General features: G+C 39.6%; 9 protein-coding genes across 14 annotated transcripts; 3 read left to right on the plus strand and 6 right to left on the minus strand.

Annotated features, from left to right (window-relative positions):
- Nucleotides 1-18,925: 18,925 nt before the first annotated feature.
- Nucleotides 18,926-168,652, minus strand: LOC6638684 (connectin). Of its 3 annotated transcripts, XM_023181562.2 has the most exons (7): nt 168,587-168,652; nt 138,227-138,267; nt 78,904-78,982; nt 47,659-47,767; nt 39,377-40,511; nt 35,457-35,673; nt 18,927-20,038 (listed from the first exon to the last, which is right to left on the minus strand). In XM_023181562.2, the coding sequence occupies exons 5-7, from the start codon at nt 40,400-40,402 to the stop codon at nt 19,155-19,157; spliced, it is 2,127 nt and encodes a 708-aa protein (XP_023037330.1). In that variant the 5' UTR covers nt 40,403-40,511; nt 47,659-47,767; nt 78,904-78,982; nt 138,227-138,267; nt 168,587-168,652; the 3' UTR covers nt 18,927-19,154. The 3 variants fall into 3 exon arrangements, with proteins under 3 accessions (XP_046867975.1, XP_023037330.1, XP_046867974.1); XM_047012018.1 differs by lacking the exons at nt 78,904-78,982; nt 138,227-138,267; nt 168,587-168,652 and adding an exon at nt 63,955-64,120; XM_047012019.1 differs by lacking the exons at nt 78,904-78,982; nt 138,227-138,267; nt 168,587-168,652 and having other exon boundaries at nt 18,926-20,038; nt 47,659-47,716.
- Nucleotides 66,220-68,946, plus strand: LOC6638683. Its single transcript, XM_002062495.4, has one exon. The coding sequence runs from the start codon at nt 66,269-66,271 to the stop codon at nt 68,912-68,914; it is 2,646 nt and encodes an 881-aa protein (XP_002062531.1). The 5' UTR covers nt 66,220-66,268; the 3' UTR covers nt 68,915-68,946.
- On the minus strand, nt 71,004-72,068 carry LOC6638682 (ubiquitin-conjugating enzyme E2-18 kDa). The gene has a single exon (XM_002062494.4). The coding sequence runs from the start codon at nt 71,928-71,930 to the stop codon at nt 71,397-71,399; it is 534 nt and encodes a 177-aa protein (XP_002062530.2). The 5' UTR covers nt 71,931-72,068; the 3' UTR covers nt 71,004-71,396.
- Nucleotides 104,741-105,415, minus strand: LOC6638632 (ATP synthase-coupling factor 6, mitochondrial). The gene is made up of 2 exons (XM_023181010.2): nt 105,038-105,415; nt 104,741-104,966 (listed from the first exon to the last, which is right to left on the minus strand). The coding sequence occupies exons 1-2, from the start codon at nt 105,340-105,342 to the stop codon at nt 104,795-104,797; spliced, it is 477 nt and encodes a 158-aa protein (XP_023036778.1). The 5' UTR covers nt 105,343-105,415; the 3' UTR covers nt 104,741-104,794.
- A 7,385-nt stretch (nt 168,653-176,037) lies between the features above and the next one.
- On the plus strand, nt 176,038-180,756 carry LOC6638631. 3 transcript variants are annotated; one of them, XM_002062491.4, is made up of 3 exons: nt 176,038-176,118; nt 179,270-179,374; nt 179,956-180,756. In XM_002062491.4, the coding sequence occupies exons 2-3, from the start codon at nt 179,288-179,290 to the stop codon at nt 180,508-180,510; spliced, it is 642 nt and encodes a 213-aa protein (XP_002062527.1). In that variant the 5' UTR covers nt 176,038-176,118; nt 179,270-179,287; the 3' UTR covers nt 180,511-180,756. The 3 variants fall into 3 exon arrangements, with proteins under 3 accessions (XP_002062527.1, XP_046868091.1, XP_046868090.1); XM_047012135.1 differs by having other exon boundaries at nt 176,038-176,060; XM_047012134.1 differs by having other exon boundaries at nt 176,043-176,067.
- Nucleotides 180,757-181,972: 1,216 nt separating this feature from the next.
- Nucleotides 181,973-185,942, minus strand: LOC6638630 (titin). Its single transcript, XM_047012084.1, has 3 exons — nt 185,860-185,942; nt 184,146-184,490; nt 181,973-184,086 (listed from the first exon to the last, which is right to left on the minus strand). The coding sequence occupies exons 1-3, from the start codon at nt 185,929-185,931 to the stop codon at nt 182,017-182,019; spliced, it is 2,487 nt and encodes an 828-aa protein (XP_046868040.1). The 5' UTR covers nt 185,932-185,942; the 3' UTR covers nt 181,973-182,016.
- A 5,942-nt stretch (nt 185,943-191,884) lies between these two features.
- LOC6638629 (probable elastin-binding protein EbpS) lies at nt 191,885-205,343 on the minus strand. Its single transcript, XM_047012085.1, has 6 exons — nt 205,169-205,343; nt 197,500-197,631; nt 196,161-196,311; nt 195,120-196,027; nt 193,782-193,987; nt 191,885-192,139 (listed from the first exon to the last, which is right to left on the minus strand). Exons 1-6 carry the CDS (start codon nt 205,341-205,343, stop codon nt 191,921-191,923), a joined length of 1,791 nt encoding a protein of 596 aa, XP_046868041.1. The 3' UTR covers nt 191,885-191,920.
- Nucleotides 205,344-209,415: 4,072 nt separating this feature from the next.
- On the plus strand, nt 209,416-212,921 carry LOC6638554 (nuclear RNA export factor 2). Its single transcript, XM_002062488.4, has 9 exons — nt 209,416-209,464; nt 209,536-209,628; nt 209,695-209,840; nt 209,903-210,358; nt 210,412-210,696; nt 210,752-210,853; nt 210,921-212,048; nt 212,127-212,441; nt 212,508-212,921. The coding sequence occupies exons 1-8, from the start codon at nt 209,443-209,445 to the stop codon at nt 212,436-212,438; spliced, it is 2,544 nt and encodes an 847-aa protein (XP_002062524.1). The 5' UTR covers nt 209,416-209,442; the 3' UTR covers nt 212,439-212,441; nt 212,508-212,921.
- A 4-nt stretch (nt 212,922-212,925) lies between these two features.
- On the minus strand, nt 212,926-215,876 carry LOC6638553 (unc-112-related protein). 2 transcript variants are annotated; one of them, XM_047012237.1, is made up of 2 exons: nt 215,739-215,876; nt 212,926-215,409 (listed from the first exon to the last, which is right to left on the minus strand). In XM_047012237.1, the coding sequence occupies exon 2, from the start codon at nt 215,352-215,354 to the stop codon at nt 213,189-213,191; it is 2,166 nt and encodes a 721-aa protein (XP_046868193.1). In that variant the 5' UTR covers nt 215,355-215,409; nt 215,739-215,876; the 3' UTR covers nt 212,926-213,188. The 2 variants fall into 2 exon arrangements, with proteins under 2 accessions (XP_046868193.1, XP_002062523.1); XM_002062487.4 differs by having other exon boundaries at nt 212,926-215,420.
- Nucleotides 215,877-267,067: the final 51,191 nt, after the last annotated feature.

The raw sequence follows: 267,067 nt of genomic DNA on the forward strand, positions 1-267,067 counted from the left end.
GGCAAAACGTGTGCAGCTTTTCCTCTTGAAAAAGACCCTCAGTGGGGCGAGTTGACGGAGAATTCGGAAAGCCTCCGCTGTGAACTAGAGTCATGTCACTTTCATATAGTTATAATAAGCAAAGTTTTCCACCGAGTCAAGTTGGTATAGATAATCGAGCTGGCTTCTTGACTTGTCGTTTGGATGAGTTCTTCCCTTCCGATGTCAAGGCTAATGAAAGAAAAATCATGTGTTAATCCTGAGGGGATCAGCCCAAAAATATATAAACCCAGAGAACCCGAAAGAAGGAAATTAACTAGGTAAACTAAGCATTCCGCACGTTTAGCGAAGGTGGTAGCAAAAACTTTCTTCAATATAAATGTAAATATGCATTTGCTGCTGCAAAGGATTTTGTAACCAGGAACCCTTTGGGTAAATAGACGATAGTGTAGCTCTGATTGAATATTTTATTTATAATACATAGCATACATATACTTATATAAGTAATTATAGATAAGCAATATCAGTTAAGAATAGCCAATGTAGCCATTTTTCAGCCACCAAACATAAATATGTATCATAAAAAACGGATGTAAATTTGTGTTATAAAGAATTGCAAAAGTTTCAGAATGTTGGCATTTTTGAAAAGAATACAACTTATCATAACTTAAGAAATTTGTATTTTGTTTTTTGTATATTGTATTTTATGTTTCATGTTCAGTTACTTGATCGTATTGGTTCTACAGTAATCCTTGGTGCAGCAACTGACTTAATAACACTTAATGTTAACGCATTTCATTCGGTTAACATATTCATTTGGCGTTGGGCTTTACCAACAGGCAGCAAGGACATCACTCTATGCCGTAGTGCGAGAAGATAGCAGGGCGTGGGTGGGGATTGGTGCGGCTGTTGGGGTATGTAGAATATACACGCACTCTTATCCTCTCTGGACATCCCTTGAGCACTGTTCTGGCTGTTGTTGTTGTCGTTGTTGTTGTTGACTGCATCTGAATATTGAAATAAATATACAAATAATTTGTTGAGGAATAATTTGTTGGGGTCATAAAACTCGAACCTTCAAAGTCTATTTCCGGTGCAAAGGACATCTCAGTAGTCCTGTGGAGAGCAGAGATATTAAGGATTATTTGGGACTTGGAAAAAATTAGAAGTCGAAAAAACAGAAGAAAACTCAAACCTCTGTCATTTTAAGGACGATTGGGATATCCTTTTTCCAGCTCAAAGTCCTTGTCCATGCCCATCGATTGACATCATCAGGTCCTGGAATGTCCTTTGAGTAGCTGAGAAAAAGGATGTTTTTGTTATATTGCATCCCGCATCCTTCGATGACCCCAACTTTTTTGATGCCAATCTGTAGAGATCGTCAAGGACATCTTAGAAAACCGCGTCTTTTTGTCCTGCGGCAGGATTTGTGGACTCTAGAGCTTAAAAACGAAAAAAGGATAATTTTCTCGATGCCATATCTCCACAGGACATTAGTTGAATTCAACAGGACACACTTTTTTTGATTTTCCAGAAGCAGGACTATCGATCTGCATTCAAGGATTTGCAATATCCTTTAATAAATATTGCTCGAATTTTTGTAAGGGGGTTGCTCAGAAAAATGGACAAAAATCGCAAAAAACACATAAATGTCCTTATAACTCAGTCATTACAAGGACGATGAGGATGTCCTTTGGTCAGATGATAGTCCTTAATGACCCGCTTCGACTCACACCTACAGATCCTGGGAGGTCCTTTAGGAAACTGAGGTAAAAGGACTTTTCTGTTTGACGAAAAATAGCAAATATCTCGCGAGTCCTGTGAAGGATCAGGACGAAAGTGGTGTCATAAAACTCCAACCATCAAGGTCTATCTCCGGTGTAAAGGACATCTCAGTAGTCCTGTGGAGAGCTGAGGTATTAAGGATTTTATAGTTTTGGTCCAGTTTTTTGGCTACTTTGTCCTATTTGGGACTTGGAAAAAATTACAAGTCCAAAAAAGCAGTTGTTATTGTTGTAATTGTTGCTGTTGTAATTTTTGTTTTTGCCGAAAAAAAGCAGTTGTTATTGTTGTTGTTGTTGTTGTTGTTGTAATTTTTGTTGTTGTTGTTGTAATTGTTGTTGTTGTTGTTGTAATTGTTGTAATTGTTGTTGTTGTTGTTGTAATTGTTGTAATTGTTGTTGTTGTTGTTGTTGTTGTTGTTGTTGTTGTTGTTGTTGTTGTTGTTGTTGTTGTTGTTGTTGTTGTTGTTGTTGTTGTTGTAATTTTTGTTGTTGTTGTTGTAATTGTTGTTGTTGTTGTTGTTGTAATTTTTGTTGTTGTTGTAATTGTTGTAACAACAACAACTATTACAACAACAACAACAACAACAACAATTACAACAACAACAACAATTACAACAACAACAACAACAATTACAACAACAACAACAACAACAACAACAACAACAACAACAACAACAACAAAAATTACAACAACAACAACAACAACAACAATTACAACAACAACAACAACAACAACAACAACAACAACAATTACAACAACAACAACAACAACAACAACAATTACAACAACAACAACAACAACAATTACAACAACAACAACAACAACAATTACAACAACAACAACAACAACAATTACAGCAACAACAACAACAACAATTACAACAACAACAACAAAAATTACAACAACAACAACAACAAAAATTACAACAACAACAACAAAAATTACAACAACAACAACAACAACAACAAAAATTACAACAACAACAACAACAACAACAACAACAAAAATTACAACAACAACAACAACAACAACAACAATTACAACAACAACAGCAACAACAATTACAACAACAACAACAACAACAACAACAACAATTACAACAACAACAACAAAACAACAACAACAACAAAAATTACAACAACAACAACAAAAATTACAACAACAACAACAACAAAAATTACAACAACAACAACAACAAAAATTACAACAACAACAACAACAACAACAACAACAACAATAACAGGACAACAATTACAGCAAATTGAACCAAGTAGCCAAAAAACTGGACCAAAACTATAAAATCCTTAATATCTCAGCTCTCCACAGGACTATTGAGATGTCCTTTGCACCGGAGGTAGACCTTGATCGTTGGAGTTTTATGACAGCACTTTCGTACTGATCCTTCACAGGACTCGTGAGATATTTGACATTTTTCGTCAATTAGAAAAGTTCTTTTATCTCAGTTTCCTGAAGGACTTTCCAGGATCTGTTAGCGTCAGTCGAAGCGGATCATTAGGGCCCACAATCTGACAAAAGGACGTCCTGCTCGTCCTTCAAATGACTGAGTTATAAGGACATTTATGTGTTTTTTGCGATTTTCGTCCATTTTTCTGAGCAACCCCCTTACAAAAATTCGAGCAATATTTATTAAAGGATATTGCAAATCCTTGAATGCAGATCGATAGTCCTGCTTCTGGAAAATCAAAAAAAGTGTGTCCTGTTGAATTCAACTAATGTCCTGTGGAGATATGGCATCGAGAAAATTATCCTTTTTTCGTTTTTTAGCTCTAGAGTCCACAAATCCTGCCGCAGGACAAAAAGACATGGTTTTCTAAGATGTCCTTGACGATCTCTACGGATTGGCATCAAAAAAAATTGGAGTCATCTATAATTACAACAACAACAAGAACAACAACAACAAACAATTTTTTCTTCTTTTCCTTTGGTTTTATTTGCTCTACCAACAGGCAGCAAGGACATCACTCTATGCCGTAGTGCTCGAAGATAGCAGAGCGTAGGTGGGGATTGGTGCGGCTGTTGTGGTATGTGGAATATACACGCACTCTTATCCTCTCTGGACATCACTTGAGCATTGTTCTGGCTGTTGTTGTTGTTGTTGGCCATTATAATCGGTAGGAACAGCAACAGCAAATCGGTTTCGCATGAAACGCAATTGTCTATAATTACATTATCCAAACTATCAATTAAACCAAATTGTCTGACGGCCGCGCCGGGGCCCCCAAGACCGGAACTTCAACAGACAATACACGCATGGGGCAAGGCATACAAGAACGCCCCATTGGACATGCGGCCACCCAACAGCCACCCACCATCATTCCACAAACAGATGCAGCATAATGGTGGCTGTTTTCTGATTGTTTAACAAGGCCTTGGTGAGTGTCTGTCCGCCTGTCTCTCTCTCTCTCTCCCTTCCTCTCTATATTGCTGTCTCTCACATATACTCTGAATGTAAGCTTTGTGTGTGTGTGTGTGTGTGTGTGTGTGTGTCTGAGTGTATCTGTGTATGCTCTGGTAATCCCCGTACACTCAGCCCAAAAAGCATTTAAATAATTTTACGGGCTCTGCTGCTGATATTCGAGTATTTTTCAAGTAATTGTTATTATAACAAACACAAAAACAATAACAGCCAACAAATGGCAATTACAGGAACAACACACATACACACACACACGCACATGTAAGCACACACAGACGCATTGAAATATGGAATTCACAATTACATTTAGGCTTACGAAATTCGCGGAAAATTTTCAGCGTTTACACCGCAATCAGCAAATGGTGATAAAGTGTTTGGTTTTCTCACTGATACATTATACAAATTTTTTCGATATTACTAACAACGTACAATGGAAATCGATAAAGTTTCACAGAATGAATACTGTCAGCCACTCCCCATTCAAATAGCAGTCTAGTTTTTCAATTACGTAACCGATTAACTCAACAAATTTTAGAGCTATTTTCATAGTCGGCAATTCTTAATCACTGTTAAACTATAATACTTACGTATGAGAAGAAATGTCAGAAAAAAAAAACAAAACGAAGTGATAATAAATTGTAAAGCGCTGACTTGAGGTAAAACTCGACATATTTTTTTGTTTTTATTTTTTAAGTTAATGTACATTTTTGGGATATGTTTGTGGTATAAACGTAGTCCTGGTGAATGACAGTGTTGGGCGATTGTTAGTGCGGAAATGGGCCGGGTGACAACTGGGTTAGTGAATAAAAAAGGAGAGGAGAGGAGAGGAGATATGCTTTGCTCTGCTTTTTTCGGAATAAAGTTAAAATTTGTTTTGCTTTCACATTTAATTGAAATTTACGCCGCTTTGTTGGCGTCTCGTTGTCGCGACAAGCGGAGACTTTTATCATTTTAAAAGCCAAAGTAGAGCTCCCGCTACGACGACGGCCGCTGCTCTCTGTGCACTCTCGCACTCGCACTCACTATGAGGTGCCAACGCGGCTGGAGCCAAGCCCAGGACGAGCCAGGCCAGAACGGGCCAGGAGAGTTGTCCTGCCGTCAGCCACTTTGCAGCAAATTAAATGCATTTTGCACGCATACACACACACACAAACACACACAAACACGTACACTCATACATGCATTTCAGTTATTTATGTGTGTTTGTCATTTAATTTTAAAAAAGTTTCCCTGCACGAGATTTACAGCCTTCGCAATAGCAATGCCCAAAGAGTTCGACTCCTCCCTTCCTTCCCTGGGACGCGCCCTCTGATGCCCTGTCGCGCTGTCATTTAGTTTAATTGAGAAAGACGTCGGCCAAACGACTCTTTCCAACTTCAGAAATCCTGCACCTCCCATCCTGCATCCTCCGATGTCCATCTTCCTTTGTCCCTTTCGCATCCATCAGCGGTATACTGCTGAAGATGAATTTCCACTGGTTCAACCAATCAATACCAAATTTGTTTTTTATTTACAAAAATAACAATAAAATCGAAGCTGTTGAATTAATAGAAACAAAAAAGCTTTTCCGCTTGTTTATAATCAATTAGCGAGTGACAATAAAAAAGAGAGCAACATTAAAGGTCCAGTAAATGAAAGATAAAACAAATTTCCAGAATTGAAATCAAATCTCGACAGGATTAGAAACCTTAATGTGAGTTGTGAATACAGATGTAAATTTTTCGCTTGATTACTGATATAGTGATCCATTTTTTTGTAAATCGAAATCTGGTTGAACGTCCCTTTGAATTGATACATTTGTCAGTTGATTTTCAGAGATTGTTCTGATTTTTTTTCGCCACTCGCCACCCGCCACTCTCCCCTCTGCAACATGCTATGGTTGGTGTCCATATCCATACCCCATTTGCCTTCCGCCCAAGAATGCTGGCAAAAAAGTGTAATGTCAGCTGCAAACCCGCACAGAGTCGGCCAGATACATATACATATGCACATATGTATGTACATATGTACATATGTGCATAGGTACATATTGGATACATTGGACAACATGAAGACAAACAAATATGCCGACAGCTAGCCAACATTCAAATAGCCATGGAGACTGCTGGCTGCCTGGCTGGCTGGCTGACGGACAAACAAAAATGCAATACAAAAGAAAAGTGCAATGCTGTTTGCGGTCGGAGATACAAAGAGAAAAAGGACCAAAGAGTTAGATACACACATGTGGAAGAAACATGGGTAAATGACGTTCATATATGGGTGGTCAAACCAGGATGGCTCACTAGGGTCAGATGGTGTGCGATGGGTTGACTCCCCCGATGCCCAATGGCACCACATTTTACGCATTTTGCACGGAAATTTATGAAATTGCAAAAAGGAAAAGCAAAAGCAAATCAATGGCCAGGTTCTCTACGACAATAAACGAAGCTCCAGACAAACACACAGTTACATAGGACAAAGGGACTAGCTCTTGTCTCTCTTGTCTCTGAAAAAGGACAAAAATTCTATTTATTTGTTAATTTACGCACGCAGCAGCAAATATGTGAAGTCAACATTGGCTTCCTTCTCTTTTCGGTTGGTTTTATATCCAGGCCTAGATGATGTTCCTGCTGCAGGTGTGTCCATGTCCATGACAACTCTACGCTTGGGTTTTTTAAGCTGCTTGTTTGTTGGTTTTGTATAATCCGCTGCGGCTGACTGGTTGGACTTATTTGTGTCTGGACCTCTGACAACGGCTCTAACTCTAACTAAGCTTTGCATTGGTTTGGTTTAGTTTATTAGTCCATAACCAGGCGAGCCGAGCTAGCTAATGATGCCTGGCCGAAACGAAGAGATTCATTTGATTCTATCTGTGCAACCCTTGTCTGGTTTAACGGCAGAGTGGATTCTCTCGCCCATTCCCACGTTTCCATTGAAGCACTTGGCATTTTTAATTGTTACGATTCAAAGGGGGAGAGCATAACAAATTCAATGAGAATTTCATTTACTCTTCAAACAGGTGAACATTTGACTAATTAAGAAAACTTTGTGTAAGGTATCCATAGTATGGGTTATTGCCCCTTGGAGAGAACAGAGATTTAGAGATATGAGATATCAATCGAAGTTATAAACTCTTTGGAAACTTGATTAAATCTATTGCATTGGCAAAAAGCAATTTACAAGTGACTTTGCTCGCTTAATTTAGAGTATTCAATTTGCGACCAAAAAGGGAGTAAGCCATTTGCCCGCTCCCTGCAATCATATTGTGATTCTTACTTGGGTGCTTACATTGTTTTCAACTTGTTGCCCGCTGTCTGTTTTTTAATTTACATTGGCATTGTATAAATATTTACACAAGCAAAAGCAGCTGCTGTTGCCACCAGACTCTAACCGCCAATTCCCCCATGAAACACCACCCAAAAAACCAAGACAACCAACATGGAAAGCTGCGTCCTGGTCCCCTTCCTTCCTCCTTTTCTAAGCTAAGTTCGCTCATTCGTGGCCAGTGATTTATGCAGAGGGTAAGCCTGCTCCTTTTTCTCTTCCTTCTTCTCAGCCTCCTCCTCCTTATTCTGCACAACTCAGCCGTTTGGTCTAATGTTGATTTTGCGTCTTTTTGCTGGCAAGTTGCTATCTGTTTCTGTTTCGCTTTCCCTTTCCTCATTGTTTGGGCAAATGCTTTTTAAACAATTGCATGCCAGAACTTGCTCATCCCTGGGGATTAACGTGACTATCACACACACACACACACACAGACACACATACACACGCATATGTGAATAACTTGTTAGATAATCCAATTAATATGCACACACACCAAAAAGAGTAAGAAAAAACGCAGCTAGACAACAATAATAAAAGCGCCCACCTGACGCCATGTTGAATTTTAACCAGGCACCACAAAAACTCGCGTCGCCTGCCCTCCCCTTCTTCCTTTCGTCCTCGCTATTGCCCTCTCCATCTCCGGACACCAACCCCTCCAGCTCGAAAACCGAAACTGTTCAAACATTCATGAGCTTGGCGGCAACTAACAGGAAGTTGCCCGGGTTATTGGCTGCACAAACAAATGCCAAAGTGGCCAGGCTTAGCCAGCAACAGCAGCAGCTAGAGTATCCTAGTTAATATCCTTGGGGGCTCATACAAACAGACAGCAGCAGAAGCAGCAATGCACGCAGCAGCAGCAGCAGCAATAACAACATGACTTCGCCTACATACATACATACATCGCCGCGGCATTCCATAAAACTAATTTGCGGCTAGGCAATTATGCCGCTGCCGCTGCCGCTGCACCAGTAGCAGCAGGTGAAGATTGTCCAAGGTGGGAGCGAGTGGGGGACCAGGCTAGGGCCAGGGCCTGGACAAACAAGCTCCTTAGGCCACCTGCTAATATCTTCATTTACCCATGTGAGTTTCTTGTTGTTGGCAAAATGCAAATAGCTGAAATCACCTGCATATTCATTAAATTTTCTCAAACTTCAACTTCCAACTACACAGTTATGACCTGACTGTCGATTTAGTCGTCAAATCACACTAAACCGTTCATCAGAAGGATGCAACATTTTCTTCTATTCATGAAGAAGAAATATTTGTACATAAATATTCTTTTTTGTTTTTAGAATCTAAGGGATTAACTTGATTTAGCTGTAGCATACATTGTTCACACACATTTTACTGCAATTGCTTCGAATGTATTTGGAAAATATGAATACAAACTACTAAATTTAAGTATCCGCAAATCACTGAGAAAATCGGTTCTTTGTTGAATGGAGAGAAAAACGAAGAGAAAATATGTGCTCTAAGTGAGAGAGAATTACGCAACAAATTTTGATTGATACGATTGGATCGACTATTTCCACCTAAATGCAATGAAAATCGACATCATCAAACACATATTTTACGGCTCTCAAACGAGAAACTTCAATCAAATGAGGCAAACCATTTGAATGCCATTTGAAACGTTGCCTTCCCGTTACAGCCTCCTCCTAACTGCAACTGCTCCAACTCCAGCGCCATCAATCAATATGGTCATTTGGAGTATAAACTATAAAAAGAGAACGCAACGTTCCACTACGAGTTGGCTCTAATTGACAGCACAAAGGGTGAATGAAGGTGAGTGCAGCAGGGATTTGGATTTGGATGGAGTTGGGGTCGAGGCTCCATGGCCGCAGGTACATGCAATTAATTATGGTCATTTTCAGGTGCGCTCCCACAAATCCAATGGCAAAAAGCCGACGACCGGCGTCAGTCGTCCTCAAAATGGACAGTGGCTAAATAACAAAGCGGCGCCGATTGCCAATTGCCGAATGACTGTTGCATGCAACACAATAAGCGAAATGGTTATGGACATTCGAAAGGGGTGGACTGGGTGCAAGGAACTCTAAGGGATAACACAAAATGCGCGCAAACAAGCGCATAAACGGATTCTCCCCCGCCATCCCCTTGATCCGTAACCCTATCCCGAAATCTGCGAATTAAAACAAATGATGAGGTTTTTGGCCACTGCCGCTGAATCTGCCGCTGTTAGTGTTGTTGTTGGCGCTCTGTAAAAATGGCGCCCAATTGGCAATTGACGCTTCCGGCGGCCCATTGGCTGCAAAAACGGAGACCTGTAACCGGACTGACGGACGGACAAGTCCGAGAACCAGTACCCGGCATAATGCGCATCCGTATCAATATCGATGACAATCGCCCAATTGGACTGCCAAATGCATAACCACCGCAACAGCAGCAACCAACAACAATGTGGCCAGACACTGCGGCGGCTTTTCTTGATGCCTTTTTATGATGCGGCCACCCACACTGACCCCCAATTTCCCCTCCCCCAATTCCCTTCAACTTCTCTTGTCTGATTTGCGGCCGTTAAGTGAAAATCGCTTGCAATTCGATTCTGGTATTTTAACAATTTTTTCCAACTCCTACCAAAAGGATCCGATCAAATTGACTGAAAGGCATTTTTATGGTCACTTTTGATTCCAGGCAACTCCTGCAATGAGAAAATAATTAAATAATTTTATAAAATGTGCGAACGAGCACAAAGGCCCACCGTATTTTCATCATTGAATTTAAAGTTAACTCTCTTCAATAGAGAATGGTCCTCTAAATTGGGATTCGAGCTGTAGTTGTTGTCTTTGAGAAATAAACTTTGTGATTTTCAATCATTCCATTCTCATGGGCGACTTTATAAATTTTGCACAACCCCGTTCGCTTCTTGTGCTCATATTTCTGACTTTTTAAGCACTTTACCAAAAATCTATGGTATATGCAGACGTTTTGCGAGCACTTTTCCTGCCTGGCAAGGCAGCAGCAGTAATAAAATTAATCAACTTTAATGCACATTAAGAGCCTCTGGCTCTGCCTACTAACCCACCCATCACCCAGTCTGCTCCTCCTCCTTCTGCACCATTTTGGAATTGCAATGCCAATGTTGAATGACTGAGATAACAATAAAAGGAATCCGGCCGTGCAATGAGAAGATGAAGCTGGAGGCAGCTTCTTTAGTCGCTGCTGCTTCTTTTTCTTTTTCTGTTGCTGCACTAAATAATTTCTAATAAAATAAAATAAATAATGAACGCAGCAAACGGAGTCCAAGTCGTTGCTAGAGAAGCCAAGGATGCTGCCAGTCAGACATGGTGCAGATTCACATCCCTAACATCCCCCCCCCCCACTCCTTCCCCAGTTGAATAGGGGTAGACAAGAGTTGGCCGCCATATTGCGCAAATATTGCAGTAAGTTGCTTTGGCAATGTGTTTTACTTTTATTGCACTCGAGCCGCTGGGCTGATGCCCCACTGTCCCTAACCCCTCGGCCCCGCACCATGGCCCACTGCTACTGCTACTGCCGCTGCACATTTTTAACGCCCCAGTCATAAAAAGCCATGAAGCGGCAGCAAAAGCAGCACATTTCCAATTTTAAGGCTGAGTAGAGAGAAAGCGCAGCTCCTGAGCTCGCCAAATGACCGTAGAAATGATTGCCCCTTGGCCAGGTTTTTTCTTCCTTTTTCTTTTCCATTTTTGTATTTTTTTTGTAATTTTGGGGTGGCATTTGGGTTGCTCGGCAACAGACAAGGGTCATTGGGTTGGCTGGCTCAATGCGTGGGCTAAGGCTAAGCCTTCCTTTTGCCCTTGCTACAGTGAATGTTGTTGTTCTTGTTGCTCTTGCTATTTGCCTGGCTTATTTGCTAAAAAGAGAAAAATAAAATCAAACTGCATGGCGTCGACATAATAAAAGAAATTGCGTGAAAGGCGGCTTAAAGATTCAGCCAGATTGAATGGGGTAAGGGCAGCTTCTTCTCTCTGACATTTTCTCTTTTTTGTCTAAATATTTGAACTGATAAAAGACAAACTTATTTTTGTTTGTCGCTGACAGTGCCATTTCAATTTATATTTTATGACCCTTTTTAAATTCATTTTATGAGCTGGCAATCACCACGTTTCCTTTGCCCCACATTCAGCTCCATTTTCAGGCTCATTGTCAGTCATGTTGCGCGATTTTAAAGTAATAAACTTGGCCCAGACGAACATGCCATTTAATTTCTTTAGGTCTTCTCCTATCAGAGACAGAATTGGACAAAATCATTTGGTTCGGTTCAGGCATTAGATACATAGTACATATGTATATGGTTGGAATCTTGAGGCAGCCCATCATTAATCTCCGTCAATCTGTAATAGAGACATCAGTTTCGATCTATAAGCAAAAGGTTATTAGTCGATTGTCATTGAAACCCACAGAAAATCAAACCAAAAACTAAATAATGAAATATATCCCAAGTCTGTGTGGACTACAATGTGTGGGACAGCTGGCAGGTGAACCCCAAGTGTGGCTAAGCACTTTGTTTACATTGTTAGCAATTTATACCGACTACCATTTAAAAGGTTTGTCTAAAGGCAACCAAACTCTAAGAGTGTCCTGAATGTCGTCCCATAGTCGTCTGGCCATATTTCAAATTGTGGTCAAATTGTATTTTGTTATTTCATTTTCATCCCCCTACTATTGGCAAAACAAGAATCACAACAACAGCAACAGCAATAAGAACTCTTGCCAAACACTTTGCGGTTTTCATTTAAACAAAAAAATAAAAAAAAAACCCGAGAATCGAGTTGACAAAGACGAAAGCGAGTCGTCGAAAGTGAGTGAAGAAAAGGGGAGCGAGGAAAAGACAAAATCATTGTGCATCAGCATGGAAAAACGCATAGACAAATCGGTTTATAGTTTTGAGCTAAAACATAATCCCTATGAGTAAAAGTTTCTGTTTCAGCACCAGCACCAGCAACAACAACAACAACAACAAGAAAAACTGTTAGTGTGGTTGTAAAATTCACTCAGCAGGTGAATACGTGAGCAAAATTGACAGGTGAAGTTTGACAGCAAAACATAACCACAGAAAGAATAGCAACAAAAAACAAAAAACCAAATAGCAAACAAAAGCAAGAGAGAGCTTAACTAAATTGTTGAGGGGCGTGGCATATCGAGAAGTTTGTGAAACATTTCGTTTCAATATGGAAAAAAACGCGCACAAAGAAGGAGAAAAGGAAATATCTAAGATTCACAATTGTAATTCCATTTTAATATTTGCTTGACTATCTCATGGAACGCTTTGGACTTGGCTAATGACATCAAACATAAATCTTGTTTAAAGCAAATAACTACATAAAGAGCTGGAAATCCCCGATTCCGCACATAATTTGAATCTAGCATTCCGATGTTGGATTCAAGTTTTTCTCCGCTTTAGAGTGTTCCCATTTTAAGAATCAGATGTGTGAGGGACTGGGGGAGTTTTTAGTGAACGCTTCACTTGGTTGGAAACCTTTCACCAACTACCAATACCTATCCATCCAACCATCTATGCACCTCTATTCGTGTATATATGTACATACTTGGTCGTTTTGTTCTCAGTTTTTGCACTAAATTTTTGCCTTTTTTCATTTTTTCGAGTTTTTTTTTGTATTTTTTGCCAAAAGCTTTTAGCTGGACGCGTGCGACGAAGCGTGTTGCCCCGTGACGCTGCTGCAGCTGCTGCATCAAACGACATTTAGCTTGCACATGAAGTTCACATCGTTTCGCCATAGACGGAGTTGTTTGCCATGTTAACTTTATTAGTAACAACATGGCAAAGGTGAACGCAGCCGAACCGGCGGCATCGTGACATCCCCCTTGGGGCAAGTGCCACGAAAAGTGCTTCATTTGCGTTATTGATACGACATGAGTGATGTATTTCATTAGCCATGAACAGCCCTTCATACTCTTCCCATCCGGAATGCCACACCCACCCGCAGTCCCTGGCAAGTTTCCTTTGAAATGCAACTTGCCATGCCATGAGATTCCCGCATATGTAGCATTATAATAACAATGGAGTTAAAAGGAAAACTGAAAAGACCGAGCCGCATGGCGTTGGCATACGCCGTAGATTGTACAATCGCATGTCATGTTACCGGCGAATAGACAGAAGTCGATTACTTGAAGTTGTTGTTGTTGAGAGTGGCCAACGACTCGGCGTCATCACAAGAAATAGGATTCTCCAAAGGTTGACTGGAAACGGAAAAATAATAATTTTATCGAGGCCGTATCCTGGAAAGTCCTTCCGGAAGCTGAGGTAAAACGTTGTTTGAGGAAAAATTACAAATATCTCGCGAGTCCTTTTTAAGGATCAGGACGAAAGAATTTTGTTTATTTTCCTCAGTTTTTAGCCACAAAACAGAGGGTTTTCCTGATCCCTGCGGCTTCTGTCGATTTCAAATTATATTTGATAGTACATACTCTAAAAGCACAGTGCATTGAGCGAGTTGATTGATTTTTTGTTGTTGTGAGCTGTCGTGGCCTGGCTTAACGCGTAATAATAGCCTGGTCTACTCCCACACTTCCCCCCCACTGTACCATCATCCATCTAGGTCTTCCCTTCGTTTGCTGTCAACTGCTTTGGGCCCCTGTTACTTGGCGTTGTGTTTGATAACATCGTCTAGGCTGGCAACGCGTCTGGTTCCACGTCTGGTAACCCGCGTGACGTAAGCAATGGCGCCTTTTACGGAATAATCACTATAAAAAATTTGACACGTTTCTCCCCACCATCACGCCCACTAATATTTTGCCATTTTCTGCCATGTGTGCTGGATGTCTGGCAGAAGGAGGTGGAGGTGGAGGTGGAGGTCGGTGGGAGGAATATTTGCATATCTGTTTTTGATTTTTGTCGCTCTTGGCGTCTATTCAATTTGACGAGCCGCTTGGGTACTCTTGGTGGAGGTGGAGGTGCCTGCGCCTGCTGCCAGCCTGCCTACCGCCTGAATGAAATCAATAAATCTGCTCCACAGTTTGAATCCAATTTATCACTTTGGAGGTTTTTTCCTGTTTTTATTTTGTGTGTGGCGCCACCCAACAACGAACCATTTATGAAGAGTGAAAGCAGAGCCCAACGATTGGCGGCTTATCCTGGAGCCTCAATGTGCATGCAACTTCATTAAGTTCGTCGTCGCGGCCATCGCGTCGCATGAGTGATGTGGCAATGGCAATTTCTTATGCAAAATTTAACGTATGTTTCGTCTACCTCTCATTCCACAGCCACTGCTACTGCTACTGCTACTGCTACTGCCACTTCCACTCCCATTTCCGCGATGTATGAAAAGGCTTTTCATGCTACTTTGTGAGAGTCGTCAATAATGAAATTTAGTAAAATATGACGAAAGCTCACAAAAGATTCGTCCTGCGGCGTGTAGCATTTTTCAGCGAATTGTATTTCATAAAGATTTTTCGCATATTTTATAAGGAGCCGGAGCCATGTGCTGAAATGGTACCTGAGCGCTTAAATTGCGGAAGTGATAAACAGCGGTTTCGGTCCAGGAAACACTTTATTACACGCTCCCTCTCTGTCTCTGTCTCTGTCTCTGTCTCTGTTTCTCGCCATCTGCATTTAGATGGGAGGAGTGGCCATGCCTTAAAGTTACACCTGCAACTACCTTGGTATTGCCTCACATTTCAGGTCCGATCAATAGTATGGAGTAGGTCTTTAGAAACGAACTTGCCTTAGAGAAAATAAGTCTGTATACCTATTATTCTGCCTGAAAAAGAAAGTGAAAGAATGAAAAAGTCAATTTGTTTTTTTTTTTTTTGTTTTTTTTTCTTTTTCTTTACATTAAATATATTTAGATGGTTTTTCTTTCAAAATTGTTGTTGGTTTTTTGGTTTTACATGTTTTATGTGTGAGTTTGTTGTTGTTTTATGGAGAGCGTGGGATGTTGTTTTTTTGTTGTTTGCTTTTTGGTAAATGTTAAACAAAATATGGCAATTGGAATGTTTGTTTGTTCGTTCGTTATGTTTGTTTAGTTTGTTGTTTCGTTTCATTTCGTTTTGGTTTTTGTTTGTTATGATTTTTCATTTGTTTCATTTGTGGCTGTTGTTGTTGTTGTTCGGTTCGTTCTGCCACCACGCTGTTCCATGCTGCATTTTTGTGGGTTGGGATTGGATTTTGTGTGTTTGGTTTAGCAAACTTCTTACATCAAATACATTTATATCGATTATATTTATGTATCGTTTCGGTATTTCCGTTTCATTCTGTTTTTTTTTTTTTTTTGGTTTTTTTGGTTTTTTTTTTTGTTTTCTTGTTAAAATATAAGTTAAGTAAGCTACATTTAATTGTTATTTTTGAAAAAAATTACCCATTTATTATTTACTTATATCAGTGTGTGTGCCTATAAGAGAGAAACGAGAGAAAATTATGGCTATAAAATTCTCAACTAAGGACTTTTAGGAACATAAAAGATACAAGATTCTTTGGTTAAGGGCTCAAAATTCTTAGACTAAAAACCACTAAAATCAAAATGGAACTTATATAATATTTGGTTGGTTTTTTTTTTTTACGTGTTTTTGTTGTTTTTCTTTATTTAGTTGTAAGCATTTAATGCACTAAATAAGAAAGAGAGTTCTAGCAAGCTAAATTAATTTCATATTCGTTTTTTCGAGGCATTCATTGTGGACAAATGGTTGTTAAAGTAAATTCAACTTACTTTCGGAAAATATGTGTAAAATATAAAAAGAATGCATTGAAAATTTTGCAAACGAAAAGAGTGCCCTGCCTTAATATTAGAAATTCACTTAGACATTTACATACATTAATTTTTCTCTCCTTTCTTTTATTTTCTCTGCGTTTTTTTTTTTGGGCTGGGTTTCTCTTTTCCGCTGTGTTAATTCTGCACAATTATTTTTTTTTATATATTTAGTTGCACTTAATTCTAATCAAAACACTAATACATTTAGCTTACTTATACTAAATTTTTCTCTTCTTCTTTTACCTGTTCTTCTCTTTCCCCGAGCTCGAGATAATCTTCGAACTTTCTCTCTGTGTTTTGCTATTGCTGCTGCGTTCGCTTTCCTCTATTGGCCACACATTTTGACCAAATTGGGGGGCTTTCTTTCGGCTGTATTGGCTGCTTTTGCTGCTTTCGGTTCTGCTTTTGCAGTTTCTATTTTTCTATTTTTTCCTCTGCTCTCATCTCTATCTGCTGATTGTCCACTAAAAACTATGCTTTGCGTTCCTATCTGCTTGTACCTATCGCTCATCATCGACTCATTTGTTGGCTTCTATTTGCATGTTACATATGTAAAATGTTTGCCTCTTGTGAATTCATACAATTGCATTTCTTTACGGATTTGGTTTCGGTTGTTGCTGCTGCTGCTGCTGATGATGATGATGATGACGACGATAATGATGATGATTACTGCACATTAATCAAACATTAAATCGGGTTTGCTTTTCACTGTGTGTAGTTTTTGGTTTTTTCTTTCTTTTACATGTTTATTTTCTCCTTTTTGTTTTTTTTTTTTTTCGTTCTTTAAATTATAGTTATATTTGGTGCATAATTAAATTTATAATGAAAAGCTCAAATGAATTGTAATTGTGTGTCTGTATGTGTGTTTCATCTATATATGAACTTACTTTGGATACCCTTGCAGAAAGCGAGAGAGAAACAGAGAGAGAGAGAGAGAGAGAGGGAGAGAGAGAGAGGGTCCCTTTGAAAATTGATAATATTACTAAGACTCTTAGACTTGAATATCTAGTCTCGCAAATCAGACAATTTTATCATGAAAAAAGTCGAATAATATCCGCTTAAAATGAATCAAACTATGAATCAAACAATGAATGCAGTTGATCAATATTAGAATCCTCTCAAGAATAATAGTTTTTTCGAACTAATGTTTCAACTGCAAGGGTATTGAATGATCGGCTCGCCGAAGTTGTCTATAATTATTTGGTTGTGTTTCTTTTTTTTTTGTATTTTTCATTATACATATATAAATTGCATTACCCTTTCCCCCAGCTTGCATTTTAATACAATACAAATACAATTAAACATACAATACAGTACAATAAAACACATATACATACATACATGCATATGTATATACCTATAGGTATATATATGTATGCATGCGTGTGTTTGTGAGTGTGTGTATGTGTGTGTATATTAGCATAATTTACCATTTATATATTCAGTCTTAAGCTACAAAAATTGTTATGCATATTTCTGTTTTATATTTGATTTTATTTTATGTTTTATTTTTGGAATTATATTAAATTCGCCTTCATTTTTTTCTTTTTAGTTTTCTATTCGGTTTACTCTTCCATTCATTAATTTTATCGGCAAAATGAGTATGAAAATGGGAAATGGTAGGTATGGAAATTCAGAGAAAATCAGAAAGCAAATAGCAGCAGGTTGAAAGGCAAAAGCATCTTTATTTCCTATTTCTCCCTCTCTGTCTTCACTCGAAATCTTACTTAAATTACTAAAAAAAAAAAATGTTAAAAAATTATTAACCACATGTATGTAAGACGCAGCTTTTTCTAATGACTAATGAGAACTTTATCAGATTTCACTATCTTATATAGATCATACCTAAAATCTTCATCGATTTACGGTGTATCTATGTATGTGGGTTCGTGGGTCGCTGTGTGTGTGGGTGTGTGTGTGTGTGTGCCCTCCTATCGTTACATTACTTTTATTTCTGGTTTCAGTTGAAACGTCTTCAGCGTGTTTATTATATGTTTGTCCCCCTTGTTTGTTTGTTGTAAACTGCTTTTATAATACAGGCAAGCCTCTTCTTTTTCTAACTATTTGTTGTGGGTTTTTTGTGGTTTAAGTCAAGTGCTTAGTTCATGAACTAAACCAAGTAAAACTCATTTTTTAGTTAGTTGGTTGGATTTTGCTGTTTAGCTCTGAATGTGCCCTAAGACGTTTTGCGCTTTCCAAAAATTCATATTCATATACATACATATATATTTATACATATATGTATATAAATATTTTTGGTTGTGACAAACGAGAAACGAAAGCAAAACTCTATGGCTATATAATCTTTAAACTATCTTTTTTTTCTTTTTTTTTTGGTTGTTTTTATATATTAACTTTGTTTTGTATTAGTTTTGCATATTGCATTTTGAGTGCTTGAGATTTGAAATTGAGTTGAATTATTTTTTCTTTCATGTTATTTTTGTTTTTTTTTTTTTGTTTTAAATGAAACGCCAGTTTGATCGGAGGTTCTCTTTTTGTAGTGGTTGTTGTTGTTGTTGTTGCTCTTGTTTAAAGTGTGAAGTTGAAATATTCGGAGATAGGACTAATATTACAGCTATTAGCTAGGTTTCTTTTTTTCACGTTATAATTTTTTTTGGTTTTTTTTTTCGGTTTTTTAAATGTTTTTTTTTCGGTTTAAATATAGTCAATTAATCAAATTTGTATGCAATTTAGTTTTTCTTCCTTTTTTGGTTTTGCGTTTTTTTTTTTTTTTACATATTTACAAGGACTTTAGTTAAATTTATCATAAATTTTCCCTTTTGAAGCTCGTTTCAAAAAAAAAAAAAAAATCCAAATACAAGTATAATGAAATAGAGAGAACGAGAGACTATAATCTCAATTTACTTGAAGAGAATCAGAATTTCTCCTTGGGGTGGGGGTTGGGGAAAGGAGAACGAGCCTTTCCCCCATATCGTGGCCATTCAACCCTGGAGTCGGAGGAGTCGAAGGAGGGCCAGAGCACTTGCCAGTAGAAGAGTCCTTTCCAGAGAGTGCACCAGATTGCTACTGGATTGACCATTCAATGGCGAATCCTGACCCACATTTGAGCGCACATCCATTAGATCTCGCGACAGGGGCAATTCGGTAGGATCGCTCAGCTCATCGTGGCAGGGCAGCATTTCCGGTTTCAGCATGAAGAGACGCACATTGATGCTATTTTTAGAGGCCATCAGATCGATGGCATCGCCGTGTAACGCAGGCTGCTGCTGATGGGGCAAGTCCACATCGTTATGTCCATTCGCCACCGACGTGCTGGGGGCATAGAAGGAGCTTTGCTTGTGCAGATTCAGATTGTCGTCCAGATCTAGGCCCAGTCCCGGCATATGTACGCCGCCCGAGCTGGCCTCATCGTAGTAGTCATAACGTTTATTGGTGGGAGCGATCGCAGCAACTCCTCCAACGCCCTCAGCAGCAACAAGGGGCATTTGTCGCTTCCTTCTCAGTTTCGTCTCGACCACATTCTCGGCAAACTGTCGCTGACCCCGCAGCCCCTGTCGGGACTTGGTCGAAGAGTGCTTCCTTGAGGTGATGCCTGGACCGCCTATGCCACTCAGATCGTCGAGGGTGGCATAACTGTTGTGACCGATGCCGCCCATGCTGGCGCTGTTGCTGCCAATGGCGGTGAAGCCACCAATATTCAACACATCCAGTATATGAGAGGGCACTGGATCAACGAAATGTGCCAATTTGGGCTCCTGCAGTGTACAAAGCAGTTCCTCCAGAGAGTCACGCAGCTGCAAATGACGTGTGCGATTTTTCAATTCAAAGATCCATTGTAGACGACAGTCGCAAATGAATTTGTTGTCTGCCGACGATAAAAGGAGAGACAGAGAAAAAAAAATGGGGATAAATACATATATATATATAAATATGTGTATGTGTATGTGTATGTGGAGAGAAAACGAAACGAAAGGATATTGACAGCTTGAAAATGTGTGTGGGCTAAAATTGCTTTTGTCAAATCGTCGCAGTCGAAATCGGAATCGAAGTTTGAGATGGCTACAACCCCGCTCTGTCTCCCTCTGCACCCACCTCTCAGTCTCACTGTGTCCAATACTCAATTGATTGTGTTTGCTTGGTCACACAGGTGAGCTGGAGATTTCCGTCTGCTGCTGCTGCCTTTTTTCCTAAGTGGCCGAGACTGCAACAATTGGCTGTCATTTTGGCTGGCCAAAATACCCAAACGACTGTCCCCGCCCACCCGGTTCACCTTCGATTCCTAGACGAATTTTAAATGATTTTGCCGTTAAATCGTGACTGTGCCATGTCTGTTTACCCCCCCCTTTGGTCTAACTGTCCGACTGCTGTCCAGCTGGAGAGCTCCAGTCAGTTCCATGTCGTTTCACGTTAAACGCCTCAATGACATTTCCAATTTAGACAACGCCACAAACTTCAGGCCGAAGAGATGGCCCGCCCGCCCGCCATTCCCCGGACATTTGGACTGCATCCTCCTCCTGGTGTTGCCTGCATTTTCTGGGTCCCTTTTGAGTGTCTGCCATCTCCGATTGGTCGTCCGTCAGTTGGACACCCTGTGCTTCAGTGCTTTGCTGTCAATTATTTCTATCTCTCTCTCTCTCTTTCTCTGTCGATCCTTCGAATCGGATTGATTCGTTTCGAGTGGAAATAATTTTCCTATTTATTTGCTTAATTTTCTTCTCGTTTAACTTACCGTTAATGCTAAGTCAAAACTATCTTTAAATGTGGTCGAATCTCTAGAGTATTATTAGAAAACCCCCCTCCTCCCCCCGCTACACAGCATAAAAAACAAAACAGTAAGCATAACTAGCATATATGTTTGTATAATACAAGGAAATATTGAGTCTTTGACTCACAAACATACACCCAGAAGAGGGGGATGTAGGTATGGTGGGACTTGGGAGGGGACATTATTATTATAGGGACTGCTTAGCCAATTGAGATCCTAGACAATAAGCATACATCGAGCAGACACTTTTTTATTAGACCCAAAGCAAAAGTTCCCACATAAACGACAAAAGGAAACTTTGGCAAATTAGTGAGGATGCAAGAGGAAGCGGGAACCGAGGAGTAAAGGGGCAAAGGGGCAGGAGCAAGAGAGCAAAGCAGCGGAACCAAGAGGAAGGAAGATAAAGTCGAAAAATTTTAATTTTCCATATGAAAACATACAAAAACCATAAATAAAGTTAAATATGCACACACAGAGAGTGAGTGAGCAAGAGGGGGAGAGAGAGTGAGGGAGAGAGAGGGGCAATAGGAACGATAGAGAGCACCACTACGGAAAATGTTTAAAATGGGCAACGACTTGGCAACATTTAGCAAGCAAATTACAACAAAATTAACATGATAATGAAGTGCGCCCTAGCTAGGATCCAACAGAGAGAGCCAGAGACTACAACAGGGTGGGGGCCGGCGGGTTAGAGGGCGAGGGGTTGAAGTTGGGGTGGGCTGAAAACTGGCAGCTGTTTTGAGTTGACCAAAATGACAATGACTTGCCAGACAACCAAAAGAAAGAGAGAAAAAAACCGAAAATGATTCGAAAAGAGGAAAATAAAACGACAAAAAAAATGCTTAAAAAAATATGAAAGGGCAAAAAAAAAAAAGAAAATGAGACTTGCAGTTCATAGTGGAAAAGGATACTAGTCGTCGCACTTCCTGTCACATCCCCGAATCCCCACATTCCTTTCTGCAGTTCCTGTCCCCCCTCCTATCCACCACCACTCTTGCCTTATTCTTGTTCTCTGTATATCTGTCTGTGTGTGTGTGTGTGTGTGCATAAAATACTTTTTATATTTTTAATGATACTTGGCCAAAGCGGTAGGAAGTGTTTTGGTCTACTGCACACACTCCACACACACACACACACACTTACGCCCACCTCGTCATCTCCTGCATGCAATGAACTTTGACAAACCCCCACGCCTCCCTACCCCTTCCCGTGCCACACAACCGCCGCCGCCGCCTTCTTTCTGCTGTTAGTCAACTAGATGACTTTCAACTTTGTCCCTCTTCGTCAACTTTGTCTCTCCTTATTTTTTCTTTTTTTTTTTTCGTTGGACAGGAGGATACGTTTTTACGGTTTGCAAAGGACATTTACACACACACGCACACACTGACACAGATATCTAGATATACTAATAAAGGACTACATGCATGCATATGCGTCTATGTGTACATTAAATTTTATTATTGTCATTTTCATAGCGTTGAAACCCAAATTCCAACAGGCCCCTTCACGACCTCCACCTCCACACACCCGCCTGCTGACCTCCATTTGCTCATAAGTTTTTGGTCAGGACTATTTGCATAAGTGCATATACATACATATGTACTTGAATATGTGTATGTGTGTGTGTGTGCGCTGTGCCAACAGGCAGGCTGCCAAATTAGGACTCAGCTGAACTTTGTTTGGTCAGTTTTAATGCAAATGTCTCTTTGAATACACACACTTATACAATAAATGTAGCTGTGTGTGAGTGCGGGTGTGTGTGTGTGTGTGAGTCATTTCATGTGTCGAAACATATTCATAATTAGTTAGTAGTTGCTTCTGTTTGAGTTCTTTAATGAAATCTATTTTCAGCCATGGCGAACTAGATTAAAAATCCCAAAAACTTTGAACTCGACAAATTTACACAAAAGACAAAAACCTGAAACCACCGAAAATATCTCGTTAGCTCACAGCAGATTTGGATTCACTGATCGTGTTTATATATAGTCCTTATGATGTCTGTTCTGCATTTCAAACATTTTCTCATATTCCTGGCAAGGAAGGCGGGAAATGGAAGGGACGAAAGTCTATAATTGTGTGCCAACTTTCCATCTATTCGATTCGTAAATCAAATCGCTTTTAATATAATTTGGCTAACATGTTACATGTTTGAATAGTTTGAGTTTTGGCCAACAATTTGCAAGTGTTTCGAAAATGAGTTGGCTAAATTGCTCTGGGGAATTGCTAACCGGAGGGAGGGCTCAGATTGTTGCAAATTATTGCCTTGGCAGCAGTGTAAAAGATCCTTCTCCAAGTTGTGTTAGGGGCGGATGGTCCCTCTGATATATCAAACTTAAAACGCATTTCATTAGCTACTGCCTGGGCCAACATTTACTTTAAGTGAAACAAACCAACACACACACACACATACAGGGGAGGGCGAATGGAAACTTTTCTAGTTCTGCAAAAAAAGGGCAATTGGGGGGGGCATTTCCCGCCCTCTTATTTAATTGGCCGGGTTTCCTTGGGTTCTGTTTTTCTTTTTTGTTTTTTCTGTTTCTGTTTTTGATTTTTCTTTCTTTTTTGGAGGTTCAAACATTAAACAAACTTGGCTGTGTATATTGAAAAGCGGCAAAGAAATCACCGCCTTGGTCCGAGATGTTTGCGAAATATAAACACACACACACACACACACACGCACACACCGCATACAGAAAAGGAAGAGATGAAGAGGTAATGGGGGCCTGGCGAAAGTTTCCCACGCAGCTGCTGGGCTGGCCTAGTTCCTCTCTTTTGGTCTTTTGTTTCACTGTGTTTCAGCCGGACCCCAATTCCCGGTGCCACAACGCGAACTGGAAGCTTTTTGTTTGAAATCAGCTCAGTTTTTCCTTTTTTTTTTCCATCCTCCTTTACTTTCATGCTTTTTTTTTTTTGGGTTAGGAACTGGCCAACTCTGTTGGGGTAGGCAACTAGGGAGCTGGTTCGTTTGTGGCTGGGTCCCTTTGCCCGGCTGGGGACAACACACGCACAACTAGAGAGGGGCGGCTGGTTGGTGTAGAAAGGGGTGGGGGGGAGGTGATGGAAGAAATGTCGGTGCGATGCGATGCGGTGACTGGGGCCAGCTCTCTGGAGAGTTTTATCATTTTTTATTACATTTCTCGAGAGCTCTATGTATGCAAATGAAGTTGAAAGTTTACGCTTTGTATAAGTGTAGGTTGTGGGTGCGGGGTGCATGGAGCGGGGGTCGGGGACCTGGCTATTTCTCTATGATCATGTTAGCTAACCTTCAACAAGTTTCTCAACATTGAAAGGGTATTCCGTCTGTCAGTGTGCAATCTTTTGGTAAATTTCTTCTTTAATGAGCTGCTGTGTGTGTGATTTCCCCACGTCCCCGCCCATCTCTCACTCTCTCACTCATTTTCTCTCTGTCGCCCTCTCGTGCCATTCGTTGGTCATGTTCATTGGGTATATTTAATTTTGTTGCCTCAGCTGCTGTGGGTCTCTACTATTTTTTTCCTTTCTCTTGCTGTTGCTGTTGCTGGTGGTCCAGCAATTCTCACTAAGTTTATTCAAAATCAAATGGTTTTTCTTCCATCACCCCCTGCGATCCCCTGCGTCGAATCACCTCCTCTTAACAGCTCATGACTGTTGTTGGGTGAAGAAGCCATTGAAACTCATTTCAATGGCCTTTGCTTTTCTCGCCAATTTCCTTTATTTCTGTATTATTTTTTCTTTTCGCTCATTGAATGTTCTTTATGACAACCAAATGAATGCGAATTGCGAGAGAGTCCTGCCATTGGGTCGTCCTTTCGTCCTGTAAGCTGGACCCTAGTTACAAGTTTTCCTTGCTCCTTTATTTGCCTTGTGCCAAAAGCCATAAAAATATATCACTTGTGTGTTGATTTTCCAGCCAGGAAGGTTTTCTTTTCTTCTTCGTCGATATTTTCGTTTTGTTTTTGTTTTGAACTTGTTTTTGTTTTTTTAATAATATTACCAGCGAATTTTCGCTGGATTTTTGTTTTTTGTTTTGTGCGCAAATTTCCTGTCTATCAACAAGGAAAATCGAATGAAAATGCAATAAATAAAACGAAGAAGATTTTCAATCAGCAAACAATTACAGTTTATTTCTTTCATATCAAATTATTTTTGGCAATCGAGCGTAAAGGCAAATAAGTCAGCCAAGGACCAAAAAAAAAAAAAAAAACCAAACGAAACGAATCGAATCGAGAGAAGAAATAAGATCAAACATTCCCGGCCAAGATGGGTGGATGGTTAGATGTGAATAGGGGGCGTGGGGGTGAAGTCATTGCAGGCGATTTAACAACTACGCTCGAGGATAAATATTTTATGAAATCGCATAAACAAATCAAAGACGAATCACAGACGGCAAAAAAAATAAGAAATCACTTTTCACCGAAAAAAAGCAAACAGGAAAAAGCAAGGGCAGGCCAGGCAGAAAGATACACGAAAAGGACGGGGTGTAGGTTGGGGTGGGGACATTACAAATCAAGGGCGGCGATCAAATATGACCACTCAACCGCGTTAAAATACACACACACACACACACACACACACGCACACACACACGGGCTGAACTACATAAAAACATTAGCCCTTGAGGCAAATATTAAGCCGCTGTCTCCCTTCGCTGAATTTCTTTTTTTTCGTTTCGTTTTGCCAAAATATTTGCACAGCTGAGAAAGGGGGTTGGGGAAGCGAATGGAGAGGGGGGTTAGTAATGTGTTTGTTATATGGTAAATCGCATAAAAAATGTAGATAGATATAGATATATGTGTATTTGCTTGCCCAATAACAATAACAACTTGTTTCAACTACCCCCGAGGAGCAACTTGTTGGCTCTTTCCCCTCACCACGACCTTCGCCAACTCTTGAACGCCCCGCCCCGTGCTGCTGGCCAATTCCCAGCCTAAATGTTTGCTAAAATAGCTATCGCATCATCACCAAATACTTCCTTATACAGCTCCCTCCTCCCTCCTCCCTCCTCCAACATCCACCTATCCACCCTTCCACCATTCCCAATTCCACTTCTGGGCAGCCCCTTGATATTTGCTCTCTTATTGAATTGTATTTAATAAAATATGCGAGTTTTTGTTGTTGCTCTGCGAGGGTTGTCCCTGGTCCTGGATAAGGCGAGGGTTGTTTCGAAATTACCAACAAAAAAAAAATTAAGAAAAGGACTCAGAAAAAAAAAACAACACAAAACAAAAACTGTATCAATAAATAATGAGTCTTTTGTTATTGTGCTGTGATTTAGCAAGTCAAGTGGCAACCAACCCCGCTCAGTCTCCACTCCTCATCCCAAAAGTACATTTCGAGTTTCCACTCTTCATTAGATTCTTAAGCCTAAGAGTGAAATGGAATGAAATGGTTTTGGCAGGTGAATAGAATTCTCTATATAGCGAAGGCAATATATCAACTATCCAGTCAACATAAATTGTTTGCCCAAAACGGTGAAGACGGGGCGGGGTGGGGGGCGGAGGATTGTAGGAGATAGAAGTAACAGTGGGTACTAGCTACCCACCCCTCCCCCTCCGCATACACATAGCCGAGTTTATTCCATAACCATCCATCAATGCCAACACTTTCATGTCCGCATCGGCTCGTCTGTCATAGAAGATATCCGAGTCAGTTGCTGCCATACTCTATATATGGTATCTGTATATAATATATACATATTGAATGTTGCACACACAAATTGAAATTATTACATATTGTAAACTTTGAAGAGCATCGGAGCTTTTAAGACAGAGAGGGAGAGAGACGGAGAGAGAGAGAGAGAGACGGAGTAGACATCTATTTATTTATGGCCAGCTGCATTTGCTAATCGATGGCTCCCTTTTACACACACATTGAGTTATGCGACATTCAATATATTTTATCGAATGTGGCAATAAGTTGGTCAAAATATTCAATTAAACGTTAGTTTCACCTCACTTCCATACGACAATTTATGTCCAATTCTATTGACTTTGCAGAGAGACAGAGAGAAAGAGAGGGAAAATGAGAGAGACGTGGCTCGAAATAATACTCAATTAAATTAACTTAACAGGAAACAGGACCAAAGATTCGAAAACTTGAATTTGGTTTCCAGAATTTATGACGAAAACTAATTGCAAATGGTCAGCATCGTTTTTGTGCATTAATTTCATTTAGAAATCTTCTGGTCTTGATTTTCTAAGCTTGAAAATGTCAGGTGGATCTTCAAATGATTGTCAAGTATAGATTGAACTCTTTACAAGCTGTAGGCCCACGAATATTGCATTTTCATTCAAAGACATTCTCCATTTTCAAAGTAATAATAATTAGTAAGTTAATGAAGAAGGAGCAATTGGAATTTGGCAAATAATGTTTGATCGCATTGATGGAATGCTATTTAACAACATTTGATGTGAAGTATAGAAAACAAGTTAATGGCCTGCGGTATACACTGGCATGGCACCTTGTTTTCATGATGGTTGTTATGCAAATTTCATTTTGTGGTCTAATATTCAAATGCCAATGTGAATCTGAATGCGAATGTGAGATTTGAATATGACCGAATAATGACTCGTTATTAAGTATTTGATCATTTTCATGGCATAACTCAATGGAGAGGAGTTAGGAGATGTCAAATATGGGAAAGGGGAACCATGACATGTTTTAGTCAATTTTCTATATTCCAAATAAATATTGATGAAGTTGTTTTCAGCCGCAAATGATTCCTCCAACAACGGCAACAAGACCAGAGTAAAAGCATTTTGGTGCAAAACGAACTATTACCATAGTGGGCGCAGGTGGGAGATTCGAGGTAAACAACAACCAGCTAAAGGCGGTTTATGTATATTCAGAGAGAGAGAGAGAGAGAGGAGAGGCGTGGCACATATGTATGTACTTTGGTTGTATGTAGGTATATCTGTATCTGGCTCTCTTTACCTGTGTGTGTGTGTGTGCATATATTAAGATAGATTACCACAAATGCTCATACCCAGACCCAGGCACAGAAACTGGTACAGGCACACATCAAGTGCTCCAATGACAGCCATGAATTTGTATTAAAATCAAAGCCAACGCCAAAGCTAAAGCCGCCATTCAACGCCTTCGCCTTCACTTCACTTGGTTTCACTTTCCTTCACCGCACTTTGCCGCCATGGAAATCCGTTTGGGGGCTTACATGGAAAATTAACACGCTTAATGTGTTGTGTGTGTGTTTCTTTCTCTCTTAGTCTTTCAGTTTCTTAGTCTTAGCCGCAGTTTCCGTCTCTATTTCTTTATTTCATTCTCATTCTCATTCTCATTCTCAGTGTTAGTCTCAGCCCCCTGGCACCTTAAAGTATGCATAAATTATAAAACAAGCCGCCATTATATAACCGCTGAAATGTCTGCAAAACTTTCCATCCTCCACCTAAAACTATGCAGCGGTTTTCCACTAAGCCCAACCCAACTGCCTGGCAATGGCAATGGCGACGATGATGATGCTCTTGATGCTGCTTATGCTTACTTCTGATTATAATAAATTTAACTAATAAAGCGCGTTAATGATCAGCCATCAGTTAAAGTGACAAAGCCAAAAGGCTTACAGACGAGTGGTGACGAGTGGGGGCAAGGATACTCTTCTGGTTTTCTCTCTCTCTCTCTCTCTCTCGCTGGTCTTGTCATTACTTCCAACTAATTTGGTGCGTTTTCTGTAGCTATATCTATATATTTCTGTGTGCTGCTATCTCTTCGTAGGCGGCATATGCAAAATAAAGTTACTTTAATTGCTGCCTAAGCCAAAATGACTCCCTCGGTGAACCAAACCGTATAGATGGATGAGTAACAACAACTAAACAAAGACAAATAGGAGAAGAGGCATCTGCTTCTGGTGGTTTGAGGCATTTCGAGGCAGCAGCTATTGTTGTATTTTATTGACAAATTTGTGCCAAATAGTTTTGTTTAATGTGCAAAAGTTAGAGCACAGGCTGCCCCCCGCTTTAGGCTATGAAATTTCCCCTTTCTACGCAACCTAAGCCAAATCGATAATAAGTATGTACCTAATTTCTTGAGTATAATTTGTGTGCTAACATTTCATGGATTTCATGTATAACCTGAAGATTATTCTTTATATATAAAATCGGGAAATTAGTTTTAATGAAAGAAAATCATTAACTCGTTTCATTTATTTCTAGTTTGAATCTAAGCAGAGATTAAATGGAAATTCAGTTAACCTAAGGAAATGACTAAGTCTAAGTCTAAGATGTTTTATTTATTGTTGCAGTTTATGTTTCTCGCACGATTTTCGTCAGATCTAAAGGATTGCTTCAATTTAAAATGAAATTCAAAGGAAAACCGGTTCATTTCATTTCATAATACGCTGGCAATTAATATTCCCCAGCTTTAAAATTTTCCTCATTTTCAAAATTTAATATGCGTGTGTGTGAGTATGTGTTGTGAAATCCAGTTATAAAATATGCATTGGCTTGTCGCTTTCACACATACAGAGAAGGAGAAGAGAGAGAGAGAGACAAAGTGAGAGCAAGAACGAGAAAGAGAGAAAGATATGCAGATTTGTGGTAAGTGGAATGGGAAGTGCCCTTTTTAGTCATATAAAAATTGCACGCATTAAACAATAAAAACTCATTAATAAGATGCATTTAAGTTTTAATTGAACTACTTAATGACAAGAGTGGAAAGGAAATTCTGGTCAACAACTTCAGCATCAGCATCAGCATCAACATCAGATCGAGTTGGGTCAATTGATGGGCAGACCAACTCAACCCCAGATATTTGTTGAATACAATTGAATGCCTACCCACATCGGTGATGATCGTTGAGGGTGAGTAAGTAAGGATGAGTGCTATGTGGTGGGGGGAAAAGGTGCGTAATTAAAATGATGCCTGGCCACAGACAATAATTAATTGAAAAACATCACAATAGAAAAGACAATGGGCCCAGAAACGAAGAAATGAGCGATGGCTTTTGCGTGAATTATGGTGACAGTTAGCTAGGAGGAGAGGGGGAGAGTGGCAGGCGGGTGGTTCTTTAATTTATAGGAGGTGTGGACAGGGAGGGGAGGGGGGAAAGCAAAATGCCACCACTAAACGGAAATTGAATTCTAAAATATTTATAGCATACTTTTTTGGGTCTGGGCACTGCTAGGGAGAGGTGATTTAGTGGAATTTGTTAGAAACGCAATCAAATGAAACCAAATGGAATGGAAATACTTGCCAACTACTTAGGCATGCATGTGTGTCAAAATATACTCGATATGATTCTCTATTCTATATGTGTGTACATATTTGTACATACATGTATTTATGTATATTGTATGTATACAAACACACACACATAGTTATGTATATGGAAATTTGTTTTTGTGTGGCCCAGACCAAAAGCTGACAATCAAATTGTAGCCCAAAACACTTATTAGTCTGTGTCTATATCTGCCTTCGCCATTCTACTATATAGGCGTACGTTTGTGTGTGTGTGTCTATCTGTGTTTGTGGGGAAGAGGTGTGGGGGGGTGTGCAACACATGTTACACCATGTTGAGCCATAGATTTATTACAAACAATCAGCAGGATTTGCTGGCATGTTGCCTTTTCATCCTGTGCTGCTGCTGCTGCTCGTTCTCTTCAGCCTGACATTGACTATCGAAAGTCAATTTCGAGTGCGTGCCACACGCTCATTTGTCCAGTTTATGGCCCAAAAACATCAAATGTTGTTGTAGTTGTTGCTCCTACTGCTACTGTTGGTCATTTTTCGGCAATGAGGCGCAAACGTCCTTTTATGCGTTTCAATAAATTCTTGCTTCCGGCCATACTAATACCTGTTTATTGCTGTTATCGTTAGTGCTCTTACTATCGTTGCTATGGCTGATGCAGTTGAAATTATTGGCAGTTGGCAGTTGCATTATAAATAAACTAAACTAACTTTTTTCTGAAACTTGCAAGTTTAATTCAGTTGCCTGAGTTTTCACTTAATTAAATGTCATCGAATTCGGGTCAATTTAACCGAAAATATCTGCAATTAACTTAAATTGCAATATTAAGAGAGAAAAACCACAACAAATTTCAATTGTTCAAACAAGCGATAAAAAGCTTTACTAAGTTGCCTATTGAATGTAGTTACTGAATATCAAGAAGTTTTGACTTTTATTTGAAAATGTTGTGGCGGAACTGTCGGCCCAGAAATGCCATTTAGAAAGACAATAGAAGGCATAATCTGATCAATCTATACCAAGACTAAGTATGGAATCCGTATTATCTATATCTTCATACACTTATATGTATATGTATAAGAGTTGAAACAACTGGACCATCTCTATTAGAAGAACATGGGAGTTAAGTAAGTCACTGGAAATTCCCAATAAAATCTTTTGAAGCGAAAGCCATTAAATTGTCGCTAGTTAAATAGCCAGAACTAACAGTTTTTAATTAAATCGACAAAGTTGATGGCATAAAAAAAAAAACATAGACTACTTGATTATGTCGACACTTTCTGGGTAATTCATGGACGGATTCTTTTTTCCATTCGTTTAACTACCATTTTGATATTGAAATTTATGAACCTTGCAAAAGTTTATTAAGTGTTTGCTCGCAAAAAGAAAACTGGACGCAAAAATTTCAGAATAACCGAGACAGAAAAACAGAAAAGAAATAATCAAATTGTAGTTTTCCAGCTGTCATAGTCATGTTTATGGCTTTGGGTGGACGGTTTTTTCGTTTTCGTATTCGTTTCGTTTGTTTTTCGCTTTCTCGTTGTTGTGTGTTGCATTTTTTTGTCCTTTTTTTTTTAAAGAAAAAAATCTGTTAGAAATCCTATTTATATTTCGAAACAATAACCATTCAATTCTATCTAACGACTGGGTCGGGTCTGGTGCCCAACATCAGCGCATAACGAACCAATTGAGCTGGACTCTCTGGACTTTGACACGGACATGGCCCTTCAGTTGGTGTTGGTGTTGGTGTTGGTGTTGGAATCGGAATTGGAGAGGGTGTTGTCGCATTTATTACCAGTTGCTACCCACACTAGGACTAGCAACACCCAGCAGCAGCAGCAGTAGAAGCAGCAGCACGAGTGGCAAATATGTGAAAAATTCGCATTGCCTTTTTAAAGCGAACCGAACGCATTTGAAATGGTGAAATGGTCATGGTGGGTCTTTTTGGTCCTACATCCTACATCCTGGCCACAGGCGCGACGACACAAACAAAACGTGAGTGGCATACAAATAAACGAAAAAAAAAAAAAACCAACAGAGAGTGAGAGAGAAGAAGTAGTGGAAGGGAAAGCGAAACGAGGGGAAGAACAGATGACCCTTTCTCTTTTTCATGTGGTTGCTGCTGCTGCTGCTGCTGCTGCTGCTTGCTACTGGTCAGCCTTTTGGAATTGAAACAAATGCCACAGCCGAGCAGAGCAAAGGGAAAGTCCAAGAGTGCAAGAGTGGGGAGGAAGATGGGCAGGGCAGGCCTATAAATTTTTCACAAAATACATGCTGCACAGGAGCCTTTGGATCGAGGACCGAGCGACCCAACGCAGAGCGTTGGACAAACACCGCACACAAAACACCAAACACAAAACACAAAACAGTGCCGTCAAAAGGACAACTGGGGACCATTGTGTTCGGCAGTCACCTGGGCAGCTCTAGGTAACAACAGTTCAGCGCAGCTCAATTCAGTTCATTTTTTTCCTTCTTGTTTCCTGCACTAGGCAACAAAACTTTGTGTGTTCAGCAAGAAACACACACAAAACTCAAGGACATCTTTTTACACATTTATAAAACTGAGCGATTAAGCTTATTTAAGGAAATAAAATAGACTCACATCTTTCGACTGCACCTGAAAAGTTCATGTTTATCATTTATCCTGGCGCTAATGGAAATCCTGAACACTTTTCTACCATTTCCACTCAGCCTGCTTCTGTGGCACTTTCCTTCTACTATGTGTCTGCTGAATAACATTTTGTCAAATACTTTTCTCATCGTCCACCTACAAATCCCCCAGGCATCCTTTCTGGTGTTCGATTAGTTTATGCGGCAGTTGGCAAATACTTTCAACTTTTCGACTCCATCGTATCATGCCCCTTTCTGCCTTTCAATGGCGCAAATGGTTGTCACTGTGGCCAAAAAGTCTTAACTGGCGGTGCTCCCTCTGTAGCTGTTGCTGCACGTTTTATGGCCTTCGAGTCAACTTTATCTTTTAGTCCCGTCAACGTCTGTTTCGCAGTCTCTTCAAGGCGACATTTCTCTCTCTCTCTCTCTCTCTCTCTCTCTGAATGTCTGTCCCTGTCTTTGAGTGCAATTTTGTTGCAATTTTTATAAGCTTTTATGCACTTGAGGCAATGGCAGCCTTACCCCGCCCCTGTCCCTTGAGGTTATCTGCTCACGCCTCAACACTTGGTGCCAATAAGCGTGGAAAGTGCAAAAGCAGATAGATGGGAAAAAAGTGTTGCATCTTTTAGGCGTCTCCTTATAAATTTGTCAAACGATAAATTGAGCTGAAATTCTTTAGTAAATTTTTTTTTTTTTTCGTAGTTGAATCGAGTAAATAACGAAGCTATAAATGTTGCAAATACAGAAAGCCAGATTGGTCTGATATACTATGAACAGCCATGCATACAAACATATATCTAACTGAAACATAAAAGCAAAAAATAACTTTTTCTAGGTTCATTAGGCAAAAAGTCGAAAATGAAATTATTAAACATTTTTTGGAATAATTCGGTGTTTTTTTTTTTTGGTGCACACTGTGAAAAGGTTTCTAATGAAGCACACATATGTAAAAATTCAATGTACGTGCATGCGTGTGTGTGTGTGTGTGTGTGCATAATCACTGCATATGAATTAAAAAGTTTTTCGGCATGCGAAAATATTTTGCTGTAGTTTAAAGCAATTTGAAGTCATTTGTAGCCAATTTACAAATGTCTGGAATGAGTGACTGAGTGAATGAGTGACTATGTCTATGTATATGTGCAAATGCAATTACTTTTCACACACACTCAGCCACACAAACACACACACGGTGCTCGGTGTTTGTTTGCCAATGCGCTCAGCCATTTGGTCGTTGGTTTTCATTTTTATTTTTTTGTTTTTGGTTTTTTGTTTTTTAAATGAGTCATGCTAATGGCAAACCATTAGCAAAAATGTTGCTCCACACACATTTGCAACTTTCTCTCTCTGTGTACGTGTCTGTGTGTGATAATTAAGTTGCATTTGTGAGTGTGTATGTGTGTGTGTGAGCGACGCGAAATGAAAGAGAAATGTGATTTTGTTTTTGGTTTTTGTTTGAAGGCTGTTGTTAAATATTTAAGTGTATTCGTAATTTCTTGCCGCTTGCGTCAAAGTCTAATTGCAATGTCTGAACCATAAATAAAACTACCTATTCTTACTTGAAGGTAGCCAAAATCTATATTGGGTCAGACCTCTAAACCTGTAGGCACCATCTAAGCGAGTCGCATACCAAACCAAACCAAAATAGTCATTGGCATATTTAGACTAACTAATTTGTTGGCAAATATATATTTCACTTCAACGCACCATTTTGAAAATTGACAAAGTTTTTGAATAATTGAATGTGATCCTAGGCCGGGCCAGTATAGTTTATACCATCGACTAGAAATAATATGGCCAACTAGCGAGCGAACGAACAACTTGAGCACTTAATATTTCATTTTCATTTACCTTTAATTGAGCTAATCAACGCGCTAATAGCCGCAGCTATTACAGACACACACACACACATACATAGATATGTGGTACGACAGCAGAGGAGGAGGAGAATGGGGAGACAAAGGCCAGGCAGGACATTGCCTGTGACATATTTTATTGTTATGAGTTTTGCACTCTACTGGTAACAGAGCGGTGAGTGCGAGGTCGGTTAGAGGGTCGTATGTATGTAGTACTTCAGTTGGCCGCTTTCAAAATTGCACTTTAATGACTAATTTAGTTTTTGTGTGTATGGCAGCAGGACAGCAGGATACCACTACAATGGCAATGGCAATGACAGTGGATCGGTCTGGGGTAGGAGAAGGAGAAGAACGAAGGCCTTGGGGCAATTGTTGGCCAGCTGTAGCTAAATTCAAGTGAGTGTCAACGGAAGCGCACACTTGAGCAATGACGATACGACATTTCCTTAATGAAGGCAACTAACACGCACACACACAGACCCCACACATTCACACGTATGTATCCCCCTCCTTTTTGGCTCTATCTATCCAACGGCTGGCATAAAACTTTATTACCCTTAGCTCAGCTCATTTGCTGCATAAAACCAAAACGGTCTTGGGGGGGTTTCGGGGTTGACCATCATGGCGTATGTGTAATTATAACAATTTGAAGTTAAAAGTTGAAGTTGAAACTCATTCGGAAAGTCAGCTCTGGCTATCTAGTCAGTTTGTCAGTTTGTCAGTCGCCTCATTTATGCATTTGTCAACTACTGTCATGTTTCTCTGATGTCTCTCGATGTGCTGGCTGTCAAAAGTTTGCAGTTTGCAGTTTGCATTGTGACTCAACTCGACACGACGCGGAGTCGTGCGATCTCACGGACGACGGAGAAGTAGTAACTCACCTGACACCAACAGTTCACTGGTGCTGTTGACCAAATTGTCCATAATTGGCTGGAACGTGTAGAATGTCAGCGTTTCCAATTTATTTGCCTGCACATTGATGGACAGCAGCGCCGGAGTGCCACGTAACAGTCCATTGTCGATTTTCTTTAGCAAATTATTGCGCAAATTCAGAGTTTTCAAATTGTTTAAGCCATCCAAAGCACGTTCCGAAATTCGCTGCAGAAAATGGGTTACAAAAAGAAAAAAACAAAGACAAATCAATTGATATGATTGATATAATTGCACAAATTGAAAACAATATATACATAGATCTTATGCAATTTGCTGTCGATTGCAATTTTCTCCGACTTTTCTATAAATAAATAATACAGCAATCAATGAAGGCATTTCAAGAAATCGTTTTGTCATCACGACTCACAAAACTCTTAATATATAATGACTTTAATGTAGGAAGTTTAAATTATATAAGACGACAAACCTATAATGTATCAGGTCAGATTAGTTTCTTGATTAATCAGTTAGTTTCGCGACTATATGAAACCTTTTCAATTTGTAACGCTTAATGGATACAAGAAATTTACCAAACTGATTCAATTGTTTTGCAATAGATACAAACAAAAATTTCATCTGAATTTCCTTATTGCTGGAGGAGGTTTCATTTGTGAGTCCTTTACCCATCCCACTTTTCCTTCACCCTCATCTACATATCTTTCCCGTTTCATCTAGTATCTCTCTCTCTCACTTTAGTTATACTTATGGGGCAAAGCTTTTGCTGTGGCCAACCGAGCAAACAAAAAAATATTTGCTGCCATTTTTCCACATTTTTGCGTATTATTTTCATTGTTTTTCAACAGTTTCGCTTTTCTCTCAGCCATTTCTGTTATTGTTGTTTGTTTGCGTATTTATTTATGTATATATATATGTATATACACATATACATAAACATATACATATCCATATATGATTTTTTTTTTTTTTATTTTGTTGTTTTAACTTGTATGTACCAATTCGTTTGTCTTGAATTTTATTATACGGAAAAAAGTGTTTATTTTTGTCGAGCTCAAAACGAAAGTGAACCGAGCGAAAAAGAAAGAGGAGAAAGAAGGCAAAATGGAGGGGCAGGCTGGCAGTCTCTGTGTTCTTCCATTATTTAATATTCAATATGCTTTGTCTAGGGAAATGGAAAAATTATGCATATTAAATGCCAAGACCAAAAGAACAAAAAAAAAACAAGAAAAAATGGCAAAAGGAAAAGAGAGGCATGTGCCATCATACATATATTCTTCGCGCTTTTTGGGTTCAGGCATTGAAAAATTTGCGTTACGTGCGATATGTGTGCCCAGAGGTATGGGCCACCCACCGAAGTCCTTACCAACTTTCACTCGTTCCTCGTCTGTCCATAATATATAGTTTATTTGTTTGTCAAGATGATTGACATAAAAAAAAATTTGTATATATCCTCCATGTATTTTATTGGCATATTTTGTTAGTTTTATGAGGCGCAAGCAATTTATTAACCAACAACAACAACACAAAAAACGAACAAAATAAAATCCAGGCCAAATGAAAGAAATGAAAAGTTATTTATTGCGAGGCGACTGCGTAAACAAGATTAAAACGCGAATCAAAGTGCCATTAAAGAAAGGACGAAGTACTTAAATCAAATAATCAATAAATTTGTTTAATTTGCTGTCAAAAAAAAAAACGCCTGCAGATTTTTCTCCCAAAAGATATTTTAAGTCCGATTAAAAACTACATAGTTAGCAAATGAGACTTTTGCCAGATAATTAACGTAAAGTACCCAAGAAATACATTTTAGCTACGCCATTAATGTAATTACCCAACCTTTTAGTATCAGAAACGATCTAAGGCTTCCTCTCATCTTCTCCGACTCCTTTACGATCTTTCAACATAACTCTTTCTATAGTTATGTTTACCTAAAATCCTCCTCTCAATCTGCTTCACTTACTGATAATTTACTTAGTTGTATAGCTGGTTTCAAAGACCCAACACTAGCCAACATTTTAACCAACAAAATTCAACTGTTTTAGCTGGGTTAATGCAAAATTTTTGAAAGTTATTTTTGGACTCTTAAAGTTTTTCAGGTTGAAGGGAAAATGTTCTCACTTTTCCATCAACACTTTCACTTAATGCACTCGTTTAGCTGCTTATCAGCTTATCTATTTATCTTTTTACCAGACAAAAAAGTAAGACGATAAAGAGGCAGAGAGATAGAGAAAGAGAGAAAGAGAGAAAAAGAAAGTCGAGGGATACCCTGCATTACTTCCCGCAACCTTTTAAGGGTAAATGATTTATGAAGTAAAAGGAGAAAAAATGAGAGAAATGGGGGAATAGGGATAGGGAGAAAAAAAGGAACCAAGCTAAGCAAATTTGCTTTTATTGAAAGTGACGAGAAGTACAAGGCAGTTTTTGGCGCAACATATGTCCTAAAATGAGAGGTCGGGGAGGGAGGGGGCGGGAGAAAAGGAGGAGGTTATGGCTAAGGATATGACTAGAACAGAAGGCAAAAGCAAAATCCAGTTGAGAAACAATGCGAAAGGCAAAGGCGATAACAAGCCCAATCATTATGAGCGGAAGTATGGGTGGAGGCGAAAGGCATTGTCAGCGTCAGCGACCAAAAACACTTGAGCCAACAACTTGAGTGTGTGTGTGTATGCATATGTGTGTGTGTGTGTGCGTGTGTGCCAATGTGTTTGTATGTCCGTGTGCGTGTGTCCTAGTGGCCTGGCCTGACACATATGCGAAATGTCTGAGTGTGACATGATATGCGAGCACTTTGTAAAATGGAAAAGTAGGAAAAATGAAAAGCAAAGACCAGAGTAAGTAACTGAAGCTGAAGTCGGGGTATATAGCGCTTATCGCTAGTAACCTCACAGACATAACTTTGTTTACCCCCCCACACCTCCTGCTCACCACACGATCTGTCCTGCTGCCCTGCTACCCTTCTGCACCTCGCCAGCAATTCTTTTTTTTTCTTGCTTCTGCCTTACCCTATTTACTGACTTGGCCATTTTTATAGCTTCACATGGTCCTTGCATATCAGATGGCTAGAACGAGGAGTGCCATAAATCCATTATTCAATGATTTGTTATTCAATATTTTGTAAGTAGATTAACTTGGCTGGAAGTAAAGCAAAAATGTCAGCATGTGGGCCCAAAGCAAATGTGCGAATTAAGCTGTAAGAAGCGCCAAAAGGAAAAAAAGGGCCCCTGGCTTCATCTTGTGGTTGTTCTTGTTGTTTGTCTTGCGGCCATCAGTCGAAAACATAATTTACCAATCTATTTATCATATTTGCACCCTATTCTCGACTAGAATAGGCCACGAGTATCGTGCGCCTCCCATCTTCTGACCAGCCACTTAAATCACCACAAAAGAATAGGACATGGGACAATTCGAATTGAATTTATGACACCAACAAAATGTTGTGGCATTTATGACCCTATCTCACTCATCCCTTTTTCTCATTCCCCCTTAACTCCTCCCCCCCCCCCTGCCTCTCCTCCTTAGTCCTTAGGCACTGTGCCGGCAATTTATGGCCACTTAAGCGTAGAGGAGAAAGATAGCAAATCAAAATGAAAATCTCACAACAAATATGCTTAAGCCATGTGCTTTATGTCTGATTGAAATATTTAGGCCCATTTTCACAATGTCCTCGGTTAAAATTTAACTGGGCGTTAACTTTGTCTCAACTAACAAGAGTTCGAATCGATCTGGGGGGCAGAAAATGGTTTCATGACTTCAAGTGCGTTTTGCTAAAACTTTTAAGCATAGATCAAAACCGATTGGATTATTCCCGAAAAAAGATTGGAAATAACTACTTAAAGAGGCTACTCACGATTAAGTCTACGTCACAAAAGGAAAAATAAAATAAATTCATCCATTTATGAATTGAACTTACCTCAATGCGATTATCATCCAATTCCAATTCGCTGAGACTCCACAATTCAGCAAAGACTGTGTCGCCAATAAAGTTAAGATTATTCCGAGTCAGTTTCAACACATTGAGATTGCCCAATCCGCGGAATATTTCGCTGGTCAGGACATTGATCTGATTGTGGGCCAAATTCAAATAGGTCAGACGTCCCATATCGGCGAAGAGTCCTTCGTGCAGGGTGCTAATGTTGTTGTTATTGAGAAAGAGTCGCTCACACAGTGGCAGATTTCGGAAGGCATAACGATCCATTTCAAATATTTGATTGTGCTCCAAATTCAACTCACGCAAACGTATATGATTGGCAAATGCATCCTGATCGAGGGCCATTATATGATTATTATTGAGTATTATACGCTCCAAGAAGGGCAAATTGGCGAAGGCATAGCTCTTGACAATTTCCACCTGCGAGTACTCGATGACAATGCTACTGAGATTCTTCAATGAGTCAATTATGGTGGTGGGTATATAATCCAATCGGGCATTATTCTGAATGACGAATTTAAGTTCACGCAAACGCTTCTGCTGATAGAAACGTGTCCAGGTGGTATCGTTCTCATGTAGGCCCTCTGAGAATACCCAGCACTCGGCCTTTTGCACGGGAACATGATTCTCATCGGGTGTGCAGTAGCACATTAATTTCATATCACGACGACGTGTACAGAAGCCAGTCGTGTCCATTGGACCGCTATAGCCAGTGCTGCCTGTGGTATATGACGACAACGAGGATGATATCGACGATGAGGAGCTGCCATAGGTATATATCCCATTATTGTTGTTGGTCATTGCCGATGGGGAAGCGCCACCCCCACCACCGATGCCACCTCCATTCATGTTGTTGTTGTTGTTGTTGTTGCCACGATTGCCGCGATTACGATTACGTTCCTCCTTGGAGCGGGCCTCCACCGCTGGCGCCGATGCCATCAGGCAGCAGCTCAGCAATAAGATGGCAACAGAAGCCGCCATTTTATGGCGCTGATGATGCGGCAACATTTTTGATGGCTGATGTCGACGTCGATGTCGATGTCGATGTGGATGTGGATGTCGATGTGGATGTGAATGTGGACGTGAACGTGGATGTGTTCGAAAAATGAAGCTTGTCCTGGAAATGGAAGAGAACAGAACAGAAAACCCATGAATGACTCAGTCAATAAAATTTGTTTATCTCGCACAGTTGCGGCCAAAAAAAAAGGATGTTGCGAGGCATAAAAACCAAGGTGGAAATTACTCAAAAATTCAGTTTCATGTTTCAGTTTCAGGCTACCACCGCTTTTTCCCTCCTCCCTCCACTGACGGGTCTCTGTTTCTCTTTCTCTGATATCTTTGATGTGGTTGCCAAGTAAAGGGTGGGCCCTACTAGAGAGTAAGCCTACTCATTCCACCCCTCCCCCACTCCCCCAATGCTTTACATTAAAGTTACAGCAAAATAAGGTTAAACATTTTGAAGCGCCATACAGATTTAGTCCGGTTCGAATAACTGAAAATTGAAGTTTTATCGTAGTAGTATTAATATTCCTACCCGTATTTTATATTTTTCAAAAACTTTATCAGTTTTCTAAGCCATTTGTTATTGAGTGGAATATGATATATGTATATTTTAAAAATATTTCTATATATTATATTACAACATAATTGTCTCCTTTTCATTCTCTTTTATAACCTATTTTATCTGCTTATCCCCCCTCTGGGTTCTACATTCTCGATCAAATGTTAAAGTGCTTCATAAAAATGCTAATTAATGTTGTTAACTTTTTACTTTTGCGCTCATATTTCACTTTAGCACAATTCACATTTTCGCGGTCTCCGACGTCTTGGGTTTTCCTCAACACCCTCCGTCTACCAGCTTGCCAGCCCCTCATTCCTTTCTGCACATTTCTCATCCGGCTGGCGACCCGTCGCGCCTCTCTTCCCCACCACCACAACTCTCTGCTCTACTTTGCTGATGAAAAGTTCATGGCATTTCGGTTTTTCTGTTGTTATTTTTGCCTCCTGCTGGCTTTTTACTGTTTTCATTTGACGCCTGGCCGCTAACCCCCCGCCCCATCCAGTCCTGATTTTTCCCTGGGCCAGACTCACCCTCAGATTCTACCCCCCTATAAACAAATTTATTGAGCTCATAAATAACTGCAACACTGTCGCTGATTGTTCGCTCAACGGCAATGGCTTCATGATTCGGCCAAAAAAAGAGGAGAAGCAAGGGCATAGAAACAGGAACCGGATAAGATGGAGAGGAAGATGGGATAGGCAGGCAGGCAGGCAGGGAGGAGGCGTTGGGATAAAGAGATGAGATGAGAGAGGAGATGATTCGAGTCCTTCAGTTTTTGCATTTCAAGTGTCATTTGGGCAAAAAGTGCTCTCTAATTATGCTGAAATTTTTAATAAATTAATAACTGGCTTATGACACCAAGCATATTTTGGATTGAATGAGAATTGAATTGGCCCAGACTTGGCTTGGCTTGGATTGGCTTGAATTGGATGGAATGATGGGCATAATGAAGTGTAAATAAGTTATTGGCAGTTGTCAAGTGAGTTATTGTCGTTATCAAACAGGCATTCATTCACTCACTCATTCGTTCGTTCGTTCGTTCGGTGATTTGCATAAAATATTGTCTCAATTCAGTAAAGGGAAGGATGGTCGGAGGGGAGCATGATGGGCGGGATTAGATGGAAAGTCATTTGAGTTATTGACTCTGGCATGCTTCATTACATTGATTTTCGTTATAAATTTTAAATAAAACGATGATAAGTGTTTTCTGTGTAGCTGAGAGAGAGAGCTTAGCTTAGCGTTCCTTCCTTCCTCCTGTTTTGATCCAGCTCTTGCTACTGCTGCATGTCCTTAACAAAGTTCAAGGGCTCAACTGGCATTTCATGTGGCTCACACCGCAGGATTAAGTGCTTAGGAATCTACATGAAAAGTTTTCGACCAGACAGTAGCACGATGAAGATGAGACTTGATGACTTCAATTTGAATATCAAAGCAAAGTCAAAAACTAAAATGCCCCATACAAACGCACAGACAGAGATTCCTCTACCTTAAATATATTAGATTGTAGAATATATATGTATACACTATATGTAGGTATAACCACAAGAGCAGCCACAGTAGATGTAGATAAAGATGAAGATGAAGATGAAGAGAGAAACAGCCAAGATATTTCCAGATATGGTACTTGGAATTTTTAAGTGTGTTGTCAAGCAGCAAATCAAAAAATATAGACCAAGGGAAACTCACTCTTGCTCTGTCTCGAAGATGTATGCATGTATATGGGTGTATGTGTGTAATTAGATTTTCATGCGAGTGAATTTCCACATACACACACACACACACACACACCCACACGTATCTATGTATGTATATTCATTGCCATCGCCGTTGACAGCCAATTACTCAGAGTCCAAAGAAAGAGATTTAGACAGAAAACGTCAAGAGATTGGGTAGGGTAGGGCCGGAGGGCCGGAGGGCGGTAACAAAAACGAGGCGTGGCAAGCATTACAAGCAAATGAAAAATCAATTTCTTGATTATGCATAAATCATATGATTTATGCGTTTTCTCACAGTATTCAAAAGTCATTTATCAAAACAGAGAGCACAACTTTTCTGTGTCACACAACAAAACCAGAAGCACAGAACGACAGAAGGACAGAACGACAGAAGACATTGAGAAAGACACAGCGCAATAAAAAGTCATAAAAATGCCGACAATTGGAATGTGATTGTGTATGTATTGTATACGTATACACACACACTACATACATATAACTCACCTCCATATTGTAGGAGAAGAAAACATTTTGTTTGCTCGTAAAAAGTAAAGTCTACAATTTGAACTCAGTGAAACACTTAAAAATAAGACAAAAACAAAAGGAATAACACACACAAAATGTAGAAGAAATTTGATAAATTGGCTAAAAGTCTTCCCAAGTCTATAAATAAAATCATTTCCGCCTGCATTTCATTACATCTAGGCAAGCTGAGATTAAATTAAATTTCATATTAAAGATTGAAAATCTTTTAAATAATTGTACCTCAATTGAAAAACAATCAAAAACTCAAAATGTTTGAATTTTCACAAAAAAAAAATAGGTAAAATTAATGCATTACGAATATCCAGATATCATTTGACGATGGAGTGGTTGGCTTTATTTTAAAAGTCCATTGAATGATTTAATTTTGTGATTACTTTTTATTTTCATTACAGTTCCCTTAGATTATTTCATCAGTCTTAAAGGTTTCTGTTTCAACTGGAACCAATCATCTTCATCAATATAAACAACAACGAGAAAAACAACCTTGACGACAAACAGCAACATGGAAAATTATCCTCGAAGGCACCAGGAACATAAACTGGCGGCTTGCTCTAACAAAGCCTTCCTTATTCCACATTATACCCTACATTCTGTGCTCTTCTCTTCTCCCCCCACCTTGTTACATTGTTATGTTGTAGGGGAAAATTGCAACAAGAAGCAATTTGTCTTGCTGTTTATAATTTCGATTAAACTTTCGCACAGACACACAGACACACAGCCAAACACAAGTCAAGGCACGACAGGAGAAAGAAGGAGCAGGAGCAGGAGGATTGGTGTAGCATATGTTTTAGGTGTGTGCGTGCAAATAATGTGCTGAAGAAGCAGGAGCAGAAGGAGCAGGTCCTTCTTCGTGTGAAAGTGTGACAGAACTGTCGACGACCCACTAGGAAATTGGAGCAAAGCCGCTGCTAAGTTGTCAGCCCAGAGCTGAATGTGGCGAAGGCAAGCAATTTTCCATTCAACGCACACACACAGAAACACACACGCACACTGGTACATAAATTGTAGTATCTGTTTGAATGGAAATTTCTTAACTTTAAAAAGCTCAAGAACCAGCAGTAACAGCAGCACGGCAGAGGCAGAGGCAAAAGCAAAGGCACAGGCACAGGAACAGGACTCTCTCGTTATGGCAAGGCAAGAGGAAAACTTTGCTTATCGGCCCGCATTGAATATAAACATAAAGAAGAGATATCCAGCAGACAGCGGGGAAGGTAAAGAAAGTGGAAGGGTGACACGTTTGAAAAGAAATTGTGCAAGATGAAGACAATGGCAACTGCTGCCAAAAGAGCCAAGGAAAAATCAGCTCTTCGGCCTTGCCTCAGCCGAAGCTGAAGCTGAGGCTGGTGCTGCGTGTGGAAATTGTTTTCAATTTTCGTTATTTGACAAATGGTGACACTTCCGCTGTGGCAGCACTCAGCAGCCAGCACAGGACACCCAAAAGGACCTAGGACTTTAACAATATGTCTGCTGCCTCTTCCCGCCCGTCCGCCCGTCGGTCCATCTGTCTGTCTGTCTGTCTGTCTTTCGGCCCGTCTGTGTGTCATGAGGTTTTGTCAACAATAAGTTTGTACGCCGGAAGCGACGTAGTTGTTTATGACATTCCCAGGGCCATGCCCGGTTCCATCATCATCATCATCATCATTATCATCATCATCATCGTCGTCATCCCGCTGCCGCTGCTCCTCATGTTCATCCTCGCCGGCATCGTCATCGTCGTCGCCGCTATCATCATTCCTTGTTGCCTCTCATGTGAATAACTTTAAGCTCGGACGTGCTTGACTTTGACTGACTGACTGACTGACTGACTGAGAGACTGAGGGACTGTATGTGAGGTAGGACTTTTGCTGACAAGCAACTTCGCTGGCTCCTACCTTAGTCTCTTTCTCCCTGTATGCCCTTTTCCACCCTTCCCACCGTTATTTTCCCCATAGTTTATTACGCTGCAAATAAAAAGAGACATGTGGCGAAAAAGTTGGACAGTTCAGTCAAACGGCTGCACTCCCTTCCCGGCTTCCCCTCACTTTCTCTCTATAGAGCACTACAATGACGACAACGACTCTCAGTCTTTCAGTCTTTCAGTCTCTGCGACTCTGTGTCCCTGAGTCTGGATATCCAGCCTGACAAATGAGACAAGCCCAAAATGGCTAACAAAACTTGGCCATCAATCAGGCCAAGTTATGACATTCACCGCACGCACGCCATTACCCGTCTCACTCACTCCTTCTGCAAAGTTTTATTGAAATAAGCCAAACCGATTCGATTTGTTTCACTTTGCAATGATTCTCCATGTGAGAGAAAACATAAATCCATGTTTCTTTAAGTTTCTTCAAAAATGACAAGGTATACTTCTTTGGATAACACTTTTTGTCAAGTGAATTGATTAATCACTGAAATGGCGTTAAATTTTCTCGAAAATCTATTCTTCCTCTAGATCTATGTTAGATAATACCATTTAGCACAGGGCTTCTTCCAGGGAACATTCGTCTGAAGACTTTTTCCTGCTTGTGTAGCCCTTTTTAAAAAAATGATGTTTCAACAAAAGGCCAAATGTCATATGGTTGCTGCGTAAGTGAAAACGGAGCGAGTGGGAGATATGGGGAAAACTCCTCCACTTCATGTGGATACATTTCCACTAAATATATTGTTTTCGTATTTTGCATATTGTCAGGCCAATGTCACACTCCATAAATATTTCATAAATTGCTTGCCATTTATTTTGACATGCGCCAAGTTTTGTTACTGGCAGCCATTTGTTTAACCCTTTTTTTCGCTTCTGCTGTCTCTTTTGCTACTCTTTTGCCATTGTTATTATCATGCGAAAAAGTCATTGCCAGCTGTCACTTGGTGTCCCCCTAGATAGTTTCTTCGTCCGCCTTCTTCCCACCTCCATCACTTATTGCCAAAATCTGCACACATCTTGGAGCTGCCTTTCCCTTATTGTCGTTGCCCTTGCCCTTGCCTTGCTCCTTCATCGTTTTTTGGCTTTTAGCATACCTGTCAGCAAAAATAAGTAAGTAAAATGAAAAGTAGTGCAAAAGAAAACTTTCGCTCATTTTTGCCTTCTGCTCCTTTTGCCTTCGACTTGGACTCCACTCCATTCCAAGTGCTCGTGCTCGTCTTTTGCCATTGCCATATTGTTGACACATATTTTCGTTTAGCAAAAAAAAAAAAAAACAAAAAAGAAGGGCGAGAAGAGTTATAGAATGCAAAATCCCCTCAACTCACTCCATCCCACGACTGTTGCACTTAAAATTACTTTGGCTCATGGACAAAGTGGAATTGCCATCTAAGTATTTGGAATGCTAGTGGAGGGCGAGTTGCTAGTTCAACAAATTTTAATACAAATACTCATGACAATAAGAGAAAATCTTCTTGAAATGGGAATGAAGAGGGAGAATGATGGCGAGAAATAGTTGCACTTTCTTAGATAAACATTTATGTTCCATGTATTGTAGGTACATAGATCAATAAATTTCGGAACAATTGCCCCTATCCTATATATGCTACGCTCATGTCTTCACAGCTTGCCTGGCCACTTCTTTTTTGGGCTTTAACTTTTGCTGCACAATTTGCCTATGGGATGGAAAAGGGATGCAGCAGTCGGTCTTAAGCCTTAATGCCCAAATTGGCAGCAGCACCTGGCCAAAAAGTGTTGGCTGTCCTGGTAGATAAGTACTACTTGGCTTTCCTTCTTTCGCCCCTTTTGTCGTGTCGTTTGTGTCGTCTTTACGTTTTTTCCTTTTTGGGGTTTGTCTCTCTCTCTCCTTTTCGTGTTGACTTTCAACGAGTACAAGGAGCGGCTGAAGAGAGCAGAGGTAGAAGAGCGTGGGAGCGAAATAATTTTCATCGTTGCAAGTTTCTTGCAAAGTGAAAATTTGTCAGGCTCGTTGAGATGCTTGAGTTGAGTTCTTTTTGTTGTTGCTGTCTGATATAATAAATTCTTTCAGTTTTCACAAAAGACAAACAGAAACACAAACAACAACAATAACAACAACAACAACAATCAGTGGCAAACATAAATACTGACTTAGCAGACGACAGCACAAGATTTGCCGTCTACTCTCTGGAACTCTCAACTTGACTGCCAAATATTTAAACAATTTTACTTAAAACATTATGGCATATGAAACCCTCCCCTTCCCCTGATTCTACACATATGTACATTTGTCTGTCTGGGGGCTTAAGGGAAGGGAAACTGGGAAGCTAGCTTGAAGGAGGGCTTGACGATTTGAAAGTGAATTCGAAATGCGCTTTTACCTGCTCGACTTTTCTCCTTTTGACTCACCCTCAAACACTTAATTACATAGACTTACTTAACTCTCTAACTCGAAGACCAAAGCCACCTCCCTCCCCTGATCCGGTGATCCGACTCTTCCCCATTCGTCATCCATACGACCCTCTGTCTGTCTGTCTGACTGCCAGTCTGTCCGTTTGTCACTTACCTTTGATTAAGTGCAAAAAAAGGCCTCGTCACGTACGGGCCTGGGTCGGCAATGAAGAATTAGTTGGTTTTTTTTTATTTATTTTCTGCTGACTAACAGGATGATGGGTCTGCAAGAAGAAAAAGAAGAGAAAGAAAAACAAATTAATATGAAATTATCTGTTTGCGAGAATGATAGAAAAGTGATATAGCAATACACACAAGTGACTGCGAATACTGTAATATATTCCAACAACATTTACTTCTTGTTGAGTAACGACTTCTCGATTAACATAGACTCTGACTCTCTGTAGTATTTTATTAAATTTAATTGAATTAGGAATCCTTGCCCTTTCATGCATTTTCTCGCCCTGGCAGCTTTAACTCAATATGATAATCGAAGTGCAAGTCCCTTAAGTTCCCGTAGATCGGAACTTATTGGATTCTCATTTCTGGAGAGTTCAATGTTCGATTTTTTGTTTTTAAATGGTTCCTTCGCCTCATTTTCATTGTCGAGGAATTGTCATGGAAAAAGGCATTCCATTGCAGTTACTTTATGGAAGGCATCGCCTATTTTCCGTTTTTGGCAACTTAACAGCAACAAAAAGAGGCGGGGGGGGAGGGCAGAAAAAGAGCAGACATCGAGGACAAATGCCACTCAATTTATGGCCAAGTAGTGGGCGTAACTGAACTCTCAAAAGTTAAGTCGCCCGACATATGCACTGATCATCATCCTCTCTGTCTCTCCCTCTCTCTCTCTCTCACTCACTGTGTTCTTATTTTGTGGCCGACGTTTGCACCTCCTTCTTCCATTCCCCATCTCCTATCCTCTCCAGCATCATTTGCAGCACTCAATATTAAGAAATAACAACTTGCTGCTGCTGCGGGCTAGGCGATTCTTGAGGGGACTCTGTGTGTGTGTGTGTGTGTGTGTGTGTGTGTGTGTGAGGTGGTAGGGGGGAACTTGATGCCAACTTTCCTTTTGGGGTCTTCAATGTAAACAAGCGAAACAAATATTTAACTCGCAGCGAGTGAGCGGTGTGTCCTCTGTGTGTATTCTGCGAGTATCCTGCGGTGTGTGTGTGTGTGTGTGTGTGTGTGTGTGTGTGTAGGCAACCCTCGGTAACTTGTAAAGTTTTCTGCATCGCTTTATTGTCGACTTTGAGCTTCGGCTTTGGTTTCGAAGCTGCTTCAGGGCTGCTGTCGCTTATTTGTCGCCGCTCAAAGCTTTGGCTTGTTACACTTTATGAAATCACCTACCACCCGCCCAATCTCGCCTCGCCTCTCTTCTCTGCCCTCACCCCTGCCACACTCACATTGCTATAAGTGTTTATGTTTGTCTTGGCGGCGGCTCATAAACTCGCTGTAAAAGTGAGATGCCAGGACCCAAGATCCAGTTACCAGTTACCAGTTACCAGGAACCCTTACCCCTCACCGCTGCTGTCAAAAGTCACGTATGTGAGCCCCTACTTCCGACTTCCCATACGACTTCCTCCCTATCTTTGTTAGTGTGAGTGTGTGTCATAAACTTCAACTGAAAATTGTGCGTAATTATATTAAATTTTTATACATTTCCCTTGCGTTTCGGTTCTAGATCCGATTCGCATGCAAAACAAACGAATGTAAAATATTCTCTCTTTTTTTTGTATTCCTAAATGGAATGCAAAATTCAAACAATTTCATTTGCTTATTCGCCTATTAAACATAAATGATAAATCAAAAGAAAGGAATCCGATCTGTGGTTTTGTTCGTATCATTTTTTTTTCTACGTTTTCAGTTTTTTGTTTCTTATTCGATTTTTTTTTTTTGACGGTTGCCCCTAGCAGCCGCCACAGCAAAAGGTTGTTGACATGCCACTACAATCAGTTAGATGCCCTGACAACTGTCTGACATAAGTTGAGGAGGTTTCCTCCTTCCACCTCTCACTTAGTCCCCCCGCCCTCCTTCCATCAACAATTATTCAATGTCCCCACCATATGCATATGTAGAGGTGGGGAAAAGAAAAAGCCAACAACAACATTTGCCTAATCAAGCAAAAGCATCAGCAAAGCGTATTAAATATTCAAATAAAAATGTTTATCCGCAACCACCCCCCCTCTCTCATCACACGCACACAAACACACACACACTCGTAGACTCATATGTGTGTAGAGCAAATAATGCGGGCATAATTAACCAGAATGAATAAAAAATAGAATAATAAAAAAAAAACGAAACAAAATAGGGCAGAAAAACTATAATAATTGCAGCTTATGCAAGGCACAGAACAACTCGTACAACATTATTTCGATGAAGGCGCCAAAGCACTAACTTTTCCACTTAGAGAGGGTCGGAGGAGTGGATCCAACATCCACGAGGTTCACTTGAAATGTTACTCTTTGAAATGCTTAATTGTTAAAAGGACCTTTATTGATCAGCCAACTTTTGTTGGTTGCTCCAATCTAATTAGTTAAATCACATCTGTCTATCTATGAGAACAAAATAGAGAGGATGACTCAACTATCGTTATACATCAAAGTCGACTGGGAGCAATAGAAACTATTGTTTGAGCCCTCGCTCGTATGGTTTTGTTGTTGCTTTTATTTTTTGTAGGCGCAGCCGAAATGCAATTATTTAATTTCATACTAAGCCAAACGAACAATAGAACTACACTCTGAACCTCCCCCCCCCACACACATGTGAGTAGTTGCCTGTAGAGGTGTGTGTGTGTGTCGAACATGGCCCTGTGGCATTTAAAGAGCAGGCAGGCAGCTGGGGAATTGCTTCAGGTCGGCATCGTCATCATCAGGCATTGCCATCAACATCGCCCACATGGACATGTAACTATTCAGCGTCGCTGAATGTTATGAGTAGCGCGTGGAAAATAAAACTATTTGAATAACGCGCCAGCACCCACCACTAACGCCGACACCCACACCCACACACACGCCCACGACCCTCGCACTCATATGTGTGTGCCTCCAGGGCGTGACCTAACCCTGTCCAGTTCTTCGTGTTAATAGTTTTCTTTCCCACTCTTTCCCATTTTGTTGTTGTAGTTCACGTTGTCGCATGTCCTGAGCCCGATCCTGGGAGCTGGTGTTGCTGGGTTTGGTTCTGTGCCTGGTACTAGCCTGAGCTACAATTACCTAGAAATTAACGCAATTAGATTTTTTGTCGTAGCGCACATTTCCTAAGCCCCTTTAATTCCCTGGCCATTCAAGCAGCCCACTCCCAGCCCAGCCAACGCATGTCTTCAATTTACTCGATATACTAGTCGCACATGTCAACTGAAAGCAAAGTGCAAACTGAATTCGCTTAAACCCAGTTTAAAAGTTCATTTTAGGAAAAAGTAGAAAGTGTAAAACTCATGAAATAACAAATATCAATCATTCAGAATGCAATAAGCATATAAGCCCAACAATGGATGGAATATTTTTAGAGGGCACTGTGAGGTCTCATGAGATGGATAATGCTTACTCATACGGCTTCGACACTTCTTAGCCAACAGAAACGTGTGCCAATCAAATTTGTTTAAGCTTTAAGAAAGTTTGTGTCTTCAATTTTTATTTTCCTCTTCAGATGTATATTATCTTTTCGAAAGAGAAAGAGAATTGCTGCTTCCTTGCAACTGGTATTGATTAATATTAAATTTCAATTACAATTAATTGGCATTAATAGAATCATATGTATATGTATGTATACTTGTATATGTGTGCCTACATATACTTTAGTTAATATTTTTTTGACCCTTCGCCATCTCCAGCAACTCTCCATTTCCCTCCCGTTTGACTTGTCAATTGCCAACGTTAATGTAATTACATAATGAACTTGCTTATTTTTCTTTTTCTACCTGGATGGGTCATCGGCACCTGTCATACCATTACGAGCTAAACAAACATTAGTGACTAAAATTAATTAGGCCAGGCCAACACACACACACACACACACACACACACACACAAAAAGACACACAATGAAAGCAGCAACGAAATTTCATTTTTCTTCCTCCAACATTTTTCTGTTCCTTTTTTTTTCTTCCCTCTAAATATACAGGGTATCTGACATTTATCTATATCGAAACTAGCTTTCTTTGAGATTTAAAATAGAAAAGCATCGAGTTAAAATAAGTTTGTAATTTTTTAAATCATTTTCATTTTTTACAGGGTACGCAGAAGTCGTTTCTGCTCTTGTGAGAGGGCATTGATTTTTTTATGTGTTTTTTTTTGCTGCTTCTGCTGCTGCTTATGTTTCCTCATGTCGTCAGTTGCCTATTAAAAACGACTATGCTAAATGGTCATAACAACTTCCGTATGGCCCACACACACCCAGTTCCCCCCGTCCACCCTTCTTTATACTCCTCTTTCCCTCCTCTCTCTCTCCATTGCTCTCGTTCTCAGCTTATTCTCATTTACAACAATAAACAGGAGTATAAAAACCATGAAACTGATTTTTCACGCCATTTTCATTTACATTTTGCGGTTGTTTTTGGCTGTCCCCCTCCCTATCGGCTACCATTCTCTACCCCCCCTCCCTTTGCCCGGCAACAGTTTGTTTGCTTTTGCCCTGGCCGAACGAGCGAAACGCATATGTAATTAAAATATAATAATTTTCCTCCCGCTGAACAAAAGAAAGCAAAAGCGAAAACAAAAAAATCCAGGAAAAACAACAAAAACAGAACGAACTCTGGCCCAGTATTTATGACAAAAGTTTCGAGTGGCTGAGAGCGTGTCCTGAAGGCATTTTGATAGGATCCTTGGGTGGAGCAGCTGTTGCTGTTGCTCCTATAGTCGCTGCTGCCAATGATTATGATGATGGCAATTCTACACGCACAACCAAATACACAATACAGGTGAGTCTCTTCACCTCTACGCAGTCAGTTAGTCAGTCAGCCAGGCAGTCTGCCCCGTCTGTCTAGCTCCGCTTTTGGACGTGTGTCCTTCACGTTTTTATTTTCGGTTTCGGTTGTTTTTTTTGTTTTTTCGGGCCATGTTTCACTTTCTGGTTTCTGCACATTTGTTACGCACAATAAATGAAAATGTTCATATAAATATTTCATATAAATATTTCCCCTTCGCACACAAATAACATCAGAGAGCCAGCAGCGGCAACAGCAACAAAAACAAGTCTCTTACTTTCACTCTGTCTCAGGCACACCCAGGGGCGTAGCCAGTATATATATGCATCCTATATAGGAGGTGCTGAATAAACCATTCCAAAACAATCAACAAATGTAACCAAAACGAAAATACCTACTAACGACTTGTTTGTGTGTGTGTGTGTGTGTGTGTGTGTGTGGGGGGGACAGGAGAGAAAGAATTGAATTCAGTTGTAAATATTTGTATACATGTAGGTTCCCTCGTTTTGTCATAGGCGACATATCGTTAATAATCGGTAATTACTTAAGAACGGAATGAATCATCAAAAATGTAGCCAAAAAGGATCTCCAAATGACTCAAATAAAACAATTTTGTCACCAATGAATTGTGTCGTTTGAGAAGATAGATGTTAAGTAGAATTCAATTCAATCGTTGGCTAGAGACTAAGTTTGTCCAAGATTTAAATATCAAATAAAGTTGCTTCAGTTTGCCCTGGGCTACGCCCTTGATGGGAAGGGGAAGGGGACGGGAAGGTCCCCACCTCTGCATTTTGCAGATGAGTTTCCGCCCATTAAATTGACATACGCGCTTTCGTATTCATTTCCTTTGCCGTTACTTTTGTTGAGGTTGTTGTTGTTGTTGATGTTGTTCCCTGGCAGTTTCCCGTGTTTCTTTTTTATTGCCCGCTGCTGCTGCTACTGCGAACGCTACTGCTGTTTGCATAAGTTTTGTAATATTTTTTGGGTTTATGTTTACAGTTGGCAAACGCATTAAAATCACAGATTTACATTTTTTGGTGTCCCCCTCCCCCTCCCCCGTGCCCCAGCCCCTCCATCAGGACTACTATACCACCGATCCAGCCATCAGCCACCAGCCAACAGCTAACATCGAGCCACCTTTTTTACCGAGTAGCAGCAACCACCCACCAACCAATCCCAAGCAGCTGAATAATTTAGTGTCGTTGCTGTTGCTGTTGTTGTTGGTATTGCTGGCAAAAAGGAAAAGAAAAGGAAAAGAATTCGCATTATTGAATTTGTATGGCTCGGAGAGCTTATTGTTTCAAATGTTTTCTTGTTGTCGCCGGCAAAAACAAGCTGGGACACAACAGAGGCACTTGAGTATGCAAAACTGTTGATAGCAGAGCGAGCCTTAGATGGGAATGAGAATACCGAGATCCGGGGATGGCGGGTAGTTGGGTTGTTGGAGGTGGAGATGGCCCTTCCCCCCCCCCTGGTTGGCCGGTTTAGGCTTAGGATATTCTTTGTATGCCAAGTTGAGCATGAAAATTATTTTTTAATAAACACAAGAGAACATAACACGCATTACCAGGTCTCTGCTTGGCTTCTTCCCTTTCGACGGGTTCCTTTTTCTTCCGTTTTGCCGTGTCCTGGCAAAGCGGAGCTGTGGATCTGTGAAGGGGTGGGGTGGTGGTGGCGGTTGGTTGGGCTCACTTTTCAGCAAGTGGCAACAATGTTGAGCACAAAATAAATAAACCCACTTTAATATGCGCTCGTTATATTATTTTCTTTTCATTTTCTTGATTTTTTTCCCTTCGTTTTTTTCCACTCTTCTTACTCTGGTGTGTTGTTGTTGTTGTTTTTGTTGTTGTTGTTGTTGTTGTTGTTGTTGCTGCTGCTATCTTTCCCTTTCTCTCATGTTTTTCTTTCATTTTTTTTTTTTTTTTGCGTTTCGTTTCTTTTCTTTTCTTCTTTTTTTACGTGTTTTGTTTTGTTTGCCCAACCATCCAACATTCATCTCATGCCCCTCCACACAATTCACCACCCCCTTCACTTGTTTGAAGTGCCACGCTCTATTTAAAGGCAAATTGTCTGTAGTCCTTTTTACAAATATTGCGAATTTTCATTCCTTTCTTTCTTTCCTTTGCCCTCTCGCCTCTTTCATGGGTTTTTGCATATTTCTTCTCCATTTTTCCCGCTGCTTTCTGTTGCAGTCGTCCGAAAGTTGTTTGGGGTTTGGACATGCGGCCAGGGTAATGGCCAGTGGGAGGGTCGAAGGCGGACCGAGGTGGATGTCGGGGGAAGCGGTCCATTTCCCATTTCCCATTTCCAAAAGGCAGCGCAGCGAAAAGACAAACTTGATGAAAAAGTTGGCGCTCGAGTCTAGACATTGTGGAATTAGGTAAAGCAAACAGGCAAATAGCTGACTAAAAATGCATAAACCAAAGCTGAGTGGTTAAGCGTGGGTGGACACAGGGCCGGGCAGGTGAGGCGAGGGGAATAGGCCACGATTTAGTTGAGTTAAGAGCCTGCTTGTCAGCTCGCGCTGCGGGGATGAATGGGTTAAATTACCATTTGAACTTAGTGCCTTGACCTGTGGCATCATGCTTGCCCATTTTATCAACTTCGTTTCAAAGATACTTAACATTTTTATATTACAGATAAAGGTTTTGTATACCCTGTAACCGAAATGGGTATATTATGACTGTATAACCAGCAAGAAATTCTAAAGAAGGTAAAGATAAAGATTGCTCCAAAGTCCTCCTAAGAACTTGCGGTTAGTTTTTATATTTATTCACAAAAACCTGAAATTTTGTGTACAAAAAGATTTTGTTGACTGGCAAAATGCGATTATCGTTGGGCTTTGGGCTCCTTTCAGGACTAGAACTGTGTCGCTCCAAGGACTAATGATTCCATTTGACATGCAAGCACTGGGCATAATCTCTTTGATTCCTGAGTTACTTCCACTCTGTACTCTGACAGGATTTGTTCGTTTCGTTATGCAGTTCACTGGCCCTTCAAGGGAAATCCTCAACATGTATAAGCAAAAGGCACACACACATATCCATAAAAACATGGAGGCCAAAGTGGGCGTAGGGAAGTGGAAGTGGAGTAAAAAATTGGGAGGAGGGGGAGAGGATGAAAAGGACGCCTAGTTTCAATTACACACGCACTTGGCAAATGGGCAAAGGAAAAAATGAACGCTCGAGAGGGGTTGGGGGGACGGATGGTGGAGGAGGAGAATGGAAGTTGGGCGATTGTAGCAGAATACGCACTAAAAAGGAGCCCAGATTCTGGCGGAACCTCTCCACCTCTCCATCTCTCCATCTTCGTGTCCTCCATTTCTTGTTGTACGCTTTTGCCTCTTGCAATTGTTGCGCCTTTATTTGTTTGCTCTTTGCTGCTGTCTTTATTGTTGCTGTTATTGTTGTTGTTGTTAGGACCGTTTCGTGTCATTGCCTTTGTTTGCTCTTTCTGTATCTTCCTCTACCTTCTCTTCTCCTCATATCCTCATCTTTTTCTCTTTATGTGTGTGTGTGTCTCTGTTTCAGCTCTTGTTGGTTCTCTCGTGTTTATTTTCTTTTTTATATATTGTGCGTGGTGCTGGCTGTCCTTACAGCTGAAAGCGGAGCAGAGCGGCACGCATGTCCTTGCTACCCCTAAGCCTCGTCATCCAGCTTTCCCTTCGTCTCCACCCGTTCTCAGGTTCAGCTTCACCCTTATGCGGCACTCGCCTTTTCTCGTTAAAGGTAAAAATTTATTGTGTCTTATTATTATTTTTTTATTGACAATACGTGACGCGTACACCGAAAGGGACACAAAGGGACACAGGCACTCTGAAAGGGGTATTCGGTGGATAGACGGGACGGGGGCAGAGGTAGAGATCCTTGCATGCATAAAAAAAAGATTTTGTTCTGCCATCGATTTGCTTTCGCCTTTTGTTATTTTATAATTTTCGATTGTTTTGCTTTTGTTTTTTTTTCCCTTCCCCTGCCACCATTATACTTTGCATTCTATGCTCCTTTTTTATACGTTCATGTCCTCATTTCTCTGTTCATGTCCTTTCATTATGCTGTCTCGTCGCTACGCCTTTGGCTTCTCCTCAGCTTTCCCTTCACTAGAGCTGACATTGCGCTTTTAGCTGGTTAGTCTTTTCACTCTCTCTTTCACTGTAGTTTGCCCGCATAATGTGTATGTGTATGTGTATGTGTGTATGTGTGTGCTCGTGTGTTTGTCTTTCGTCCTTTTTTTTTTTGCTTTTTGTGTGTGCCATTAAAAGGCGCTTAGACCTGAGCGTTAATCATTATTTACCCTGCCAAGGAGGACGATGACGATGACGACGGCGACGCGTGTCATAAGCCGGCGAAAGGACTTCGAGCAGGACTTCCTGGTAAAGGGATAGTTGTTGCCTGTTTCCAAGCAAATCGAAGATTACGGCTAACAATTAAGTTAATCAAATCTGTTTTTGCTTTACGCTTTTTGGCCTCCCTCCCTCCAGTCATCTTTCGCCGCCATACGACAACAACAAAAGCTAAAAGGAAGACATTACACATATGCCCCGAGCGTGCCCCCTCAGAATACCCCATCAATATCCGTTTTCCCAAACAGTCCTCTCTCTCTCTCTCTCTTTCTGTCTCCCGTTTGAGTCGTTGGCGAACCAAACTTTTGGCTAACAATTTGCTGCTACCTTTTATTCCCCATCCCCTTTCAACTCCCTTCCTCACAAAGGTCCTCGACGACAACAAGAAGCGTTTATCTATGGCAGCAAAAAAGTTTGCAAGCTCGCTCTCTCTCTCTCTCTCTCTCTCGCTCATTTTCTATTTCTCTCGGTGGTACTCTTTCTCTGGCTGTTTCTCCCTTTTTCGCTTTGGCTGTTGCCTGAGGTTAAGTTTTTCGTTTGCTTCAATTAATTTTCATTTGTTTACTAATCTAACAAATTAAACTAACGGTTAGCTTTCCTCGTTCGTTCTCTCTCTGTCTCTCTATCTATCTATCTATCTATATATCTCTCTTTCTCTTTTGTTGGCTCTATCTCTTTTCCTTGCTGGCAGTTTTCGTGTTTTCGTCGTCTGCGGAAATTGAAAGGATTTGATATCCTTCAGGGCACAACCCAACCCGTAGATGTCTCGGTTTAATTTTGGACCCGAACCCAGTCTCCTTCCCCCCAATAGCTCTGTCCTTCTTCCCTGTCTAAGCCAGGAATCATAATGGAAGTTTTTCGGTCTCAAAAATTAATTGCCAATTGAAATAATCCTCTAAAATTTCACTAGAAATTCTCAATTCGCCATTCAATTCAGTTTCCCTCATTTCGTTTGGCTTTTCTATTTAAAGACTAACAAAAAAGGAGCAGAAAAACAAAAAGCATCAGATTTCTTATCAGTTTTTCTGTTTTCTTGTTTTTGACCCCTATTCTGGTCTGGTTTTTTCCTACAGTCTGTTTTGCCAATTTGCTTGCCTTTCTTCTTCTTTTTTTTGCAAAAATATTTTATATATTTCCACATTCTCCTCCCTTTCTCCCTCTCTTCCTCTCCTTCTCTTACACTTTGTGTGTATTTTATGCTAATTAATTTTTCATAAGAAAAACCAAAGGGTCAGCAAAGTCATTTTCCAATTACTAAACTAAAGTTTTGTTCTCTCCTATTCGCATTGAATATGCGACGATGACGACGATTCAATTTCAATCAAAGGCGGAAACTTAAAAAAATGCATAAAAATTAAAGTTTTTATTTTAAGAATACATTTTATGTATAAAACCCCTTCTAAATATGTTAGACCAATCATCGATAGAAGATTCTTGTATCGTCTCTTGCAACCAAACCTCATTATGGATAGTGCAAAGTGTTACCAATCGATCACTTAAAGGGCCACAAGTGTCGAAACAAATAACTCAATGGCATTTAAAAAACACTTAATCCAAACTTAAACTTCCAGTTAATGAAAGGTCAGACTCCTTTGATGTGGCCCTTAGGTGAGGCAAGCGACCGCTCCCATCTCTTGAATTCTTGTTCTGATTCCAAATCTAGATTCCACCCCCAGAAGTATGCAAAAATAATTACACATATTTAAGAAAGGAAAAAAATACCGGACAAACAGCACAGGACAGGGGCAGGGACAGAGGGCGTCTTTCACCTTCAAGATTTACTAAATGTCGCGTCAAATGTCGCGCCGAAAATTATATCCCTCCATATAGAAAATACAAAAAAAAAAAAAACCAAAAAGTGGCAGAACAACAAAAACAACGATACAAAAAATTGCCAGTCTCTACATCCTGTCCGTGTGGTATGGTCTTATGTGTGTGTGTGTGTGTGTGTGTGTGTGTGTGTGTGTGTATGTGTGTGTGAGTATTGTTGGGTTTGAGGGCCAGCCAAACAACTTGGGCATTTTTCCGGCTTTTCTTTAGGTTGACGTTGATGTCGTTGCTGTTGCTGCTGTTGTTCTTGTTGTTGTTGTTATGCATGCAGCCACGCCTTTTGTCCGCCCACCCGCCACCCTCTCTCAGAGCTCCTAGATGACTGCCATTTCATTGCTCGTACTCTGCTCCTAGCACTCCTCCTGCTCCTGCTCTTGCTCTTGCGTCCTCAGCTGCTGCCTCGTTTTATGAATTCAGTCTCAGTGCGCTCACTTGACTTTAATTCTTTTTTCACACGCCCACTTCGCGGCTAGAAGCCGGTATGATGTGTGGGAGGGGGAATGGGTGGGGGAATGGGATGGGTGTGGGCGTAGGGCCAGGGTAAGTGCAATTTCCTAACGGCTCTTAAGCCAAGCCAACGCCAACCGCAACAACAACAACAATAACGACAACGACAACGACAACTGCAACAAGAGGAGCAAAACTATATGGCAACCACTACAACATGACCGGCTTTGCATTCAGATGAGCATGTCAGTTGAAAAGGTGCGTCCCCTACAGCAACTGGGCACATCCACCGCCACCCTTCACCCTTTTTATCCATTCGCCTCTTATCCTTCTGGCATTGAGTTGTAATTGCTCAACATGCCAACTTTTCTACAATTTTATGTAGATTTAATAGCTTCCTGGCGCAGTCACAGGATTCATTTCTACCGCCCCCCTTCTCTTTTTCGTTATTCGGGTTTTCTTCTTGTCTCACATTTCATTTGCTTGCGTGACATTTCATTTCAGATTTTGTAGATATTTCTATACTAGATTTCAAATAGAGCATATGGAGCAATTCCCTTACAATTTGCTTTCCAAGCGGATTTCCGTGGAAAAACTGGTCAAGGAGATGCCAGCATTTTAATTGATTTAAGTTGAACTGGGCAGAAAGAAGGCGTGAATCGGCGGATCGTGAATCGGGAAATCGGGAAATGGCAAACATATGTTGCCAGCAAATCGCGTGGCAACAAAAGTTTTCCGAACAATTTTCAAGAAAAGTGCATGGGCAAGAGGCGCAAAAGGCGCAAAAGGGGGAAAGCTATTCGCGCACATAACCAAAAAACTTCCGGCCACAAACGACTAACGATTGACATGTTAATTGGCAGGCAGCTTAGGGCCCATCATCATCATCATCATCAGCTCGGAACCCGGACTGGGCCCTCTAGTCGCAGCCCAAGTCGCTTTCCACCTGCTCGCTCTCGACTCCCGCTCGCTCCCACCTTTGAATTGATTGGCCTTGCCTTTGTCTTCATTGTTCAAGTTACGCATAAGCTGAAGCTAAAGACGTCAAAAACTTTGTGCAACAATTCAATTGACTTGAGGTTAGTCAGGTTAAAAGTGGAATTGTTATGGTATTGGGAGTTTCACTTGGTCTTGGACTTGGACTTTGGCAATGGCTAGAGAATAGAAAGTTAGTCGAGTGTGAAGGTAACTAAATACCATGTAAAGGTCAGGGGAAATAGCAATCTCTTTGGCAAATTTATTGCAACGAAAGCTTCGATCTTTTGAATTAATAAATATCAAGTCTCTTCCCACCAAATTTCCAGGACTTGGGCATTAAAGAGTGATTTTTATTCTCTAGTTAACTCTTAGCTAAGTCGATGTTTAATTGATTAGCTAAAGCCAAGTATGCTGAACAGTAGATTATACAAACAACAAAGAAATAAAATAATTTGTATATTATATATACGAGCGCCGAGTCGTAAAAAGACTTGGAGAATTTAGTTCAGACTCCAATGAGGAAATCAAGTCACACACAAATTTCTATTAGATAAAATAGAAGAAGAATAATTTTGACCACTTGGTTTTTTTACTTTTCAAGAAATTTCTTCAAAATCTAGCGAGAACTTTTACAACATTATCGCATTGTTTTTAGATTTTTCTTTTTAGGCTATCAATGAGACGTTTCTGAGTACGAAAATGTTTTTCATCATCATATCTACCACTTTTCACGATTCTCTTTGCCTCCAGACATGTGGAATTTACAATTTCTTCTTTCTTGTTTGGGCGAATTTTTCGTTTTATCGCATTATGAATGGGAGGGAGTTCTATTTAAAAAGCGGCAGCGTCAAGTGTGGCAACGTCTTGGAATGTAGTTGATGTTGCAGCTGCTGCTGCTGCTGCTGATGGTGCTGCTCCTGGCGCTTGCTGCTATTAAGTATCTGTCAGATACTTTGGTGCACATTTTGCATTTTTGCTTGTAATTGTATGCAATTCAGTGCAGCAGAAGCAGCAGCCGAGCTGCAACTTGCGCATATGAGATGTAAAATGAGGCTGACTACTGCTCGGTCCCTTCCCTTCCTTCAGTACCCCTCTCTTTTTCACTATTTTTCACTCCCACTCTCTCTCTGCTATTCGCTCTTTCTTTACTCTTCTAAGCAGGCAAGTAAATACGACAAACAACAACAGCAAAAGTGCATTTGATGGAGGACCTGACGGATGAAGCTGTGGAATGAGATGAGGATATCTGAGAATCTGAGGCCGCAAGTGGAGCGGAGTCTAGTAAAAGTAGTTTGCCAAGAATTGTCGCGGATTGCTGATGAGGCAGTTGCCTGCTGAAGTGGGCGTCCTCTCTGTGTGTGGGGGAGTGGCTGGGTGAGTGCTCGGTGGGTGGACAGCAATTGATGTTTGCGGTTGCATTTTGAATTTTTGCATTTCTCTTGCAATTTGCTGCTACGTTTTATATAAAGTTGAAGAGATTTGCTTAAGCTTTCGCTTTCTGCATTTTGCTTTTTGCTTTTCGCTGGCTGGCTGGCTGGCTTTTTTCATTTTGTGTTTTGCGTTTTTGCTGCTCATCCGTTCCATCCGGTGAACGGTAGTTGTAACTGTAAATGCCATAGAAGGAGGTTGAAGAGGAGCCGTCAGAAGATGCTGCATCTAGAGCTAAAGCTAGCGAGGAGCAATTCCACAATCCGCAACTGTAGCCACAGCTGCATCGCATCGCTCTATATGCATTTTGTATCTGTATCTCCATTTCTATCTGTATGTGTATCTATGTTTCCAGTGGCTCTGGCTCATGCGTTTGTTTATGGTTTCTATTTGTAGGAGCAGTAGCGAGCCTGTTCACCCTGCCCTGTCTCCCCTCTCTCTTTCTCTCTCTCTCTATCGTTCTAAACTGTGTTTGTCTTTGCGGTTGTAAATGCATTTTTCAAACAAATTGCAAATCATTGCCTAACAATAGTTTTTAGCTCCATTCGCTCTACCAGTTTGTACCCAAAAACAAGCAACAACAAAAAACAAGGGGAAACGGGCAAAAATAGCTCCGACTGTGATTTAGTTTCCCTTTTTTCTATATCTCTCTCTCTCTCTCTCACTCTGCCTTCTCATGTCTCTTATTTCTTTCTCTTTCTGTCTATGTGTTTGGTTGCGAATCCTCTAACCGCAATGACAGTGATTTAGTTTTCGGGTTCCACATAGTCAGTCCATTATATGGTAGTAGAGAGAACTAGAGACACAGTGGGAAAGAGAAAGAAAGATACTTTCGGTCGAGTTTCGAGCCAAGGTTAATGTTGAAAATTTTCATTTCTGATTTAAAGCAATTTGTTAGCTAGAGCAGAAGAACTTAAATTACATTTGCCATATAAATTGCTGAGCCACTTTCAGTTCTATTTGCGTTTTTGATTTGCTTTTTGACTCACTACAGCTGAAAACTAAAATACATACATAAATAAATAAAAAAAAAAATGACAAACAAAACTTGTAAGAAAAGTGAAAGAAGAAATAGGAAAATGGAAGGAAATTGGAGCTTCAAAGGTCAATGACAAACAGCATTTCTTTTAATTTCTAACAAATTTCGAGTTTTTCGTACATAAAGTAAACTATTTTGTAAACATTTTGAGGTCCTGAATTTAATTGCTTTAACTAAGCAGCTAGTCGATCAATCGATCGATAATGATGGATCATCGAAATTTGCTGCCTGAAATTAGTTTGCACAATTCAAGATTCTCAGCCATATTAATGAGATTCACGTAAAGGTCGTCCATCAACTGCCCACAGCCTTTGTTCCATCACATTACACAACGATTCCAAAAAGTAAAAAAAAAAAAACAAGAGAATACAAAAAAAATGACGCGTGTAATGCCGCAAACCTTAGGGCCATTCTGCATAAGCATTTATTATTCGACTGACTCCTTTCTTGGATTCGTTTATCTTTCTGACCACGGCTCAAAGAAAATCAGCGAAAATCAATTATAACATCGGCGTCGAGTGAAATTAATCCACTGTTACACATTCACATCACATCACATCACATCGCATCACAAAGTGAAGCAGAAACTCATTTCATTCACCAAGCCCTTTCGAATTAAATAATGTCGAAGAGCTATTGACCCACTGGCCGCATTCAATGCAACAACATTATCCATCCTCTCGCTTACCGGAAGAGGTTGTTGCATGATGCTGACCGAATTACTTTCAACAATGCAATTCAAATTGCATCAATGGTGAGTTCAAGTGTGAGTCGAGGGTCAACAAAATACTTTGATTTTATTTTATTTCAAGAAGCAATTTGTCAGGCATGAGGAAACCGAAATTAAATTTGCTAAACAAATTTTTGTAAGCCATTTACCATTTATTCTATTTGGGGTTTTGCGATTTGTAAAACTAAATTTGCCACATACATACATACATATATTTAACCAAATACAACAGGAAAGTGGCAAAAAAGTGAAAGCGAAAGTTGAAAAGGACTCTTCATTCATTCAGAAGGAAAACAGTTTGTCCTTTCTTTGGTTTCTCTCATCTTATTATTGAATTTAAGGCTCGCAAAAAAAAAAAAAAAGAAATGTTTCGAAGATTTGTTTGAGTTTGTTTTGTTTGTTAATGTTTATGTGTTTGCTTCACTTTGCTTTGTTTGTTTCGCATTATATAGAGCTATATATATATATATATATAGAGAAGAAAAGTTTCATTTAGGATTTCTTTGACTGTTGTTGAGCCTTATTTATTTAACAGGCATTTTCCAAACTTTTGATTTCATTTCTTTTATTATATTTGACCTACGCAGAGAATTATGCTAAGCTAAAAAGTATGCTATAAAAATATTGAAATTCTCTTTTTACGGTTGCATTTCAAGATAATAATGAATACAAAAAAAATAATGGACTTACACGTTTTATTACACATACACAGATGATTCATTAATTATTTGTTTATTTTATTTTATTTTTTAGTTGTTGCAGTTAATGTTTCACTTGAATGTTGGGACTTGTTGCACTAACTTGTTTTCTCACTGCTGCGTTGTTTTGTTTTATTTTTATTTTTTTCAAACTTTCAGGCAAAAAAAAAAGAAAATACAAATAAAATTTTCGCACTACAAGAGACACTGTTGTTAGTTTATCCACGTTGTGATTAACGCGAAACGAACATGACACGGAGCGGGCAAAGGCAACGTTTAGCTTCTCGCTTGGTTGGATGAGGAGCAAAGGAGTGACAGAGCAACACGTTGTTGACACAAAGACCGCCTAACGAAGACTAATGATAGCCACGCACAGGCGACGACTGAACCTGACAACGCGCCAGAATCACAATCGTATGAACCGTACGCTGTCCGTACGCTGCCTGGAAACGAATGGAAATGAAATGCTAACGAGCTGCCGCTGCCGCTGGTCGCCCACAACCACCCCCACTGCTGCTGCTGCCGCAGATTAGACGGCAAAGCAATTGAGCCATCAACTGTGAGCTCCGCTTCAATCTCATTTCGTTTCATTTCCCGTTCTCTGCAATTTCATTTTCGTACTGCTCTCTCTCTCTCTTAAGGTTGCCATCGCCGTTGCCTGCGACTGCTACCATATTTTCTTGTTTCAATTAACGCAGGCGCTGCTACTTTCACACATTTCTCTTGCTTTCAATTTGCTTTCAATCGGCTCTCTTGCGCCCCATTTCTCGTGTTGTTTCGATTCTCTTTCGGGTTGCTCTGTTGTTGTCCTGGGCTCCTGCTGTTTCATTGCCATTTTGAGAGATTCAACTTGAATTTATATGTAGTTGTTGTTGCTGCTGCTGCTGCTGCTGTTGTTGTTCGTATGTTTATTTGTTGTCCTTCTGTTGTTGTTGTGGTTGTTGTTATTGGTGGTGGTGCGCAACAGGTTCATGCTCCTATTTTCCTATTATCCCTGCATTTCCCCTCATCCACACATTTTCCTATTGGCCTTTTGTGCTGTGTGTGCGACTGTGTGACTGTGTGTGTTGTCGGCCTTTGCCTCTCTATTTATTTGTGATTTTTCCTTTTCTATTTTCCTGCTTTATGCAAATACAAAATCGTTTTCTGCTTGCTTTGACTTCATTTCACCTCCCCTGCGTTCTTCCATCACAATCTCTATGGCTATAGGAGCCACTTCCCGCTTCAGTCAACACTCCTTCTTAATCATTCTTTCTCTTTCTATCTGTAGTTGTGTGCGTGTGAGCTCGTGTATAAATGAATTTGCATATAATTGTTTGCATGTTGAGTGCCTTTTAATTGATTTTATTGGTTTTACAAGCATTGCACACAGCAACGACCAACAACAACAACAACAACAACTCGCTTAAGCTGCTGCTGCTTCTTCTTCTCTTCAGTTATCTCTTTGGTTATCACTCCTGTCTGTCCTCTTTGTCTCTCTCTCTCCTCTCACTCTCCTTCTCTTCTACTCGTTGAGTTCATATTTACTTCTGTAAGCACTTTTCGGCCTGATTCCACAGCCAATAAATGAAGTTCCATATGAATTAACAATGCTTGATTTTGGGCCTTTATTTATTGTATGTACATACATATGTAAGAACACACAGGTGGGTGTGTGTGTGTATGCGTAGAGTCAACCCACTGCAGGCAGAGATCCTTTATATATGTACATATTCATATGTATTATATAAATTATGCAATTTATATAAGCTGCATATTTAATGCAGGTCATAAATTGTACATCCACCTCTCATTCACTTCCCCGAACAAGTGAATCGCACATTACTGAGTGCACTGCAGAAACATAAGTTCTACACCGATTGGACACAAGGACTTTTCTATTCCAGATCTTTAATTTCTTAATATAATATATAATTTTTTCAACAACTGTCAGTTCAGATTTTTACTTTGGAACCAAAAACCGTATGGGTTACCTTGTTAAAACGATCTACAAATTCACAGCCTTCTATTAATATCAAGGGGTTGGAAATTTATTTCTGAATAAATCTTTCCTTCCTTGTGAATCTCAATTTCCGATCAAAGTAACCCATGAAATTTGTTTAGCTCCAGTTTTTATATCCGAGTAGGCCTTTCTTTCGGATTTGTTTTCCTGTGAAATTTGGATTCTATTTATTTCAGTATAGCATCGGTTTTTACCAAGTTAACACCTTTGTAGTCTCTCATATATATATATATATATATATACGAAATACAGTATAATATTATATATATTTTTAAATTAAATAATTTTTTTGTTTTTTCTTGGCATGGATCAAGTCAAGGAAGAAGAAGGACAACAAGACCGACAGGAAGTAATAGACGAAAATCTCCCAAAATTGGTAGGGGATCTGCTTAACATGGAACCTGTAAAGGAGGAACGCGATGCTGCCTTTCAAGAGTGCCTGGAAAGTGCCAAACAAGACCTGAAGAAGGACCCTCAATTTCTAGAGAGCGAGGAGGAATGCGTTACCAGGAATTTTTATCACTTTCTTGCGCGTTACAAGGCCGAACGTCTGCATGAGTTTGGCGTGACCTTTGACAAACTGGCCCACATGATGTTAAAGAATCCGATGTTTATAGATCACGGGCAGATGAACTTCAAGTGGCGTATCCTCGACTTTATGCTATCGGTGAACTTCGAGGCTTTTCGCAACGTCAAACAAAACAGCAGTGAAATGGAGAAGCAACGAAAATTTATGTTGGGCAAAATTGATGAAATCATCAGTTCATCGTTATCGGAGGACTCAGAATCATCATATTCATTTTATGATGAAAGCATTCTGGAGAAATTCAAAATTTCCCCTATATGCCTTATGTCAGATAGCAACGACTCCGCCCGGGAGTCTTCCTCTTCGACTAGTTCATTAACTCTAAAAGTGAACAAGCTTCCCGAGGATATGAGCGGATCTGTCGTGCCAATGAATTTTAACTTTTGGAAGGAATACGCTGAATATTTGGAGAGCCGTCCATGCCCTACTGACTGCCGCTTATTGTACGAGTACATTTGCATGTTCTTTGCTCCGCAGAATTGGATACATTTTCAAGTCATCGATCATGAGGTACTCTTTCGCAAGCCCTTTGAATGTCATATGCCACACATTAATCTATTGGAACCTCTGAAGGATATGCAAATGGTACAAAAGCTAATAGATAAATATGCCTGTCCATGGAGGGTTATTACAAATTATTTTAGCACTTTGACTTGTCTGTTTGAGGCAATGCATCGATTGCTAAAACCAGTTATGGAATTTCTAATTTTTTGGGGTGAACGCGTTACCAAAGAAGCCAACGAGGAGTCTCCATCAATTTCTTGCTTCATCGAGATGACTGTGCAACCTTTTCGAAGATTGCGTCTGATGGGACAATTATGCCAGGACACCTGTATTTTGAATACCGACTGCACCACAAAACATGAGAGAAGTTTTCATATCATAGCCACATTAATATCGGCTACAAAACATTCTCGTTTATATTGGGATAAAAGTGGTTCTGCTGCCCTCCTACTATCCAGCCTAAAAAGCTATTGCCAATTTATGGCCAACATGTATCGTTTGGGTGAATTTGAGGACTACCTTAAAGAGTTTATAGCTGAATGTGTCGTAATCGATGGCATTTCGGACTACAGAATGAGGATTATGAAAGACATGACGGCGGACATTGCGAAAAATTGTGAATTCTATCAAATACTTAAAAAGCATATTCAAAATTCGTCCAAAGCAGTGTCATTTCTCTATGACAACCGACAAATGGATCTTTTTAGTCTTTTTCATAAAAATGTAATATGTTCGAGTCTGTATAATGAGGTAATTGAATCCTTCCTGCACGCACTGAAGACCTATCAAGTGATGACAGTGGACAGGGAAGTGATGTTTCCTGCTCCCGATATACTCACTCAAGCTCAGCAACTTGACGATAAGTCTCTGCGTCACCTATTCTATACATATTATAAGCAACTGGAGGGCAATTCGCACATCAATCTCCGTAATTTCAAATGCGATGAACTTCTGTCAGCCTGTAACTCTTGTTATAGGTATGTGCCATTTACTGAAATCCTCTTGACTGCCCTCGATCATACTCTCGCTCAAAGAACTCTGCTGGTCAACACCTATGCAGTTTATGTAGTGAGGATCGAGTTCTGCTTAAATGAACGTCTGGAGCATTTGCATTCAGTGTATTTACTCTTCGAGTTTGATCGGTTTTCAAGTGAATTTGGCACGTTTTTTGAATCTGTTGCGTTGGAAGATCTCAGCCGGATAATAACCTTGCACAATCACAACTTGGCCCATCTCTTTGTCCCTGTATTACCATACAAATATCTCACTTTCTTAGACCTAAAGTATAAATGCGATGAAGGACTGAATCGCATCATTACCAAGCATCATATAAAGCAACTTAATACGTTCTTTTGCTTGACTCTTCAAATTTATCACTGCAAGTGGATATTGGAGGAACTGTCCCCACTCGTTGAACAGAGCGAAGTTCGCTTGCATAAGACATTCACAGAGTTGTATGGTCTCACAATTGAAATTGTCAACCAATATGAAGAATATGTGTCGGCTCTTAAAGAAAAACATCTGAAGCTGGCGAGCAATTGTGATCAGCAAATGGACAAATGTCAAACAATTGAAGAAATGGCAAAGTGTCATGACGATTTTGTCTCGGGTGTAACGGATAACTTTATAATGAAATATCCCGACCGTTGCGATTTGCAAGTGATTTTCAGGATGGTGGATCTTCTCAAAGGACTTTGGGGCAATGTGCGCTGGTTGTACCCAGATAACTCCCAGAATGCAGACAACAAAATTAATTGTGATAAACACGAGTACGAATCAACCACATACATACAGTCCCTTCTTCCATTGGCCGTAGTCATACACGATAGTTTGGTCAAACTTAAATCAGCAAACGAGTAATAGTTAATAAACGTTCAATAGTTCTGCATAAACTTGTGACTTTAATATGAGGTAACTTTTGGGGCAAATTTAAAACCTTAATTAGCGCGTTAAATTGGTTGGCCAGTTAAGAACAAATTTTTAGGCTTTTCAAGAGTTGTCTAATCAGAAAATTGTAAAATCGGAAAATCTGAACTGTCTGAATATCTCTTTTTTTTAGCCTGCAAACATTGTGAAAACTAATTTAAAACACAGCCACGAACTGTAATTAGGCACTAATGAATTATGCCAAGCCAGCAACAAGAACAAGAAGAGGAAAGAAAAGTATCTAGGGGTAACCAGCACCAGCAGCAGCAGCAGCACCCTCCTCCCACACACTCAACCCCCTATCCCATCTCCAACAACGAGCCTGGGCCATGACTAAGTCCCGCCTAACCTCCTGCTGCTGGTGCTAATCAAAAACTGCGATTCATTGCTGCCTTTTGAATGGAATGGTAGAGACACAACGCACACACACACACACACGCACTTACACACACACACAAACACACATAAAGAGCAAAAAAGCAAATGACGTCTGTCAGTGGCAGCTTCATTCGTTCAGCCAGTGCCCCACAGGGGGGCTGCTTCCAACCATTGGTGTCAATGACTGCCGCACGCCCCACTCCCCCCACTCTTACAACTGTCCCCAACTCCAACTCCGCCCAGTATCCTCATCTCTCTGGCCAGTCCGTCCAATTCAGCCCAAAAGGTGATAATAATCAGCTGGCAGTTTTAACAAGACACACCCAAAAATAAGGAAAAACTGTCGACATCCGCCTCCATGGTAATCCATCTTCACAATGGTTGCTCTGGTCAACAGGCAGCCAGTTCGAATCCAGCTCTGGGCACTAGGCACTGCTAGGGCCTGCTTAGCAGTAAAAAAAAATAAAAGCGGAAACTGGATACAAATATCTTTCAGTAGCCTGGACATGCCTTTGGCCTCTGCTGTAATTATAGTGTGTAGCTAATACGGAAGCAAATTCATGGGCGTAGCGATTTCTGTGTATTCCAGGAACTCGACGAGAGGAAAGGCAAAGATAGTGTCCTGCATTTAAGAGCTTATCCTTCTTAGGACAGAACTAAAAGCAAAAGTATTTGGGCATATTCAAACATTTAAGGACGACGCTAGGAATCTGACGAATTTTAATAATTTGAAATATAAATACATATATGTATACCTAGATATTTGCATATATTTTACATATGTAGATATATAAATGTGTATACAAAAATTACACCAACGGCGGATAGAAAAAAAATAAGCAATGTCGAATGGAATTGATTGAACTGATCATTTATGTTTTTGACGACGGAGACAAATAAAACAAAGATTAAGAATGGTATTTCAGGATTTTGCAACGTCTTTGAATGCATTCGGATTACTCTCTCTCTCTTGGCATAAAGAGAATTGAGATAAAGTTATCCTTGATATCCTTTAACCGTAACATGCAATCGAAACCGAAAGTTTACTCGCTTAGGGGAACTAGCCAAAATCGGTTCAGGGTTTAAGACTTTGATAGATCATCTTGGTCCACCGATGTGCCTATGCTTTTCCACATTTCTCCCTTTGTACTCCCTTCACCTAGCTTTATCCTTAACACATGCCGTTGACAAGGTCCTAGTTTTGGGGGCGGGCAAAGAATAAGGTGGAGAGGGGTGGGGTAGAGGCATCAAGTGAACTGCCCAAGCCACACGCAGATACTCGTAAAACACACACACACACACACACTGATACAGAAAATTCCAACTCAAACCGAAGCGGGAACTGAAACTGAAACTCAAGTGTTTTGGCATGAGTAGAGAGCAGAGAAAGACCGTAAAGCAAGTCGCATATGTGACCATGTGGCCATGTCTAAAGTACGTAAAGTTGATTCATTCATTGCAGAAATTTATATGGCCCTGATGAACACAAACAGAGACACACACACACACACATGCACTGACTTAGCCTGTACTTCTAGCAGTTTCATTCTAAAGATCCAAGAAACGCTTAACTCGCGTTATGACGTAGTTGCTATACCCTAGCAACATATTTTATATATTCTTTAAAGTTGTTTAGACTGATGGATTCTAAAAGAAAAACGTACTTTTATTAAGCTGAAAAGCGAATAGCATTCAAATTTAGTAATGAATTTAGTCGACAGAACGTTACTAAGATTGAATTTTGATTTTCTTGACATGAAAATCGATACACACATTTACTGTTAGAGCATTGCAAATGTCGCGAATGGGAAGGATGCTGATGATGAGGCGGACGGATGACAATGCTAGCCAGAGCCAGCCCCTTGAAAACCCTAGTTGCGCACTGCTTGAGGCCTTCAGTCAAATGATTTATCCTCACAGTTGGGTTTCCCAGCCAATTAGAAAATAATGTTTGCTCTCTATATCTTTCTTGCCGCTGCCGCCTTCGGGTCCTTCACTTGGCCTTGCATTGCTTTTTTATTTGAAAATATTTCACATATTATTGAGCTGCCTTTTTCTTTTTTTTTGCCATTTTGGCCAACTCGGCATCGGTAGGTCGATGCTCACTGAATCGCAGGACATAAGCTTCGGCCATTTTATAGAATCTCTTGGGATCATTGCGAAATTCATTGGCCACATCAACGCGATAGGCATTCTCCGTCTGTGGATCATTAATGGTGGCTAAAAGCACCTGCAACACATGCTCAATTCTCGTCGTAGGCTTCCAGTGCTCAATCTCCAGTATGGGCAGACAAACTTGACCACGATCATTGACATTGGGATGATAGATTTTTGTGTTGAGATGCAAACGAGGTGGCTTAAATGGGTATTGCATTGGAAAATCGATCTCCAGCTTAAAGGCACCCTTATCGTAGGGTGGACTAACTGGCAGCAAGAGGGCATACCATTTATATATGTTATCCGGTTCCACTTCGAGGCATCGGAATTGAGTTAACACCGTGTGACCCATCATCTCTTTGAGTTCGTTCTGCAGGCGCTTGGGACCATCCATAATAGGTTCTTCTTTTGCCATGGTTGGACAAGTGTGTGGGTGAAATTTTAACTAAAAGCAAAAGCAACAACACAAACAGAAAAACAAAAACCAAAAAACAAAAAAAGAAACATTCGAAAATTCTTCACTATTGTATATATCGGTATATCAGATTTGTTTTTCCAAGTGTACTGAGAGAGCGTTCAGATACATAGAGAAAGTTGGCAAAAAATCCTTTCACATTGACATTAATCCCCGAAATAGCCGCCCTGACGACGTCGACGTCGACAGGCTCTGACAGCCAGCACATTAGGATCAAACCCAAAGAGCAGGCACAAGTAGCAGGCAACGATGGCAAAAGGATGAAAGGTTTCGCGACTAAATTCCTTCCCCCTTGGTCCATGCATCCATGTACTCCCCCTCGCCCTCGCCCTTGCCCTTGCCCTCGCATCTTTGTACTTCTTGCTCCCCCTCTATAGTCCATGGCTACTGGTTGAACTGCTGGTTAGTTGCCTGGAGCTGTGGCGATACAATTTTCCTGTTTATGTGTTTAGGCTGTGAGCCAAAAATCAGAGACATAGTCATAGACTGAAGCACAGTTCTGAATCCTCAAAAGTTGCACGAAATAACTATGTATATGCAGTAAATACACTTGAAATTATGTTGTATATTTGTGTTATAGACCAAAAAAAAAATAGTTTCAATCTATTTTCTATTTACTTGATGAATGAATAATCTTCTCTTTTGACTATCTTATCCATCCATTTAGTTACATTACATTTGATGAAAACCTGAATGGACGGAATATATGTGACGCACCTTTATTTTGCTATTTGGTTTCCCTTACGTTTGGATTTTGCGACCTCCCATGAATTATGCACGTGAGTTTTCTTGTTGTTATTGTTGTTTTTAGCAAATAAACTGAGATTTCATAACCCAAAGCGACATGTGAATGACATGTCCATGTCTATATGAAGAAGGAGCATAGGGATAGGGATAAATCCCCTTATCCACTGACGTCCACTGATTTGATTCCCATTGACATTTTAGTTTTCAATTAAAGTTGGATAAATAGGTTCGCAATGGAGGAGATGAATTGGTCTTTCCACGTTCTCTTTCTTTTCAACCGTCAAATTTCTTTTGCTTCATAAATATGTAAAAATTATAAGATGGCATAATAAAAAGGCAGGGCGGAATACATCCTTGTTCCACTACTTATGCCACTCCATCTTATTCCCATTCCTATTCACTGCTCACTGGCTTTCATTTGAAGTTCACCTTGAATTTTAGGGCTTTGCTTTTGGTGAATTTTTGTGGGCGGCGGAAAAGAACAAACAACAACAAAATTAAAAAAAAGAAAACAGGAAAAATTCCAGACTGTTGGCGCTCAGTCCTCAGTCTCAAAGCTCAGCTCTTGTGCGTGTATGTAATTATTTATACATACCTACTTATATTATATGTCATCATCATCTTGATCTTCATCGTCATGTAAATGAAACCAAGTTAAAAAACAAAATGTAAGCCATATTGACCGAAAAACTAAGCACTCTTGACCTTTTTCGCTTATTGGCTGGAATGAAAATAAAACCTATCGATCATATTACAGAGAACTAAGCCATGATTTTTTCTTTAATTAGCCATCACGAACTCTTGAAACATCCTTCGCCATCTAAGTGTGCCACACATAGAGACTAAAGGTAATCCCAGGTATGTTTCTGCTCGATTTCTTTCACATTAGTTACTCCCACTTGCATGTGATTTACGTTGGCACAAGTCGCATATGCCCATCTTTTCCCTAAAGCATAAGCAACATGATAGATGCTTTCGCCAAAGAAAAGAATGATTCAAACAACAACAACGAGAATATATGTATGTATAGTATCCAGTTTGGGAAGGAAAGGCGCCTGACAACGCTGCGGGATGCAAGAATAGTGAGGGATCAGTTGGGCTACTCGACTCCAGCTCCAGCTCCAGCTCCGGCTCTGGCTCCGGTTCATTCTCAACCTCATCGTTCTCATACTGCTGCTGCTGCTGTCAGTAGCTTTGCTTCCACTTTGCTTATGTCGCCGCCATACTTTTAGCATAAACAGCCGGAAGCGGAAATGTTGATGATGCTGATGCTGATGCTGCTACAACCCAACCTAAACCCCCCTCTATCATATATATGTACACACACTCCTCCTCCATTTATATGTATATCAGTCGCTTTTGCGCTTTGTGTATGAGTGAGTGAGTGGCAACCCTCTTGTCTCCCCCGTTCCCGTCCTTACCGCTTTTTTGGACGAATCAGGCTGTGTGTCATTTGTTTAGCTGTCATTGCCGGCGTATTGCCGCTGACAGGCTTCTGGATTTCGGTTCCGGGGGGGGCGCAGGCATGATGGCTGGATGGGGAGGGGCAGAGAGCTTGAAGATGGCGCCAAAAAAAAACTTCCTAGCACTTTTGCTATTTCGATGAAAAATCACCCAAAAATTAGCCGTCGCCGCATTAAATCTAATCTGATCCGATTTTCTATTACCAATTGGCAGCCAGGCGGTGGCGGCGGCTGCGGCGGCGGCAGCAACGGCGTGTTAAGTAGACGAGGGAAGGTGGGTGGGTGGTTGGCCGAATGCTAGAATGGATGTGTATTCCCTGCTGTGCGTGGAGCGAGTCATGTGTGTGTGTTATCTCAATTTTCGCTCTGTTTCTCACTTTTCTCTAGTTCGACTTTAATCTTTTTATCGCGTTTAAACACTTTGCTCATGGCTTTTCAATGCCTTTTTCCCCATTGCCTTTTGTTTTGCCTCCTTTCATTAGCTTCCCCCAATCACAGCACCCAATCCCTATCTCATATCCCCATTTCCTTTTTCCCCACCCCCACCCCTGTCGTGGGTATCACGCAGCTAAAAAGGATGGCGCTAAAAATGCCGCGTGATGATTTGCCCTTTTTTTTCTCGGTTTTCGTTTTGTTGTCATCCAACCTTTTTCGCGACTTTAGGCTATCGCTTACACAGGCCTTGAGAGTTTTTGATATATGAAGCGATTAACATTAAAGGTGCCTAATTGATTTTTGGGACCGCCCAAAAACCAAGTCAACGAAAGGGAAGCGAAACGAAGCGAAGCAACGCGTAGAGATTGACCAATTCGACAAGTGTCAAGCCTATGTTAAGCTCGAATCTCAATTGGCTGCAATCGTCGCTGTCAATTTGGTTCATTAAGATTCATTTTCGCTTGTGTTTTGTTCGAAAATTGAAATTAATTATTTATGGTTTAACATGCCAAGTAACCGAAAATGGCCATAGACCCAACGAATACGCATGCAACAGATTATTTATGCCAAACGCGAGGAGTGACTGAAGACTAAGACTAATTCAACTGAGAGAACTTAGAGTCAACTATTCGTACAACCCTCGCAGCCCTCGAACCAATTTCAGTTGTGATGGAACCCCAAAGAACATATCAAGGAAACCAAGTCATAAATAATGTCAAGCCCATCATCTCTGCCCCAGTCCTTTCACGTATTTCCTTCGTCCTCTTACTTGCTCGCGGGCATTACTCAATATGCAGTTAGCTAGAGTCAAACGTGCTACAATTACACACAGAGCGAAAGAGAGGCGAAAGCTCAGAGGGAAGTGTAGAGAGAAGTAGACAGAGACAGAGACAGAGAAGAAGAGGAAACTGCACTCAGAGTCAAGGTGTAGAGACGGGGCCCCTTTTAACTGACTTTTTGCCATCTGTGTGGGTTAACGTCATTTGTACTTAATGACTTTTCAGCATAGTGTGGTTGGTTGGTTGGTTGTGCGTGTGTCTACCATCATTTTCTTGAGGCTTTTTCAGTTGTTCACTCATTTGCTTCTTGTATGTATGTATATATGTAAGTAGACCCTCACGCATTCGCCCTCAAAAGTAGGCTACGTGATGCGCACTACACATACTCTAACGTGCTAGCCTGCACCTGTTGCTGTCACGTTTAATTACCAAAAACAAGCTAAATAAATTCCCCTTTTTACATTTCGTTGGCAGCAGCTAAAATAGCCACTTTGTCCGCTAAGTAACCAAATGGCCACATAGTTATAGCTCAAATTTTTTCGACTTTACTCTGAACTTGCCATCAGCTCAAGAAGGCGAAGGCGAATCCGAACTTTTCTTGTATCCAAATAAATATGCCCACTTGGCGAAAGAATAATTGGAAAAGAATAATAAATCGCCGTATTTAGCCTGAAAAGGGCATCGGTCTGGCTGCCCGCCCATCTTTGCTGAACAAGAACATTTTTATATCTCATTCTTTTGGGGTGGAAGCGGATGCAGAGAACGGGAGGGACGTGTGTGTTGGCGATTTCCAAAATCCGAAATTATTTCAAATATTTTCTTTTGACAGCTTAAAACGTGTGTGTGTGTGTGTGTGTGTGTGTGTGTGTTTGTGTGTGTATATGTGCTATAGCGATGTTTGTCAGCTTTAAACGTGTTTTCTTCTCGTTTTCCCTCGTTCTTTTTTTTTGTGCTTTTTCTTTCTTTGTGGGCTATTAATAATAAAAGAAAAATAAATCTATATAAAATGAAATTCAATAAGCGTGATTTGGATAGCCAAACAACAGGAACAACAACAAAAACAACAATGGTCAAGCAACCAAACAACACTCAACCCTCGAACTGTCGAATCCTTAAATCTCCCAGCTCCAAGACCCCATTCCCTTCTATTAGGTCCACTGCCCTTCCCCTTCCCCTTCTCCTACCCGCTGCCCCACCATGGTTTAGGGTTAGCAAAATATTTAAGGCGTTGGCCCAAGGATGCCAATAAATCAAAGGGGCAAAAAAGGTTGTGTGTGTGTGTGTGTGTGTTGGCGGAAGGGGGGTTCACGAATGCGCGGCATGTGTAGAATTCGCTTTTTGGATCTCCCACACACACACAAAGGCAAGAGTCATAGAGTTATGCACACAATAAACGTTTGGCGTTTTTTCCCCCCCAAACGTCTTCTGTATACTCTTTGAAAGGGTAAATACACTTACATCTAACAAACGTAGGTGGAATTTACTTTATAAGCTTTTTTTTACATCAAACACTTTTCTTTTCACATAGACATTGATGAGTTTTATTAAATAGATCATTGGAGAGAGTATTGTAGTTTCGGTGTGTGTTTAGTTAGTTTTTGCTTTCGTTGAAGAGTTTCAATGACAATTTATGGGTGCTCTCCCGTTGGGAAACTTTTGTTAGGTAATTAAGCTGCATTTTGCCAACGCTTTAAACGGAAATTAAGTCGTTTATGGAATCGATTGTGGGACGAAAAGCTAAAAAAAAAAAACCAACCAAAACTTTTTTTCCCATAATTGAAAATCTTCATACATTCGTTTTACTCACAGCGACAAGTCACGTGCTGTGAATAACTGTTGGGGGGGTGTGCGGGTTGAGGGTGGGGAAAAAGCCGCAAAAAACAATTCAATTCAATAAAATTAATGAAAACTAGTCGGAAATTTTGACCAATGCAATGGAATGCACGCGCGAAGTCTCTGGCTCTGGCTCTGACTCTGACTCTGTGACCGTGTAGAGATAGACAGAACGTAGGGGTCACCATAGCCTGTGGGGCGTGCTAAGAGCGCAAAGCTTGTAAGCGGCTTAAAGTTGTACAAAGTTTTTCAAGCGCATTCGCCGTCACCAAAGGCGGCGCCAAACGATGGCCAAAGTTATGAGTGGCTCTTTAGCCCCCTCTCACGCTCTCTTTCTCAATCTCTTCCTCATTTCTCGCTCAACCACTCGTCTCTTCTCTCGTTTCTCACAAAGGCATATGTAAGCTCTTTCAAAGCACCAAAGGAGACGAAACTAAAGGAACTACGGACAGAAGGGAAAGAAGGCGAAGAGGCAAAGAGGAGAGCAAAGTGCAGGCGAACGTCGTCATGGCAGTGAATGAAGTGAAGCGCATTGAGCGTGAGTATGTAAAAGGATTAAGTTCGCTTAATATCATTGATGAGCAGGGCCATGCCACGCCTCCTCCAAGCCATTTTATACATATATATATGTATATGTATATACATATAAAGACTTATTTCTATGAGATTTTCTGTCTCAAAAGAAGCTCAGAGGCTCAGGCTCAGAGATTTGCTTTGCCATTGAGTCAATAGTGTGTTGGACAGACAATGGCAATAGCAGCTGCTGCAGTTCCCAGGCCCTTAAGAAAAAAAAACTTTTCATCGGACCCCATCATCACCATCGCTTCCATTGCCTTTTCATCCATCCCTCAAGGTCATTTTTGAGGCCTAATTAAAAATGCAGCAGCAGGCCGCAGGTTTTCCAAAAGCAAACAATGCATACAAAAACAATTTTACATTCGAATTCTTTTCTCTAGCGGCGACGGCAGCGGCAGCGGCAGCGGCGCTTGGAAAAAGTTGGCCAACTTTATGCAAATATACACAAGGATCTTCAACTTTTGATTCCGACAACTCCAATTCCTTTGGAAAACAATACGCAAATGTAATGAATATTTACGAGAAACTCTTCGCAGCGCGTAACATGTGCAAAATCTCACCAAATTTCCCACACGACAAACAAGCGAAAACAACAACAAGCAAAAACACACACAGAAAAACAGAAAACAGAAAACACAAAGACCAAAACGATTTCTTAACAAAAAATTTACGCTTGGTAAATTACAAACAAAATTTTTCCTCATTTAATTATGAAATGAAATGACGAGAAGCTTAGGTGGGTGGCGGATGGGATGCAGGGTGGGGTGTGGTATGGTGCGGGGTGGGCTACTCTCATAGCGTGCATTTTTTTGTTGTTAGGCTTATGCCAACTTAGCGCCTCGTCTTACCGCCCCATTCCGCCTCTTGATAATTAAAAGTAAGAGTTGTATTCCCTCAAACATGTTGACATTCTGTGAATTCTTCGGTAGGCTAAAAAGGTGGTGGCAAGTGGCAAGTGGCAAGTGGCAAGAAGAGGCTGCCTGCCTGCCTCGCCTCACTTCGATAAGCAATTGCATTTGCTCTGGGGTAATCACAAATGTATCTTTCACTCGTCAACAAACAAACAAAACTTGAACTTACCCTTGGCCCACTCCTCACAGGAATTCACTCCTTCTTAGCTGCCGCAAATCACACGGGACTCGTTAAAACGAAACTGAAACTGAAACGAGAACGAGCAGTGAGAGAGAGAAAAACATTTACTTAAATTAGATTGTTGGATTATGTAGTACTGTTAGGACATAAACATAAATTGAGAAGGGCAAACGATTTGGAGGATGACTAGCAACCAATGTAAAAGAAACCCAAACGAACAGGACCTTTTGATAAGTCTAAAGATTGTTTAAGTTACAGTTTATCAGTTTATTGCTTGATTTCATGATTATTTAATTGAACAAACAATTTGAATTACTAGTAGGACTCTAAAAAAGCTAAATCATTACAATAATTGCAATAATAGAACAATTTCCGTTTCATTCTTGTAGTCTGACAACTTCTGTCAATTGTCAATGTTGGCTTCAATATGGTGAATCATTTTCATTTCCAGTCTTATTTCTTTCCTTTCCCTCCCTTCTATCACTCTCTCACTCCCTCTCTCTCTCTCTCTCTTTCGCTTTGTCTGTTCTATTACCAATCCTTGGCAGCATTTTTATTTTTCTTTGAAATCCGTAGAGAGCAAGCTGCTCATATTTACAAAACGTCTAATGAAAATATTCTTCTCCTTGACTCCAAATGCAACTTGACTGGATGAGAAATGTACAAAAAAAATGGGAATATGAAGATGAGCATGAAGAGGAATATAACCGGGGTAGTTACAACAACAAAAAAATCAAATTAGTTGCATGAATAGTCCAATGGAAAATGTGACGATGATGCTGCCACTGCTACTACACTAAGGATTAAGGCGTTTTGCGAGGGCATGGCAACGACTAACTACAAGAAGCAGTAGCTGCTGATGCTGAGAGGACAACGGCTAAAAAGCGCTTCCAAATGATGCAACTTATACTGTGATGCTCTTTCTGATTTATGCAGCTTCATGATTGTCTGCTAATTGGTGCCTTAACAGTACGAATTGAGGCGAGCCAGAAGAATGGAGTGGCGTCTATCTAAAAGTCTTATCGCATTACAATTCACTTATACCGTTTACTTGCTTATTCGCCATCATTATTTTGCCCCTATTAATATCGAGTGCACTTCTTCGCCTCTCTCTAGGAGACATTGAAATGTATTATCTTTCGCATATGTATATAGGTTTTCCTCCATCCACATGGATCACCGCCTTCAACACCCCCGCAGTTGTTCTCACCAAACTTGCCTCGAGGTCATACAAAATTCTTAAATCTCGACTTTCAACTCTTCTCATGCTGAATGAATGCTGCATGAGTTGAACACAGAGACTCAAAAATACAAAAAAAAACCAAAAAAACAAAACAAACGAAAAAGGGCTCCATACATTATGTTGAGTCACTGACTTGATGGATACCCTGTGCCAGTTGAAAGGATATTTTTTTTAATGCACTCTGCAGTTCTGATGGATACCTACATATATGATTATTCTACGGCCTTGGGATCAAGAATTTTGCGTACACGAATATACCTTTTGTCTGTCTTTTTCGGATGATGGGTAGAAAAATCTAGCTAGCGCATTTAAGATAGAAAGCACAAAGCGCACGACTGAGTAGAAGAGCATGAAAACAACTGCAACGACAACAACAACAACAACAAGCCAAACGAAAATGGTGAAAACACTGAACAGGGCGACACACACACACACACATATACAAGAAGAAATCAAAAGAGTTGGAGAAAGGGGAGAAAAACTGTATCAAGTAACTGAGCCGCGCCGAGTTGCATAGTGAAAATGCAACTGTGCGGAAAACTGTGCGAACATTTTCATTTTCAATGCAGCTCTTGGCATACAAACAGAAAAACACTAGCAACAACAACAACAACTAGCAAATAGACAACTTTAAGTACAAACCCCACACGAAACACACACACACACACACTCAAGTTGAATTTAGTGGGCGGGAGATGGTGGCAAAAACTTGCTACAAAATCGTACAAAAATCGCTTAGAAGGCAAAAGCCCAAAAAGAAAGAAATGAGCGAGAACTGAGAAGAAACAACACACACACACACACACACACACACATACACAAAACAAAAAAGTAAATAATCAAATTTAAAGCGACTTTGCGATACCCTGTTAATAGGATCAATAGGAGAAGTCAAAACCCTTGAACGATTTTTTTGAACAATAATATACATTTTTTTCGCATTACATTTTGCAAAGTAATTGGAAGAGTTGGACAATCAGAAAAGTCGTTTTAATTTCTTTTTACGCTTTATTTAGTCGCAATTCGCAACTAGTTTTAGCGCTTAGCAAACTTAATTAGTATCTTAATGGTCTGTAGCTGGAGTTGTGCTTCAAGTTCATCCATACAAACTACCTTCAATGGGATATACTTGACATACCCTTGGCGCGTTTGCACCCTGCACATTAGTGCTGCTGGGTCTCTTTCTCTTCCTTTGACGAGGCTACGAGGGGAACCTGGAAACCGAGAAGAGGCACAAGGCACAAAGCATATGGGTATGTCAGAGGCGCCTCTAACTGTCGTGCTGCATGGACTCAGACGTTTCTTTCAATTTGAAAAATTTTTGTGTGTGGCCGCCGCGTTGCACGTACCAAAAATAACTTCCGACGACCTCGTCCTAGTCATCGTCGTCGCCGTAGTTCTTGTTGCTACTGCTGCCTGATTTTTCTGCTTGACTTGAAAATTGCAGGAAACGTTTCCATTTAAAGTGGAGAGAAGTCTGGCCCAAATATTGAAGTGGCTTTGTCGTCGCTAATGGCACTAACCACCTACAACCTAGGCACAACACACACCACACACCACAACCTAAATACGAAATGGTGACAGCTTTTGCAATCGAAACGTGCAATTAAACCCATATAAGTATGAGCGAAATCCGTTTCTCTCTATTGCCCTGCCATTGCAACTATCTTTTTATCCGCAATTTGTTCTATTCTACTTAGTTTTGTATCAACTTTTTATATAATTTACAAAAAAGTCAATTAGCCGTGCTGTCCAAAACAGAAGCCGTTTGCGGAACTGATTGAATGAAAGCGTCGAAGAGTATAGAGAGACAGAGTTGCAGATACGGAAGGACGTGATATAGACATAGACATAGAGTGCCCATCCGTGACAGTGAGTGCTGAGGCGAGGTGAGGAAGAATTTCTTGTTATTCTCGGTCTACATTAATAATATAAACTTTCTCAGCTGCCAATCAACTGGACAGCAGTTAGCCAGTTACCAAACTAGGCGGAGAAACCTTTAATAGACCCACATAATCAAGGAGAAGCAAACTTCGCTCAAACATTACAACAATGACCCCCGACAATAGCAACAACAACAACAACAACAACAACAAACACAAAACACAATGTGAAGAAGGGTCCAACTCGGCAAAATAGTATGTTGTAAATACCTTGGTAAAGAAAACAATGAAAAACAAAACAAAATGTTTAAAAATAAAGCTGGAATCGTCTTAATCTTATTTTATTTCAAGCTTAGTTTATGAGTAGTGATTTCTTCATTTTTATTTGATCTCACCCTTGCCATATTCACTCTCCTTTGTTTTACTTTTGGAGGGCCTCTTAATAATGTCTACTTTCAGACAAATGTTTCACTTATTAGATAAAGTTTCTTTCTTAACATTTCAAAGTGTATTCGCCCCACTGTGCCATCGGAGCATGGTGGGGTGCCATTAGCAAAAACTTTGTTTTAACAGAGGGGAGCAACAAAAAAAAAATCAAAGACTGTGCTTCAATGTTAAATGAATTGTTGTCTTAACTACTAGCCAAGCTCACCCCGCTGGCAGCAGCTCTTCTCTTTCCCCTCCCTTACACCATCGATGGTGTGTCTATAAAAGGGGGAAAAAAAAACACAAAATGTGTGTTGGGGGCGGCCAAAAAAGTTTTGCAAAATTCATTTTTGGAAAAGTGCAAAATAAGGTAGAGAGTAAAAATAGAATAAAAATGAATATAAAAAAAACAACATAGAGATGGCGGTTAAAAAAAAGTTTAAATAACTTTGGCAACTAAATTTAAGTTGCAATGGGGTAATAGATAGAAAAAGCGAGTAAACTGAAGAGAGTAGTGGGGGGAAAAGAGGGGCTGTCGGAGCGGGGGCAGTAGTGACAAAGTTGGAGATAGTTGTATTTGTTGTTGCCGCTGCTGTTCACTGATAAAAAGTGCAGCAGACGCAAAACTAATTTGCGTGGTTATGTAAATTAGAGTCAGAGAGTGGAGGAAGCGATAAACTTGTTGAGAATGTGTAGAGAAGAAGTACGAGAAGGGAGCAAAAAATAAAAATAAAACAAAGGTAGAGCGGGGCGTTAACAAGATGTGCAAGGGGAGAAAGAGAAATACACACACACACACACACACAAACACACACTTTGGCTAAGGTCTTAACCCTCGGTGCGTAGTGCTAGCCCGTAATCCGAGACCACAAAGAAGACCTCCCCTCATCCCCACCCAAACACACGCACACACAGACACTCTCTAAGAACTAACATCTAAATAATGTTTAGGAAAATTTACTTTCTGTTGGCAACATACCCAATACGAACATGGCCAAAACAGTCGAGATAATACCTTGCCCTGGCTATGGAGCGGGGAAATGAAGCTGGGACTAGGCATAATTTGGCAAATGCTTTGCTACTACACACTACAAGTAGGCCAGGCCAGACCAGTCCCAGACCAGACTATGGCAATGCATGTGAAATGCATTTTCAGCAGATGTGAGTTCACTTCAAGTGTCTTGTTAACCGCAGCCATCCTTAGACTTTGCCCATTTCCATTTCCAAGTATTTGCTACTTTGTATTTGCTCTCCTGCAGCTAAAGTCATATTAATAATTTTGTTGGGATTTGAACTTGGGCTGGAGATAGCCTGACCTCCATTCTCAGTGCCATTCCCATCCACATCCACATCCACATCCACATCGCCATCGCCATCGCCATCTCCATTCTCAGTTGGCATGGCCATTAAAGCTTAGTTACCTCTTTTCCCTCTAGCTCTTTGAGTTGTTTGCCATTTTTAGCTATTCGCAGTTCTGTTTACATTTACTATGCAAACTCTCTCATCCCCGCATTTCCCCTTAAAACCAAAAAAAAAGAGAAGAAAAACGAAGAGCAAAATAAACAAAAATAGAAACAGCAAAATGCTCAACATTTTGTTTTCAACTACTCTGCTTGCACCTGTTGTTTTATGGTCAGAAATGGAATGTTTCTCATAACGAGAGAAATACAACATCAAAGGATTATAGTCAGTAGAATTGGAACAATAGAAGGATATACTTTCTCTCTCTCTCTCTCTCTCTCTCTTTGGTCCATCTACTTACACCATTAGCTTGGGTGGTCTCTCCCCTTTCTGAAGATCGTTTCAATAGTTTTTGATCAAACACATTTATAATAACCTTAAAAACAGATCCAGAATCCATGTATGTATATACATTTATGTATGTATGTATGTATGTATACATTTCCATAATAAGATAGCCCATTATTTTTGTTGACAAAACTTGTGACTATCGAAAAGAGGCATAAATCTTGATTATATGCCATGATTGCCATGGGAACAAAAAAAAAATCACAAGAGCATCCAATTGAAATGCAGAGGAAAGTCGAGAAGATATTTTTCGTTGATTTTTGTTTTCATTTTTATGAGGCATAGCCAATGGGGAAGCAAGCAAATATTGACTGCATGAATTTCCCATAGATAGGACCCATAAACCAGACTAAGGCACGGCACACAACTCATGCCACACACACTCACACACTCACACACACAGATATACACACAGACTCTAATTAGTTTGTCACCCTGTTGCAGCAGGGGCTACGGCAGCTCATGACATGTGATATTTTTAGTGGCGGTTTGTTTACAGAGGTTGCAACCACCCTCGCATCAGTAACAACCACACAACGTGCAACCTTTCCCCCCCCACCACACCCTTCGCACCACCACCTACGCCGTCCATGTGCTGCACTTATTTTTAGCCGCCTGCAGTTAAATTCGATTGGGTTTCATCCGCAGACTCTGATGTCTGCTAATGACATGCAAATCAAGTTTCGGTTGGTCCTAGGACAAATCTCAACCGGACCAGGGAGAAGCTCTCTTTTTTTTTTTTTCTTTTTTTGGGTTCAAGCCCTGAGCATAAGAGGGGATGGGGGAGAGAGGTCATGGGATTGATTGTTTTATTGAAAGCGACAGAGCACATAAGTAAATATTTAATATTTGCTTTTCGGGGTCGCAGTCAGCGGCGGCGGCGGCGGAGGCCGAAAACGCGAGAAAAACTCTGGGAAAATGGTAAAGAAGAAATCTCAACCGCAATTTGCCATTTGTGTATGTGTGTGTGCGTGTGCGTGTCCGTGTGTGTTTGGTGTTTTTCTGTGCATTTGGCAGGAAGTGAAAACCAAAACAACAAAACACTATGCATAAAATTGCAACAACAAAAGGTATCATCATCAAAGCGTAAATAATAAAAAATTTAATTAGAATTTTTATGATTAAATAAAATGCCGCCAAACAGCAGTGGCAACAAATGAAATAAACTAAATTGAAATTTTCGGCTGCGAAATTGGAAAAAGTTGGATGCAAAAAATGAAATGAAATGAAATAAATCTGTACAAACAAACGCAACACCAACACAAATCAAAAACACAAAAAAAAAAGGAGAAACCCAAAAAGCAAAAAAATAGACACAAAAAAAGTTTGAAATTTTTGTTGCTAAGTTTTCACAAAAATTTCCATTTTTTCAGCAGCAGAGGCAACAACAACAACAACCACAAAACAAATAAAAACTAATGGTAAATATGTAAAAAGGTATTTAAAATGTTTGCCAAATGTGGTTGTAGTGGTTGCAAATGCGGCTACAAAGTAAATGAAAATATTTAACTGCATCCTGGGCAACTGGATACGGGTATAACCTGTGTATACATATATCCTGGCATCCTGTTTTCTCCTCATCCCTCTCCACTGACAGTTTGCCATGTGAAATTGTTTAGCGCATTAGAGCAAAAAAGTAAGTTTATGCACTAAACAAAAAAAAATACCCACACAAAATGTAACTAAATAAATTATTAAAACTTGTTTCATAAATCAACAATTAAAAGTCAAAATTGTAACTAATTTCACTTTGCATATGTCACAGAAATTAATATTTAAATCTAATATGAATACGAGGGTCACTCCAGAAGATTGTCACATAATTAAATTATCTGCGAGTTGAGGATACCTCGGCATCTCTTTGATAAATATAACAACTGCAAAACACAGAACAGGGCTCCATCCACTTGGCCACTTTGAGTGACCCCATGTTAGAGTAGGAAAGTTGCATAAATTTTGAGTTATGTTAAATCTAATTATATTTTCAAATGCCATAAAAAAAAGGCTAAGAAGTTGTGGGCCCACAAGTAGCCAAATATCTACTCCAACTTTAGATCAAAGATCTTTATTTTCAAATAAAATAAAATTTCATTGCATAGAATGTTTAACCAGCGATCGTCCAAATGAAGAAAAAAATAAAAAGCGTTAAAGTTCTTTGACCAAAAGCACTTAACCCCAAAGCCCCACAAAACACAATTGTATTACAAGTGTAACGACTGTAGACACGAGCAAAGTCGTTAAATGGACTTTTCCAGAGTGTTATCGTTTTAAAGTCTTTTCATTTTACCCAATAGTTTCCATTTAACTCACTACTAGCTGCTTTCTATTTACCGTTTGTATGGGGTCAGAGGGTGTCAGAGGGTGGTAACATTCTTTAAACGGCTTTTTCGTGTTATCGTCGAAAAATTAATATATTAAAATTTACGTTCAACTCAAAATGGCTAAAGCAATTGAGTAGAGCAAAAAACAAAATAATGAAAGAATGAGAAAATCAAGTTTAAAGGCAAGCATTTTGTTTGCACTTGACTTGTTAGCCAAGTTTATGGCTTTCGATGTTGGAGCACAGTGGGATGCTTATCTATTTGTCTGCTGGTCGCGAGATAATGAGAAAAATGCACACAAACACACACACACACACACACACACACTTAGAGCGTCTAGTTCCGAGACATAAACCTTGCTGATGGTTCGTTCGTGGTACTCCATTTGCCGGGGCACGCACAGATTTTACGAGCCCTTCGTCTGGCAGACGCATAAACCAGGCGCGATCTCTCGAGCGTTCCCAACGTTCACCCGCTTTCTCCCTCGCAATAAAATTTGTACAAAATATAAAATAAAAAAGGAAGAAATTCAACCAGACCCCGAGATGGAGATGGAGATGGACGAGAATCACAGCCAGTTAGTGATAAATACGAGTCAAACATTTTACGAATGTAAAATTTGCTTAATTTTTTGTCATTTTTATTATTGTTTTATTTTTGTGTAATTTAATTAAATTTAATTCGTTTTGCGGTCGGCACTTTAATTATAACTAGGCGCCCGTCGAAGCTGCCAATTTATGGCACACAAGTCTTGTGTATTTATTGGCCAACAAGGCGCTAGGAAATTTATGGCCAAAAGTGTGAACATGCCACACCACCGCTCTACCGCTCCACCACTCCCCCCACCCACTTTCAACCGCCGAGGCCGCAAAATCCGCAGAATAATTTCGGTTCGACACTGACTCTGGCTCGGGCTCTGGCTCGCTGGTTTTGGTTGGTTCTGACTGTGATTTGGCTTTGGCTCTAATTTTCAACGGCGTGCATTTATTTCGCTTTCTGCTCGCTTGTATTTTTTGCTCTCGCAATTTTTATGAGCAGGACACGCAGGATATGTGGAACATGTGTGTGATGTCCACCGTGTGGATAGGATAGGGGAGTAGTGTCGGGGGCAAAAGCGAGGACCTTGTGGCTTTGGCCACGCGCTAGAAATAAATTTCACCAGACATCTATCCCCCCGCCAGCACCACAAAAAAAAAAAAGAAAACCGATTTAATTTGCGGTTTTTGTCACAACGCGACGCGTTCTGAAAAATTGATAAAAAATTACAGCAATAACAACAGCAAATTGTAACAACAAATTGCAACAAATCACAAATAAATGCAACATAACAAAATAAACACGAAAAGACTAAACAATCGCAACATTGAATATCCAATATCCTTTTCAGATTCATTATTATATCTCTAAATTTACCTCCAGCAGCACCCTCAGAGGGTGGCCAGGCCTTTTCCTTTTACAAGCAGACAAATAGATTCCATTTGGTCGATAATTGCAAATGAAAGACATCCGATATGTACAGATTCCAGAGCTTGGGAATATTTTCGATTCTGGGTTGTTCCCTCTCTTGGTCAAGCTATTTGGTGGTGCACCAATCAAATGGAATCCATAGGAGGCAGCTGCTTCCAACTTACCAACTGATGGACAATTGCAGTCTATGATTTGCTGACATAGTGCGCTCTTCCTTATCGATTCGCATGCAGCACAATTTTCACGTAGAAAATGAAATATATTTCTATACATACATATATCGAGATAGTTGTGAATTAGAAATAACAGACAGAAATGGAAAAGCGGAGACTTTTGTGCAACTTTAAGTAAAGACAGAAATAAAATTGAAAATGCAACACAGTCCGGGTCACAAGACTCTGGATACCCTATCACAACGCCAGTTGCTGGCCATCAGCAGATTTATTCCACAACTTACATATCTTCATATAGCCTTCTCGCCTTACATAGGATGAAGGAAGGGTATGGAAAATCCGAAGCGGCTTACAGGCGACTTAAAAGAAAATTCAAACATGTAAATTCCTGTGGCATGTATGCGGGTCCTCAGACTCAGACAGAAGCGGAGACGGCAAGGTGACGGAGACCGAGATGGAGACGGAGACGGCGACGGAGACACTGAGACTGGCCTACATATTTCTAGCACCACATGTACCCTGTATGTATGTTCAAATATCTCCACCCGCCTTCCGTTCCCTAGCCCAGCGCTGCTCTTACACTCTTTCTGTAACGGCGGCAATGTGTGTATTTTGTTTTATTTTATTGTCGTACAAGATAAATACCAAAATATTGAATATGCAGCAAAGGGAAATGCAAAGAAATGCAGGACTTGGGACCAGGATCGGGGCTCCCGGTCTATACGGACTGTCTGTGATGCGGTTCGGTGCAGTGCTGTGCGGCGCGGAGCCTGTCAACTGTTCGAGGAACAATAACTCAAATGCAATCGAGCATATTTGCTGCAGAGAACAAATAAACCCAGTTACCAACCAGTTCCATTGGCATGTGCAAAACTAAAAAAAATAAAAGTAAGTAAGGACGTCATACGCACAGTGGATCGGTTGATAAACAAACAAATTTTTAAATGGATTATTATAGGTTCTGACACAAAAGCGCTTTAAGGAAGAAAAAAAGGATGAAGGCTCAAAACAAATTTCTCCCCACAACAACTATTTTTCGCTTCATTTTTAACAAAATTCATATATTTTAATAATTTTGTGAAATTTTGTAAACCAATGTGCAGTGTGAAAGCATATCTGAAAGAGAGAGAGATAGAGAGAGACAAATGGAGAGGAGAGGAGTGAAATAGGAAAAAAGGAAGTTCTAAGGAAAACGAAAAGCTATAGACAACAAATTTTGTAGAGAGCGGACACTTGCCAGACAGAAGAAAGTTGCCATTGGATGATGGCATGTGAAGAGAGCGGAGGGCGAGTGTGTGTGTGTGTTTGTATGTGGGCGGGGCGGGGTAGGTAGGTAAAGTGAAATCTTTACCAGAAAACAAAAGCCGAAATGTAGAAAAACAAGGGAAAATTGTTTGAAGGCAAACTTAAGCAAGGCAAAAACTTTTCTGTCGCACTTGGCGAAAAGTAAGCGAAAACTTAATAAAGATCGCAGCTGACGCTGCAGTCGAGAGGCATCAACAGGGAGCAGGAGGCACGAGGCACGAGGCAGGAAGTAGGAAACAGGAGGAAAACGGAGACGGGGGGGAGGGGGTATGCAGGACACTTGGCAATGTTGACAGAGTTTGGTCAATGGCGTTGACGTTGATGCTGCAGCGACCACAGCCTGTCGAAATTAAAACAAACTGAATTTGCACTTACTCTCTGCTTCCACCCCACCCCACCCCACTTCAACCCATTGCGCAGCAATCCTCATCCAACTTCCTCCACTTTCTCTGTTCCACACTCACTGAAGCCCCTCTGGCTCTGGGACCACAATGTGTGTCCTTTGGTTGGCTGTCGAAATTGTCACTTTTACAATTTGCTTCGACTGGCGGCAGACAATGGAGCAAGAAGCGCGTAAGTGACATTTATGCGCCTGGGCGACGGCAGATCAAACTCCACAAACTGTTACAAACTTTCAGCCATTCAGCCAGCCCCCCCCACAACCCACCAAACCCTCCAAACTACCATCTCATTCAAGCTCCCTTCTGCTATGAGTTCTGTGGCAAATACCAATGTAGATGAAGATTCAGATGCAGTCGAGGTCGAGCCAAGTTTGTTTTAATAAATACTTTCTTTGTGTGAGTGTGTCAGTATGTTTGTCTATGTGTGTGTGTGTGTGTGTGGCACCTGCCACCACCAACACCACCGCTGAATGAATGGTGCAAACTTTTCAACAATTTACTCATCGACAGTTGAATGAATGAATGAAATGCAGTCGCCAGGAAACAATCAACGGCAGCCCGCAAAACTCAAATGCAAATGCAACCACAACTGCAGAAAAAAAAGAAAAGAAAAAATAAAAAACAAAACGAAAACAGAAACAGAATTGTGTTGGTTGGTTGAGTGACGAAATTGCTATACCCTTCTAGTCCTACATACATACTAAGGCAAAAGGATCGTGAAGTTAAATTCAAGAAAGAGACCCATAATAAGGGACAATCCTTGATTGGCATGGGAAACAGAAGATCATCTAGACAGGGACTTAAAACTCGTAAACTCGTACACAGCTCTATTGTGTAGAGTGTGAAAGACCAGCCCGGAATGAAATCGGATATGGCCAACCTGCTTTGCAGAGTACAAAAATTCAGAAATTACTCATTTTTATCATCATCAACTTTGGCTTGGTGGTATTCAAGTCGTGGCAATTAAACAAAAGTTTTCTTCTATAGTGAATAGAGTAGAAGATGGAAAAATAAGAAAAACAGTTTTTGCTAGACAATGGCGAAATATAAAGATGGGAATCCGCTTTGCTTTGACTTGTCAAACATTAGCTGCAGGCTAAAGAAATTAACTCTTCCTCTCCCTCGCCTCTAGCCATGAAACATGAAAAGAAAATCAGAAAAAAAACAAAAAACTATAAAATAAGGTGAACAAGAACAACGAAAGGAGAAAAACATGTTTTCCATAAGACATTCACAATTGGTAAAGTAAAAACAAAGGAGCTTGTGAAAGCAAAGACACATTTTTGGGGCTAACTATTGCCCGCATCGACAATATTGATTATGATCAAAACAATTCCCGCTTCCCCGTCTGACAGAAAACATATCGTCAATCTCTTTGAATTATCCGAAGGCACATCACCACACAAAGGTGATGCTGCTGATGGGCCTCATTTAGCGCTATTTCAGTGGTCCATGTACACATTAGAGAGATAGAACAGGAAGTTTCCAGCTCGCATTAATCTATTTTCGATTCTCATTCGGTACATCTGCTTGGCAGTTCTCAATAATGTGGGACTGACTCTCCACCTTCTGATTCCCGGTCTATGTGGCCTCCTCTCACACCCGTCATAATTTCAAGTTGAGGCTATGGGCAATGTTAATTAGTTGTGATTTTTCAAAGAAACGCAGTTGAAATTGAAAGTCGTATATACAAACAGAAAGGAAGATTTCACAGTGAAGTGAAGTTGGTTTATCGACTCTGGGATATCCTGTAATAATTTAAGTTCCTTTCTAGCAGCCGTTCAAGTAAATTTGTGTAAAGTGGAGTCTTGAGATGCCATACCTTGCGACTTGTTATAGTCATGGGTATCAAACAATATTGTCAGTTCCAGAGTGATGTGGAATAGGAGTAGGTGGGGGTTAGAAAAACGGAAAAACTGCAGCAACAGCCTAGACCTCGGCACATGTTGAGTGTATAAAATTTTGATGAATGTTTTGTTTACGGCAGTCGTACGACGACGACGACGATGACGACGACGTCGGCATCTCGCCTCGACATCGGGGTTGATTATGCATTGCGTTGACTGCATTTGACGGCGGCAGTGCGGCACTACGGCTGCCTGTTGCCTGCGTGAATGCTGAATGCTGGCTACTGCCGGTTGCTGCCTGGGATGCGGCACACATGTGGCGCCCTGAGGGGTCACACAGCCGCAAGTTTGGGAAATGGAAATTGAATGTGAATTGTATATTGAACACGACCGACTCTCTCTCTCTCTCTCGCTTTCTCTCCAGATCGGACGTTGGCCGTGGCACAACAACACATGCCTCTGTGAACTTTACGGTATAGTGAAGCAGATGCCCATAAATTACACAGCATAAACAGAGACTGCAACTAATTAACAAGAAATTTACCCACACGCACACGCACCCACACACACACACACACCCACACATACGCACACACAACACAACAAAGAAAAGATCTTAATATACATCTATTGTATGTGATGGGAGGCAAATGGTAACCAGGTGTTACAGGATCAGGTGCAGTTAAACAATATCTGTATACGACTACAGAGATACTCTAAGCTACTTCACTTTCATTCAAAGTGCTTTAAATAAATCAAATTTTGCTATGGTTTTAAATTTTCCTTATTTGCCCAGAAGAGAAAAATGCGACGGGGAGAACGAGGTTGAGGACGACGACACGACACAATGGCAAATGGTAACAGGAAATGCCATTTGAGCAGCGGCATGCTAACAAGCCAGCAACAACAATAATAACAACGACAACAACAACTACAACAACAGGAGCAACAGTAGGAAAATGCGTGCTAGAGAAAAACCCGTAAAACAACAACAAAAGCACAAAACCGAACTTGGCCGCGGGCAACACACGAAACAAAAGCACAAAAAACAAAAAAAAAAAACGGAAAAGAAAAAAACGAAGGGGGAAAACCCGGGAAGAAATTAGTTTCTACGCTCCTGGCCCTAAACTAGTTGCTGCTGGTGCCGTTGCTGTTGCTGTTGCTTGTTGTGGGCTGCAAATTGGCAATGGGAAGACGGATGGCGGTTTGAGGGTCCTCCACACAAATGCAAAACCAAAAAAATGGGACGAAAAACGGGGAGAAAAATGGAAGCGAACAAACAAAAAAAAAGGCAAAAAATAGAGAAGACCAAAAGCAAGTTTAGGCTATAACGAAATTCCTTAAACAAAACAGAAAAATAACATACCGGATGGTAGTACCAGCTGAAGCAAAGTTTTGAATACCCTTACGATAACGGTTATAATAGGCAGTAAAACAGTAAAATGCAAGTAAGCGCCATAATTGGATTCATTTATAATTGGATTGAAATCTTCATGTCGATCATTTCGGTTGTTTGCCCAAAATTTATTTCTAAAATGACAATACCCGCTGTAAGTGTATGAGAAAGAATTTTGTGTATGGCAATGCAAAAAGTTGGCAATATACAAAAAAAAAAAAAAACAGACACACAGAAATTGTGTGGTGGGCTAGAAGGGAGCAAAGGGCCGAAAAAGTATGCAGGCCGCAGACAGTCGCAGACAAAAACAATAACAACAACAGCGTAAAACAGCTCCAAGACATAACACAAATAACATAGAGCCAAAAGAAAAATAGGAATGAGTTACGAAGAGAAAGCATCTATTAGGCCAAAGGCTTCAAAGATAATTGGAATGAGGGGAGAGGTAGGAGGTAGGAGTGGGCGGAGTGTCGTCGTTTTGTCAGTTTGTTCTTTTTGCTTATATCCCCCCCCCCAGCCACACACACACACCCACACAGATTTCTTTTTTATTGAAGTCTGTGGGCAAAGTAAAGAATGACTAGTTTAAAGATAGCCTTTTGTCTCTCATATGCTGTAGATTTATTTTTGGGTCTAGCCAATTGCCAATTTCTGATTAAGCGTAGAAAATAGATATTGTTAAAAAGCGACTCCCTAAACTTCTAGCCTCTTAACTGGACACTTTTTGCACATCAATCAATATCTGACAGTTGAAAATTTCATCCATTCATAGCAGATGACCTAATAAATTAGAAACATAAATGAAAATTTGAAGATACATCCAACCTAACTGACCTGAAAATGCACAAACTTATCTTACTCTATAGCTAATACGTTTCCTTCCAACTACTCGTGTGGTGGTTTTTTCTTAAATTTCAATTCTTTCTGCTTATCAGATGTTGCCTTAAACTCAGGCTCATGTGTACATAGATCCATTTCATAAAATGGCATAAATAATCCTCTTTTTGCCTGTCTAGGCCAATGAAATTTATATAGATACAATATTCATGTTATTGTTTAGTCTCTTCACTCCTGTGAGCTAGCCCAAGCACCCTGGGGCCAGCAATACTTATACATAAGTATTCAACATGATGAAAATTCTTGAAATGCCTCAGGGTGCCACCATCATTTCGGTTCGGTTCGGTTCTTGTCGCTTAACTTTTTCGTCTTCAGTGTTTTTGGCTGCGGTAGTGGTGGTGCCTAGGGCACGGCAGGGACGGCAGGGACGGGAGGCCAGAAAGAAGGTGAGTGAAAAGTTTTGTCCTTCTTGAGCATCATAAGATGATTTTTCCACAGCGTGCACGTGCAACAATGGAGCGAGCGAAAGCACACACACACACACACCAGCTGTTCCCCGGGACCACCGAAAAATTTCAATAGAGCTGCGAAAGTTTCATTGACTTGACAGGCAATGCCCCGCCACCGTCGCTACCCACCGCCTGTCATCCCAATAGATTCCTACCAATAACTCGGGCTGAAGTGTAATTGTTACCGTTTAAATTTCCATTAAACGAGGCGCTCCGTTCTGAGCTCTCAGCGCATAGGCAAAATGGCTCTCACCTGGCCGCAGGCTAGGTTTGGGTCCCAGGAACAAAAAAAAAAAAAAAAAAAAAACAAAATATGTCACAACATTTAAGCTGCGTTTTGCCCCAGCAACAGCAACAACAACAGCAACAACAACGACAAAAGCGAAAGCGAATGCTTTTACAAAGGGCCGCCCGCCCGCTATTAACAAACCATAAAGTAATTTCTTGCTTTCCTGCACGGAAATTAGACATTTTGTCAAGGGAACAGTCATTTCGGACGCCCAGTAAAGGACAACAATAACAAGCTAGACGGAGGAGGTGGAGTTCCAAGGGGGCCAAGGACAAGGAGATACATGGCTAAAGAGGGAAACGCCGGCGGAGGCGACTTCAGCCAAGCTAAAAGTGAAAATATTATAATGAAGTATGTTGTTAGCTGTTTTGAGATTTTCCAAATGTATCCATCAGATACGGGCGAGGGCAAGCGGCTTCGACAAGAACGAGAACGGGGATGGTGACAGGGACGGGTACGCAGAGGGGGCTTGGCTTGTTAGCGGCGGGGTGGCGGGATGTGAAACATTTTATAAGTAAACAAGCAGCGGCAACAAAAGTTTGTCTATTTAAAAAGTTTTTGCTGCGCAAAAGTTATAAAACATGAAAATATTTCTTAATTATTTTTATAAACAAGCGTCTCGGCCTTTCTGGTGTGCCTCCCTCCTCCTCCTCCTCCTATACCATTACGCCTCCCTCCCTTAATCGTCTGGCATTCGGAACCCCGAGGGTATCAGCTTATCCTTGCCTCTCTGACCCACCCCAACAACAACAACAACCCTAGCTATATAGAACGAGGGCTAACAAAAAGGTTCTTACTTTCTATCCTAAAAGCCTTCACCGAATCTTTCTAATGAGCCACACATTGCCATGATCAACATTACCTTCCTCTGAATCATACACTAAACTAATTAATTCATTGTTGGTGGTTTTGGTTTCATCCAATTAAATCGATTAGAATTCCCACAAATCGCAGATAACGAAGTAAAAACGGATTCTCCAATAAAACTATAAACAAAAACTAGTTACAATTAAGTCTCTTAGACGTGGAGATTTTCTTACAAACTGCCTTTCAAGGGTCTTCTTTAGAGTTAACCCTCGTTGCTAGTAGTAGTCTGAGATTTCTTCCCTCTCTCTCTCTCTCTCTGTTGGTTTCTTTTATTTTTTTGTGTTCCCCGTGCGGGTCGGTTGCTTGGTAGGTCTGTTGGTTCGTTGGTCGATTTGTGTCTTGAAGTTCGTTCAGTTTGGTTCGTTTGCTTTGTTTTGTGTTTGTCTTGCTGATTTTCGCCAAGCATTTTGTGCCTGAGGTCAGGATTCTGTTTGATTAGCATAAATACAAGAGCGCAAAAAAAGAAGGAAAATTTAAAAAAGAAAAAAAAAAAAACAGAAAACCAAATGTATTTCAACCTCTTGTAAATGTCTGTAAAATTAATTAATAACCAGAAATTGTTAAGAAACAAAAAAGCTCTTCTCTTACATGTAGCCAATCAAAATGAGTTTCGGTTTCCGGTTGCGAAAAATTCCTACCTGAAAAGAAAGAGAGGGAAAAAGATGGATTATTTGATTAATTAATTGCCCCAATGTTTGTTTGCAAAATATTGAAAACATTTTTATTTGATTATAAACTCGACGAAGATGTATATATATATATTTGGCAAAACCATTTTTCCATCGCCCCATAACTTCGCCACACCGGTCGCATCTCTCTGTTTCTATCTCCCAGGCCCAGTAAATTTGATTGCCGTTATCTGCATTTTATTATGCTTTTGCCACCGCAAAAACAGAAAAAAGAGATATTGGGGAGCAAGTGGAGGGAATAGGGGGGAACCCGCCTCTCTACGTCTCTCTCTCTCTCTCTGGTCATTTTGTCGAAATTTGTTTTTGATATACGACGAGAGGATGAATATGAAATGCTTTGCCATAAAATCCAATGCCAATGCCAAACTGAATGGATGAATTTGGCTCGGTTAGTGGTTGAGTTTGTATGAATTTTGTGTTCTGCTTTCGAAATAAACTAAGCCAATGATTTATGCCATTGCTCTGGTACTGCTGCTGCCATTGCCGTGAACAAACAAATTTGTCTTGCAAATGAAATGGTCAATAATGTTTAAGGTGTTTATTTGTATCGAATTTCGCATTTGCTTTCAATTAGTTTTCAAATTTATAAGCCTTGTCGCAGCTTAAAGCCACATGCAAGTAAATTCTACAAACCAGCCATTGCAATGGCTAAATGAAAAACGCTGAATTGTAGGCAACACTTTTTATTGTTAGCCCGATAAAAGAAGGTTTATACATATATGTATGTATGTGTAGAGGTAACCATAAGGCCACTAAACTCATTAAAAGAAAAGAAGAAAACACTAAATTTTAGAGACTTAAAGACTCAAGTAAATTAAGAAACAATTACAAATATCAAATGGGACCAAAGCATTCAAAAGTAAGTTTAAGGAACATCATTTAAAACCAGTATGAACTTTATCGAACGACCAACGATCCATCTGTTCGTATTAATGATTGATATTAGTAAAAAGTACATAAATCGAACAGTTTGAATTTCGAATGATATGATGCGGAATCCCATTTGAAAGAAAGCCCACATTATTGGTCAATTGTCTGTTTAATAGAAATTGAAACGACAAGCAGCAGCATTCTGCCGTATTTATTTTCATAGTTATTTCCTTTTCTGTGTGTTCTTTTTTTCGTTGCCCTTTTCCTAGTTTTGGTTTATTTTTTTTTGTTGTGGAAAAGGGACTTGCCCAAACGATTTGGCAGCGACTCTCAATTCAGTCGTAAAATTGTTGACAGCACACAAAATCCAGGACTCGAGTGAATCGAAGAAGATGCTGCTGTGCTGTCTCGAGTCCTGCCGCCAGTTGCGGCATGGTTAAACTGATTTTCATGTATGACCGTCGTAGGGGGGGAGGGTACAAAAGAAGAGAATATAGTGCGTAAAATAAAAGGGTAAATTGTCTATTTAGTTGAGCAAAGAGGAATACGCTTATCGGATGTGAGCAAGGTCACTGTCACTACTGTTGGCCCAGCTTTATGGACTTCAAGATATATAGAACACAAACTCTGAATAATTTAGGAGCCATAAAAAACAAAAGAAGAAAAAGACGTGTAACGTGAAACCAAAACCGTAACAAAATCGAAATTCTGTCGAGTTGGGCGAAAAAGAGTCATCAAGGGGCAATTTATGGCCAACTTGACCGAAACATATGTGCTAGCGGGTAGCGGGTAGCGGGGAAGTGGTGGAGTGGTGGAGTGAAAGCAATTTACCATCAGGTAACCGAAAAACCACTTGACTGGATGCTCATTTTATGCAAATTAGTTTTAAATGACAACGCAACGAGCAACGAGGCACAAAAAGTTGTTACATAAATTTTGTTTTGCTGCTGAAAAATAAATTAAATTAAATGAAGTTGAAAACTGCGACAAAAGGCAATGCTCTTCCCCCCACCCCTCCCACAGCCCGATCTGACACTGTGGGGGCGTCCAGTGTCATGATAAATTTTAGTGAACCAAAAATATTTTGTTTATTGCTTGGCAAAATTTATGTAAAATAGCTTAAAATGATACACGCACAACGCAATGAAAATATTTGCGATGCAATTTTCTAAATAAATTAAGGTCACAATGTTAGGTGGAAGCGCAAAGATTTAGTTATTAGTTGGCCCCAAATGTGTGTGTTTGGCTAGTCCAAGGAGGAGCTGTATGTGCGAAAAATGTGAAACGAGATTTTGATTGAAATTGAAGCGCAAAGAATTTAATTGAAAGATAGTTTTTCCGATAGCCACCACAAGCCACCGCATGAAATTGCAAAGAAAATCTCTCTCTTTTGGAGAGCAAGGACTACGTGATCTCGTTTCCCAATGCGAAGATGCCTGTCTGCTCCTGTCTGCTCTGTTAGCGCTCCAGCTCCTGCTGCCATTGTCTTGATAGTCGTAGATGCAACGTCCCAGGCCAAAGGTGACGTGACTCGACTTGAACGTGCCACACATTAGCGGCAACAGCACCAATAGCAACGTAAACACACATTCAACCATTCCTCTGCTTCTGCCGTCGCATCCTCGAACATCATCATCATCCTCATGCATGCATTCCGCATCCTCATCCTTATCCTTGTTGCTCCACGAAAAGTGGAAAATCGGGTTAACAGTGCCAAAAATGCAGACAATGGCAGCAGCAGCAGCAGCAGCTTCGATGAGACCGACAATAGCAAACAAAAAAAAAAAAACTAACCAAAAATACTAAATCAAAGTCATCGATCTCGAGTTACCCATTGCCGAATGAACTTCGCCATTCGTTGATCGTCGTGATCACTTCTTTTCCATCGTCTTCATCGGTTTGCAACGGTTTGACCACTCCACTTGCTTTGGCCCACCTACATCTCATGGCATCATCAACCTCAACATTTATATACTCGATGCTTACAACTTGGACTACAGGGTATGAAAAACTGACTGTGACTGCAATAAATCAGCAACAAAACATTCGACAAAACCTTCTCCTACCCGGTAAGCCCTTACCAACCCACAAAGTGGGGCCACCCCGCTCTCCCCTTTATAACCATTTGTTCCATTCTGGTGAGTGCGTGTGTGTGCGCTCAGGTCGTTTGGTTAACACAGATTTAAAATTTATAAATTATGAGCATTTGTTGTAGCAAATTGAAATGTTACGCTGCCAGCTTATAGATATTTCTATAAAATATGATTCGACTGTAGTGCTGTATTGAAGGGCGTCTTTAGAAAGATTTCGTTGGAAAAGCGATTCAACAAATTGTTAAAGAGAAACGGTTTCATTCAATTTCTGTTTCACCTGACATACACAGTAGGCAAGAGAGTGACTGACTGATATGAATGTAATCTTAACTGAGTATTGATCAGGTAAAGTAATATGCTTCAAGTCCAAGTTTATTGATTTCCACTTTGGAATGTAAAATTTCTAATTTAAAAACAAGCTAGCTTTTATTTAACTCAGTTTTAGATTGCTAATCAAAGTGAAACATTTGGTTTTTATTGCCGATTTCATTGCTCGTTGCATTTAGTCAGTTTTAATCCATTTAACTGCCAACTCTTCGTCTTTGCGTCCTCACTGTCCTTGTCTAAACATACTTATCTACTTATTGATAGTGCAACTTCATTGATTGCTCTCTCTCTCGCTCACTCTCACTCTGTAAGCTACTTGTTTACTTTTCTTTTTCTCTTTTTGAAAGTTAGCAGACAAATGGCAATGATATGGCACTTTTTATACCATACACCCATAGGGTGAAATGGTATATTAAAGTCGCCAAAATGTATGTAACAGGCAGAAGGAAGCATCTCCGACCCCACAAAGTATATATATTCTTGATCAGGATCAAAAACCGAGTCGATCTAGCCATGTCCGTCTGTCCGTCCGTCCGTCCGTCCGTCCGTCCGTCCGTCCGTCCGTCCGTCCGTCCGTCCGTATGAACACCTAGATCTCGGAGACTATAAGAGCTAGAGCCACCAAATTTGGTATGCAGTCTCGTGTAGTATGTACGCTTATCGAGTTTGTTTCAAATTTTTGCCACGCCCCCTTCCGCCCCCAGAATTTACATAAAACTGTTTTTCTTAAAAAGTATAGCAGATAGAAACATCAAATTTGGTTTATATACTCGTTTAGTTAGCGCGCAGAAAATAATTGTTCCAACTTTTTGCCACGCCCCCTTCCGCCCCCGGAATTCACATAACTCTGATTTTCTTAAAAACTATGAAAGCTACCGACATTAAATTTGGTATGTAAGCTAGCTTAATAGACGCGCAGATATTGACTATTTAAAAATTTTGCCACGCCCATTTCCGCCCCCGAAAATTAAACAAAACTGATTTTCTCGAAAGCTAACAAAGCTAAACTCACCAAATTTAGTATGTATATTGGCTTAGTATGCGCGCAGAATACATATATTTTAATATGTTGCCACGCCCACTTCCGCCTCCATAATTTAGAAAAAACCGATTAGCTCTTGCAATTTTTTGACCATCGCGATCAAATTTGGCAGACTCATAAATCTTATCTATTTCTATCAAACTACCAAATTTTATTGAAATCGGACTAGAAACATACAAAATATACGTATGAACGTATTTTGCTACGCGATCCATAAGGGCAGAATTGGCCGTTGGCTAGTGGCGGCGCTAGAGTGCTTGTGCGTTTGTAGAGTGAGCGAGATAGCAAATGGTATGAGCATGTTAAAACAATTTAGTAGACGTACATTTGGTTTTCGAAATTTTAAATATTTGTTTCACCTGGTGTATGGTATACCCAAGTCGGCGAGACGACTTACTTACTTCATTACTCTTGGCCAAGTGGCATTTGGCATTTGGTATTTACTCTATGGCCAAAAAAAAGTGATTTGTCTTCGTTCAACTTCTACCACTATTGGCTGATTGACCCAATTAAAATTTACAATGTGTTTTTTAAAATAAAATTTAATTTATGTGAAACGAAACAGATCAAAAAATAATAATGTATGAATAAATAAAATTTAATTTTTCTTAAAAACCTGAGAAATTGTCACCCAGCTAAACGGAGGGCGTGTCCCTACCCTTATCACTTACTTAGCCGAAAACATGAACAGAGACAGGCACAGGTACAGTGGCCTGAAAACATCTTTGAATATTGTGAACTATGTGCATATTTATCTCTACTATGAAAATATAGTCATACTCATTCATTGTCTTTGTTATGATCCATGAAAAAGTTCTTAGAAGGGAGTGTACGATAAAAATTACACAGGTAAAGCGAAAATGATAAAGTCCATCATCATTGATGTCCTTGTCTCAGAGGTCCACTAGCGGCCAATTTCAGACCACTGTGGGGACATTGGCAACTACCAAGCAATAATGCTAACTTGGCAGGCGAAGAAAATGCGCAAGAAAAACGGACAAGAAAAAAAGGACGAAAAAAAAACAAATAATACAGTTTTGTTTGTTTGTTTGTTTGCCGGAGTCGCTCATCCTGCGCGAGGGTCCTGGCCAGCCACTCCTGCTCATGTTGTTGTTGTTGTTATTGTGTGGCATATTTGAGTGTATTTGCACAAAATACGTGAAATTACGCGAAAAGTTCAGTCTGTTTATGTCTGTCTGTCTAATGTCCTTCCACTCCTCGTGCTGTGTAGAATCAGCTTCTGCCGTTTGCCCTTCTCTTTCTCTCTCTGTCTCTCTTTCACTGCTACTCCGGGCAGATCGAAGCGACAAGGCGACGCCACAAAGGTCCCAAGGATATAGGCCATGAGGAGGCGATGGCAGGCGAAGGAAGTTACTAAGTGAATATATGAAATGAGTAGCAAAAGTTGCCATTTAATTTTTGTCTGACCTTTGGGAAAATGACTGCAAAATACTGAAAATTATTATATGCAAAGTCTCACATGGAAAACAAATGAAAGTTTATGCATTTTCCTTAAATAAAAAAAGGTAGATCGATAAAAAAAATACTATACACAAAGTTACTGAACGACACTCTTTTAAATACTTTGAGTTCTTTTCATTTTGAAAACAAAACCAATTTTCCATTGCAAAATTTATGTAAATTGTGCAAAATTAATTGAATTATCATAGCAATTATAAACAATTTTACTTTATTATCTTTTTCGCATGCAGAGGGCGAAAGGCGAAAGGACGAAGAAACATTATAAATGAGGGCTTCTATGTGGTGGTGGTAGTATACGCCGAAAACAAGTTAATAATCCGCTAGCGAAATTCCAACAAAAGCAAAAACGGAAACGGCATTTGTCATGCAGCTGGGTCCATTTATCAGTTGGCATTTAAAAAGCCATTAAAACTGAATCCGGCAACGCTACGCAAAAATATATACCTATATATTTATATATACATACATAAAGGTATATATATACATACATACATAGGTGAGGGGTTGTAGGGGGTTTGGAAAAATATGAGAATTTTCCACGCTTTTGCAACTTCACAGGAAGCAGCAGCAGCCGCAAAGGCATCGACATCGGCAAACCTGCGGGACTCCAGTTTCTGTTTCAGTTCCTCGACTGTCCAATTGCCAATTCAATTCATAATTTAAGAGCCAACCGATTGCCGTGCCCGCCTCTTCCCACCTTCCACCAGACCCCTCTTCACAATCTCTTCCTTTGGGGTCGCCTCTCTCACTCATAGACGGAGTCTTTCAGCAATAAATTAATATAAAAATTCCTCACGCTCAGCCAATAAAAAAAGCAAGAAATGGACATTTTATCGCTGAGGCCCACGCAGCCAAAGCCCCCCCCCCTTGCTCACCTTCTGGGGCGACGCTCTTGTCTTGAACAGATCGAGATGTCTGAGATGCCAGCACATGGTACAGAGTTTGCTTTAGACTTTTGTTCAGGTCAGAGACATTTGTGGTATGCCAGCAGCAAATACTTTGAACCAATGAGGGACAATGGGAAAATGGGCAGTAGGAATGCAACCGAAATGAATAACGGTTACACTATGGACGACTTTCGTTACAGCGGTAATGGCATTTCCTTGATTTCATTTGAAATCGATTGATGGATTCATTATGAGAAAATGTAAGGTTCCTTCCTTGGGCAACAACTTATTATCTAAATAATTGGAAAAAAATCTGCAGTCAATTTCCACAAATCGTTGCATGCAATTTCATTTCCGTTTCCTTTTAATTTCAATTTCAATTTCAATTTCATGTAGAAACACATTTTCTGCAGGCTAATTGCAATCGACATTTAAATTGTTGCGGCCATCGATTAATTTTAAGGCTTTTATATGAATAAGAAAAAATGGGAACTGGGAGAGACGAAAAGAGAGAAATAAAAAACTTTGTCCCGCACTCGAGACAAAGTTCAAATTTGGAAAAGATCTGGTAGAAAAAAGTTTTGCATGTGACCTCGTTAGCTTCGGCAAGTCTATCAGACTAAGAGACTCAGCAGCAGAGAATCAGAGAGGGACGCTAGAGGAATACTTAGGGACTTGACTGGCTGCCAATGTGGTCGTTCGTCGTAGTTCTGGCAACTTTGTTAATGGTTTTGTCATAAATTTTAATTCGATTGCATCAGTTGTGAGTGCGACTGCGAGTCCTGGAGACGACCCGGGCATGAAAAATGCATTAGTTAGAACTTGAAGAAGTTTTTGATAGTGTGGTTGCACGCAGACTCTGACTTCATGGCTTCCTCCCATACACCATCCCACACACATACACACACATGAGCTTGTGTCCCTTCGTCTGTAGAGTCAATTAATTTATGCAGTGTGATGTAAAGTTTTGCTCCTTCTTTAAAATGAGCATGAAAGCCTGAACGCTCAGCTGCAATTCCAACGGCCACACAATTACACATGTGGAAAAAAAGAAGATAAAATCTGCTCGGTAAATTGAGGTAGCGACTTTAAATTACCCCTTGCGTATGCAAGAGTATTCTTAACTTGTGAGAATGCCACATTAGATTCAACAGGTAGTTAACAATTCCTCTATTTAAATAAATCTAGGCAGCATTAACCGATTTGTTTGTCGCTTTGTTTGATTTATGAGGTCACCCAACACTCCTAGTATGTATTATTACAGGGTATCTGGATGAGAAGCTGATGTGCAAGCAGGCTTAATACAGCACAAACAGACAATGGCCATGGATGGAAGATGGAAGAAAGGATCGTCGAGAGCCGCAAGCGAGGAAATGCGTTCAATTAATGAATTTTAAATGCCACGGCCATTGTTACACATACGGCACACGGTGCGTATGCGTAACGGCGGGCGATATTTGCAAGTCAACCACCAAGCCAAGCCAAGCAAAGCCAAGACCAGACAAGACCCAAACAAACCAAAACGGAACAGAACATAACAGACAAGGCAAGCCTGCAGCAGCAAGGCAAATGAAGGATAAAGGACATTGTGGTGCCATTATCTTTTTGTGTGCAGCTGCCTGTTAACCAGAATGTCAACCAACCAAAACCAACAGCAACTTGCACAGTGGTTGAAACGATTTCATTTATGCAAAATTTAAATCTTTCACATTATTATTATTTCTTATCATCGTCTTTTGTTTTCTTTCCCTCAGGTTCTTTCTTCTTGTCGTCGACTTTTGTTTTCTTCTCGTCCTCGGCCTCGGCCTCGGCCTCTGTCTGTTCGGCCGCCTTATCTTCAGTCAGATTTTCATCGCATTTCGTTTTCTTCTCCTTTTTTTGCAAGTCCCTAATTTTAATAGTTGAATTAATCAGTGATCAGAGACGGTAGTCTCTTAGATTTGCTGTTTTTATGCTTACTTGTGATCATACAATGAAATGGGATCGATGGTTACATTGGGTATAACAAATTTTGGAAATTTAATCATCTCATTTTGCCAATCATCACCGCCGCCAAAGTGTCTAGCCAAACGTTCGAATTCTTTATTTAGTTCCTCCTCATATTCGGGAGTCGGTTCACTTGGTTTCCCATCGGGATTTCGCATACGATATTCACGAGTTTTATCGAGAAACAATTGATGTATCTCATCTTTGGACATCACAGGGGCGCTCATGGATATCGAGCGTCTTAATTTAAGACGTAAAAGTTGCAGTGATTTAAGCATGTTTGTCTGTTAGTATATAATATATAATATAGAGTTTTGTTTACACTCAGTATTCATGTATTTCTGAAGTGAAGTCTCAGTCAAGGTGTACTACTACTTCTACATGTAGGCTCGATATTTTTGATGTCACTGTGCCGACTCTTGGGTTGCGTGCGTGAGTTGCCTGCGTGAAAAGGACGCTGGTACATTAACTACAAGGATAATGCCGTCTGTACGTCGTGCGTCCGTCATGAAAAAATAACAAGAAAATACCAGGCATGCCGTTCATTACAGCCCTTTTGCAGGTGCTGCTGGTTGCTGGTTGCTTCTGCCGGATCCACGAAAGACAAGACATCCGTAATGTTTTATTGTTGTAACTGTCGCCCGACGCCATAATATATAGTCAGTGTGGGTAGGGGCAGGTGCAGTGGGGCAGGTAGGTCGGTGCAGATGATAGCAGCATATCCTTTTTGAAGCTCCAACCTTTTCTTCGCCGTCGCCGTCGTCTCGTTTTCAGCCTTTTGAGAAAAAAATGAAGTGGGCAAAAGACTTTCTGGGCATTTTCTTTTCTCATTTTTCGGAGCCGTCTCTCTATTCTTTGTGTGTGTGAGTGTGTGTGTGTCCTCGTACGTGAGCAGCGCTCTGTAGATGATATTTAAGGTAGCTGGGAAATTATGTAAGCTTAAAAGCAGAGTTAGTCCTTCTTCGCATGTGTCCTTGCTCTATCTTTTTGCCCTTTTGTCTGCGTTTGTCGTCTTCCGTTTTAACAAATGTTTTGTTAGCTCACAAGTTTTCCGTTTGCAAAAATTATGCGGAAACGGAAGCGACAAAAGGAAAACCACAATTGAGTGAGGTGAAACGGTGTGCAAGTGTGCGAGAGTGTGGCACGTGGCACACTCACAAACACACGCTCACGCATACATACATACATATGTGAAGCTGTGTCTGTGTCTGTGTGTCATCAGTTTGAATTAGGACTATTCAATTTTCATTATTAAATAATGCCAGCCAGCGAACTGCTGAGGCGGGAACAAGACGAGTCAAGGGGGTGGGAACAAACTATTTGCCATATGTTTGTACGTGCCGCTTGATAAAATTAAATGCACAGAGGAATTTATGACCCTTGCCGCACACACACACACACATACTACGCCCCTTTCGACTCCTGCCCTGTGATCTCTCCCTGAGTGGTTGCGCAAATAGTGCGTGTCCTCAAGACTGAAACAGGATGTAGACTAAGGCTAAGGTAAAATTGTAATTAAATTTGTTCAAAATCATCTGAAGAACTTCCTGGCCATAAATCTCTTGGCCTTACCCTGAACGAGGGCTATTACAAAAATTTCACGATGGTCACTAAATTACATACAACTCATTGGTCCATTGGGACCAATACATACATACATACATACTTGTACATACATACTCTTCGATTTATGTGTGTGGCCCTCAGCTTTATGCATGGCAACAGGTTTTTCGCTTTGCCTTATAATTGCTAAACTTTCCCAATGACCCTCGTCATTAAATTTATTGAGAATCATTTCAAGAGCTTTTTCCTGGTCATAAATCTTGACTAAAATCGATCGATAAATCAAAACAAAAATTCACATAATTTTTATCGCTTTGCACAATTTTTGCATATGTCACAAATCACGGCCTTTCGATGGCCCCTTGCCACTCTCCTCCACACCCACACTCCATCTCTTTCATTTTCTTGCTGTATCTCTCTGTCTGTCTGTCTGTGTGTGTGTGGGTGTATCTCTACGTTTCGCGTTTCGATTTTCAAGTTAAACGTTTCAATAAAGTCGAGCACCTGTCAATAAATCGAAATTGCCTCTCATATTATTTTTATCGGCTCCGTTTCGTTTACATTGCACACGAACAAGCTGCTTCACATAAGCATTGCCTGAAGCCACGCCCATCTGCCATCCACATCACATCATATCCCCTCATCGCTCTTCTATGTCCCACTCTATGGACATGTCCCTCCATGCTCCATGCTCCATGCTCCATGCTTACTCCTACCAAAGCCACGACCTTCGCTATCTTTTGCCCATCATCTTCTTCCAGTTGAGCGCTTCTGCGGGTTTCACTCTGTCTTTCTTTCTTTCTTTCTGTTCGTTCTCTCCCTTCTTGTGGTTTTCAGTGATGTTTTTTTTTTTCTCCTTATTTCTAGATTTTGTTTTATGCTTTTGTCTCAAGTTTTAATTCAGTTTTTCGGTTATTTCTTTTCTTTTGTGTGTGTGTGTCTTTTTTTTCATTTCATTTCGAGCAATCGAATTGTGGGCAGTTTTCATGCACATTTCGGTTGGCTTTAATTAAAGCATCTTTTGAAGTTCTTTCGCTGTTGCCGCTGACTTAATCCACTTGCGCTTAAAAGCGACAAAGTGAAATTTTTAAGAGCTTGAGCCTTATGAAAATTTAATAAGCATTGCGTCCTGGCACTCTCTCGATGCCTCCAACAACAACAACAACTTCGGGGATGGCTGCAGGATGACGATGAGGTGGCAGGAAGATTTCGTATAATGAGAGTAGAGAACGCCCACGCTCCTTGCCCGTTGCCCTAGCCCTCGCCCTCGCCCTCGCCATTGCCGTCCGCCCCTTCCCACATGTGTCATGTAAAAAGATTGTTAAACAAGGCAGCACAAGAAGAAGACGACGGCGGCACAAACAGATATGGAGACGGAGCAGGCGGAGACGAAGCAGCAGAAGCTTAAAAATGAAATGCGTTTCTCGTTTTCACAAGACATGCGTGAAGGTGGCGGAGAAGGAAGGAAATCGGAGTTGTGTGTTAGCTGAGACCAGAGAGGCACAGTGGTATAATATACCTACATATACAATAAACAATAGGAACATACATGAATACATAAATAAATTATTGTTCTCAAAAAATAAAATTAGAGAGTCTTACCGATAACATCATTTAAAAATAAAAAAGTAACGTTGCTTGTTTCAATAACTTGGATGCTAGATATCCTCACCAAATTCTGTGTATCCCACAACTGTGGATTTGATAAATAACTTTTTCTAATGCTGATAATCGTTTCAAGGTCTCAAATTTCTGTAAATTAAATATTTAAAATGCTTTAGAAATTGAAATTCCATTCAACAATGATACAAAAATGCCCATGGTCCGCGCTTTTGGCCTTGCTGGAAGACATTGCTCCGCTTCCAAAGAAACAAGCGAAATATTATTTACGAGCTGTCAAATTCCAGTTAACATGCTTTATAACGAGACCAAGGACAACGACAACGACAAAGAGAACGAAGTGTTGTGTGTGCGGTGGTCGCATAGTTGGCAGATTCTCAGATACAGTTACAGTTTGCAAAAAAAAAAAAACAAAAAAAAGAAAAAAGGAAAAGCAAACAAAATTGTGCCGCATCGCCGTCTCGCCATGTCTAAGGATGCGGGCAACAGGCATTGGGCATAATAAAATAAAAAGCATAAATGAAAACGCAGGCCAGGATGACTGGATGGCTGGCTGGATGGATGGATGGATGATATGGTAGGCGCGGGGGATGGATGGAAACCACGAAAAATAATTTAAATTTATGTACTTCTGTGTATTTATTTTGTGCGTTGCTTTTATTTCCTTTCCTCGTTGAAGACTTTCTCTCTCTCTTTTTTTATCTCTTTCTCTCGCTCTTTCGTCTTCCGACTCCTTCTACGTTTTTGTCTCGTTGCCTTGTTCCATTTTCTTATTCTTATTCTTCTTCTTCTTCTTGATTTGTTTGCTTCTGCAGAAAGCATTAAATTCAATTTACGTATGTGCGGATAAGAGTGGGCGTGGATACCCTGACTCTACTGACTCTACCTTCCATGCCGACTGACTGCCTGCCACTCAGCGTCAGTTACATATAGCACAGACATACACTCTGTCACACATGCATACATACATACATACATATTTGTATGTTTGTACGCATATCCTCAAGAGCAAGCATCTTCAATGACGACCTGTTGTTGTTTAAAGAATTACTTAACATCGTGTGTGCAAAAGTGATTAATCAACATTTCCAAGCTGGTTAAAAAGAAAAACCCCAGTGACCTTTGAGCATCATTTCCATGGCAAATAAACGTCAGATTCCTATCTAAAAATATTTCATATAGCTCACTGTCTCATTCTTTTCTGTCTAGTTTATTTTATTTTTGCTGTTTGCTAAATTTAGCCAAAAAGTAGCAGTCATGTTACCGTTATCAACCAAAATATAATACAATTGTATTTCAATGGAATGTAGTAAGTCGTAGAATTTCAACGAAGGCCACTTGAAGCCCATGCAGAACAATGTAAGTATTTGCAACCGCGAACTAAATGTCCTTTACCAAAAAGACGCGCTTCAAAATGTGGAAAAATCTTCATGTCTCTACTAAAAGTTCGCTTCATCATTAGATTTTTATACAATTAGATACAATTAGAAAAGAACCGTAAGGATCACAGCTAATGGATTAGTAAAGTAAATCACACTTTGGATGTTCAAAATACGCTTAAGGCAAGTATTCGTATTCTTTGGTAGGGAATTTTAACCTCGAAGTTTGCTTATTACATGCATCCTTTCATTTCATTCCAGAGCGTTTGTTGTTGGCATTTTTCACGCTCTGCTGGAGCTGCTTTTGCTGCTGCTGCTCCTTCTCTTACTGTTCAGTTCATACTTCCCTCTGTATATACATGTGTGTGTGTGTGTGTGTGTGTCTGACAATGCGTGTGCCATCTCTCGACAAGTTTTCTCAAAAAGTGAGACAAGTGGAAATCCGTTAAAGAAAATACGTGAAAAACAGATAAAGGAGATGGAAATGGCAGCAACAGCAACAGCAACGGCAACGGCAGCAGCGACACAGGCAGAAACGACATCGTTGGCAGCAAATAAAAATTAATTGAAAAATGTTTATCAAGGACTTTCCATTAAAAAAAAAAAAAAAAACGATGGAAAACAACTACAAAAGCGAGAATCTGTATAATACATATGTACATATATGCTTTATATACGCGAAATGAGAGATGAGAGCTGATAATTGATGAGAAAACACAAAATACAATTAAAATTAATATATTTAAAAAAAAAAAACGGCAAACACTGAAAATACACAAACAAATGACGAAAATGCAGCTCCTTCAGTTCATTTCAAATGCAGCGTGCCGCACTTTGTTGCATATGCCACAACACTCCACAACAGATCATCATGAATTTGAATTAAAATATTTCGCCCGGGCAAAATATGCACACGAAAACTAAAAATTATGCAATGCATTAAAAATTTAACAAGCGCTTATCCGCTTAGTGCAACGCCTGAACGCCACTATGACCAGTGCGGCATCGGCGGCGCCGCGCGGCGGCACGCAAAAAACGTGGCTGGCATTTGCGCAGGGGAGGGGCTAGTGCCGATGATGAGGTGACTCGCTGCTTCTCATTGTTGTTGCTGTTGCTGCTCTGTCACTTTTAATATTAAAATTTTTGACATTTTCAACAGTTGACGGCGACAAAAGCCGCTCCGCGCCATTTCGCGCCACCTCTCGCTCTGCCACCCTCTATCTCGGACTACCACTCCGCACCACTCAATGCAAATTGGGCAGAAATAATATGCAAACACAAAACACAACACAGTAGAGGAAAATATAGCCTAATTGGCTGCCAGATCGAAAACCGAAACCGGTCAAAATTGGATTGGACAATTTAAATTTTACACAGAGATCTAAATTATATAGAAATTAATCAGACATGCTAGACAATAAAATAAATCGGATAACAGGTTAACATGCAATGATTCATTATTGTCAGATACACTGTCAGGAATTTTGCTCCCTAAAGAATGCAATAACCACAATTCGCTTTTTGAAACATATATTGAAAATTTGAAATATTCTTTGGATAAAAAAAACTCCCCGAGAGAAACGTTGTTTATATATTATATCTCATATATTATTATAAGATATTTAAATGTGAATCGATAAATTAAGTTTTAGTAGAGCTAAACAAAAAAAACAAACGGAATCATCGACCCCGAATTATAAAGAAAAGTTAGATCTACCTAATGTTGCTGACTTCGGGTGTAAAGTTGATGAAGGATTAAAAATCGAAATAATCGTTACATGGTCCACATTAACTCTGGCCTGATAACTGGGCTTTGTCGATTTTACTCTATTAAAGACCAGAGAAACCCTTATGGGTTAGGAATTTAGTCTAGGGTTTTGGTTGATAAAGATATCTTTAACATTTAAGTACTTGTATGGTAAAGGAACACTAAGCTTAGTATTTTCATTCAGTTCAGCTCCCCTACTTCCAACAGTTTTCTTATTCCCCTCTTCTCTTATTCGCACCCCACTTGCTCAATCCTAGCCATAGCTAACTATTAAACCGTAGCGAGGACTTTTGCCAGGACAAACGATTTGTACTTGTTGTTGCTGTTTGTGCTGCTGCCACGCCCCTGCCATTAGTTTCGAGTCTTTGTTGCCTGCTGCTTGTATTAATATTTAGTTGCATTCAACTTTATTTGCAGTTGGCAAATGTTTTAACCCCGCAAGGAAGGAAGAAAATGCGGTTGCTTTACCAATTCCCCCACATCTCCTCACACCGCTCCTTTCCCGCTCCTGCTCCTGCCTACCACCTATCTTCCATGTGTTTTTCAAATGCAACAGATGCGCCAAATTAATGCGACCATTAAATTGTATTAGCGTTGGTGCAAAATGTAAAGCGCATTTGCCAGCGTTAAGCAGCAGATTGCTTTGGCTTACCAAAGGGTCGCAGGGGGAGGATGGGATGAGGATGAGGAGTGTGTATCTAACTGTAAATGCATTCGCGTTGTATTTGCTGCAAATTTGTGTGTGAATAAACATGAGAGTCGGTTGCATTAATGCGCAGACAAAAGCCAACGTCGAACATAGAATCCGCCCACGCACTCAACATCCCGTCGCGTCGCGTCGCGTCGCATCGCATCGTTTCGGCGTGGCGTGGTGCGGCATGGCATGGCGCTTGCACGAACGTACTTAGCATCGACAACGGATTTAAATATTCCCAACAGTAGAAGATATAGATAGAACAGCATGCTAAAATATACAATATCTGAGGCAAAAGCATCGGCAAGTTTATGTGGCAAGCCACAAACTAAAAAGCCACAAATGGTCATGGGTGTAGAAGGCCCTGCAACAATGTACGAGATACGAGATAGCGATGATATTACCAACAGTTTTCCAAACGAATTCTCTTCCAAAATTTTTTAATATTTCGCCTAATACAAATTGAAAATTTTCTAAATTATAGCGCTTTTCAATCCTTTATAACCAACCTGACTACGTCTATGGTAAGCCAAACATTTTGCTCATTTTTGCCATAAAATGTAGCATGTTGCTTGCCGTGCTGCTTTCTCCCTGATTAGTGCAACTTCAACGCGTAACAAAGCAACCGAAATACTCAAATTTCCGTTCGCTTTTCCTTTCTCGCTTTTAAAGAGTCATTCGCTTAAAGAGTCGATAAATATAGCGACAATTATCATCGATAATGAAAGGTGCTTAAATTGCATGGAATTATTTCATATTTGACTATCTCAAGTAGTTTGGAAATGGGGCTTAAGTATGTCCGTTTGGAGAAAGCTTCTTAGATTATCAACACACACATTTGTTCATTAGTTTGTGTTTTTGGGGTACGGGTGAATTAGTACAATGAGCCGGTCATTTGAATTAGGCGAATACAAAAGACTACGCTAATTGGCCTCTAATTGGACCAAAGAACAGGCTGGTGTGTATTCCTAATTAAAATGCATCCTTTTGGCCATACACATGAATGCGCCTCATACATTGCGGGAGGAAGGGAGGAGGGGCAACTTGTTGCCCTTAAGCAGCTTTTGTGTACGGCCCAGACACAGATAATGCATCTGCATTTGATCCCATATCTATTTTTGTTTCTCGAGTCAAACATTTTAATTTCTACCTCCTTCCAAATTGCATATCGCTCCTAATCAGAATGAAATCCAATAACCAATTAGAAACAAATAAGCCCTTCCAAAACAAAAGAAACCCACTACTCTCCACACCCTTCACCCCTGCTCCCACATGACGACAACGATGATGATGATGCTAATGATAATGATGATGATGATAGCAGCAACTCATCCTGTTCTGTCTCTTTCTAATGGTTGCTCCAAATTGTTTGCTGGTCTTTCAGGTTGTAAATGCTTGCCCCTGTATTCATCTATCCATCCAGTACAGCCTGGGGATCTCTACCATATTCAACCTTTCCCTACCCTTTTCTCAATGCGGTCATAATTATATTAATGAACACACTGCATTTGCCTCTCCACTTTTCGCCGCCCTCCCTCTACCTCTATCCCCTCGTATATTAAATGTATGCTACCTGCTACCCACAGCCAGAAACAAAGCAATGTTCATATATTTGCATAGGAAAATTAATGCCATAATTATTTGCCACACGAACAAACAATGCACAAGATGTATGCAATATTGAGAATGTCTGTGTTAGTAGATGTTGATATGTCCCATTCAAAGGTGGGGTCCCATGGCCCCCAGATGAACTCATGTAATACAAGACATCGTTGCATTTAATTTGATTCACAGATTTTTGAAGCGATTTGTCAATTAAAACTACCTATAAATGACTTATTAGTTGTCTTGGTTTTTGGCTAACGGATCAGATCAGTAATGTTAATTGGTCCAAACCAAATGGCATTAATATTTGAGATTAGATACGAAACTTTTCTGTAGGATCTCGTATAGTAAGAGAAATTGCCAGATCAATTGTACAATAATGTATCTGCAATGGGAAACCCCCATTCTTATAGTTTAAATTTAACTATCAGCCGCTGTCTGTTGCAGTCTCGTTCCCTCTATCTCGCCATCTCCCTTTCGCTTTCTCTCTGTGCGTTTGTGTGGTTTGAGGCTGTTTCTGGGCTGTGAAATATTTTGGATTCACTTACCGCCTGTTTTGTTGTAGTTGAAGTAGTTGTCATTACTGTTGGCCAGCTATTTGGGGTTTCTGCCTTATGTATGCAACTTAATTAATTTGCTATGCCTATTATTTTGAGGGAATACACACTCTCGCACACACATACACACACGCACTTGCAATCAGATGAACTAACCAACTGACTTTAGCTTTATTTCACTTTACTTCACTTTACATGACTTTCCGTTACTTGGCAATACAATTGACTTTACGATATGTACACACACACACTCACTCATGGGTGTGTGCAGAGAAGTATAATATTTGCACACACAAACTATTACTGAGTAATCACTTAGAATGTTATTAATAAATCATTTTTTAAACAAGTTGCCAAATGAGGCAAATGAATGAATAATGCCACCCACTTAATCCGCATCAGAGCTAAAACAAGTCTTTATCTAAAAGCTGAGAAAATATTTTGCCAAACGAGTATACACAGAAAATCTGTGCTCACTGACTCAGACTCTGAAGAATATATAATTATATTAAAGTGCATTGAGTGTTATAGTTTCTCGTTTTTAATGTATAGCACAACGGATCTGATTTTCATTCCCCTCAATACCATTAAATCTTCATAGCGAAATGACTTTTATTTTCGCTATATTTATCAGATCAAGTACTAAAGATGATACATGATATATATGGACCTTTTTGTGCAAAAGGACGCACTAAATTTGAATTTCTAATTCCAAAACGATTCGAAACTAGATATAACCAGTTAACTTTTGAAAATGATTGAGAATAGTCTAAACGTGTGCAGATTCACATTAGTCACTATTTCTTAGTGAAATATTAAAACACTTTAAGTATTACAAGTTTAGTATTCAAAGCAAAAGAAAAAAAAACAACAACAAATGGGAAACACACAGCGTGATGCATTAGGAATGTATTGCATTTGAGTTTTGTTTTTGGTTTAGGTTGTTGCTGCTGCTGCTCTTTTAGTTGCCTGCCATCTGTACGATATCAATGGGTGGGCTAAGAGCGGATTAAAGGTGAAATAACGTAGTGCTGGTAGCTAACAGGAAACCCAGCAACCACCACCACCAAATGCAAACACTCCACAACACAAACTAGATGACAGGGGGAAGTCACGATCCGATCCCCGGCATTATGCCTTGCATTAGCGTGCAATTTGCTCATTTCCAGTCGTCTATGGCCACCTCTCCCACTTTCAACATTCAACCAAAATGCTCTCCTCTCTCATTCACTCGAAGTACTCGGAGTACTTAACATTAAGCCAATGCGCGGCAGCTGAATCATTTCCTTCTCCTTTTCCATCTCCATCTCCATCTCCATGTCCTTTTATTCCTGAGACTGTATACTGTATACTGTCCCAGTGTCTGGTTTTCTGCATTGCTGTGTGTCTGTTTGGCATTTGTTTATCAAACAATTTCAATATGCTTATAGACCTTAATCTCCTATGCTTAGTGAGCATCTCCTTCTCAGTCTCGCATTCGTTTTTGCTGGCCCCTTGCATTGTTTTATTGCATAATAGCTGAAGTGTCTGTTCAACTTTGTCGATGTCTGTTTGTTTAGGATTAGAGGGACCCGGCTAGGTTTAACTACTTCTACATGGGCGTAGAAGGCGGAATGAGTGACAAAGTGAGTAAGGTCAATGCACCACTTAAATTTGCCATTTTCCAGTGGTCACTCAATCATCTAAAGTACCTACAACAACCCCCTTTCTCTGTTGGTATGCACGTCCATGCAATGGCATTGTGTTTGACTTGAGTTTTCTTTTCTGTGCTGTCCCTTTCCTTCAACCCTGTCCCGTCCCTCAGATTGGTTCGGGTTGGTGTGTTTGGGTCTTGGTGGTTGTTCGACCCTTGACCCTGAGCTCTAATTTGAGTTTGACATTTATGTCAATATTTGGTCAGTCATTGTTCGCACTCTCCTCACACGACACGACACCACGCCACTCTACACTTGGCCATCGGCCATCGGCCCATGGGGTTGGCACTTTCTTTATTGTTACGCTCGATGTCCTCATTTCGTGTCCTCTCCCTCTTTGACTCTCTCTCTACTGTCTGTTCTGGGGTCTGGTGTTCTTCTGTTGGTTCTATTGACAACGCGGTTAGCCACATGCGGGCTGGCGCGACACTAATAGAAATTTATTGCATATACTAAAATACAATTAAATAAATTATGAGATTTACTTTAACAAAAAAAAAAGAAAAAAGAATAACCAGAAGAGATAGAAGAAGAAAACCATAATTTTTTCCGTTTTCGTTTTACCATAATTACCATAAAACCTTGCCGTTATGGAAAAGGAGCAGGATGGATGAATAGGGAGCAGGAGCAAAAAGATAATCCAAAATGCGTGTCCGCATTTTCAGGTGAACGCCAAAGGATTTTCCAGGCAACAAAGTAGTAGCCCGAAAGTAAGACAAAGTGGAGAGAAAAGCTCCCAATCTACCGGTAGCTAACACCCAAACTTCCCCCATCTCACGCTTTCTTCACCTCCGTCACCTCCACTCTTAGAACACTAAAAGCGCAACATGTTGCCTCAAGTAGTCCCAGACAAGACACTTGCCTACTTTGTCTGGTGGTCTTCTGATGGTCTGGCGGCGGTGGTGGTGTTGGCTCATCTACATGCCAAGCCAAGCAAAGCCAAGCCATGCCACCCGCCCTCCTCGCTGTAAATTATGGAGCTGTGCACGTCTGGTCATTAAGCCAAATAAAACCGGCACAAGATTTATACACGCGCCCGGGCAGAGTCACCAGACTTGGGGTGAAAGCCTTTTCAAATGGACTGCTCGATTTTGGCCTCCTTTCTGCCTTTCTGCCTTTTGTCGCTCTGCCTCACACCAACGACCAACGCCAACTCCAACGTAACTGTTTTTCATATAAATTCCATGCTAAGGGTAGCCTAGGCACTTAATTTTCCAACTTCTCTAACCATTTTCCACTGACTTTAGCATAAACACACGTGCTGCATGGTACAAAAAGAGAGCAGAGCACGAAAAAAGAAAAAATAGATAGTAAAAGAAAAGGTGCAACAGTTAATCTTAGTTACGTTTAGTCAGGGAAATAAACTTATATTTGGCCGACCAACAAAAGACTCTCTGTCTAGCCTCTAGACTACACTCAAAAAAATTAGCGAAAATATTAACATTAAATTGCACACTACAAACTTAATATAAAATTTAGTAGCTCGTATTCCGGCGTTTCTTATCGTTGTGGTAGTTTGCTGGTTGGAGCAGATTCAGCAAAGGAATCGACATTGACACGTGATTTTTTCAAGTGTTTGCCCAAAGTTTGGTTAATAAGATCACGTAATTTATTTAATTTGAGACGTTCCTCTAGAGAACGTGAAACTTTTCTCTCTTTTGTTGGACATATTTGTATATTAAACTATGATTAATTTATCCACTTGCAATTAATTAATTAATTAAGTAGAAATAGTAAAGCTCTGCAAAAAGTTTAGATTCTCCAAATCAAGTTCTATTCTCACTTCAGATGCTCCACATTCTGTCCGCTTTCTTTCGACTTGCCTTTTATAGTTCCTCAAGGATACTCTACACATCCACACACACACACACACACACACACACACACGCATTTTCGGTCTGGTCCAAGTCAACAAAGTGGTGGCAGCGGTGTTGAAACTTTATCTAACACTTTGCAGTCCAAAGCAACTTTGAAGTGCATTTTCCACGACTCACATGCGTCACGCAGCCCAAACAAAACACTTGGCCTTGCCCTATTGTTTTACGTACGAGTGAAATCCGCTTTCTTCCCCACTTCCCTTCGAAAAAAAAAGGCAAAACTTTAGTCCGCAGTCATAAAAACTATATCAAAGGCATAACATAAAATAAGAAGCAACAAAACTATTCGGAAATACAACCGAAAAACCCAAACCAAACTAACTGTAAAATGTTTGAACCATAAAAATTGTTAAATGTTCACTTTAAGAGTAGAAAACTGTGCAGCAAAACTTAAAATTGCCCGACACTCGATTCGTACTTAGCACCAAAAAGGCCAACTATTGATTGCCGGACCCTTTTGCCACATTTTTTGGGGGGCAGCAAGGGGAGAGACCTAAAGGGTCGCACTACGTATGTGTTTTTATGCGAAGCTTCTTTGTTTTGGCCAGCATCTGTTGTTACCAATGCGTTGCATACCCTGTAATTAAGGCTGCAAGTTAATATAGAACTGAGACAAAGAAAACATCGACATAATTAAACGTTTTACAAGTTCTAGTATAAGTGAATAAAAATAAAATATTTTCTTTCAACATATTTAAGATTAGTGCTAAGTATTTTGCAGAACTTGCAAGAAGCGTTTCAAGCCCATGAAGTAAAGTGCCACATTAGTTTATACTCTAAGGGAGTATCATTACGTCTTACCCGAATTCCCGACCAAAATTCTATGGCACTTTTGTTGCCGTCATTGTTGTTGTTGTTGCTATTATTTTCGCTATTGTTTCATTTGCTTTTAATTTTGAGTGAACAACTTCTTAAGTGCAGTAAACCGTCTGCTTAGCGTCTTTCTTGCAATTTCTGTTTCTCCACTGCGTTTCTTTCAGAGTTTTTACTTCTACTTCTTTTTTTTGGGTTTTTGCTTGGTTTTTTGTTTTTTGGCTCTCAAGCCATTTTGCCAACGGGCGCGCCATAATTATTTTGTTTGCAATTAAAAGTCTTGACACTGCTGCGAAAGCATTTGAATTTTCGTCCAAAAATGTTCGTTGAAACTGGCAATTTATGGAGCAGCAGCAGCAGGAGTTTAAATACAGTTTGTTTGCCAAAAAAAAAAAAAAAAAAAGAAACAAAACGAAGAAGAAAAGGAAAATCGCATAGAAAAGAAACTGGCTAGCAAGGAAATTTCATTGGCAAAGTGCTGAGCAAACTTTAGTCAAAACTTTATAATTATTTCCCCTTTTAGTGCTAGCCCGAAAATTGCATCTTACAGTTTTACCTGTGATGGCTAAGACCCTTTGTCTGATGAGTAACCTCTCAACCGATAAAGAATCAAACGGATAGTGAATTAGTTCTAATAAATAATTTGGTTTCTTGGAAAAAAATCAAATCGCCCTTAAATGTATGCTATATAAATGTTTGATTTTAGATGCCCATAAAAATTCAATTTGTGCTATTAATATCAACATTCTCGCGCTCTCACAGTGAGAGAAGTGAAGAGTGTGGTAGAGAGGACTAGTAGGGAAATGGCAAAATATAATATTTCACTTTGGGGGCTATGGCTTTGTTGTTATCTACACCCCCTTAACATGCACACACACACACCCATTTTGATGATGATGACGATGATGATCAAGAGCATTGCAGAAAATTTTACATAGAACGAAATTAATTTTAAATTATGCATGACCCGGAATGGGTATAGCTATATAACTCTATAGCAATAGCTAGACACCGAGAAAGAGACATAAAGCGGAGGGAGAGAGAGCAAAGCAAGCGCAACGCAAAATCGCCAGGGATTTGGAAAATTTTCACCTGCCAACATTAACCCAGAATATAAAGCCACCCCTCGCCAGCCGGCAAGCCAGCCGGGGGTATTGCCTTACAACAAGGGTTAGTCGAAAACTTCATGAACAATGGCCAACGGCAGCTATGATCGCTTTTTGGGGCAATTTTCGGTAAACCCTCGCTCATTTGGACATTTTACACTTCGCAGTAAATTTAATTTTGCACAAAGCTCACCAAAAACTTAAAGGCAAGCAAGTAAACAGCTAAGCTGGCAGGCTGGCAGTCAGTCAGTTGGAGGTCCAGGAAGTGCAACGGTTGCCTTTTTCCTTCTCCGTGTTCTTTTTGTGTTTTTTTTTTTTTTTACTACTAGTGGTGAAGCATTTTTTGCATTTATTGAGTAATAAAATCGTAAATTTCCTCGTGCCATGTTACAAGTGAATGCGCTTGGGTACTGGGCGACGCCCCGTTTTGTTCTGTGTGTGCCACGCCTTCCATTTTGCGCCGCAGGCATGGCACAATTGTTGGACATATTCAACAAGCGTAGTAGTTGTGCTGCAGGTGCCCAACCTCTTTCTAACGAGCCATGGCCACACAGCTGCCCCAGCTCCAGTTCCAGTTCCAACTCGCGTTTCGTCTCCTGCTGTTGCTGTTGCTGTCTCTTCTGCTGCCATCTTGTTCCGACTCGCTGCGCGATTCCTTTGTGTGCCATTGTCGAAAATTGAATTTCAAATTATTTTCACAGCTCTCTCTCCTCTCTCTGTCTCTGTCTCTGTCTCGCATTCCCATACCATTCTCACCGAACACCCAACACTTGACTGACATTGAGCCATGCTCTGCTGTGCTCTACTCTACTTTACTCTACTCTACTATACTATGCTATACTCTGCAGTGTAGTGTCCTGTCCTATCCCATCCTGTCCTGTCCTCTGCCTGTCTCATCTCTCTGTGGCCCTTTAGTCAGTCAGTCAGTCCATCGCTTGTCTCTCACTTTGGTTGTTCTTGGTTTTTCGGTATAATCGCAGCTTTATTAATTTTTTATCGCCTACTTTTTGGAATTTTTATTGGAAATTAAAAATGCTAATGTCCTGGCTGGCTTGGGCTTTCACTTTCCACGTTCTGCCCCTAACCCCCTTTGCACATTTTTACGCTATTTTAATTTGTACTGAACTCGAAACGAAAAAAAACGAACCGACGTGAAGTCGGACTCGTCTTGGCGGAAGTTTATTATTGAGTCACTGCCGCCTTTGATCTCGGGGGTCCTTTGGGGAGTCATTGCCATTGCTTTTTATGCACTGAACTGTTAATGATGTGGCAAATTATTATGGCAACTGCCGATTGTCGAAGCCCGATTGCCGATGCTCGATGGTCGATTTGCTTTTCGCCCGTTAACCGCTTTACCGAATTCCCGAATCGCCCCACAATTGGCCCACTTTAACTTTGTTGCTCTTGCTTATCAAAATGCAATGGTCATTGATTTGGTTAGTTGGAAAGTAAAATAATGTGAAGAGGAGTGAAGAGGAGGGATTACCTTGATTGGTCGTTTTCTTCTGCATTTTGTGGTTTGAAAACTTTTCCACCTCACATAAATTTGTTCAGCTCAACCACATGTCTTGTTTGTAGTACTTCCACTTTCTTTTGGCTCTTTCCTGTTCTTTCTGTCTCTCTCTCTCTCTTGCCTTCTCTTTGTTTTGTGGTATTTTTGGTATTTTATTTTGTTGTTGTTTTTTCTTTTTTTGTCGAAAAGGGGGTTTTTGTTTAGGCTATACAATTTAGCAAATTGCCCATGACATTATTTTTTGTTTGTTGGCTAAAGGCTTTTAAATTAATGAAAAGGCCAAAGAAAGCTGAAAGAAAGTCCCAAAGGGTGGGCAAGTCGCAGCTTAAATACACTATCGTATAAGAGTGACAAGAAGACTCAATTGACAATATAAAAGAACGTGTCTGCAACTTATAAGTGTTGAAACATTTCTTGTCAAACCTTTAATTTTTGTTTCCCAACCTAAAGAAATGGCTAACCGGGAGAAGATAAGGCGCTAGCTCTTTAAGAAGAAACTTGGACGTCACCTTGAAATGTTTTTGTATATTCACTTATCCACTTTCAAATAAGAAATGTTAGATTTATGATCTTGATTAGACAACTTTGTTAACTTATTCCAAGTACCCGGGACAGCTTTTTTTTTTTCTTCTTTCCCATTTTAGCCAATTTTTCGCACAATCATTTCGTGCATTTTTGATTTGCGTGCCAAGCGGGCATTGTCGGAGCTTATAATTTCTTGACAAAGGTGCATATAATTTGCACCACTGTGAGGTATGAGAAATTGTTAAGACAGAGAGAGAGAGAGAGAGAGAGAGAGAGAGAGAGAGAGAGAGGGGGGGAGGGCTAGCTAACAGGAGCTGCTAAGCGCGGCAAGTCACGTGCTAGTCACCAACCAAGCACCGCCTTACCACCACCACACCCCTCTAAATCCAAAGAGGCAGAGCCAGAGGCAAAGTCAAATGTCATGTTTATGTCATGTTACGTTTCGGTTATTTCTCTTTTCCCTTTTGCGCTTTATTTCACTTTACTTTTGTGGTGCTCTGTTTCTCTGTTTGCCTTTTTCCTTTTGGCGCCTTTTTCCTCATCTTGGGAAAGGGGGAGTGCAGATTGGTGAGCGCGAGTGAGAGAGGGGAGTGAGTGGGGGACATTTCATTTTATTTGTTTGGAAATATTTCACTTACTTCTGACATTTTGATACCCTCTAATACGACCAAACGAATGGGCATAACAGGCAGCAGAAGGCATCCCACGCTTTCCATCTCGATCAACATGCTACAAATAAAATTTTTGTAAATTAAATTTAAGTACCACCGAGGCAGTGTCCTTCTTAAATGGGTCCAGGGTATTGCAATGTCGCGACTGTGACTTTTCGTTGCGATATTTGATATTTTCTTTTGCTATTCTGTTTTTTTTTGCCTTGACTCTCGGCGGGTTGCTGATAAACTTGAGCAATGAGACGAACAGACGCCATGTCGGAGGGTACAGGCGCCACCCTTTTCTCTGTCCACCCAAACGCCTGAGCCCCGCCCCCGTCTTGGTGCGTGAGTCCCATGCGTCGTTTTATGACATTTACCTTTATGACGGGTATTCAGAGATGTACGTATGTATATATGTATGTGTGTGTGTTGGTGTATGCCTGTGTGCCCCTTTTCTTGATTCAACTGAAATATTAATTTCTCTTTTTTATTGCATATGCCGCTGCTTGATTTATGACTTTTTAAAAAATAAACACAAGCAAAACGTAAAATTTTTGTGCAAAAACAAAATTTCAAATGTGAAATGTCAAAGTTAAGGGATTGAATCAATTTTTTTTTTATATATATTTAAAATTTTAATCCATGATTATGAATTGCTTAATGCTTTGCTCACTTTTTGCAGTACTCCCTGATAATTGTTTGGCATATTGATATCCTCATGGTATTTTAATTGGCATAATAATTGCTTTACATACATATAGTGTAAGCCATTGCATTCGGTATTTTTGTTAAGAATTCGTAAGTTTCATGATTGGAGGAATTGAAGAACGTCAGGGCAAAACGAAAAATTAAAAGATTAAACTAAACGCCTCGCTGCTGTTCATTTTGTACTTAAAGATAAACAGGAGCAACAGCGCAGTAAAAGAAATTAATTCAGTTAAAAGTTTTACATTAAGCAAGAATACAAAAAAAAAAAAAAATACACAAATAAAATAAAAAATACACAAACAGAAAGGAAGAAAAAACGCTCACAACAATCGGGTGTGTGATGGAAAGGATAGGAGATTTTTGGGTAAGAGGATAGAGTAACAAAAGTTGAAAACAAAAGTTTTTAAATATGCTCGTCTGCTCGTTGCTTTGGCTTTTTGCCTTTAACTCCTTTTTTCACGTCTTTGCTCGCTCTCCCCAAACTCTAGGGATTTCTTTTTTTCGGCAACTGCAGCAAAACAAATTGCAAATTAAGAACTAATTGGCTTACACAACCCAAAAGCACAGACGGCAGCAGAGGTCACAGGTTAAAAGGTAAGGCAAAGGTAAAAAGGAAAGACTTGATTGGCCACGCTTTCACTTTAAACTTTCGAGGCCAAGAAGATCACAAGTTAAAATGAAATAATGTTCGACAGAGATAGATAAAGACACAACGAAAGCGATTGGCGAATGGAAGTGGAAGGACGGCGGTGAGGGGCGTCGAGAAGGTAGAAGAGAACAAAGAAAAACAACAAGAGAAAGAGAGCAAATCGAGAAGGTGTGAGACATAAAAACACAAGAAGGAGCAGCCATTCAGCTAAGAGCCAAGTAGCCATTCGTGTCCAGCTGCCTCTAGTTTGTTTGTTTTTTTTATTGTTGTTGTTGTTCTTGTTGCTGTTGTGTATAATTAAAAGTAAAAATCGCAAAGGATTTCACAAAATTAAAAAAAAAATGCAAAACGCACAACAGCATTAAGAAACGAATTCAAAATATCCTACAGCTTTTTTGTGTATCAAACAAAATTAGAAGCCACTTTCTAGTTTATCCAATAATGTCTTCACTTAATACCTCCAGCAAAGCATTCATTTAATTCATAGATTCAACATAGTTAGTTATTTTTAAAGTTTGTATAGGACAAGTACTTTCGTTAATGGTTGTTGGCCAATTCCGGCATACCCATTTCATTTGTGCGCTCTTAATGTGTACAGCGTATAAAGAGGATTCCAAGTTCAGGACTTTTCACTTGCCTTTCACTTTAGCTGTTGACACCCCTACTTCTACTTTTACTTCTTCTGCTTGTCTGCCTGTCCGTCTATCTGCCCTTCTTGTCTCCGTTGTTCTTGTTGTTGTTGCTGCTGTTTACTGGTATCCCTTTTCAATTATTTTGATAATTATTTGCACATTTACAAGTTGGCAGTTAAAAAGTTATTCTATCTCGTTTTCGCCCGCTCGGCCTTTATTTCTCTTTCTCGCTGTCGCACTTCCTGAAATCAATTATCACCTGGCTGCCACTTGAAGGACCTGTTTGTTTTTTACAATTTTTTTTTGTGCGCGTGTGTGTGTGTTTTTGCCTGCATTTTCACTTAATTTATGCAATTAATATACACTCCAATATATCTTCTCCCCTTTCGCTTTTTCTCTCTCTCTCTCTCTCTCTCTCGCTCTTATTGTCAGCTGTCACCTCACATTATAAACACAAAATACACACACACACACACAGACAAACAAAAGAACAACGACAACTCGTGAGCTGTCATTGAAATTTGCCCTGCAATCCATGCAAACAGGCAGATGAAGGCCCAGACAAGAAACGATAATGCAATGGAATAAATAAATTTAATTAATTCCTGTATGGACTGAAGAAATTACTATACACACATGCGATATATGTATGTATGTATATAGAGAGTCGACATAAACAAAAAAACTCGCACGTCGGCACCAGATAAGAGAGAAAATTCATTGATCTTGGTGTTATCACAATATATTAACATAATACCGTTTGAATACGTGAGAAGTGTCTATCCATTTGTTCTACCTAAACAAGGATATTACTCGGTCTTTAGAAGACTAGTATATCTGTTTCTCATTTTGAATTGGTTAGATTAGAGCATTGGAAAAGAACTTCTATGGAATTTGAACGTTCTTAAATGAGAAATTTAGTCAAAATTCCATAAAAGCCTTTTACAATTCACGTATGTTCTGAGTCCGAGATCTGGAGTTCGTTGCCCTTCTTTTTGGTTGGCTCCCTGGGAGAAGCATAAAAACCTAAGCAGCCAAAAACTGCATTAAAATTGCAATAGCTTCTCATATAGAGTAGAGAGATGAGTTTTTTTTTTCTAACCGCTAGCTATACGGAAAACTCGCTGCTGTTGTTGTTGCTGGCTGCTGCTGTTGCTTTTTGCGAGTTTTCCGAGTTTTCCGAGTGAGGCCAAGGCAAAGTAATCACAGCAATGGCTTTTGTGTTATTTCATTTGCCGAGTCGGAACTAAACTCAACAGAGTCAAGGAGAGGTGAGCTGAGCAGAGTACAAAATCGAGTGCGGGGAGTTTTTGAGTTTTTGGCTTTTGGGCAGTTTTTAAAAATTAACACACATATTCAGACACACACACACACACACACATGGCAGACACACATACAACCAGAGACATACTAAACAACATGTTGGCAATCACTGAATATGCTGGAAGCACTTCCGGACTGGAGTTTTGAAAACTTTTCACATTTACATCAAGCGTTGGCTGTTAGAGCATTTTATTAAATTATAACAGGGAGAGCGAGATGGCAATACAGGGAGTGAAAGAGAGAGAGAGATAGAGAGAGAACGAGAGAAAAAGAATATATGTAAGCTGGTTCTAGTTTTGGCCTGTTGGGCCGCATAAATTTCTGTTTCCGCTCTGCAAATGAGCCACAAGGGAGTCTCCGTCTCTGACCATTTATACATTTTATAACAAAAATGGACTACTCCCCTCTTCACTTCACTTTTCTCTTTGTCTCTCCCCCTTTATCACAGCTCACAGCCCATCCCAGCCCCTAAACCATTACACTAAATATTCGCGGCCCTTTTATTTTGTTTTTTTTCTGTTGCGGCACGCATAACAATGCAACCCGCAGCTCGCAGCCAGGACATCAGTCACAACGACTTGCTTAATTAATTATGTCGTCTTTCAGTTTAAAGGCGTTTAAGTTGGGTTCACAAAAGGGTGGGCTGGAGCAGGAGCAGGAGCCTGAGACGGAGCTGGAGCTGGAGCTGGAGCAAGAGGAGATGCCTGAAAAATGCCGACAATGAAAAATGCGACCGCAACACCAACCCAACAAGGCCAAGCAGCAACTGGCAACAATGCAACCGGCTGGGCTGACTGGGCTGACTGGGCTGAACGGGCTGACTGACTAACTGACTCGCTGACTAACTGCCTGGGAGTGACCCAAATTATTCACAATGAGAGCGACTGTAGATGAGAACTGAAGACCAGCTTCAACTTCATCATCATTATCATTATCAGCATTATCATTATCATCATTGTCATCATCATGATAAAGAGTGAAATAATTTGTCGCCTTTCTCTGACAGGGCGTGACAAAAAGTGTTAAATGTCTTTTCTTTTCTTTTAATTTCTTTCTCCTTTTTTCATCTCATTTTGTTTTGCCCCTTTTAAATAATGCTCAACAATTATGAAAGAGAATAAGCTATATAGGTATATACATATATGTATGAGAGGGACGGTTGAGATTTTCAAGTCCGTTCTAAACGTAGTGAATATTTTGAATTTATTTGCATATCACTGGCACTCCAAGAGGTACTTGTCATCTAACCCTCGTAGTTTCACCGCTTTCATTATGGCCAACACCTGAGCCATGCAAAATCGTTTAGCAATAAGTCAAAGCGTGAGAATTTGTTTGAATGGAAGTCACTTCGCTTTCTCTGTCCCGCTCTTCCACTTTTTCTCTTTCTGGTTGCCCTCTGCTTCGAGAAAAAAAAAATAAATAAAACTTCAAACGGCATCAGGCAAAGCATTTTTGATTAGGCCCAGAACCGTGTTTCGGAGGAGGTGAAGCTGGAGCATGGCACACGGCGTATACGCAATATGGAACCCTCGACTCAGAGCTCAGTTTGGCTTATTTAAGCTTTTGCCATCAATCCTTTGACTTCCTCTCTCTTTCTCTCTCTCGCGCTCGCTTGCTCGTTCTCTTTCTTTTTACGCGCTTTGACATTTTAAAAGCGTTTTTATGTTGTATGAGTGACTTTTGTGGTTTGTGCGAGCGCATGAATGGTCCTCCCGAAACCCCCCCTTCACCTTTATCCTTCCAACCCACTTTTTAGTTGGTTTCGCATTTGTTTTTCTCTTCCTTTCTTTTTTCTCTTTCTCTCTCATTTTTTACTTTGCCTAAACGTTTATTTTTATGTGTGTGTGTTTCCATTTTTTTTGTGATTTTAATTATTTTGCAGTTATTTAAACCATTTTTAATAGCTATTTATTTTCCCGTGTTAATTATGAGCAAAGGCATAGAAAGTCAACGACTCGACGATGCGACGTTTATTAACAACTAATTGCCATGGTCTGTGGGGGTCGGCTGAAGCGGGGAGGTTGGTGGTGAGAGGTGACTGCAGGTTATTTAACGACTTTTTTGTAAATATTTAATTTAATGAAAATTGATGATAATTGTTTTGCAAAATTAATTGAATATTGTTCAATTTGTGTGTGTGGTCAAATATAGAAAATGCCTAGAGACATCATAAAAATTTAAAAACCAAAAAAAAAAAAAAACGGCAAAACCAAAGTGCAGCAAACATAAAAAAAATAAAATATTGGCTATAATAGCAATTACAATTACTGTAAATAAGGATGATAATGATGAGATAAAGAACTGAACGAGCATTCTATATAATATATTGTAACATTATGAAAAATCTATTAGATAGAGAAAAATAGACTCCCACGTGGGAAATTATGTCAGCAGTCTCTTGCAAGGATAGAATTGTTTGATTGTGTGACAATTGTTCTTTGGAATTTGCGATTTTTTATGACATCCAAGAAATACAAATTTTGTAGCCTACTTATGAGGGTGCAATTCTGTTTCCAATTTTTGAAGGCTAACTTCGTAAGGCCCAAGCTCAGCGCACTTTGTGGATATACTTTAAAAAGCAATGTTTATTTTCTTTTAAATGTAAAAGGTTTCTTTTAAAAATAAACAAACATTTTTTGAAGTTAAATCAAATCGCAAATAACTTCAAGCTGTTAATAGTCGATAGACTTAATTTCCCCAACACATATAATTTGATTTATGTTAATCTTATTCTCATCAATATCATAAACAAGTGTTTAAGTATGTATATTCAATTGCAATGACATAACGTACATATATATGCGAATTATTCTGCAGTAGATGCACTTACTGCTCGAATCGCAAACATATCGTTTCCCGTCGCTTCCCTTCTTGTGCATTTCAATATGTAACTGTAGCTGTAGCTGTAACTGTAACTGTATAACTGTTATTCAGTGCAGCCCACATAATATGAGTACATATTCCCATTATGATAAGTCGCTCTGTCTGTCCCTTTGTCGGACTATCCGACTGCGTCTAGACTTCATTGAAGATGACGATAATGATAATAATGATGGGAATGATGAGGATATGGCCTAAGCTGCATTATGTGGTGGACAATATAGCCGCAGTCTGCAATATTTATGACGCGACGCAAATCTGCCCAAATGTAATTCGCTTCTATTTTTGGTTTTTGTTGATGCGTTCGTTCGTTTGTTCGTTTGTTCGTTTGTCTGCCTAACAAAAGTGGATAATATGTGGATATTTTTGGTCACGTTTGAATTTATTTGATTGCTAGCACTTTTAGCATTGTTGTAGCTGACGTTTTATTTAAGGTCCTGCCAACAGCAGCAGCACCACCACCAACAACGATAACCACAACGACAACTGTGGCCAATAGAACGAGAGAAAGAGAGACACAAACAGAGAGGGGGGTGCATGGAAATTGCTCAGGAAACGTACAATTTATTTCAGTTCATTGCTTTTTGTGCCACCATTTGGCCAGGACGCCGCCTACTATTGATGTCGTTGCCGTTTGCCCGTTGCCTACTTTCGATTTTGGCATGTCGCGACGCTCACGTTCGGCAATTGTTCACCACCACCTCCTCCTCCTCCTCCTCGTCCTCCTTACCTCCACCTCCTTTCATTTTTCCATTTTATTTTCTCCTTTTGCTTTTTTTTTACACTATTTGGCGGTCGTTGTCCCCTTGTCCGGCGTCTGGCGGCATAATTTGAACAACTTCAACAACAAAAACAGCAAAGTAACACACAAAAACAAAAAAGTAGCCAAGAGTTGTCAAGTTATCAGCCAGACAACCGCAAAGACAACAACTACTAGCGGCCAGGACACACTAGTCCTAGAGCCGACCCCACCTGGCAAAGGCATAAAAAACAAGTCATTTCGATGTTTTCATTTGGCTCACAATGACGCCGACTACTTACCCGAAAAAAACCCCAGGCTTTTGTTTTTCAGCGCACATAAATTGAACAGGGAGCAGAAAAGAAAATGGCTAAGGTTGTGTTAGACCCAAGTCACACACTCTGCCATTATTATTTCTAGCAAGAACCTATGCTACTTCATTTCATTTATTTATCCAAACAAATCACAAAATTTCAACTCCTAAGACTGCTAAATTGATCATAAGAAAAGAGCTATATTTTAGATAGTTAACTATTTTCTAAAAAGTTGAGTTTATAATCTAAAAATCACTTATTAAACTCAGCAAAAATCCAAATTTTGCAAACACTATCTGAAATTCATGACGTGCCGTTTATGAAAAGGGTATAGATATTATTACATTTGCCTAATATTTCCGCTTGGCCTGGAGAGTTGATGGCCTTTCGTTTTTTGGCCAACTCCTTCCGCACTGAGTGTCCTCCTTCTTTCTTTTCCTCTCATTCTCCTGTTCGCCACATATCCTTAAGCTCTGTGGTGTGTGTGTGTGCGTTTTGTCGTGACAAAGGCAAATAAATTGCAGCAATATTTGCATAAAAATGCGGGCGCCTCAGTGCGAGTGACAATGAAATTTAAATATTTATGCTATACGGTTAATAATATTAGAGAAGTTTTGGCTCAAAAGTTTGGCCCCAACCCCCATATCCGACCATTTTTGTTGCTGCTGTCATCGGGCAACTTATATTAAAACATATTTTTTGGAGAATTTCTCGTTGTGTGTGTTGCGTGGAGGATTTTTGTGGCAGCAGGCATAAAAATACCAAAAAATTGACTCATAATTTGGCAACTTTAAGTCATTTAATGAGCTGTCCATCATATAAATAAGTAAACGATAGAAGGCATACCCAAACATTCATTGAAAATGAAAGCAAAGAAAAGAACAAAAACCAAGCACGCAACTAGGACACAGGGCAGCAACAGCAACTAAGTGCATAGAAGTCAAAGCGTCAAAGCAATGAATCACCAGGACGGAGAGAGAGAAACAGAGACAGAGACAGAGACAGTCCCCTCTTTCTCACTCACATTACTCCCCCACTGGCAGCAAACAAATTCAACTTGAAGTGAACTCGACTTCGAGTTGACTTTTGACCGTCAAACGGCAGCGAAAAGTGGAAAGTGTGCAAAAGTTGCATGCAAGCGAAAGTTGAGTGCATAAGACGCCAACTGACCCCCGCGACTGAAGCGCCATCCCGACTGTCTTCCCTTCCCACAGCACTCCACCCTTTGACCTAACCGTTCACCTCTGTTCGACCAGACATTTTGTTAGTTTTAAGAATTAAAAAAAAAAGAATAAAAACCGAAATAGCTATACCCTTAAAAATGAGCATATTGCATGAAATCTTGAAAATTTAGAAATACGGGGCAAGTTTGGCTCATTTATCACCTGCAAAAGCCAAGAGACTCTGCTGTGTGTAAGGGTATGAAGAAAAGTTTACTGAAAACTATTTTACACCGTAGCAGTTAGACGAAACTGATAGTTGCCAGTTGCCAGTTAATAAATGGTTGTGGCCAAGAACCGAACAGAACCGAAACCAAACTGAACCAAACGGAACCAAACTTCAGGGAGAGTGAGAAGGAGGAGTATAGAAGCAAATGAAATGGAATCTGTTAGGATATGGACTTGGCTTTTGATTGTTGAAGGTTTCTGTATTTTTTTTTTCTTTTTCTTTCTCACTTTGCACTGCAGCAAACAGCTGCCTGGGCAAAACTGCATGCTTGGAACATATTTACACTCTGATGAATGCCCCCAAGAGGTAGATGGCATGGCTGTCCCAAGAATTTGAAGTAGAACAAGGAAAATTGATAGGACTCACACAACCAGAGAAGATCTCCTGCCTCTTGTGCCTTGCCATTTTTTCATCAATTAATTTTTTCTTACAGTTTTTTACTTAATTGGGTTGAGCATGCCATGCAAAAGAAGGGAAACACCATCGCCCTTAAAAGTGGGAAAAGGATTCTTGTTAGCTTAAAGTTAAAATTGAATTGATTTTGGCAGAACCAGAAACTATATTTAGTTTTCTTCACACATACAGGATGGAGGAGGAGAGGATGAATGGTGCAAAGAGTCACAAAAAAAAAAAAGAAAAGGAACAGCAGCAGCTGCTGTCGTCAGCTTTTTATGATTTCACTACCAACAAAACGGCACGTGACTTGCCTATGCAATATTTCTTCACTCAAGCCAAGATGAAATAGTCAGCAAAACTTTATTTTATCTTTATTAATCTCAATGTATGCGTACATATTCGAGATGTTTCTATATATGTATCAATTAAGACATTAACCAATTGATGCAATTGTCGTAATCAACTCCAACAAGAACGATCAAAAACTTGAAAACATTCAAAACTGTCGTCGAATTAACATTAACTTTGAAAATCTTTTACTATTAGCTTAAGACGATTTCGGAATTTTTAAAAGTATTGGATTTCGGAATTTTTAAAAGTATTGGATGGCATTCGAAATTATGGAAAATCGACATAGGGAAGGGATTACAACGTTCGAGTTCTGGCAACTCTTGTTAACTCTTTTTCAGGCATTGACCTATGAATGTTGACCTTTTCTGATTCCGATCCAGTATAGATTTGTCACGGGTTATTTGTATGAGTCTCAACCAAAGACTATTGCAATAAGTTGGCTCTCTTAATTTTGCATAATTTATAGCTTCAAGTGTATTAACCAATCAACATGGCCATTGATTTTCTCCACCTCCTCTTTGGGAAATTTACTGTAATTCTTTTTTGTTCGTTCGCCAACATTTTTGGTTGGCATGGTTCCGGTATATGTATATATATATATACAAGCCTATACTTATATACATTTTTATATACATACATATGTATATGTTTTTCGTCGTTTATTTCTTTTTTAGTGTTGGTGTTTTTGGCAGAAATGTGTACTGAAAAAAAAAATGTCTATCGAAACTTTGTTTCCCCTCCAACCCGCCCTTTTAACATTTTTGGCATAACCAATACCGATTGCATTAAATTAAGCGAACAAAAAAACAACAACAAAAATCGAGTCAGCCTGACACATTTAATATATGCATAAACAAATGGCTATATTAAGGCAGCGGATAGGGGTAAACGGGGGATCAGCAATAAAAATGTGCAACAGATTTTGCCACTGGGTCGAAAACTAGGGGGAAAGAGAGAGAGAGAGAGAGAGTGGGTCTACGTGACATGCTGCAAAATTTTGCATTTTAATTTGATAAAAATAATATTTACCCTGCTAATGGCTTCATTTTCATACCGAAAGTAAGCCAAGAGTGTAAGACTATGTCTCGTTTTCGTCGGAGGCAGCCAGCCAGCGAGCCAGCGAGCCATTCAGCCAGCTTTATCCCTTACATAGGAGTGAGGATGCCAAAAGCGACGTCCTCCGACCCAATCCCTGTTGTCCGTTGACAGTGATAAAAGGATTAAGTGCTAAAAGCATGAATTTAATTCCCTACAAATGTCATTTCGCTTTACATTTAGTTGCTATACTTAACAATGCGAGGGTTAGTTTCATAGTTTAACGAAATGAGGCATACAAAGTTCATTAAGTTGGTCTTAAAAGCTATTCAAATCCAATGAAAAGCTCGTTATAGAAATTGCGAATATAGAAGTGATAAATATGATAGATGACGATAACATAATTTTGAAATTTAAAGGTAAATTGGGCTCTGCTCAATATTTTTTTGTTATAAATTGGACGATTTGCCCTCGCACTAGCAACAGTTGGCGTAGAATGGCCACAGCTGCCATTTCTTGTCCACGTTTTTGGTGGGTTCATTGTCATTGTCTGTACACTTTTCGTTTAGTTTCTGTACTGTAAGCTAATTTGTGTGGCAGGTGCTTTGATTTCTATCTCCGCCCTTCCCAAACAGTCGCCCTTCCTGTAACCGTCAACAAACTACCAACAACAAAGACAGCAAATTATATTTTGTGGCCTCGCTGATAAAAATCATTTAATGACAAGATGCCGCCCCAGTCCTGCCCCATCTCCCCCCATCTCTCATCCTCTCCGACTCAGCCATACAATTAAGCCATTTAATTTAAATGAGATTAATCATAATTACTAGGCCATAAACATAGTGAAAGAGAAGGCGGTGTAGGTGTAGGTGTACGGGTAGGGTAGATAAAGAAAGGCGGCGTATGTATACCTACCTACCTATACATAGGTAAAAACAGTAAGTGGCCTTATGCTTTTAACCGGCGAACTGATTGTGGGTGCTTCTTCTCTTCTCATTGCCTTTGTCTTTGCTTTGAGCCAGAACTGATTGACAGTTTCTAGTGGGTGCGGTTGGTCGTACACCCCCAGTCCCCCTTCTATGTTCTCTCTAGCTATTAGTATGGGAGTGAGTCTGGCATGGGTTTTAAGTGCAACGCGAGAGTTAATTTAAAACACAAGCCACAGCAAATTAACCTAATGCCAGGCAGCAGGCAGCCGGCAACTGGCATCCAGGCAGGACTTTGAATTTGAATCAAGCAAACAACAAGGACGTCAACACTCGTGCTTGCAGTTGCAAAAAGTAAAGTGAGTAAAAGCCAAGTGAGTGGCAGGCGCTTTTAAAAAACGCACTTCTGGAGAGTAAAGTCCTTGGGCTAACCACATGTTATTAACTATGAAACTATGAATATTAATCGAAAAGGGTTAGAAAGGAGAATGCGCATTATTTTAGCTCGATCCATATATAAAACGAAATTTGCCCCAAGAACTCAAACTAAGCTTAATGTAGAGATCACTTGTAGGGTATTGTTTATTCTGCATATTATAAATGGGTTTGCAAATGCTTGTTGCTATTGCCGTTGGTGCCTGCTGCTGATGTTCCTGATGTTGCAATGCAATTTATGAAAAATAATTTAAATATCAAAAGGCTTTCGTTTTAATTACGCGCAAGACAAAAGCAAAAGCAACACCAACAGCAAAATCAACAGCAGTAGCAGCAGCAGCAGCAGCAGCAAACGGAGCAAAGCAAAAGGCAAATGGGGAAAAGTCAGAAGAACGTTTTAACACACACACACACACACACTCTGATATACAACATAATACGTATACTTTAAGGCTGCTGTTGTTGTTGTTGTTGTTGTTGTTGATGATGTTGCTGCTGCTGCTGTTGCCGCTGTGTTTAAATAATTAATTAAGATTGATGCAGACTCATTTGTCTTGCTGCTTTCCCAAGGACGAAACGAAACGAAACGAAACGGAGGCGATGGCAGCAATCGCGCACTTTGCATTTTCCTTTTCAATTTATTTTCAGCGATATTGTTGTTGATGCTGCTGTACTTGCTGATTTTCCCTCCACATTTTCTATTTATGTCGTGTGCGTTTTACTATGAACATACATACATATATATCGATGCAAAATTTTGCATTAGTTTGCATTAAAATTTCACTTTGTTGCTGCTGCCAACAAATTTTCGCCTACGCAGCGCCCTCAAAGCTTAGCACTTTTTTGTTGCACACGCACAAACACACACACACACACACAGACGAGCACATAGTTAAAACTCCACATACCCATTCTCACAGAACAGGGCAGGGAAGAGCTAGGGCCTTGCCAATTTGGCGGATTACAAAGGCAAAATGAGTTTATAAACAGCGAACCAAAACGAAAACCGTATAAACTGAAAGCCAGTTACAGCCAATTGCCAAAAGAGATAAAAAATAATTGCAATTGACTGGGAAAACTTTTGATAGGCGTCGTATTTCCAACTTCCTCACCTCCTCTCCAGACCCATCTCTAGTAAAAATGCGAACAAAATAACCGAAAAACCAAAAACAACAGCAAAAAAAAATCCATCAAATAATGCCCATTTGTGGGGCGTTAATTGGTCTCCTCTCTTTAATACACTCAAAGAAATTCTTCCACTAGAAATAAAAAAACAAAATAAGAAAAATTCAAACAAAATTTCAAATTTAGGAAAATAAATGAAGTCTTACGGACATTTTTTAGAATTTTTTAGAATGTACTTGGGCCAAGTAACCTTTGATAATAAGTATTTGCTCTCAGTGTATGTATATATATAATTTAATGGCTTTTACTCGGAATTTTATTTATTTAAATAATCCCATTTATTTTGCAGCAAAATTTCAATAATAATTAGTCGCTTTAAATGGGCAAATAAAAACATAAAATTAACAACAAAAGGCAGCAACTTTCCCTCCCCCCATCACGACCTGCAGCATTGCCCTCTACTATCGCCATTACTAGAGGAGGGGCTGCTGCTAATGAAACTGAAATTAATTAATTTAAAACAACAATTGCCATTGCCAAACGCCAACGCCGCCACCGTCGCTGCTGCCATGCCATTGTCGCTGCCCTTGCTACGTGATCTCGTCTGCGTATCTCATGGCGTATGCGCAATTTCAATAGCTTGCAGCGACAAATATAACCCTAAAGTTTATTGCTCGAATATTGGTAACGCCCACACGCTCTTTTTGCCAGCTCTGTCGTGCATATGTAATTATTCCAGGAGGAGCAGCAGCAGCAGCAGCAGCAGCAAATGTTTGTGCCATGTAAACAAGCTTTGAGAGCGACGACTACCATCCCAATACACTCTATCCCCTACCCACACACACACACACACACACACACACACACTCGCCTTTTCAACATCTACCTGAACCTTCATCTCCTGTAGCTAAAAGAAAAACTGGTTTACAAAAAAATGGCTATATGTAATTTAAATTTTACTATCATGAAGTCTTCATACTCTTGACAATAAGCGAAAGACTGCAGGGTAACCAACTTGTGAATGAGATGCTGATATCATTACCATTCTAACAATATCTTATAAATATTTGTAATGACTAAGCGATCCTAGAAATTTTCGAGATCTCAATTGAGGACTAACTGAGTCCTGACTGAGGAGACGATTGAAAGTAAGGTACAAAACGAAAACTATCTACTCTGCAAAGCGTTTGTTAGATAAATTTCGGTGAATTCAATATACCCCAAAAAAAAAAAAACAACTTTCGTTGAGCTTGCAAAAATTGTTGCATATTTTTCGGGGAGCAGCTTACAAAGCACTGGCAGAATCAACGCAGAGGCAGCGGTGGAAGCAGAAAAAGCAGTGGCAGAGGCAGCTAAAAGACCAAAAGACCACGTACTTAGCCTGATTTACACGTTGGCATGGCAAGGACTTTCAATATGTCCTCCTGGATGGAGGAAGGGTGGGATGGCAAAAAAAATTTGCATCACAAATGTGTCTTTTTCAGGTTGCTTGACTTTGCATAACCCCTTTTCGCACACACACACACACAGGAAGAGAGAGAGCTGCGTTTGGGGACCTCTTCAAAGTAATAGAGAGAGAGAGATATCCAAGTGGTGCGTGGGGGGCGTAAGTCGGGGAATGCAGAATGGTGCTTCATTTCATATTTTTCTCGGGCAACATTTGCGTATTTCTGATTTACATTACAAAGTCTTGTTGCCACTTTTTACGTTGCTCTCTTTCGTTTCGGTTTACTTTGTTTCGTTTTTTTTATTTTTTTTTTTTTTTTTTGCTTTTTGTCTGTGGAATTGCTTAATTAACAAATAAAAAAAAAAAACAGAAAATGAAGCAACAAACTTTTCATTTGCTATAATTTTTTGCAAAAATGTGTCTAAAGTCTATGTAGGTAGCTTCAAAAAAGAAGAAATTTGTAGATTCAGTTTGTCATTGCGTTTTATTTATTTCACATTTGTTCAATGCAAATACCAAAAATATTTCTATGAATTTATATGCTTGTCTTCAATTTACCACGCACACGAATCCCCACTCTTTGGACACACACACACACACACACTCCTCTCAATCCACTTCATCTGCTCTACTGCATTTATTCGGTCTCCCTCCAATTTGTAAAAACCATTCGAAATTGCCAGCAGTTGCTGTTGCATCTGGCCAAATATGCTAAAACAAAAAGGCTCAACTTGACTGCAAAATGATTTATTCGATTGCAAGTTAATATTTGTGTGCAAATTTGCAATCGAGAGTCGAGAAGATGCTCTTCCTCTTTCTCTATCTCTCTCTTTCTATGTTTTTACGTGTGTTTTTGTGTGCGTCTGTCTGTGTGTGTGTGTCGAAGAAAAATATAAACATTTCACATAAATTTCCATACATTTCATCGAACATCTAATTAAAAAAATATGAACTGTGATTTTCAAATGGAAACGCCACTTTGTTTGCCAATTTGCCGTCCCGTGCATGTCTTCATCCTCATAGACCTTAACTTTCAATATCGAAATGAAATATTGTGTATTCAACATGTTAACATTTCATTTCAATTCATTAGAAGAATGATAATTTTCTTTCACAATTTTCTTTGAGAAGAAGAAAAACAATTTCTTTCAATACTCGGCCTTTGTCATCAATATCTTTATCATCAGCAAAGATTGTTCATTGATAAGATAATAGCAAGATACATTTCAGACTTGTACAAGAACAGTTCACTTAAGGCGTGAATTGTATAGTGCTTTATGCCTATACAAACAAACTCAAAAGTGTTTTTAAAATAATAATTCCAATAACATTTATTCATTGTTTCTTAATTTTGACTAAATGAAATATCATGGAAAAACAATTTACCTTTTACTTGGGCTTTAGCCTTTGTCTTGTGGCATTAATATCTGCAAGAGGAGAACGAAATATATGATAATTAGTTAAATTAGTCAAAACTCATAGGTGTATATCTACATATGCATTCGATTGTGTGTGCTTGAGTGTGTGTGTGTGTGTGTGTGTGTGCAGTAAAGCAAATATGTAAGTACTTCTAAGTACTTACGAATGCTTAGACATATTTGCTCTGTAAAGTAGGCAACACTAATTAACAAAACTTACGGAGCTTCATTAATGTTGGTTTAAATATGTGTCTGTGAGCCAGTGTGTGTGTGTGTGTGTGTATACATTGTATACTTAACACCTTAAACATGCTATACCCGCGCTCTCTCTCTCTCTCTCTCTGTCTCTCCTTCTTCTGGTTATACCTCGCTTCTCCGGTCTTTATGTTGTTAGTCAAATTATGTAAAGTATTAGACACATATAACTAGCCCCGTTCTGTAGCACCCGACCCCGCCCACATCTTCCTTGCATATATGCAATTGTATTTATTTAGCACACCCACACACACACAGACACCCACTTAGGGGTCCGCTTTTCATTTGTTTAGACGCTGTCCAATGGTCTATGAAAATTTTCAAACATGGCGTCGTCGCGGGATGCGCTAAAAGTTTGGCAAAAAAACAACTCACACACACAGCTATAGATGGAATGCATGGAATATTAAACAGTTTGCTCACACTCTCCGCTTAGCACCTCTCTCTGGTCCATCTACATACATATTTTCATACATATGTATGTGTCTGTATATTTGCCAGTGGATCAATAAGTGAGCTTATCGTTTGTAGTACACAAATACTTTTGCACATGGAAAATTTACAGCACTTAAATGAAGCCCAATCCCATGCCCGTTGCATTAGCTTCGTAAATCGCGCCCTTTTATATGGATATATTACGAATATAGTATATGTATGTATGTGTGTGTGTGCGTGTGTTTGTGCTTTTGTTTGACATTTAATTCCAATTGCCATTACCTACACATATTGACATTTTCTGTAAGAGCCAAAAGGAAAATTTTCCTATGTTTTTAATTCTGTCTCTTTCTGTTTCTAACTCACTGCAAACAAAATAATTTGATAGATGAATTTAATGTTTTTTTTTATTTCTATTTTATATATTTTTATTCTTTTTTTTTGTCGTTATTTGTATTTTCTCTCATTCGTTTTTTGCATTTTGTGGGCATGCCAGCAGCAATTACTCCTCTCACATGTCGTCTTTTGGCATTCAAACAATTTGTAGATATTAGAAGAAACACGCATTCAGGCAATTATCGTATTTCCATATTTGTCTACATACATACATATATATATTTTATATATTTATATACATGTTTTTGAGCTTTTTATATATATGTAGGTATATATTTTTCATTTTGTATATTGCCTTTTTAATTGCCATAAAGCATTTTCATGTTGTTTCCAAAAGCAAATGATGTTCTGTCCATTTTCATAGGCTTCAAACTCAAACTTTTGCCTGGGCTTCTCGGTCTTGGGCTCTTTGAGTCCTTTAAGTGTGAAAGTTGGTTTGATGAAAGTTGGCATTTATTTTATTTATGCATTTTGAGTTACTTTTTAATCGGTTTATACAAACGTTTTCCATTTGGAAGTATTTTTGAAGTACTTTGTCCACTTAACATGGGAAATGTTTCCCCAATTTAACGCCAAATATGAAGCTCTTTTTTTTTGTTGCTTAATAAATGTCTATATTTTTCTTTCTATTAACCATAATCAAAGTTAACTCATATTGATTAACAATTACATTGTAATTTGACTGTAACTAACAATAAGTAGGCAATGTTTACAAGCCATAAGACCCGCACAAGCGCACATACATACATACATACAAATGAAATACGTTGCGAGGGTAACGCAAAAAGTTCCCAGAACACGTTTTCTCATTCAATGCAAAGGCCTTTGGCAAACTATCAGGAAAACCCTTCCATAATTTATATGTATGTATAGGATAGACCGCAAATGCTCTACACATTTACACACAATACACAATTCGCTTTAATTGTTATTTTAATGATAAAAATGGAGACAAATTACATATGCCATAATACAGAAAGCACAAAACAGAACGCAGAACAGAACAGAAAGCAGAACATAGACCCATAAAAACTAATAACAAAGACAACAATAGCAACAAAAGCATACAGCAAAAGCAACAGTTCATTATGGTTATAGTTGTCTGTGTGGGCACCAACAAAAGAGAAGGAGGAGATGGGAGGCTAGAGGCAAAAGCAGAGATAGGAACAGCCACAGGCACCTCCCGCACATACAAATCGACTCATTGAGCAGATTTATTGGTTTGCATTAGCGAAAAATCGATAAGTGAACCGATGTGGGTTAGGGAAGGGAGGGCAAAGACTTAAAGCCAAAGCTAAAGGCTAAAAATATATATGTCTTTTGATGGAAATTTAAATCAAACAAAATAGAAAAAAGGTAATTGCATGTCTAGCAAATATTCAACAACGATCACATTCACAAATTGAAATGTCTCATAGTGAAATTGAATTAGAGCAGAGCATAACTTGCATTTCATCTCATCTAAAGATGGCTTTAAATATCATGGGTTTTGTGTTTGAAAGTAAAAAATTCCGTCTGCTTCCTTACGAATTCATTTCACTGGCACACAGCACTTTATCACCAAAGCAAAATGGCGGGTGGATGTGGAGATGGGTTGCTGCCAGTGTCCTGGGGTGGCTTAGAAATTGAATAAAAATGCACTCAACCTGCAGGACCTATGTAGGTGGAATGAGAAGAATAACAAAGAAGAGGTTGGGAGAAATGTAGCCCAGCTCTTGCTCTACGTGTATTTCAAGTGCATATTTTGTTTGATAAATTGTTTGCCACGTTCCAAAAGTCGAAACAAAAAGCAAAGGGAACCCACCAAACCCACCATTTCAACCCACCGAGCTAGCTTCACCAAAATGGGCACCCGGGGAGACACAAATATGGCAGCTCCTGAGGCAAAAATATAGTAGCGAATATTCACGTTCACAAATACATACCTACAAACACATATACATATAGGTACCTACCTACCTATATGATTATGTATATGTAAAGTAAAAGTCTCTGGCACCCCCAGCTAGGGCGGTAAACAACCTGCCGACGACGGCAAGGAAAGTGTTAAATGGCCCAGGGATCCGGGAACTCAGGGAGCGGGCCAGAAGGTAGGATATGAGGCAGCCAGCAGTGGTGCCGTGTGGTGCTGGCATGTGACTAGCCTTTTAGCCCTTAGCCTTGTGACTAGTTGCCAAGAGGCAAAAAGGATCCCACACGAGCCTCGGCATATCCCCTGATTATGTCTACACATACCTACATATATACCTATATATGTATATATACATACACGTACATATGTGGGTATATGTATGTGTCTATGCATAGATATGTTTTTGCCTGGCGCCTCGCTTCTACTTTTTTTCTTGCTCGTTTTCTTGATATTTGGTTGACAGAATTAGGTCATTGCCTGCAGGCGCTTAAGTCATAGCCGGCAGATTAACATGCAAAACAGTCGGAAGAAGAAAATGTTTTTATTTTTAGTCTTGGATTGTAGACAGCATAACGGGGAAGCCAAGACAAGGTAATCTTATCATAACATTGGGCAGTCTTTACTCAGATATCTTTCGTGAAACCTCAAATAAACATATCAGCCATGACGAAATCGTCATTTTAATTAATATTACCCAATTATTTACAAAAACTAATTTCTGTGTCACTGTCACAAAGAAACTTTAATTTAGTTTTCACTAATTTTTACCAATTTCGTGGATAATTTGTTTTTCAATATTATAATTTAACAAAGTATGCTGCTTTTAAAATAAATCCAAAACTATCTACGTACTATGCATATAAATATATGGCAAAGTTTATATATTGCTGCGTCATTTTGTAGCACACACACATACATATAGAGCGAGAGAGATAGACAAATTAGCTGAAACCGCATGGACCACAAAATTATATGGGCCAGCCAAATATTTAGAAATCCTTTCCTCTGCCTCACAGTTGCAACACAGTTGTAAAAATATTGTGGCAAAAATGTGTAGCCAATTTGTTCGCTTCTTTTCGTTTTTTTATTTTTCGCCCCAACAGTTGCAACAACTGCCGCATGCATATCAAAATATTAGTACGAGTTGTGGATGACGCACGGGCGGTGTGACGAGGGGTGATGCGACGCGACTGAGACTGACACTTTGCCAAAATTAGGTCAACGGAGGAGGCAGTAATGCGCCACAGTGAGTAGGCGCAGGGGTTAGACTCTAGCAACGGTTTCTTTTTAATGAGACGCGCCTGCCATTGACAGCACAGAAAGTTACACCCCCCTGCTCACTATTTGCCACACTTGGAGGCAACCGGAGGAGCCGTAGAGCCGTAGAGAGATGGTGGTGCCAACTCATGTGGATCGTGTGTCATAGCCAGCACATCTCGCCTACGCCTCATATTTAATAATGTGGCAAAAACTGTGGGGAAAACGTTGCACGCGTTGCATTTCAGCCAGTCAAACGAAACGATAAGCTGAAAGGAAGATAGAATGCAAGAAAGAGAGAGAGAGAGAGAGAGAGAGGCACTGCATCAAATGTCCAACTCAGAAACGTAAGAGGAGAAGCAGACAATATTCTATCCAACCCCCTAACCCACCAGACGACTATGCTCCTTTTCACAGTGTTCTTGTTGTTGTTGTTAACTTCATTTGTTACGATTGCTTTGACAATGTTGCTGCGTCATTTGATGCCCATTTGCAATGCTCGCTTGCACACTTTCTACACACCCACACACACACAGAAGAACCAGGAGGCAAGAACCAAGCAAAAGGCCACTAGCAACTATGTGGAAAGGACCTTAAGGGTGCCAGCCATGTTGTCTGACTTCAAGTGATTGGCGGTTAGTTTTTCTTCTGCGGTTTTGATAAAGCCAACATCCAGAGGTTGGCAACGTTTCATACTCATTGGCACAGAGAGCAAGCAAGCAATAAAGACCGCCCACGATTAAATTGTTGACCCTTTTTATGGTCAAGTTCTTCCTCTTGTTTGTGTGTTCTCAGCATTCCAACTCCAATGTACTTTGATTGCTCGATTCAGATCAAATCTATATACATACACCGGTCAAATGTCGCACAGGAATACACTTTACTATGCATTGAAAGATGAGTGCAGTGCAGAAACTTCGGCATCAATCAAACACTGGTAAGCCACCTTAATTCAAAGGTTACTTGGCATTGCGTTCTCTCTAATCGAACAATGTCCATGTGCAATTTCAAACCCCTTATTTAGATTTAGGCGCACATTGTGCGAACGTTCCAAAGGACCTCAGAGATTGTCCGTAACAACGAAATTCATAATTTAATATGGACGAAATTCAAATGTATAATCTTAAAGAACACAATTCAGTACCCTTATATGTACATATGTATGTGAGCTGGTTAAAATATCGTTGACCAAGATATGAATATATATATGACATATATGACATCGCGATATTACTACAACGATTTTATGAATTTTTTTTGTAACATTAAACATTTATCATTTTCGTATATAAAACTAAACGATTGTGTTTATGTATCAATTATGGCAATCAGGCAACGAAGTTTTCAAACAGTTGGCAATTTATTGAACATTTTTAATGAAAACATTTACATACATATAAATTATTACATTCGTTTATTTTGTTGCCTTATAATTAACTTAATAAGTCTTCTGTTTGTATGCGTGTGTGTGTGGGAAGAAATGGAAAAATACAACATAAATTATGTGATTGAAATTGTGTAACAGTTTCCGCCCTAAAGAGTTGACCCCATTTCATTCTGCATATTGATGATATTTTTTTCCTTTCGATTACTTTTAGTTTTAAGGAGCTGTTGCCACGCCCATTAATCGATAGCAATCACAAATGTATTAATCACAGTCAATTATTGAACGATTGAAAGTAAAGAGATACAGTTGTCTGTAATTTGCCTAAATTGAATATTACGCATACGCCTCGTTAGACGGTTAAAACCTTACTAACTTGGTCCCAAAAACCAACAACAACAACAACGACAACAAAAGCTGTAAGCGTCTAATCAGACACTTACCAACACACAAAACACACACACACACACACACATGCCGTTAGACAAAAGCGTACCAGACCAAAGGCAGTCGGCTGAGTCTCTCACATACCTGAGGCGCATTATCCACTCTATTAACGCGATTAGTTACACAAATACAAAAACACAAAAGCCACCACACACAAATACACACACACACACACATAGACACACACGCACCTATAGAGTCTGAGACAGAGACAACGACATAAAGAGAGAGAGAAAGAGAGCGGGACTGATACGCATTGCCGGAAGTAGGAAATGGCAAAAGGAAACAAAACATTAGCCCAATACGCGTGGATAGGATAAATGCCTAGTCCTGCCTTAAGGGCGAACTTACTTAGCAAATAAACATTGATTAATTTGTTGACAATACACACAAACATACACACTCACACACACGCACATTCATTGCCTCTCTCTTTCTCACTCACTGTTTCTCTTTGACTATTGAGTAATGACCATTTGTTGTGTCCATCGCATACCAAATGAGTTAGAGAAAGAGAGCGAGTGCCAGTAGAGAGACGACCCATCGTTTTCGCTGCCCATTCGCCTCAATAAACTTCAATAAAATGTTAAAAGGTTAGAAACGCGTTTACCAGCAGCAGCAGCAGCAGCAGCAACAGCAGCAGCAGCAGCTTTGACTTAATGGATTTCCCATTTGACGCACATAAATCTTGAACCCGGCAGCAGCACTTTTCCTTTCCTCTGTGTATGAGTGTGTGTGTGTGTGTGTGTGTGTGTGGCATGTTGACAGGTGTCGCCTGTCGTCCGTTGGTCAGTGTGGGGATTATGCTGATCAACCGTTTTGCTTTTCCTTGGTAATTATGACCTTAACCGTTTCAAGAGTGTGAAACGAACATGTTGCTGTTGCTCCTGTTGTTGCTGCTGTTGTTGCTGTGGCTGTTGGTTGATTTGTGACAAGGATTAAAATCCCACCTTAATGCCATTTATCATGCAAGATACATATTCGTGTTTTATGACCAACTTCTCAGCAGCTCAATTTGTTAGCTGCCTGTTGAACGCAAATCACATTTTTGATGACAACTTGATGAAATAAAATGTCAAGCTAACCGATTTCAGTTAGATTTTATACATACTTATACATATTTATGAAGTTGAGGGCAACCAAAATGACCAAATGCTTTCATTCACAATTAAATGTAAGCCTAATTTCTGGTTTCTGGTTTTCATTTTATTTAATCTCTCTATATCTAAATTAATGTTTATTGATTTGACGTGGCCAAATACCAACTAAAACTTTTATTTTGCTTTAAATTCTTTCTACTTTTTGATAGTGAGTTCATTTTCGATTTTTGTTTAAATTCATATTTGGGTTTCCGGTTATTTGTTTATTTTTTTATCGCCTTGACAAAGTGCTGATTTCAATAGAAGATGTTTTTGATATTCTCATTGATTGATAGAGTGAGTGTATTTACATACTCGATTCATTCGCGCTTCAAGTTCATTTATTTATCAATGCAATTTCACTTAATGGTTTAACTAAAGACTTGTGCCTTTTGTTCGTATTGTTCAATACCGCAAAAACCTCACTCAAAACCAATTTAAATGCTCATTACGGCTTTAAACAGCCAACCGGGGGAAAATTAATTGAATTGCCGTTTTTCGACCACACACACACACAACACACACACACATATGTACAAAAAGGAACAGAAACCCACACATATAGACTCACACATGAATACTCATACTCATACACTCATTTAGAGGTATCCAACCAAGCCACAGCCACAACCAACCAATACGACACTTGAACAAATACACAACAGACGAAGCCGCTGGGCCAAAGGTAGTTGAATACATAGAAGAAACGATGATGAGGGGGGAGACGGTGATAAAGGGTTAAAGAGTGGTGGTGGGAGGTGATGGGGAGGGGATGGGGATAGGAGTTGCGGCACATCAAACAAAAGGCGCTTAGTTCAAGTTACACAAAACAGCAACAACAACAACAGCAATTCTATACTCTATGGCATCTCCACATAATCGCATCGATTGCTTTTTGCCTTGTTTTCGTTAAGCAAAACTTTACTCGGGCCATCATGCAAATTAAAGAAAAGTCAGGCACAAACACAACAAACAGCAACAGCAACAGCAACTAAGAGAGCGGTGAAAAAACACTTAATACTCACTCTCGGACTATTCACGAATTGATCCGCTTAGCCATTGATTGCTTGAATTTCATTTAACAAGTACAATTCGATTGAGCTTACCCTAAAGTCCATTTGATGTGTGTGTGTGTGTGTGTGTATGTGTGTGCGTGGGTGAGAGAGTGTGTGCTTTAACTCGTTCATCAATCTACAAAAACTTGGCCTTAATTCCTTCTTAAACTTATGCAGAAATATTAGTGGATAATAGTAGGCAAACAAAAGCCCTTAAATCAACATTGAATTTCCCAATTAGTCTTAGTTTTCATAAACATTTATTTTAAAATCTGTCAGCCACTAGTAAAGCGGATCAAAAATTTGTAATAATCCACATCTGGAAATTACAAACAAACGCTTTTCATCACTTCAACTAAAAATATGTAATTCTGTTGCTCACATTTTTGAGTTTTCTAAATAAATGAAACATTGTTTAACTTTAAGGTCAAGTATAAGGGTATACGAACTTCGTGGGGATAACATTTCGTACATTCCGTTAATCAATTTTAAGTTGACATTCAAACTAAATTTTAGTAGTTCGATTTTCGGGTATATTTGTGGTTTAAATCAATAGAAATTCGCTAGCTATTTGCATGAAACGTAAAACCACAATGGTAGCCAATTATTCGATGGCCTTTGACACTTTGCTCTTGGCTTCATTTGCAGTTAGAGTAGAGTTGGACAGAGAGTGTGCGAGAGAGAGAGAGAGAGAGAGAGAGAGACAGAGGTGACCAAAGCTTAATTTATGTTTACAAAGTTGGCACAAACATGATAAATTTGGTGTAAGTAATACTAGAAGGAGCGACACTCAGAAACCACTGTAAAACGATGCATTGCATTTGTTTGGACTTGGTCGGGGGGAGCTTGGTCAAAGAGTCGCCGGATTGCGCTAGCGACTGGTTCCCGATAGCCAAATATTTAAGCGAGAGGCGGCTGCTGCGAATGATTTCTAACTGGTTTTATTTGCTTGCTCGCTAGTCATTTTCCTGCCCATCTTCTTCTTTTCACTGGCGCACTGGGTAAAGATTTATGTTAGACACTAAACAGCTTCCGCCATTAAACATGAACTTGTACACACACACACACACACACAAACATATTTATATATATATATGTATTTGGGTTCTGCCCAAGTTCTCTCTTAAATATAAATTATGAGCATCTTAAAAAGCCACAGCGTAAGGATAATTTTCATAAATATTAGAGCTTGTGGCAACGCAAAAAGCTTTGCCAGTTGCTGGATTTTTCGTATGTGTTTGTACTTACATTTCCGTGGTAACACAACCCGACGACATGAATGTGTATTACCTCCGTCTTGCCCCCCCTCCCCGTCCTTTTGGGTTGTAGGTACATAAACACACAATTAAAAATAATATTTTCAACGTGGTGCCAATTAATTAGAGTCACCCACAAAACACTCGCTCGCACACACAGCGAGCGGTATGGGAATCTGTTAGAGAAGACTTTGGCAAAAGCGAATGCTTTTATACATTAGCTGCGGTTTAAGTAGCAGGTTGCCTTCTGCATGCTGCCTGAACTTTCTATCACAGATTGAAAACCAAAAAAATAGAGACAAGAGCTCGTAATGCTAGTTGAAATTTCCCTAACGTCGGCGCCCATAAATCTAATGCGTGAAATTGTAACTAAAAGAAGAACTGTAAAACTTAATGTGTCTGGTTTGACTATCTATTCACTGTTCGCTATTCACAGGCGTAGCAAGGATACTTGAAACTGGTACACTTTCGCAATTTCAGTCGTTTGTCTTTGAATCGAAATTCTTCCAACATTGAAACTAGAGCTAGTCCGTTTAGCCGTTTCGTAGTTTTGGTATTTATCATTAAGGAGTTTCATATTTTCCGGTTTTGTATGATATTTCTAATCATTATCTCAACACCTTGCAAAAAAGTGGACTGATATGCAGTTGAAGCCCCTTTTTATCTGTTATCCTTTTTACTACACCCATGTGTATGTGTGTGTGTGTGTATGTGTGTGTGTGTAGGTGGGTGTGTGTAGGTGGGTGTATGGTATGTGGTGTAGGCGTGTCTCGTATGGTGGGTGCTTAGCTGTGAAATATCACTTATTCTTCTTTTTGTTGGTGATGTTGTTCTTGTTGCTGTTGCTATCCCTGTTGATGTTGTTGTTGTTGTTGTTGTTGCTGTTTGGCATTAAAAGTTCATTGCTTGCACATAAAGTACATCAAAAGCTTTGCATTCGCCGTGTCTGCCGCTGCTCTGCTTACTAAATAACCGCAGTTTGAGTTGAGTTTTGTGTCGTTTGTCGTTGCAGCTATTAAAATCACATACACACAGAGGCCAAAACTGCACACACACATACAGAGAGTTTATAGTTAGTGTGTGTGTGTGTGTGTGTATGTGAGTATTGTATTATGCAAATCCAAGTTTTGCTTGACTTGTTTTTTCTTCTTGTTGTTTTTGGGTCGTAAAAACTTTGCGGTGTCCGCACGTTTTTCGCTGCTTTTAATGGTCGGTTTTCTCCCCCAATTCCAACCCATACCATCCAGATAGCCCAGCTATCTTTAGTGGGTCAAATCGAAATCGAATTTGGCATTCGGTGTCAACGCATTTAACGTATAAATAATGTCTACAGTCATAGCCATCGCGAAATAGTCAAATGCACGTTTCTAGTGACTTCGTGAAGAACCGAAACATTTGATTTTTTCCCTGCACGCCATTTAAAGAATGAGAGGTTTGGTTTTAAACGTTTTGGGTCATTAAATATATATATATAGTATATATATTTTTTCCATTTAAGAAGCTGGCTAGTTATTGCGATATCATTTCGTTAAGCATTCTTCCGGTGAAATAAATGCTAAATTACTTTATTATTGGGTCTTGTGAATTGTTTTACTGAGCAATTAGTCAACTTCATTAGGAAACAAGGTAAAATGTTTAAGCCATAAATGATAACAAGCAACCACATAAACCGCTTCCCTTTTTTGGTTTTTTTGTTGTTCTTTTTCGTGTTGTGTTGTTTTTGTTATTTTGGGTAAAACGAGAGCAAGGCGTTGACAGGTGCCCATCCCATCCCATTGGAAACTCTCACAACCCACAGCCATGTGGCCAGGGCACGCACACATCGTTGTCGCTGTTTGCCCCCCGCACTTCGTTCCGAAACTCATGCCACAAATTGGGCAAAGCCGCTTATAAAGGTAAAACGCAGGGCAACACACACTTCTCACCTCACTTTTTTTGAATTTTTTATTATAACCATATACATTTATATATATATATTCTGGTTCAGAAGTAGCACAGGACCAACAACAAAAGCAACAACGCCAAAAGTTGTGAAAAAGTAGCACACAAAATTTATAAACAAAAAAAAAAGAAGCAAAAATTGTGTCACGCCTTGGCTTAAGGCAGGAAAAAGAGTTGAAGGATTCTCTTTCCACTTTATTTCAATTATTATGACGACGATGACGATGATGATGAGGACAATTTATATAGGCATACACCTATGTGTATGTATGTCTGAGTGTGTGTGTGTGTGTGTATACTTATATTTAGGCACACAATCTGGGCTGCTAATTAAAAGACCTAACATAGTCTGGGTCGTCTATACCCCTCTCTCTCTCCCTCGGCCTTTCTCTTCTGTAGGCCAAAAGTTGAAAGTCATGGACCAAAAACTCAAGCCCAAGCATCGAGCCGTAGCCGTAGCCGTAGCCGTAGCTAGAGCCTGGCATTTTGTTGATAACCCAAACAGGTCCTCGAGCACACAAATCACATAAATTCCAATTGAGTGCATATTCTACTAAGCAAAATATATACAAAAATTTACTGTGCAATCGAGTGGGTGAGAGGCAGATCCATAGAGTGTGGAGTGTTGTTGGAGAGTTTAGGGCATCGTTTGTCGACAGTGCGTATGATTAATATACTTAATTTTATATGCCTTCTTCTAATTTTAATGAGAGTGCGAAAAACTTATCCAGCAGAAAGAAATTGTGGCCATGTAAAAGTTTAATAAGGATAACCAAAAAATAATGTAAGCATTTAAAAAGTTTTCTTTTTAGCTATTTTCTCGTCATAATTCCAATCCCGATAGCCACCTTGGGGTAGCCAGCTCTTAAAAAGCATTCCGATATTCTTTAATCAAGAAATATTGATACTAAAAACTTATGATTACCGAAAATAGCAAAGATTTCTGCAATTCCCAATGAACCTTAAGCGCATTCAAATTAAGCAAGTAATGTAAATATGCTTGGCATTATTATTTATTTATTATTTCACAGCAGTTTAAATTGAAAGTGCTATTATCTTTGGCCCCTAAACCGAGGTTGCCACACCACACAACAAGCAAAGTTTCGCCAAGTTTAATTAATTGAGCTGCAACATGAGTTAATGAAACTTGAAAAAAATGTCGGGTTAAACTTTCTCACTAGACAATAATTAGCGAAGCTAAATCATAATCATAATCAGAAACACAATACAACTCAAGCAAGGAAGAGAAAAGAAGAAAAAACCAGACATTGTCGTTCGGCTTCCGTTTTCTGGCATTTTCTTCACTTTGCTAAGCCACTTGAAACTTCTGTGAGAACACACACTCACAGAGCCTGTAACCCCAACATATTTTATTCTATACACTTGCAGAAAGCTGTTACATGGACTTATGTGTATATATATTCTCGATCATCTTTATGGCTCTTGTGAGATCAGTGGAACGAAGCAGTGTAAGGGTAATGAATTTGCGGCATAACGCAATCGAAGCTAGTCGTCTCAGCCGACTTTTTCAACTTTTTGTTTTGCTCTGTTTTCAAGAGCTCAAACTGTATCCTCCTTTGTCTTTAAGTGGTGTTTAACTTCAAGTGCCGCAGTGAGTGAGTGAGTGTGAGCAAAGTGAGACGAACGGGAGGGGCAGGGAAACTTTTGCCAGTCAAATTTGTGAAATTAATGCGATTTGTCCTCGTCTCTCTCTCTATATATATATGTAGGAGATGCTCGCTCAAGCTGAAGCTGTTGCTCCTTGCCATTTTCCCTATTGACTGCGGTTGCTTAAAGTTTTCTAGCCAACATTTCACTGGCCTGGGCTGACACTATATCGGAGCAGCTCATCCTCCTCATCGCTTCTCTTTCTTTCTTTCATCTGTAGGACAAACTTATGTCATGCATGCATAAATATATTTATAGTTAGAGAGCAGAAAAATTGTTCTAACACACAACTGCGTCCTAAAGATTTATTGTGGTGATTTATTTACCCAGCCACCTAACCTTCCTTCCCGGCATACCGCCTCACCACACCCATTGCCCACCACCCACAATTTTCTCTCTCTCTCTCTCTCTCTCTCTCTCTCTTTCTCACACTCTCAGCCATGCTTAGAGCTTATTTATTTATTCATTTTCTAATTTATTGATGTTTGTCTGACCTAAACACGGACGCAGCTCACTCTCAGCTGTTGTGCTGATTAGCCTCCGCCTTTCCACCCCCCCATACCTTCTCCCACTCTTTGACTCTCTTTCTCTGTTGTTGGAAAGTGGTTTCTTAAATGATTTCCACTTTCATTTTTCTTTTGCTTTTTCGCTTCAAAATACTTAATATTATTTTCGTTCATTTTATATTATTTTTTTCTTTCGTTTTTGAGAAAAGGGAAACATGATAGCCAAGGAAACTTTCGGCAATTTGCCTTTAATGTTTGGTTAAGCGTTTGGCCCATTTCGCCTTCGACTTTTTTGCTAGCCAACTCAAGCATTAAAATTGCCATAAACGACTCAACAATACCCTGTACCTGGGAATACTCCAAAATCATTTAAAGCCAGCGAAGATAATGTCCTTTCGACGAAAACTATCATACATTTTAATGTAGCTATATTGATGGAACAACCTATTTTATTTAGAATTTCCTAGAGATCTGTTTACCCGTATACCCATTCTATGTATAGTTGGAAGGGTATCAAAAGTGAATTTGCCTCCGGGTCGTTTTTGCGGAGCTTTAGAAATTGATGGAAAAAAAGCAAAGGCTAAAGCTAATTATTTGCCTGCAATTTTCCTTAAGCTGTTGTCTAAGTCTGGCCGGCGGCTTTTCCAATAATTAGCCAAAAATCTGTGGTGTGTGTTTGTGTGTGTATGCCGAGAATTATATGATTTTTAGTGAACAAAATTTTAAAGATGAGTTCTCTTTAAGTTTATATTTTTATGGCATTCTCTCTATATATGTACATATCTCTCTGTCTCACATTCTCGTTTTCAGTTTTGATATGATTTTTGCTTGCTCCTTTTTGTTATGGTTTCTTGTTTGAAGAGTTTTGTGTGTGTGTGTGTGTGTGTGTTATAAATTTGCATAAAGCGAGAAATATATTTTCTATATTCCCCCCGCTGAGTCCAGGTATTCTTCCAACTGCTTATTTCTCTCTTTTTTACCCTGTTCGTTTGCCGCACACAATTCCTTTTGGCCACACACAGTTGCATTTTAATGATGCAACAACCATGATGAGACGGATGATGATGATGGTGCCCCAGTTGGCCTGGCACCTGGCACGTGTGCAGACTTCTTTCAATCACTGTGTGCACTGTCTGGCACTAGCCTGGCTTGAGTTGAGTTGAGCTGAGCTGAGCTGTCTCTTCGTCTGTTTGTTTTTTACCAGCGATTTGTTTGTTGAATCAACTCCCGATTCTCATCATTATAATGCAACTGCCCGACCATCATCTTCAGCTACCTTTCTCGTTTCCCCCTCTCTCTCTCTCTCTCGCTCTCTCTCTCTCTCTCTCTTCGTCTTAGCATTACCGCTTCCCTGTCACTTAATTAAAACGTTGAAAAATCAACACTCTTAGGTATAAAAGTCATGTCTGGGGCATTTTAAGTTGAATGCAATGAGTGGAGAAGGATAGGAGATGGGTGGGACAGAAGAAAGGGACTCTTTATGGCATCGTCTGGTAAAGGACTGAAGAGGCTTGTTGGTGGCGCAGGGCGGCAAATGCGGCGGGACGGGGCATTGGTCGTTGGGTCGCCCTCGACTTTTCGTCTGATTGTGCCAATTATGCAACGAAATGCGCTATGAATCGGGGTAAGAAGCAGCAGTAAGCTGCAGCAGCTGAAAGAGAGAATCACCCTCGAGTGGTTTATGCACTTTCAAATCATAATAATAAATCCAAAAAGCGCCAACAGCAACTACAACAACAACAACACCAACAGCAGCAGCAACTACAACAACAATGGGAGCGCGTCAAGTGCCATTTGGTTTTGCTTGAGCGAAAATCATTTAAAAATTTTATTATGCTCTGCATTTCACGCCTTGCACTTTTAATCAGCGGCGCACACAAGTTCCCCTTTCTATACATATATAAGTACATATACTTATACCTATTTTTTGTACATTATTTTTTAGATTTTTTGTTGGCAAACTTTTCGTTAATAAAGTCCGTTTCAGTTAGATGGAAATAGGTGTAAGAGTATTACGAATTTACTTTTTAACTACTCGAATGGGTAAACTATTAAAATAATGTTCTATATAAAGCAAAGTCCAATGTATTTTTCATTGAAGTCAAGAGCAAAAGGTTAATAAGACACGGAATTCGCCTTCCTGTGACAAATCTTTGCGAGGCAGCAGATGATTGATTCATTAACAGTTTTAGTATATAAAAACAATTCGCATCAACGGACAAAAAAAAGTCAATGACAATAAGTTATTGAGGTTTACAATTGCCGTTTACATTGAACATTGAACGGAATGAGATTATTTAGCCTTTTAATTAATTTGGCAAATTGAATGAAAATATTGACACATCATAATCTTTTGGGGTCATTATGATGGTCGAAGTGATCGGAATCAAAGTTTATTTGAATGTAATTTTAATATAAATATAATTTGCATTTGCATTTGCAATAATCTCACTTTTGCTCCGATTTCATGGGAACTATATATGTATATGAAAAGGTGTATTGTATTTTGTTTTTGCTGTCAGTGAATGGCGTGATTGATTGATTGATTGATTGATTGATTGATGGATTGATGATGTCACTCAAAAGCACATGAAATAATAATAACAACATTAAGCTCCTCGAATGTGCAAATGTGTAAATAAATAAATAAATCAAATAAAAAATTATTGAATCAACAACGTAAAATAATTAAATCAACATGAATGATTTAACGCTCCAAATGCAGGGCGACATAAAATTCTGTTCCTCTACCCCCGACCCCTGCCCTACCCCTGCTCATCCCATATCCAATCCCAACTCCATTCCACACTCTTACACACACACACACCTCTTTTTCTCCAGCACCTGCAGCAGTAGTAGGCGACACCTGGGTACATCTGCTTTTTGCGTTGACAACTGCTGACAGGCGAAACAACAACAACAACAATAAATAATAACAATAAAAAGCATATGTATATAAAAATGGGATACAACAAAAAGAAAACACACGCTCACTCACAAAACAAAAAAAATAATTTCACTCGCACTAAAAACTAAACAAAAACAACTACAACAAGACCATAACAAACTAAATGACACTCAAAAAACGAGAGATAAAACCAGTCTACAGCAAATCGAAAATGACATATACATATCTACTTACTATATATGCGTCTGTGTATAAAGATTTATTCCTTAATGAAACTGTGCAACAACTACGGAGGTAAAAATTAAACAGAACAACCGAAATGGTAATCCAACAGTTGAATACACGAAATTCTTAATTTCAAAATAATTGTTAGTATTTTAAGTAATTATTATTAATGACTCAATGAGTATTTCCCCATTACTTAATCCATTTTACAATCCAAAATCAAGCACAACCGAAACCGTTGATCTTCTTCGGTGTAACCGAAATCCATATATGTATATATTTCAGTTTTCGTAATGGAAACTAACACCGAAAACGTTATTCATTTCTTTACGATTCGTTCCTTTTTTTCGTTGCAATACACATTTCGAGTAGTTTTGAGCCTTATTTTTTGGTTTTTCATATTTTGTAATAAATAATACACGAAAGTGTCGTAACTTCAATACAGAATGCGAGCCATTTAAATAGACCGACAGGCAATGTGGTTACTCATACGCCCTGTGTGCCCCAAAATGTAACTTTAATCAATATTGAAGCTATTTTTTGAGACCAATAAATCATTTCATAATCAATTTTGCCGCTGACATGGAAAGGGAAAGGGAAAAAGAGATAGGGAAAGAGAAGAAAAGAAGGGGAAGACAGAGGGAGGGAGAAGAAGCCGAACGGCACATGGACAAACACATTCAAGTTTTTTTCTACTATCCTTTTTTTATTCCGTCTCTGCGAGTGTGTGTCAGTGTGTGGGTGTTTGAGTATATGTGTGTGTGGTTTGTTTATTGCACTCACACACACACACACACACAAATAGAGAAAGGGCTGTTAAAGTGCAAGGAAAAAAAGGCAACAGCGCCAAAAATAATCAACAGATGTTACACAGTAACAACAACAAAAAGAAGCAGGACCAAAAACCTCTTCAATGTGTGCGGAAGTTGAAAGTTCAGTGAGACTGACAGAGGTTGCCGCTGTCATTGTTGATGCAGTAGTAGCAGCAGCAGCAGCAGCAGCAGCAACAACAGCAACAACAGCCATGCCAAAAAGTATGCTACGCTGCATTGTGCGAACTTCAAGCGGAAATTAAGTGTGACCCTCAGCAAACACGACCAACAAAAACCAAGCAGAACGAAACGAGATAGAAGAAACGAAAAAAGCAGCAGCAACGGAAAAGGAGGAGGAGGAGGAGGAGGTGGAGGAAAGAAACTGCAATACAAGAGCCTGCTATGGACACTCTATTGTACCCCTCACTCACCCTTACTCCTGCGCCGCATCGTTGTTTGGTGATTGTGTTTGCGTGTTGTGATGCGTTGAAAATTGTATTTGCCTGCGCATTGTTCATACGCGAGAATTCCAATTGGCATGAGCAGAGCTAGAAGAGATGGACCAACATAGAGGGGACAAAAAAGTTGCAGCATGGGCAATGTCCAACGGACATGGAGATTTAGAGTGAATTCTTTTTGTGTTTTTCATTGGATTTGATGAGTGAAGTGCAGCAGCCAGGAAAAAAGAGTTTTTACACTTCAATTGCAGTTATCAATGAAAATATGGCCCATAACTTGACCAACTGTGCCATGCCAAAGAAAGGGCAAATCGAATCACATCAAATCAAATGATTTGAAGCCAATTGGAAAATATTCTAAATACTGTCAAGACCTGAATGAATTAACTCGCCCTCCTCAAACATAATTTATGTCGCACGAGTTTTTTGCCGAGTGTATAATCTTGTGACATCACTTCATATGTCCTCGCAAAAAGGTTCATGGCATTTTGCGTTAGGTAAGAAATAAAATACGAGTAATGCGACAACAAAATGGCTATTACGCAGCACAAAGTGCAATGATTAATCAGATTTATTTGTCAGTTTTATTTCGTGCTAAAAGTGTCAAAGAGAATATTTATAAAAGTTTATTAACACTAAGTACTTTGGCACACACACACACACACACAACAGCACACCCGCGCGCACATACACCTACTTTGCGCAAGAATGATTGGGTGGAGGGAGGAGTGTGTGAGGAGGGAAGCCGAAGAACATTAGAACTGACCATAAAACACAAACAAAAACTGTTGCCAAGACAAACAACAAAGACTAAGAGCAAGACCAAGTTGAACGCCCTAAAGGAAGAGCAAAAAACAACTTCAAGTGCGGCACAAAACGGTTTTCGTCGCTATTTTCTTTTTTTTTTTTTTTGCGTTTGTCTCTCTGCTTTGCTTAGCAGCATCTTTAAGTTGCTACTAACTTGGCCAAAACATAAATCCTACAAAAGAAACGTAGAGCAACAACAACATGGCAACAACTCAGCTTCTACCATATTAAGACTGATTTTTCTTGGCCTAAGGCTTGGTCTGGGATGTCGCTGTTGCTGCCTTTTTGAGTCGCATATTTATTGCCAAGAGCAACAACAACACAAACAACTAAAGTATGCGTGTGTGTGTGTGTGTGTGTGTGTGTGTGTGTGTGTGTGTGGGTTCAAACTTCCAATTGCCAAATGTCTGCTATTTATTGACGGGACAACGGCACCAGCATCTATCTAAACAACCGGCAACAATGTCTCTTAGAGATTGTCGACCCAAAACGCCAGCCAAGCTTGTGACGGGAAATGAGATCTACTTATAGAGAGATAGACTACTTCAGAGGAAAGAGAAGGGGGGGGAGTGCTGTGGAGTGGAGAATGGTCGTGTGTCTCATTCCAGATTTCCGGCGAGCTAGGCTAGCTAACCTCTTGTAAGTACGACAAGTGGCAAATGCTTGCATAAGCATACATGTTATCCAAGTGTAAATGGACCAGCCAGCACAGTGGAACCAAATCGTTCTAAAACATCACCAAGTCACGATTTTTTATGACCATTTCATTAACTTTTTCGACTTACAAGAAAGTAAAATATTATATTGTTAAATTTCATAACCATAACATTATTTATTCCCGTTTTTTTTTTTCGTTAGTTTAATTTTTCGTTATGGTGGAAAAAATAAAATAATAAATACTTTCGGAAAAATATCTGTAACGAGTTTTGTACATTTCCAATGGTTTTTTGCCTCTTAAGTGGCAGTTGAATCAGTGTATTTGGTGGCATTTGGATCTATGCAATGTTTTGTTCAGCCAGAAGGAATTTTTCGTTTCGTTTGCCATTGTGTGAGAATATGTGGGTAAACAAGCCTGTGTGTGTGTGGGTGAATGTGTGTGTGTCATTTTGACACACCGAAAACAACATTGATATGCCAAACATGTTGGTTGTCTGCTGTCCCTATGCCCAAAGGGATATGCAATACCGCTTCGAGTGTGACCTGAGGTCTTTACACAAAAACATAAAGAGAGAAACCGAGAGAGAGAGAGGGAATGAGAAAGATATATCTAGATATATATATTGAAAGGGAGGAGAGAGAGAGATATAGAGATAGAGAGGGGAGGGGGAGATAAAGCTGCTGCTGCTGCTCAGTTGTCAGTTGTTTGCGGTTGCTGTTGTTGTTCTTCCTATTTTGTTGCACTGGGCGTATGAGTAACTTAATAAATTTGACAACAATGCGAACGCACAAAAGGCAAACAAATGGACGGACGAACCGTCCGCGTTCACAGGGTGACTACTATTATTATCCTTTCTGTTATGCTTGTAGCTGGGGTATTTTCAATTTGTTGTCATGCTGCGCCGAGCATTGAGCGAGCGCGCGGCCTGTAAACAAAATCCGTTGACAAATTTCCACTCGAACGCGAAGAAGAGTCAGAAAGGAAATGCCATTTTGTTGCAATTCTCCCTTCTCTCGGTCTCTCTCTCGACGGGGTCGTTCGACCAGAAGTTGACAAGCCCCCACTCTCCTCCGCCTCTCTCTGTCCTTCTCCTACAAAGTTCCCGCCCCATCTCTCCCTCTCTCTTCCTTTCTCTCTGTCATGTCCATCATCAATGTGTACAAATTGCCCAATGTTTGTTCATTTGTTTTGTTGTGTTATAGTTTTTGTGTGTGGGTTGTATTTTTTTTTTTTTGTGATTGTTTCCTCAGCTCTCGCTTCATATGAAATGAATTTCATTTGAATAGAAGCGGCAAGAGGATCGGTTGCCCATCCTTTTGCCCCGCCTTGCAGTTAGCGTAGTTAGTATTTGGCTACAACAAGTTTTCTGTTATTGTTTTTTTTGTTGGGTTTTGTTTATGGGGAGGTGGGGGAATTTTTTGTTGTTTTTTTTTGCAGCCACAAAACGCACTTTAGCTTATTGAAATTGAAATTGCTGCCTGCTGATTGCTTGCATTGGCCAAACAATTCCGGAAAATGTAATGAAAAATTTTGTAGTCGGCCAAAAACCCATTTGAATGGGTATGTGTGTGTGTGTGCGAATTCATATGACCAGCATGCATTAATGCATATACTACAACAACATTTGGAAAATAAAGCAGAAGGATGTTAAGGCCAGAAGATGTTGAGACCCAATAAAACGAGCCAATTAGCCAATTGCCCAATCGACAGCGAGTGGTGCCGCCATTAAGAGGACCCTACATACCTACGTACTTACATACATACATACATACACACATACATACACAGGTCATCGGCCGTCGTTTTCATGAGTCAAATTCAAATATGAATGAAATTTTCTCTTCGATATTCATCACGCATTAAAAAGCCAAATGGAAAGCTAATTGAAAAATGAAACATATGACACGAGAACTTCGACAGAGGCCCCCAAAGCGGATTGCGGATTAATTTAATGGTCATTTTAAGTATAGGAAAACATTGATTCAAGCCACTTTTGGCCCATTAATGTAAAACAGAAAGTTGATCTCTGATGCAATGGATAATTTTTGCATTTTAAGGCAATATTAACACGATAATGGTTATATCGAAATTTGCAGAAGCTTAAAAATAAAGAAGTCAAGTCGTCGCACCGACTTCGGTCTACCCTGCACAGGAAACACAGGAACACATTGAGCCATATAGACAAAGTAATCAGTCGAAAAGATCTAACTTATCTTTCTTATCCGTTTAAGATAACTAAGAATAAATAATGTCACTGTAAAATCTGATATTAAAGAATCGGTAAACTTATATACTTATATAGAGTAAGTAAAATTTCTGCAGTGCTTTACTGCAGCGTTTTGTGTGTGTGAGTGCAAATGGCTCATTCATATTTTGTTCACATATATCATATATAATATATAGCCGCAGCTTCGCAACTTTTATTTGGCCAGGTAAAGCAAGATGACTACAAAAGAAGCACCTTAACCTCGCCACCTCTCTCTCTCTCTGTCTCTCTCTCTCTCTGTCTCTCTCTCTCTCCCTCTGCTTGTACCTTTAACGCTGTCTCTATTTCGCTTTACTCTTTCGGTGTGTGTATAACTAAACATTTACATTTCATTAAAACTAAAAAACAACAGCACAAAGCAGTGTGGCAGCAGAAACATGAAAGCAAAACGAATACGCAAACTAACCAAATACTTGCTACAACATGTGGCACACACACACACACACACACACACACACACACACACAAAGACATAGCTAGAGATAGAGATAGAGGCAGAGGAGGAGACGGAGACGGAGCGAGAATGAGGGTAAATGTATGTTGCATGTTAGCAGCATACTTTTGGGCACAAGTTCTTCTTCTTCTTTTCACCTGGCCAAGATGAGTGCCACTCGAGATGTGAGCTCTCTTTACGTGTGTGTGTGTATCTATGTGTGTGGGTGTGTGTATGTCTCATACTTAACTCGACGTTTTTCACTCAACGCAGAGGCACAGGCACAAGCCGAGGCAACAAAGTGTAGAAGTGCAGCACCAACAACAATTCCACCTTATCTCCTCCCTCTCCCTCTCTTTCACTCTCTCTCTCTCTTCTTGCCTCTTATCTGCGTTTTATTTTCATATACGCTAAAAGTTGCCCAGCTAGAAATGTGGTTCATTTGGGGCAACCTCTGACCCACCTAGTCCCCCCCTCCCCGCCCGTTTGCCTACACCTCCTCCACTTTACTCTCTCAGAAATAAATAGTATATTTTCCTCGAGTGCCACTCATGAAAATTGCTACAAAAACAACAACAACAAACCGGCCTGGTCCTGGTCGTCGAGTCCTGCACCTGTCCTGCGCCTATGACGAGTGCCAGTCAAATATGAATTTGGCCTGGTCCTCTCCTCACGCCCCGCCCCCCCTTGTTACACTCTTTACTACCGCATTGTGCACATGCAACTGTGTGGCAACACAATGGAGAAAGAGAAAGAGAGAATGCCTCTACCTGACCATTTTCCATTTCCCATTGTTTTACTTTACATTGCAAGAACGAAAAATGGTGAAAAAGGGAATATGAAGCCTAATTACAACTCATGTTTAGCTGCCATAACTGAAAACATAGCTCCACCTTACAAAAAACAAAATAAAAGAACAAAAATTATACTCTATGCCACATTTCATTAATTGCCACTGGATAGAGGGGCAAGAGATTGACTACAACGGTTGGCAAGGGGGTGGCGGACAGCGGGATGTTTAATTAAAAATTAAAGTAACTGCAACTGCAGCTGCTGCTGCTGCTGCCATGGCTTCTGTTTGATTTGCTTTAGCAAACACTAAACCCAATTTGTTGCACTTTTCTTACCTCATTTCGCTTTTCTTTTCGTTTCCCTTTTTTTTGCCAAGTGTCAGCTAAAATTTCGACCATGCAACATGATTTCTTTCCTAGGATATGTGGCGTGGCAATTTAGCCAAACTGAACTCGAATCAAGCAACAAAATTCCATCGAGCTCTTTAGCGTTTTTCCTTCTGCATTTTGTTTAATTTTCTTAGTTGATGTTAAAAGAACAAAGTTTCAAAGTTCTAGCCAAAGAAATTTGAGATCAGAATATTATTGATCAACTCTGGTTATGGTTGATTTGATTAACGCTTGATGCAAAAATTCTGGGCAAATTTTCTTAGATCTTTTTCTTTGTTTGACATGGCCAAAATCAAATTTCAAATTTCTAAATGCCCAAACGCTTCACATTTCACTTGGTAATCTTAGGGTATTATAAAAAGTGTAAAGGCATTCGACTGGCTGACTGTTTGACTGTTTGGCTGTCTGGCAGCCCCTTAGCAGCCAATAAATTGTAATTCGACACGAAGTTCTTGTAGCTGAACGACACATGGAAGAGGCAGCCTCCACGCACACACACACACACACATACACATACAGACATACAAGCATAGCATTTTTCCTGTGAAATGGAAAATTAATTTTCAAACGATTTCGCTTGCTGCTGCTGCTGCGACTTGTCGTCGCCTTGAATCCTTTCACCAAGCATTTCTTAGCGATGCCTGCAAAGTGTCGCCGTTTGCCTTTCATTTTGCCCCGATTTTTATATTTCTGTTTTGTTCTGTTCTGTTCTTTTCTTTTGCTTTTGCTTTTGCACCCACGTTTCCAGCATACAAGTGGCAAATAAATTCATTAGTGGCACAAATTAGTTGCATGCAACTAGGGACAGGCATAGGGGCAGGCAAGCGGGCAGGAGTCGAACTCAAACTCGTTTCAAGGCGGCAGGGCAAAAAGGACACTAAAGTGCTTTCAATTTCAATTAAATTTGCTGCCGTTGCTGCTGCAGTTGCTTTGCCTGCAGTGTCTCTGTTCTCTACTCTAACGCTGCTCTCCTCAACCTCTACCTCTCACTTGGCCTCTCCTATAGTCTGTCTCTCTGTGTCTCTCTCTGTGGCTCTGTGTGTGTGTGTGCGTGCTGACTCAGGGGCACATTTAAAGCTCATTTAAACGCTCGTTTCGTTTCATCTGATGGCAACAAAGCAGCTGAACAACCCTCACCCCACACACACACACACTCACACACACACACACTCACACACACACACAGGAACACCCACTCGTTTAGCCTTGCTTGCTGATTAAGTAATCAAAGTATTTGGCAGCTAATTTATCGCCACTTTACCCCTTTCTCTCTCTCTCTCTCTCTCTCTCTCTCTCTCTCTCTCTCTCTCTCTCTGTATCTCTCTCTTTCATTTAGACTTTCTATGCGGCCATATTGCGTATACGTTGTACGATTAGTTAATGCTTAAATAAAGGTTAAAGTTGAAAGCAAGCAGAAACTAACATCTCAAAGGATAATAAAAGGATTAGAACTGAAAACTAGCATGGAAATACTTTATTTTACAATTTGTTAAATATTTTCATAGCTCTACCTTACCCGCTCTTATTCTAAATTTAATTTTTTCCTAACCTTACCCAACATAAATTTATCGTTTATATTGATCTTTTGATTCAATACAGAATCGTCTTGCTTTCTGGGAAGAACTGTAGAATAGGATCTATAACCCACTTGGGCGGGAACAAATTAATCTACAGTATAAATATAACTTTTGGATCACAAACCGATCAAAAAACAAAGGGGATAATAAATAGAACCTAGAGATAAAGCACTTTGAAGAACAGGTGATAGAAATGGGAACAAGAGAGAAATGTGGAGATGTGGAAATAAGATACGAATCTCTCAGTCGACCAATTCGTTTGGCAAATTGTAGCACATTTGTCCTAAGCAACCAGCAACCGTTAAGCGACAACCAGCACGAGGGGAGACCGAGAGAAAGAAATACATGGATGAAGGCGGAAAAAGAAACAGGGAGAGGAAGAGAGAGAGAGAACGGGAACGGAAAAACAGGCAACAATCAGCAAGGAAATTACCAAACATGTGTAGAGACACACTCGGCACCCAGACCCGTTTCCCCTTCTCCCTACAAAACATACTCCCACTTACCACACTGCCTTTTGCTTCACTTTTTTCTCTTCTTTCCCACTCATTTGTCAATACACACGCACACACACATATGCACACGCAAAATTGTTATTTATGCTTCCGTTTTCCATTTTTTGGCCCCCCAAAAAATTCGCGAAGAAAATATTTTATATGTCGCTTGTTAAATGTACTTTAAAAATCACTTAACGCATTTAATGTTGAAAACGTTTTATCTGCTTACGCCATATTTGCTTTTGCATATTCCACTGGGGAATCATGCGAGAAAGCGAAAGAGAGGGGGGAGGGGAGTGCGGGGCATTTAGGATTATCATCCACATGTGATGATGCTTTGAAGAAAAACTGATATTAAATTCAATTCAATTTTCCGTACGTTCAACATGTAAAGGAATTTCACATTTTTAATGAGCTATCAAAAAAAAAAAAAAAAAAGAAAGAAAATAAGAAAAAAAAAAGAAATAAAGAATGAAAGAAAGCCAAAACGGAAAAACCGGAAAAATAATAAACCTAAATGGAACCTCTCCTGCGACCCCCACACGCACAGAAAGAAGAACAGATTGGTACGGGAGACAGAGAGAGAAGACAGAGAGAAAGAGAAAGATAGAGGAGCAAAGCAAACAAAGCCCCAAAATGCTTAAAGTTAATTTAAATTTAATTAGGATTTTTCTGGCATTGTTTTTGGTTTTTTTTTTTTTTTATTTGGGCGCACCCAGTGGACCAACTGTAAATGAAAATTGACGCAACTCAGCAGCGTTGGGAAAGTTTATTAAAATGCGATTTGCATAAGGATCTAAGGGCATTCCCCTGCCTCATGCTCCCTGTCACCGTATCTCACCCTCACCCTCTCTTAAGTGAGAGCAATGAATTCTCAAATGAACATTTTTCCCGCAATTGTTTCAATTAGATATATGTATGGCATACAAACAAGAGCGATATCGTTGGCAACTTCATATCGATATGGTACGATATGGTAAATAAATTTTAGAAACTTATTCCAACAGAAGAGAATGTAGTAAAAACCAAAATAATATATGTATACACCCATAAAATTTCACTTTTCTTCCCCATTATGATAGAGATAACACAATCGATAGCCAAAACGTTTGGCCTATTACACGAAAGGGAATTAGCGAGATCAAGGTCAATCAGTTTTGTGATTTTTCAATAGGAATACTCGAAAGTTCACTTGGGATGAAGGTGCGCAGGAGGAGAGACTAGCTATTTTGCAGCAAATAAAGCCATATAACTGCTTAGTCCTGGATATGGATCCATTCATAAAGTTTTTGCTTTCGCAGACAATGAACTTTGTGAAAACAATGGGGGGAAACTAGTTATTGCTGGCCCTCAGTTATCTCAATCTCCTCTTTCGCAACTGCATCATGGCGCGCATTTTAATTGAAATTCAATGAAATTTCCACAAAATGTGGAAAATGAAAAGCAAAGGCAAAAAACAAAAAAATAAAATAAAGAGAGAGAAACAAAAGCAAATAATCCAACAATGATAAGAATAGACCAAACGAGAAAGATAGTCACGAAAATTGAATACTCTAAATGAATCTAAACCAAACGGTTACTAAATCCCCAAACTAAGGTTAGAGCCAGTAATGACTGTCACATCTGAACTATAGAATAAAGAATGAATATATTTAGTTAGTTAGTTAAAAAAAACTAGAAAAAATGATAATGACAATATCTATGGTATTTGGATCCAATTGGTAATCGTATATATTAAATATCCATACACTTTATATCTGATATTGTTTATTTCAAGTATTCTACATGAAGAGTACAATTGATTCGAACTTAATTTCGAGAGAGAATAGTAGGGTCTAAGGTTTCATGCATTTGTCGAGGGTTAGGCACCGCCACTTGAAAACATTGTTCAAACATTATAACCTTTATGCTGGCTTATTGCTAGATGATTCAAAAGAATCGATTGCAGCGGCGGTGGCCAAATACAAAATACATAGTGCAAAAGGTAAAAATGGTGGCGCCATAGAAAATGATGATAAAAACGCGGGCCAACAGCAAAGCTCGACGATGTAGCTCGCCACTAGCCGCTGCGGTGTGACTGCAGCTCACAATCAATGCAACGCTGTGGCTATTTTAATTGCTTTGCATACGTATAGACAACAAAAGGATATGGAGAAGGGTTCTTCCTTCTCTTTCGCGTTCACTTCACTTTTGTTGTTTTTTGTTTTTATACTGCAACAATTGAATGGCATTTCCCTAGCAGCTTCCTGCATCGACATTTGCCAGTGATAGAACAGCTTAAATTGAAGTTGACCCGACCTGACATTAGGACACATGCAACACAGATACATACATACAACACGCAGAGAGCGAGCGAGTGAGACAGAGAGAGCAAAAAATGCCAGCATTGAGCACTTTTAATAAATAAAATAAAACTTAAATTGAAAATTGTTGTTCGTCGTAAATTGATAATAATTATTTTTAATTGTATGCGGAATATGCTTGTCCATCGCACACACACACACACACACACACACACACACATACTGAGAGAATGAGAACATGGCTGCATATCACGCATATGCCTCATTTGTTGCTATTGTTGTTGCTGCCGTTGCTGTTGCCGCACATAAAAAACGCATTAAGCAAACAACATTAAAATTAACTTAAATACTTATTATTGTATAGCTTAAAAACCAAAAGCAAAAAAAAAAAACAACTCGAAATGCATTTGACATATTTGCTTAATCGCATTTTCGGTGGGCAGCGCGCATCGAAAATAGCAAACAACAAACTAACTTTTCACCTGCCCAATCTGCCTGCCAGTGCATTTACGTAAAAAAAATAATATAAAATGGAACGACAACTGTATACTCTAGGAGGATCTAAAGTCTAGAGCTGTGCAATGGGGGAACTTTGTCCCAAAAAGTATGTAAAAATTGGAAAAGTATTCAAAATTCTCACTTTTCGCCTTGTAACTTATGCACAGGACATTCCATAATTTTCTATAAATGCTTAAAAGGCGAATTCTTCAACTGCCTTTACTATAATAACTCTTCAAGTTCACTGGGTACAAGATATATACAGATATTTTTTAAACGAATATGCTCACTTTTATTTTAAGCGAATTTTGAAAAATTTTCGTCAACTGTAAAATGAAACTATTTCGATTTTGCACGTAAAAACAAATTAATTACACATAATATATATTTATCTATCTATGTATCTATGGATATATGTATATAAAGGAATATGCCAACAAACGATTTTAATTAATATTTGTTCTACAATTTCAACAGTATTTACATTTTATTTTTGCTTAGCTAAATATTTATGTTGATGACATCACAATAAATAAGTAAGTAAATATCCGCTTGAATATATATCAATAGGCAAATTAATTGGCATGAATGGATTTTTTTTGTGGTTTTTTTTTTTCATTAATATCCCAGACTGAAGGGTAATCAATGGATAATACATAAACTTGATTTATTTCGGTTCAGCAAAGGTCTTATGCAGCCAAAAAGTATGCAACGGCCCTTTTTGTGGTTTTCGGGCAAAAGTAAATCGAATGTCAACTGCAGACAAACCCAGAGAAGACTTGGAGCAAGCACTTAAAGAGAGAAAATGAAAGAGAGTTTTATTTTTCCCCCCCGACTTTCAATTTGGTCATCTGATATGAATGAACAAAAGGTCAGATAGATGGGGTAAATGGTAGGTACTAATTTGATTTCTCGTCTTTACTAATTGTCATTCAATATGTTTCGTTTGGATAAGTTCAAAGTTTTAATTAATAATTCTTAATAAGATTTCCATGGAAAATTGGCTCACACTTTCACTCACTCAAATGATTGTGTTTGTTGTTGCATTATTATTATTATTATTATTATTGCCTTTTCGGTTTATATACGTATGTCTTTACATATGTATGTATATGCATAAATAAACTAATCAGTTTGCATTAATAATTCAGAATTGAGAATTGGCCAAAGCGAAAATGCTTTTTGTCGTTTGGCTGTCAGTACTAATTAACGATAAGTCGATATGCACTCGAATGGCAGCAGAAAATGAAAATGACTCTCGACTATAGCATATACATATATATATATATAATTCTTCTTCTACATAGAGTATATAAAATGTGAATTTTTCTGACAGTTTCCATGCAAAATATTTTGACAATGCAATAAACAAATTGCCTTGGGTATATATCCAGGACAGGACAGGACAGGACAGGAGAAATTTGCTCAATACATTTTGCATTAGACATTCGAATAGCACATTTATTTGCATTCAAATGTTTTTTTTTTTGTTTTTTGTTTTGTTTTGTTTTTTTTTTTTTTCTTGGTAGACAAAGCAAAAGTCATATCTTGCAATTGAGTCAATTGCTCAAAAGCCAAAAGATTTTAGTTCAAATATCAATTCAACTAATTCGTTTATTCACATTCAATGGGAATTAGTGAAGAGGAATATTTCAAGAAATTGTTAAATAAATCAAGCAAAAAGCAGACTAATTAAAATTTTACAAATTTCATGGAGAATTTGCTATCTGCTCTGTCAGATGACAAAGCACAAACAATGTCACTAAACTCTAAAAGAAAGTTCAAGCAACTTATGTTGGATGCTAAACCAGGATTCCGGACATCAGGATCATTAGTTCCCTAAAAGTTATCTGGTACTTTAAGTTTATCAATTTACCATCAAGAACTCAAAGAATCGCGCGTTCGGTCAAAGAATTGCCCCCTCCCCCCCAATAAAAGAAAGAGAGATATCATTTATCGTAAATCTGTTATTTTACTTTGATTTGATGAGCTGAAAAAAAGTTTGCAACACCTTTTTTTTCTCTCTCTCCTGAAAACTTTAAACTGTGACTTACCCTGGCAAAAAAGTTTTCCGCTTTTCACACGCAGACTTTCCTTTGGCGCTTTCTCGAGTGCAAATTAGTGGTTTATTTTGTCTTCTTTTCTTTTAGTTTTATTTTCAGTTTAGTTGGATTTCTTTTTGGTTTTTATTTTCCTTTTCCTTTTTTTTTTTTTTGGTGGCCAAAATTCTTTTGGGGCCAGCTCAATAAATTAGCGGAAGGAGTCAAGCACAAATCCTGTGGCAATGGTTTCTAGGTTTCAGACACATGCACACACACACACACACAAACACACACACACATAGGAGAGACAAAAAACGCGGCATCGTATTAAAAACTCATTAAGCCAGTGAGTCTCTGAGCGGCGTTGTATGTGTGTTTTTTTTCTTTTGGTTTTTTGCTTTCTGTGTTCTTTTCTTCTACTTAATTTATGCAAATATCGAGCGAAAATCACACACGTCGCTGTTTTCTATGTTGTTGTTGCTGCAAAAAGATGCTGCGGCGGTTTTCTATGCCAAAAAGTATGCTATGCTTCTTTTGGTGTTTTTCGGGCGAAAGTAAATCGAATGTCAACCACACACAAACACACATATGTATGTATATAGACTTGGAGGAAACACTTAATCAAAAAAAACAACAAAAAAAAAACCAAGCAACAACAACAACAACAACAGTCAAATGGTTAGTAAAAAGAACATAGACACACACACACAAACAGACTCATACATACAGTGCTGCGACTCGTGGTCGTGTCACGTGCAGAAACGTGACCTAGGCCAAGCGTTAAATTCACGCGCCAAATAAGATCCTGTCTCCGCTATGACTTTGGTTTTTTGGTTTTTCTTTTCGAAAAGAATTTCGAAATTCCTAATCTAGTGCTTCAAGTAATAGTAGATGAAGACGACGACGACGACCCAATCCCCTACACAATCTCACACACACAAACACACAACAAACACACACATATACAGATGTATATAGAGCACCACGTGTCGACCAAATCCGCTTAGGACAAACTGACGACTGATTCTGTTCTAGGCCAAGTTGGCGTTGGCGTTCACATTGCCGCTGCTTGTGCCGTATTCTTTGTCGCTCGTCCAAATCAGACGACTTGGAGTCGTCGTCGTGTGCTTGAATGGTTGGAGTCGGCGATATACGATGTCGGTTAGCCCGTTGGGTCGGCGGTCGGTCGGTTGGTTGGTTGGTCGTTTTGTCGTTTTGGTTACGACCTGCCTCATTGCTTAAGAGAATTGTTTCATTGCCATAATGTTCCCCGATTCTCTGTTTGGTAGGCGCAACTAGTTTGCTAAAGAGAGAGACAGGCACCAAACAGTTTTCCAACCAAAATGTGTGACATTGGAAAGAAACGTTGCTTCACATACCCTTGCACTTTCTCCCTCTCTCTCTCTCTCTTTGTCAGTCACTCTGTGTGAAGTAAATACCGGCAGAATGGAGCATTTTGTTTGCCCAATTAAATCCTACATATGTCATAAGCATCTCCCTTCGTCGCAACCTCCCGTCAAACTCCAAACGGCATGCAGTTTTTTTAATTAATCATTAATAAGAGCCACGCTTGGCTGCCATATAAAGCAGAGATATAAAAAGGGGCCTAAGCCCCCAGATCACAGAATCCAAAATTGCAATTGCTTTGCAGTTCTCTGGACCCTTTGATATGTCCGCTCTCTCTGCTGCTGCTGCTGCTGCTGGCACCAGCCGCCGCAATTAGCAAGCCCAAAAACCCAGAAGAACTCTTCCCCCTCCCCAACCCAACCCACCCATCTCTCTGAACTCATCTCAACAGAGCAGAACTGAACTGTTGCGCCTAGTTTCCCAGTCGGTCTTCCATTTGCCATGGACAAAGTGGTTGACTAAAAATACGATACAAACTCTTCCCCTTTCTCCTCTTCTCAGTCATGTGTTGGTCTATATAGAATTCTACATACGCTTCTTTTTACGGTGATCTCAATGATACTCAATATAGGCAAAGTTTCGATAGTTTTATAGTTATTATAGGTTAATTAATTGATTAATTTGTAGTCTTTTGTTGGCAAAACTGGCCAAGCACCGCGGGTAATTCCAATATTATGTAAAGAGAAATTATTATTTCAGTCTCATTTCTACTAATTTATCCAGTTGATGGATTGATGGTTGATGCTTTTCAAAATAGTCGACATACCTTTTTGAGGCTGAATACTGTGCAACTAAAAATTGCAAACACATGCCTAACCATAGTGAAAGAGGAAGAGCAAATGCAACAGCATTGCAACATTTGGTGATGGCCCCTAGGGTGATGACTTGTAGGCGCCTAGGAGCAACAGCATCCAGCCAGAGTCAGTGGTAGTGGTAGAGCCAGAGTCGGAAGCAGAGCAGCGTAGGCAATTGAACCACGGGTCGTGTCGTCGCCGTTGTCGTTATCGTTGTCTACTGCGTTGCGTTCCGTTGCATTGCATTGCGTTACGTTACAGCCCGCCTTTGACTTGTTGGTCCCTTTTGGCCTCTGATGCTCTGTTGCGCTGTTCGGTGCCATGTTGGTTGCTTGTAAATACAATTTACTCCACTCGGTCGCACACACACACACACAAACTCTGACACACACACGCGCGCACACACATTCCGATTTCGCATAATTTTATTGGCTTCCCATTGACTTCAACAACGAACGACAACTACAACTACAACTACAACGATGTCTATGACGTTAGCGATAGCGATGGCGATGGCAGCCAGAGAATCAACAGAGGTTCCCCTGATGCATTTTTCTAGGCACAGTGAACCGTATGGCGCGTATATTTTTGCATATGAAATCGTGCTTATAATCAGCTGGGGACCTCAGCAAAGTGAACTCATGTTCGCTCGCTCCCTGTGATCTCTCCAGTTGGTTGGTGGGGAGAATGCTAATTAGGCGTAATTCGCATAAAATTCGCAAACATTTGCCTGCTATCATGGACTGTTTGTTGTTGTTTGTTGGTTGGGTTTTTCAGGGGGGGAGGGAAACTTCAGTATGTCGCCTGATTTGGCTTTTGATTTACGAGAGCGAGAGGCTTCCGTCGTTCCATCGCTCCATCGCTCTGTCGACAGACACATGGCATGTGTTGTCATTCTCCATCAACAGTAGCAATCGTCAGCTCATCCATCATCGAATTTTCATCGTGGTTCTGTCTCCTGCGGCTCATGCTTCTCCCAAAGCATGTTTAATAATTAAGTTGGACTTGGATTTCTGATTCGTTTCGGATGGATTTGGTTTTTGATTCACAATTAGATTTATTCACCTGTTTTCAGTTACATTTAGTGCCCTTAACTAAGTGTGCCGCCAATTCGAGATCTCTAACCAACTGACTTTCCCATCAGTTGCGTAACGTTATCGAAAAGACAATTATTTTGCAAGCGTCAAGAGGGGGATAAAAGGCAACATTATTTCGTTGTGGTGTCATCTTGCCGTTTAATGGGAAATCAGTTGGAATATCAGTTGTTCGTTTGTTCAGTTAATTAAATAGTTAAATTGTTAAGTTTAAGCATAGTTTGTCAAACAGCTGTGGCTAACGAGGCGTAACCGCGAGGGAGAGGAAGGTAGGTAGAAAACGTAATGGGGGGCCGAGAGGGGCGGACAGAGGCCCACGGCCCATGGTATTCACTTATCGTAAGTACTTAGCATTGCCCACCCCCGCAGGGATAAATGAACAAAGAGGAGTCGCAGGAGGTGGACAGCATTTTGCGGACAACAACGGAAACTATTGTGAACTACTTTTTTGGGGATTGAGGAAGAGGGTTTGGAGGAGAGAAACGCGTTTCCATTGTCGTAGTTGTTGTTGTTGTTGTTGTTGGACGGCTGTTCCTCCTGTGCGGCAACGCTGAAAGGATTTCAATGTCATACAGCTTGGACCTACATAGTTCCTTCCCCCTCCCTCCCCCCACGAGGATAGGTGGGTGGCTGGGCGTTGTCCGGACGGTCGGACAATCGGTCCATTACATTAACCCAGTGGCGTAAGGCATCAAGTTTTGGGCAACCACAAAAGCATCGCGAGCAATGAAAATTCATGAAAGTTTTCCACATCGCTAAGCCGAGAGAGACGAGACCAGACTAGAGAGAGAGAGGGAGAGAGAGAGAGAGAGAAGACGCAAGGGACGCGAGAGACGAGACGCAACGCAACGCGACGAGACGAGCCCCAGTTTTGTGGTCAATTAACGGGCCAAACGGTTTTTCCTCAAGCCTCCTTCAAGTTTTCTCTTCTCTCTGTGTGTGTGTGTGTGTTTTTGTTTTTTGTGTAATGAATTTAAATGACCCACTGAAAGCAAAGTGTTTTTCTACCCAAGCACAGCACTCACACACACACACACTCACACATAGGCCAAAAGAGAGAGAGAAACATACACACCTGTCGCCGTGGAACCAAATTTTTGAACAATCTAGCTAATGACTTTTTATCAACGGACCAGGAGATGAAGACAAAGCCCTCTTTCTCTCCCTCTCTCTCTCGTTTTCTAGGCAAGACCCTATGTAAATACCAAATTAATTATATTCCATGCAGTGAAATTAATCAAGCGAAACAACTCTCTCTCTCGCCCTCTCTCATTTGCCCATCCACACTCGACGACTCTATGGTCCTGAACTCTATTTAACCCCAAAAACAAGTTGTCCCTCCCCACACACACACACACACACACACATACAACATTCCCCTAGTACCCCTCAGGTGTGTGTGTGTGGCTGTGTTGCAAAGTTCTCAGCTAGCCTTACCCTTGCCCACAGCTTGCGGCCATTTCATTAATCACACTCAACACTTAACAGGAGCTTGGAATTGGTAACTGCAGAGAGGAGAGCGCACAATCTTCTTGTCCTTCGCCTTGTCCTGCCTGTGGCCAATGTCAAATGATGGTCTATGCCTGTGCTCTGGCCCCCAAAAACGCTTCCAGTGGTGATTATTTATTATTTTGCATAATGTTCTCTGAAAGGGCACAGCACAGGATGAATCCCAAAACTGAGGAATAGAAGTGAAACAGCTGCATCATGGCACTCAATGGATGTCTGCAAGAAGACTCACTCACTCACTCGCTCACTCACTCACTCAATCATTTATTTACCAATTCATAACCTAAACATACTATACTATAGACCTCAAGTTCAAGATTTCCCATTTCCTAAGATTTTCAATAATGCCAAAGTCCTGACATATTCTAAAGACATCTTCGTTTTGCAATCAAACTGATTTAAAACTGAATCCAAGGACGGATCCAAGGCAAATACATAAGAAAGCAACAGAGATGTAAGCATTCGATGATTTACTTACCTTTCCATTCCAATTAAAGTCAGTTGTAGTTGTTGTTGTGGTTTTTTCTCCTTTAAAGCTGCAATGGTGGCTGCGGCTGCGCTGTCGGCGTAGACGCCAGTACATTCTGATTTGTTTTCACATCCTATTTTCGATTTGCTTTTACTTTCGTTTTCATTTGTATGTGCTTCTTCTTCTGCCGGCGACCACCAGAAACGGGAGCAGGCACAGTTTGTCTATCAGTGCCAACAATTTTTCATACAGAAGCTTTTGCAGGCAAATGCAGCTTCATTTATTTTGATATTCTTTTGCTTTTTACTTCCATTTCCACTATTTTTATAAATATTTTAAGCCATAAAACATGCAATGATCAAGTTTATGGCTTAGCCATGACATTTTCCACTGCCACATTTTTTTTGCTGTCTCCCAGTATTTCTGAAGTTAACAGTGGTTTGCAGATAAATTGCGCACAGCAGCGCCGTTAACATGACTTGAAACTTGAATTCGCCGATGTTAGTACGGTGTTAACAGTGTTCCCATCTGTTAAGTAACAGATCCGTTAGCTTATCGCCTACAGCCGATGACGCATCGCCTAACATCGATAACGTATCGCATACAATCGATAACACATAGCCTAACACTGATAGCTTATCGCTGACAATCGGAATGCTAAGGTCTTAGCAAAAAGTCCTAAGGTTGAGGTATTCGCGGGAGGTTTGACTTTTTAAAGCATTTCAGCACTTATTTATATTATTATTTATTATTGTTATTAATTATTATTATTATTTGGTACAAATGTAAAACTATCAAGATAACTATTTTTCACAACGTGCCGACAACTACATCCCATACCCGGGCCCAATTGGACCAATAGAAAAAATAAAAGTTTGCTTTTATATATATTATATCTAAAATATATTTATATTATTATATTTATGTATACATTTCCTATGTTTCGATACGCTGCCAATTGCATTGCAAGGTCGCACTAATATATTATAATACTCCAAGTAAATTTTAACTAGAACATGTCCGACATTTTGATTGTCAATCTTAAAGTTTTTGTGGCTTACGAACCATATCATTACCATAATCCCACCACACTGGGATGTCCTCATTGGGTGTTACAGTTTACTAAACTATTTTCCATAAAAATGTGCTAATAAATGTGCCATTTCAAATCTTCGTCATGTACCTGACAAGCCTTTACGATGGCGAGTAGGGACTTGTGTATGCAAAGAGCTCCTGGCCAAAAATAGAAGACTCTCAAGATTGTGTAAGTGGTCATTGCAGTTGACCAATACGGAAGCGACAGCAGCGAGAATAATTGCGGTGCTGAAACAAGTGCCACCAGATTTAACAAAGAATTTGGAGGCAATTGTGTCGGATAGGTGTAAAATGAACATTTGGGCCATGTCGATTGTTTCTTTTCTTGGTCCGTTTAAGCCTCCCCAACTCGTATTCGATGTGACCCATCTGCTGTCCGAATTCCGTACGGAGAATGATATGTTCTGCAGCCATAAAGTGGAGCTTATCATAAAAACTAAATTCAAAAAAGATACTTATGTGCAGCAGTTCTCAAAAGTTCGAGCAGAGTGTGGCTCCATTAATATTGAAGGAGGAATTTTCAGCTTCGTCGTGTAAGACGCAGCCTCAAAATTGTAGTTTCTCAGTCCGTTCTCTTGAAGATCCGTGTCCGTCCACGCTTCTTTCAGGGTAACGTTTAATTTCATTTCCGATTTTTTAAAATTTGTATAACTATAATAATAATTTGTATAATTTTATTTAAGAAAAATAGATTTTTGGACTATTAATTTTAAATAATTTCAAACAATTTCAGTATGGTTTTTATTTCACAAATCAACCAAATAAGTATAGCCATATATAGCTTATGTAAATTTTTAAAGATAAGTTGAAGAGTATGGAAATTGTATCTCAAAGTTAGTATTGAAATGCATAAATGTTAAATATTTAAAATGTTTAAGTACTTTTCCCAAAACATGTTGGAAATAAATCTAACATTTTCAACATTCAACTATTTTCTCAATCAGATCAAATGTTAAACAGTCATAAATATTTAAAAACTAAAGCAATAAGTAAGTCGTTATTCCTTTTGTATACTCTATCTTTGTGCAGACAAAACAGCTGACTGGGGCTCGAAATTCAAAAGCATCACGGAAATATAAACGTTAGTCGCGCAATCAACCTCGAATCGGTATCAACAGGTATCAGGTGTGCGAGCGGGCATAAATTACTCGACACACACACACGACGATAAGATCGGTAATTACATATATATATATATATATATATATGTATATGGCGGGTGCCAACTAGCTATCTTTTAAAAAAAATTAAAAAATCCGTTTAGAAATATAATATAAATTTCACTATTTATAACCAAAAATGTTCATATCAAATAGACAAATAACATGAAAAAGCAAAAAAACAAAATCAACAACAACAAAAAAAAATAACCCAAATAGAGTAAAAATTTATCTTGAGTTACTATTAGCCAAAAGATAAGATTAAAATCCCCGTGTGACGCTGAGAGAGACGGGCTTCTTAGTTAGTATTGTTGTTGTTGTTATTAAATGATGATAATGCCAACCAGTTCAGGTTGACGATGAGGATGTGCGCCGGCGGTGTAAAGTGATTCCATAGAATGCAAGTGCAAATGATATGACTCACTGGACTAACACACACACACACACTCGATGTGGAGTAAAGTGCGCGCTTCGAATGACAATAATGATGATTTAAAAAATAAATAAATATGTTTACCCCTGCCCCGCCCCGCCCCCTGTGCGGCACGAGCTACCCGGCAGCCACCGTTCACCATCAGCACCAATATGTGATATGCGATATGATAAAAGTCCACAGGAGATATGCCTATATGAGCAGCTTCCGCTTGGACTGTTTGTCAGTGGAAAATTATATAAAATTGGGTTATGGCTTGGTTGGCTTTGGTCAGCGATCAATCAGTCAGTTAGGCCCCAACACCGTGTTTTGTGGCGTGAAGAGAAAGAGAGAGGGAGAGAGGAGAGGGGAGGAGACTCGGTGTGGGGGGAGAGAAATTACAATAAAACATAAAAATAAACATTTCATTTGTCTTGTGGCAATAGGCACATAACACAATCTACAGTAAATATTGCACATAAGCGAAATTGCGAAAAAGAAAAACAAATGTTGAACCATGTCGATGGAAGAGAAATTTAGGTCCTCGAATGCGGGCAACAACTTGACTGATAACCGAGAGACTAAAGCTGAGAGAATCATAACCATTCCAGACTAAGGATAGGAAAATCTGTCAGTTCTTAGGGAATTAAAGAAGAATGTTTTAATCTTTTCGTGAATTTATTAACTTCGATCCCATTCAAGTCGAATGTTCTTAAAGTGTAATCGGTAAAAGGCTTTAAGAGCTGTAATCTCCCACCCATAAATGACTTCTTCTGGAGGGCAAAATGGATGAGTGCCTGATACTAACTAATAAGTAAATACCTCAGACTTTCCAAGTGCCGAAAAGGCAGTCCACAGTCAGTTAATCCATCCAAAAGCTAATTATGGACATTCAGCAAAATGCAGATAGGTGAAGGTAGATATGAACAGTTCTCTCCTTTCTTCGGAGTCGAACGGTGACTCAAAGGGAAGCTCCTTTCAATAACGATTCAAATTCAGTATATAATGTCTTCTACTCGTATATTGTCCATTTGTGGCAATTTGCCTTATCTAATATTGACTGTATCATAGAAAATACCTTAAACCCCATCAAAATGCAACTGAAAGAAAAATAAATAAATATCGAAAACGATTACAATTTCAAATTATTTTTGTGTAAAATAGCTTAAAATTGAAATGGCGTTGCACACTTCATTACGGTTGAGTTGAGAGCAGATGGTCTGGAAATTGGTATTACTAGATGTATTTTTAGTGTCCAGAGGCCCCTGATCCCGATCCCGTGAGCCCGTGAGAGAAGATCTCAGTTATGCTCTACATTGAGAAGCCCGCGGTTTATGACCGCGAAATGACCAACGAGGGGCAGGGGTGGGAAAGAGGGAGAGAGAGAGACAAAGAGTGCTGACCTGCAATTAGTTGGCATTGTCACTTGGATGGCAGGTCGTTGTGCCCACCATATTTGCCCCCCCACTCTCCTCCCTCGACCTTAAATGTACATACATTTATGTGTTTTCTCCTCACCCCTCCTCACACACCTTCACTCGAACCCTATTAACGCTAGTGACGTCATAACTGCATTGAAATTATTTCGTTACACTTTTGACTTTAATCTCTAATTTCATTCTCTCCCTCTCTCTCTCTCTCTCACTCTCTATCTCTGGTTATGTGTGTGCGTTTGACGATGGTCATTAACTTGCAGACATGCAACTCTTTTTGTTAATACTATTATGTCCGGTTTAATGTTATATCCCAACCCCTCCCCTCCCCCATTTCACCGCCCCCAACTGCGTGAGGAAATATGTTCATACATACATATGTATTAATAATGCATTTCTAATAAAAAAGAGTAACAACAACAATGAAAGCTTTTCAAGCCAAATACCATAATTAAGGCAAAAGAAAAATTACACCAAATTCCCACAACGAAATTGGAATACTCTGTTACATACCTACACTTGAATATCTCAAGCACTGAAACTGAAATACTCTACAATATATGACACAGTTTTTTGAATATCAGAAATGGGCATTTCGAGAATTTCGATGGGTATTATGAGATAGAAAACAAAATCTATCTCACAGCTAAACCTAATCCAATCTCAAAGATCTTCGATTGGTTCAACATCTTTGAAAGTCTCCAAAACAGAGTCTCATTTAATATATAGAAAACAGGTTTGAATTGAAAATGTTTCAAACTATAATGCAAATGATCATTGGCAACATAAATATATATATGTACATATGTGTCATAATATTATTAACCGACTAATGTTGAAGCAGCATAAGCAACTAACTGTTGCTTCAGTTATTGTATTTGTTTGCTGGTTGCTATGACAGCGCGTGAAAGGAAACTAATTCTCTTTTGTGTGATGTATATACATACATATGGGGAGAGATAAAGCTAGAGAATGACAGAGACACAGAGAGAAAGAGTGAGACAGAGACAGAGAGAAAGAGAGGGAGAGGGAATGGCGTACAGAGAGGTCTTACAACACCTTTTGTTGTTCATGACTGTTTAGTCGGGTTTGTGTGCCGGCAAAGGTAACAGCTACAACAACAACAACAACAACAAACAGAACGATTAGTTCCCTGATAAAGCAAAAAGTTAAAAATAAACCATGTAAAAAGTTTATAAAAAAAAAGGCAAAGCAAACACACACACACACACACACAGTGGGTTCTTTTTTCATTGCTCATTCCCGTTTGTCAAACTAAAAAAGGAAAATAATTTTAACCTTTTGCTGTTGTACAATTTCAGATACCGTTAAGTTCAGACATGGCCTCTGGTAGCACCGATAATGCCAGCGGTTCAACCGATCTGGATAGCCAAGTAGATGTGGGCGATTTGCCTATAACCTTCAAGGTGAGTAAGCCCCAACGTGAATCAACTTATGTGTGTCTGAAATGTGTGTTTAAGTCGCCCGCGAACACAAAAAGCCCCCAAGATAAACCCAAAAAAAAAAAAGAAGAAGAATTCAGCTAGTCGAATTTTTCGTACCCCTCAGTTGGAAAATATTCGTAGCCCTCATATCGATTGCCATTATGTATACATGATGATTTGGGGAAACTTTGCCCTTTGCCCCTTAAAGTATGCAATAGGCTGAACAGAATGCTCAACTTGTGGCTTTTTGCTTACTTGAGGGGGTAAAGTTACCACCTATTTCATGATCACACACTGCCCAGATTCGACTGACACTCTGACCCAGGCAGATCTGATTTGCATAGTCTAATATACCATCTGATCGAATGATAATTGCAGGGCATAAATACAGACCAGACGCACGCACACGTTGCGCTTGGCTGGCTCTCTGCATGGTGGGAGGCAAAGAAAGGCATCCGGTCTAGGTCTGGGTCTGGGTCTGGGTTTGGGCAACGCATGCACAGCGGAAGCAAAAGAATAATCACACCTTTTCCCTCCTCTCCATTTTTTTGTTGTCGTTGCAGGTCAAATACATTGGTTCAGAGGTAGCCAGAGGCTTGTGGGGCATTAGATACACACGTCGCCCTGTGGACAAAATGGTGGGCGTGGCCAAGAATCTGCCAGCCAATAAAGTACTGCCCAATTGTGAACTGAAAGTGTCCACCGATGGCGTGCAATTGGAAATCGTTTCACCAAAGGCCAGCATAAATAACTGGAGCTATCCGATTGATACCATTTCGTATGGCGTACAGGATCTAGTGTATACCCGCGTCTTTGCCATGATCGTGGTGAAGGATGACTCCAATCCACATCCGTTCGAGGTGCATGCCTTCGTCTGCGACAGTCGGGCGATGGCCCGCAGATTGACATTTGCCTTGTCAGCCGCTTTTCAGGACTATTCACGACGCGTCAAGGAGTTCTCCGGCGATGGCGATGGCGATGGAGATGGCGGAACGAGAGCTGGCAATGCCTCGTCCCCCAGTGACACAATCACACCGACCAGGCAAAAGTTTGCCATCGATCTGCGCACACCCGAGGAGATTCAGGCCGGGGAACTGGAACAGGAGACGGAGGCGTAGCCAAAAATCAACTTGACCAGTATTTTTTCTCCTTTTTTTTTGAGTCGTTGTAAATTGGGTTTAATGGGGGTATTTTTTTTTGGGTATGTTGTAATGTTGTCGTCCAGTATATTGTTTTTTTTTTTTTTTTTTTTTTGGATGCGTAACGTAGTATTTGTAGAGTTCTCACACCTGGTAGTAGCCTCATACAGCTAATTGCCCAAAGTTTAAGTGTTAATAAATAAAAGCCAAAAAAAATACTAGTAATTTCTACAACAACATGATATCTTTCAGAAGCTGATGTAACTTACCTGACTGATTCCACAGTTGGAAGTGTTCAATGTAGAGATGGGCGTCGGGATCGGGATTTTCGGGAATCCCGCGGGACCCGAAAACTTTATGGGAATTGGGCGGGATGGGAAAGATTTTCAAAAAACCGGGACGGGATAAGAGGTCGATCCCGAAATTTCCGCAGGTCCCGGAAAAACTATCGGGACCCAAAAATAAAATGTTCGATCAAACTTTCAGTATTTATCGATATTACTCACTGACTGCAATTTATTAGTAACACGAAATATTACTCCTGCAATATTTCGTGTTTTCCATGTGAAGATGATATTGACGAAGAAATTAGTAATTATATTAAGAATGTTAAACTTAAGAAAAATGTGGATATATTATCTTTTTGGAAGCAGTGCAATGAATTGCCAATATTGCAAATGCTGGCTAGGCAAACTTTAAATGTTCCGACATCCTCTGGAACTAGCGAAAGAGTTTTTTCTACTTCAAGTAGAATTTTGGAAGACAGAAGAACTCGGCTCATTGGAGACAATTTTGAAAAAATATTGTTTTTAAATAAAAATATGGATATATAAAGTAAGAGTTTATTGGAAAAACAAATATTTAAATAAAGTAATATCCATATATGAAAAAAAATGTTCGGGAAAATGTCGGGACTGAAAATTTTTCGGGATAACCGGGATGGGAAAAGCAAATTTGATTTCGGGACGGGAAGCATTTTCTTTCCCGATCCCATCTCTAGTTCAATGTACATTATAATTCTCAACTTGTTCTAGTTAGGTGACCCTTTAGGCTGTTTCTCGATTGGCCGTCTCTATCGCTCCAAGGTTGAATGCCATTAGAGAAAACAAACGAAGACACTCAAACCTAAGCACGATGGAGCCAGCCAACCTTAACGCAAAAGTATTTGAATAATATTATGTTTTTTGAAAATTTATTTAAATTTTTTTTGTTTTTCAATTTTTTATATCTTTTGTGTGTTTTGTGTGTGTAATTTAACTCGTGGGGAAAACAAATAAAAAAAAAAAGAACTAAACTTACATTTTAGGGAATCAAAACGTATTATAAAATTATGAGTGTGGGTATCAGCGCATTTGATAAATTTGTATATAGGAGTTTTTGTTTGTAGGGCAGGCGCTATAAATATTTATATATACATACATATATGTATTTATGTATATAAATGGGCGGGATGAGAACGAGGAGAGTCACAGGCGTTGAGTTAATTTAGCTGGCATCGGCACGGAAAAGGAAACGACGCTTGCGAGCATCCATTTTTAGTTTCGACTTTGGTTCACGCACCTCTGGCTGGGGCTCTAATGGCTTTTCCGGTTCCGTTTCCGTGTCCCCTTTGCTGGAGGTAACCGGCAAAGTTTGCAAATTTGCCATGGCTAAATCGGCATTGGTAATCCGTTTATAGATGGGTAAAATGATGTCCTCCTTCTCAATCGGAGAGGAAGAGGCTTCCTGCTGTTTGTCTTCGTCTTGGTTCTGGTTTTGATTTTGGCCTGAGCTTGGAATGAGGGCCATGGGCTCCTCAGCTCCAGGCGTAAGGACTAGCTCCATTGGAACCATTTGTTCTGTTTTTGGTGTTTGATCGAGGCGTTCCTTGACTAGTTCTACGATGTCGTCAATGCTGATCGGTGGCATATATGCAGCTGTTGCTAAGCTCTCTTGATTCTCATCGTTGTGGATGGGAACCTCTTGGGGCTCCACCTCGGCTGCGGCAGCTGGCACTTCTTCTTTGTCGTCAAGTGGCTTGATATCGATCTCGGTTATGGGCTCTTTTTCCATCGAGACGATCTGAACGGGAATTTGATAGTCCTCGGGATGACTCAACTGCATAATGTTGATAATCGGTGAATCGTGTTTCAGTTTCTGTTCCTCCTCCAGAAGCTGCTCCTCTACGGAGGCATTCTTATCGACAATTTCGGGTTCTGGCAATTTAAGCTCTTCAACCGATACTCCCTCCGCCTCGTGTGCGTGTGGTTTCTCTTTGTCCTCTTTATCCAGGGTCTCTGCCATCTCCATGGCTAACTCAGTCTCGGTTTTCTCTTCCGTTTTCTTAAGGGTATTCAAAAAGTCGGTGATCAATTGCTCGGCCTCGGCTGCCATGACAGGATCGACTGGTTTGAAACCACCCAGAGATTGCTGGGCTTCATTGTTGGGGCTGTCGGTATTCAGAATTTCATCTACCAAGGGATTTGGCTGTTCCATGGCCTCAGTTGCTGGCATACTTTGGGGCGCATTTTGAGGTTTCTGTGCCTCAAGCTCTTCAATTTGATTGCTCGACTCTTCTTGGGAGTTGGTGGATTCCTCAATGGCTGGTTCCAAGGGCGTTTGCTCCGGTTCCTTGGTAATTTCCAGAACTTTAGCTGGTTCTTCCTTCTCTTCCTCAATCTCTTTCTCCTCCTCGGGCTGTTCGGGCTCCTCTTTCTCATTCTCAATTATTTTCAACTCTTCTTTAGTGTCTTCTTGCTCTTTATCGGCCTGTGGTTTCTTAACAGCTTCCAAGCTCTCCACTATGACGGCGGGTATTTCTTCGATTGCTTCTATGAGTTGCACATCCTGCTTCTCCTGATCTTCATCTTGAACAGGTTTCGTTTGCTCTTCCTCTGTTTGAATCTCTTCTGGCTGTGCCACCAGAACAACTGCTGGCTCAGAGGCCTCGGCCAAAGGTTCTTCACTCTTGACCACCACAGGTTGCGGTTCTTGGAATAGGGTCTCTACTTCTAGAGTGGGTTTAGCTTCAAAGGTCACGGTAATGGGTTCCTCTCTCAGTGGTTTCATGGTGGTGGTGGTGGTGGTTGTCGTTGTGCTTGATGGCTTGTTACGTTTACGCTGTGTCAAGAAAAAGTCTCCTCGCACTGGTTTACTAGGATGAGATTGAGATTGGGACTGGGCCGGACTCTGGGTAAGAGGTTTCTCCTTGATAGGCACAGAAACTCGTTGAGGTTTGATGGGAGTCAACGGCTCACTGGCTTGGGCAACTTCCTGTTCAGGAGTCTTCCGCACGGGCTGCTTATAGAACACTGCTGGCTTGGGGCGTCCTTGACTTGGCTTACGCTTGGGTTTCTCCACTTTCACCGGCTTGACAATCTCGGGTTGCGGCTTAACCGATTCAGCTGGAGCCACTTCCTCCATGGGCTCAGTTTCCATGGGCTTGGACTCACCCTCATTCTCCTGGTTCTTCTCCTCTTCCACTGGGGCACCAAAGTTACCATTCAACTCATAGTAACGATAGCTGTCCTCACACTCAATGGTCATATCCTCACGACGCATGCAGGTGAAGGATTCCTAAAAGAATTTGGTATCCCATTACAACTCCACCCAACTGAAAATCTTTACTTATTTACCTGATTGAATATGGTTTCCTCGGGGCAAATGAAACTCCAACGGAAGATATTCTCTTTGCCATCGGCATAGGTCACCGGCAGGCAGACATGGAAAATTTGGCAATCGTTCTCCACATCGGCATAGTAGCCATAGGTCTTATTCGTGCAGGAGAAGTTATCGGTTATATCGGCGCGAATCGATGTCGCATTACTGGGCAAAGTCAGAGTGCTGGACGGGACGAGGGGTTTGGCTTCCTGGACGTGACTTGGCTCTGACTCCTCCATTTCGGTCACTTCTACTTCCTCGGCGGGTGTCACGGCTATCGCTGGATCCTCTCTTGCCATCGCAGGAGTTGTCTTTCTTTTCTGCAATCGAATCGAACAACATTATGATTAGCACCATGTCGATAGAGTTTTTGATTCAGCTAAAAGTATCTACGTGATGGGCGTACAAAGCAAAGCGCGTGACATCTACAAACAAAAATTTCACTTGTGTTCTAGTTTTCGTCTACGTTTCAGTGAAAATTGATTGGTCCCTCCCCCGCAGCTACCACAAAACGACACCCCGACCCCAGGGGACTGGACTTTGTGCACTTGGCTTGGCAGGTGCCGGCCCTTTTTTGGGGTCTGGCCCATTGCAATTGAAGTAACTTTCGAATGGTTCAAAGCGCTCACAAAAATATTATCACATAATAATTTTAACCATTTTCGATTATTTCGATATGTTTATTTATGCATTTTAATCAAACAACTTTCAATCACGCATATGCAATTTGGTTCGAATGTTTTTTCTCTCTCTCTCTCTCTCTCCCTCTGTTTTTATTTGCTTTCAATGCAAATCATTTTGGATTAGTTAATAACACTATAATTACGATCGTCAATCAATATTCACAAGATAGTCTATATATAGATTTCATTTTACTTTACTGAAAGTTACTCAAATTTCTGTCAATATATTTCCACCCCCTAAGCAACGGAGATCTTTTCCAGTCTTCATAGCCCTTACCTACTTTTCATTATTTTTCAATATTTCATATATTAACTTATAATACAAAATCTGTTTTTGGGAGTTTTTCAAACAGTCTTATTTGAGATGGCCCAAAGTGTTTTCAATCTAGAAATTTGAATGAATCACTATTTGAGAATTGTTTCACTTGCTAAAAATATATTCTTTCAATATGAATCGTAAATGCCTCGTAAATACTTTCCAATGACTACATTTTTATATTGGTAATCATTTTTTTTTTTTTCTCTTTCCTATTAATTTGCCATTATCATTTCCTAGAAAATTCCTCATTGCAAATTTATGCTGGCTGGAAAACTGTTACCGGCTTCAGAGTTATTCCCTCCCTCGCGACTTTTATAGCCTGCAGTTAGTTGTCGTTGACTAAAAATACCTAAGTAGCTCCCACTCCATCGAGTTGCACCTGCAGTCCGTTTGGTATTTAGCCGTTAAAAGGCTAAACGTTTGGCATACCAAATAAGCAAACACATCGTCAAGAACGGTCAGGGACCGGGCAGGGACAGGGACAGGGACAGTGCGACGCACATACAGATGTATGTAGTATGCAAATCATAAACCAGAGAGACCGGACTTCGACTTCCCCAAAAGATGCCTTAATTCATTAACAGTTTTTTTCCCCTGTCCGTTTCCAACGTTTCCGTTAACGGAAGTTGAGGCCAACTCGCCAAATTCATTGAATCGGTATTGGTCTTGGTCTGACTGGAAACTCACCTGGTAGGCGGCTAATGGTCCTGCATTGCATACGGCGCATAGATAGAGTAAAACGCACACAGATTTCCACATTTTCAATTTAGTTTCAGTTCTTTAGCTTCTTTTTGTTCACAAGTTTCTTAAATTCTCTCACTTTAATGCACTTTGCTCGCTCGCTCTTTTCTTTCGTTGTTCGAAAACCAAAAAAAATAAATGTATGTATAATTAATCCTGTTGACGGTTTGGGTTTGGGTTAATCCAAGTGTGTTATCCAGCAGCGAATAATCCGTCGAATGATATAAAATAAAGCCAAAGCTTGCACTCGCACTGAGCTTCTTCCTCCTGTGAGGCACCGTTGGCTGATAAATACTAACTACCACCGACAATCCACAACGACGCCCAATTTATATATTCTTCGCTTTTGATTTATTAAGAATGCAAAAGGCAGAGAAACCCCAAAAACCCATACACACACACAGACACAGACACATGGACAGGTGCGTGAGCTCTTCACAATGAAAGCCAGGTAGAAGAAATGTAGGCGACAACAACAATTACATACAATTACAATGGCAAAATACTCATTGTTGTAGCTTCTTCTGCGCAGACGTGACTGCGAGAGCCAATCGTAAAGGTGTGAGAGTCCATGTGCTCCATGTCTCTCTCTCTCTATCTCTCTTTCTCTGTGTGTGCGTGTGTGAGTGTCACATAGGGTTTTGTTTTTTTTTGGCGCGCATGCGCTTAAAGTGTGCCGCTGCCTTCTTCTTCTGTGTTCGTGGATCCCATCTTGTGGAACTTGAGACAGTTACAAACTGTAAGTGGAAGGAGATGGAAGGATAAAGTTCATGTTTCTATCACTTATCCCATTTCTAGTAATCGAAAATTTCCTTCTCCCAAGTCCAAATTTTTCCTTTGCAATTGGTTAAGTGGTTTTGCCCCATAATTCACTCCGAAAGAAACAGAATCAAAGTCAACTGAGACACTGAGAAAGGCAAACCATCTTAAATATCCCACTCTTTCTTTTTCTCTAAATTTAAAGGACAATTGTTTTACACAACTTTAGTTTTCTTCCATTAAGGGGGGAGCCTGCTTTAGGAGGCCTAAAAAAGGCAGTTTTTCGTGTTTTTTTTTAGGATAGAAAAAAACAAGCAAATGTAATGAAATTTTTACATCATTTTATTACATATTTAAACTTACAAAAAACATTTTTTAAAATTTAAAATATCGATATACAGCCCACTTTCATTTTTGTCGGAAACAAAAAAATCAAATGGATAATTAATTTTCATTAGTCCTTCTTCTATGTGAACCTGTGAAAACCCGAAAAAAATGCGAAAATCAAAGTTTTTTTTAGATTTGAAAAAAAACGTTGAATTTTTCACCAAAAAACCTAACTTCAATTTACAAAAAAAAATAGTTTAGAATTTTTTTTCAAGAACTTTTTAGGTTCACAGAGGAGGTAATAAGATACTGAATCTAATAAGCTTTGGTTTTTTACGATTCGTTGAATACTTTTTTTGTAATTTTGCCCGCCAATTTTGGAAAATCCCAAAAATGAAAACTCGAGAGAACGCGCTTTAAAGTTTACTGTTTACTCGTATACCTGTTCGGCGCCCGACTGCTTTTAGTGCTGTATCTTCGAAAATAATTCGAATTGTCTTTCCAAAATTGACAGACATATTCTTAGATATATTAGGAACAGATTTAAGCAATAAAAAAAAATTCGATTTTTTGAGCCTCCTAAAGCAGGCTCCCCCCTTAAATAGGACCTCTTTAATATCTCTTTTGTGTGGGAATGTTTCAAATTCATGCAAACCATTTGCCATTTCACCGATAGCAACTGATTGGCCAAGTTGGGCTAACGGATTCTACTAGATGGCAGCAAGTAAGTTAGTTATCTTCTTGTCTAGAGCAGATCTTAAACTTGCCTGTTAGCTAGCTCATTATTATGCCAAGAGACTACAATGTTCGCTTACAAGATGAACATTGCCAGATAGTCCAGAAATAGTGTTCGTATACACCTCAAGACTCCGACTCCGCTTTGATGCCACCGCCAGTGGCAGAGGGGAGTGGGAGAGCCAACTACATAATTAATAAGAAATATATACAATAAGTAAGTGCACCTCTATTTGTTTTATGGCTGTGGAGCAATTCGGGCTAATATTATTTGCGAAGCCATTGGCCTTAGTAGCTTTCGCTTTTTGTTGGCTACGTGAGTTTTGATAGAACCCCCCAGCTTAAGGGCCGCAGAGGAAGGGCCGCCTCATTGCTCATTCGAAATTACTAATAAGTCTCTTTAATTTGATGATGATATTTCATTTCGGTTGCATAATCCTTTCCTTAGAGCCAATGAACCCCAACGAATTTTTGGTTAAGAACTTGTCACTGAAGTGATGATGATGATGATGCTCTTTGTGTGAATCTTGGTACACATAAAATCGCAATCTCACGTCGTCGTTGTGACAATCTTTCGAGCGAAAATCTCTTTTGGCCGAGAAGAGACACCCATTCATTGTTGGTAAGGCATGCTAATGGGTAAACAATTTCCTACTAAAAGCGCCTCTGTCATCATCCTTTTCTGTGGCTCTTGACTCGCATATGTACCTACATATGTACATATATATTAGATAGTTCGGATGTGATATCTATCACCTTTAATTCGATCAATATTCTCTGCATATGGTTAACAATTTAGAGGTCTTGGCCCTACGGAGTGGCAAACATTTATTGCACTTCAGGTACTTATCACTTATCATTAAAATACCTTCATGCATTTTGTTTCCCTTGCACTTGGCAACAAAGTAAAGTTTAATGCAAAATGTTTGCCCAGACCAAAAGGCTGAGGGGGAGAGAGAAAGAAAGAAGAATCGTGCCAAGAAGATAAGCTCAATGGCAAGCAAAAATTCTACAATTTCAGCGAGAACCTGACTGGAATTATGAAATTATTTAATTTAATAATAGACTGAAAAGAGTGGGAGAAAAAACCAGAAAGTGAGAGAGAGAGAGAGGGGAGTCATTCGCTCATTTAGTCATTTATTGATATCGAGCATTAAGAAATTGCACTAAAAATCAAACTCATCCTCCATCCTCTCTCTCTCTCTCTCTCTCTAACCCCTTTCCAACTATCTCTTGCCCTTCCGCTGATATTTTAAAATGCAACGAAAAGCCATTTCAACTTTCTAAAATGCAAATCATTTTCGAAATGCAATGGAAAAATCATGATCATCCACATAATGCATGAGCACTTTTCAATTTCCAAATTGAAATGAAAAAAATCAAAAAAATTAAGAAACCAAAGTAAGTAGATTGCGCCCACCACCTGGCGGAGTCGAAGGGTGGGCGTCGTGTTGTGGGCGCTGTTGGAAATGCCCCTTTTTAGCATACGATGCGTATACGTGATATTGTGTGAAATTAGCTTTCTAAGTGAGACACTTAAATTTCAAATTACATTTCTTTCAGTGCGTTCAAACAACAACAAAAGCAAACAAACACAGGCAAACACATTTCAAATGCAATCGTTAAATTGCTAAAGTTCTGTCCAAGTGTCTGTCAAGGTTTATACACTCCGCAGCAGTTGACTATGTCATCCTTCTTCATAGAGAGACTCGTTTAGTTCTAGTCAAAGGCTTAAATGACTAAAGATAAAAGAGCTAGCACAATTAACTGATTTTTAATTTGCTAATGGGGCAATAGGGAGAGAAGGAGTTGGGTCTGTTATCTTGCATCCCTGAGTGACCTATGCAAGTGACACGTGGTGTACATCTGTGAGAAAAGGCCTCTCGACTAACTGGAGCATCTCGGCAGATGCCAAGTTGCAATTTGACACTTCCTTTGTCAAACTGTTTGCTATTGTGGTTTTTATTTGAATTTTGGATTTTTATTTTGTGCGTTTATTTTTGGCAACCTCTGCACGTTGTCTTTGGCGCATTAACCGTTATTTCACCGATATATCCCCCTCCTCCACCCGAACAGATTTGCCAAACATTTTCGCATTGGGAATTTCAATTGATTTGTTGTCAGCTGCCATCGAGAACAGATTGTATCTGCATGATATATGACCAATCGCCACACCCACAACACCAGCACCGCCCACTGTCGTTTAGAAAGTGCTGTGTGTTAGTGTGAGTGTGTGTGTTAGTGTGTGAGTGAGTGGAAGAAACTAAACTATTTTCTGTTCTTCTATCAGCAAATGATCATCATGATCAATTATGTGAAACACGTTGACAGACACCTCCATATGACATGACAACGTGGGTCTCCCACGCATGGAGAGCAATTGAATTTTTATGGCCAATTTCATTGATTTTAATTTTGCTAATGATAAGAATTTCTTTGCACGATCGTACAGTCAGAGAGACGGAGAAGGGGGTCAGCAGGGGATCTTGATAATGTGCCTCGAGTGGCATGTCAATTCGCTTTTCTTTATGCTAATTGGCAAGAGGTTTTCATTTCTTTTCCACCTTTTTTTGTTTCTCAATGTGTTTGCCTCTTTTTTCCTCAATTAAAGTCCAAAGTCTCTTTAATGTTAGTCGAAACAAGGTCAATATCAGACCAGATTCAGTCTCCCAAACGTGTCAGAATGTCTGTCTGACTGACTAAAATCATTTTTCGATCAAATGAACTTCTCGGGTGACTTTCTTTTCGATCACCATGGTTCCCTTCGGTGGCTGGGTGGTTGCCATGTCAATCAATAACCAATTTATTAGCAATAAATTGTATGGCCAGCGTGTTTGGTCGTTTGTCAAACACAGTTTTAATTGCTTATTACAATCATTGACAAATATTTATGTGGATACAATTTCATTTGCCATCATGCCAAAAATATAAAAAAGTTTTATCATTCAAAACGCGCTCTGAGCATGCGCAAATGTCAAACCAGACAAAACGACACCCCAAAAAAAATCTTCAAAACACCAAATTATTTGCTTCTTCGTCTATTTTGGCATTTTAATACCTCGTTTAAACATCTAATGACATCTTTCAAATTTCCCAAACTTGAAATACGCTTTCATTTCAAATATCACTTCGTCGGGGTCACCAAAATCTAAGGTATAGTACTTTTTAAAGCTACAATCAGCCAGCTGTGAATGCTTATGCTTTCAATATTTCTGTATTATAAGAGAAATAAACCAAATCGATTTGGAAAATAATTTTTTCACGTCGGGGTCACCACAGCTTTCTCTCATTCTGCGATTTATTCGTACAATTAGTTTAAAATGAAAACCTAAAGTCATTGTTTAGGTTATAAATTCTTTAGAGGGTATTTTGAAGTCGCTGCTCGTCGGCTTAATGTCTGAAAATGTGTGCCTTCTTTTTTGGGCACATGTTGTCGTCTGTCTTGGCCTAGAATTGTGCACGAAAATTAGAATAAAATACACGGGCGTCAGGTGAAATTTTATGGAATTTCAGCGGAGAATTGACCGCATTCTGCGTCAAGTGTCTGGTCGTCGGATTGGGATGGGTTGGGATGGGTTGGGTTGGGTCCCCTTTGGATCACAGGAAATGACAAGGCATTACTTTAAATTGTGGTTTCTGCTGTTGTTGTTTTTTTTTTTTTCCTTTTTTCGTTTATTTTCATTTTAATAATATGCATAAATATAACATATAAGTTTGTAAGCACAATAAATAATTTGCAATAAATAACTTAAAAGATAATTCAACTAATTTCAATTGTCAACAAAAAAAATTTTACAATTGCATTAGATTAATTAATTAAATACACATACATATAAATAATTAAAATTTAGGGTTTTGAATTTTTATGCTTTTCTCTTGTTTTCATTTTCTTTCTTCTTTTGTTTTTTTTTTTGTTTTTTTGTTTCATTGTACTAAAAACGAATTTCTACTAATTACTAAAATTGATTTATTGGCATTTTGCTAAAATTAATTTTGAGCTAGGACCTTGCACGGGGGCTGGTGGTGGGGGGGATTATTTAATAATCATAAATTATACGATATATGTATATATATTCATTCATTAAATTATATATAGAAAAAAAAAACCCATTATAAGCAAAACATATAAAATGTCGATCTCGTTCTCGATTCTCGATCTATTGATTGCGGTTGCTCATTCTGCATTTTATTGCCATTGATATTGATTGCGATAGGCCAGATAATGGGCATCTTGGGCCTGCTGCTGCTGTGGACGGACCTGATAGCTATCGGTGGACGAGTCAATCTCCTCCACTGAGGGATCCGTCTGCAGGGATCGCTTCCAATAGCTGCCACCCGGCTCGCTCCAGTCGTCGCCATGATCCTCATAATGGTGCTGATGATGGGCATGTTCAACGTATACAACCTAGTTAGAAATGCAAATGCAAAAAGTGTGTGTCGTGAAGAGTGTGAAACACCAGAGGAGAAGTACCAAAGATACCCAAGAGTTGTGAGTTTTCGGTTTTCTTTCGTATTTTTTTTTCATTTTGTTTGGAGAGAAGAGTTGGTAGAGAGGGTGGAGGGACTGCATCTGAATGGTCTGAGTACATTTGGTTTTGGCAGCAACAGCAGCAGGAAGTGCAACCGAACTGTCTGTATATCGGTTCAATTTCCTGCCATGTTAGTTGACATATTAGTTTATAGTTTAGTTTACCGATTGGATTGAATTTGATTGTTCAGCGACAACTGTTTTCGATATAGAACTCTCTAATCTATCTAAAAAGTTTCCACTTACTATTTCAAGCCGAAAATTCTGTTCTAACGAGACTTTTCACTTAGAAAAATAGTTTTAAATTTAGCTTATTCTACTTCGATTCGCTAAATTAATATTGCTCCTAAAAGTATGCAATAAACAGTCCAAGAAAACTAAAACATATCAAGGAATTGTGAAATACTTTGTTGAATACTTTTTCAATCTAATGCATACTTTAAGGGACAACGTTTCCCATTTTACATTCCTAGATTCGATTCCTTTGCAATTTCATCTGATAATGTTCCTTTAGTCACGGTTTATCGGTAAAACTAGCTAACGGTTAATAAGTTAATAAGCAATAAGATACTTTGTGCATTTGTTTTCTTGGACATCGAGAGGGTTGCGGTGTCTCTGAGTCGATTGCCCTATACTTACACAGTTTGTGTTGTGATTGGCGGTGGGGAGAGGTGGGGAAACTTGCTAAAACCTATGTAAATTTGTCTTGCTGATCTGATCTTGGGGGATAGTTTTTGTGATTCAGATTTGTTTTTGTGTTTTGTTTTCATGTTTGTCTGTTGCTTGTGTTCCGTAACAGGGGAACTTTTTGTGTTTGTTTTGGTTGGTAATTTATTTTGTATTTTTTTTGGTCCAAAGGGCTTTTACCATATCTGAAAACCAAAGAGGTCTGTATATGTTAGCATACGGTTGAAATGTTTCGGTATATTTTGTATTTTTTTGGTGTGTGATTGTGGATGAAACTCTCGTTAAGGAACATAGAGGTGGAAGGAAACCGCAGCTGGAGGAGGCAAAGTGGCCAAAAAAAATCAAAGAACAGGGCATTAAACTGTAAACTGGGGTAAAAACGCATTTTACATTAGATTTTATATACAAAATTGTTGGTTTTTGGTTTTTTGTCTTTTGTGTTTGTTTGTGAATAGAGTGAAGAGAGTTAAAGTTTAGAGTATCACAGACAGATAGAGAAAGACAGAATAGATTTGTTGTTGCACTTTTGAGGGGGCGTGAGGCGCCAACAAACCGTTGCCAGAATATTTTTTCTTGCATTTGTATTTTTGTACTTGAGCTTAAGACTAAAAAAAAATATGTAAATGTAAAACAAAATGTTGTCAATGTGCAAAACACGAACAAAAAAAAATAAATTGGTCTCATATACCGCAGCGTGTAAAAAAAAATTAAACAGAAATTAAACAATTAAACAAAAACAAAACTCTCCCAATTTAAACAGGGGAGAGTGTTCTTTGTGTTGGGTGGTGGGAAGGGACTTTACATACATACATGGAAGATTGTCAGGACTTACCTTAGATGGTGAACCGCCCCGCTTGACATCAATCCAGAAACGCGCTATATTGATCAACAGACCGATTAACGCTATGGCAAAGAATTTTATTTGCAAATGGGCGCCCAATATCTTAAGCAATAATTCGATTTTCGCCTTCAAAAACGAGCCAAGCAACACCAATTTCATCAAAGCCTTCTTCTTCTTCTTCTTCTTGCCGCGGGTAACTAAAGTGAAGCGAAAAGAAGCCGACATTAGTTAAATACAAATACAAAAGAATTATAAATTGGATCCAACACTTACACACAGATAAAAAAAAAAAAAACAGAAAACACACAATCAAAACACAAATAATTAAAACATAAAATTTTATTCGCTTGGGAGGGTGGTGTTTCGTTAGTATGAACTGCAGTGCGCCAAAAAGTGCGTTAACAACAACACAATTTAAAAAAAAAATAAAAAAATGAAATAAAACAAGCAAGCAAAAACAAAAACACAGTAAAAGCATTCAAAAGGCATTCAAGCAACACTTAAACTAATCTATTCAGTCATCAGAATATATGTATATACAAGATTTACATTAATATAATGCCTAAATTCTAGATTTTCCAGTGTTCTTCTTTGGTCAGTTGGCAGAGTAAATATTTAAAATTCAAATTGAATGTTGAGTGTGACACAAGCTGACTGCTAGGGAGGCTGCTATTCAAATTGAATGTTGAGCGTGACAAAAGCTGACTGCTAGGGAGGCTGCTATAAGCGGAAAATTGCTGCCTGCTTTTAGGCTTAACAGTGGCTTAACAGTGGCGACAATGTTAACCGTTAAGCTGAGCAGAAATACAATTCAAAAATTTAAATAGATTATTATTATATATTTATTCCTTTAAAAGAAATAAATTATGTGTTAAAACAATCACTTTTTGTAGTATATAGGACGACATTCAAGATTTAGAGAGACTTTATACTGCCTAACAGATGAAAATTTGAATTCAAACTGAATATTGGTTCGCCAAAGTGAAATCAATTGTAATTTCTGCCTCTCCGATTGACAAACAATTTCTATAAATATTGAGAGATGCCACCACCAATTTATGACCAATCTAGCCATACACCAAGATACTTAATATATGTATATATATATGTAGAGTAAACAGAGATTGCAATCAAAATGAATTTTAATTCGCCAATTAAAGCTCATCTCTGCCAATGGGCAATAATTTTCAAGCATTTTAATTGCATTCACTGATAGAGGTAAGATATGAAAAAATAGGGCAAGATTTGGGATTCTTTGGGCACTAAGTTGTGCTTGGAAATGGGTGCGATAAAGTCATTGTAAAACCACACGCAGCAAACAACACACACCTCCGTTACTTCTACCATATTTTGTTGGATTCTTATGTTTGCGTTTTCCACCGACGCCGCCGGCTAGCAGGACATCATCGACATCGGCCAATTCGTCGAGCAGCCCCAAGCCGCCCAGAAGATCGCTGGACTCTTCCTCGACCACCACAGTCGATTGTTGGCCCTTGCGCTTGCGTTTGCCCTTGCCGCCCTTTTGGCGACGCTTGAAAGGTTTGAGACCGCCGCCGCCTCCATGGCCACCTCCGCCATGACCTCCTCCGCCATGTCCTCCTCCGCCACCGCTGCTTCCGCCATGACTGACAAAGGTGGGCTCACTCTCATGGCCAGAGTCAACTTCATGATGTTCGGGTGCCGCCTGGACCACAACCAATGTGGCTGGTTGCTGCTGTTGCTGTTGACCCTTCTTCTTGCGTTTCTGTTTCTTGTTTTTGTTCTTGTTTTTGCGTTTTCCCCCACCGCCTGGTTTCTTGCCAGCCTCGTCCTCCAGCTCGATGAACTCTACACCAATCGATGAGCCATTGTCCTCACTGAAAACTGTGTTCTTGCCATCGTCTTGAGATTGGGCCACTTTCAGACTGGTTTCACTTTCATGTTCCTCATCCTCCGCGACATGATGGTTGCCACCTGTGCTGCTGCTGCTGCTGCCGTTGGAGTTATCCTCATCTGCCTCGCCTTCATCGTTGTCGTTGTCATTGTCATCATCCTCCTCCTCCTCCTCCTCCTCGGCGGCATCGTCTTCATCGTCGTCGTCGTCTTCGCCAGTGTCACTGCCATCTTCCTCTGGCTCCGCTCCATCCGTTTCGTCGTCATAGTCCACATTGTTGTTGACGCTCTGATCGTTTTCACTATCATCTTCGGCAGCAGCCGCTTTCGATGTCTGCAAATACTCGTATTCGCGGCCAAGGAAACTATCGTTTTTTGGAGGAGGTGAGTAAATAAATATTTGTGAGGGGGATGGAAAAATGAAAAACTGGCTGGCATTTGGCCACAGCTTTGCGTGTTTTGGCCTTAAGTGTTTGTTTATTTGTTTGCTCAACTTACCCATCCATCGTTTCAGCCAGGTATTCTTTCATATAATTCGTGCCGATCTCAATTTTCTTCAATATCGACGATGGCTTCTCCTTTACTGGCAGCTCGGAGGCGCTATAGCCACGCCTCTCAATCGTTGCGTTCAGCTGACGATCGGCTTCGACTAACAAAAAAAAAAAACAGGAATGCATTTTATTAATTGCTTTTTCATGTAAATTCGCTTCGATTGCATGCCGTGCAAAATTCTTTCCACCACGCCAGAAGGCTTTGCCTCCTCCTCCTCCTTCTACTCCTTCGCTTTGAACTCTTTGAACTCTGTGAATTTTCACTCGTTTCTACACTAAAATTTTCACCTACATAAATCATATGTGGGAAATCTTTTGTTTATCCATTGAATGCCTGAAACTTGAATCTCTTCATATTCCAAGTTGCTTTTCTTTTCTTTCCCCCTCCCCACTTGAACCTAATTAACACCTGCTTAATGCCTCTGCAAATCACATTTGGAATTTCGAAACATCAAGAAAATTAGCGGGCGTGGCTGACATACATGATTTTCATTCTAAAAGGCATCTTTACCCAAATGTTTTTAAGTTTTAGATATTTGACAGCGTCGCGAGGTTGCCTTAGTTTTATGGCTTACGCATCGCTGTCGCAGGTCTCCGCATATTGGGACTATAAACATCTGATAGGTAAATATTTCACCTACCTAGTGTATGTAGTTCGGTATTGATACTCGTTGAGTCTTGCTAGTTTTATTCCATCAAAGTTCAAAAAATGCCAATATTTAGTACATTTTTTAAACGCTTCTAGTTCAATAACTATTTAAGTAATTATTAAAATTTATGAAACATGCTATTAATAAAGAACATACTTTTCAGATAAAACCAAAAAATCCAAGATCGATTGTTAAAATCGCCCAATATTCAGTTTTAAAGTTGCGATTTTTTTTAAAAATTATCATTTTTTAATTTTCACTAAAAATGTCTCAACTTTGGGCGCCTCTAGCACCCATGAATCTCAACCGATTTCAAAAATTTTTCATAATTCATAATCTCTGAAGTATTTCCTATCGATTGCATATCGATCATGAAAAAACGTATTTTTGCAACGCTATCCGAGCAGAAGCCCAAGTGTGCGTCGTATCGGACAAATATAAAGATTATCCTCATCTTAGACTACATTTTAATTGGCTTTACACTAGAAGTAAGATAGAACTTAGCTCCGACTGCATAGACGGATCCATTTCCCAACCCAAGATCATATTTCCACTGACTTGAACGTATCTCGCTAAGTTTGGAAAGGAAAAAAGGACAAATAGTTGTCTACAATTTGTTAATATTTTGATTCTTACCTTTCAATTTCTGCCACTGAACATTCAGTTCACCATCCCAAACATCCAAAATCCTGGCCGATTGCTGTCGGGCACATGACCATGGTTCGGCGCGTATGGGGCACAAGGCCAGATCTAAATATGGCGAGACTTCTGTGAAAAAAAATGCCAAAATGAGAAGAAGATGTCGGTAAATAAATATTGATTGACTTGGACTTTCGTTGAAAACCACAAGGCCATAAGTGAGATTTCAGTAACTGGGGGATTTGGTCTAATTTGGTTGGCTAACACACACACACACACACACACTCCGCATACCACATGCGTGTGGTGGTGGTTAACATGGTCATGGTCTGCATGGTTATATGGCTATGACTTTTCCATCATCAAATATTTGAGTGAAAGTATAAGCTCACTGGAACTGACCACTGACCACATTCACATCCAGCACCAGGCCATCAGCTCCAGCACCTTGTGCGGTGGTTCACTGTGTGGCTTTCTGCGGTGCTCTAGTCTGCGGTCTGCTTGAGAAATGCCAATGGGCAATGCATTGCCCATTCCAATTGGCTCGAGCCATGTTTCCGTTTACTTAACCATTTGTCCACGCGTTGCCGCCAATCATCGATCCATCAAGCCATCAACTCATCATTAACTTGTTGTTGTCCGCAAGGTGAAAATGCATTCAACGGCAATTAAACTTCATGCAACTCGAATTGCCACATTTCAATTTCAATCGTTTAATTGCCTTTAATCAATGCCTGATTGATCTCATTGTCAACTGGAGTCAGTCAGTCAGTCACTTGTTTCACTTTTTCTTCAACAATTTCAAATCAATTTTTGGAATATGATTTTAAAAATGTGAATAACTTTAGTACACCTAGACCTCGCTTTGCGTCGTTTCGTTTTGTGGCAACGCCAATATCAACTTTTACCAACACTGCCTTTGAATTTTTGTCAGTTTTACGTTTTTCAACATTGACTACTACTACTACTACTACTTCTGTTTATAATTGCGTCTTGCTATCAAAATTCGGGGAAGGTTTAGTAGAAATGTTCGTAGAACAGTGTTTATCATCCAAACAAATTTCAAAAGCGATGGGTCTGATTGACGAAGCAATGGAGAATTTTTATAAAAAACGATCCTGACAATGACAGAAGTTTTTAGATATCCCAGGCGGTAGCTGCAAACATCAACTGCTACCAAGAAATTTATTTCAATTTACAAAAAAAAAGCTATTCACCAAACTCTGGACAAATTTTTGGTGAACGAAGCCACTAAAAACTCATAAAGATAAAATAATTGAATAGGTTATTTTGATTTAATGGAAGCAGTTTTTTTTTTATGAATGAATCCAATAACATTTTTCTTTTTAAATGTTTACTTGTTTCAATTTTTCTTTCTAAAAATTAGTATTTTCATGGCCCGGGAACCTATCTTTGATCTTTCCATGGTTGCCTATAGAAAATCTTAATTCACTTTGCGTCGTTTCAGTTTGCGTCGTGTTTTTTTTTGGAACGTATCCCCAACGCAAAGCGAGGTCTAGGTGTATATACCTATTGTTTGATGCCTTTATCTCCTAAGGTAGGCACTAAGTCATCAAGGCAAGAGTATAAATAGAATAATTTTAGACTTACTTATACAGGAGATTCCCATTTTCCATCTACCCTATCCTCCGACTCGATGGTTTGATCTAATTTTGACAAACTTTGCTTGAATTCATCTGAAAAATTTGGCATAATTTTCATCGACGAGAACGAAGAACTTTAAATGTTGTTGAAGACCAAAAAGATGATCAGTCATTAGTTAAGCATGCTAACTATGAGACCAAAAACCGACTCTCAGCATGACTTTTAAATCGGATTCCTCTTGAAAAACTGCTCCCAGGCATAATTTAAGAGAAAATTGAGCAATTTTCTTTTATATTTTCACTTGTTATGATTGTGTCGCCTTTTAATTGCTCCCCTCCCCACTCCCCACTCCCCTTTCGACTACCGAAAATGAAAACGAAAAAACGACCTGGGGCCATATAAGGGAACAAGATGCCAAGATGACAATTCGTGTGGTGGATTGTCTTTAAATGTGATTTTCCTTTCAATTAAATGAACACGATGGCAAATTCGTACTTTGACCCAGCAGGCCAAGTGAAAGCCTTTTGGCTAGGTTAGAGGATGCCTGTGAGAAATTCGTTTTTAGTTTCATGGTGACATCTTTTTGGCCAACAGCAAACAGCAAACAGCCAACAGATAGCATCCTGCCCACACGAGAAAACTCGAGAAAACCTGTGACAAGAATGCCAAAAGGCGAAAGAAAGCTGCAACTGGCAACTGCTGTGCCAATGCCAATGCCAATGCCAATGTCGATGTCGTGCTACCTGGCCAACTGGGTTCGATGGCGAGCATCTTTTTGTCTTGCGTTTTGGGTGTCTAATAAATGTGGCACATTAAGACGACCCAAAGTTGGGACTATTTCGACTACTTACTACTTATAGTCTTGTGTATTTGTTGTGTGTATTGTTTCGGACCTTTTCACTTTTCATTGGGGGGTTTGGCTAATTTTCTTCCCTTTTTCTGATATGAACTTTCACTGCAATTGCATCTGATAGTCTGGGCCCACAGAGTGGCTGGTTAGTGGTTTCGATTTGATGATGTGAAACGATGGCAAACGCATTTGATGCTTTTTATGTTTATTGAGCGTTGAATTTGCATGTTCGCCCCAGCCAACCAACTGTACATTATCGTATTGGCCTGCTAGTTAACTGGGCTAACTGGGCCTGCGGCTTGCGGCTAGCTTGTGCCGTGGTTGCGGCTTGTGGGCCATAAATTAGCCATAGGCAAGGCATAACAGTAGCTCATAAAATATTAGCATAATCACTAAAAATTCTAGTAATTCTCTTTCCCCTTCAGCCTCTCCTCTGCCCTTTTCTATGCATCACTTTGATTAAGTTGTTAGCCAGTTATTTGCCTAGTAGGTGGCATTTATTTTGAAAGTGAAATATGAAGTAATGCCCCAAATATTTGACATGCAAGTAAGTTTATGCCTTTAATACTTGTATTTGAATATTTCTCATACTTTATTTTGTTTGCCTTTCAAAATTACTTTTTCAAAATTAGGACAAAGAGTGGTAAACCAAAAATTGATAGGTTTCCCATGAATTGTGTGCAGTCAAATCTACTTAATCTACTTAAGAATGAAAAAGGAAACACGGAATGCCAGTGTTGGTAAGTCCTTTGTTAGTTACTGAAACCCAAGTACAGAAATTAATAATTTTTCCTAATTTGATTATTTTTTTAGGCAAGTGAATGTAGCTTTAAAATTATTTAGAGTCGAATAAAGTGAAGTTAATTGCAGAATTCTTCATATCATGCAAATTATTTTGTTCTCTAAGTGCTTGTCTAGACTGAATGAAATGCCTCAAAGGTTTTCCAATATATATTGATTTGTTGTTTGGTTTTTTTTTCAGAATTATGGTTATTTAAAATTCATGGCCAAGCATTTTATATGGCTTTAAAAAGATTTCTTTGAAGAATTTTATAGGCTTAGATGTTACCGTTACGCCACTGACAACATACACAGAGAGAGAGAGAGAGAGAGAGAGAGAGACAGAGATAGGAGAGGGAGAAAGAGGCAAAGAGCGACCAGCAGCAACATGTGAGCTGGAAACCAAATATACACCAACAACAACAACAACAAATGTTCAATCAAACTTTCACTGGCTATGGATCGGATCTGGCACAGAATTTGAATTGAAGACGATGACGCCGATGCCGATGCCGTTGCCGACTACGACGACAACAACTACAACTACAACAGCAACAAGATGGCAAGGAAATATTGATTAACCATAAGCAAATCAGTGAAGAGGATCTCGTATTTGGCCAAGTAAAAAGGCAACTTTGCCATTTCATCTGCAAATGCTGCCAATAGCCATGGCTAAGCTAAGCAAATCGAGCACCACCAGTTTCGTCTCTTGGCCATGTTGCTGAAGTCCAAACTGGGTTTGGACTAGGCCAGATTCCAGTGGGCAGGCGGCAATTAAAAAATGAAATTAGATTTCCATTCCATTGAAAAGCAAAGGCACTCGACTCGACAGACACTTTTCATTTTTGTAGAAAAACCAAAACCAAAACGCAGAAAGAAGAAGTGTCGCCAATGTGGTTTTCCAGTGGCATTGTTTTTGGCCAACACAAAACACAAACCACCAAAAAACCAGAAAGACATATATAAATTGTTGGTCTTGGACAGTTGGACAAATATGACGGTTATAACCCAATTATGAGCATTTTTCAACTTGGTGTCGGCGCAATTTGTACGCTCCATTCTCCTCTGTCCCCCCTCGTTGTTGCTTTTTTTTTGGGTGTGTGTGTGTGTGTGTGTGTAACAACAACAACAACAATTGAATCTGACACTATCACGACTAAGACATCAACTTGTTTCTATTTACTTAGTAATTTCTTTGTTGCTGTTGCTGTTGCTGTTGCTGTTGCTGCTGTTGATCTCTATGCCCTTTCTTCTAAAAAGGGTTCAATGAATTATTCATTAAGGGATTTCGTAGGCGGGGAGAGAATGAAGATGGTGGGGGGATTTCTATTAAGATAACTTAACATTTAAAAACTCTTTTGTTTTGTTTTTTTAGTTCATTTTAGAAACAAAAACCGTTTCTAAATCTTTTCTTTATCTCTTAAGAATAACAGAATTCTCTCTAACTTTGCTCACTTTCATTAGAAACTTTAATTGATTCTTTTTTTTTCGATTTCTATAATCGCCGTTAATCTGAATAACCATAAATTCTTAGAAGCTACAATTAACAAATTCTTGAAACGAAATCGAAAAACTATAAATGACATCGAAGGGGGTTAAATTTTAATTAGTTAAGCATTTCCTATGGATAACTTCAGTGATAATCAAAACAATGAAATATCGATAACTTGTGATAATCGGAAAACGATCACTTGAAGGAGGGTATCCAGTTGTCGGTCTTAATGGTCAATCACTGTGCCCCTTAATGGGGGCCCCTTCTTGCTGCTGTCACTCTAAATGCGTAAGTACTTGAAGTAAACCTTCATTTCGTTGCGCCTCTCGCTTCTGGGTTCTGGTTTAGTTAGTTATGACCCATTTGAGTGAAGCTAAACGATATGTGAATATATCTTCTTGACTTGGTTTTTGTTTTTGCTTTTTCACAAGTGCAGGCAGAGAGGCGGTCGCTTTGCTAATTGCTCGACATGCATTTCCAGAAACCAGAAAGAACAAAGTTTTCAAGTGGCAGGCAAAGACAGAGAATGAGACAGTCGGCGGAGGGGGGGGGCCAGAAGTGTCGCTCCATAACGTAACAGAGTCAAAATGAATTGCCAGTATGTCACCTGTTAAAATATATATGTATGTACCTACTTCTATACACACACATATTGCAGAAGAAGTACATATAAAACAACAACAAAAAAAACGAGCCTACCCATAACTGAGGCGTATTTTATTTTCGCCTTCTTCTCTTTTTCCGTTTTTAGCCGCTTTTTGTTCTGCTGCATTGCCCATGAAAGTCAGCCAAAATGGGATTTGTGTCGAGCTAACAACTGATGGCCACATTCAAGAGTAACTACACACAAGCCGACACCTGCAGCCATCACCCATCATCATCTTCATCATGTGAGTCCCCCTCTTTCTCTGTGTGATCTTAATTGAGGCTTCAACTTGAAAATTGTTTACGAATTTCAAAATATTCTTCAGCTCTCCGACAATAACGATTGACTATCACAATGATTTCTTCATTAAATGAAACGATTGTTGATCCTTCGAGAGAGATGAAAGAGTACAATCTTTTTTTTCTTCTACAAATTCCTTAAAAACAAACCATACAAAAGCCTTTCCAGCTTGACTTATAGTATGTCAAAGTTTGTGCAATTTTGAATTCACTTCTTATAGAAAACAACCAGTCTAAAGTGATAAACCACTGATATACTCTTTGTGTCATTCATGACAAAAAGAAAGAGGAGATTAAAACAAATCCAAGGCACGAAAGGACTTTACCATGAATTAGTGTCAAAATTACCCAGAGAAATGTGGAAAATCAATTGATTTCAAGACTAAATTAATAATTAATAAAGGTTTGCTAACTACTTCAAAGAATTGTATCTGTAAAATTGACGATTTTGGAAAGAGGGTTTTAAATATTTGTCGAGCAAAAATTTTAGGATTTTCTTGTTTTTGCTCTAAAATGAAGTACAGTCCTACATATAAAAACAATTGGCAACAAATTATTGAAAAATCAGAAGTAAAACCTAAAAACCTAAACTATGTATAAAAAATTCATGGAATCCGTCTCTCCTTCTATAGTCTCATATACACTTCAGATGTTGCCTATGTGAAATAGTCGATAGGAAATCATTGCTACATGATCAAATCTTTGGTCCGCATCAAAGGAAACCTTCTTGTGATACGAACTGATAGATTAGCCATTTGTAGTCATATCCTAATTGGAAAAACATTAATACCATTGTCCATTTTGGATCCAATGGCTCTCAAGGATTCTAAAGGGTCCGAATTTTCGAGGTTAGGAGTGGTTTTCGGTAGGCCCAGTCAGTCTCCTGATCTGAATCTCATCGATAACTTGTGGGGTGAGCTATAGAATCAGTGGGGAAAAGAAAAAAGTGCCAATAATCGACCATTGAGGAAGTGCGTCAAAGAAGATTTCGATAAAGTCCTGCCAAGCTTTGATTAAGAGTATCCCCAACCGGATGGAAAAAGTAATGGTAAAATAAGGGTGGATACATTGGATATTAATCAAATAAAGAAACAAAAATTAATTTTTAAAGATTTGAAAAAAAAAAATTAAATATAACTTAGTCAGTTGAAGTGTACCTATTATTTTCATCAAGCACGAAATTCAGCAATTTCATGTTTTTTGTTGTAACTTTTATATAAATTTATTTTTCCTTACCAAATTAATGTATTTTTATAAACAAATGTTCAATAAAGAAAGGTGCATTTATATTTTGTTGATCAATGCAATAGAAAAAAAGTTGTGTTAATCTAAAGCCCAAAAAGTTAAATTTTCAGGGGTGTACCTATTATTTTCGTCATGAGTGTATATGTTCTATGGACTTGCAATTCATAATGGTTTTATATGAAACAAATACCATTTAACCCATTCTAATGTGATTAGCTTGGGCTTTTTTACTAATTGCTGTTGTTTTGATGAACAAATGTATTTTGTGTGTATATATTTTAAGAAAAAAGACTTTCGTTTTTTGTTTTGTTGTTTTGTTGTTTTATGTTTGTGGCTGTGTCATTTAAACTGCCAACTGAAAATTTAAACCAAACTAAAGTGAGGTGTACTGACCGCCTGATTATATAATTGCTAATAAATTTCCTACCATCCAGAGACAGAGGCCCAACTCAGAGACTCTGCGTCAGCCTGTCTGTCTCTCTGACTCTCACATTCAACTTAATGAGCAAAAATTTCACTGCAATAAAAGTATTTTATTTACAGTATTTTTTGTGTCTTGTTGTTTTTTCGACTTTTTTTGACTTTTTTTCAACCACTTCACCAGCAACCAACGAACCAACCGACCAACCAACTGACCATATTTTGCTCAGTGAAAAGAAATCTGTTTTGTTTTTTACGGGGCGTGGCAGTGAGGGGGGGGTAAATCATCATCAATTAAAAGTAAAGAGAAAAATATCAAAAGAACTTACCATTTAGCTGTCGAGGCAGAGCAGAAGCAGCGGCGGCGGCAACAGGTGCCACTTGGATCGGATTGGAGGATTGAAGGATGGGTAAGCTCCAGGCAGATGTTGGCCTTAGAGGTATGATTAAATAGAGCAGACAGCCCAAGACTAATGCCATAACACTTGGCTGCCAATCAGCCATTTCGAGCTGTCCTCCTTTCTGTCTATGTGTGTGTGAGTGTGAGTTGGTGTGCGTATGTGTATGTGTGTAGACCGTTAGTTCTTTATTCACTGCGAAATCTCTTTTGTTTTATGTTATTTGATTTAACATAAAAAAACACTTTATTTTCAATCACATAAAAGAGCAACGGCGATTTGTTCCATTTTCGTCCTACACAACAACAACAACACAATAATAACAACAACAACAACTAATACAATAATAGTTTAACAGTAAACAAAAAAAAAATGATGTAGAATAAATTTGATTTTCTCAAAAAAAAAAAAAAACCAACGATATAAATTCTCGTTTTGTGTGTTTTGTATTTGTGTTCTTCTGTGTGTGTGTGTGTGTGTGTGTTCCCCGATCTGAACACGACCAAGTTCAAGGTAAGATTAAGCCATGACGAGCATACGTAAGAAGTTTTATACCAAAAAACCTCAGAGCCATGGCTAAGAGTAAGTTTTGTTTAGTAATGTGAAAGCGTTAGTAACGCTCTTGGAAAGTTTTCAATCGAGAGAGCCAGAGACAAGTGTTTGAGTGTGGGAGAGACAGAGAAACGAGAAAAATGGAGAGAGAGAGAGAGAGAGAAAAACCTGGCCAAGAGCGTTCAGAGAGACACAGAGCCAGGCCAAATGTCTGCCTGTCTGACTGTCGGCCTGTCTGTGTCGTCGTTTTGTTTATTTTGGGTTTTTTTTAGCAAAAATTGTTTTGTTGTTAGTTTTGGTTGGCTTTTTTTTTCGCCTGCATTGGAACAAATGCCATCAATTAAGTTGTCCGCTAGGCGCATTGCCAGCGTCACTCCATAACACAGACAAGAAATGGCAAGAATTCCCCTAATGTGTCATCAAAAGGCAGCCATGGCCAAGACATGACCCAAGACGTTCAACTTTGACCCGATGCGCTTAACAAGGCCACACATATTTACCGTAAGCCCAAGCTCATTCAACTAAGGAGACAAACAGAAAGAAATGAGAAATGAGCGAGAGAGAGGAGAGGGGGGAGAGTGGAGAGTTTAATGTTTGCTAAACGTTTAATTTATCATTTAGTTGGTTAGGTAGGCAAATAATGTGGTGCATTCTCCTCTACTTATCATTAGGTGAAAGGCCACAAAAATTTCGCTGCAATTGAGGGAGGAAGAAATATCATCTATCCGACATCCTGCAGGCTGTTCCTCCTGGCAAGAAGGAACCGCATTCGTTGATCTTAAATCTAATTAACCAAGTCCATCTATTGACGTCGAAAAGTCTTTTAATCGTGATCCGTAATCCTCTTTGCCGAAGCTTTCACTTATCCCTACCACAAATTTTTGAATTTTCGGTCAACTGATTTCTGCCTACTTCTATTGAAAATTTAACAATAATTTGCATACATTCAAGTTAGAGGTTTTCCATTTTCATTATTCCACGAGGCGACCTTGAGGTTGTTTGTCGTCAAACACGAATTTCCCCCTCTCACTGCATAAACAGCCCCAAATGAATGCAAATCAACTTATTCAAATCATTCAATGAAATATTCAATCATTTTTATGTGGTTCAGTTTTCATTCGAATGTGAAGAACATATTTGCTGGAGTCCGAGCAACATTTTGACTTTGTTTCTTTTTTAATGGGCGATTTATAGACACAAATCCAGCTTGTTGCTTATCTTTGAGTGCCTTTTCCACTGAAAATGACAAAACAAATTAGTTGGCAGCTGATTTAAGCCCTAGTCAATTGGCTTATTGGAGTAGAAGATGATTAAAGATAATGCAATGCAAAGGCTATCGAAAAGGCTCTTAGTATGACTCGAATGACTCTTAGTTTCAGAATATAAAAGGATGAATCAAGTGATATATGGAAAATTATAGAGGATTTATTAAAACAGTTTGAGGTGTTTCCATCAAGCAGAGGCCATCAAATTGTTAATAAGTTTTCATAAGTACATTTTTTTATAGGTTTTTCTCATAATCAAATTATCATTAATTTACACCTTTTTCTTATGCAACTGCCAAAAAATGTTTACATCATAAACACTGAAATTCTTGTAGCACCTTAAAAGTTTCCCATCCATCAAAAAAAAAAACTACCTAAAATTTTCACTCATTGAGAAATAATAAAAATGAAAGTTTTCTAAATATTTATTTAAGGTTTTTGAATTGTAGTGCGGCAAAAAAAAAACTGACCAAATGACCAAAAATGCTTGTAATTGTCGTTATCTTAACTATTGATTTTAACAATTTGCAAGCTAATGCTATTTATATGTTGTAGGTTGTAAGCCCAACCCATTACCAAAACGGGTGGCGGGTTTAGGGGGGGATGGGGAAGAAGTAACAAACATTTTGATGAACTCTTTTAATTTTGTTCAATCTTTTTGTTGTTTAAACAGTTTCTACATTTGATGAGGTGACAAAATGAAAGTTGCAAAAAAAAAACACAAAAAGGAAACAAGTGCATATAAGCACTTATATTTACTTGTAAAAATGGATATATAATTATTATTTCAGATTCGTATTAAAGAGCTTGAATTTTTGGATTTTGTGTGTTATGAAATTTATCGAAAGAAAAGGAAGGGCGCGGGTGGTGAGGCGAATCATTTATTAGTTATTCAGTGTGCGCACTGTACACAATTTCACTTTCAACTCCAGGCGATTGGCGGGTAACAAGAAATGGCAACTGCTTGTAGATGGTAGATGGTAGATGGCATCTAGGGCTACCTCCTGTAGACATGGGACATCCTCTTATGTCCATGCGCATGTCCAATTATCATGTTAGATGGAGTTAGAGTGAGTGAGAGCAGCTTCAATCCGTTGACAGCATGTCTCCAATGGTTTTACGGGCAATTATCTGCGAGACAAAAGTCAAAAGCTTCTGCGGCTTCTGCGGCGGCTGCTGTCGATGCCAAATGATTTGTTGTCTCGTCTCTCGGACTGAAACAGAGAAAAACGAACGAAAAAGAAAAACCTTTGGAGTATTTCAATAATCGTCGTCGTTTTGTTAGAAAGCAGTGAAATTCAATGTGATGCGGTTGGTCAGCGCTTCTTCTCCTTTTCCTTTTTTCGTTGCTGTTGTCTTTTGTCTTTCCATTAAATATGTGTGTGTATGGGATTCATTTTTTTGGCCTTATCAAGTTGTAATATATAGTCGCAACCACGCACAAAACGTTGGCCATTTTGTTTTTGGCACGGCAACTAATTAATTGATCGAGCCATAAGTCGATGGGCAAAAATCAAGTTTTAATTAAATGCCGACAAAAGCCACAGACAAAGACACAGACACATAAACAGATACAGAAAAACGTCACCTGGCCGCTCTTATGATTGTTGAAGATCATCGATAAATCAAGTGACGGATCAGGACTGGCATTCGCAGACTAGATAAATAAATATTTAACGTACTGCTCTAGTTGTTTGCTTTTGTGGTTGCTCGTCATTAATTTGTTACACTTGTCAGTTAAGTTTTTATTTTCGTCTTCTTCTAATTGATTTTTCTCAATTTCGCTTTCTTTAGCGGGAGTGAAAGATCGACAGACTGGCTGACTGACGCATGCCAATGTCAATGTTGAAAATGCCAAGTATTTTCCTCTAATTGGGCCCCCCTGAAGAGAAAAATTTCCCATTCAAAAAGTTACAAAAAAAAACAAAGGGGCCAAAACAAATGACTTAGGACACGAACCTGCCCATTGCGTATTGGGCAAGACTCACTATATTTATTATATTCTTCATCAGCACGACTATATGAGATCATATAGCCATGTTTGTCTGTCTCTTTATCTCGGACTCAGCCGGATCAGATCTCCATAGCCTCGATGGTTTCATAAATATTTGTAAGTTTTGTAAATGGTATAGCTACCATAGTAGCGATAGGTCGGAAACAGTGGCTTAAAAAAATACTACAAAAAATAAATAATGCATATATCTACCTTTCCCAAAAGTATGCTATACAAATGTGCAAAGGATATCCGACTCCCCACTATTTTTATTCGCTCCCTCTATTTGATCCACTATTTTGCCGGCTCCCCCTTTTCTATCACTATTTTTTGCCGGCTCCCCCTATATTCATATTGATCAAGTGTCATCTCTAGCTTTAGTGTCATCTTTAATCATGGCTTGGAATAAGATTCAGCGTAAGAATTTAATGCAATTTTTTGGCAAAAGTATAAATTGCAACTAATATATATGTAATTATAAATTGCAGCAAAGGGACGCATCGTAGATATTGGTGATGGCTTTGCGCCCATTGAAGTGAATTATGTGGGATGCAAAACATTTTCCAAATGCAGTAGTTATGGTAAGTCAGGGGGGGGGGGGGGATGCGGAGGAATGAAGCTAAAAATTGCTGTGTCATTGTTATTAGGTAAAGAAGTGCCCGGCATGAATTGGCATGAGTTTCGGGTTCTTCATCGTAGCCAGTTAAAGTTTCTAGCAGATCCTAAGAAATTAATACTCGATGGATTCTTTAATGCCATCGATTCAGAGGAATTCTATCCAGTGGCCTATGAAGTGAGTAGGCATAAAATCATAATTGGAAAATGAAATCATTAATTTCATTTTATTCAAAACAGAGTGGTCCCCAAGTGGACACATTTCTGGCCAGGAACTGTAAAACGGCATTGGATAAGCTCTTCGCCAAGGGCCTTATTATCACCCTATCAACGAATGCCCAACTGGAGATATTTGTCATGCTGAATGTGTCCAAACCCATCACCGCGCACATTAATCCGCCCGTTGAGATTGGCAAAGCCGTGGCCTCGCTCATGGAGAATCTGGAGCAACAGGATGGTGTTACTGGATTACTGAATCTCTCGAATTTCAGTTCACATAGTCGCTTCGAAAAGATAGTGGTCAGTTTGGCCAATGTGAGCACCTTGCGTCAGGTGTGTCAGAATGTCCAGCACGATAGTGATCGGTTCCATATGGTCAATGGATTTATTTTTGCCAATAATGGCATCTCGAATCTGCTGCCATTGAATCTATTCGCTGATACAGATTATGCTTTGTTAGATTTGTCGGGCAATCAGGTAAGAGTGCAAGGGAGCTAGATAGAGAGGTTTTTCATATTTTCTCTTCCCAGATTAAATCACATCGACGTCTTTGCTCGGACTTGGAGCGCTTTCGTGCCAAAGAGCTAAGACTCGCCAATAATCCCATTATCAAGAGCTCAAGCTATCCAGATTGCATGAAGCCGTTGGCCAAGAATTTCAAACTGGTCGACGGTGTGGCAATTGATAAGCTCGGTGCAACTTACACGCCCCTTAACTATGAGATTGACTTGGAATGCGATGGTGTTCGCATTGATTGGTCCAATAAAAAGGATTTGGCCACCTTTGAAGACAGCAAGCATTGGCATGCGTGCAAGGTAATAATAAGAATTCCTCACCTTTTTACCTTTTTAATTTGAATCTTCTTGCTAGATACCCGATTCTGGCCACACGTTGACTAAGGATATGCTCTATGATTGCTTTTTCATTACAATTAATCATTCTCTTAGTGAATTCTTTCCTTGCTACTATAAGGTAAGCGTAGTAACTTTACTTCTCCTACATCCCATTTGACTGAATGAATGATCCATTTTCTTTGCAGTTTGAAAACGGCGAACATAGTTTCATAGTTCGAAATTGTTATGATCAGATCTGTCACTTGGTGCAGGTATGCAACTTGGAATTGAAAATACCCCAGCTGGTTGTTGGGGAGGATGGAGTGAATCTAGACCGCTCATTACCCTATTATTTGAGAATGAATGTCAGTCAGTTTAAGCCATCGAGTCATTTGGACCCTTATGAGCGCATTGGCAAATGCTTGGATGCCTGCTTCAATGTCCAGGATCGTGTTCTGAAACTAGATATGTTCCGTTGCACTCCTGGCTTGGAGAATGTTATGGTCTGTTTGAGTTCACCGCCAATTTTAGCCAAAGTCCTAGACATGGCGTCGCGTAAATTCATGAACCAGTGCACCGAACTGAAACTGTCGAAAAACAAGATAACGCGTCTAGATGGCCTCAAAAGTTTGCGCCTGATGGTTCATCTAAAGTCATTGGATTTGAGCCACAACTGGATACACGATCTGGAGGCTATACGTCCGTTGGAGGTTCTACACTTGAAGTCATTGACGATCCATGGCAATCCTGTGTGCCAGAACTATCGCATGCCCAGCGAGTATGTGGCAGCTGTGCGTGAAATTTTCGTTGGTCTCACCATTTTGGATCATGTGGAATTGCGTGACGATGTGATGCCTACCCCTCAAAAGAATTTCCTTTGCGATGTTCGCGGCTACGAGTTGTGTGAGTTTTTTCTCAAAACGTTTCTAACCGGATATGAGTCGCGCGCAACGCGTGAGTGTCTTCGCAAATTTTATACGGATAAATCCATGTTCACTTTAACCTGTGAGATCCAACGTAAAGATTATCTCAAACGTACTCGCGCGTATGCCACACATTCGAGCAACATCAAGAGATTGGCGGACTTTTCACGTGCCATCTGTGCCTATCATGTAGGCACCGATGAGATAATCAGTCTATTTATGAAATTGCCGGGTGTGCGACACGATTTTGTCTCCCTGCAAACGGATGTTATGCATTGGGATGCCAAATCGGCCATTATCTATGTCAATGGCTTGTTCGAAGATAAGTCACTAACCACACAGAAGGCACGAGCACCCTTCTATTTGGCCTTTTCCAGGCAATTTGTACTTAAAGTTGATGCCACTGGCTTGGTAAGATACCTATCAATCGCTCATTCTCTTTGGCGATGTTTTTGTGCTTATTAATTGTGATCCGATTTGTTTCCTCAGGGTATTGGTAAGAATGCTTCTCGCTGGAAAATTACAAACGAGCATCTAGATATCCTGGTACCCTCGCCGACTCAACTGAAGAACGCTTTCAAAATGCCTTCAGCCATGGCTGATCCTCCTGGGGCGGTTGCCACCCAAGAGAAAATCAAAATCGAATTGCATAAATCGCTACTATTCGGCGAGACTACTGGACTGCGTCAACCGTGGTGCACCAAAATTCTGGAAATGGAATCATATGACATGAAGAACGCCCTTAAGAGATATCTCAGCATGGAGGAGAAAAATGAAGTACCCCTAGATGCCTATACCTAGACCGTAAGTATCTCACACTTGGCCAAATGGATTAACTAATTAACTATTAATCTATCTCCAACTATATAGATGAAAGTTAGGTCGTACTCCTCCATATATAACACTTTGACCTCAAACTATGAAACATTAGCTTTAATAGCTTTTATGAACAGATATATCATATATCTTGCGATACTTTTCGTTTTGACTATTGGCTGGCACTATTTGTTAAATGAAAGCCTAGTGCCTATTTTTAGTTCCTATATTTAAGACTTGACCAATCTTGGTCTTTGTTCGTGGAAACCGAATTTGTCTCGCTTTAATTACCAGCGAGTATTATAAACTTAAGAAAGATGGGAGTCTTCCCATGAAATTGTTCCTTTTAAGTTTTCCGGAAGTGACTTATCATCTATCCGAAACGAATCATTAACTATTGAATAAATATGTGAAACTTGTTTTCTCCCACCTATTAAATATAAAATCATCATTATGTAACCATTGTAAGCAATTGGGTTTAATTATTTTTATTGATACTTAAAAGTTAGTAAGGCATTTTCACCTTTGGCTAGTCAAGATTAACAAGATTAGTTTACACAAAAAAAAAATAATAATAATAATAGTAATAATAAGTAGAGGGGGGGCTAATTGCATTAATGTGGTGAGTCGATTTTTAGGTTAGGGCAGTAGGGTTGCCACTGGTCAACAAATAAGTTAAGTAAATATAGAGAAAGGATCAACAAGTTACAGGATTGGCAGAAGTTGTCGTCCGTCCTAAGACCATCCACCGGTCAATTTGTGGAAAAGTTCATCATTCAATGTCTGATTGTTATCCTTTGAACGCATTGACATGAATATGTAGCCGCCAATAAACTCATGTACCACCTTGCAATCGGCCGAATGGCAAGAAAACACTAAATTCTCGTTCTGAAATTGAATCATCATGCATTTGATATTCCAATTGACATTCCATGCTTTCATGGAATCGTAACGCCAAGTCTTCAAATGATCCCCGCTATGGAGATCCATGCGCATGATGCGATTGTGAGCCACACCGAGGAGTTCCTCCCGCCGATGACCATCAAATTTAATGATAAACAGGGTGACCCCGAAATCGGGCAACGATTGCCAGGCTTGAATGTATTTCATTTTTGATTCAATCGCTGTCAACTCGCGAACATTGGCTTGGGCCTCGAGAATGCGCTGAACCGACTTGTTGGACAATTTGCGAAGCATTTTGGGCGACAGATAGTCCAGTGGATCGACAGAAATCGGATCGATATCGACTGGTATACCGGGCAAAGGTTTTTGAATTTGCAATAGCGAAAGAATCTGATCGATTTCACTCTCATAGGAGCTATCGGCTAGGGAGCGACCCTTCGACGCCAGACGACAGGCGGCCAACCATTTGGCATATTGCAAATCGTTGTCGCATTTTATCCACAACTCACTATTGGACTTGTTGTTGCCCTGTTCGGGATCGACCTCCAACCGTATGGCATACTTGTGCTGGGCCTGATTCACTTCCGTCTTGATCTCACAGCCCAGCAGATTGATCTTTAACGAGGGATTGCCACGATTCAGGCGCGATTCCTCCGCGTTCTTGTAGAGGAGCAAGTGCAGATCCTTATAGGTGAAATAATAGCGTTTGAAGCCCCTCCACGTGAATCTCTGCGGCTTTAGATAGAGCAGATAATCAGCCAATTCCGGAATATGGGTTATATTGGCTGTTTTCCTCAAGTGATCAGAGCCTTCCAAAGTGATCTCTAGCTCCTTGAGGGCTGAATCGATCTCGTCATCGTCGTTCTCTTGACTCGATGTCTCCTCAATGCCCGAATCGATGGTGTCAATGTGATGATAGTGATTCACCTGATATTGCAAGGCAGCAAACATCAGAGACTCCTCCTCGGTGCAGTCGAGTTGTTCATTCAATATGGACCACTTGGCCTGCTCGTACAATTGATTGATTCGCACCTGGTCGTATTTGGGATTCAGATCGAAAAAGGTAAAGTATTTGAAACGTAACAGAAGCGTATCATACTCCCTAATGCCCTGCTCCATGAGGGACAAAGATGAATCCAACCAGCCCACATTCAGGCGGGCTTTCTCCTCCAGCGATTTGGGTCTCAGAAGTCGCTCTCTAACCTCTCTGCTAGGAGTTGCAGGTGAGCACGCCAGATTCTCTTGAAAATCTCCCAGACTCGAAGACGACGAATCGTAGGTGGCATAACCCAAATTGCTAGGCTGCCAGGTGCCGGGCGACGGCGAGGAGGAAGTCAGCGGCGAACGTTGACGTTGACGTTGACTGCGCTGCTCGTGCGGCGACAAAGGAGCACAAAAGAACATGCCTGGTGACGAGGGCTTATCCAAACTTCCAGAACTGCCACCATCCGCTACTCCACCATGATGCTGATGCTGATGATCAGAAGCTGCAATGATGGGCACAAACGAGTTGGTATCCGCTGCCGGTTCCACATTGACGCCACGTTTTTGCTGCTGATGCTCCTGGGCAAAGTTCCTCTTAAGATGGTCCGCTTCCAAGGGTTTGCTCAAAGACAACTCCTCGGGATAACGTATATCCAATTGCTTGCAAAGATTGACCACTGCGCCGAAAGTCTTCAACGAATAGTCCACACGGCAGTCCAAATAGCGCAAATCTGGCAACTGGACGCGCAAAATCTTATGCATCGGAGTGAAATGAAGCAAACTATCCGCCTGGACGCCATACTGATCTAGGGTGAGACGCGTGCGGGTTAACCAAATGTTCCTTGCTGGCCACCACAGAGCATGATCTGACCAATCTTTCGGATTCTCCGGATCGACCAGCTGCAGCATTATGGCACCCAAATGCTGGTCGCCACGCACACGCATTTGCCGCTCCAAGGACAAATCGGTGATGAAAATCCTTAGATTCCATGAATTGTCGCCTACGTGAATCATCTTGATTGGGGGCCCTAAAATGATGTCAGCGAATGGATGGCCTCAATTCCCAAATCTGGCAACGTCCTTGAGACAGAGACAAATCGCACACACACAAACCGAAGGCGGCCGTTAGAGAGACAGAGAGAGAGAGAGAAGGAATGATAAAATTAGTAACGGTCAACGAAATTTAAATTTTTAACAATTTCTTTTTAGTTTTTGGTTTTTTCAATTATGTTTTCTTTTAAATATTTAAAAGCAAGTGGAACCTTCTGTTCGCCTTCTTGGCGTTTCTTTTTTTGTTTGTTTAGTTTTTTTCGTTTTCTTGTTCTCCTCTCAGTTGCAGCAGCATCTGTTCAATTGAATTGTGTTTTTGATTGAAATGGTAATTATTTTGTAACTCACTTCAATGCGGGCGCTTTGTCTATGCTATAATATTCTCTTTTCGGTTGCTAAATTCATTGATTTTGATTGATTTTCACTTGAATTCAATGGAAATTACGGATCGGGAAAACTCATTGAAAAAGAAAGCGGCGCTGCCGACTGCAACTTTGCCGTCGATCAGCTCAGGCAGGCACCCAAGCACAGCAGATAGCGCCAGAGAGCAAGAGAGAGAGACTAAAAATTAGTGCTCTCGACTAGCTGCGTCATCAATGTCGCTAAGAGAAATTTTCCCACTTAATACTGTTACATTGCTGACGTCAAAGCCTAACTCTCAGTCGGAATCATTAAATCTGGCTACCATGGTACCTGTTATCGATGCACCAAGGGGACCAGTGCTGCCACTTTAGCCAAAAAGGCTAAAATTAATCGATCAAGTGAAGCTGGCGCGAAGATTGAAATTCAAATTAAAAATTGTCAAAGAAATATTGTTTACAAAAAATGAAACATTTTACATAGTAAATTTTTTCGATGGTGCTTGTATATATCTGTGTCATCTATAAGTCAAATTTTAATTACATATACCTACATATATATGTTTATGTATATCAAAAAATTTTTGGTTGTTGTTGTAGTGGTTAGCTGAGGTGACCCAAATTCTTTTCAAGTAATCTTTAGTGATAAGCGGAAGTGCATGGTATGTACAAACATACATACATATGTATGTACTAAATTCTACAACAACAAAAATTGAAATATTTCTATGTATGCGAGAGACAGCAAGTAGTGGGAAAAAGGAAAACCTACGACGTAATTAGAACTTTTTCATACCCTTACTGAGGGTATGATAAAATTGATTGTGTTTCCTACTTTTGTTTTTATTGATTAGCATGAGAAGATGCTTAAAGTTAACAAGAACAAATTTGGCCAACAAGACTGTATGTGCCCATTTGTGTGAGTGAGATAGCGATTGTTGCCAATCACTTAATTTTTGTTTTTTAACCCTGTCTGGACTAAACTAATATAAAGAAACTAATAAACATTTGATAGCATCTTGACTTAGATTTCGGTTGCTAATTATCCCTGATTACCCCAAAAAGGTGTTGTCTATGGCCAACATTGGTCCTTAAAGGGTTTAAAATGTTGGCAAGGGTATATCAACTTCGGCACCGTCGAAATTAGCTTCTTTGATATTTTTATGTTTCATTTACAACTTAATTAAGAATGTATTTGCGCAGCAGCGACAAACGACGACGACTACGACGACGACGACGACGACCAACCAACCGACCAATCCACAAAATGAATGGGAAACACAGCGAAAAGTGTTTTAGAACATTACCGGGATATATACTATGTCTGTATATAGTATTCGAATTATGAATTATGAAAATATATGAATGAAATGAATGCTGATTCTGCCCTTCGAAATGACGACGACGTCGTGAACGATGGCAAAGATAGTTGGCGGGGGAAGGGGTGGGCGGTTTACGGAACGAGAGGCAGGCCAAATATACATATACAATATGTATTTGTATATATGTATACATAACCGGAAATGAGTTGAACTTCCGTCTTCAAAGCGACTTTCTGACTCTCTGGATGGCACTGGCCTGCAATATTTTTTATGTGCGACAATAATTTGCACAGTCAGAGAGACAGACGACGACCACGACGACGTCGCCGACGACTGGAAGTGGACGTGGACGTGGTGTCATGCTTACAGTTATTTATTTATATACTTGGTCTATATACAGGTACATATGTACATATGTATGTATGTATATTGTTACATATATACAAATAATTATCAGCGAATCGAGCTGGGACGCGGATTTATGAATTGAACTGAATATGTTTATACACACAAAACGCCAATCGTACGTAATTCTGAGCGAAGATAGAATAACAGGCTAGGCTGTGAGGGCGGGGGCGGGGGCGAGGAGCGAAATCACAGCCATAATTTGGGAATTGTGGAGGGGTGTGGTGGAGTGAATTGACATTATCAAAGGGTTGGCGACTTTTTGTTGCTTCTTTTGATTATTATTATTCAATGATCTTTGCAAGCAATGAAAATATTTGCCGGAATATTCGTGGGAATCATCAATCCTGCTGGCAAAAGAATGTTCAAATTGCAGTTTTACTTAATAAAACAATTCTTTCACACGACGCCACCACAAGCATTCATTTCCGTTTGACAATCTTCCAAAATATTAGGAAATCCATAAAGTAGGCATTTCACAAATGATTAGGGAGCTTTTCTTTACCATCAGAGGGTTACATCTAGTTAGAATTTTCAAAAAATTTATAAATCGATGATACGAAAATGTGTCACGTTCCATTTGATCGATAAAGTGCAAGCGAGAGGGAACTGCAACAACTTGAAGACTTTTCAGCTGATTGTAATCGTTTGGGATTAGTTCTTATATATTATTATTTAAAATAGTTCTACTCGAAAATTGACATTTTTCACTTCATTATACCCTTGCAAAAAGGGTATATTAATTTTGGTCAGAAGTGTGCAACGCATAGAAGGAAGCATCTCCGACCATATGAAGTATATATATTCTTGATCAGCACGACGAGATAAGTTCAAATAGCCATGTCCGTCCGTCCGTCTGGATCAACGCAAACTCCTCCTAGACCGTAAGAGCTGAAATTTTGCATGTAGGCTTGTATATACTGCAGGGGTTGTATATTTTAGATTCAGCCGGATCGGACCACTATATCATATAGCTCCCATACAAACTGCAAAGTCACGAACAGTGAATTTTCTCAATAACTTCATTATTTTCTGAGCTATTGTCGTGAAATTTAATATTAGTGAGTTAATTACACATATAAACGACTGTGCCAAATTTGATCAAGATCGGGTGACTATATCATATAGCTCCCATAGGAACGATCTTTCGAAAACAGTGACTTTTGGGAATAACTTCGTTACTTTTGACGCGATTGCTTTCAAATTAAACATTTGTTAGTTTAATATATCTGTTAATGATTGTGCCAAATTTGATAAGGATCGGGTGACTATATCATATAGCTCCCATAGGAACGATCGGTGGAAAACCGTGACTTTGATCAATATCTTTCCTATGCTAAGATTGTAGGCCGTTCTTTCGGACACATTAGCCTTTTTAGAAAAAAGTTTTTCCATTTTGATGGCTATAGGTAAGGAAAGAGTTACCAAAAATGTTGCAAGGGTATACAAACTTTGACTCGGTCGAAGTTAGCCCCACCCCTCTGGTTTTTCCAATTTTTAAGAATTAAAAACTTTAAAATACTCCTCAAAAGTTTCGTTAATATTTGTCCAAATTCTTGAAATAATCAGTTTTAACCCTTAAACTTCCTAACACCATAACACATCTTTCTTTACTAGATATATAGATATATGTATGCATAGTTAATCCACATCTTTCTTTAGTAGAAATATTAGAGACCCTTGAAGTGCTGACCCATTGATGACTTTTGGAAACATTGTGGAGATATCTCAACTGTTGAAATTAAGGCTTATTGCATAATTCAAATGTATCTTGTGTTGGAGAGACGAGAATTGCAGTTCTCAAAGCTTTATTCTTAGGTTAAACTTGTTGAATACAATCTTCCCATCTTCAACCACCTCCACCTCGACCCGCGGGCCAGTCCAGTCAAAAATTAATAAATATATGTACTTCAATTGGTGTGTGAGTTCAAATGGAAAAACGCGAGAGAAAAACCAAAAAGAGGGAACGAAGAAAACAAAAACAAAACTAACCCCGGTGAAAGTGAGTGACTGCACTTTTCTTCTTTATTTTTTTTCACATGGGCCGCCACATCGCCGCTATATGTGCACACACACACACACACACATACATATACATATACATATATATAAAAATGTTTATCAAAGTTATGTGAATATGTGTAAGCCCGCATCTGGGACTGGGACTGGGACTGGCTATGGTTATGGGCCTGGGTCCGGGGGCGAGCTCTCTGTCAGTCTTCAATTTTCGTTTACAAAAGTTTTCAATTTCTGAAATAAAAGATATGGTAAAATGAAAATGAAATTCATAACGCACCAAACCGTTGTACATACATATAATTAGCCAATTATCTAAACTGTGACGAATGGCAGAGACATACGATATATCCATATACATATACATATATATATATACATATATGCATGTAGATACATAAGTAAATATAGTCATAAATTATGGGAATGATAAAATTGGCTAGGGGAAAGACAGCGACAGGCTTTTACTTACCCCCAGCATGAGCTGAGTGACTTCAGCTCTAGCTTCCACATTGATTGATTCAATATGGGCCTTTATAGGAATTCTATTTCGTAACTCGCAAACCAGATTTTGCCGTTTGCCATGTCCCGTGCCTTTAATGAAAGACTCTACAAGCAATCTCAAAATCTGATCCTCATTATAGTACAGAGCACTTGAATCTTTTATTCGTTTCTCAGCCATACATACATATATAGTGCTTCGATTCGGCTAATTGTCGAACTTGACCTGGTAATGTGAAACCTAGTATTAAGTTTCACTCCAATAGGCTTCAAATTAAGGAAGCCTTTTTACATATAGACATAATCGGATCGGAAAGAATCTTTGTTGGTAAAACTAAGCAAAAAGTGTATAGTGGAAACTGTCATTATATCCTTCCAAAGGCAAAACTTATCTTTTTGAAGGCTTGTATTACACTATGCAACAAAATGAAGGGTATTAAAATCAAACCGCACCGGACCTTTTTTTTCTGAAAGTACAAGTATTGAATAGCAAAACCCTATTTGGGTTTTTCAAAGTTAGCTCGTTTTTTTTTTTATAGCGAGCTGAAATTTTTCATTTTGGGGGTATTTTTTAGTTTGTCGTATGAGGTAAATATGACTTATATATCGATTTCTTCTTCATGCATTCGACCTAAATCATCCTAATTTATTGTAGAAATGTTGTTAATGGTTAAATAAATTATTTTATAAATGTTATATAACCCAAAATGACTTTTTCAGCTACAGTTCTAGAAAAAAATACAATTAAGCCCTTTTTTAGAGTAGTTATGGAAGTATTTTTAATTTATAACTAGTTTTTTGTGAGAATAATAACACTGTGATAGTCGAAAAAAAAGACATGGCAAGTTTTTCAAGTTATCACGATGGTTTCATACAAAATTTTTTCCGGAAGTTTTTCATAATTGCCAGTTGCCATTTTTTCGAAAAGGATGTTTTTTTCATTTGCTTCTAACTTCTAAAATATTAATTTTTTTACAAACTTTCTTCAGCAACGTTTCTTAGAATTAAAAGAGCTACAAATGTTGGGAAGATATCTAGCCTCTAAGTCCGTCCGTTCCCGAGCTTTGGGACAAAATGTAAAAAAACGAATCTTGACCCAATTTTTTTTATGTTTTCTTTCTCGCATTTTGCTAATATTGAAAATTTTCCATTTGAATCTGGATCCTAATGTGAGAATTTACTATGCTCAATGGCAGCAGAAGAAACACCAGACCTATCTAATTTACGATTTATAATATAACTATTTAATCAAATTGAATTTTTATGCGGTTTGATTTTTGGTGTTGCACAGTGTTATGGATTGAAATATGAAATCCCACAAGGTTTCAACAATTTTTACAATTAAGGCTTGAATTTGGATATTTTCCGTAAACTTTCATCTGACCATCTATAATTCAAAATTATTTTGCTTTAAAATCAAACGCAAAGTGATTCAAAGCCTTGTGAAATTTACCTAAGCTTTCTTTTGCGTCAAATGATCAAACATACATATGTATGTAAATGAGGCAAAGTTTTTTGTTATATCCTTTTTTGTTTTGCTCCTTTTCGTGTGCTTGTTCAAGCATGTTCTCGTTTCTTTTGGGCATTATTCCTGCAGATGTGGCAATTGCTTTCTACTTTTTTTCCTCCTTGTTGTTGTCGTCATAAACGGGGTGTATTCCCGGCACCTTTTTATTCACAAACAATAAGCAGCCCTTCGATAGGGAACCTTCAGGGACAACAACAAAAGTAACAACAACAGCAACAACAACAATAGCAACAAGACAACTAATTAAATTTTCTATGGTAAGGGAATGCGCTTTTGTCGTCCCTCCGGCAGACTTATTAAGTTGCCATTAAAAGAAAAAAAGAGATTCCGATTGGGGGAATGGCAATGGGCACCGCATAAAAGTAAACGGAACCGAGTTAAGGCGAACTGAAGAAGAATTGTGGCTGCTACTGCTGCTGCTGAGGGTGAGACCAGGTAGTGGTAGTAGTCGCAGTAGTTCAGTAGTACGTAGACCAAGACGAAGGCCAGGTAGTCAGTCGACAATCTATTCATATTCATAAGCACATTTTCACCGCCATCAATAGCTCGTAAAAAGGTGAAATGTGTGTGAAAATTGGGCTGATGAGGGGCGAACTCAAACTCGATCCCAGATCCCAGATCCCCAGATCCCGTTGCCCATTGCCATTGCCGTTCGTTCAGGGTGGCTGCCTGCCTGCCTACTCCCCTCCCTCCCTTCTGCCTAAACAAACAACACACACGTGTTCTTCTTGCTGGCGGCTCTTTTTTTGCCTGTTGCCAGGCTAAACAAATTTTCAAAGCTTCTACAAGAAACAAAAACGAAAACGAACAGCAAATGAAATGAGATCACTGGAAAGCTGAGACTTTGTCTCTAAGATTCAGTACCATTATCCATCCATAGGCAGGGGTAGGCAGCACACATCTACATATACATACATACACATATATATAAGTACACACATAAAGATATATACATACTAGATACATCAAAGCCAATCGTTTCTGAACTTTATCAAAAAGTTCCTGTAATAGTGATCGAGTCTAGAGTCAAGAAGGCATTCTATATTGATGAACAATTTACAGGATATCAAAGAAGATTTCTAGAAATATAGGACGAAACTATTTTGACCATCAATCTTTACCTTTTAGCGGGTTCGATGGCGAAAGAACCGTCCAGGTCTATCATCATTAGCCCAATCTTTAGAGTTTGCAATGCTAAAACTAGTTTCGAAGTACAACTGAATTACAACCATTCTGTATTCCTCATATATTTCTAGATTTCTTTCTTTCCATCTTTTTCAAATATTGGCAAGTGATTTTTATTAGACGAACTTTTTGCGATATATAATTTTTGTTTTTGACGAAAATTCAGTTGCTTCGACTTTCGAGTTTTAATCAACGTGGGAAATCTCTCTTGGTTGGAGTTGCCGGCCAAAATTGTGAGGCCAAGTGAAGGCCAAACTGCAATACTACAAATACCTATTCGTAAGCCAAACGGAAATGGTTCAAAAGACTTTAAAGAAAGTGCAACGCCAGCTATGGTTTTTTTTTTCTGTCTGTCTGTTGCTGTTTGTTGGTTTTGTGTGTTTGTTGCTTGTATCTTTTCTCTCTGCATATCTGTATCTCCATCTCTATCTGTATCTGTATCTGTATCTGAATGAGTATCTCGTATCTCGTTCAGTGCGTGAGCTGCCTGCCTGCCTGCATGTGCGAAGCTTTATGGGCCGCCGCTGCTGCCGACAGTCAGTCCAACGCATTCCGATGCGTATCCGGGATTGTGAAATGTTTTCTTTTACCAGAGAGGGAGACAGAGACAGACAGAGAGAGAGAGGGGGAAAGAGAGACGGTGAAAGAACGATGAAGATGGTGCGTGTATTGGGGGGGGGACAGAGAGGTCCACACATTTCTCTGCGTCTGCAGGCTGTCTGCCTCTTCTTTCTTTCTTTAACCACTTTGGCCCCACTTGTGCTGCATTTTAAAACTTATCAGATATAAATACTTATACATTGCACATACTTTGCCCATATTTTCTAGGTATGCATGTTGATATATGTATACAGTTAGCAGCTATTTCATTTTTAGCAAAACAATTGCATACTTTTCTGCTCGATGTAGACCTAAAATCAAGAAAACCATAATTTTTGGACAATTTTCTCAAAGAGAACTGCTTAAAACTGATAATTGCGGTTTACATTTTGTTTAACATGATATAAAACAAATAATAAAGAATTTTGCAAAGTCCTAGAAATGCAAACTAACAAAAAATTGACGCTAAAAAAAGTGGTTTTGGGCTTAAAATTTGTAACAACTTTACATGGAAAACCAAATTCCATGACAAAAACTAAACAAAATATTATAGATTAACTGCAAATTCCAACAATTTATTAACAATAAATTCGTTACATTAATTTTACATTTTTTTAGGCATTTGTAAATCGAAAAATAAATGATAATTTTGATTGTAAAACAAAAATGGATTTCTGGTAAAGGTACAAATTAAAATTGTCTTAAAATAAATTGGAAATATTTGAGTTTTTTCCTCTCATTTGTTGAATGAATTTTTCTATTTTAGAAATAACAATTTTCACTCCCTCTTAAGCCTCTCTCTCTGTCTTTCTCCCTCTCTCTCCTTCTCTCTCTCTCTCTCTCTCTCTGTATTGCTTAATTTGCTAAGTTGCCTATCTATCAAGTGGTTCCTTCCTTTGCCCGGAAATTCTTTTAAGACACATGGAAAACAGCTGCAGCGACTTTTTTTGCTTGTATTCGATTCGTTCGTTGGTTAGCTGTCTGGTTTTGGGGTGCCTTTTAGAAAGTCGTCACCCAAAAATCTAAATCCAAAACCAAATTGGCAGTATCGGCCCCACATCACTGGTGCTCGATGTGCCTGAATCCCAGCGTAGGCGCCGATATCAACCCCCCTGAGGCTCTCCCCAAAGACCACCCAGAAATTTAACCAACCCAGCAAGGACCTCTTTACGCTCCATATTTACATGCCTTGCACCATTACAATACTACTTTATTGATAAAGTGAAGCGTACATGTCTAATTGGGTTGTATGTTGCCGTATATGTGTGTGCTGTTGTGTGTGGGTAATACTTCTGTGTGGTTTCATTTTTGTGGGTTAAAAATTACAGTCCAAGTTGTGTGGGTGACTCGTATAGTAGTTCTATCACGACTTTTCTCGTCTTAGTATGTCATGTGCGAGTAGACATCTGCGTGGCGCTGGGACAGTTGATGTGTAGATTGCAGTCCAGTCTTGTTTCTGTGAGCTCCCGTTTTCTCTACCTCCCATGTGCTTTCCAATAACTCCCGAATCTGACCACATCCTCTTTGTCTTGTGAATGTTTTGAAATATCGTGTTTGTTGCGTGATTATATAGCCTCGTGAGAGAACCAGTAAAAGTAGATTTTCATCGTGCAGGTCATCATAGCGTAGACCGGAGGAAATCATGGCTACGGTGATCTCGAGTATAAATTACACACTTATACACAAGTATTAAGACCCATAGACTCTCCAAAGCCCGAACCGATAATAATCCGAGCATTCTCTCCTATCTGACTCTCCATTTCTATCCTCTCTCATACATTGGCGTCTCAATAGGTTCTTATAGACATAGGGTCATCATCTCTCCAGAAATCTTAAAATATATAAGTAAATGTAGAAACAAAGAGTACACAGATTTCTGGACACAACTGCCTCACATCGATTAGCCCGAAGTTTTTGTATAGGTGTCTCCCACAAAAATTGAAGTAATTTATGCTCACGAGACACGACACCAGTGAGGACATCTCACACAAACACACATACTACACATCACAATCAGACTCTGATACACACAATAAAAAAAACAAAAGTGAAGCCTCATGAGCTTTACAACTACTCTTGCCGATCGCCTGAAAGTTAGCGTATCGCATATGCTCATAATGAATATCGTATGACTACATATCTGCTGTACATATATTTTACAAGACAAGATATATAAGAATTGACGATAAAACTGCTTGTCTCTCGTCTGAGTCCTGTGTTCTCCATACTCATCTCCCTCTGTCTCAGCCATACACCTGTTCAAAATCTTATTATCTTCAGTCTCGTCATAGCGCAATTAGTCTAAAGCATTCTAGTATCTACATCGAAGATCATCTCGTTAGGCAAGACTAGAAGTGGCCCAATTCTGGAATATAGTGAGGCCATCAAGCGTGAATTCGTTATTTTTTATATTATTCCTATCTCATTTCTTGGTGTTAATTCTCTATAGACACAAAAAATCATATCCACTGCCCAAAAAAGATTCTTTCCAACCACGTAATGGAAACACCTTCACCGAATCAAAACAACACTCATCGGAAACACGGTTACTTAGTCGATAAGATCAGATCATTCTATAGTAGAGTCAAAATGCTAAGGAAACAGATCACTAATTTGAGGAAAAAACAAAAGAACCAACAAAGTATCTATTGCAAAGGGGGCAAAATTAGACGTAAAGTTCAAATCTAAGAAGGAGAACTTTCTCTTAAGCACACGGACAAATACGAAAAGAATGAGCAAAAGCATTTGACGAGGCTACATAGCTCATATTTCCTTCAAGCTATACATATAGAGTATTGAGAGATAACTCTGCATATCAGTGCACTCCCAGGATGCTCTGGTTCATTCTATTATACCTTCACTATATTTACCCGACCTACTCCACATAATATGCCACTGCTCCTATACCTTACAAACCACTACATTCAATATAATAGGAACAATAAAAGAATTAGGCGAGCTCGACATTAGGAGGAGTATCGCAATGAGAAAGTAAGTCCAAATATTTTCCACACTGACTCTCAAAACTCAAAATCATTCCCTATCCTGGTTCAGATTATGATCTATATGTAGACAGTGTAGACTGACAAGAACTGTACTCCTAATCACTTACTGCACAAAATTGGTAGTATCTATTATTAAGGTATGCTAGTGATCAGGACTCTGGTTAAAGTCCTAGGTCGCCTCATAATCGTCTCTCACTAGAGTTAAGACAGTGCTGAATAACTATGGGGAGCGGGACGTAGTGATAGGACAGCGAGGAGAGGGTAGAGGCAGACATGAGGGAGTATAGGCAGCAGCGGAGGCAGCTTACTGTCAAGTTGAACAAGACAACGACAGAAGACTACTCGTCAGTCACATAACTGTGTGAACCACACATCATAAATAACATATTTAAACATTATATACTATCAGTGTCTCTCGCTCTGTTCTTTCTTCTCTCTAGCTGCTCGCTGTTCGGATTTCTGATTGTCGTGACGGTCGAGTGGGGTCGTCTGCTCCGTCGTGTGTCTCTGCCCGTAAATTGATAGTCGCTCTCTGCTTCTCATGGTTTCTGGTTTAATTGTCGTCGTCGCGCACTCCTATAGCTCCACCTGGTCTCCTCTCGCTCCTCTCTCTCTGTCTATGCCACAAACAACTTTCATCGCATTTTCTCTTACGATATATTATAACAATCATTGAAGATTTAGCATCATGTGTGTGTAAGATGGAACGTTCCTGCTCGGTCGTGATGCTCGCTGCTTCCCGCGGCTTCTGTTCGTTGAGTAAAGCGTGTTCGTTAGACGGTCATCGTCATTTTGCATATCGTCCGGATGTGGCGCTCCAAGTGGCACTGCTCTCTGACTGCTTGGATGTGCAGCGAGGTGTGCATACGGTGCGAGTGGGTTGGGCACAAAAAGCATTTGTCACGCACCTGTGTCTCAGCTGGTTCTTACCTCTCTAGCCCGTATTACGCAGGAGCTCCAGGACTCACCTAGCTTACATAGTACCAGCCCTATATCGATATCATAATATCAACGTCTAGCTAACATCATGTTTGCTGTCATACCAACTCACCAGCCTACTTCAATCGTGCTAGTGTTGCGCATGCTGAGCGTGAGCTTGGTGCTTTTCTTGTTTCTTAAGGTGCTGATCTTCCTCGTAACCAGCTCGAACAAATTATCTTTACCAACTACACAACCTATATACACACACCGCCAATAACACATATTTTAATAGTAACCCAACAGATACTTGGTACAAATGATGTGCTGTAGAAGTGACGAGCGATTAGACATCAGCGCGACACACACGACACATAACTCATCTCTAAATCTGACAACACAGACTCAGACAGTAACCACCCAATCAGCAGCAAGCAATCCTCGAGCGTGCTATCAGCATTTCTCCATTGATATGCGCATCTAACATATTAAATCTGTGCAAATGATACAATCAGTAAAATAGAGACGTCAGTATCGCCTCTGCAGATCCGCTCGCTCAACAATTTGACACAAACATATAATTTATGTAAATGTACTCAATTGACCATTCTGCTTAAATACACCAAACTATCAGAAGGTGCCGCGAGTCGAGTCATATAACGAGTCTCCATCTTCGGAAGTCACTTTCTCTCTATTGTCTATGTAGTTGATTGCCATTACCCTCGACATAACTCTACATACGTCGCGGGCCTACACGATAATCCGCCACTCACTACAGCATCATCGAGCGCGACCTACACACATGTTATGTTTCTCATTACTCCGCACTGCTTCTTCTCTCGTGGAGATGCCGGAGCAATGGGCCCACTTTCGGTGCTCATAGCTGAGCGGATTTTGTGACCTTCTTTTACTGTATTATTTCGCTTTTCCTGGTTTGAACTATCCAGCCCTCTCTCCGCTCTCCTCTTTCGATTCTGGCCTTACCATATATAAGATTCCGCATTCCATTGAGAGTTTTATTGCCAGCATGCTGCGCAAATAGACAAAAGGATAAGAGAGTCCTGAACCCCATACGCTCCTCACTTATATAAATTTATCAACTGTCTTTTTTTTATATGACTCTATTAGTGCTTTCGTGAGATAAAAAGTTGAATAAATATTCGGAATTTTTCTAATATAAGACGCATCAATCACACACAGATCTAGATAGACAAACAGCATCCAATTTTCAGTTAATAAATTATTAAGGCAAAGTTAATTGGCAACTCATCAACATGAGAATTTTCTTATACTCCGTTGGTCTACTATCTGGTGTCGGTAGATGTGTGTTGCCTACTTTTATCTACCTCCTAAATTGCATTCATCTCTTAGCGGACGCCCTATTTGCTGTGGGTGGTGGTGTGTGGTCTCCTAAATTTGGAATTTAAAGTAGATTGACTTGCAATTGTTCATTCTATAGTTCGTGCAAATTCAATACTTAGCTATACGCCATTTTTCAGCGTTACACCACTATAGGCTTGTTTGACATATCACACGCAAAATGGTGATGGTGTCTGTCAAGATCGGTTTTCCATATATCTATAGAATTATTATTTATGGTTTAGATATATATAGCTGCGGTAACTCCACACGCTGTGCGTACACTGATTACCAAGTTTGACACATACACCTTGTTTTGTAAGTTATCCATGCGTACATTATATTGAAATGCTTTGCTTTTGAGACAAAACTAGTGAACAAATATGTCGAGTTTGTACAACACTACAAACATACAACAGACTATCCCAAGTGTATTTCGACTTCCGTGAGTGTTTTCTTTATATATTCACCAATTAACATGGAAGAAAAAAGTATAGACACTTTAAGTCGTGACGAAATTTTTCTATACACTCACACTTTCATCCTAATTTGTGATTAATCTCTGTCAGGTGTAACCCTCACTTCTCTTCTTGCTCTATTCCATATATTTTGCCTGAAATTTGTGCAGATTTAAACAAAACTAGTTACAAGCATTTCAAAAGCAAGTTAGTGTAATACATTTTTAAACAATGTTTTATCGTCTCACACTGAGACACATGTAAAAAATTCATGAAAAAAAATAATAATATAAGAATATATCATTTACAACAGCACAATAGAAGTATGGCCAGTAGCCTCGCTCGGGAGCCGTCATCCGGTCTTTCTTAGTAATACATTTTTTTCATTTCTAATCAGTATTCCACATATATACTCGAAACGCACTCTGTGCGGTCACTCTAGTGTACAACTATTAATCTCAACTCAACTATAGTTTTTTTTGAAATGAGTTTTCATAGATATGATGACTAGGTTTAACATTTGGTCTTTGTTTAGACAGACCGCAAGCACACACACCACCTGTATTATCAACACTCTCAATAAGTATACACATAAACCCAATATACTCTATAGAATATACCACCTCTCGGCTACAGAGCACGCTGATCCAGTAGAGTTTTATGTGATCCTGCATATAACTAATATAGTTGCGGGCGTGACTTGAACCATAAGTAATTACAAGAAAACTACACAGATCGGCTGCGGAAAAACAGGGGCTACAATTGAACACTATCGTAAGTTAATCCCGACGAACACTACATCCAGAAACATTTCGCGTGCGCCTTGTAGCACACCATCTACCTGCCTCTCATTACCAACAACTAAAGGAGCGAGACAAGCAACACATGAGAGCACGGTCTCCCACTTCGTCGACTGCACTCGTAATGCAAACATAATGTAATATTTCGCCCTCTCTTACAAAAGCAGCTGATACTTCTAACTATTCCACGCTGAAGACACAGACATACATATATAGAACTCGGCCCAGAATCGGATTCGGGAGAGCAGCCCAAAAACATACACGAATCAAACGTAAACTCGAAACCTCGTTTGACATCTATTTCGATATCAAATATAACAAATATATTCGCAGCAAGAAAAACCACAATTCACATAAAGGACGCGACCATTTCGAAACAACACACAAACACTCCCCAAACACAACTAAATCGAACTGACCGACTCATTGCGGGTTGCGCTTGCTATAAGCCCGACCCACACTATTAAAATCGCCACAAGTCTCAACAGCTCAGTGGGAGATTTATTGGCTCTGTCCTCGCATCTCATTACTCTCACGTTCGAGTGTACACTCAAATGTCGTCCCTCATTTGCCGCGCTGGCGCGACTTCTTTTGGTGCACCCCTGTTGGAGACTCTGGGCATGTGTGGGGCATGTCTCATGGTCTTGGCGAGTTCGACGCTCGTATTGGGTATGGTAGGTGGAGAGAACGCGTTTGAAGTTTGCATTAAATGCAGTCACGAAGACGCGTTTTTCCAATACAATGCATAGTTGATAATAGATAGTGTGCTTGTGCGTAGTACTGACTTGATTGTTGTCTAGCTCAGCGCATTGTTATGTAACACGTTATATTGTAGAGTACGAATTCTTTATCTCGACACAAGAACCCAGACGGGCAACTGGCCCAGCAACGTGCCACTCTTTTTTGACACACGAAGTTTTGAGAGCTCTCGTATCTCTATCACATTCATTAATCTCTCGTTTCCTCTTCCAATCATTTCGCACCAAACCAAGGTCTTTCTCTCTATATCACACACACCTAAAACTTTTACCAGGCGCACTGCAAGCGAATTTATATCGAAAGTAGATATCATGATTATTTAGTATCTGAGCGTGAGGTTTTATTCTGAATATGTACTCATATGTGGTAGGTCATCATCAGGTGGCTGAACTTGGGCTGAGGCATTTAGTAGGTTCAGAATAGGATCTCTTGTGCCTTGTACAATAGAATTTTGCGTATGGTATTGCTGAGCTGTCATCTGTTCTTCGAAAATAGCACCCTCACTCCACTGAAAACTGTAGTCACACTATACATCTCAGAGAGACTACAACTGTTACCAAGAGATATATTCGCCAAAACGTACATGTAATCGCAGAGACCCCAGTGAAGCGTAGGCTTCAGATCCACATCATTCGTCCCCGGATGTGGTCTAGAGGACACCGTAACACCTTACATCCAGGTGGCCAGAATCACTAGTAACCGTATAGTATATATAGCTGGTGCTCATGTGTTCTCATTAATCATAACAATTGACTCAATATGACTTGAAACCTAATTTTTTCAGTTAAAAAGGTCTTATCTTTCTTAGGACACTGATGGAAGACCGCGAAGCCAACACAAATAGATCCTGATATCTAGTAGTGAGAAGGTAGTAATATTGCCTGTTTCTCTTCTTCTCATCCTATACCTTCGATACTCTCAGACAGAGAGTCTGACAATTTTAATAACATAAGACTAATAAGATGAATTAATGTTGTGTATTTTACGCCGCTGGTTTTTAATAAGGTGTGTTCGTCGTATGGAAGACGGTGGGTTGAATCGAATACTAGGTAGTTGAGGGCCTGCGTGTGCTTCTGATCTATTGAGATATATCTTTCGTACTTTGAATTGTCCGACACTATAGGATCTCGATAACACAATATCGCGAAGACTATGCTGCAGGAATCGCTGGTCGATCTGGTTTCGTTTGACTCTCCTCGGTTGACTCGGGAGTATAATATACACTCCAACAGTGGCTTCGTCTACACAACGACACCACCCGCCAGCCACCCAGCGAGAAGTCTCGATAGTGTGCTGCGACGAGTATCTACAGAATCATACAATGCATAGTCTCAGAAATATGCGTGATCTACACAGCGGATTTACTTTGTGTTGATCCTCTGCGGCTCTCTCATATCGATATCTTCAGACCAACTCATTGATATATAGTGGTGCGCTCAATTTTCATCAAAGTCTATACTCACTTATGAGCTCCTACGTTAACGTGTTCACTATGGTGGGCACAAACATTGTTGGCCATGGCAATTTACCTGACCAGATGTCCTGGACTTTATCCATCAACAACACGCAGGTTATATCAGTGCAACGATTCGTGATTCCTTTTCTGTCGAGCTGGCTCTTCGTGATACAGCAGTGGCATACACACGAATGAGTGAGCAATAGTGTCAGAAGCAATAGAAAGGTGGATAAGAATACTGCTACTACAAGTCCAGCAAAAAAGAGCCAAATATGAATAGAGCCGGCATATCTTATTTTTCTCTCACTTTGAACACTGGTATATTGTCTACGAGTCACAAATATCCTATGCGGCCATTAGAGCTTACTCCTTTACTCTATTGAGCGTTTGTCTGTTTAGGTTTATATATAAGATGGAGTCGTATTTATAGTTTATTGCCTTAGCGTTGCAAATCCCCGCTATTATACTCCATCACATCTACATACCAATATAACTATCAAGTCCTGAGCCCAAAATATGGTCCGTTACTCGGTGTGGTGTGAGCATTGCCGCCTAGGGCATGCACTTATTGTGGCTAAGGAGAAGTGGCGGGAAGTCTATCACCAACTGAAATAGAGCGTACATCTCATGTGTTTGAATCTATTACTAGGTGAGAACGCCTAGTTTAGGCTCCGCCTTTGGATGGAATGAATTACATGCAATAATCCGGCAAAATGCCTATTATGCATTTCTAGTTGCTCGTCCGATTCCTCCCAGACTAGAGTATTATCTCTGTGGGCGAAGTGTCAAAGAGTGCACATTAGAAAATCCTGGCAGCTCTCAAAAGACAACATAGACAACTCTAACACACATTAATATCTCATATTCTGATGAGGTATAGATCAAAGCTACTTAGTGATAGTGCTCTACAAGGTTTTATCCAATTCTTAGGGTTATACTTCCGTCAATAAATTATACAGCTAGTATACTATTACTCGAAAGATAGTCTACAGCAATTACTAAGAGGATTACATAATGTACACTTATGAACATTCCTAGATCTCTCAATCAACATTATGGATACTTACTGTTAACTACAAACGAGCTCAACGTACTCCTGACTATGATATTGTAATAGTATATATAATACACGATAAACTATTCTCACAGAGATACGTGTGGTAATTTCGGTGCAGTGCTGGTGTGTTATATTATTTTATACACCTACTCGTTAAACTTTGTATCATACTTACGTGGTTTGTAGATTTGTACACACATAATATTCTGACTAAATTTTAAATAATCTAGAATTAAATGTTTATGTTCATTGATGGCCGATGAAAGTTTTCCACGAGGAATGACTGTGACACCGCCATTCACTATATTTCCGGATCTGTATCGAACTTAATTCTAATAGATAGAATTACTGTTAGTGAAACATTTAATTACGTTGGCACCTATATACATTGTCGCTTGGAAGCATTTATCAGTTATTATTTTCGATCTCTGTTCATAGCTACTCACATCTGTGTTTATTAATTCTAGAACGCGCTTATTCGCTTGTGAGATAGAATAAGTAAAAAAATGCAAGAGAAGCTCCACCTTGTTTTCCTCTTCTCTCTGTATTAAATCTCTCATGATAACAAGGTAGTTAATGCTGTATTCTTAAAATATCTCTATATTATTTTCTATACTTTTGTTGTCCTGTGCCTATTCACATGCGTACATTATTCGTGTTTGTTTATGAGTTATGTTATCATGTGATTTCAGCAGTGTTGGAAAGTATATCCAATGTGCGATATTCATTCTATTAGATCTAATCAGGTTGTAATGTATCACCGCTAACTCATGTCGCCGGCATATCCCTTTTGCCACTTTGTCTCAGAAGGCATATGATCATGAGGCAAACTCAGGATTCGTATAGCTATGTTTATTGAAAATATTCATATAGTTCATAATAGGCTTCTACTTGCAATGAGCGTCACACGTCAACTGACCTTTAAAATATATGTGACTTCTCTACAGTATAGATGTGTAACGACAAAAGTCTACACTTATAGCCATGCCGCATACAATTGAAATAGACCATAAATATATAATCATAAAATAAACTAATTGTACAAACTAGATATCAGAGCACTCAGGTGCGTCACTAAGTGCGTAATCTGGCAACAACCTGCATACATAAGCTCTGAGCAAGTGAGAGCTGATGATAAATGGATTGTGACTGTGGATTCGCAGTGATGGATTGTCTTTACCTCAAACTAAATCCTCAAACATATCAAGTCACACTATTGAGTGCTCTTACTCTATAACTCTCTCTCTAATCCGTTCCCACAACTTTCGATTTGAAGCAAATCCTCTAATACATCAGAATAGTCAGCGGCATCAGATACGGAGCTTGGAAAGTAAGGGGCCTCCACTTCGACCCTTAAAGTAATGGCCCCAAACAGTCAAGAGCAATACAACGTTCGTATTAACCCATGTGACGCGCAGCCGTCTAGCTGTGCTCTGCCACTACTCTGATTATAGAGCGAGTTATGGTCGCGCCAAAACAGCTACTTGTTCTTAGGTATCCACGAGCCAGAAGAATTCTCTCCATAACTGCAGCATAATCTATTATGGCACGCCTGCTTTATGCGCTACTTAACAAGCGGCTCAAAAGTGCTTCCGTCTCTACCTCTTCTGGTCTGCTTCCTACCCCTATGATTACCATGCAATCTTATAGATACGCCTAGGGTTCTCTTGTAGGCAGGCCACATCCAAGGGGTGTATTCCGAGCGAGAAAATGTACTGGGTATCTAGAAGTACACAGTTACACAGGCGCGTCAGCGGCGCGAAAGCCGGACCAAATTGTAATATATTCCGTTGAATTTAGTTGTCTTTTTTCTATTATTTGAAAATCCCAATAAACATGCGACTTTGAACTGGCTGGAAACTCTATTACAACATCAACCGGACGGATTTAGTTTAACGTCAAGACCATTAAAAATAATTAATAATAATCCTTCATCAGTTTTTTTTCTTTACGGTTAAACCAAACCAAGAGTGCCACAACACAGTTGTTAGTAACATACATATGTATCAGGTGATCGGAAGGGTAAGTGCCCACGCAGGGGGTTTTAGCCATGAAGCGTAGACTTTGGATGTATGCTGGCACCTGGGTCGTCTATTGGGATCATTCCGCCTTGTCATACTATTCCGTACAGAGACTCGAGAACAAAGAATCGGCTATGGATCTGCATGGTCAAGCATTACAGATGATGGAGCCCCTCACAATTCCATCGCTTTATTAATTTTGTGCTTTCAAACTCTCGACAAAGAGTTAGGTTGATCTGATATTCTAGGACCCTTGTAGACTTCACTATATCACACCCCTTCTTACGGATTACTTTATGAATTCCTGCCTCCATTCACAATTTTAGGAAAACAAGAATCTCTTGAAAATTCCTTTTAGAGTGGATCTGAGCACACTTTATGCGGCCTATAATTCAATATATGTGCATGAAACGTTTAGCACTCATTACATATAGTTACATCCATTGTTGAGTATCATCAGTGGCCTAAGATTGCTTTTATTAATCACATCACGAGTGACGCACACGCGGAGTCTACACAGCCCGATAGACGCGCATATAGAGGTCTAGTGTGTTCTTATCCACTTGTCAAACTCCGAACTGTGAAATATCCCTACAGCATATTATACCTATCATAATATAAGAGCAGATTGTCCATGATTGCAGAGAGTGATTCGGAAAAGCTCTCCTAAATCATTATTATATTATGCATTATTCATGTATATTGATAATTGTCCCCACCGATGGAGGTACCTCAGATTTTTCCGTCTCAGTAGCTGTAATCCACCTCTCACCCCACTTGCATTCTGCGCCTCACCTGCAGTCTTTGAGGAAGGAATGATTATCTGCTTCTGACTCTAGAACGCGCCCGTGAGCTAGACAACAACTGCATATAATTTCTAACTTGGGCGCTATGCAGACGCTGACCCGGACTAAAATACAGATCGCCAGCGAAAGCCTCGAGCCAGATTGCGGCCTGCTACTGATCTATCTTGTGTGAAGACGAGCGAGAGGATAGCAGAGCAGAGACGTGGCGCGAAGTAGTTAGTTATACTAGTTATGCGTTCCTTTCGACATTAGGGCTGTCCCCCTTCTTCTAGTCCGAGCGTTTCATGTGTAAAAAATTGTTGTACTGTTCCGACGGTAGCGTCAAATGTTGAGTGCAATGTATGAGTGAACATTCACATGTAATTGGCAAAAAATATCACAACCAGTAAAAATAATCACACACAAGCCACAATAGCTCCATATCAAAGTATCCCATAACTCCACTACCGCACCCTCGTAGCAAGCTATGCTGTGCAGGCACCACTGATGATAAACTGCGCATACACACATACCACTATAGTCTGTCAGAGCGAATTGTAGTCGAGAGGATTAGCATACACACCCAGATTGACAATACCTCCTGGGCGAGGGTCAATATATACTCCAATTGTGTGTATCATGGTTAGTGTCTTTGAGACTCTGAGACAGTAGCAAAAAGTCCTAATTATCGTGCTAAGTTAAAATTATGATTAATATATCTTGCATATTTTTTGGGGACAAAGCGATAAAACTAAGATTATCGTATATATAGGACCCACTAGGACCCATTAAAGAAGAAAGTGCATCTCCTGCATAAAATTTTCTATAAATTTTCATTGTGTTTCCTCCTCACTATTGAAGGAGACGCTGACTAGTTCAAAAGCAGCGCCAAAATGGATTTTTTGGAGACGGTCTCTGCGCTTCCTGAGCCCACATAAGGTGCCATATAATTATAGCATATCCAAAAAGCAGCCCCAGCCGGGTGCGCAATCGGATGTGTGTGTGTGCGTGTGGGATGTCGGTGGAAGTTGAAGTTGAGCGTCGATCTCTGATGTATTAATGACATTTGACCTACTTTTCACAATTTTCCCTAACAAAATGCAATGTGTGAGCGACTCCTACATCCACATCCCACCTCTACATGCTTATCCTCCTCCTCAATATCTTATATGGATTTCCATCTGCTGCTCTCCTCTCTTAGCAGCTCCATTCATTCATTCATATTCATAAATTTCAGAGTTGTTGATGATTTTTTGTTTTTTTTTTTTTTTTGCGTAAGCAGCGGAAGTTGTCGTCTCCCTCTCTCTTTTTTCCCCTCTTTTTCAGACAATGTGTCGCTCTATTTTGATGCATTCCCAGGCGGGAGAGATAGAGAGAGAGAGAGAGACAGAGAGAGAAAGAAGCGCCAGAGAGCTAAAGTTCAAAGCACTATTGAACTCAACACACTACTCACACTACTCACACTCAGACACACAGCAAACACTTTCGCCATAAATAGCAGACTAAAAAAAAATCAAACCGAGCGAATGGCGGGAATGTGCATTTTATCATAAATATAACGGAAACCCATAGTGAGAATGATGGGAAGTGGGGAATTCATATATGTATGTATGTACGTATATGCATATGTGTGTGTGCGTTCGTATAGGAAGTGTCAAACTGAAAACAAGGGTGACTAATTCGAGAGAGAGCATTTCCGTTTACTTCCTGTGCGTATAAGACTAATGAGGAAATGCCATTCCCCCCCAACCCCCAACCGCCATGCCTATCGTCCACCCACCCCTCTCTGCCCTTTGCCTTGACTAAAGAAGTGACTTCTTGAAGGGGCAACGACGACGCTAAAAATAAAAGTCGACAAAAAGACCGGAAATATTGTGACCATACATATACACACATACATACATACATATATACATTTGATGTACGTATTAACCAAACCGAAAACCAACTTCTCCTCGAGTTTCATTCATACATCGTGTAGCGCACATACAAATGTCTTTCCATGTGTGTGTGTGTACACCCTATTCTCCATTCATAACTGAATAAACTGTATATAGTGTGTGTGTGTGTGTGGAAGGTGGGAAGAGGTGGAGGAGATTATGTTGTGTGTGCAAGCGGCGATTGCGACAGATCCACACGAAAACACAAAAATGTAAACACATAACACATAATATTGAGTGGCTGGCTCCGACCCCGTATTTTTTTTTTTAATCAGAGCGCCGACTTTAAGATTTCCTGTAGGTTGCACAAGAGAAATGACAACAACAATAATAACCAGGCCATGGAAAATTCTTTCACAAGTGATACAAACTAGTCAAATTAAGTTCAACCGAATGAAAGTCTCTGGATATACATATAGGACTCTTCTCAAAAGGATCCATTTTCAATTTTCTCCCTACATATGTATCTATATCCCCGTTTTATTCAAGGGTACTATAACGATGTCCATGACGACGACGACGACGACGACGACAAAATCATCGAAGAGATATGGTAAAACGTTCGTTCTGAACTTATCAGTTATTGTTACTTGTATGTGTGTGTGTGTGATTGTGTATGAAATGCGTGTGTTCTCAATGAAATTTTATTGAAATTTAGAGCAAATCTATAAAATGCAACGAAGCAAACAAACATATATAGAGAGTGGGTGAGAGAGAGAGAGAGAAAAACGAGCCATGGTGCATCGCTCAGTGGTGAAGTGGAGGTGGTGCTGCTGGTGGTGCTGGTCTCAATGGTTTGTTGATGGCGTTGGCGATGGCGTCGTGAAACTAACAGCAGCCACAATGCGTTTTAGTTGTTGTTGTTGTTGTTGTTATTGTTGGAGCGATGACACGAGACTGCTACGACCACGTACACGAATGTACACATAAACACACACACAAAGGAAGTGGAGGCGTACGGAACGTAGAGATGGAGGCGATCGCTAAGGCAATGCATGAATTTATGAATGAATGAAAGTCTGTCTGTCTGTATTATCGGTATATGTACATATGTATGCACATATATGGATATAGACACACTCACACACACACACACTTGCGGTATATATGGGTGTGTGTGTGTGTGTCGTTTTCGTCGCAACAGTTCTTCTGCCTCTGCCTCTCAGTCACTCTTGGTCTGTGTGTGTGTGTGTGTACTCATTTAATGAATGAAAATCCCCAACGACAACATAATACCCACATGCACCCACACACACACACACACATACAGGGAACTTCCATTTATGGTCTCATATAGTAAAAACGGAAGTAAGCGGAACAACAACCACATCCATTCATTCATGTTTGCTTTTTGCTTTTTTTTTTCAACTTATACTGAGTGAGTGAGTATGTCTAAATAAGTCGCATGAATGCCTTCTTGATTTTTCAACTACTACGGATTAGTCTGCATGCATCATTCGAACATATGTATGTATACTATGTACATATGTATGTATTTCTACATATGTATGTATATATGTAGATTAGATGTGTGATACAGGGGCAGGCAACCTTAATACCAACAGCTTTCAACAAGAAGCACAGAAATTCTTTCAAATTTACTTGGAAATCTTATGCATCGATCAAACGAAAATTAGAATCAGGTTTTTCGTTAAATATGTTCCATTTTCCATAGACAATATTAATAAGTGACTTAGGGTCAAATCTGAAATCCTTCTAACAGCACTTAATAATGATTTTACATTTTTCAAATGGTCTAGTGGAAACATTCTAAGTACGAGTAAGGCGAATTTCTTAAAACTTGTAAAATCCTCGATTAAAACTTTACTTTGTTATTTCTTCATCTTCTGATGAATATTTGTGGATAAAGTTTTTGAAATGGTTCCGAGTAATGGTATATTATGCATACAGTGAATCATTTTTAAAAGCCTATGACAAATCTACTCTACAATGTTGAAAAAAATCTGTTGAAATGTTAGTCATTCAAATGATTTCGAAGAATTAGGCTATGACTGGAAGAACTAAAAACTTTCGATTGCCTATTATTGGCAATTACAACAGTAAATGGATGGACGTGTGTATCATTGTGAAGCCCATAAATGTCATTTTGAACTATATGGGATTCCCTTTTAGCTTTTTTCATTTCATTCTTACAGCAAATTTTACAAAGAAAGAATATAAATTATATGTTCGGTCAAGAACACAATGTTCTCAATGTACTATAACACTGTGACGCACGTGCTGGATCGTATCTAGCAAAAATGTAAATATAAATAAATGGTTCGATACTATATATACATATACACAATATATATTCTATAGGGCTTGACTTTTACGATTTGATGATATTGGTGTTATTATGGGAAAGATGCGGCGGCGGCGGTGGCGGCGGCATTAGCGATAAAATTACAACAGAAAGTGGCGCGAAAACGACAACAACAAGAAGGAAAAAGGCAACGAAAAACAACGGACAAGGCAACAAACAACATATTGTCTGTAGCTCCGTTCCGTCCGTTAAGCCAAATGACGCACAAAAACTTTACAAGGTTGTCTGATGATGATGCTCCTCCATGTAAAGAGGAATATACGCACAGCCAGTTCTGCGTGTTTGTGTGTGTGTGTTTAGGATTGGGGTGGTGATGGTTGGTGTTTTGGTGGGTCCACAATATACCCATACCCGTCGTACCCGTACCCGTACCTGACTACGTCATTATGACTGAATGAAATGAAAATGAAAATCTTTTTGACGTCAGCAACACAAAAACTATAACCAGGAGGCCTTCTTCTTATTTTACTATTTTCCCCTATTTAGCTCTGTTGTAATCATTTTTAGATTAAGATCATTTATACTAAAAACGAAGCCCAATGACGTTGTACACCAAAAACAATTCGGTGTATGTACATATGTGTGTGTGCGTGTGCTTTTAATTATGGCAGACACTGTGGGGTTGAGAGATTCATAAATATCGTTAGGTAACATAGCATCAAGAACGCATTTTGCGTTCATCAAAGAGATTAGAAATTTCATCTGAAATCTGGTAATATGTATTTCCAAATATACTAAATCTACCAAACTTAACAAAATTCTTTGAATAGAAAAGTTTTCATAAGATGGCAAGCAACGAGAAATCACAGAAGTCCTGTATTTATCTAAGCTCCTGTAAGAGCCTTTTGAAAATATATTTAATATGAATTGAATTGATATTACAGATCGTTCAACTCTTTGACTAGTCCTCGCATTTTGGGACTGAATGAAGTCGCCCAAAACTATGCTAAGCAAAATTTTGGGGATTTTAAGCAAAGTTGTTGAAGGTTTTGTGTTTTCGTTTTGTTTTGCTTGTGTTGTCTGTTTTTGTTGCGGATTTTGTATAATTAAACAATTTCAATCATTAATGTTTGTCTGTATGTACATACATACATACATACAGACATACAGGCTTATGTATGCATGTCTATATGTGTGTGTGTGTGTATTTTTTTGCGAATGATAAATGCGTAACATTTCGAACTGGTTCAGCCTTGCCAGTGCCAATCTTAATTGCGCATTTAAATATAATAGAAAAACTACAACAACTATAAACAACGCCACATAGTTTACACACAACAACAGCAACAACAACAACAACAGAACCAAAACAGAGTGTGCGGAATAGAGAGGAAACTATCGCTGCTGTACCCTTTTTTCATTCTCCTGTTCCCCCCTTCCACCCATCACCTCTTCCATTCACCGTCCTCCAACAAAAAAACAAAAAAAAACTATTTTATTTTGTCTGTCCATTTCGGTATATTGAAGCTGCGCATATTGCGCCCTGGTTTATTTATTATGTATTATCCATTTCAGTGACGGACTTAAAAGATGGAGCGCCTCATTTCAAGAATAAGAAGCCTAATACTACAGACATTGAAATATAGAATGAAAACTCTGTTGCTATTCCTTTTTCAAGAGATTGTTAATTAAGATTTAGCGAACAATTTGAAATGGAGTTGAATCAGCAATCAAAAATCGCGTTTTTGGAAATCCTATATCTGTCAAATGTTAGGTCTTAAAAGGTGTTGGGTTGGGTAAGCTAAAACCATTTTTTTTTGCGCATCATGTTTTTTTTTTTGTGTTTTTCCATTTGTTTTTTGTTTTTAGGTTCTTTGTCATTCATAAAAAAGAACAAACTTCTTATAATAACAGTAAATATGGCAAGTTATGGGTAGTTTTTAGTGGTCTGGTAACGCCAAAGGCCCACACGCGCCTAGGGCTAACGGATTTGAATGTGTGCATGTGTGTGTAACTGTTTGCAAGAGCGAGCGAGAGAGAGACAGCAACGACAACTTGTTGCGCGTGTGGGTGAGCTTGCTCGTTTGTGTTAGTGTACGTGTATAAGAGAAAAGGCAACAAGGTCTCTCTCCCTATCTCTCTCTTCGGTTGCTCTGCTCTCGTTGCGTATACGCGATATTTTCTAAGGCGCAAAAAGTGCAAAGCTTTTTCTAAGGATATCAGCTGACTGTTGGTGGCCATTTACAGCTGTTTGTGTAAAAACCACGAACACATACACACATATGTTTGTATAAATATATGGTATGTGTGTGTGTGTGTGTGTGTGTGTGTGTGGATGTAAGGATTTGGTTTAATAAATTAAATGTTTAATACTTACACAAAAATGAAACCGATTATATAAGCGGCAACCGTCGACGTCTCCGCAGCCGCAGCCGCAGCCAGCCCTGGCTCTACTATGCGTGCGTGTGTTTGTATGGCTGGTGTGTGTATGTGTTTGTGTGTGTGCGTGCGTGTGTGCTAGTTTAGTTAAATGCTGAGCACACGCACGGCCATTCCGTGCGTCGGCAGCTACGTCGACAGCGGCGTTGGCAAGCAACAGGCAGCACATAGGCAAGTTTGCTTTTGTTTTTGTTATTGTAGTTTACTTTGTTGTTATTTGTCGACCTCAGTCTGGCTGGGGATGCCTCTCTCTCTCTCTCTCGCCTTACGAACGTACCGTACGCTTTCGCTCTCCCGTTTGTCTCTGTCTCGTTCACTCTTTCTTCTCACTAACATGCTGTCTGTATGTCGCCGCCGCCACCGCGTATCTAAAACATTTACGCTTTAAATAAATATCTAGAGGGGGTATTATAAAAGGCAATAACAACAACAACAACAACAACAGCAACAACTAGAAAATTGGTTCAATGCACGCCGCCGCCACCGTCGAAGTGGACCGACAGGCTTATCAGTAGGCAAAGAGACAAGCATCCAGCATGGTCTCTTAACTAAATTTCTACTTAAAACTTTCAATCTATTAGTAGGTGACAGTATGTGTGTCCTTTTGTTTATACTCTCTCTCCATCTACTACTTACTACAACTACACTACAACTATAACGACTACTTTCATTCACATATGCGAAATGTTTACAATTGCCATCCTATGCAACTCTATTTACATCAGTAACAGTCAGTATCTATGGGATTATCAATGGGTCGGTTTTCATTCGGTTTCAATTAACTAGTAACTTTTCCACTGAAGTTGTCTATGCTGCTCTCATTTGTACTACCTTTTCTAGGTTTCTTTGTTTCTTGTTTGCTTTATTTCTCATGTGCGATTGTTTGTGTTTGTGTTTGTGTTTGTATGTGTGTGTGTGTTTTTTTTTATTTGTTTAATTTCCGTTGATTATTATTATTGATTTTTATCAGCAGCAGCAGCAACAGCAACTTTATGATCATCATCTTCATCTTCTGCCCATTGTCGCACTGTGGTACAAAGTTCAAATTCAGTTCAGTTTGTTAATGTTGTTATTGTTCTTGTTTTTTGTTGTTGTTCTTGCAATGCTTGTTCTTGTTGTTGTTTTTGTTCTTGTTACACACAGAAAAAAAATTAAATATATTATATATACATACATATGTATGAATGAACAAATACATATTTGTATTTTTGTGATTGTATAAGTTTCACAGTTTCTTTGTGCGCCATTTTTTTTTTTTGTCTACATTTGTATGTCTGTGTATGTCTATCTAATACATTTAAACGTTTCGTTTTTTTTCTTCTTTAGGTTTTTTTTTGTTCTTCTTCGTATTTACTTTTCCGCTTCTAATTTTAATTATTCAGTTGCTCCAACAGCATTGGCCAAAGACGGGGTGGTTAAGGGGGCTTAGAATAGGAAAGGGGCTCAAAAGTCGCCGCGAACTGAGCTTTTAAACGAACTGAGCTAGTTTTTTTTTCTGCGTCGCAAAATGTTATAAAAAAAAAAATGTGTTTTTTGTTCTATCACTTTTTTTGTTTTTTTTTTTTTTTTTTTAGAGGGTTTAACTAAAATTGTTTATAGTTTAACACAAATGTAGTACACACGCTTAAAGAGAAAGAGAGATAAAAAAATTCTTAATTGATAAAAAAAAAAATTGAAAAAAAAAAACACTTTGATCAAGCCGACTCCAGGCAAGGAATGAGCAAGAGAGAAAGAGAGAGAGAGAAAGCAGCAGCTAGAATGAGAGTTGAGTGAGTTGTTCTTCTTTTCGTTTTCTATTATTATTATTATTTTTATATTTTTTTTTATTTTTCTGTCTGTTCTACCGCCTCCTCCTTCTTGACGTTGGCACTGACGGTGACGTTCTGAAACTGAAACACCAAATGCCTCACGAAACTTTAGTTTGCGGCGGCAACGGTAAGGTTCCCGCACACAGACACAGACAGACCCACACACACACACACACACACACACGCATAACCACGACGAGATCTCTGAGAGTTGCTTGGTATCAATGAATCTAACTTGGAACCAACAGCAACAGCAACAGCAGCAGCAGCGGCAGCAACAGCAGCAGCAAGAGCAAGAGCAAGCAACAAGTACGACTAAACTGAATGAAATGAATGTGACGAATGAACCGACTGCTGCTGCTGCTGCTGCTGCTATATAAGTGTGAGTTTGCATGTAATGGTTAACGCCATCGTGGAAAAAATATAAACTTTAGCTGAAAACAATAGCAAAACTCAACACACGCATACGCATACTCACACAAACACATATACATACACGTACACGGATACTTGCTCTGCTCTCTCGGTGAGAGAAATCTGTCACTCAAGCGGGAGAGTCTGTCTATCTCTTTCTCTGCGCAGCGGCTTCTAAAAAAGCTTTGCGATTGTATTGGAGTATCTTTATGTGTGTGTGTGTGTGTATGTGTGCGTGTGCTTTAGCACAGTGAAAAATTTCATCAACGAAACCTAGCAAAATGGCCGCCATTCGATTCTTCGAACAAAATTATCCGTAATATTGCTAATACATGATTAAAATACTGAATACAAATTAATTAAATATTAATTTGGCTATAGTTCTTCTCCATTTCTCAAATTAAACGTGGAAAGTCATTATATTTAATATGAATTCGCCACAGGATCACAATAGTGAGTCCTTTAACATAGGAAAATTGCCTGTACTATTTCCGAGCATATTGTGAGCAAATGAACAAAGCTGTAAAAGATATTTTGAAATTTTTTCAGGATGAGTTTGCAAAATTTGAATTGCTATTATTATTATGATGTGTATGTGCAGGATGTTAGTAAGAACATTAGACCTTCTAGATAACATCAATACTTATTCAAAATATGTTCGAAAATGTAGCCGAATAATCCAAATTACAGTTCGTTTAAAAACATTTGCCCGAAAATCTTATCCAAAAATTCTAAGAAAAGAAACAAAAAATAGTTAAGAATGAAAATTAATGATTACATTTTTAAAATGACAGATTAAATACGGAAGCCGGATTAAGCCGGAATCTTCCGTTTGCATATTTAATACAGAATTGAATAACACTAAATGAGAAGGAGGAAGTTTATTTGGAACGGAGCAAATCAATCTTAACGTTAAATCGGCTATTTAGCTTGTAAATCAATTAAAACTAGATATTGTTGGTGATCGATAGTAAAAAAAACATATGCAAATGTATGATAGCATGTCTGAATAGTATAAATACTCATTTAATTCCCCTATTGTCAGAGCATATAAGATGAATAAGAGAATCCTGAAAAAAAGGAATTGCTGCCTTAGACAATCAGGGACTCGGAATGACAGTTATTTCTACTCTTGTTTAATAAAATAATTATCGATAAGAGAATGTTTTACACGCTATCAAAAATAAACCCATTTTAATAGTTCTTGAAGAATTATCCAATAGAGCCCTAAATTTAAATTTATGATTAATAATCTACAACATACATACATATGTATGTATTCATTTGTATCTTCTATGTGAATGACAATAGCATATTTTGTGCTCAGTGTAAGGCAGCCCTAAAACGTAAGACAAATATACGAAACGATCAGATCAGCACGAAGCAAGCAGCGAAATTCCTGAGGATCTGCTTTTGCTAGTTAAATTTGGCTTCCAATACCATGAGACGCAGGCAAGGCAAAGGCACAGGCACAGGCACGCACAAAGAATCAAAAAAAGCAGAACCACAGTGTGCCATATGAAATATGTAACGACGACGACGACGACGACGACGACGACGACTACGACGACGACGACGACGACTACGACGACGACTCGAGTAGGGCAATGGGCGGTGGTGCAGGGAAGGCGCCGGGTGGGTTGGTTGGTTCGTTGGGGCTCACCGATACCAACACCAATACCAACATAGGGACAGCCGGGACCGAGACCGAGACAGAGACAGAGGCAGCGACAGAGATACGCATACGCATACAACGATGGCCACAGAGGCAGTCAGATACTAGGCAGAGTCATTTATTGTTTTTGGGTTTCAATTTTTTGGGCATGTGTGACATGTGTGTGTGTGTAAAAGAGAGTGAGAGAGAGAGCGAGAGAGGGGGGCTCTATATGTGTGCGTGTCACTGCCATGGGGGCATTTTCTCATAGAAGGCATGAAATTGAAATTAATTTCGAAATGAAAACCAAACCAAACTAAAAACAAAAAAAAAAAATAAATCAAATATCTACATAAATACTTAATATTAAGCACAATTACTAGTAATTAGCATGTAATATAAACAAGGATAATTCATTCATTATAGCCAAAAAAACAGAGGTACTTACTTATAAATTGTTGGCTAAACGTTTTAAGGCGTGTGACGGAAATGGCCAAAAAGGGCAGGGACAGGCGGAAGGCGAAGAGGTTATAAGGGAAAATGTCATTGTCGTTTAACCCAAGACGACAGTTTTTATTATTAATTTGATACCAAAACACAAAATGCTTATATGTATACGAATATCCATTTTAATTAAAAAGGTCTTAATAAATACGTCCACGTGCTATTTGACTGCTGACGTAAGGGTCGTCATCATCGTCGTCGTCGTCGTCGTTGTTGTTGTTGTTGTTGTTGTCGTCGTTGTTGTTCATAGGGGCGTGTACATTCCACCCATACCAGCGTGAAAAAGCATTCATAGCCTCTTTTTTCGGACCATTTCTCACATACACACACACAAACACACATACACACACCGTATCGAAAGTCTCCTCTTTTCTCTCTCTTCCTCTTTTCAAAAATGGTAACATTTTTTATTTAGAATTTGGTTTGCCTAAAAAAAAAGTTCAATGATCCTCTGACAATATCCTTAAATCGCTTCACTTCCTATTCAGTTTTTTCCGTAATGATCATGTTTGACAGGAATCACGTGTTCCTCTCTAAAATTCACTCCGATACATATGCACAAATTATATACATATATATGTACATATGTGGGTGAGCGCCAGAGAAACACCAACCCCCTCTCCCTCCTCTCTCACCCCACCCCCCCTCAAATAAAAAAAACAAACAAAAATTAGCGAGCGTCAGCTCACTCTTACTGAGAGAAACTCAAGCAATCAAAAAAAAAAAAACCAACAACGTATATACGCCAAAATACAAAACAAAATGGCCGCCCGTACTATAGTGTAGACGTGGTTGAAATTCAAATCAAACTATTTCGCCATTAGCGAAATTAGCTAATCCTTGGTTTACTAATATCAAATAAAATAGTCCTGGATAGTTTTAACAACAATAACAACCATTTATTTTCGTCATTATCGAAATATAGCAAAACAAAATGGCGGCCAAAACCATTTCTAGACATATTTCGTTACTTATTTTCCAACAGTGGGCCTTTTTCTGGATTTCGCCAGTGAAAAAAATAACACCAAAGATTCGTTAGTCGTTATTTAAGTCCTTGGCATACACCATTTGATCGTCCTACATGGCTAGAAGGAGTTTGTGGCCTCCTTTAATGTTTCGCAAAGGCTTTTCTTCCCAGAAAGTATCAACAATATAGTTTTGATTCTCTTTATAATGCATTATTTCAATGAAAATGGATAATTCACGATTGAAAATGGCGGTAAAGAAAATTGTTTAATTTGATAACGATTTCCCTCGCCCTAAAAAATGGCGATTTCACCACCTAAACTAGTAAAATTATAGCCGCACTGCACTCAAACAGAATGAAAACATCCTTTTCCTTATGCTAACGTGCACAAAGTAGCGTTTCCAAAAGAACTATAGCATAAAAATGGGTTCTCCCTTGCCTATGAAGGATGTTTCATCGTCCCAAGTTCATAGGTAAAAGTCCGAGTGCATATTTCAAGAAATTGTTGGTCCGTTTGTTACTATAGGATGGATACACATGAATTAAGTTCGGATAGAAATACAAAAGTTTTGGTATATTCTTTATGGGTGTGTGTCTATGTGTGTGCATTTTTTTGAAGGACACAAACGATTAGTGTAGAGTTATTTACACAAATTAATTTGGCCATTTAACTGGTCTCTAATTAAGCAATTAACCAATTAAATTCCAAATAGATTGATTCTGTTGCACTCATTTTGGACCAACTAGACTTACGAACTTTCGTCTCGACCGTCTCTCTCCCTTCACCAGCAGCAAACCCAATCAATTTGATTTCGATTCTTGGGGACCTGCATTTGCATTGGAATCGGACAACGACCAGCAGACCAGAGCCAGAGTCTCCATTAAAATGCCCCACTAACTGCATTCCAAGAATTTATAAGTCAAAGATCGAATGTGCCTTTTTTTGAGTTCTCGTTCTCACACATACGATAGTGCAACATCGTACACACCCCTACACCAGCATGCCCCCTCCCCGCCCCTCCCACCGCCCACCTATCATCACTTTTTCTTTTTCCATTGTGATCACAGAGCACAGACAACAAAGACTCCAAATTGAATAAATAAAGCATCCCCAAGATTTATGCATATAAAAATTAATAAATTGAAATATATGTAGAAATAAGTACAATAAGTATTAGGCGCCAACTGGGTGAATAGGGGGCGTGGAGGGCACGGCACTGCACGGTACGGTACGGTACTGCACGGTAGTGCGACAGGGGATCGAGGAGTACGGGGGTTGGTGTTGGGGTTGGGTTGATGCAAGTGCATCAGGCATTTAATTTTTAATACTCTAGGGCCATAGACCAGAGTCTAGAGTTTATCAGCAACAAAGGCAACGGCAACGGCAACAACATCGGACAAGAGATTAACGCAGTGCGAGAAACCAGATAGATAGATATGAAATATGTGAAATGCGCGATAAGAGCCAAAGTGCATTGGTGTCAAAAAAACACAAGAGAATCAACCACCAACTAACCAAAACTATTCAATTTAACTGCAACGAATTCCATAATACACTTATCATGCAATCTTCCAAAAACAGTTAGGTAAATGCATGAGGTACCTACGACTCTGGTGAGCCTCAAAAAGTAGCGCTATTTAGGGATAATTTCATCAACAGTTTCGTGATTGAATATTTAAGACCGCTAATAGAACTGAATCGATGATGATCATAGCTTCAGAAACAAGGATAAGATCATTGCGATTTAAGATCAGTTGAAGATGAATAATTCACTCGCCCGATTTGAGATATATCTTCAAAAGATCAGAAGATGAAAGGAAGGAAAATAGGAAAATTTAACAGTTCAGATATAAAGCGTGAAGAGTGAGACGACAGCTTCAAAATTAAAGCCGAATAGATTAAAAACAAACAATGAGAAATGGAAAACTGATGGATGGATTGATGGAAAACTAGGAAAAACTAACCCATTTTACGTTTAACTAACACGAGTTTAAGTCCTGAATTAACCTGAATAGATTAAAGCGTATTTGAAGTTAGTATAGACAAGTTTTGAGGAGGATCTTTCGGTACTTTTTGTGATAGTTAAGAAACTTCTCTATAAAGAGTATTCCAAAAAGAACGTGGGGCAAATGTTTCTACGTACGTGAATGACTGTGTTTGTAGTATAATTGTATACGTGTGTGTGTGTGTGTGTGTGTGTAGAGTGGCGGTGATGAAATGTGCAGCCAGTGCCAGCAGCGGACAGCTATAAGCCAGACCAGTCCACAATCACCGTAGCAGCAGGGGCAGCGGCAGCAGCAGCAGCAGCAACAACAGCAGCAGCAGCAGCGACACTGACGGCAGCAGCAAGTTTTATGAATGAACGCAAATGCCGGGGCCTGGGAGCTGGCTGGCTGGCTGGCTGGCTGCATCAATGAATGGCCACAAACATTGCCAGCATTTGCCTGTTTGGGTGATTGCTGTGGCATGGTTGGCTGGGGGTTTTGGGGTGGAGGGACAAAATGCGATGGATGAACTGAAGAGGAGGAGGGGGGGAATGGGACTATGGTCGGGGGGCTGGTTTAGTGGGTTGTCAGAGATCGAACTATTGTAATTACTTCAAGATTATGCAAAATGCATATGTATATGCAATTAAGTTGCAACAACTCTGTGAGTCATGGGGCAGCAGCAGCAGCAGCAGCAACGGCAACGGCAACTGGTTTGACTTGCCTGAGAACAAGTACACACAGATATCTCGTACTTGCAGATACTTTTCGCAATGACAGAGATATGAACTCACTAGATTGGAATTTCTGTGTCTGTGTCTAGATGACCATAATGATGATGATGACGACGACGATGATGATGATGATGATGATGATGTTAATGATGATGATGACGAATGCCTTGATTGTGCAACCTGTTGGCATTTATGCAATTAAATTACTTATATGGAATGTGTATCTACATATATCCAAGACCAACTAATTAACAAAGCCAAAGAAAAGTAACCAACAAATAGTTAAATTTCCAGAATTTTGATGCCAAAAGTATCTTAACCAAGTTAATAATGGCCCAAATCATGTGTGATGTTAATTACATTTCTTTGATCTCGTTTTTCTTTAGGCCAATCAATGCTTAAGTCAATGAAATGATGCCCAAAAAAAATGCCATCAATATCAAACTAAACTGCTAAGCCCCTATCATTGAGTTGTGTGTGTGTGTGTGTGTCCCATCGTTCCATCGTCGTTTGTCGCTTATATCCCTTAAAAACTGATAATAATGTCGCCTGCGAGAAATTCCTTTAGCGGCATTTAAGGCCACTTAATTATGCCCGAAACCAAGTCCAACTCAGCGTGCGACGCTCTGCGACCCGAAAAACCAATCCTAAATTCCAGGAATTTTGGCCGGACGGTCGGTCAGTCGGTCGGTCGATTGGTCGTTTGGTCTGTCGTCGCATTGGTTGTTGTTGTTCCTCTTCTTCGTCGTGTTGGTGGTGTTGTCTCTCTATCCTTGGTCAGCCAGATCACACGCAAGGAAACAGCATAGTTCTTACATCTCAGACTCTATATAACGAACGAAATCGGGGTAAAAATAGTTGATGGCATATCTATAAATATTAAATAAAAGGGTTAAAATTGATGTTGCAAAGTGTTCATCATTTTGCAGCAGACGGCGCTGCTTAAAAATCACCTCAAAGAATTGCGTTCAATGAACCAATTAGATCAAAATGAATTTTCCTGGCAACCAACTCCCTTTTCTTACATCATCCCCCCGCCCCAAACCCACCCTGCCACAGATAGAGATAGAAGATAGAGGGGGAGAGAGACCCAGACTGGGTGCAACAATATAAAAAGAATTCTTTACAAACCTCTTAGTCTCTCTCTTTCTTTCTCTATGACTCTCTCTCTCTCTCCCTGTCTCTGTTGCCTCTTTCTCTCGTGGTTGGGTCTCGGTCTACGGTCATCAAGTCAGCTCGTTCAACATTCAAGAGGCATCGATGATAATATTCATTCATTTGATCAAACCGCCGACGACTACAACAGCAACACCAGCACTAACAACAACAACTACAACGACGACGACGACTTTCGTCCCCCCCATTACCTCCCATCTTTCACTCCATCTCTCTTTCTCTCTCACTCTGAACTGAATGCATGGCTAAACCATTGGGCAAGCAGTCGGGACGCAGCCCAAAACCAAATTGAAGTACAGCAAAGAAATAAGAAAACATATTGCCAAAGTAGCTGCAACAGCAACGGCAGCAGCAACAAGACCAACAACAGCAACACCAATATACATCATTACACTGAAAGAAATTTGTAGCCCCTTGTTTCCCCTAATTGAGACACGGATTTGTAAGAAATTGAATATTTTTCGGAACGAATTAAACTGAAGAAAAGTTTGTATTGACTTTTTGGTTATCAAGGTTCGTCCTTCACAGGTCCTAAAAAGGATTGATTTCAGTTTTTTAATTACTCAGTAGAAATTTAATGCAAGAAAAGCTGAAGAGCAAAATGGAATACAAATATTAAATAATCCTAGTGCTATGCTTAATGCTATTTCGCGACAATTGTTAGCTGTGTATGGAGATACTCGAAATTTGTCACAGTGCATTCAATCGACACATTCACTTATAGGTTCAAAAAGAACAACAACAACAACAACAACAACAAAATCGATGAGAAGAAAAGGAATATCGTATATGAACCATCGTTGGAACGGGAAGCCTGCCCTGGCGTTGGCGCGGCGTGCGGCTCAAAACTGCTGTCCAATTGTCCGATTGTCCGCCCAAGCACACACACACACACACACACACTGGTACACACACACACACACACATTCAACTATATGCAGACGAAGCAAAGACCTCTTTTTAATGTATTGCAATTCCAAGAATTTAGGAAGAGGAACGTGAGAAACTTTGTTTTTGTTATTTTCTTTTTCTTTGCATTTCATTTCAAGATACGACGCGATGCCTCCAACCTAATATCTTCCCTTTCGCTCTCTCAGTGTGTCTCTGTCTATCTCTCGCTCTGTCTTTCATCCAGGTTTTTTTTGTTTTTTTTTTTAAGTCGGACTCAAGACTTCTGCCCTGAGCTCCTACATCAGGTTTGTTGTTGTTTCTGTTGTGTTGCTGTTTGATTGCAGTTGTTGCACAGTTGCATAGCGCCTGCCTCAGCCTCTGCTTCTGTCTCTGCTTCTGCCACTGCCACTGCCACTGCCTCGAACGCCAAAGTCGCGGCCTCTGTCTCGGCCCAGACCCAGACCGAGACATTCTCATATTGTATACACTTAAAATTCTTTGTGGAATTTTGCAGCCAAAAACGGTGCAAACTTGTCTCTCTCTCTCTCTTTCTCTAGGTGTGTGCGTGTGTGTGTGTGCTTAGGTGGTTAAAGTGCTGGGTGGAGGCGGAGGCGGCGACGGCACAGGAAAGGATCGATCACCCTCGTAAACAGGAGCGGCCTTAAGCCAAAGTAGGAAGAGTAAAGGTCGTACCCCCCAACCCAAAGAAAGGATCAAAATTGTATGAAAAATTACTTACTTTAAACATATATCATCAATTGAATTGGTTAAATTATTTTAAACCAAAACTGGGGATTGGATTCATTGAGAATATCTTGCCTCTATGTTTAACCATTATCATTAGACTCTGTTTAGTTTTTGTGAATTAAACTTTATTATATTGTCAAGATCAGACGACTTTATCTTATCCTTGATTTACATCAAGAAAAAAAAACCAAAAACTATTTATTTCTTTGAAAGTGAGTCCCATCCCAGACCAAGTCAACATCATGAAGAGGGCGGATGTAGGGCGAATAACTAGTTTAAGGCAAATATCTGATATAGTTAATGATCCATCGACCTCTTAAATTGATTCAAAAGTTACTTATATTACTTGCTTGCTTACTCTAGATATAGATAGATTTAGAAATTTCATTAGCTCCAAGTCAAGTTTTTAAATTCTCTAGTCCTTCGATTTCGACTTTTTTTTTTTATTGCGTTTCTGGATAGGTATATGTTTCAAGAATACTGTGTAAAAATTTCAAGTTAAAATCGGTAAAATTATGAAAGTTGTCGGCCGTTAAGTTGAGTGGTGTCAAGCGCTCTGTGCCGTAGCGTAATTTTTCAAACGTGTTTTTCTCAAAACTACATTTTTGGAGCTCATGGAAGTCCTACAGGGCGCAAAAATTAACCAATCGCTATGAAATTTACACATGCTCTTTAGGATATTGTTCAGCGCTGGTAGAAGAATTGGCCAAAAATATTGGAAATTGTTAATTTAAAAAATTATTTAGTAACGAAAAATAGGCAAAAAATAATTTTTTTTCTAAAAAAGCTCATAACTTTTTAATTTTTTATTCTTTTTTCCCAATTACACTACAAGCGCTGCGGAAAAATGTCTAGATTAAGAGAAAATTTTCATTTTCGGGTTCAGACTTCATTTGCAAACGGTAGGACTTCCATAAGGACGAAATGGGGATGCCTTTAAAAAAATTCCCTCCAACGCCCCCTTTTCACGGATCGCGGAAAAAAAATTCTATACATAGAATAAAGTTTTTCCAACAACTGTGGAAAATTTCATTCCTTGATCTATTATACTTTTCTCAAATTTCAATCTTATTAAGTCGACTGCTCAGAAATTCAATACTTTTGGATATTTTTGCCCTTGTCGAATTCTCAATCCATTCAATTATATATCGTTATCCCTTAATTGAGAAGTCTATTTAATATCTATGCGAAAGATTTGCCGATTTGCGAGCAACAAATAGGGGAAACTTCGAATATTGGCGCCCCTTATTTGGGGTTTAGGCCTTCCTCTTTCAGCCCTGTTAGACAGTGTCCTGTTCTTTCTTTCTCTCTCACCATCTCTGTTTTTTTTTCGTCTGTGTGTGTGCAGACCTGGCTAATAAAGCCGGTGACAAGAGAAAGCCAAATTCCAAGACAACAACATTGTAAAGAGCTTGGGTGGTGCAGCAGCAGCAGCAGAAGAGGCAAGTTCTGTCCACCCCCCCCAACACCTCTACCACCCACCTACTCCTCAGGCTCCACCAATTCGATTGCTTTTAGTTATTCTGTTTGCTTTGCCACTTTTTATGTTTGTGTCTCTCTTTTTTGGGATGCCGCTGCTGTTGGTGGGCATATGTATGTGTGTGTGTGTGTGGCTGTGTGTGTGTGTGTGTGGCTGTGCCTTTGGAATGTGCATAAAGTTTCTTTTCTTTTCTTTTTTTTTTTTTTGATTTTAGTTTTTTTTTTTGTTCTGGACAAAATAGCAGAATCCTGTTGCCATGATCGTTAACAAGATGCCACAGACAAGAGGCAAGAGACAAGAGTTTTCGCCTGCAGCAGGCAGAGAGAGGGTCATGAAGGGTGTCCGAGAGGGATGGTTGGCGGGGAGCGGCGGGGAGAGAGGAGGCTACCAGCCAAATTAAATAGTTGAAGTTTGGTGAATCCAGAATGAACTTGGCGACCAGAATGGTTGCCTGTGCCGCCGACATCAACAGCATGCTGCTCTGTTCCTGTTGCTGTTGCTGTTGTTCTTATGGCGAGTTGATTGTCCTCTCACCTCCAAGTAGTTGCCTGGAATGCTGCCTTACGGGGTAGAGAGAAAATCTTCTCACCTCACTAGCCACGAACGAAAGAAACAACGAACGAAGGATGGAGGACGGAAGAGGCTGAGAATGAGGATGATGTCGGCTGGGCGGCCTTCTTCTTGTTTTTCTTTTGAATTTCAGTCAGAGGAGTTTTTGGCGAGGATTTCTATGTGTGTGTGTGTGTGTGTGTACATTGTTCATTATGATTATTTTGTTTGGTTGTTGTTTGTGGTGTGCGAAAAATCCGCACATAATCTCGAAAAACCAGTAGAACAACAGAGTAACAACAACAACAACAGCAAAAAGGATGCGAATTCAGGCAATCGGGAGGCTCATTTATAATGGGGAAATGTGTGTGTGTGAGAGCTAAAAGCAAATCCCTTCCCTTCCCCTTCCTCTTGCCTTTCCTGTCAGTCTGCCGTCGTCCGTCGTCCGCTGCTGCTGCTGCTACTCAACGTCTGTCGGCCGCCTTTTGTCCTGTTGCTCATCTCTTCGCATACGAATTTTCCCAGAAATGTTAATTATAATACACACAGACGTATTCCATACATAATTATTATACCCTAGGCCAAAAAAAAACCACCCAACAACAGCTTAACTTGGGGTAGCTTAGTTTCTGAATGTCGATGAAAATAAGTTTGCAACTGCAATTGCCAAGGCAGATTTTCTTTAAAGATCCCAATGGACCAGCCAAATATTAATATATGTACCTCTATAGACCAAAAATATGTCAGTAGAAAGTAAAAAACTGTCGCTTCGCCAAGTTTTTGTCCAGGTTTTAGGTCTCACTTCGTGTAAGTTCCTTAATATTTGGACTTTCTTCTTTTGACGAGGTCCTTGCGAAGATATGCGTGTTTCGCGTTTCACTTGATGGCAGCTTTGTAGGGTATAAAAAACTTCGATTCCTGCCACTTATCCCTATCTATGGGTGTCTCTTTCTCTGCTCGCATTCGCTACTTCTTGCCCACTCTCTCATCCATATCCTGTTTATGCCTTTTTAACCGTTGTCCGTTGTTGGCGTTTCCAGTGCGTTGGGATCGTTAATGCGCTAAATGAATTTGCATGGTATGCGTTTTTTTTTTTGAATGCCCAGAATGACCAGTTCAGTTTGGTTCGGTTCAGTTGTTTATTTCTTATTTCGCATCATTCTTTTGTTTTTCTTTCATGTTTTGTTTTGTTTTTTTTTCGGGTTCGGGGACTTTCAAGTCAGCATCTCCATACTCAGTGAAGTTTCCAAAATGACATAAAAACTTAATGTTATAGTCAATAATATAATGTAAATAAATATTTCCCTGCCACATAAACCAAACGAATTACTCGTATTATTTTTGCAATTCAGCGTTAATATCCTACCGAAGTAAATCTAGCAAAAATATCAACAACATATCCATCAAATGTGAATAATTTTGGTTGTGTGGGATTTGCATTGACATTATCTCAGATGAAAGATCTGATAGAAATTCCAAAACATAGGACATATTTCAAATTAATAGGATAAATTAAGTTCATGAAGATATATTTTTTTCACTGTCTGGATTAATATCAAAGTCGGCGCATTGGCTGACTTTCGTTACATATCTCCCATAGGAACAATCAATGCAGATCCATATTAGATCTTTGCTTTAACAAATACGCTAATCATTTATCGAATTTTTGAAAGTTTTTACTGTTATAATTTGTTAAAATCCAAACGAATTTTGATTGATCAAAATTTAGTTCGGCTAAATTGGAAGTTTTGATGACTTCTAAAAAACATATTTGCAAAGTTGTTGCGTATCCGCCATGGTGGTAAATAATTGGCAAGAGCATTTAAACTTCGTCAGGCTTAAAATAAACTTAGTTCTTTGGTTTTACGATTGCCAATTGAGTGTTAAAGTGTTTAATGGAGTGTTTATTTCTAAAAGAAATATTTTCACATAACTTTTCATCGAAATGGGTGACAAATATGAAATATATAGACATACATTGGGGTTAAAAATCTTTAGTTTTAACCAAGTATTTGACAACTATGGGGATAATAATTAGACTTTATCATAATATATTTGTGATATTTTCCTATTTTTAATAATTAATAAAAATCAATAAGAAGGAAAAAAAAATTATATTAAAAGTTTGAACAATTTGTTACAACGCAATTCTTAGGTTTTTTTTCTAATAAAATCTATAAAATCGACGCCATTATGTTTTTTTTTTGTTTTTCGCAACAACAAAATAAGCGATAGCCCTCCCACTTCTCAAACACCCTCCCGCACCGCCCCCAATCGGCCCCATAAAACGACAAACGACGAAAACTGCAGAGGCCCTCGCTCGCTCATTCGCTCTCTTCGCTCTTTTTGAAAGATTGTCAAAACTAACAAAAAGCTAAGCATCTCTCACACAAACACAAACACACACACACTTGGACACACACGCATACATAGATGGGAGCTCAACTATGCCAATTGATTGCTCACAGGCGCACACAAATGCGCCAATTTATCACCTACACACAGACACATAGGCGCTTTGGCTCTCTCTCTCACTCACTCACTCACATGCTCGCTCTTTCATTTAACCACTTATACTAAGAAAAATACTAATCGCAACACTAACAAACGTCCGATCACGTAGTGTTGCGCGATATGTGAGCGTGAGATTCAACGTATCAGGCGAAGGGTGAGTAGTGGGTAGGGGTTCTGTAAGCGGGAGCGGGTGGTTTGTACAAGGGGGGGGGCGGGCAATCTCCTCATAGTGCGAACACACTTACATACAAGTACATGCACATGTACATGTACATATATGAGAGCCAAAAAGCAAGGGTGGTAGAGGTTGGTTTAGTGATGGTAAAGGTGATATTGTGTTAGGTGGGGGTAGGAGGGGGAGATGTGGGGGATACCTAACGCCACCCTTGCCAGCAAAGCGATAATAAATACTAGACAGAGAGCCTCTGTTGCTCCTCTCTCTACCAGCAGCAGCAGCAGCAGCACATGGACTAAACTATCAGAGAGAGAGAGAGAGAAAAAGAGAAGCATGTTGATGAGAGAGAATACCCAAAGCAGAGCAGCAACTGCGACTTCAATAATTGTGGGGGCAGAGAGAATGAGATAGAGCTAGAGAATGCGAGAGAGTGATGGCAATGGCGATGGCAACGGCGACGGCGGGTGGCGGCGGATGTCGGCGGAGGGGGGGCATTGCAAACCAGTTGCGGTGGCACGTCGCAATACCACATTCCAAACGAAAGAGGTTAGACCTCCGCCGCCGACTTTTCATTCACAATTTTTGTTGTTGTTATTGTTGTTGTTGCTGTTGCTGTTGTTGCTGTTGTTGCTGTGTTGCAGCCAGCCAGAGTAGAGATAGAGCAAAAGATAGGAGGAGGTGCAGCGGTAGGAGCCAGCGTCAGCGTGTGGGGGCCATTGACGTGTTAAGAGGGGTCAGACTGCGAGGTGGTGGTGGGGTAGGTGGTCTGCATGTGTGTGTGTGTGTGAACGGGGGAGGGGGACAAATTTTGTTCGAGTTGTAGCTCTGTGTGTGTGTGTGTGAAACTAGGCTAAAGTCAACAAAATGATCAATTAGTTCCATTTCAATTCAACTTCCATCTAATTTCTAATCATTTTTCTAGTGCTTCATTTTTAACTCCTAGTAAACTCATTATTTTATATTCTCTTCCAACCAAATTCCAAATTCCTTTTATAGCAAGGCAACAGGTAAACTTGGCGTTATCAACCGTTGTTCTACACACACACACACACACAGAGACACAAATACAAATGCACACACAGTGATCTCTGATACCAATTGTTATTTGAAAGTGGCAACATATTGCACTGAAAGAAACTAAAAAAAAGGGGTTTAGTTCCATATATGAAATTCCTATATATATGTAGGTACCTTCATATCATCTGTTGAACCTTTTCAGACCAAATAATTATTTGTTTAAGTAATAAAAATTACGCTAAACTAGTTTGGAGGTCCTCCACAAAATGCTGATTTGAATGGCTAATCCAAACAGCGTTTAAAGAATAAACTAAGCCATCGATATTATTTGTGGTTTATGGCCCAGAGTTAAGGCCTTTTCTACTTGGAATTTTTCAAGTGTAGAGAGAGAAAGACATAGGCATATCGCATAGATACTCATAGAGTTGGTCTTGGTTTTAGTTTTGGTATTTCATGCGTTTGCTGCGTGTCATCAATTGGATGAGAAGGGGAAGAGGTGTATGTTACTTATTTTTTTTTTTTTGCCAAGGCAAAAGGCAAAGTTAGTTGCTGTCGCTACATTAATAATAACAATAACAACAACAACAACAACAGCAGCAGCAGCAGCATCAACAACAGCGGCAACAAACTTGCATACCACAACAACAACAACACAAGCAACGACAAATAAACGATACATTGCCGAGGCAGAAAGTCAGATTCAAATGTGTGCTACACATACATATACATATACACACATACAAATACCTACACATACTTCAATGTTACCTAATTAAAGTTTACATCAAGTTGAAGTAGTTGCTGGTGTCGTCGCGGTCGCAGCAACGGCAGCAACACCAACCAGCAACAGCAACCAGCAACCAGCAACAGCATGATTCATTGGAATGCAAAGAATTTTTATATGTTTCTATCTACGTTGCTGTTATTATTGTTGCCTTTTTACAATTTCAATATGTCGGTATGTCTGTCGGTATGTCGTTATGTCTGTGTATGTCTGCTACGATGAATGATTTTGTAACAAACAACAGCAACAGCAACAGCAACAGCAGCAGCAACACCCTAAAAACATCAAGGCAAACACTGTGCATGTGGAATGCAGTAATGGGCCAACCATAACAAAACAAAACTCAAATAGATGGCCGAGTTATGGTGTGTGTGTGTGTGTGTGTGTGTGTAGGGGGGAGGTGTGTGGGGTCTGGAGAGGGGGGGACAAGGGCTAAACGGACACATGGACAGAGTTGAAGTCAAATAGACAAGCAGGCAGACAGACAAACAAAACCCAATAGATAGACAAATAAGCATGGCATACTATTCATAACTTTCAGATAAATACCTCCACACACACACACACACACACACACACACACACACAGACACACTGACACACACAGACACACACACCCAGCATAATATAATAACGATTAAGAACGTAATCATATCAAAATGTCTTATTTTTGTTAACTACTTTAGTTGACAATTGTTTGGTCAGAGGAGGAAGAAAGTTTCGTCCTAGAATTGCCGACGATTATAGACAGTGAAAACTCCCGTTAAGAGGACAGTCCAAGATAATTGCATATATGAAATTCTTCTGGTCCTCCTCTGGTCTTCAGTAGTCCTTTAAGAAATATCTTTTTATCAAAGGTCTGTAAATTGAAGTAAAGAAACAAAAATGAAAAGGACTGACTACTTTTCATGCTTAATATAGGTTTTTTTTTTTTTTTTTTTATTGCTTATGTTTGTTATAATAATAGGAGTATGCTTCTAATATACTATTTCATTAGAGTTCAGGTCTATGGACCTTTTCAGCTATGTTATATGTGGGGATATTAATATTCTACGATTTGATTGTTATCTTAACAAATTAGGGGAAAACTTTGCAAGAAAAACCCCCATCCTACTTAAGATAAAACTTAATACTACTTACATCTATATTTACATAATGTGCTGAATATAGGTTTTTCAGCTGATCGCCAGGCCAGGTTAATTATAATGAAACGTGAATTCCTGCCCCTTTTTATTGTATTTAGTATTTCAAATATGTATTTCTTATGATTTTTTGTGACTTTAATCTAAACTGCATTTCTCACCAAGTTTTAAATGCATTCATTCAAATACTGGGAACTCCCGACAAATGCATTTCCACACACACACACACACATTCAGGCACACCCACACAGACACCCGCTAGACGTAAAGCGATCGATGGCCAAATACCAGACCATCGACCAGACCAGACATCAGACCAAATTCTTAAGTGTTCCGGGTTCTCTGTGTGTGCAATAATGAAATGGCATTGTAGGCGGCGCGGTCTATATCAAAAAAGGCGAGGATCGGTCGGGGGCGGGGGACATTACATAGATGTATAACAAACAAATTGGGCATATTTGTGTCGCCCAGCTAAGCAGGAATGAGGGTCCAAGGATGATGATAAGAGAGAGACTAAAACCGAGACGGGGATGGGACGGGATGGGATCATGCTGAGTTTTGCTCTGCGTGTGTGTGTTGGTGGCTTGCAAAATTCGTAGAAGTCATTGAGAGTGGTGAATAGTATGTGTGTAGGGAGCAACGATCATTTGAAATAGGAGCAGCGGGGTAACACACACACACACACACACACACAGACTCTTCTCAAGAATCACATCATCTACATACATAGCTCCGATGGTCACTTGCATTTTCCTGGAAGCTGTCGTTTTGCTATTTGCTGGACCACCACCAATCCAAAAAGAATATTTCACAATGTAATCAGTTTTTTGTTTTTTTTTCTCCTTCGTTGATGACAATAACTTCCTGTGACCGAAGGAGAAGTGAAGTGAATAATGTCAAGCGATTAGTCGTCCTTATCCCTCTACTCTACTACTCCGTGTCCATGTGGGTGTGCCAAATATCAAAGGAGGAGAGCCGCGATATTAGTGCTCAAAGGGAGATCCTGTCAATTGTGTGGGAAGTGATGTGTTGATTACAAACAGAAACCCAGCTACTCCAGGGGCGTAGCTAATGAAGGAGGTGAGAAAGAGTCAGTCCATCAACAAGTTTGAGTAATAAGATTGGATTGTCCCTTGCTAAAAACATATTTTGCTTAATAACTATTAAATATTTTATAAGATCTATCCTCTCTGAAAAATGTGTACTACGCCTTTGTCATTTTGAATGGCGACATATTTTTATACCCTTGCAAAAAGGGTATATTAATTTTGGTCAAAAGTGTGCAACGCATAGAAGGAAGCATTTCCGACCATATAAAGTATATATATTCTTGATCAGCACGACGAGACGAGTTCAAATCGCCATGTCCGTCCGTCCGTCCGTCCGTCCGTCTGTCCGTCTGTCCGTCCGTCTGGATCAACGCAAACTCCTCCTAGACCGTAAGAGCTACAGAGTTGAAATTTTGCATGTAGGCTTGTATATACTGCAGGCGTTGTATATCTCGGATTCAGCCGGATCGGATCACTATATCATATAGCTCCCATACAAATGGCAAAGTCACGAACAGTGACTTTTCTTAATAACTTCGTTATTTTCTGAGCTATGATCATGAAATTTAATATTGTTGAGTTAATTACACATATAAACGACTGTACCAAATTTGATCAAGATCGGGTGACTATATCATATAGCTCCCATAGGAACGATCTTTCGAAAACAGTGACTTTTGTCAATAACTTCGTTACTTTTGACGCGATTGCTTTCAAATTAAACATTTGTTAGTTTAATATATCTGTTAATGACTGTTTTGAATTTGATAAAGATCGGGTTACTATATCATATAGCTCCCATAGGAACGATCGGTTGAAAACAGTGACTTTTGTCAATAACTTCGTTACTTTTGAAGCAATTGTCATAAACATTTATATTTCTCAGTTTACCATAACTATTAATGACTGTGCCAAATTTGATTAAGATCGGGCGACTATATCATATAGCTTCCATAGAAACAATCGGTGGTGAACAGTGACTTTGATCAATATCTTCGTTATTTTCTAAGCCGTTTTTTCGCAAATATTAGACCTTTTACACAAAAAACTTGCAAGGGTATACAAACTTTGACGCGGTCAAAGTTAGCCCCGGCCCTCTGGTTCGGTATGAATTGACCTCTATACAGATCCTCTTCTATCCATAAAGACTCTGTGTTTTCTGTCTCTCTTTTTCAATTTTTGTTTTGTTTTCGGTCTGGCATCAAAGACGTTCGTTCTACTTGGGTTTTTCCTGGAAAGGTTCTCTGTGGGATTACTGTAAATATGCAATCAATTTTTATCGATACTCTTGGGTCGAATGCTGTATGTCAGTCTCTCTGTCTGTCTGTCTGTCTGTCCCCCTTGTCCATCTGCCCATCTGTCTGTCCGTCTGTCTCTGTGTGTTTTCTTGTTGAGAGCGTGAGATATTTTCTGTTGTAACTAAAAGAATGAGACAGATCTTTAGGGGTGGGTGTCGATTCTCATGCTCTTGCTCCCATATATCCCACATTTCAAAATTCTCATTCCAATTCCCACATCACAATTCATAACCATAGCGATTCCCATTCATGATCGTCATAATATTTTGTTATCCTTTCGGAACTAATTGGTTTGCATGTGAATTGTGAACATTTCAGAGGAAATCTAATCGACTAGATCGACTATTAGGATCTAAAAGTAGTCTTAAATGAGCATCCTTGGAGATCGAAAGCAATCCTAGTTGCAGCTATAAAACTAATATCATTTTTTTGGACACATCGGAATTTCTCACTTTACATGAATTTATTTTGTAAAATATTTTACGACTTTACACCTCTCGCCTCTCGGCCCGGTTTTCCCCCCTTTTCAGCATCTTTATATGCATTTGCCTAGCATTGTGTACATTTTTCCCCAATTCATTCTCGTCTTTCCCGGTGTGTTTGCTCAGCTTTTGAAGTTGCAGCGACATCATGATGATGATCATCACCAACGCCAGTCCCAGTCAACCAAGTCACCAGCTTCATCTCTGTCCATTCCAAGGCATCGCATGGAGATGGAGCATTGTGCATTGTTGTTATGTTAAGTGTGGCCCCAGACCCCAAACCTCAGACCATTGGCATTTGAATATGAACAAAAAATTCCATAGATTAGGTAGTTAAATGGGTTCGAACATAACAATACCCTATGAAAATATGTCAGGAATCAAACAGAATTTGATCTTATTACATTATCGTATCAATACCAATCGTCTGCGTTATAAAAATGCAATAATTTCCGAATGGTGACCCCGAATGGTGACCCCTACAAGTCCTTTTTGTGCACTTGGAGACATTTACTTACACTACTAAGTGATAATCTCTAAGTAATAATGTCTTTTGGTTAAAGTTATGTCTAACGTATGCCCAATATACCCTTTGAGTCTGTCTGCCGGGTATGCAGGGTATGCAAAAAGTCACCGTTGTCGTAGTCTATGTTGCTGTCGTCGCTCATCGCTTTTTTGTGGTATGCCATGAATGCAGTTGTAGAATGGGATGGAGTATGGGGAGTATGGGAGTTGGAGTAACCGTCTTGCTCTTTTATTATCAGCTCCCTCTCTCTCTCTCTCTGTCTCTCTCTCTCTTTCTCTGTGTGTGTGTGTGTCTAATGCCTAGGCCCTTTTTTAGGGTGTGCCATATAAATACATTCATATAACCTCCACTTGAAGAGTCTCCTCGATCTTCATCTGCATACAATGCCCCCAAGTATAGATGGGCCAGGTACGGATCTGGACATGTAATTAGGGCAGGGGATGACAGTGAATCATCAGAAGAGAAAATTTCTAAATTCCGCATCAAAGCGGAAACGGATACCAAAATTGTGATCGATTGAAAACTCTATTCTCTGATTTGGGCCCCTAGCGCCCCCCGCACATGCTCTGAACCGCCTATGGTTGGTGTAGTCTTTGCTAATTTTTGCCAAATAAGGTGGCTGCGGCTCCGACTCCGACTCTGCGGCTCTCCACGGGCCCTAGCCAAGTCCAACGGTCATTTTCATGCAAGAATGCGGAAGAATGACTCAAGAAGAACTGTGCATCAATGTGTGTGTGTGCCTGTGTGTGTGTGTGTCTACAATAATTCGAAAATAAATGCACAGGAAGGCAAAAAAATAGAAAGAAAGCAAGAAAGACCAAGAAGGAAAAGCAAAAAAAGAGCTTAGAGAGCAACAACTGCACATGCAACTAGAACGCCGACCAAGACGATGATAATGATCATGATGTTGATGATGATGACTACAAGAAGATGATCATCATCATGATGATGACTAGATGACGGCGGATGTGGATCTAGCCTGTGAATGTGGTTGTACTTCTTAGAGCGACCTGTCCATCTACTACAGCGCTTTTGGAAGGTTGTCTCTCTTGGCTGTTGCCAGGAGGATTCATCGAGCGCCACCGCCGGACAGACAACGACCAAGACGACTATCAATCAAAACATCAACATTATCAGAGCCGCCAGGAGGACTAAGAGACTGAGGAGACTGAGACTGTTGAGGCTGCTTCTATGTTTAGCATATGATGATCCACACACACACACACACACACACACACACACACATTAACAACTGAGTGATCTAACTGTCTGTGACAAATTTTATTTCTGTACGACGGTCGACGGACGACAACAGACAACGACAACGACGACGAATCTGTCTGCTTAGAGGAGAAAAGCTAATGTCACTTCGCAGCATATTTAAAAGCACATAAAGATGTTTAGACAAAAATACCAACAATAACAACAACAACAACAACAACAACTACAATACATTGACAAACACAACAGAGAGAGAGAAAACAAAATCAAGGAAAATCTCTAACTTTTCTTCTACACTTCAAAAAAAAACAACTCAAATGTTGCGATTATAAAATCTCTTTTCCCCTGACTAACTCTTTTGCTACTGCAGTCACTTCTTTCCAAATAGCACTAATTATACCAAGACATATCCTTGATGTTGATATTAATCAAGACTCTCCCCCTCATAGACGGTTCGATTACTGTGAAAAGGAATTGGTAAAACTTTTCCCCTACAATTGGTTGACAAAAAATATTCATAGTTTTTAAGAAATATATACTTTTCCATATACGTTGTAGCTTAAAAGTTGTCTAAGAATTATGTCACAATTACGACACAATTGCAAGTATTAAAGCTTCTAATCAACCTCCCATTTTTTACCAAAACATCCACCTTATATCATACCATTAAACAGATTATTGACCACTCTGACGACTCTTAGTGAAAACAGGAGCATATCTTCTTGATCACAATACTCATATCTCTTAAGGGTAGCCACTAAATCTTAGTTTAGTCACCTTAGTCCCAGTCACCTAGCTTAAGTTCGTATTTAAGGCATATATTAAAGGTTTTCGCTCATTTTTCCTTGCCATATTATATTATCATCAAACTGTATAACTATGTATATAAAAATTTCTCAGCTGAAAAGCAATCGCTATAACTCTGTAAAATCTTCCTATCACATATAGCTTTAACACTAGATCTACCACACCAGTCAAAATGACTGTTTTTACTTTTTATTTCATAAATATTGACTAAGTGTTTTTATTTTTTTTCGATATTATGTTAAGACTTTTTAAATAACCACTAAATACATACAATTTGATAAGTTAATTTCATTTTGTGTTCATAGGAAAAGAGATTTTTTTTGTTTTTGGCACTTATACCGTAACCAGTCATTTTGACTGGGTATATGATTGATATGCAAATATTTAATATTTTGCCCTTTTAGAAAGTTCCCTTGTTTGAAACATCACTGTTTGTAAGTTTGTTTACACATCCCTGAAGATCTCACAGCTGAATATCAGTTATCAAATGAAAATCACCGTCCAGTAACGCAGAATCCCCGGCCTGTACGTAAATGGTGCCAAATAGGGCATTGTCACAACAGCAAGAAAAAA

Source organism: Drosophila willistoni, assembly GCF_018902025.1.
Source record: "Drosophila willistoni isolate 14030-0811.24 chromosome XR unlocalized genomic scaffold, UCI_dwil_1.1 Seg144, whole genome shotgun sequence".
In the NCBI taxonomy this organism is placed as follows: Eukaryota; Metazoa; Arthropoda; class Insecta; order Diptera; family Drosophilidae; genus Drosophila; species Drosophila willistoni.

Coding starts and splice junctions, on each gene's coding strand:
- LOC6638684 (XM_047012019.1), bottom strand. CDS start 40,402: ATGTTGCCGCATCATCAGCGCCATAAAATGGCGGCTTCTGTTGCCATC. Junction 35,674..39,376: donor TGGATGATAATCGCATTGAG/GTAAGTTCAATT, acceptor CATTTTCTGCAG/CGAATTTCGGAACGTGCTTT. Junction 20,039..35,456: donor CAGTGAACTGTTGGTGTCAG/GTGAGTTACTAC, acceptor TATCGTCGGCAG/ACAACAAATTCATTTGCGAC.
- LOC6638683 (XM_002062495.4), top strand. CDS start 66,269: ATGGATCAAGTCAAGGAAGAAGAAGGACAACAAGACCGACAGGAAGTA.
- LOC6638682 (XM_002062494.4), bottom strand. CDS start 71,930: ATGGCAAAAGAAGAACCTATTATGGATGGTCCCAAGCGCCTGCAGAAC.
- LOC6638632 (XM_023181010.2), bottom strand. CDS start 105,342: ATGCTTAAATCACTGCAACTTTTACGTCTTAAATTAAGACGCTCGATA. Junction 104,967..105,037: donor ATTTCATTGTATGATCACAA/GTAAGCATAAAA, acceptor TATTAAAATTAG/GGACTTGCAAAAAAAGGAGA.
- LOC6638631 (XM_002062491.4), top strand. CDS start 179,288: ATGGCCTCTGGTAGCACCGATAATGCCAGCGGTTCAACCGATCTGGAT. Junction 179,375..179,955: donor ATTTGCCTATAACCTTCAAG/GTGAGTAAGCCC, acceptor TTGTCGTTGCAG/GTCAAATACATTGGTTCAGA.
- LOC6638630 (XM_047012084.1), bottom strand. CDS start 185,931: ATGTGGAAATCTGTGTGCGTTTTACTCTATCTATGCGCCGTATGCAAT. Junction 184,491..185,859: donor GACCATTAGCCGCCTACCAG/GTGAGTTTCCAG, acceptor ATTCGATTGCAG/AAAAGAAAGACAACTCCTGC. Junction 184,087..184,145: donor AGGAAACCATATTCAATCAG/GTAAATAAGTAA, acceptor AAATTCTTTTAG/GAATCCTTCACCTGCATGCG.
- LOC6638629 (XM_047012085.1), bottom strand. CDS start 205,343: ATGGCTGATTGGCAGCCAAGTGTTATGGCATTAGTCTTGGGCTGTCTG. Junction 197,632..205,168: donor TCTGCCTCGACAGCTAAATG/GTAAGTTCTTTT, acceptor TTTTTTTCACAG/AAGTCTCGCCATATTTAGAT. Junction 196,028..196,160: donor CTGGCTGAAACGATGGATGG/GTAAGTTGAGCA, acceptor AAAAAACGATAG/TTTCCTTGGCCGCGAATACG.
- LOC6638554 (XM_002062488.4), top strand. CDS start 209,443: ATGGCTTGGAATAAGATTCAGC. Junction 210,854..210,920: donor TCTTTCCTTGCTACTATAAG/GTAAGCGTAGTA, acceptor TTTTCTTTGCAG/TTTGAAAACGGCGAACATAG. Junction 212,049..212,126: donor AAGTTGATGCCACTGGCTTG/GTAAGATACCTA, acceptor TTGTTTCCTCAG/GGTATTGGTAAGAATGCTTC.
- LOC6638553 (XM_047012237.1), bottom strand. CDS start 215,354: ATGATTCACGTAGGCGACAATTCATGGAATCTAAGGATTTTCATCACC.